We start from the raw sequence: 288,358 nt of genomic DNA, 5'->3' as shown, positions 1-288,358 counted from the left end.
AACATTGGGCTTATGCTTGTAATCAGATCGCAAGGGAAGCAAAGGAGGGCAAAAGACTCACTCCAGAACAATTTGTAAAGATAAGCTCATTCCATTATTATCCTGCAACGATCTGTATATTCAAGCATGAGATTAAGTATTTGATTGAGTCCGAAAGACTTAATCATTATGTCCATGGAAAGCGTAAGATATCCTCAACATCAGAGGTCTTACAGAAGGCAAGGGTGATATGGACAACATTTGGTTCCCCAAATCCTGATTTGAAGCGAAAGGTCACAAAAGCAGACGCCGACACACTCACAAACTTTTATACTTCTTTGAGTGCAGTTGTGCCTAGGGGAACCCAAGAGCGGGAAGAAAGTATGACAAGCCTCAAGGTGGTGAGGGACAGATATGCCGACTATACTTCTATCATCTTTCGTCCTGTTGAAGTGTTCAATGAGATGCTTGAAACGTGCATTGCTTGTGAGCGTGGACAGCTGACCTATGAAGCTCCTTTGTTTATCTCCGGCAAGTCAAAGGTAATGGATAAGAAGGAGTTGACGGCAAGGATGTGGAGGCCTGTAAAGTACTTACCTGATAAGTATGCATCCATGGCAGCACAAAGAATTTTAAAGAAAGAATGGTTTTTTGGAAAAAAAGACAAAGACCACTGCATGGAAGAATGCATCAATGTACAGGTGAGGTGTGATGCAGTGCATAGTGCCATCAAGTATTTGCTGTCAGAGAAACAAATTCCACTTACTCATTGCAACATTGACTATAATGTGGTGAAGCATATAGCTTCTTTGTCAACACCCAAGGTAAAGCTATGGGCCAACAGGTGGATTAAAAAGGATGAAGATGGGTCGGAAATAGTAACCTCTTATATGAGAAAAGAGATCCCACAACAGGTGGTTGCATATGTGGAAAGATTAATCAGCGAGATAAGAATGCCAACAGATATGCACCAAAGCTTTCAATTCAATGTAGAGGTTACGGCAGAGTCTGGAAAGCTTGTCAACTTCAGGGGAGTCTCAGAAGATGACTTCTTTAAGAATGAGTCAGCATGGGATAAGCCACAACTATTCTTTATCAATGAAGTTTCTAGCGATGATATCCATAACTTCATTGATAGAATAGTATATACCACCATTAGCAAAGTGGCGATTTGTAACATTGTCATATTTGTTGATAAAAAAGACAAAGAAGCCATGCAGGTTACTCTAGAGCGAGCATATTCATCAGATTTGAAGATCTATAGTGGTGTTTATGCAGCAAAGAGAGGCAAGAGAGAATGTGGCATAGCGATTCAAACTCTTGAATCATTCTTTCTATGTATGCGGAGTCCCAACCCTGATCACTCTTTACAAAAGAACATAAGAGGGAATTCAAATAATTTGAGATTGATGCTAGAAGAGCAAGATATTCCCAGGTCCATACATTATCAAAAAAACAACTACGGAAGTCCTGCAAAAAGTGGGAGTCTCTTGCTTACCATGATGGAGAATTTGTTGCCGGCAGGTTGGGAGGTCACCTTGTGCAGGATGGGATATTTATTTGAGGATCTCCTAAGAAAAGGCAACTCCACCAATATTATTGAAAATAAGCATTTCATGGCCTATTTCCAGCTTCAAGCAGATCTAACCACAGGCTATGAAAAAGAGATAGACCACAAGGACACCGATGACATGGATGATTACCTTGAAGATCACAATGTCCCAGTTGTTAATGATGAAAAGATGGACTTACATGACCCATTCACAGAGAGGTTGGTGGATGAAGACAAATATGATGATGCCCTCTTTGATAATTATGGCTCGCAGGGTTATGAAAAAAGGCCACTACGACAATACTTAGCGGTATGAACTCTCTATTTCTCAACTAAATACAATTTTTTAAATAAGATTTAAATTTAAAGATAATGACTCTAATCTCTCATATTTATTTACAGGCAATAGAGGGAGAAGAAATGGATGAAGTCAATACGGAGGCACTCCCTTCCACTTCAACAATGCAACCACCTCTAAATTTGATTGAAAAATCAAATTTAGCTGCATTAGATAAAATGGAGAGCTCATTTCAAGTTAAGATCGTTTTGAAACGAGAACCTCAGTATTTAAGCTTTGGTAGAGAGGAGGTTTCAATCCTCTCCAATCCTTTAAAAGAGGTTAATGACAATGTTATCTTGGCCATTCTCAGGTAATGTTTATTTATTTATTGCTACTTCAATAAGCTAACATTTGTTTATTTATTCACAGTTCAGTTATATATCAGTTTCCTAGTGCAGAATGCAAATCAATTCTATGAGCTAATGTTTGTTTATTTCTTGGTGCAGTGTAGTTATTTCTCAACTTCCTAGTACAGTGCAGCATCGTGTCTACATGCTCGATGCTCTCCTTTCTTCTATTCTTAGCTCTCCTCAAAAGACTATAGAAGATGTCTGTACCTGGTTAAGCCCTTTGAATTTAGATGGGGTGCGAGTCATCTTAATGCCTTATCATGAGGCGTAAGTATCAACTCTAACCTTATTTTTACTATTTCTTTGGCAAGTTTGTGTAAAACAATAATCATTTTTATTCTGGTCGTGTAGCTCACATTGGAGTCTGATCTTCTGGGACCTTGAACTCAACCATTTATGGTTTGTGAATTCAATAGAAGGCTATCATGCCAACTCCCCAAGGTAATTATTCTCTTAATATTTTTGATACTTTCTTATTTTGTATCTTATGATCATGACATATTAATATATTTCATATGTCATGCTGGACAGTGCTGCATATCGGCTAGTATCTGCTGTCAGAACAACCATGGAGCAACAAGATCAAGTAGAATTCAAAAGACGTCTGCCAGTGGAGCAAAAAGATGGACACAGTTGTGGGTGGAGAGTCGCCTACAACTGCATGTTGTTTCTTAGAGAGATTTTTGATCTGGAGTTACCAGTCAAAATGGAATCATATACAGAAGCTGATCTGCTAGCATTTCGGGCTGAGAGTATTCAGCATCTAATTACTACCATTGGGAAACAACATGAAAATATGACTACATTGCAGCATGTATAAAACCTTATCTTTATACTTGTATACTTGTTCCAGCCTTTAAGTGGGATGTATAAATCTCATAACTTTTTTATATTTTCCTCCAAAAGGAGAAGAGAATGAGTTTAATGAAAGCATACTATCTTTATACTTTTATAATTATTTAAACCATTAATTTTATTTGGGATGTATAAATCTCATAACTTGTCTAATGAAAGCATGCTATCTTTATACTTCTATGATTATTTAAACCATTATTTTTATTTGGGATGTGTAAATCTCATAACTTTTTAAATTTTTCATCCAAGAGAAGGAGAGACTCACTCTAATGAAAGCGTGTATGAAACCTTTTTAAATTTTTGCTCCAAGCAGAGGAGAGACTTACACTAATGAAAGCATATATGAAACCTTATCTGCTTGTTTAAGCCTTTATTTGGGATGTGTACATCGCATAACTTTTTTATATTTTTATGGCAGAAGGAGGATGTGGAGGACATAGCAAGTGAAGAAGAATACGATGTAGACTACTCCCTCAATAAGATGAGTCATAAAAATATGAATCTATTGGAGCAGATTGGAAGTTCATTCACTGCTATGTTGTTAATTCGACAACAACCTCATTTTTTTGAATTTGGTGAAGAAGAGATTTCAATCCTCTTGAATCCTAAGAATGAGGTTAATGTCAAAGTCATTACAACCATCCTCAGGTTTGATGCAGCCTTTTCCTTGGCTTTATACTTTGCTTATTTTGATTAAACCCAAGAAGCTAATACTTTTTTTTTAAATATAGCAATGTTATAGCAAATTTTCCGCAAAATATACAAAGCGTTTCATATATGCTCGATCCTCGTATTTCGGAAGTGCTTATCAACAAAGAAGAAACCATAGAGAATGTTTGCAAGTGGTTGAAGCACATTCCTATGAATGACGCACGAGTTATTTTTACAGCATATTATGAGAAGTAAGCATCAAACCCTACTTGTTTTTCCTATTGCATTTGCTAGAATTGTCTCAAACACAGTAATTATTCTTTATTGATAATGCAGCTCACATTGGAGTCTGGTAGTCGTGGACATCCTTGCGAAGAAGTTCTTCTTTGCAAACTCAATGACATCTGTCCATGGCAATGTGTTAGAGTAAGTATAGACTACACTTGTTGTCACTTCTTGACATGTAGATTGATATGCAATGCACATATTCACTGTTGTTATATGTTTTGATATGCAGATCAGCTCGAAAATTAGTAGATGCTATCGACATAGTAATGCGGCAATGTGACTTGGCACAACAAATAGAGTATATAACATGTCAGGTATCACATCAAGATAATAGCCACATCTATAATTGTGGATGGAGGGTGGGCTACAATTGCTTTTTGGTACTTGGTCAAATTTTTGAGATGCAAAATGACACCACACTATCAACATATACGGATTTGCATCTCTATGCATTTATAACATGTACCATTCGAGCAATCATTGATTGCGAAATGAATGCCATCAAAGAGTCAAAGAGGATAGATGACCTCAACTCTACAAACATGGCCTCATTAAAAGAATTGGGAAGCTCTTTTAATGTTAGGGTTATGATTCAACATAGACCTCAGTATCTTGAATTTGGGGGAGAAGAGATTTCAATTCTCTCTAGAGCTTCAAATGAGGTCAATAACAACGTTATGATGGCCATTCTCAGGTTTGATACAAACTTTTTCTCTACTTGATAATTCAATATTTTGATTTAATCTAATAAGCTAATAAGCTAATATTCATTTATTTTGATTAAATCTAATAAGCTAATATTCATTTATTTGTTGGTGCAGTATAGTTATCTCACGATTTGGTAGAGTCGTACAAAATCGTGCGTATATGTTGGATTCCCTCCTTTCTCCTATACTTAGCGATAGCAGAAAGACAATAGCCGATGTTTGTAAATTATTACAGCCTTTACATTTACATGGCGTGCGAGTCCTATTTATGGCATATCATGAGATGTAAGTATCATGGCAACCTTTATTTTCATCTTGTACTGGCAACATTGTGTTAAATAATAATGGTTCTTAATTATTCGTGTAGGGAACATTGGAGTTTGGTGGTTTGGAACCTTGAAGACAACTATTGTTGGTTTGTTAACTCCATTGCAGGCTTTCATGGCTCAGTGCAAACGTAAGTATTCTATTAATCTGTTGTTACTTCTATATTATGTACCTTATGTGATAGATACACTAAGTTTTTTTAATATGTCACGATGAGCAGGTCGATTGAGAAGTTGGTATCTGCTATCAAAGAAACAGGACAGTACAAAGACTCGGTAGACTTCCAAAAGCGTTTAGTAGTAGAGCAGGAAGATGGGCATAGTTGTGGGTGGAGAGTTGCCTACAACTGCATGTTGATTTTCAAAGAAATTTTCTCACTTATGCCACAGATCTCATCGGAAGACTCTTTGGAGCTCAAATATTCAGAGGAGGATATACAATTGTTTAGGGCTGAAATCATTCGAGACCTAATTGCTACCATTAGAATACAACGTGCAACTGAAGCAATACCAGAGCTTCCCTTTAAGGAAGAGGAGACTGAGTCTACTATGAAAGCACTGCATACTACAGAAGAAGTAGAGACCCAATGTACACCTACAGCACCACAGCCTCCACTGGAAGCATCAGAAGAGTTGCCACCGCCTCCGCTTGCATTTAAGGAAGAGGATACTGAGTCTACTCCGAAAGCACTACATACTACAAAAGAAGTAGAGACCGAGTGTACATCTACAGTACCACAGCCTCCATTGGAAGCGTCCGAAGAGTTGCCAGAGTCTCCACTAGAAGCATCACAAGAGTTGTGATGCATGTATGATGTTGTGTTTGTAGTTTTTGTTGATTATACACCAATTTGTGACTTATTACTTAAGTGGCATAATCATGATATTTATATAATTTCTTTATGCACACAATTTTATGATATGAATGTGTGATGATGTGATTATTTGGAAATAAATCCTTGTGTGATGGGAATTCTGATATGAATATTTGATGATGTAATATTTGTAATATATTTATTTCATGCACACAATTTTATGATATGAATGTGTGATGATGTGATTATTTGAAAATAAATCCTTGTGTGATGAGAATTTTGATATGAATATGTGATGATGTAATATTTGTAATATATTTCTTCATGCACACAATTTTATGATATGAATGTGTGATGATGTGATTATTTGGAAATAAATCCTTGTGTAATGAGAATTTTATTCAGTTGGACAGTCTCCACTCACTTAAAGTAGAGCATTCGCAATGCTTCTCTCACTTTATTCCAACCCTTATCCTTATCATCTCCACTCACTTAAAGTAGAGCATTCAATCTCCACTCGCTTTATTCCAACCCTTATCATAGTGAACACATCGTGCCACTCACTTTATTCCAACCCTTATCCTTATCGTAGTGAACACATCGTGCCTTAGTGCACTTGTATTCTTCCATCCTAGTCTTTCCACAAACACTCTCTTATTTCTTACATCCTAGTCCTTCTGAGTAACAATATAAAACAACATTGGGTGTGGTTAGATGGTGCTACCTCTCAATTGAAATCAGCTCGTCGATTCTACTTCGTGTCAAGGTCCAAATCAGTGACTGGTCTAGAGCTGATGTGGAATTTCTTTGGGTCTAGCCATGGCAAGGGGGAACATGATGGATGCAATGCTATTATTAAGAAAGCTCTACTTAAACACCAATTAGCATGCCCTCAAGGAAAACTCAATGATTTCCATGATGCTGTTACATGTCTTACAACCAACCTCTCCACAAGTGAGCATTCAACATATAGTAGACAAAGCCTTAAGAATATTGTAGTACATAGAGTGTTACATGAAGTGAAAGTGGATGAAGTGCAAAGGAGAAGCCGGCACGATTGCGAGAAAATTAAAGGACTTCGTGGTATGCACAACATATGGGGCTTTTCAAATAGCCAACTGGTTAAAACAAGAAAACTTTCTGGCTTCTGCAGTGCATGCATCATAGGGGATCATGAACATTGTGTGAAGACATGGGAGCGAGTTCAAGTTTTCCCTCTATGTTTAGATGGAGTGACAAATAAAGGAGAGACAAACAACTCGCCATAGTTTGGGGATGACCTCACTAACTATCTAGAAGAGGGGGATAACTCTGTAGTTGTCATAGCATCTAGGGAGAACGAGGAAGATGACCCATGCTTTCTATTCCAGTGCACAAAACCTAAGCACAAGGTTGAGGAAACATTTAAGGATAATTGAGCAAAAACCTATGAGAAGTGGGATGTAGTTGTCGGAAATTTTTGGTACAAAAAAACATCCAAGAGAGGCCGCAATTACGAACTGCTACATCAGAGTCCACAAACATGTGTGTACTCTCATCCAGTAAGAGCTATTAAGTTTCAAATGCAACCTGTGCCACAACAATGAAAGAAGGGCAAGAGTGTAGACCATCAAATTGGATTTAGACATGCATGAACACATCTCGGGGTGTCATGGAGTAGTGGACAAGGATGATTGAGATAGTACCAAGAAAATGTAGTCTCATTGCAAGGAAACAATATTCCACTTATCCTAGAAAATGGAATTTGTATTGGAGACTATGCTTCTTTTTGGTATATCCCAAACAACCACCGTGCTGATTTTATTAAATTGTTTCTGTAAATCCCAAAGGTAAATCCCATGCTTGTTTTAAGTATATCCCAACAGTCACCACACTGATTTCCCAGTATGAATCCACACATCCACAAATCCATTCATCTTATAATAATAGAAGCAAACCACTACATTGGTGGCTGTTAATATCTTAGTGCAACAAATCACTGCATTGGCAATCACTTATCTTGTACTACTACCGTGCTATCACCATGCTATCCTAAATTTTTTTGTACAGTGCTATACTAAAACAGTCCCCTTTAGACTGTTTATTGTTTTGTTAACTGTCAGATTTCATTCCATGCTTGTTTTTAGTATATCCCAACAACTACCTTACTGGTTTCCCATAACAAATCCACACATCAATAAATCCTTTCCTCTTGTAATAATAGAAGCAAACCACCATGGTGCCTATTAATATCCTAGACTCCTAGTGCAACCAACCACCACACTGATGATAACTTATCATGTACTACTATCGTGCTATCCCTACACTATTGCCATGATATCCTAAAAGTTGTTTCATATTGCTATACTAAAATAGTCCTTTTTAGACTGGTTATCATTAACCTCAAATTTCAATCATTGGGCTACTTAAAACTTTTAAATACTAGCATGGAAGCAAGTTGACACAAAATCAGGTATTATGAGCACCATGAGAAAGTCCACAAGTCCAATAAATGTCTGCAATAGTTTTGCTTTTTCAAAATACAATGACATTTTACGGCTCAAGGAAATTCCATAATCCCAACTATCTTATCAGCCTCTCTATAGCAAACATCTCCCAACTCTTCATGCACAATCCTCCTTGTGCACAATGGTAGACCTCTTTACACACTCAGATTACACACTACTTGCTTGACTCTGCCAACTTGTACACCCATAGTAACTCCTTTTGCTGGACATCCTCTTCATCCTGGTCTTTGAACTCTATACATCTTTGGGCCTCTATCATGTCCTGCCAAGAGAAACCTACATCATGAGCTTGACAAGTACCTCAAAGGAGCAGGAAAAACAATAGCCATGAAAATTAATATTCACCGACTGTGCCGACTCCAAGTAATACACCCACCATCAAAGCATGTCCTCCTTGCATCTATTTTCCTCCTCCTCCAGGTTTGTTTATGTGACAAGGTCATCCAACATCCTTTTCAGATAGAACAAAGCATTCCAACGTCTTTTAGGCATGCCAAAGATTCATAGTAGGTAGATCAGTGTACAGAGTTTGGATGGATGTACATAGTTTTGGGGCTAGATTTAATAATGGGCTTAGTTGTGTATGCATTGCACTTAAATAGGGAGATAATTCATTGAGTTGGACCTTCTCTGATAGACTAGTTGTCTCTCCATCATGTTCACCTCTGTACCAACCTGGTGAAGTTTTGGAGAGAATCCAAATTGGGATTTTGAAGAGCAAGAGAGGAGCTCCCATATGTCACAATTTCAAGATCAGGGGAGGAGAGGCTATTGCACTATGTTGTAGAGGGGGAGGAAAGATTGTATGAGGAGCTAGAGCTCGGATTGTGTAGGGTCAATTACAATAGGGGATAGAAGTTGCAGGAAGAGTGCAAGGGAGATAGACATGGTTGAGAGGGATATAAGATGAAACAGTGAAGGAAATGGAATAGCGGAGGCTTAAGTTTGCAGTCCGTTTGCAACGGTGAAAGAAATGGTCAAGAGGGATAGAAGATGAAACATTGAAGGAAATGGAATAGTGAAGGCTTGAGTTTGCAGTCCAATTGCAAGGGACAACGAAACAGTCAAGAGGGATAGAAGAAAAAATAGTTTAGGGAATGGAATAGCAGTTTGTAGCCCGACTACACTGTCAAGGTGAGAGCCAACGTGGTGGTTGTAGCCTAACTACACTATCAAGGTGAGATCCACTGCGGTGGTTGGCTCGAATTTTGATTAATTCAAGGCAGCAATACTAACTTGCATGGTAATGAGTGATTAGAGATGGTGGCATCTAAGATTCGTAGCCACGTCTATGGTTGTGGCTAAGACCCATCGGGATGGCAATTAATTACCAACCACCACAGTGGCCCATAATTACTCACCTTCTAGTTACCACCACCAAGCTTGCATGCATGATTACTACGAGTGCAAAAAATTACCAGTCACCAGGCTTACATGCTCAGAAGAGTACTAGAGTGCATGTTAATGAGGGATTAGAGGTGATTAGGCTTCATGATTTACTTTTTTGGGAATTACTTCCCGATCGTCGTGGCTCTCATCATCCATGTCTGTCGTGGTTACGATTCCACTGAGCTAGCAGTTAAAATTACAAGCCACCGCACAACACCACCGGTTTTAAACATGCATGCTCAGTAGAGTACTAGAGTGCATGGTAATGAGTGATTATAGCCACGTCTTTCGTGGCTACGATTCCATCAGGTTGGAAGTTAAATTTACTAGCCACTGGTCACCCACCACCACTACAAGTGCAGTAAAAATTACTAGTCACTGAGCTCACATGCTCAGTAGAGAGCTAGAGTGCATGGTAATCAGTGATTTAAGCTTCATGATTTACCCCTGGGGGGTGCAACACTAAGAAATCCTATGTATCATGAACGTTCAAAGGTTATTTAAAAAACCCCTCAACTAAGATTTCTCCCACAATTAAAAAACTCCTCTTGTTAGTTTAATTCTGTTAATTTTTTTCAAAAAGTTGGATTAAAATACCCCTCCATTTGAATGCATGTGGTACACTAACTTTTTTTAGGTGAATGCCGTGAGGATTTACTTATGTGGGAATTACTGCATGGAGGTGGTGATTCTCATCAGCCACGTCTGTCGTGGCTAAGATTCCATCAGGCTGGTAGTTAATTACCAGCCACTGGAGTGGCCTGCTCACCTACCACATGGCATCTGGTTCATGATTATCAATCCATCTGGGATGGCACCTAAGTTTCCACCATGGTGCCTTGCAATTAATATGGATGGAACCTCGAGCTCTAACCACCATGGTGGATCAAACTTTATAATATGTAAGATCCATGACATTTGGCATTTTACTATGTTGCTCTCATCGGCCACATGCTCTGCTACTTTTCTCCACACCCCTCTTCCAACTGTTTTCCCCCCCTGATCTACTTTGCTCCACACTCCCTCCTCCAACTCTCATCACTCATCTGCTCCCCTGCTCATCTATTGCTCACCCACTCATCTTCACCATGCATACTACCATGCCGCTCGATGGTCTACGATCCCAATTTTATCTGCCTTCTCATATCAGGTGATTGCGTTGTTGATGAATAGCATGAACATAACCTGGTGGCTGCTCCATAAAGACCTCTTCTTGCTAATCACCATGCAAGAAGGCATTCTTTACATCCATCTGATGTAAAGACCATCCCTTTGGTGTAGCCATAGCAATGACTGCTCTTACAGTTGCCATCCTTGCAACTGGACTGAATGTTTCTTCATAATCAAGGCCATATGTCTGTGCATGCCCCTTGACAACTAATCTTGCCTTGTATCTGTTCACAGAACCATCTGCATTGTGCTTCACCTTATAAACCCACTTACAACCAATTGCATTCTTGTCTTTAGGAAAAGGCACCAATTCCCATGTAGCATTTGCTTCCAAGGCATCCATTTCTTCATCCATGGCTTTCTCCCATTTTTCTTTTCCCATGGCTTTGCTCAAAAGAAGTGGGTTCTGGTTCCTGTATGACTTTGACCATATAGGAATAGTGAATGGCTGTAAATCCATCATATTTCAGCCTATCCACAGGATACCTTGCTCTAGTAGACCTGCACAAAATGGGCTCACTTCCAGGTGCTCTCAAAACATCCCTGGTCTTCCTTACTCTAGGTGTAACAAAAAAAGGAATACCCAACTCATCATCAATGCTTTGTTCTGAGCCACTGGATTCACCATCCACATAAGAGTGACCTGCATTCACATCAAACATGGGCTGATCTACCTTCTCTTTTCCTTTTCGTGATACCTGCATACCACTATCTGCATTGCTTTGAGGAGATTCTCCTGATCTCAATCTGCCTGTCCATGGCAAAGTATGTGAACCACTACTAGAGGACACTGTAGGTTCACTAATATTTTGTGATTGCTGCTGTGAATTCTGTGTAGCATTACCATTTTGTGCATCTACATCATCAATCACATTTATTGGTTTATACCAGCTACTCATCTCATCAAAAACAACATCTCTGCTCACTGTAAACTTACGAGTAGAGGGTTATAGCATCTATACCCTTTCTGTTGTAGCAAATAGCCACTAAAGATGCACTTCTCAGCTTTTGGATCCAACTTGGACCTCAACTCATCTGGCACATGAACATAGGCAATGCAACCAAAAATTTTCAAATGAGAAATATCTAATTTCCTACCAGTATACATCTCCTCTGGCATCATGCCATGTATTGCTACAATGGAGTCCTGTTCATTATGTAAACTGTTGTAGCAACTGCTTCAGCCCAATAATAATCTGGTAGGTCTTTTTCATTTAGCATGGCCCGAGATACCTCTCTAATATGCCTGTTTTTCCTTTCTGCAAGTCCATTTTGCTGTGGGGTATGACTGCATGAATATTGCTGCTTTATGCCATGCTCCTGCAGGAACCTTGCAAACTCATTTGAGAGGTACTCTCCCCCTCCATTTGACCTTAGGCATTTTATTTGCAGGTCTGTTTCTTTTTCAACGCTTTAAAAGCTTTGAAATGCCCAAACACTTCACTTTTCTTTTTCATAAAATGCACGCAAACTTTTTTGCTGTAGTCACCAATAAAAGTGACAAAATAATGATAGCCTCCAATAGATGCAGCTTTAGTAGTCCACACATCAGAGTGGATTAATTCCAATGGTTTCTTACTCTCTTGAACATGTCTAGGAAATGGTTTCCTTGCGTATTTTCCAAAGTGACAGGCTTCACATACCTTATGCATTTCTGCAACCTTGAATTTAGGCAATCCTGCAACAATGTTTTGGGCGTGCATTGATTTAAGTTGCTGTACATTAACATGACCAATGCGTTTAATCCAAATATCAATATCTGCAACTACACCAGTCCCATGTGCAAACATTGCTGCACTCAATTCAGGCATGTTCGCATCCAACATAAACATCCTGCCCTTCTTCTTTCCTTTTGCTATCAAGCAACCGTTATTTTTCATATCCTGAACAAAGCATCCATGAGGATTAAATCTGACCTGCAAGCCCTGGTCAACCATTTAACCAACAGAAAACAGGTTCTTGGTGATATTCGGGACATGAAATACATCATACAGGTATTTCTTTTTCCCATCCTGCATAGACAAAGGAATTTTACCAATCTGCATAATAGAATGTGCAGTATCATCACCAATCTCCACAAATCCTGGTCTTTCCATTTTCCTTGCATCCTGCATCCATTCTGCATGACCTCTCTTGTGGTTTGACGCACCTATGTTAACATACCACACATCATTACTCTCTTCTGCACTTGTCGCAGAATTGGTCATGTGTTGCACCATAAATAAATGCTCATTTCTGTCATCACCATGTCTACTAGAAGATGCATAATTGCCTTGCTGCAATTTTCAATTCATAATGTCATTTTGCTTTTTGTAGCAGTCGTTAGCCATATGAGCCATTTTACCACAATAGTAGCATTCAACATTGATGTTTGCATTTTGACCTCTTTGCCATCAATCACGGCCTCTTTGGCTCCCCCTGCCTCTAGATTTACCACGTCCTCCTCCATAGGACTGGTTTTCTTGAGTTTGCTGCATATTCTGATTTCTACCATGGCCTCCAAATCAGCCTCCTCTACCTCTACCTCTACCTCTACCTCTTCCAACATTTGAGTAGAAGATAGTTTCTTTTGAAGTTCCTCCTGAAGAAGATGCACCACCATTTCTCTGCTCTTTAGAAATTAGAAGAGCAAACAACTCCTCAAAATCAGGAAATTTTTCACGAACGACAATGGATGTCTGGAACTGTGCATAATCCTTTCCTAGACCATTCAAGGTCACAGAAACTAGATCATCATCTTCCACTGGCGACCCAAAGTGCATCTGCAATTTTCTTCACCTTCATGTGGTAGTGATTGATGCTCATATTTTCTCTCTGCACATTGTACAACTCCTGCTTGAGCTGCATTTTCCTGGCTTGCGTATTTGTGCTGTACATTTTTGCTACAGTATCACATGCCTCCTTTGGTGTACTTGCATCCTAAATATGCACAATCATAGAATCTGAAATACTGATAGACAGCCAGTAAACTTTTCTGGCTCTCTCATGCCATCCTTTAAATGCTTGCATTTCCTATTGATTGGGAACATTACGAAGAATTGGTTCTTCTTCATTTCTTGTAATGAACTCCCAATAGCCTTTTCCCATAAGGAAATTCGTCATTCTAAGCTTCCATACTTGGAAGTTGTTCTTGTCAAGATTTTCAGTGACAATCTATGATTGAGAATCATACATCATTACAAAACACTGCAAAATATTGTGTCACTGCAAAAAACACAGCTTCTGCCTCACACGGGCAAATCTGCAAAACTGACGAAAGTGGTATTTGACCACACAGTCACTTCCTAGTGACGATTTTGCATCAACAGGCAATAAGGATGATTCTGTAACTCCCAGTATCTCTACCCATAGGCATATGATGCAATTTTTGTAGCAACTTTTCATCGACCTACAGAGCAATGGTCGCACATCAAAAACAGGGCCTTTTTCTCAGTGCCTGCGGAGAACTTCCGCCTCCAAAACGGGCCCCGAAATGACCTTGAATCAAAAAAAGGCCCTGAAATGGCCTCGAAATGGCCCCAAAATGGCCTCTCTTGTAGCACATATTGCCCTCTTGCCCTTTAAGACAATGCACTCTTGCACTTTCCGGCTATGCTACTTGTAGAGATTTGCTTCCAAACTCGAAAAAGGAAAGCAACACTGGTCCTCTTACTAGGACACCACGAACTTGGTTTGCTTTCTTGAGCTCCTCACCACAAACCAGGCTCTGATACCATGTAAAGATAGTGGGACAGAGGGAAGGAGTCTCACTTGTGGCTTTCTCACATACACAATGGGGGAATACACACATAGGTGGAGGCTGAAAATAATTTTCCTCTTCTTAGTTGTGAAAGCTAAAAGAACTCTAGTACAAAGAAATAGGAGAACCCTATATGTGGGTCTCAAACCAAACTCAGCTAACTAAGGTGACATACTAACTAAGCCACAAACTAGAGTACATAAGGATAGCTGTCATCCAGCTATTATTCATGGGCGGTGTACCAACCGCATCTGCAGCTAACAAGTCGGTGACATAAATGCACAACAGTCACCTTGGCATATCACGAGTGGAGCTTGATATCTCATCACAAATTTCCTCTTACTCAGGCAAGGCTCTTAACAATGGTTGGATGTAATCTTTTGGCCTCTAAGGCTCTCTAGAATCTTGTATGCTCTTCAATTTGATTGTGTAGTTGTTCTTTCAATCTAGATGTTTTGGTTCTGCTACATTTTTATTTTTGCCTCTTGCTCATAGAGATGCTTAAACTTTGGTGCAACTTCAGACCGAGTTGTGATGTATCCATGAATACCTTTATTTCCATCACCCACAAACTTTAGCAATGTTGCTGGATTTGAAAATAGAGGAGTAGACTTCTTGAGCAGACATTTTGGATAAATGTTTCCATCACACCATAAGCCTATATGTTGAAGGCCTTCCCGCCTCATGTTCTCTCTTTGCATGGCACCAGCATGCTGTCATCTTGGCAGAGCATATTTTCTTTTGCTAAATTAATATGAAGATGGTGCTTCCATCTCTTGTCCCAACAAAGGAGCTCAACGGATCGCGGAGGTGTCTACAAAATGATTGAGAGAAAGAAGTGACGTAGGAGCATTATGCAAAAGCTCATGGAAAATACTGTGTTGAATATAAAAGAGTGTCTTTATTCTTCTATCCTTTGACATGTTTACAATACTTGTGTATATTTTGTTGAGTATTTTATTGTTTTAGATTTCCGAACCAACAAAAAATGAAAAAATCATGAATTTCACTTAGGGCCCCAAAATAATCTCCCTTTTTTCCTAATGTAAGTTCTTTCAACGTCCTCCCAAACCTCCCCTTGATAGAGAAAAGAGATGTACTCCTTTTATTACATGAGATGTGGTTTGATTTTACTCAATAGCCAAGAGACATCAAACAACTACACATGGTTGCCTCAACAACAATACAACAAGTTGCATTTGTGTGAGGATAGCTAGAGTATCACCCGAGTATCATCACCTTCACAACACAATAAGAAAGAGCAAAAGAGAGGGATCCGAAAGGAAGCTCTCTGCACACTAAGTATGTTTTTTTATGCCATCAATGGCACTTGGGCACGAGCTAGTTGAGCTGAAAGAGGGCTCAAGGAAGAGCAAATGTCTTAGGAGAGAGTGCTAAGCATATTGAAAGCAAGGAAGGGAAAAAATCAATCGCATTTAGATTTTGAATTTTTATCTTCTCTGATGTCATGACCATGTCGTCTATCCACTTTTGCAAAGACTTGCAAGATGACCCTCCTTTCATGACAGGCTTCTTCGCCTCTTCACTCAATCTGCCCATTCTGCTTCACACCTCCTTGCCCTCGTCTTCTTGCGCCAACCTCCTCACACCGCTCTCTACTTCCAACCATCCCAGCTCAGGTTCATGTTCCGCCCAAAAATCGATTTCCTTCAGAGTCACCAGCTCTAGCCCAACTTTCCATCTCTCCGTTACCATCCTGCAGTCCATCCACTGATCCAAATACCATGGCTACATAATCAATGGCACTCCCATACTGATCCCCTCCATCATTGAGTTCCAGCCTCCATGTGTTAAAAACCCACCAACGGTCGGATGAGACAGCACCAACACTTGAGGTGCCCGTGGCACTATGCATCCTTGATCCTTTACCTCCTCCAGATAGCCTTCTGATAAGATTTTTTCCAAGCTTTCAGCATCCTTGTAGCCTCTCACTACCATAAAAAAGGCTACTGGCTTGCCTTGAACCCTAGGGCTATTTCGTGCTGTTGCATTTCTAAAGTATTCACTTCTGAGCCTACCAACACATACAGAACAGTGTTTGGGGCATGCGTATTTGAATCTCATTTAGAGTCATTAGATTCATGTAATGTATTTGTGCTTGATGGTTCAAGTCTTGCCAAATGATGTTTAATATGGACACGACTTGGATCAAGGATTGTGATACATTTTTCAACATTGTATCCATGCTTCTTTTTAAAACTTCATGTCCTTGATTTCTAGCAATGAATAATGCTACTGACTTCCACCTTTGTTAATCCCTCATTATTTGGAACCCATTCACGTTTCTTTTGCAAGCATCCCTCATAGAGTTGTTTTATTGTATATCTTCTCGGGAGATTTTTCAATGGCTTTGGTTCATACCATAAGGCTGTAAATGTTATAGGAGTTCCCTTGTCTATCTTAGCAACCTTTGCAACCCAAATTGGGCCACCTTGGTCATCCAATTCTGAACTTGGATCAGATGCCCAAACTACAACAATTACACCCTCTTCAATCTCATTAGATGGTATAAACTCTGGTAAGGGTTTGTCTCCCTTTCTGCCACAATATTTTTAAGGTAAAAGGCATTCCTCTGCTTCCTCCATATCTACTAACATATTTATATCCAAAGGAAAACTTGGTGACCTAGCTTGTTCCGGCCAAAAGGATTCACAGTATTCAATGCTCATTAAGTTTTCTTGTCTTTCTAAAGATTGGATAAGTGCTTCAATTGATTTAATTGTCTCCAAATTTTAGTTGATTGCTCAGGATATTTTTGCATCATACTTTGAAGATGTTTAATGAAGGCTTTCAAGCCTTTCATTTCATCTATGTCAAGTGATTTGTTTTTTGCAAGAACAAATGTAGTTTCCTCCAATGGAATTATTCACTGTAATAAAGCATATGACTCACTCCATAAATGATCTCCATCTACTGAATAGTGCTTCCATTGCATCACTGGAATATTGTTATGCATGTGAAACCGAAAGTAGTGTGGATTTGTGTGTCCTATTAGGGCATCATCTCCTATTTGTAAATGTGGCTCTATGAATGCTCTCCAATCTACCATCCTCTCTAAGATAGCCACTTCTGATTCTTCCTTGCGAGAACATCCAATTTTTTTCCCAATTCAAAATAGCATATCCTCCATTGTCAAAACATCCATTGCCTTCAACTCACCAGAGATAACACTGAATATTTGATCTATGTTTTCATGTGTATGGCCGAAAAGAAGAAATCCAACTTCCACTTCTTCAAATATTTTCAAACCAACCAACATAGAACATAAAGCAAATATATATTTATTCTTGTTCTCTCTCCAACAATTATCAGCTTGTATTCGCAATGTGTTAGGTAAACATCTGTGAGCATCTCTAACCTTTCTTATTGCTTTCATGATTGATGTAACAACCTGGTTACTATCATGATCATGCAAACTATCAATCCATACATCACAAAAGATTCGGTATCCATGTACTAATACTCCCACAAGTGTGTTTTTAGTCGACGTTTGCCCTCCAATGCCAGTGGAATACGTCTATATCATGGCAAAGTGGTTGTATTCTGGTCCATGCCATCAATGGTGATGCACATGGACTTATCGACATGTGAAATAGCTTCCTCTCTCTAAGAAGCATACAACTTTCGAGCATTCTGCACATGACATAAATGGATTGATCGCCATTTAATATAGCTTCCTCGCTACTACTCACATTTACTATGTTCAATGGCATTTTTTAATTCATCACATGTCTTACATTTTGACATCCTTTTCTTTCATGGTGTCTTGACATGGCAAAAATCTCTATGCCAACTTTTGTACAAGGTTGATCGTGAAATCATGCTCTTCTCTCTATCTTGTAAAGTTTTATTGACAGTTTCTAGGATGACCTTCTTTGTCATTCCCAAAGGAAGATGTTGTTGGCATTCAACACGTCCATCTAGCATTGTTTGTTGAAGATGAGGCTACGGTAATGCATGGTCTTCAAGAACTTGCTTTAATGTTGCGGTTGCATTTATAGTGCTTCCATGGCATTTAAGCTTGTAGGTATTTCCATGAATTGTATGAACCACTTTTTCTTTCACCTCTGCCCAGATGGTCCAGTATGTGCCATGTGATAGTCTAGTTAACCATTGATATCCTCGATTACAAATGGTTCTCCCATTAACCATGGGTTTCAAACTAGGTTTACAATCTCTTGTGCTCAAATCTTGATTAGTGCCTTGATGAAGAAAGGATGAAAACTCTTGAAGAAGATAGTTATGTCTATTAGGCACTGTCTTACTCCAAATACCAAGGCGTATGGTTGCACAATCATCTTTCCCAACTTTTTTAATGCAAAGTCTCTTGCAACAAACTCGCATAAGCATCCTTTCCATATTCTCCTCGTATAGCATTACATGTCTCTTTGGTTCTGGAATTGATGCCATGATTCTTCGCCTCTTCACACGCACAAACTTTCTTTTTGTAAATAGTGTCTTGCATTTTCTAGTTGTAAGACCATCAAATGTCGAATCCATTTCCCTTGAATCTTCATCTTTATAATCAAATGCTATGTGGGCTTGAGAATTATTTGATACCTTATAATATCTTGGAAATGGCAATCTGGTAGACATGTTCATTGATGTCAATTTGTTGCCAATGCCTCTTGAATTTTGTGGCTAAACTGTTTCTCCTTCGTAACTCAAGATTCTCCCATCTATATTCTTTGGCATGCTAGCAACAATATTACAAACAACATGACATGTCTCAGATTCTCTGCCCCTTTTGCCTTATGTTCGAGTGGTAACATCATGATCATAGTCCCTAATATCATCAATTCCTGTTATTGCATCACTTATCCCATCGATCTTTGCATGTATTTTTCTTTGTGGTCCCATCTTATTATTCTCAACAAAAGAAAAGTCTTCTATATCAGTAAGCATGTTTGAGTCACTTGCAACACAATACTTCTATACCAGTGAGCCTGTTCGAGTCACTTGCAACACAGGACAAGTCTTTTATACAAGTGAGCCTGTCCGAGTCACTTGCAACACATGACAAGTCTTCTATACTAGTGAGCCTGTTCGAGTCACTTGTAACACAAGACAAGTATTCTATACCAGTGAGTATATTTGAGTCACTTGCAACACAAGAAACCTTTCCTACATCAACATCTGTTACTATAATGTCCTCAATACCTGTGAGCATGCCACTATGATACTCTTGATTACTACTATAGCTTCTTATCAATTTGGATCCCATTTGTGTTATAGCCCTTTTCTTCTGATAATATTCTGTTGTGTCTTCCATGACATTGAAGGAAACTGTCTTGGGCAAACTTGATTTCAAGAAAGCTAACCCCCATTTACAAGTACTATGAACTTGTAGTTGAGACGTAGTATTATGGACGTCTAAATGTGAAGTACTATCCATTGCATTTTGAATGACACCGTGCACTAGTCAACTTAATTATCTCCACTATACAGAGAAAACTCTGAGCATAGCCCTTAAAGTTGCCAATTGCTAAAACTTCTCCGGAGCAAGATAACATCTCTACTTCTCGGGGGGGTCACTCATCATATGTAACCCTATCACGTGAGTTCAACAGAAGGATTTTTTTTATTTCTAAAATTTACAGAAATAAATATACATAAGGGACTATTTAAAATGGTTTTGGAAAAAATTTACAGATTTGTATAGAAAAGGGGTACATTTTATTAATGAAATTTTTTACAGATAAGGGACTTTAAATATAGGCCTTGAACGCACGTGATATAGAGGATTTATACATAGTGACCCCCCTGAGCTCTACTTTTTCCCCCTCAAAATAAGTTTTCTTGATATGTTGAAAGTATGTCTTTGGAACAATTTCATCTTGGTCCCAGAGTGTTCTGTGTGCTTGCATATCAAATATGTCACACTGTAAGATATCTCCCAATGTTTCAAAGTCTCCATGTGGATATTTTAAATGTACTTCAGGATTTACAACGTTGGTGATTATCACTACACATCTTCTCTCACCACAACGTTGGAAATGACACACATTCATAGGATCAAGACTATCAATTTGTCCAAAAGCCACCACTTCATTCTTCTTATATAAACCCACATCCATACCCTCTGTTAGGGTGAATGAACATAATAAATAATCATCGAGCTTATTATTACTTAATAATTTCTATATCAAAATTAGCAAAAAAGGCATTAAACCTAAACCCTACATCCTAAACTTTAAATAATTAATACCAAAATATCTTAACCACTGTAAATCCTAAACTTTAAACATTTAATTCCTAGACCCTAAACCCTAAATCCTAAACTCCTAAACAATAAATCCTAAACCTTAAACCCTAAACTCAAAATCCTAAACCCTAAATCCTAAATCTTAAACCCTAAACCCTAAACCCTAAACCCTAACCCTAAAATACAACCAAAATTTAATGAATTTTTTAAATTTGTGCAACAGGTTGGATATATCCCCAACCTATTGCTTGAGCAACAGGTTGGGGGATATATCCAACCTGTTGCACAAATCAAGAATTTTCCTTATTTGTGTAACAATTTGATATACAGGTTGGGGGATATGTCCAACCTATTGCACAAGTCAAGAAATTCTTGACTTGTGGAACAGTTTGGACATACCCCCCAACCTGTTGCTCGAGCAACAGGTTGGGGTCACCCCAACCGAGGCCTGTCCAACCGAGGTCACCCCAACCGAGGCCTGTCCAACCTGTTGCACAAGTCGAGAAAATTCTTGACTTGTGCAACAAGTTGGATATACCCCCCAACCTGTTGCTTGAGCAACAGGTTGGGGTCACCCCAACTGAGGCCTATTGTTGGATATATCCCCCAACCTGTTGCTCAAGCAACAGGTTGGGGGGTATATCCAATCTGTTGCACAAATCAACAGGGGTATATCCAATCTATTGCACAAATAAAGAATCTTGATTTGTGCAACAGATTGGATATACCCCCCAACCTGTTGCTTGAGCAACAGGTTGGGGGATATATCCAACAACAAGCCTCGGTTGGGGTGACCCCAACCTACTGCTCATGCAACAGGTTGGGGGTATATCCAACCTGTTGAAAATTCCTTGATTTTTGCAATAGGTTGAGTGCACGATTAACCTATTCCACTTGCAACAGGTTGGGGGATATATCAAACCTATTGCACAAATTGAAAAAAATCATTAAATTTTGATTGTATTTCAGGGTTAGGGTTTAGGGTTTAGTACTTTGGGTTAAGGATTTAGGGCTTAGGATTTAAGATTTAGTGTTTAGGGTTTTGGGTTTATGATACTATTTTTAGGGTTTAGGGTTTAAGATTTAGGGTTTAGGGTTTAGGATTTAGGGTTTAGGATTTAGCATTTAGGATTTATGACTATTGTTTTAGGGTTTAGGATTTAGGATTCAGGTTTTAGGTTTTAGGGTTTAGGGTTTAGTATATAAGATCATGAGCTTAGAGTCTAGAATCTAGGGTTTAGGATTGAAAATTAGGTTTTAGAATTTAAGTTATAGGGGTTAGGGTTTAAGGTTTAGGGTTTAGCAATTATAACTGTTATATAAGTTTAAGAGCTTAGATTGTATAACCTAAGATTTAGGGAGCTTTAGGATTTAAGATTTAGGGTGTAAGATTTAAGGTATATAGACTATATAAAATATGCATTCCAAAGTATTTAGTTTATATATATATAGACTATATGTTATATGCTTTCCAAAGTGTTTTGTTTATAGGTACGATCCTTTGAAAAGGCTTTACTTTAAGTAAGTATAACTCTACCTAGTCAAAGTATCATACTGATTAGGGACAAGCACATAGGCTAATAGCACACCAATTCATATTTTCTTACATTCATGCTACATGGTGTATCAGAAGGTACGATCCTTTGCAAAGGCTTTACTTTAAGTAATTCAAAGTCTACCTAGTCAAAGTATCCCCCAACCTGCTGCTTGAGCAATAGGTTGGGGGGTATATCCAATCTGTTGCACAGATCAAGAAAATTCTTGATTTGTGCAACAGGTTGGATATACTTCCCCAACCTGGTACTCTTGCTTGAGCAACAGGTTGGGGGGGTATATCCAACCTGTTGCACAAATCAAGAATTTTCTTAAATTGTGCAATAGATTGGATATACCTCCCAATAGGTATATCCAACAACAGGCCTCAGTTGGGGTGACCCCAACCTATTGCTCAAGCAATAGGTTGGGGGGTATATCCAACCTGTTGAAAATTCCTTGATTTTTGCAATAGGTTGAGTGCACCATTAACCTATTCTACTTGCAACAGGTTGGGGGATATATCAAACCTATTGCACAAATTGAAAAAAATCATTTAATTTTTGTTGTATTTCAGGGTTAGGGTTTAGGGCTTACTATTTAGGGTTAAGGATCTAGGGCTTAGGATTTAAGATTTAGTGTTTAGAGTTTCGGGTTTATGATTATGTTTTTAGGGTTTAGGGTTTAGGATTTAGGGTTTAGGGTTTAGGGTTTACGGTTTAGAATCTAGGGTTTAGGATTTAGCATTTAGGGTGTATGATTATTGTTTTAGGGATTAGGATTTAGGATTTGGGTTTTAGGTTTTGGGGTTTAGGGTTTAGTATATAAAGATCATGAGCTTAGAGTCTAGAATCTAGGGTTGAGGATTGAGAATTAGGTTTTAGAATTTAGTTATAGGGGTTAGGTTTAAAGATTATAACTATTATATAAGTTTAAGAGCTTCGATTGTATAACCTAAGATTTAGGGAACTTTAGGATTTGAGATTTAGGGTGTAAGATTTAAGGTATATAGACTATATAAAATATGCATTCTAAAGTAGTTAGTTTATATATATAAAATATGCTTTCCAAAGTGTTTTGTTTATAATAGGAATGATCCTTTGCAAAGGCTTTACTTTAAGTAAGTATAAGTCTACCTAGTCAAAGTATCCTACTGATTAGGAACAAGCACATAGGCTAAAAGCACACCGATTCATATTTTCATACATTCATGCTATATGGTGTACTAGAAGGTACGATCCTTTGCAAGGCTTTACTTTAAGTAACTATAAGTATACGTAGTCAAAGTATCCTCAACCTGTTGCAAGAGCAACAGGTTGGGGGTATATCCAACCTTGCACAAATCAAGAAAATTCTTGATTTGTGCAACAGGTTGGATATACCCCCCCAACCTGTTGGTCAAGCAATAGGTTGGGGGATATATCCAACAATAGGCCTCGGTTCGGGTGACCCCAACTGCTTGCTCAAGCAATAGGTTGGGGGGTATATCCAACCTATTGAAAATTCCTTGATTTTTACAATAGGTTGAGTGCACCATTAACCTATTCCACTTGCAACAGGTTGGGGGATATATCAAACTTATTAAACAAATTGGAAAAAATCATTAAATTTTGATTGTATTTTAGGGTTAGGGGTTTAGTATTTAGGGCTTAAGATTTAAGATTGTGTTTAGGGTTTTGAGTTTATGATTATGTTTTTAGGGTCTAGGGTTTAGGATTTAGGGTTTAGGGCTTAGTGTTTAGGGTTTAGAATCTAGGATTTAGGGTTTAGGATTTAGTAGTTAGGGTTTATGATTATTGTTTTAGGAATTAGGATTTAGGATTTAGGTTTTAGGGTTTAGGGTTTAGTATATAAGATCATGAGCTTAGAGTCTAGAATCTAGGGTTTAGGATTGAAAATTAGGTTTTAGAATTTAAGTTATAGGGGTTAGGGTTAAGGGTTTAGGGCTTAGGGATTATAACGGTTATATAAGTTTAAGAGCTTAGATTGTATAACTTTAGGATTTAAGATTTAGGGTGTAAGATTTAAGGTATATAGACTATATAAAATATGCATTCCAAAGTATTTAGTTTATATATATATAGACTATATGTTATCTGCTTTCCAAAGTGTTTTGTTTATAGGTACGATCCTTTGCAGAGGCTTTACTTTAAGTAAGTATGATTCTACCTAGTCAAAGTATCCTACTGATTAGGGACAAGCACATAGGCTAAAAGCACACCGATTCATATTTTCATACATTCATGTTGCATGGTGTATCAGAAGGTACAATCCTTTACAAAGGCTTTACTTTAAGTTATTTTAAGTCTACCTAGTCAAAGTATTCTCAACCTCTTACTCGAGCAACAGGTTGGGGGTTTATCCAACCTGTTGCACAAATCAAGAGAATTCTTGATTTGTGCAACAGGTTACATATACCCCCCAACCTATTGCTTGAGCAACAGGTTGGGGGAGTATATCCAACCTGTTGTACAAATCAAGAATTTTCTTGATTTTTGCAATAGGTTGGATATACTCCCCAACCTGTTGGTCAAGCAACAGGTTGGGGGATATATCCAACAACAGGCCTCGGTTGGGGTGACCCCAACCTATTGCTTGAGGTTGGGGGGTATATCCAACCTGTTGAAAATTCCTTGATTGTTGCAATAGGTTGAATGCACCATTAACCTATTCCACTTGCAACAGGTTGGATGATATATCAAACCTATTGCACAAATTGAAAAAAATCATTAAATTTTGATTGTATTTCAGGGTTAGGGTTTAGGATTTAGTATTTTGGGTTAAGTATTTAGGACTTAGGATTTAAGATTTAGTGTTTAGGGTTTTCGGTTTATGATTATGTTTTTAGGGTTTAGGATTTAGGGTTTAGGATTTAGGGTTTAGAATCTAGGGTTTAGGGTTTGGGATTTAGCATTTAGGGTTTATGATTATTGTTTTAGGGATTAGGATTTAGGATTTGGGTTTTAGGTTTTAGGGTTTAGGGTTTAGTATATAAGATCATGAGCTTAGACTCTAGAATATAGGGTTTAGGATTAAAAATTAGGTTTTCGAATTTAAGTTATAGGGGTTAGGGTTTGAGGTTTAGGGTTTAGGGATTATAACTGTTATATATAAGTTTAAGAGCTTAGATTGTATAACCTAAGATTTAGGGAACTTTAGGATTTAAGATTTAGGGTGTAAGATTTAAGGTATATAGACTATATAAAATATGCATTCCAAAGTATTTAGTTTATATATATATATACTATATGTTATATGCTTCCCAAAGTGTTTTGTTTATAGGTACGATCCTTTGCAAAGGCTTTACTTTAAGTAAATATAAGTCTACCTAGTCAAAGTATCCTCAACCTGTTGCTTGAGCAACAAGATGGGGGGTATATCCAACCTGTTGCACAAATTAAGAAAATTCTTGATTTGTGCAACAAGTTGAATATACCCCCCCAACCTATTGCTTGATTTGTGCAACAGGTTGGATTTAGCATTTAGGGTTTATGATTATTGTTTTAGGGATTAGGATTTAGGATTTGGGTTTTAGGTTTTAGGGTTTAGGGTTTAGTATATAAGATTATGAGCTTAGAGTCCAGAATATAGGGTTTAGGATTAAAAATTAGGTTTTAGAATTTAAGTTATAGGGGTTAGGGTTTGAGGTTTAGGGTTTAGGGATTATAACTATTATATAAGTTTAAGAGCTTAGATTGTATAACCTAAGATTTAGGGAACTTTAGGATTTAAGATTTAGGGTGTAAGATTTAAGGTATATAGACTATAGAAAATATGCATTCCAAAGTATTTAGTTTATATATATATATACTATATGTTATATGCTTTCCAAAGTGTTTTGTTTATAGGTACGATCCTTTGCAAAGGCTTTACTTTAAGTAAATATAAGTCTACCTAGTCAAAGTATCCTCAACCTGTTGCTTGAGCAACAAGATGGGGGGTATATCCAACCTGTTGCACAAATCAAGAAAATTCTTGATTTGTGCAACAAGTTGGATATAACCCCCAACCTGTTGGTCAATAGGTTGGGGGGGTATATCCAACCTGTTGCACAAATCAAGAATTTTCTTGATTTTTACAATAGGTTGGATATACCCCCCATCTTGTTGCTCAAGCAATAGGTTGGGGGATATATCCAACAAAAGGCCTTGGTTGGGGTGACCCCAACCTGTTGCTCAAGCAATAGGTTGGGGGGTATATCCAACCTATTGAAAATTCCTTGATTTTTACAATAGGTTGAGTGCACCATTAACCTATTCCACTTGTAACAGGTTAGGGGATATATCAATCCTATTGCACATATTGAAAAGAATCATTAAATATTTATTATATTTCAGGGTTAGGGTTTAGGGTTTAGTATTTTGGGTTAAGGATTTAGGGCTTAGGATTTAAGATTTAGTGTTAAGGGTTTTCAGTTATGATTATGTTTTTAGGGTTTAGGGTTTAGGATTTAGGGTTTAGGGTTTAGGGTTTAGAATCTAGGGTTTAGGTTTTAGGATTTAGCATTTAGGGTTTATGATTATTATTTTAGGGTTTAGGATTTAGGATTTAGGTTTTAGGTTTTAGGGTTTAGGGTTTAGTATATAAGATCATGAGCTTAGAGTCTAGAATCTAGGGTTTAGGATTGAAAATTAGGTTTTAGAATTTAAGTTATAAGGGTTAGGGTTTAAGGTTTATGGTTTAGGGATTATAACTGTTATATAAGTTTAAGAGCTTAGATTGTATATCCTAAGATTTAGGAAACTTTAGGATTTAAGATTTAGGGTATAAGATTTACGGTATATAGACTATCGAAAATATGCATTTCAAAGTATTTAGTTTATATATCTATAGACTATATGTTATATGCTTTCCAAAGTGTTTTGTTTATAGGTACGATCCTTTTCAAAGGCTTTACTTTAAGTAAGTATAAGTCTACCTAATCAAAGTATCCTACTGATTAGGGACAAGCACATAGGCTAAAAGTACACCGATTCATATTTTCTTACATTCATGCTGCATGGTGTATCAGAAGGTATGATCCTTTGCAGAGGCTTTACTTTAAGTAATTATAAGTCTACCTAGTCAAAGTATTTTGCTGATTAATGACAAGTATATAGGCTAAAAGCACACCGGTTCATATTTTCTTACATTCATGCTGCATGGTGTATTGGAAGAAATGAAAAAGTATGTGATAAGAAATATTTAGAAGAAATATGAATTCTATATTATGGATACTCTGGATATCTAGTGGATGCTAAAGTAAAAAAATGATATGATACTGTAGTTTTGTGCAAAGCCTCAAGCAAAGTTTAAGGCTTTTGCAAAGTATTACACATAGTAATAAAGACAAGTAAGTATGCTAAATCTCTTCTAGATTCTATGGTTTTAAATACCTACCTTACAAATACATTATCTAATTTTTCATTCTTCGACTAACTAACGAGTATTATACACATGGAAGAAAAGCATACATGCTAAAAGTACGTGTGTAAAATTTAATATTTTCTTATTTTTAAAATTAATTCAATTCTTTGATTGCCTACTTTTTAAAATTGAAAGGTTATTAGAAAAAAATCTACATAATTTTGAATGTTATTAATGTATAATATTAATAATTTATATATTTATTTAAATTTATATAATAATTAATTTATATTTATATTAGTTTTTAAGTTAATAATGTATAGAATAGCAATATATTCACTAATTCTTCATTATTTTAAGAATAAGTATTATATAAAGCACATATGCTAGAAGACCTCCCTTTCAAGTTATATTTTTTTAATTAATTTATTTATATATTTATTTATATAATTATTATATAATATTTATATTAACTTATTGATTAATAATATATATTTTAGCAAAATTATATTTTAACATTAGTTAATAAAAATTTATTATATTATTGAGTAAAAGTATTATAAATGGATTTCTTATATTAATAAACTATCGTGAGAAGAGCTTTTTTGGAAAGATTTATGATTAAATTTTGTTTTGAAGTTGTTGCGTACGCAATAGGTAGGGAGGTTTTAGTGGTTTTGAGGTTGAGAGAGAAATTTGTAATAAAGTGTCATGAGAAGAGTTTTTTGGAGAGATTTATGATTAAATTTTATTTTGAAGTTGTTGCGTATGCAATAAGTAGGGAGGTTTGAGTGGTTTTGAGGTTGAGAGAGAAATTTGTAACAGATTGTTTTTTTTTGTTGAGGAGTTTTTTGGAGAGATTTATGATTAAATTTTGTTTTGAAGTTGTTGCGTATGCAATAGGTAGGGAGGTTTGAGTGGTTTTGAGGTTGAGAGAGAAATTTGTAATAGATTTTTTTTTTTTGAGTTTTTTGGGGAGATTTATGATTAAATTTTGTTTTGAAGTTGTTGCATACGCAATAGGTAGGGAGGTTTGAGTGGTTTTGAGGTTGAGAGAGAAATTTGTAATAGATTGTTTTTTTTTTAATTGAGGAGATTTTTTGAGAGATTTATGATTAAATTTTGTTTTGAAGTTGCGTACGCAATAGGTAGGGAGGTTTGAGTGGTTTTGAGGTTGAGAGAGAACTTTGTAATAAAGTGTTGTGAGAAGAGTTTTTTGGAGAGATTTATGATTAAATTTTGTTTTGAAGTTGTTGCGTACGCAATAAGTAGGGAGGTTTGAGTGGTTTTGAGGTTGAGAGAGAAATTTATAATAGATTGTTTTTTTTTGTTGAGGAGTTTTTTAGAGAGATTTATGATTAAATTTTGTTTTGAAGTTGTTGCGTATGCCATAGGTAGGGAGGTTTGAGTGGTTTTGAGGTTGAGAGAAAAATTTATAATAGCTTGTTTTTTCTTGTTAGAGAGTTTTTTGGAGAGATTTATGATTAAATTTTGTTTTGAAGTTGTTGCATATGCAATAGGTAGGGAGGTTTGAGTGGTTTTGAGGTTGAGAGAGAAATTTGTAATAGATTGTTTTTTTTTATTGAGGAGTTTTTTGGAGAGATTTATGATTAAATTTTGTTTTGAAGGTGTTGCGTACGCAATAGGTAGGGAGGTTTGAGTGGTTTTGAGGTTGAGAGAGAAATTTGTAATAGATTTTTTTTTTTTTGAAAAATTGTTGCGTGCCCAATAGGCTAGGAGAGAAATGTTTGAAAATAAGTTGTGAGAGTTTAAGGTAAAGAGGAAAATTTGTGGGAAAATTGATTTAATGCAAAAATGGTTTTTTGAAGTTGTTGCATGCACACAAGTTTTTGAGAAAAAAATGAGATTTGAAAAAAAAAATCAAATTTACAAAAACTTGATTCTTAAAAGTTCTTGTGTACGCAATAGGTTAGAAATGAACTCACCTCTTGCAACATTTAAAGTTTTTGAGAATCCTGCAACAGGTTGATGAGAGGAGAGAAGCGTGGAGTGTAAAAGAATGATCTTTGAATGAAAGAGAGAATGAAGAATGCTCTACTTATAGTGAACCTAAAAGAACTAAGAAAACCTTAAAAACTAAAAAAAGCTGACTTGACCTAAAAGCTATCCATTTCCTATAAAACTCTACTTCTTCTCATTCTCTCTCATAACTTTCTTGGAGCTCCTCCACCACCTCTCCACCCAGGTACTCCCTCCCTTCCTCTTGTCCTTCCCCTCCTGCTTCCCATCCTCTCTCCTCCTGCTTCCTCCCTCCCCTCCCTTGCCCTCCCCTCCCCCTCCCTTGCCCTCTCTTCCCCCTTCTTCTCGCGCTTTCTGTCTCCCCTCTCTTCCCCTCTCCTCCCCTCCCTCCTCCCGCTTTCTCTCCTCCCTTCCCCTCTCCTCCCCCTCTCCTCCCCCTTCCCCTTCCCCTCGCTTCCCCTCTCCTCCCTGCCCTCCCTTCGCCTCCCCTTCCCCGCCTCCCCCTCCCCCTTCTCGCCTCCCCCTCGCTTCCCCGCCCCCCCTCACCGCCAGGCCCTCCCTTCCCCGCCGTCCCTCCCTCCCCCTCCCCGTCAGCGCCTCCCTTCCCCGCCGACCCTCCCTTCCCCTCCCCCTCCACGCCGGCCCTCCCTTTCCCTCCCCCTCCCACCGACCCCTCCCTTCCCCGCCTCCCCCTCTGCCTCCCCTCCTCGTCATAGGCAAGAGGGAGGGAGGGGAGGGGGCCGACCACGAGAGGGAGAGGCGGGGAAGGGGAAGGGGAGGGGGCTAACAAGAGGGCGGGAGGAGGGGAGGGAGGGGGGAAGGGGGAGGGGAGGCAAGGAGGGGACCGACGGGAGGGGGAGGCAAGGAAGGGGGAGGGGAGGCGGGAGGGCGAGGGGAGGAGAGGAGGGAGGGGGGGTATTATGGGGGGGGTAATAATACCCCCCCCAACAGGTGGGGGGGTTATTATAATCCCTCCCCCTACCTATTGCATGCGCAACAGGTGGGGGTAGGGGCGGTAATAATACCCCCCCACCTGTTGCGCACACAACAAGTTGGGGGGGTATTACCCCCCCCACCTGTTGCGTGTGGAACAAGTGGGGGGCCTCACCCTCCCTTCCCTGCCTCCCCTCCCCCTTCCCCGACTGTTAACCCCCCCTCCCTGCTCTCCTCTCACCCTCTTGTCGCCCCCTCCCCCTTCCTCGCCTCCCCTTCCGTCAGCCCCCTCCCTTCCTCCCTCAGCTCCTTTCCCCTCTCCTTTCGCTTCCCCCCCTCTTCTCCCTCTTTTCTAAGGCAGGGAGCGGTGAGGAGGATGGGAGAGGAGGGAGGAGGGAGAGGAGAGGGCAGTCGGGATGGAGGAGGCAGGTAGGGAGGCAGGAGGGAGGAGGGAGAGGAGGTAGATGGGGAGGCGGGAGGGAGGAGGGAGAGGAGGCAGGCAAGGAGGCGGGGACGGTGCAGACGGGAGGGGGAGGCGGGAGGGAGGAGAGGGGGTCGACGGGAGGGCGCAGACAGGAGAGGGAGGCGGGAAAGAGGAAGGGAGAGGCAGGATGGCGGGTTAACCCCCAACCTATTGCGCACGCAACAGGTTGGGGGTTAATCCCCTCCCCTACCTTAAGCCCCCACAGGGCTTTAAATTTTTATTTTATTTTTAAGACAAAAAAATTAATTTATTTAATTTAAAAAGAAAAAAAGACAAAAAAAAATAATTAACTTAATTTATTTTATAAAAATAAAAAAAGTTAAAATAAATAAATTTTAAAAAATTAAATTAAATTTTAAATATAAAAATAAATAAATTAATTAAAATAAAATAATTAAAAAAAGGTGAAAAAAATAAATTAATTTAATTTAATCTAAAAATTTTTAAAAATAAAAAATAAATAAAACTTAAAATAATATTTAATTAGAAATTTACTTAATATTTTGAGTTAAAAAATCATTGTAATTCTCATTTTTTATTTTTGATTATTTTTCAAAAAACTATGGCTTCCAGTTTTGGTTCCAAGGTGTCTTTTAAATACCTTGAACATGCTTGGTATTTTATGGAGTGCAAATCAAAGTATTTTTTGGTGATCACTGCAGAGAATGTGTCAAGCGTAAAATATTCTCTAGAGGTAGTAAGAAATGGTGGCATGGTGTCAAACATCAACATTAAAGAAAACAATTTGATAGAAGTTGTGTGCAAAGGAAAGAATGATGAGGTGGTTTACAAGTTACGAGTTACGCACAAGCACTTCTTGAAATCCTTACCAGATTCAATTGAGGGATCCCAAGAATTACTCAGTGCCTTAGAAGCATTGAAGAAAACGTGGGATGCATTTCCAAGTGGTGGTGTTGTACCTTCAGCAGAAGTAAGTGTAGCAGTAAGTACACCATCTATAACATGTAACCCTCAAGTTGTACCGCCAATATCTGTGGCGATAACTATGGTAACTCTGGCGAGAGTAACTACAATATCTGCGGCAGTAACTACAGTATCTCCAACTGTATCTACACCATCGATTGCTGTAACTACAGAAACAAGAAGGAGTGATCGTGGAGCAGATTCAAGTTCTACAGCTATTCCCAGAAAGAGAGCAAAAATAACTCCTACTCCATATGCAGATCGTTCAAGTGCAGGTTATTTAAAACCAGGTAAAAAATTGGATAGCGATGAACAGGAGGATCTGCAAGAAGAAGATACAAGTCTCGAAGACTTTTCTGGCAGACTTACATCCTCCAGAGGATGAGGTATACATTTGGGGATTTTCACAATTCAGCATGGCCACAATGCTTATTGATCGAGCTTCATTGTTCACAAATCAAAGAAAGCTAGATAAGACATTTGCACACAAATTGTATGAAGATACGAGGAAAACAAGAACTCCAGTTGCCACTAATATCACTCTTCATCCTATGGCATTTAAGAGACTTCAAGAAGATGATCCTACATTCCCTGATGTCACATTTCAAAAGCGCGTGGACTTTCTTGATGCTTTTGAGAACTTTAGAAGGAGTGACTTTGTTTGTGGAGAGGCTTTGTACCAAAGCCAATATGGGACGGACATCGAGAAGAGATACATGCTGGCAAAGAATAGATTCTTGGAAAGATGTAGGTTTGAGCCCATTGATGGGCAACACTTTCTGGAGGCTCTTGCATATACTTGGGAGTGATTTCCTAGTGTGGTGAAAAAAAGGATGCATGTGAAGATTATGGTTGAGTACTTTTAGGATGCACAATATGCACCTTAGATTCAAGGATCTTCACATAAAGGAGATCAAGCACAGACTTCGATGCAGGGGCAAGAAGAATATGCACACTGTCACAAACGCGTAGAACATGAGCGCAAACTTCTAGAGCAAGAAATGGTGGATGTCACTAAGGATGATGAAACACAAGCCTTGAGTGCACAGGAATTAAAAAAAATTGAAGAAGATGAAGGTCAATCCATTGCAAGCATGCTAGAAGCTCTTGCTACAAACCACGATGTGAAATGCAAAAGGCTAGTACTGCAAGAGCCACGATTCCAAGTATTAGAAAAAGGCATCGTCCCACTGTAAAGAAAGATCATGTGGATGGAAAACGGTTAAAAGAAGAGAAAGATGAAGAAGACTCAGAACCCGAAGCTGAAGATGATCAGGATGAACTCACATCAATCAAAAATCTCAATCTGTGTCTTAATGAAGCAATAACAGATGATGATGTGGGATATATCTAGGGTCAAAGGACGTGGTTTGTGAATGCCAGAGATGTGGAAGTTGCAGCTATCTTTACTAATAGCCAAAACCTTGATATATCCTATGCACTACAAATATACAAGGCTTTGAGAGATGGAAATAAACCTGTTGCAAGCAATGTGGTCCTGCATCCAATAATGTTTTGTCCAATCAAAAATAGCTTTTTGGATCAAATTACATTTACAAGGCCTACACATTTCGAGGAAACCTTCACTTGATTCTTTAAAGACACTCTTAGAAATATTCCACGTGAACAAGGCTAAGAGGCACAAGGTGAGAATATGTTGAAGGAAGCACAAAGAGCCAAAGGAGGTCAAAAGACTCACTTCAGAACAATTTGCAAAGAAGAATTCTTCATTCCATTGTTATCCTACAACCATCTGTATATTCAAGCATGAGATCAAGTATTTGATTGAGTCCGAAAGACTTAATCATTATGTCCATGGAAAGCGTAAGATATCCTCGACATCAGAGGTCTTCCAGAAGGCAAGGGTTGTATGGACAACATTTGGTTCTCCAAATCCTGATTTGAAGAGAAAGGTCACAAAAGTAGATGCCGACACCCTCACAAACTTCTATACTTCTTTGAGTGCAGTTGTGCCTAGGGAAACTTAAGAGCGAGAAGAAAATATGACAAGCCTCAAGGTGGTGAGAGACAGATATGCCGACTACACTTCCATCATTTTTCGTTCTGTTGAAGTGTTCAATGAGATGCTTGAAGCGTGCATTGCATGTGAGTGTGGAGAGTTGACTTATGAAGCTCCTTTGTTTGTCAAAGGTAATGGATAAGGAGGAGTTGATGGCAAGGATGTGGAGGCCTATAAAGCACTTACCTGACAAGTATGCATCCATGGAAGCACAAAAACTTTTAAAGAAAGAATAGTTTTTTGGAAAGAAAGACAAAGACCACTGCTTGGAAGAATGCATCAATGTACAGGTGAGGCGTGATGCAGTGCATAGTGCCATTAAGTATTTGCTGTCAAAGAAACAAATCCCACTTAGTCATTGTAACATTGACTATAATGTGGTCAAGCATATAGCTTCTTTGTCAACACCTAGGGTAAAGCTATGGGCAAACAGGTGGATTGAAAAGGATGAAGATGCGTCAAAAATAGTAACCTCTTACATGAGAAAAGAAATCCCACAACAGGTGGTTGCATATGTGAAAAGATTAATCAGTGAGCTAAGGATGCTGACAAATATGCACTAAAGCTTTCAATTCAATGTAGAGGTTACATCAGAGTCTAGAAAGCTTGTGAACTTCAGGGGAGTTTCAAAAGATGACTTCATCAAGAATGAGTCAGCATGGGACAAGCCACAACTATTCTTCATCAATGAAGTTTCTAGCGATGATATCCATAACTTCATTAATAGAATAGTAAATACCACCATTAGCAAAGTGGCAATTTGCAACATTGTCATTTTTGTTGATAAACAAGACAAAGAAGCCATGCTGGTTACTCTAAAGCAAGCATATTTATCAGATTTGAAGATCTATAGTGGTGTTTATGCAGTAAAGAGAGGCAAGAGAGAATGTGGCATAGCAATTCAATCTCTTGAATCATTCTTCTTGTGTATGCGGAGTCCCAACCCTGATCACTCCTTACAAAAGAACATAAGAGGGAATTCAAATAATTTGAGATTGATGCTAGAAGAGCAAGATATTCCCAAGTCCATACATTATCAAAAAAAACTATGGAAGTCCGGAAAAAAGTGGGAGTCTCTTGCTTACCATGGTGGAGAATTTGCTACCAGCAGGTTGGGAGGTCACCTTGTGCAGGATGGGATATTTATTTAAGGATCTCCTCAGAAAAGGGAACTTCACAAATATTATTGAAAATAAGCATTTCATGGCCTATTTTCAACTTCAAGCAGATCTAACCACAGGCTATGAAAAAGAGGTAGAGCACAAGGAGACTGATGACATGGATGATGACCTCGAAGATCATAATGTCCCAGTTGATGATGATGAAAAGATGGACTTACATGACCCGTTCAGAGAGAGGTTGGTGGATGAAGAGAAAGATGATGATGCCTTCTTTGATAATTATGGCTCACAGGGGTTATGTAAAAAGGCCACTACGACAATACTTAGGGGTATGAACTCTATATTTCTCAACTAAATATCATTTTTTAAATAAGATTTAAATTTAAAGATAATGAATCTAATCTCTCATATTCTTTTATAGGCAATAGAGGGAGAAGAAATGAATGAAGTCAATATGGAGGCACTCCCTTCTACTTCAACAATGCAACCACCTCTAAATTTGGTTGAAGAATCCCATGAGCATAAGAGCTTTAAATACACCATGGAAAAGCAGAATGACCGTAAACATAGAATACAAGCTATGACATTCTGCAAATTTAGCTGCATTGGATAAAATGGAAAGCTCATTTGAAGTAAGGATCGTTTTGAAACAAGAACCTCAGTATTTGAGCTTTGGTAGAAAGGAGGTTTCAATCCTCTCCAATCCTTTAAAAAAGGTTAATGACAATCTTATCCTAGCCATTCTCAGGTAACGTTTTTTTATTTATTGCTACTTCAATGAGCTAACATTTGTTTATTTTTTTACAGTGTAGTTATATCTCAGTTTCCTAGTGCAGAATGCAAAATCAATTCTATGAGCTAACATTTGTTTATTTCTTGGTGCAATGTAGTTATTTCTCAGCTTGCTAGTGCAGTGCAGAATCATGTCTACATACTTGATGCTCTCCTTTCTTCTATTCTTAGCTGTCCTCAAAAGACTATAGAAGATGTTTGTACCTGGTTAAGCCCTTTGAATTTAGATGGGGTGCAAGTCATCTTTATGCCTTATCATGAGGAGTAAGTATCAAATCCAACCTTATTTTTACTATTTCTTTGGCAAGTTTGTGTTAAACAATAATCATTTTTGATCTGGTCGTGTAGCTCACATTAGAGTCTGATCGCTTGGGACCTTGAAGTCAACCGTTTGTGGTTTGTGAATTCAATGGAAGGCTATCATGCCAACTCCCCAAGGTAATTATTCTCTTAATATTTTTGTTACTTTCTTATTTTGTATCTTATGATCATGACATATTAATATATTTCATATGTCATGATGGATAGTGCTGCATATCGGCTAGTATGTGCTGTCAGAATAACCAAGGAGCAACAAGACCAAGTAGAATTCAAACGACGTCTACCAGTGGAGCAAAAAGATGGGCACAACTGTGGGTGGAGAGTTGCCTACAACTGCATGTTGTTTCTTAGAGAGATTTTTGACTTGGAGTTACCAGTCAAAATGGAATCATATATAGAAGCCGATCTACTAGTGTTTAAGGCTGAGAGTATTTAGCATCTAATTGCTACCATTGGGAAACAACTTGAAAATATGACTACATTGCACAATGTATAAAACCTTATATTTATACTTGTATGCTTGTTCAAGCCTTTAATTGGGATGTGTAAATCTCATAGCTTTTTTATATTTTCCTCCAAGAGGAGAAGAGACTGAGTCTAATGAAAGCATGCTATCTTTATACTTCTATGATTATTTAAACCTTTCTTTTTATTTGGGATGTGTAAATCTCATAACTATTTTAAATTTTCCTCCAAGAGGAGGAGAGACTAACTCTAATGAAAGCATGAATGAAACCTTACTTTTAAAATTTTTCCTCCAAGAGGAGGAGAGACTCACTCTAATGAAAGCATGTATAAAACCTTATCTATATACTTTTATGCAGTCTAATAAAAAGACCATTATTAGTGTTGGGGAACAACCTAAAAATATGACTACGTTGCAGCATGTATGAAATCTTATCTTTATATTTCTATGCTTGTTTAAGCCTTTATTTGGGATGTGTACATCTCATAACTTTTTTATATTTTTATAGCAGAAGGATGATGTAGAAGACATAGCAAGTGAAGAAGAATATGATGTAAACTACTCTCTCAATAAGATGAGTCATGAAAATATGACTCTATTGCAGCAGATTGGAAGTTCATTCACCGCTATGTTGTTAATTCGACAACAACCTCATACTTTTGAATTTAGTGAAGAAGAGATTTTAATCCTCTTGAATCCTAAGAAAAATGTTAATGTCAAAGTCATTACAACCAAGCCTCAGGTTTGGTGCAGCCTTTTCCTTGGCTTTATACTTGCATATTTTGATTAAACCCAAGAAGCTAATATTTTTTTTTTTAATATAGTAATATTATAGCAGATTTTTCTCAAAATATACAAAGAGTTTCATATATGCTCAATCCTCTTATTTCTAAAGTGCTTAGCAACAAAAAAGAAACCATAGAGGATGTTTGCAAGTGGTTGAAGCATGTTTCTATGAATGAGGCACGAGTTTTCTTTATAGCATATTATGAGAAGTAAGCAACAAACCCTACTTGTTTTTTCTATTGCGTTGCTAGAATTGTCTCAAACACAGTAGTTATTCTTTATTGATAATGCAACTCACATTAGAGTTTGGTGGTCATGGACATCTTTGCTAAGAAGTGCTTCTTTGCCAACTCAATGACATCTGTCCATGGCACTATGTTAGAGTAAGTATAGACTACACTTGTTGTCACTTCTTGACATGTAGATTGATATGCAATGCACATATTCACTGTTGTTATATGTTTTGATGTGTAGATCGGCTCAAAAATTGGTAGGTGCTATCGACATAGTAATGCAGCAACGTAACTTGGCACAACAAATAGAGTATATAACATGTCAGGTATCACATCAAGAGGATAGCCACATCTATAATTGTGGATGGAGGGTGGGCTACAATTGCTTTTTGGTACTTGGTCAAATTTTTGAGATACAAAATGACACCACACTATCAACATATATGGACTTGCATCTCTATGCATTTATAACATGTACCATTCGAGCAATCATTAAGGGCAACATTATGGACCCTCCCATAAGTCAAATAGATAATGGCTCAAAGGAGTGCGAAATGAATGTCGTCAAAGAGTCAAAGGGGATAGAAGACCTCAACTCTACAAACATGGCTTCATTGGAAGAATTGGGAAGCTCTTTTAATGTTAGGGTTATGATTCAACATAGACCTCAGTATCTTGAATTTGGTCGAGAGGAGATTTCAATCCTCTCTAGAGCTTCAAATGAGGTCAATAACAATGTTATGATGGCCATTCTTAGGTTTTATACAAACTTTTTCTCTGCTTGATAATTCAATATTTTGATTAAATCTAATAAGCTAATATTCATTTATTTGATGGTGCAGTATAGTTATCTCACGATTTTGTAGAGTTGTACAAAACCGTGTGTATATGCTGGATTCCCTCCTTTCTCCTATACTTAGCGATAGCATAAAGACGATAGCCGATGTTTGTAAATGGTTACAACCTTTACATTTACATGGCGTGTGAGTCCTATTTATGGCATATCATGAGATGTAAGTATCATGGCAACCCTTATTTTCATCTTATACTGGCAACATTGTGTTAAATAATAATGGTTCTTAATTATTCGTGTAAGGAACATCGGAGTCTAGTGGTTTTGGACCTTGAAGACAACTATTATTGGTTTGTCAACTCGATTGCAGGCTTTCATGACTCAGTGCAAACGTAAGTATTCTATTAATCTGTTGTTACTTCTATATTATGTACCTTATGTAATAGACACACTAAGTTTTTTTAATATGTCATGATGAGTAGGTCGGTTAAGAAGTTGGTATCTGCTATCAGAGAAAAAAGATAGTACAAAGACTCGCTTGACTTCCAAAAGCATTTAGTAGTAGAGCAGGAAGATGGGCATAGTTGTGGGTGGAGAGTTTCCTATAACTGATTTTCAAAGAAATTTTCTCACTTAAACCACAGGTCTCATCAGAAGACTCTTTGGAGCTCAAATATTTAGAGGAGGATATACAATTATTTAGGGCTAAAATCATTTGAGACCTAATTGCTGCCATTAGAATACAACGTGCAACTGAAGCAATATCAGAGCTTGCATTTAAGGAAGAGGAGACTGAGTCTACTATGAAAGCACTACACACTACAGAAGAAGTAGAGACTCAGTGTACACCTACAGCACCACAACCTCCACTGGAAGCATCAGAAGAGTTGCCACAGCCTTTGCTTGCATTTAAGGAAGAGGATAGTGAGTCTACTCTGAAAGCACTACATACTACAGAAGAAGTAGATACTGAGTGTACATATAGAGCACCATAGCCTCCATTGGAAGCATCAGAAGAGTTACCATAGTCTCCACTAGAAGCATCAAAACAGTTGTGATGCATGTATGATGTTGTGTTTGTATATATGCATGAGGAGCATATTCTCATGATGTTGTTTATTCCATGAATATTATGGTTGACATTTCTTTGTTGCAACGTATGAATCATGATGCTGTTTTTGTTGATTATACACCAATTTGTGACTTATTACTTAAGTGGCATTTAGTCATGATATTTATATATTTATTTCATGCACACAATTTTATGATATGAATGTGTGATGATGTCATTATTTGGAAATATAACCTTGTGTCATGAGAATTTTGATATGAATATGTGATGATGTAATATTTGTAATATATTTCACTCCAAAGTATCAATTCCCAATGCTCCACTCACTTAAAGTATAGCATTCCCAATGCTCTACAAAATTTTATTCAGCTGGACAGTCTCCACTCACTTAAAGTAGAGCATTCCCAATGCTTCACTCACTTTATTCCAACCCTTATCCTTATCATAGTGAACACATCGTGCCTTAGTGCACTTGTATTCTTCCATCCTAGTCCTTCCACAAACACTCTCTTATTTCTTACATCCTATTCCTTCTCATTAACTTGTATTCGTCTTTCACTTTACGTCTTCCCTCACTTTCTATGACTCTTGAAGGAGGGGCAGCTCACTGTGCATCCCTCGCTATCGCTCCCTCTCTCTCCTTCTCCCACTTTCCCTCTAAGACAATGACTAGTTACTATGTGACTTCATTTACTGAACTCAAATTCTGTCTTAGATCCCTTTTGTATGGACCAATGAAGGGAAAATCATTCGAGGAGGATATGTTACACACATGGCTGCTTGATTTGAAGTCAGCAGAAGAGGTGAATATCCCTAGCTTTCTTTTTCGCTTCTTTTAATCACGTACTTCTTATGCTAACGAGTTAAATTTTCGTACAAGATATGGCGGTGGCTAGAAGCTGTATTGAAAAAAATGGTGAAGATGAGGAAAGCCAAGAGAGAAAAGAAGAGTTGTTGAATGCTTACAAGTCAGTGGAAGATTCGAAACAGGTTGTGAGGAGAGTGTGTGAGGAGATTTGTGATGCCAGCCTTGGTTACGCATGGCTTGCAGGTTTAAAGTCTGCTTGTTTTCATGAAGCCAATGCCATAGTAGGCACTTTTGAGGACATATGCTCTCTCTAATGACATAATAGTCAAGTGATGGAAATTTAGTGTCTAATGTTCAGAAAAACAAAAAGACCTTTCAATGAGTAAAATCCTTATAATTAGAAAGTTTTACAAGCATTGTACATAGTTTTTGGGGTGCAAAATGCACATTTTTTCATTTTTAAACATGCATAATGTGTAAGTACAAAAAGATTGCAAATCGGTATGCATGTATGTTGTTGATGGCCATGAAACTTTCAAATACCATACAATGAGTAAGTAACTTATAGTTGCAAAGTTTCATACAAATTTTACATCATTTTTGTGGTTGTATGTATTTTTCAAACAGTATGCATGTAAATTTTATACATAAGTATGTTTATTCTTAAAGGGAAGATTGAATGCATTTCTATGTCAATATTTATGGAGATTTTTATGCATAATATTTTTCTCTTGTATTGCTAGAAATGTTTCAAATAATTATTCTTAATTGATAATATAGCTCACATTGGAGTTTGGTGGTTATGGACATCTTAGCGAAGCAATGTTTCTTTGTCAATTCAATGACATCCATCCATGACACTATGTCAAAGTAAGTATATACTACTTGTATTACAGATACTTCCATGTTATGCATCATATGCAATGCACACATTCAGTTATGTTATCTATTATGATGGGTAGGTCGGCCCAAAAGTTGGTAGTTGCTATCAACGCAATCATGTAGTAGGAAGGTGACTTTGTAGATCAAATATGGTATCTAGCATGTTAGGTAGTGGAGCAAAAGGATGGCCACAATTGTGGGTCAGAGTCGAGTACAATTGCTTCTTACTCCTTGCTCAAATTTTTGAGTTGAGCATCACTAAAACCACAATATCAACATATATAGACTTGCATCTAGATGCATTTATGGAATCTATCATTAAATCATTTATTTCTATCATTTTTGAGCATTAAAAGATGACATTGGCTATCACACACATCAGTTCTACAAATGCGGTTGCTATATTGGAGGAAATGGGTGGCTTCTTTGATGTCACTTTTATCATTCGGAAGAAACCTCAACATTTATCATTTTGTAGAGAGGAAATTTCAACCCTCTTTGACCCTTTAAAAGAGGTTAATAACAAATTCATGATGGCCATCTTCAGGTTTAATACAAACTTTTCCTTGGCTTTATACTTTTGTATTTTGATTGAATCTAATGGCCTAATGTTTGTTTCTTTTTTGTATAGTATGGTTATAGCATGACTTCCTATATATATACAAAGACATGCATATGTGCTCAATCGTCTTCTTTTTGAAGTACTTAGTAAAAAAAAAAATTCCATAGAAGATTTTTGCAATTGATTGTAGCCTATTAATTTGAGTAAGGCACATTTTATATTTATGGCTTATTACGAGGAGTAAGCAACAACCCCTAATGTATTTACAACAAAATGTATGTTGGTAGGTTTATATCATAAGTTTGTGTGTTTGATGTTAAAGAAAATTTTTAGTGACCTTTCCATGAGTTAAATACTTATAATTAAAATGTTTTATAATCATTTCACATAATTTATAGGGTGCAAAATGCACATCTTCTCATTTCTAAATGTGCATATGGTGTAAGTACAAAAGATTGAAAATTGGTATGCATGTATGTTGTTGATAGCCTTAAAACTTTGCAAATAATTTTTAATGAGTAAGGTCCTTATAGTTGCAAAGTTTCATAAAGATTTTGCATCATTTTTGTGGTTCTACATGCACATCTTCTCATTTTTAAACATGAACAATACGTAAGTGCCAAGAAACTGTGTATCGATACATGTTTATATAATATGTGCATATTGCCAATAGCCACAAAGTTTGCAAATACCTTTCAATGCAAAAAGACCTTATACTTTGAAAAGTTTCATAAGGATTGTACATCATTTGTGTATAAGGCTAATTGTTTTGTTCTAATTATGAAGAAATAATTTAAGTGAGTTTATTTCTATGATTAGAATTTATGAATATATCCATTTTATGATTAAAAGGATAATTGTAAATTCATCTATATAAGAAGAACTAAATTCTTATACTTTTGTAAATTATATGTGTAAATATTTATAAAAGAGAAAATTTGGTTATCTTTTCTAGAGAATATGCATGTAAATTTCATGCATAAGTACATTTATTCTTAAACGGGAAGATTGAATTCATTTCTATGTCAATAGTTATGTAGATTTTATGCATAGTAGTTTTTCCTTAGATTGCTAGAAATGTGACAAATAATAATTATTCTTAATTAACTTACATTAGAGCTTGGTGGTTGTGGACATCTTAGCCAAGCAAAGTTTCTTTGTCAATTCAATGACATCCATCCACTGCACTGTGTCAAAGCAAATATAAACTACTTGTGTTACAATTACTTCCATGTTATGCATCATTTGCAATGCACACATTTAGTTTTGTTATTTGTTATGATGGGTAGGTCATCTCAAAAGTTAGATGCTAGCAATGCAATTATGCATCAGGAAGGTGACTTGGTTGATGGAATAGATTACTTAACATGTCAAGTAGTGGAGCAAAAGGATGGCCACAATTGTTCATGGAGCTGGGTATAATTTCTTCTTACTCCTTCCTCAATTTTTTGAGCTAAGCGGCACTTTAAACATGTATAAAAAGGAGGGATGTATAAAAAACAGGGATGTATAAAAAGGACAAGGAAAAGAGAGATGGAATATTGGATGGAATGTACAAAAGAGAGAGGGATGGAGAAAAGAGAAGAGGGAATGTAAAAAAGAGAAGATAAGAAAAGAGGATGGATGTGGGAAAGAGAAGACAAGACAAGAGAAAATGTACAAAATAAAAGATAAGAAAGGAGAATGAATGTAGAGAAGATAAGAATAGAGGATGGATGTGGAAAATAGAAGAAAAGTGGATGCAATCCAAAAAGTGAAGAGCAATGGAATGCAAAAGTTGAAGAGAGATGGATGTACAGAAGAGGGAAAGTGAAGATGATGTGGAAAAGAGAAGGAAAGAGCAAAGAAGAGAAGAAATAGGGAATGCAAAAAGAGAGAAAATAAGAAAAGAGCATGGATATGGGAAAGACAAGAGAAGAGATGAGGAAATGGAGGATAGAGAAGATTAATTTGTTGGAATTCTTGTATTCTAGAGCACTTCCTCATGGGAAGGAATATTTTGGTTGAAGGTTTGGAGGGTTGTAGAGATCATGTTGTGATTAGCAGTTGTGAATTGGTTAGTCCATGATGCTTGAGTAGAGAGGCAATTGGCTGGCAAGGGTGGCTTCATGTGTAGAATCACGGTAGTGGCAATGCTTCCAAATGCATGTGGTGATCTACAATAGGCCTAGAGGTGACTCATTTCTACATCTCTTTGTCGGAGCCTTTGAGGCTCTCTGTGTCTCCATGATTCGTGTCTCTGAGTAGTTGCATTAGGGTCCTTAGTCTGGTCTATACATTTGTAAAGGCAACAAGCCTAGTAGAGATGAGCTTGAGTTCTTGAATCTTGTCTAATCTCTTGGAATGGAAGAATCTTGTTCTGTATACTATGTCACAATTGTATGGTTTCATTATCCCATCCATTTTTAACTCTCAAAGAGTCTAATAAAGAAATTGCAACACTATTTTATGTGAGTTCATAATTGATGTTTAAGGTTGTGATATTGCGTGTGTGTTGAGAATCTAGAAAGCCAACAATTGGTATTAGAGCGGGTTCAAGGAAGTTTGTGAGGACTGTTGAGGGTTAAGCTACCTATCAAGCCCCCTTCGATCCTGGCAAGTATCTACATCAATGGATGGTTCATTTCTTGGAAGTATAAAAGCATGAGGAGCAAGCGCCATAAGAGATCTTTTGATGTGCTAGTCGAGGCGTGTTGTCCACTCTTGGCTAAACTAGAAAGTCCATAATAGCTTACATTCATGTTTTCTTTGAAGAAAGTGAAATCCAAATCATCTATAGTGAAATTCAATGAAGGAACTTTGGAACCTGGTAGTTGTCAACCAGATTGTGGCTCATCTAGAAGAGTTTGTGGGAATAGTTTTTGGTACACATAAGGAACCAACCACCAACAAAGCTAAAAAGCATACTTAGAATAAAGATAATGACAAAGCAATTGGGATTTGTGGGAGAGAACTTGGAGAATAATATTTCCATTGCTTGGGCATTTCAAAATCTACTATAGACACTAGACCATAGTGGAGGCTCTGTTCAGGGTAAAGATGAGACATTCGAAAGCAACACTCAAACAAGAGTTATTTGAATTGCACATGGGATAAAGTGAAGAGTTGGAAACATTCTTTAATCTCATGCAAGCCCTTCTAAAACAACTTCCCAAACTCGGCTCCAAGTTTGAAGATGATGACCAAAAGGCGATTCTATTGAAGAGCTTTCCCACCATGTACAATGAAACAACTCAAATTCTCTGACTAGATGATAAAGCAAATTTTGACGATTGTGTAGCTCTTATATTGAGTGAAGAGAAGCATGAAGAGGCACTAAAGCCAACTGGTGAGTATGCATATGCCATGAAGGAGAAACAAAAAGCAAAGCTAGATGATACACGCAGTTGTAATTACTATGGGAGGCCTGGACATTTCGAGCATCAATGTTATAAAAAGAATAAAGATGAAGAAAATTGGAAAGCAAAAGAGAAATCATGCATCGTTGATGAGATCCCATTGACTTGTAAGTAGCTAGAATAGTAACAGATGATTGTCTTTATGAAGACTAGGCCATAGGCCTTTTGAGGTTGAGACATGTTTTAGAACTTCCTAGTTGTGACAATTGTTTAGATGGTTGGGTGAGTTTGTGGGATTGACCACGTTCTAGATGCTTTTAGATGTTGTTATCTCAATATCCTTTTCACTATTTTTTACTTTTGCCTTCCCATTTTGGCCGTGGGGGGATTGTTGGAATTTTGTCTTGTAAACCACATCCTGATTGGGAGTAAGATTCTGGTCTAAGGTTTGAAGGGGTATAGAGATCATGTTGTGATTCACAATTCTGACGTGGGTAGTCCATGATGACTCATTCAAGCTTGAGTAGAGAGATGATTGGATGGCAATGGAGGCTTCACATGCATGGTGAACAAATGGCAGAAGTGAATCACAGTGGTGGTGGTGATGCTTCCAGATGCATGTAGTGATCTACAAAGCCTATTAGCAACTCATTTCTACATCTCTTTGTCTGAACCTTTGAGGCTCTCGATGTCTTTAGGCTTCATGTCTCTGAGTAGATGTGTTAGGGCCCTTAGTTGAGTCTATAGAGCTATAAAGGAAATAAACCCAGTAGGGATGAGCTTGAGTTCTCGGTTCTTGTCTGATCTCTTGGAATAGAAGAATTTTGTAGGTATACTATGTCATAATTGTATGATTTCATTATTTGATCCATTTTTGTCTCTCAGAGAGTTTAATAAAGACATTGCAACACTATTTTATGTGAGTTCATAATTAAAGTTGTAAGGTCATGATATTGCATGTGTGTTGAGAGCTTAGAGTGGTGTCAAAAAGATAAGAGAAGAGGATGGATATGGGAAGGAAGAAAAGGAAATGCAAAAAAATAAGAGGAATGGAATGATGAAAGAGAAGAGGTATGGCATGCAAAAAAAGAAGAGGTATGAAAAATAAGACACCACAACAAGTAGGGAGCTTACCGATGCTTTCTATTGATGTCTCACAAGCGTGGGCATGAAAATTGTGGATAGAGCTTGTGGGTGGGGGGAGCTGTTAGTATAAAGGATTGTGACAAGGTTAGTGCACGTGTTGATATGTTAGTTGGTATAGGCATCCATATATATCAATTACTATATTGACTAGAATACAAACACCTACACCGACTTTGTCATCGTCGTTGATACCAGATCTAGGTTAAAATTTCCATACCGACATTTTGCCAGAACGTCCTTTCCTAGGGCACCCAAAATAAATTTTAACCACAATTTTGGTCATTTAAAAGATTAAAAATATAAGAGTATCTACATTGAAATTGGATCAAAACACTCATATTGATGGTAAACTTAACATACAAATGTACAAAATGTCACTATAAAAATGAAAGGGCCATATATAGGAATCCTCGTCGATGTCAAAACAATCAATCAATAGCATTTACATCAATGGCTTCATCTTGAGCCAAGTCTTGCATGCCAAACAACTCTATCTCTAGCTTTACATACAATTGATTACCTATATCATCATCATGTATTTAATGTCTACCTAAGACTTGATCCTCTAGTTCACCATGTAATTCTCAGTCTTCTTCCCCAATGTCGTGATCTCTATCTTCCTCCATTACAGTTTCATGATTGTCACCTTCTTCTTGGCCCAGATTGTCATCTTCATCCTCTTCCCTAGATCCACTGGCATCATTAGTTGGATCTATTGGCGGGATCTCCATATGCACATCCCTAACTTCAAAAATATGTTGGCTTCAAGGAGCAACTTGGACCACGTACCACCATCTTGGATCCGAATGATTCAGATGAAAGACCACCTACATTGAAGACAAATTAAATGCCATTAATTATATTGATGTATTCTTAGTATGTAAATATGTGTGTGTGTGTGTGTGCATGAACATCTACCAATAATTTTTTGAAAACAAAGGTATTAGATTTTAATCAATTCATTAGTAAGTATCTATAATGTCGTAAATAGTAGATGCTATGGAATACACTGAGAACATAAGCACATGCATGCAAAAATACATAGAGATATAAGAGTGGGGGAAAAGACAAATCTCTATAGAATTTGATGTGAAGAGAGTGGGAGAGAAGTAAGGAGTCTCACTTGTAGCTTCCTCACATACACAATGGGGGAATACACACAAAGGTGGAGGTTGAAAACTGTTTTCCTCTTCTTAGTTGTGAAAGCCAAAAGAACTCTCTCTAAGTACAAAAGGAACAGGTGAACCCTATATGTGGGTCTCAAGCCAAACTCAGCTAACCTAGGTGGCATACTAATTGAGCCACTAACTAGAGTACATAAAGATAGTTGTCATCTAGCTATTATTCATGGGCGGTGTACCACCGCATCTGTAGCTGACAAGTGGTTGACATAAATGCACAACGGTCACCCTGGCATATCACGAGTGGAGCTTGATATCTCAACACTCCCCCTCGAGCTCAATCCCAATTCCTGCAGACCAAGCAGGTCTCTAAACTTGCACAGCTTCTCTGCGCCCAATGCCTTTGTGAATATGTCAGCTACCTGATCCTCTGTGGTGACATAAACTAGATCAATAAAACCTACTAGAACCTTCTCCCACACATAGTGATAATGCACCTCAATGTGCTTTGTTCTAGCATCATAGATTGGGTTATTTGCTAAGTGTATATTGCTCATGTTGTCACAATAAATGACAACTTACCCATCTATAGACTGATGCATATCATAAAGTAGCTTACGCAACCAAGCTACCTCACATGCAGCCATTGTTGCACCCCTGTATTCAGCCTCTATGCTTGACAAGGCAACTGTAGGCTGTTTCTTATGGCTCCAAGTGACTGTAGCACTCCCAAAAGAGAATGCATATCCACTCGTAGATCGTCTATTTAAAATACTACCATCCCAATCAGCATCAGTGTATCCATGCAACTGTATCTGAACCCCAGTTTCATAAAATAGTCCATACTGCAATGTGGACATCACATACCTCAATATGCATCTAGCCACATCCAGTGACTGTAGCACTCCCAAAAGAGAACACATATCCATTGGTAGATCGTCTATCAAAAATACTACCAGCTCAATCAGCATCAGTGTATCCATGCAACTATATCTGAACCCTAGTCTCATAAAATAGTCCATACTGCAATGTGGACTGCTCATACCTCAGTATGCATCTAGCCGCATCCAAATGCGGTTTCCTTGGAGCCTGCATAAACTGACTTGCCAACCCAATAGCATAGCTCAAATCTGGCCTAGTAATAGTCATATAAGTCAAGCTTCCTACTATGCATTTGTACATAGTAGGGTCTTCCAGAAGCTCACCTGCATCTGTGCTCAACTTCACATTCTACTCTAAAGGAACTGAAATAGGCTTATAGCCTATCATCCCATATTTGGACAACATGTCCAATCCATACTGCCTCTGCAAGAGCCATATCGCACTTGTGGATCTAATCACCTCAATGCCCAAGAAGTAACGCAACTCTCCCAAATCCTTCATCTCAAACTTCTACTTTGATAGCATTTTCACATGAAGGATATCTTCATCACTATCACCTGTGATGATCAAATCATCAACATAAATGACAAGCAACATAATGCCTTTCTTTGTTTTTCTCACATAAAGTGAGAAATCTGCCTTGGAAATCTAAAAGCCAATAGTGGTAAGATACTGTCCTCCCTTGTTAGAACATGCTCTGGGTGCTTGTTGCTTCAAGCCATACAAGGCTTTCTTCAACCTGCAAACAAACTCAGGATGAACAGCATGCACATAACTTGGTGGCTACTCCATATAGACCGCTTCTTGCAAATCACCATGCAAGAAGGCATTCTTTACATCCATCTGATGTAAAGACCATCCCTTTGATGTAGCCATAGCAATGACTACTCCTACGGTTGCCATCCTTGCAACCGGACTAAATGTTTCTTCATAATCAATGCCATATGTCTGTGCATACCCCTTGACAACTAATCTTGCCTTGTATCTGTTCACGAAACCATCTGCATTGTGCTTCACCTTATAAGCCCACTTACAGCCAATTGCATTCTTGTCTTTAGGCAAAGGCACCAATTCCCATGCAGCATTTTCTTGCAAGGCATCCATTTTTTCATCCATGGCTTTCTCCCATTTTTCTTCTCCCATGGCTTGCTCAAAAGAATTGGGTTCTGGCTCATGTATCACTTTGACCATATAAGCATAGTGAATGGCTGTAAATCCATCATATTTCAGCCTATCCACAGGATACCTAGCTTTGATAGACCTGTGAAAAATAGGCTCACTACTAGGTGCTCTCAAAAAATCCCTTGTCTTCCTTACTCCACGTGTAACAATAGAAGGAATACCCAACTCATCATCAAGGTTCTATTTTGAGCCACTAGATTCACCATCCACATAAGAGTGACCTGCATTCACATCAAACATGGGCTGATCTACTTTCTCTTTTCCTTTTTGTGATACTTGCATACCACTATCTGCATTTCTTTGAGCAGATCCTCCTGGTCTCAATCTACCTATCCATGGTCAAGTATGTGAACCACTGCTAGAGGACACTACAAGTCCACTAATATTTTGTGATTGTTGCTGTGAATTCTATGTAGCATTACCATTTTGTGCATCTACATCATCAATCACATTTATTGGTTTATACCAGCTGCTCATCTCATAAAAAACATCATTGCTTATTGTAAACTTACGAGTAGAAGGGTTATGGCATCTATACCCTTTCTACTGCAGAGAATAACCAATAAATATGCACTTCTCAACTTTTGGATCCAACTTGGATCTTAGCTCATCTAACACATGAACATAGGCAATGCAACCTCAGGGGGGTCACTATGTATAAACCCTCTATATCACGTGCATTCAAGGCCTATATTTAAAATCCCTTATCTGTAAATTTTTTCATTAATAAAATGTACCCCTTTTCTATACAAATCTGTAAATTTTTTCCAAAACTATTTTAAATAGTCCCTTATGTATATTTATTTCTGTAAATTTTAGGAATAAAAAACATCCTTTTGTTGAACTCACATGATAAGGTTACATATGATGAGTGACCCCCCTGAGAATGCAACCAAAAACTTTCAAATGAGAAATATCTGGTTTCCTACTAGTATACCTCTCCTATAGCGTCATGCCATGTATTGCTGCAATGGGAGTCCTGTTCATTATGTAGATTGCTATAGCAATTGCTTCATCCCAATAATAATATGGCAGGTCTTTTTTGTTGAGCATGGCATGAGATACCTCTCCAATATGCCTGTTTTTCCTTTCTGCAAGTTCATTTTGCTATGGGGTATGACTCCATGAATATTGATGCTTTATGCCATGCTCTTGTAGGAACCTTGCAAATTCATTTGAAAGGTACTCTCCCCCTCCATCTAACCTTAGGCATTTTATTTGCAGGCCTGTTTCTTTCTCAACCATAGCTTTAAAAGCTTTGAAATGCCCAAACACTTACTTTTCTTTTTCATAAAATACACCCAAACTTTTCTGCTATAGTCATCAATAAAAGTGACAAAATAATGACAGCCTCCAATAGATGTAGCCTTACTAGTCCACACATCAGAGTGGATTAATTCCAATGGCCTCTTACTCTCTTGAACATGTCTAGGAAATGGTTTCCTTTCCTGTTTTCCAAATTGATAGGCTTCACATACCTTATGCATTTCTACAACCTTAGGCAATCCTACAATAATATTTTGGGCCAGTATTAATTTAAGTCGCTGTACATTAACATGACCAATGTGTTTATGCTAGATATCAATATCTGCAACTACACCAATCCCATGTGCAAACATTGTTGCACTCAATTCAGCCATGTCCGCATCCAACATAAACATCTTGCCCTTCTTCTTCCCTTTTGCTATCAAGCGACCTTTATTTTTCATATCCTCAACAAAGCATCCATGAGGATTAAATTTGACCTACAAGCCTTGCTCAACCATTTAGAAACCAGGTTCTTGGTGATATTCGGGACATGGAATACATCAGACAGGTTTCTCTTTTTCCCATCCTGCATAGACAAAGGAATTTACCAATCTACACAATAGGATGTGCAGTATCATCACTAGTCTCCACAAATCCTAGTCTTTCCATTTTCCTTGCATCCTGCATCCATTCTGCATGACTTGTCATGTGGTTTGACGCACTTGGGTCGACATACCACACAGCATTGCTTTCTTCTGCACTTGTCACAAAATTGGTCATGTGCTGCACCATAAACAAATGCTCATTTCTATCATCACCCTATCTATTAGAGGATGCATAATTGCCTTGCTGCAATTTTCTAGTCATGATCTCATTCTGCTTTTTATAGCAGTCTTTAACCATATGACCCATTTTACCATAGTAGTAGCATTTAACATTGCTGTTTGCATTTCGGCCTCTCTACCATCCACCACGACCTCTTTGGCTCCCCCTACCTCTAAAGTTACCATGTCCTCCTCCATAGGATTGGTTTTCTTGAATTTGCTGCATATTTTGATTTCTGCCACAGCTTCCAAATCAGCCTGCTCTGCCTCTACCTCTTCCAGCATTTGAGTAGAAGATAGTTTCTTTTGAAGTTCCTCCTGAAGAAGATGCACCACCATTTCTCTGCTCTTCAGAAATTAGAAGAGCAATCAACTCCTCAAAATCAAGAAAATTCTCACAGACAGCAATGGATATACGAAATTGTGCATAATCCTTTCCTAGACCATTCAAGGTCACAGAAACTAAATCATCATCTTCCACTAGCGACCCAATGGAAGCAAATGCATCTGCAATCTTCTTCACCTTCATGTGGTAGTCATTGATGCTCATATTTTCTCTCTGCAGATTATGCAACTCCTACTTGAGCTACATTTTCCTGGCTTGCATATTTGTGCTATACATTTTTGTCAAAGTATCCCATGCCTCCTTCGGCGTGCTTGCGTCCTCGGGGGGGTCACTCATCATATGTAACCCTATCACGTGAGTTCAACAGAAGGATATTTTTTATTTCTAAAATTTACAGAAATAAATATACATAAGGGACTATTTAAAATAGTTTTGGAAAAAATTTACAGATTTGTATAGAAAAGGGGTACATTTTATTAATGAAAAATTTACAGATAAGGGATTTTAGAAATAGGCCTTGAATGCACGTGATATAGAGGGTTTATACGTAGTGAACCCCCCGAGCTTGTGTCCTGAATATGCACAATCATAGAATTTGAAATATTGATAGATAGCCAGTACATAACTTTTCTAGCTCTCTCATGCTAGCCTTTAAATGCCTGCAACTCCTATTGATTGGGAACATTAGGAATAACTGGTTCTTATTCCACTCCAGTAATGAATTCCCAATAGCCTTTTCCCTTAAGGAAATTCGTCATTCTAAACTTCCATGCTTGGAAGTTGTTCTTGTCAAGCTTTTCAATGACTATCTGTGAAAGAGCATCAGACGCCATTACAAAACACTGCAAAAATATTCTATCATTGCAAAAAACACAACTTCTCCCTCACAAGGGCAGATCTGCAAAATTGACGAAAGTGGTATTTTACCACACAGTCACTTTCTAGTGACGATTTTGCATCAACATGCAATAAAAATGATTCTATCACTCCCAATATCTTTGCGCACAGGCATACGATGCAATTTTTGCGATAACTTTTAGTCTAATAGTAGATTTTGCTAATTCATCCAACTCATTCCAATCATCCGCAGACATATTTGTAGCCTTAGCTTCAATCCCTGCCAAGGGTTTAATCTGCTTCTTTTGAATAAGCACATCCCTTATTTGTTCTTTCCACAAAGAAAAGTTTGTCCCATCAAACTTTTTAATGCTAAAAAAACTCCTTTTCAGACATGGAAGAGGATGCCATGATGCAAATGAAGCGAAAATCCCAAATGCTAGTGCCTACAAGAGAGAATCACACCAAATACCAAGTGCACCCAAATGTGTATGCCACAATAGACTGAAATATCACCAAAACTCAAAAGCATCAAAAGATGCAGTTGACTCATGTGCATGTACTATGCATCCATATGAGCAAATCTGGCCCAAAAGAAAATGCCAACTGCAATGGCAATCCAAAATGCCAATAAGTGCCAAATGACTCGAGCATAAACACCATCCACTGGCATATGCATTAATAATATCTCATCCAAGAGAGCATAGCACTATCAGTGCATCACGTGCAATGTGTCAAAGCTATCCCTCAGCATAAAATAGCATCCATGTGCAAAGCGTCCATAAAAATAGCATCCCACAAGACAATTTGGGCCTATCAGCGCATCCAATAAGGAACGCAATGCATCCAAATGGCCTATAAATCATCCACTGCAACCCAATGCACACCACAAATGAGCACACACTGCTCAAACTGCAACCAGAGTGATCTGCATAAGGTATGCTCAAGAAATCATAGTACCACGGTAATGACCGCTACTAAAAATATGACTTGAGATGCATCAAAACATGGGCACCATTGCATAATCGGACTCAACAAGAAAATCTGCAAATATCTCTCTTCTGTCAAAACTCCAAAATCCCAACCGATGAGTGAGAAATGGGAGTCAACACTTATCCATTGCCATGTGGCATAAATCTAAGGTTTCAAAACCTTAGAATGAAAAACGCATAACAAAGAGACGAAACCGAATACACAGAGATCTATAACTCTGAAATCGTCCACCGAATCATGTAAGAACTGATAGGTAGGGGTTTTTGGGCATCCGGAACGCAATGGAACAGACGGTTTTGGAAACCGTGGTCTCAATCAGTAGGTCCAACACGGACTGAAAAACGTTTTTGGAAACAGAGCTGTTTGTAAACTCCACCGGAGTGCGAATGATGGGCAACATAGAAGTTTTAGGACCTCGTGAGTCCACTAGAACTGACAGATCTGCAAATGGTTGCTCTAAACTTGAGTTCCAACACTCGGATAGAAAAACGCAAAAATTGACACAGTGAGTCATAAATCCAATGAAATGATCCCAAATTCAAGAATGAAGGTGTTTCCAAGCTCCTGAAGTGAAGTGGATACCAAAAGCAAGCAATAGTTGCCTCTATAAGTCAATACTGAGTCTCTATCATTAAACGGAACAGGGAAAAGCTCAAAAAACGACTTTTTCTTTGAAATCACTTAATAGGCTCTCAAAACCACTTTGCAAAACCAAAGTGACTTTTCCAAAGGTTCCTCCAAGGTCTCTACACACTTGGATTCAAGTAAAGTCACCCACAAAGCTTCCCACACAGCTTCTCCTTCCTCTAACAGAGTTGCTGAGTTTCAAGCATTCACACACCACAACAAGACAAAGCACCCATAGACGCACGCACAGACGCGTTTCATGAACTAAATAAAAAACTTACGGGCGCGTCTATTTGCGCATCTGGAGACCCGTGTCTAATTGCGCGTCTATATATCAGACTTATGCGCGTATAGACGCGCACAAAGACGCATAAATAGATGCACTTATAAACGCTTTTATAGACGCCAGTCGAACAAACAGATGCGAATATAAACGCACTGATAGACGCGCGTGTTTTTTTTTTTTAATTTTACAGAATAGTGTGTATGTTGTGTATGCTATATAGTTACAAGAATCCCATATCCACATTCTGTAATTTAATTCTTATAGCCAACCGCATTTTAATTACAATTCCAAATAAAATATTACAACTCCAAAACACAATAAAATTGAAAGCTCAAAAAGTGCTTGTATATACATATAGCACGAAGCTAAGCCACGTCATGTGGCTTCAAGTACAAAAAAAAAGGAAGCTAAGCCATGTCATGTGGCTTCAAGTACAAAAAATAAGAGGAGTCTATATACAAGAGGCACGAAGCCAAGCCAGTGGCTTTAAGTACAAAAAAGAATAGTAGCACTACTTCTACGACTAATCCTCGCTGCCTTCCATGCTCCCTTCTGTGCTCCCTTCTGCGCTCCCTTCTGCACCTCCTTCCTCGTCTTCCTCATCGTCTTGTGCATGGGCCTGTAAACAAGGGACAACATATATCAATGTATGAAAAATCAAATCTTTACTTATAATTTTGGCATTATTACCTGGGGGGCCTGTCCAGTAGCTCGGGTATACTGCTCCTCAGTTTTCAACCCGTCATCATAGAAGTGCCTCCATGTATCTCCTCTGCGATGGTGGCGGTGGTAGGCTATCTCCACTGGAGTAGGGTATCTGCCCATGATCTCAAGCTGCATGACCGCGATACACTTTGTGGAGGGATTAGTACAAAGAAACAACCAACCTCCTAATAAACTACATAAGCAATATAATTTGAGATCGATACTTACAAATTGGGCCTCCCATGATTCAACACCCCCTGCTCCAAAATGCGCGCTTCCATATTCCTCCATCAAGATCCTCCGTGCCTCCACGTGCTGTAGACTGGGCTCCTCCCTCGCTGACTTCATTGCCTTCTTCCACTCACGCTTGTGAGCGGTGTGGGGCGGGCCCCTTGGAGGTTGACCTGCCTCAAGCCTGGCAAGCTCCGCTAGTGCCTGCCTCTTAAGGGAAGATCTTTTATTGCTAAGTATCGTAACAATCTTTGACTTCCCCCATTTATCTGTGAACTGGCGATTGGGGGGGTTAGGATACCTAGAGCGAACAGTAGCGAGGGTCTCATCAGCCAACCTCTTTGGGTGGTCTTTATAGTGGATAAAGTAATCTCTGTAATTGTTAGCAATTACAGAGCGCATGAAGGCCATGATGTCCTTCCCCCACGCATCCATCAAGATGCCTCCTGTCTGAGTGATGTCATAATAAATCGTACCATCACCCAGAGGCACGTCTAAATCATTTGAATCATCCTCCTCCTCACTGCCACATGGCCCAAAGCACTGTGCCATGCATCCGCCACCGCTCTCCCTGCTACTATGCCTGCTACCCTGTCGTGTCGAGCTCATACGCTGGCCACTCGTAGCTGGGGACTGCACGGGACTACGCTGACCACTCGTAGCTGGAGAACCGAGTCTCGACGGTTGGGGAGTACATCGACGGCTCGCCGAGACAGAAGGACCTCCTGACGGCATGGGGGAAGGGGCATAAGACGGGATGGCAGAAGGGACATAAGACGGCATGGGGGAAGGGGCATAAGACGGTACGGGGGAAGGGGCATAAGAAGGGGCATAAGACGGCTGTGCGGACTCCACTGGGGTAATCTCAGGCGGTGTGGGGTGGCTCGGAGTCTGTAGTGCCGACTCCTGGGGAGTGTTAAGGGTACCGGTCATATACCCGTATAACTCTGCAGGACTAGGAGGGTGCCCTAAAAGATTATATAAATCCTTCCAAATCGATTCCCGCGGATCAGGTGAGCTAGAAGCACTTCCTAGCCACTATTGAACTAGAAAATAGGAAACAAATCTATTACTTTGGGAGCTGAGAAGAAAGGGGAAAAAAAAAGAGGCTCTGTCAGAGCGCGTCTATAGACCCGTCTGATCTGCACGTCTATAGACGCGTCTAACAGAGCGTTTAACAATTCAAGTAAAAGCGCGTCTAACAGTCCGTCTAACAGTGCATTTAAAAGCACGTCTAACAGTCCGTCTAACAGTCCTTCTAACAATCCGTCTAACAATGCGTTTAAAAGCACGTCTAATAGTGCGTTTAACAGGACATCTATGTGAGCGTCTACAGACGCGTCTGTGTGTGTCTGTAACAAGCCAGACGCGCGAATAGACGCGCCTATAGACGCACGTTTAGACGTGCATTTAGACACACCCTCAGACGCGCCTATAGACGCGCTCCGACAGGCGAGAATACTTAAAAGTCAAAAAGGACGTTGCGCCCGACAAAAGAACGTGTCGCTCATACCTAGATCCTGCGTTTCGTGGATGTGAGAAAGTACAAAACTGGAAAGAGCAAGCAAGAACAACTTCAAAAGGACTTACTTGGAAAAAGGTATGGAAGGATCTTTCTTTTCCAAACTTGTTTCTTCTCCTTGTTTGTACTCCTCCTCTTCTTTAGGCTTGGAAGCAAGTGTAGGTACGGTCCCTTTCTCTTGAGTGAAAGCTTGGAACTGTGTATGGGAGGCTCTCTCTTAAGCTTCGAATCTATGGAACTGCTAATAAAGAAGGAAGGAAGCCGCTCGCGAAGTTTAAGTAATGAAAAGAAAAGCAAAGCGAGCGGCACGCCGAAAAGCAGGTTTAAAAGCCGCGTCTATAGTCACGTCTATTAGCGCGTCTATAGTCGTGTCTGAATACACAGAGTAGATGCATCTATAGTCACGTCTATTAGCACGTCTACAGGCGCGTTTAAATACATAGAGTAGACGCACATTTAGACGTGCCGTCAGACACGATGTTAGACGCGACTATAGACGCAGCGATAGATGCAACACAGAGTTTAAATTAAGCATTTGAAGAAGAGCAAATTTGGTGGGTTGTTTATTTGTAGGATGTCTCCATCTTCAACAAGTAGCTCCAGTGAGGATGAATCCCTCCGTATCCACCATCGCGAAATGTGGTTGGAGCAAAAAATCAAATGTCTGTGTGATCGATGTCGAGGAAACATGTATCGTGCACGCAGGATTACGCTCAATCATATCTCAAAGTATGGAGAATGGGATGTGACCGTAAACAGGGTAAGGGTTTGTAAGTTAAGGTTGATTGAGATACCTATGGGTGTTCATATGTTTGAGTTATGATCCCGTTTTAATTTGATACAGGATGCAGTGCCACACGCGCACATGTTACCCTATGCCCGTCGTGAGGAGGTGAAGCGTCGGCGATATGAGGTGGGATCTTTAGGAGGGACCGTTACGGATGCATGGAGTGATGGTGATAGTAGCCCTCCGCCATTACCTCATGAAGCCGTGGAGGAGGAGGTGTTTGATGATATGGTGCGGGATTTATATTTCCATCAAGGGAGGGATAATAGCATGGAGCAGGATGATCTTTTTACCGCAGCATCGACTCCACTGTTTGAGGGGTGCACATTCTCTGTTCTACGTGCCTCCCTTGAGTTACTAAACTTGCAAACCATCTATGGATGGAGCAATGCAAGTTTGAATGCATTACTCAAGCTTTAAAGTCGATTTTGCAAACATGGTGAATTATGCACGTGGGTCAATTACTCGAATGCTTTTCCTCATTTATGGTCTTCACGTGCAGGCTATTGTGTAAAATGCTTCCAAGGTCTCGAGAATAAATTACCGACCTCAAGAGATATGGCAAGGCAACATGTGACCTCTCTTGGAGGATTAGATTACAAGCGCATCCATGCATGTGTCAACGATTGTGTTTTGTTTCGTGGACTACATAAGGATCCAAGAGAGTGTCCTACTTGTGGAGAGGCAAGATATAGAGCAGATCTCAAAACCTTGGACGTGCCTCATAAGGTATTGCGACATTTTCCCATAATCCCTCGCATCCAACATATGTTCAAGTGCAAATCTATTGCAGAGCTCATGTCATGGCATTCCTCCCATCGATCAACCGATGGCAAGTGGAGAACTCCCGCGGACTCTCCTGCGTGGAAGCATATTGAAGACACATGGCCAAGCTTCAAGGAAGAACCTAGGAGCTTGAGACTTGGATTGGGTATGGACGGTGTGAACCCATTTGGTCTCAAAAGCACGTCTTATAGTGTATGGCCAGTGATATTGTTGAATTACAATCTCCCAACCTCTATGGCTATTAAGAAAGGACATGTCATGCTGTCCCTTCTAATTTCAGGGAAACATAAAGTCAAAAACCCTGATGTTTATTTGGAGCCTTTGATTGATGAGCTAGAGATACTTTGGAGAGGTATCGAGGTGCATGATGTGAGCAGGCCTCCCTCGTCATGAGACTTCAACTGCAAAGCAGTCTTGATGTGGACGATGCATGACTTCCCAGGCTATGGCGAGTATTCAGGTAAGCATTGCATTTTTTAATTATGAATAGGCAAAGGACGTGGCACCCTAAACCCACCTTCCACTCTTAATTGCATCTATTGTTTCAGGTCTCACTACATCGGGTTACCATCAAGGATGTTTTTATCGAAGCTATGCCTATATATTAATATAAAATCTTGGCAAAAGTTTTCAAGCTCATTTTTTTAGTTTCACAATATTGGTAGAATGTAGTACTTTTTTATATTTTTTATTTTGAAATTTGAAGGAAAAAATGTAAATCCTGGCGAAACTTTAAATTTTTTTGCAAAAAAGTTTCAAATCCCGGCGAATGTTTCAAATGTTTATTTTTATTAGGGCATACAAACTTTCAAAGCCAATATAACATTTTAGTTTCTTAACGAAACTAACTTGAAAAAATCATCCATGGTTACCATGCATGTCCTGTTTGTGGTCCTTCGCTAGTTGCCTCACGGGCAGACGCATTGAATATGTTTCTCCCACCTGATCATCCTAGATATGTTGCCCCTTGGAATGAAGTCCTCCCACAATCACTCACCGCGGGAGATTGGATGAGAATTTGGGATGGTTCCACGACTCCTCCACCACTTGGCATGAGCCGGTAAGGATTTGTAACTATTGGCTAGAAGTAAAGATTGGCTATATTGGTTGAAAGTAAAGATTGCACGCTAACACTTTATTTTGTTTAGATACTCCATCTTTTATCGTTTACCATATTGGTCCCACCTCAAGATCAATCACCTGCTCGATCCCATGCATATCTTCAAGAATGTGGCATCTACCATTTGGGAGCATTTGAATGGGACACGAGATTCGGCAGGCATAAGGGAGGATCTACGTACCACAGGAAGGATGCGTGAAGCTTGGCCTTAAGAGAGACCAAATGGGCGTGTTTTTTTACCTCGTGCACCGTGGATGTTATCAAAGCTAGAGATGGCGACGGTGAAGCGTGCTATTACTACAATTCGTACTTCCACTGGATGCATGAGGTGTTTGAAGGGAGCCTTTACAAAGAGCAAGAAAAGAGGTGTAGAGCAATTATATGGCTTGAAATCTCATGATTGGCACAAGATGCTCCAAGTAAGTATTTTATATGCATAATATCTTTTTCCTTTCAAATTTGTGAGTGAATAGCTATAAGCAACTAATCAACCACCTCCTCGCGGGTTCAGTTCATACTACCTACTAGCATGTCACGTAGTGCATCAAAGGACGTGAAAGATTGTATTTACAAGATAGGCGAGCTTGTGAGGTATGTGAGCTCAAAGGAAATAGATCCCACCACGCTTGAGAATGCTCGAGTTATGTCAGTGGAGGCGGTTTGTTTAGTGGAGGAGACATTTCCACGTTCTATTCTCACAAGCCAACTACATCTCATAGTACATTTGGTGGATGAGATTGCTATATGCGGTACTATACATGCACGATGGTTGTTCTTCCTCGAGCGCTTCATGAAGACGTTGAAGGGCTTCGTGAGACAAAATGCAAGACCCGAAGGTAGCATGGCTGAGGGTTGGTTGGTACAAGAGTCACTTGTATATATTTCTGAGTTTCTTATTAATGTGGATAGCTCTCTCCCATGACTATGGAGAGATGATGAAGACCTAAGGATGACCTCTATTGTGCCTCAAGGAAAAGGACGCAGCAAAGTAATAGACACGGAGTTGCGTAATAGTATCAACCTCTTTTGCGTGCTTAATAGTGATGTGATGAAAAGATGGGTGACAAGATACGAGGATGCAAAGGCAAGAAGACAATAAGAAAGGGCCCTCTTTCGTACACACCACGGATCTCGTGTGCCATACCCTCAGTATCTAAGAGCACTTCCAAAGGATATTCATGTGGATTAGCTACTTGATGAAATGGAGAAAGCAGAGAAAGACGAGGGGATGCATATCACAATGGAAGAATGGGAGTATGCTAGGGGATGCATGAGCAAGGTCGGTATATAGAATGTTATGCATAAGTTAGGAGCTTTTTATAATTTAGATTGCTTATTTAATTGATTTTTTCTTGGTGTAATGCACTATGTTCAATGCTATATGGTGTGAGGGCAAGCATTTTCGAACACAACGGATTGATGATAAGAGAAACACACAAGATTGCGGCGTCATTGCTAGCTTTGAGGGAGCCAATGGAGCCATGGATGATTATTGTGGCATAATCCAAGATATCATTATGATTGACTTTCGACGCTTCTTTGTGTATGTTTTGGATGTAAAGTGGTTTAAGGACGTGGTGGAAAGAGGCCCTAATGCAACAATCAAACGCCATGCAAGTGGCTTTGTAACTATTGACTCCACAAAGTTTTAGCAAAGTAGGAAGGACACACTAGTACTACCGCAACAATGTGAACAGGTACTGTGCACACACATAAAAATACTCGCTTTTAAATATTTGATGCAAGAAAAGTAACATGATTGTATTTGTGTTTGAATTAGGTTGTCTATCAACCAATGGTGGATAATAATAGATGGTGGCATGTCATACCTATTATGCCACGTTCCAAAGTGATGTATAGTACATTTACTAATATGGAGCGTATGGAGGATGATCATGGCCATGGACGTGATGATGACCGTGATACAAGAGAGGAGGATGATCATGAGATAGGAGATATAGATATTGAGGCTGGCATTACCCGTGAGGACGAGCCTACCATTGGAGATGTTGATTTTGATGAGCACATGAGTGGCACAAGTAGTAGTGGGTTGAATGTATTTGTAGATCTAAACACTTGTTTGGATTTTGAAGTAGATAGTTTGGCAAGGGTTGATCTCATTGAGGATGAGATTGAACCATAGCCCCACAATTCATATTGGCAAAACTATTTTACATATTGTCTCATTCTCCTCATTTCACTTAATTATTGTATATGTGGGCTTGCAAAAAATTATGTGCTTTGGTAATCATGGGCAATGTTTGGAAAGCAATGATGTACACCAAAATCTCACTTTCTGTATTCTCTGGAGTGCGTCTATTTACGTGTCTAAATGCACGTCTGAGTCTCAGTGTAAATGCGCAAATAAACGCACAAATAGACGCGCTAATAAACGGGATGTTAGACGGGCCCGTATTTTTTCAGGTCAAATGCACAAATAGACGCGGTGATTTACGCGCAAATAAACGAGCGTTTAGCCGCACCTATAGACGCGCCCGTAATTTCTCTACTAGAGCAACGCCTATAGACGTGCTCGCAATTTTGCGCGTCTACCAAGCGCATCTATAGTTGCTTTGTGTTGTTGTGCACGCTCAGTGAGATCACCCAGGCTCTAATACCAGTTGAGAGTGCTCTCAACGGAAGCAAGAATGGAAGAGGGAGAGAGAGAAACAGAGAGCCACACAAGTTTTGGTGGGTGCAGAACACCCTAATCTTCTTTTTCATTCATTTATATATGTGTTTGAGTATTGTACATAACCGAGATAAAGGCACAGTGACCTTTAACCCCCACACATGTCATCATGAAGATTGAAGCTTTATCACTAGAGGGCATTCTATTTCATTGTAAAGCTTTATTGGCTAATTTTCTTACATTTGTACAAATATTTAAGCCTTGTAAAGCCTTCTAGGCTATTTTCCACATTTATTGCTATAAAATACTTTGTAAAGCCCTCTCTGCTATTGGTCACATTTATTGCCATATGAAGCCTTGTAAAGCCTTTTGGGCTATTTCCCACATTTATTGTATCAAGCTTTGTATATTGTACTTTACTTGTATGTATCTCAATTCTTCATTATCTTTTCTTGTAGGATTATGGAGCAATCAACTATTTCACAGTAGTAAATGAGCAGACTATGGAAGATTTATGGAAGAAACTGTGTGCCACTTATGAAAAGGAAACTGCCTCTAATAAAGTTTACCTCATGAAGAGGTTTTATGAGCTGCAAATGAAGGAAGGGGTCTCCATTGCTTCTCACTTGAATGAATTCAATATTATTTTCAGCCAGCTTCAGGCTCAGAAGATGAATTTTGATGCGGAGACTAAGGCAATATTTCTCTTATATTCATTGCCATCCTCATGGGATACCTTCTGTACAACTATCAATAACTCTGCACCTGGTGGAGTACTGAAATTTGATGATGTTGTGGGTAGCTTGTTGGCCGAGGAGATTAGATGGAAGTTTATGGATGGCAACAAGCAGGATGCAGCCTTAAATGTGCAAAGGGACAGATCACAGTTTAGGGGGAAGTCCCAAGAAAGAGGGAAGTCTTGTAGCAAATCCAGGGCATGGAAGATTGAGGGTTACCACTGTGGCAAGAAAGGCCATATGAAAAAGGATTGCTACAAGCTAAAAAGAGAGCAAAAGGATAAGAAAAAGAATGCAGATTGGGGTGCAAATCAAAAGGAAGAGAGTCCAAGGGAGGACAAAGGAAAAGTGAAGATCAAGGAGATCAATGCAGTCACACATGATAGTGACAATGATGTTCTCTTCATGTCTAGTTTATTTGCATAGTTGCTTACCACTTCAGATGATGCATATTCCCAGGATTGGATTTTGGATTCTAGTGCTTCATTCCATGTTACTCCCCATAGGGAATGGTTCTCCACTTATGACAGTGGAAAGACAGGTTGTGTGCATCTTGGAAATGACTATGCATGTGACATAGTGGGAGTAGGTAACATAAAGTTTTCTTTTGCAAATGGGTCTGCATTTATTTTGAAACATGTGAGACATGTTCCTAAGTTGACCAAGAGTCTTATTTCAGTGGGTCAGCTAGATGATGCTGGTTTTCACACCACTTTTGGCTTTCAGAGTTGGAAAATTCAGAAGGGCTCTATGCTTTTGGCCAGGGGTGCCAAGTGTGGGACTTTGTATCCCTTACATGTATCAGTGGTATTTGATCATGTTGTTGCAATAACCGAGCAGCCAAGCACTTCTTTGTGGCATTACAGGGTGGGGCACATGACCCAGAATGGAATGAAACTCTTATGCCGCTTGGGTTATGTACCGCATATGAGTTTCTCTGATTTTGAATTTTGTGAGCATTGTCTCTATGGGAAGCAGACTGAATTAGCCCATAAAAGAAGGGGAAAGAGAGGGTTCGAAAAGCTTGATTTGGTGCATTCAGACGTATGTGTTCCCATGCCTACACGGTCATTAGGCGGGGCTGAATACTATGTGGCATTCATTGATGATGCAACTAGGAAAGTGTGGGCTTATGCTATATCTTGGAAGAGTGATGTGTTCCAGGTATTTTAGAAATGGTTGGCCTTGGTCGAGAATCAGTCAGGTAGAACGCTTAAATGCCTACGGACCGACAATGGTGGAGAGTATCTCTCTCATGACTTTCAATATTTCTGTGATACACGTGGGATTAAGAGGGAGCTCACATCCCCTCGTACTCCAAAGGAAAATCCAGTTGTAGAAAAGATGAACCGTACCATTCAAGAAAGGTTGCAATGCATGCTTTCCAATGCAAGTCTTTTTGGTGGTTTTTGGGCTGAGGCAATGAAGATTGCAGTGCATGTGATCAATAGATCACCTAGTAAGAGTTTGGATGGTGGTATTCCTGAAGAGGCATGGAGTGGAAAGAAGCCCTCTTACTCTCATTTGCATATATTTGGGTGTGAGGCATATGCACATGTGCCAAAAGAGCTTCGAAAGAAGCTAGATCCTAAGTCTAGGAAATGCATCTTTCTGGGTTTTGGTGAAAGTGGAGAGATGGGCTATCGTTTCTGGGATCCAGAAGCAAAGAAGATCATACGTAGCCATGATGTAGTCTTCAATGAGAAGAAGATGCATAAGGCACCCATGAGGGATGTGAAAATGAGGAGAATCACTTTCCAGGATGTGAATCCACCTACATATGTTGATAGACAGCAAGTTGTCCATGCACCAAATGTGCAAGAAATGGTACCACCAAGTACTCCCATAGGTATATAATCAAGGGTAGATGATGGATCATCTATTGGTGGAAATGATGAGCCAAATGTGGCTAATATGCAGGTGGGACAACAAGCTGAAATGCCCTTGAGAAGATCATCTAGAGTGTCTAGACCGCCCGATAGGTTTGTTCTAGGGGTAGACTATGTGATGCTTATTGATTGCGGGGAGCCTTCTTGCTATAGAGAGGCTATGATGCGCAAGGATCAATGCAAGTGGGAGTATGCTATGCAATCAGAGATGAGTTCACTTATGAAGAATAAGACTTGGGACTTGGTTTCTTTGCCACATGGAAAGAAAGCATTGCCATGTAAATGGGTCTACAAAATGAAGGTCACAGGTAATGATGTGCCTAGGTACAAGGCCCATTTGGTCGCTAAAGGGTTCAAGCAAGAGAAGGGTGTAAACTTTGATGAGATATTCTCTCCGGTTGTGAAGATGACCACACTTAGATGCATTCTTGGACTAGTGGCATCAGAGGATATGGAGCTTATGCAGATGGATGTCAAGACAGCTTTCTTGCATGGGGATTTGCATGAGGAAATTTACATGGTGCAGCCGGAAGGCTTTAAAGAAAAGGGCAAAGAGCATTTAGTTTGCAAGCTGAAGAAGAGTCTCTATGGTCTTAAGCAAGTGCCTAGAGAATGGTATCAGAAGTTTGATGCTTTCATTCGGTCCCAGGGTTTTAGAAGAAGTGAAATTGATCACTGCCTCTACACTAAAAGGGCTAAGGATAATAGCCTGATAATCTTGGCACTATATGTGGATGATATGCTATTGGCTAGCAAGAATACTTATGAGCTAGATGCATTAAAGGCCAAGTTGCATGAGGCCTTTGATATGAAGGATTTGGGACTTGTAGGTCATATTCTTGGTATGTGCATCATGCGTGATCGGAGTAGGAAACTCCTTTGGCTTTCACAAAAAGAGTATGTTACAAAAGTATTGCAGCGTTTCAATATGGAGGGGGGGAAGGCAGTGAGTACTCCATTGCCTCCATATGTGAAACTGAGTCATACAGATAGTCCCAAATCAGATGAGTTGTTAGCCGGTATATGGCTAATCCAGGAAAGAGGCATTGGGAGGCAGTTAAGTGCATCATGAGGTACATGAAGGGTACCAAGGAGATGTGCATCTGCTTTGGTAAAGGAGACATGCGTGTACTTGGGTACATAGATTCAGACTATGCAGGGCATGTGGATAGTAGGAGATCCACTTCTGGTTATGTGTTCACCTTTGCAGGTGGTGCAGTGTCGTGGATGTCTCGTGCACAGAAGTGTGTTGCTTTGTCTACCATAGAGGCTGAGTATGTTGCAGCCACAGAGGGTTGCAAGGAGGCTATATGGCTTGATCAGCTAGTGGGAGATTTGGGGATTCATACAGGTATACCGACATTGCATAGTGATTCCATGAGTGCTATTCAACTAGCACGAAATCCGGTCTTTCATGCAAAGACCAAACACATTGAGGTTAGGTACCATTTCATCAGGGAGGTACTTGAGGACAAGCGCATAGAGCTTGTCAAGGTTCATACAGATGATAACCCTACAGATATGCTGACGAAGAGTCTACCTAGTCATCGGTTTGAGTATTGTTGTGTAAGGATGGGCATTGGATAGTATGCTCACTGGTTGTTCTCCCTTAAAGGCACATTGTCCTTTAAGTGGGAGGTTGTGGGGGTTAAAGGTCACTGTGCCTTTACCTCGGTTATGTACAATACTCAAACACATATATAAATGAATGAAAAAGAAGATTAGGGTTTTTTGCACCTACCAAAACTTATGTGGCTCTCTGTTTCTCTCTCTCCCTCTTCTGTTCTTGCTTCCGTTGAGAGCACTTTCAACATGTAATCTGACCATCCATTGATATCTATGCACTGATACCCAACTGACGCAATCTACCCACTAAAAACTATTCCACTAATATCCACTTATGCAGCCCACTGATACTCATTAAATAGTGAATGGTCGGGTTTATTACAAGGCGCTTCATATGGCAATAAATGTGAAAAATAGCCTATAAGGCTTTACAAGGTTTTTTATGATAATAAATGAGCTTAAATATTTGTACAAATGCAATAAAAATAACCAATAAAGATTTACAATGAAATAAAATGACCACTATAGTCATCAAGCTCCAATATGCCCCATGACATGTAATCTGTCCACTGATATCTGCTATTTGCTCATGCAATCTGCCCATTGATAAACTTCTTGGTAAATGGTAAAAGGTCTTATTTAATAGCATGTTATGAGTGTGAAACCGCATGTGAGTGAAGGGACTGACAACAATTAGGAACTAGTTAGAAAAATTTGAGCATGGCTTTAATTGGCAACTTGGAGAATTGTCTCTCCTCTAAGGCAATCTAATCTATGCTAAACCAACCGTCGAAGCGAAGAAAAGCAATAAATAATTTCTTTTTTTGTGTTCATTTTAATGTGCTGGGGTTTAAGAGGTTTAAATATGCAAAAGAAGGGGTTTTGATGTAGAGGCTAAACCTGCATGTGAGAGAAATGAAGAGCAAGTATCTAAAGAAAAGTTAACATTTTTCAATTTAAAAGATGAATATATATATAAATATTATCTCACCTTTAAAACAAACCATAAATTCACTCTTTTATATTTTTTTAAAAGTATAATATAAAACATGTAAATATATAAAACTTTCTCTCTTTCCTCTGAACATTCTCTCTCTCTCCCTCTCTCTCCCTCTCTCTCTTTCTCTCTCTCTCCCTTTCTCTCTCCCTCCTCTCTTTTCTCTCTTTTCTCTCTCTCTCTCTCTCTCTCTCTCTCTCTCCCTCGCTCTCCCTCCCTACTCTCTCCCTCCCTCTAGTAGCCACAGCTGCCAGGAGACCCTCTTCTCTCTCTTAATCTCTCTCTCCCTCTCTCCTCTCTCTCTTTCTCTCCCTCCCTACTCTTCTCTCTCATTTAAGGAGCCCCTTTTCTCTCTCTGAATCTTTCTCTCTCTCTCTCTCCCTCTCTCCTCTCTCTCTTTCTTTCCCTCCCTACTCTTCTCTCTCATTTCTCATTCTCTCTCTCCCTTTGGCGGCCATGGCTGCCAAGAGCCCTCTTCTCTCTCTTAATTTCTCTCTTTCCCTCTCTCCTCTCTCTTTCTCTCCCTCCCTATCCTCTCTCATTTCTCATTCTCTCTCTCTCTCTCTCTCTCTCTCTCTCTCTCTCTCTCATTTCTCATTCTCTCTCTCTCTCTCTCTCTCCCCTCCTCATTTCTCTCTCATTTCTCATTCTCTCTCTCCCTTTGGCGGCCACAACTACCAAGAGCCCCTCTTCTCTCTCTTAATTTCTCTCTTTCCCTTTCTTCTCTCTGTTTCTCTCCCTCCCTATTCTCTCTCATTTGTCATTTTCTCTCTCTCTCTCTCTCTCTCTCTCATTTCTCATTCTCTATCTCTCTCTCTCTCTCCCCTCCTCAGGAGCTCCCTCCCTACTCTCTACTCTCTACTCTTTAGCTTCCTCCCTACTCTCTACTCTCTCCTCTGGTGGCAAGACTTTTCATCCTCTCTCTTTCTCTCCCTCCTCCCTCTTCTATCTATTAATCTCTCTCTCTCCCTACTCTCTTTCACTCTTTCTCTTCCTCCCCTCATCTCTCTCTTAGTCGCTCTCTCTCTCTCCTTCTCTTTCTTTCTTTCTTTCTTTCTTTCTCTCTGTTTCTCTCTCTCTCTCTCTCTCTCTCTCCCTCCCTGTCTCCTAATCTCCCTCCCTCTCTCTCCTTCTCTACCTCCCCTCTCCTCTTCTCTCTCTCTCTCTCTCTCTCTCTCTCTCTCTCTCTCTCTCTTTCTCTCTCTCTCTCTCTCTCTCTCTCTCTCTCTCTCTCTCTCTCTCTCTCTCGCTTTCTCTCTTTTCACTCAAATTTCAATAAGAAACTAATTGAAATAGAACTCAAAAACTCAAATAAGAAACTAATTTAAAAAGAATTGTAATGCCTACTAAAAAAACCCCCTCCTCTCGCTGCCACGGCCGCCAGGAGTTTTTATTCTGTCTCTTTTACTCTTTGAGTTTTCATTCTCTCTCTCTCTCTCCCTCCGCCCCTCTTCTCTCTCTTAATCTCTCTCCCTACCTCCCTCTCCTCCTTCTCTTTCTCTCTTTCTCTCTTTCTCACTCTCTCTCTCTCACTCTCACTCTCTCTCTCTCTCTCTCTCTCTCTCTCTCTCTCTCTCTCTCTCTCTCCTACTTTCTCTCCCTCCTTTCTTTTCTCTCTTAATCATTCGCTCTCTCTCTCACACTCTCTCTCTCTGTCTCCTCTCTCTCTCTAGCTCTCTCTTTCTCTCTATCTCTATTTTCAAATTTAGAACACAAATTTCAATAAGAAATTAATTGAAATAGAACTCAAAAACTCTAACAAGAAACTAATTGAAAAAGAATTGTAAGTAAAGAAAAAGAATTCCAAGAAGAATTGTAGAATTGCAAATAAAGTAAAAGAATTGCAAGTACCTAGAAAAAGTGAAAAAAGTAAGGCTCCACTTATCCTTGCTCTTCCGCTCTTGGTTGCTTCAATGAAGTGAGGAGAGAATGAGAATGAATGAATGGAAAGAAGAGTATATATAAGAAAAACGAGCCCACTCCTCCGACTCACGAATAAATTTGAATTTTAAAAAAAGAGAGGGAAATTTGAATTCATTCTTCAAGATAAATTTGAATTCAAATTGGTGTTCAACATTCTTCTTGATACTATTGGATTTGTGTTCGACATTCTTCTCATATGTCCCTCTTCATTCTTCTCATATGTCTCTTCTTATTTGTCGCTCTTGCTCGTGGTAGGCTCTTGTTTATTACTCTTGCTTGTGGGTCATTCTACTCTTAGTTGTAAGAATTCGACCTCTCCCTCTACTCCTCTCCTCTTCTCTATGTAGCGGGCTCTCTCTCTCTAATGAAGCTCCCTCTCTAGTCGCATATCTCTCTCTCTCTCTAGTTGCATACCTTCCTCTCTCCCTCAAGTCTTCTCATCTCTCCTCTCTCTCTAGTCGCTTACCTTCCTCTCTCCCTAAAGTCTTCTCATCTCTCCTCTCTCTCTAGTAGTGTTTCCCTCTCCATCATGTCTTCTCACCCCTCTCTCTCTAGTCATGTACCTTCCCTCTCCACTTCCACTCTAACTCCTCTCCACTCCCTTCCCTCTTCTCTCACTGGGGGCCGCGGCCCCCAAGAGTCCTCTCTCTCTCTCTCTTCCTTCTCTCTCTCTCCTCCCCTCCCCTTCCCTCCTCGCTCTCACTCCTCTCCCTCCCTTACTCCTCTCACTCTCCTGTCATCCCTGGGGACCACAGCCTCCAGGGGCTTCTATCTCTCTCTCTCCTCTCCTCCCCTCACTTTCTCTCTCTCTCTCCTCCCCTCATTCCTCCTCACTTCTCTTTCTCTCTCCCTCCTCTCCCTTCCCTCATTCTCTCTCTCTCCTCTCTCTATTTCTCTCTCTCTCTCTCTCCCTCCCCTCCCTCCCCTCACTCCTCTCTCTCTCTCTCCCCTCCCTCTCTATGCCACCTCCCCCTTCTTTCTATCTCCCTTCTCTCCCTCCCCTCATTCTCTCTCTCTCCTCTCCCTTTCCTCACTCCTCTCACCCTGGGGGCCGCGGCTGCCAGGACCCCCCTCTCTCTCTCTCACTCTCTCTCTCTCTCTCTCTCTCCCTCCCCTCCCTCCCCTCACTCCTCTCTCTCTCTCTCCCCTCCCTCTCTATGCCGCCTCCCCCTTCTTTCTCTCTCCCTCCTCTCCCTTCCCTCATTCTCTCTCTCTCCTCTCCCTTTCCTCACTCCTTTGACCCTAGGGGCCACAGCCGCCAAGGCCCCCCCCCCCCTCTCTCTCTCTCTCTCTCTCTCTCTCTCTCTCTCTCTCTACCCTGCCTCCCCCTCCTGCCACCTCCCCCTACCGCCACCCCCTCACCCTCTCGCCGCCTCCCCCTATCGTCGCTCCCCCCTCCCGCCTCTCCCTACCCTCGGGGGGGTCACTCATCATATGTAACCCTATCACGTGAGTTCAACAGAAGGATTTTTTTTATTTCTAAAATTTACAGAAATAAATATACATAAGGGACTATTTAAAATAGGTTTGGAAAAAATTTACAGATTTGTATAGAAAAGGGGTACATTTTATTAATGAAAATTTTTACATATAAGGGACTTTAAATATAGGCCTTGAACGCACGTGATATAGAGGGTTTATACATAGTGACCCCCCCGAGTCCCTACCCCGCTGCCCCCTACCCCGCCTCCCCCCTCCTGCCTCCCCCTACCCCCACTCCCCCTACCGCTACTCCCCTACCCCCGCTTCCCCCTCCCGCCTCCCTACCCCCTCCCTCCGCTCAACCTCCCGCCGCCTCCCCCTACTGCCGCTCCCCCCTCCCGCCTCCCCCTACCCCGTCGCCCCCTACCTCATCCCCCCTCTCGCCTCCCCCTACCCCTGCTCCCCCACCCCTGCTCCCCCCTCCCGTGTCCCTACCCCTGCTCCCCCCTCCCTACACCCTACTGCCCCCTACCCCCGCTCCCCCCTCCTGCCTCCTCCTACCTCGCCTCCCCCTCCCGCCGCCTCCCCGCCACTCCCCTACCCCCACTCCCCCCTCCCGCCTCCCTACCCTCGCTCCCCCCTCCTGCCCCCTCAACCTCCCACTGCCTCCCCCTACCGCCGCTCCCCCCTACTGCCTCCCCCTACCCCACCGCCCCCTACCCTGCCTCCCCCCTCCCGCCTCCCCCTACCCCCACTTTCGCACCCCCGTTCCCCCCTCCCGCCTCCCTACCCCCACTCCCCCCTCCCGCCTCCCTACCCCGTATCCCCGCTCCCCCCTCCTGCCTCCCCCTCCCGTCGCCTCCCCCTACTATCGCCCCCTCACCCTCTCGTTGCCTCCCTGTACCACCGCTCCCCCCTCTACCGTCGCCTCCCCCTCCTGCCACCTCCCCCTACTGCCGCCCCTCTCGTCGCCTCCCCCAACTGCCTCCCCCTCCTGCTGCCTCTTCCTTTCCTCCCTTTATCTCCCCCCTCCACCACTCCATCCCCCCACCTCCCTCTTGAACCTCTCTCTCTCATACCCCCCTCTCTCTCTCCTCCCTCTTTCTCCCCCCTCCACTTCCCTCTTCCTCCTGGAGGCCACGGCCCCCAAGGCTCCTCTCCTTCTCTCTAAACTTTCTCTCTCTCTCTAGCTCCTCGCACATCTCTCTCTCATAACCCCCTCTCTCTCTCCTCCCTCCCTCGTTTCCTCCTGATCTGGTCCCCCCTCCACTTCCCTCTTCATTCTGGAGGCTGCAGCCCCCAAGGCTCCTCTCCTTCTCTCTAAACTTTCTCTCTCTCTCTCTAGTTGCTCTCTCTTTCTTTATTTCTCTGTCTTCAAATTTAAAAAAAACAAATCTACAACACTTAGATAAAGAATTAATGAAAAAAATTTACAAGTACCTGGAAAAAGTTTGTAACTTTGCTCTTTCTTGCTTTCTTGCTCTTCCTTCCTTGCTTTCTTGCTCGTCCTTGCTTTCTTGCTTCAACGAATGAAATGAGGGGAGAATGAATGAAGAAGGAACACTATATATAAGAAAAACTAGGTTTTCCTCCTCCTCTCCTATTGGCTTTCCATTCCTCCCCTCTGTCCTTTTGGCTTTCCATTCCTCCACTCTCCTTCTTCCTCCCCCATTGCCACCACTCCTATCCCACATTTCCACCACGTCCCATACTCCTCCCATTTCCCTATCCCACCCTTCCATTTCCCAAAATCCCATATTTCCCCATCTCACCCTCCTCTTTTTCATCCCCTATTAACTCCCCTCACTCATTTCACTCCCTTATTATCCTACTCCCCTATCACCTCCCCCTCTCCCATTCCATTCCTCCCTCCCCACTCTCACTTCCACTTCCCAATACTCACTTGCCATTTGCAAATTATTAATATATTATTATACTATTTTTTATACTTATTATCATACACCCCTATTACCTCCCCTCTCCCATTCCACTCCTCTCTCCTCACTCCCACTTCCACTTCCCATTACTCACTCGCTATACACATTTGCAAACTATTAATATATTATTACATGATTTTTTATACTCTTTGCAAACTTACATGTGCACAAAATCACAGGTGTCAAAGCGATCCTATCGTGGTCATACAACAACTGTGCTTTTATTCAAGGGCATATTTATCCTCATCAACATGCTTATTTCAGCTTTTATTTGGACACAATACTCAAGGTTTGAAGTGCATGATTTGTGCACTAGGTGTTTACTTTGTTGTATCAAAATTGTTTGCCACACACACACACATATACACATACCAAGAATTTGCTAATATTATCACATCTACATTTCTCCGATGGGTACAAACTTTGTACATGCCTCAACCTAGGTTGTATTGACTTGCATACAAAGTGGTGCATCCATCCCATAAGTACTTGTTTGGATAACATACCTACAAACGTATTTTATGACGATTGTGCATAACACTAGGAACAAAATGGTGTATAACGTGCGATCGACTATGCAAAGCATATCCAATGGACACAAGACTTTGCACATTCCTCAACCTAGGTAGTATTGACTTGTGTGCAAAGTGGCAGCCCCATCCGATAAGTACTTGTTTGAAAAACACACCTAAGATCGTGTTTTTTGACGATTCTACATGACACCAAAGCAAAAACGGTATTTAATACTCAATCTACAATGCAAAGCATATCCGATGGGCACAATACTTTGCACGTGTCTCAAAAGTGGTGGTATGGTGTTCCACGCAAAGTGGAACACCCATTCAATAAGTACTTGGTATGATAATACACCTAAGAGCGTGTTCTTTGACAGATGTGCATAACACTAAGGGAAAAATGGTATATAATGTGTGATCCCCCATGCAAAGCATAACCGATAGACACAATACTATGCACGCATATCAACCTAGCTGAAATTGACTTCCTTGCAAAGTGGCTCCTCCATCCGACAAGTACTTTTTTGAATATCACACCTAGGACCATGTTTTTTAATGGTTGTCCATGACACTAAGGCAAAAACCATGTTTTATGCTTGATCGACAATGCAACGCATATCCGATCGTCACAATACTTTGCACACATCTCAACCTAGGTGTTATTGACTTACATGCAAAGTGGCATTCCCATCCCATAAGTACTTAGTCGAATAACACATCTAGGACCACGTTTTTTGACGGTTGTGCATGACACTAAGGCCAAAATGGTGTTTAATGCTTGATCGACAATGCAAAGCATATCCGATGGGCACAATACTTTACATGAGCCTTAAAAATTGTGGTATTGCATTGCATGCAAAGTGGTCCTATAAGAAGTTGGTCGGATAACACACCTAAAAGCGTGTTTTTTATGGTTGTGCATGACATTGAGGCACAAACGGAGTTTGATACATGATATACCATGCAAAGTACATCCGATGGGCACAATACTTTGTACCCACCTCAACCTAGGTGTCATCGAGTTTCATGAAAAGTGGCATGTCAGTCAGATAAGTACTTGATCCGATAACACACCCAAGACCGTGTTTTTTTACCAATGTGCTTGACACTAAGGCAAAAACAGTATTTAATTCTCAATTGACCATGCAATGCATATCCGATCGGCACAATACTTTACTTGCACCTCAACCTAGGTGGTATAAAATTGTTTGAAAAAATGCACACCCATTAGATCAGTACTTGGTTGGATAACACACCTAAGGGCGTGTTTTCTTATAGATGTGCATATCACTAGGGGGAAAACAGTGTATAATGCATGATCGATCATGCAAAGCATATCCACTGGTCACAATACTTTCATGCACCTCAACCTAGTTTAACTTGACTTGGGTGCAAAGTGGAGCCCCCATCCGATAAGTACTTGATTCATTAACACACCTAGGACCGTGTTTTTTTATGGTTGTGCATTACACTAAAGCAAAAATGGTGTTTTATGCTTGATCTTGAAACATGGGCATAATACTTTGCACACACCTTAAACTAGGTGAAATTGACTTACATGCAAAGTGGAGCACCCATCCCATAAGTACTTGATCGAATAACATACCTCCGATGGGCACAATACTTATCCTATGCCTCAACCTAGCTTATATTGAAATGTTCTCAAAGAGGCACACCCATCTGATAAGTACTTGGTCAGATAACATACCTAAGGGTGTGTTTTTTTGCAGATGTGCATATCACTATAGCAAAAGGGTGGATAATACATGATTGACCATCCAAAGCATATCCAATGGTCACAATACTTTGCGCGCACCTCAACCTAGTTGAAACACACTTGTGTGCAAAGTGGAGCACCCATCCCATAAGTACTTGATCGAATAACATACCTAGCAGCGTGTTTTTTTCCGGATGTGCATGACACTAAGGCAACAATGGGGTTTTATGCTTGATTGACAATGAAAAGCATACTCGATGGGCATAATACTTTGCACAGTGCACCTTGAACTAGGTGAAATTGACTTACATGCAAAGTGGCCCGCCCATCCCATAAGTACTTGATCGAATAACATACCTAGCAGCATGTTCTTTTACAGATGTGCATGACACTAGAGCAAAAATGGTATTTAATGCTCGATCGACCATGCAAAGGATATCTGATGGACACAATACTTTTCACACCTTGAACTTGGTGGTATTGAAATTTTCTCAAAGAGGCACACCCATCTGATAAGTACTTGGTTAGATAACACACCTAAAGGCGTGTTTTTTTGTGGATGTGCATATCACTACAGGAAAAACGGTGGATAATGCGAGATTGACCATGCAAAGCATATCCGATGGTCACAACACTTTGCACGCACCTCAAACTAGTTGAAACGGACTCGTGTGCAAAGTAGAGCCCTAATCTAAGAAGTACTTGTTTGAATAACACACCTAGGACCATGTTTTTTTATGGTTGTGCATGACACTAAGGCAAAAACGGTGTTTTATGCTTGATCGACAATGCAAACAATATCTGCTGGGCACAATACTTTCACACACCTTCAACTAGGTGGAATCAACTTACATGCAAAGTGTTGCACCCATCCCATAAGTACTTGATCGGATAACATACCTAGCGGCGTGTTTTTTTACGCATGTGTATGACACTAGAGTAAAAATGGTATTTGATGCTCAATCGACAATGCAAAGGATATCCGATGGGCACAATACTTTTTGTATGCCTCAACCTAGGTAGTATTGACATTTTATCAAAGAGTCACACCCATCCAATAAGTACTAGGTCAGATAACACACCTAAGGGCATGCTTTTTTACGGATGTGCATATCACCAGGGAAAAAACGGTGTATAATGCATGATCGACCATGCAAAGCATACCCCATGGTCACAATACTTTGCACACACCTCAACATCGTTGAAACAAACTTACATGCAAAGTGGAGTCCCCATCTGAGAAATACTTGTTTGAATAATACACCTAGGACCATGTTTTTTCATGGTTGTGCATGACTCTAAGGCAAAAATGGTGTTTTATGCTTGATCGACAATGCAAATCATATCTGATAGGCACAATACTTTGCACACACCTTAAACTAGGTGGAATTGACTTACATGCAAAGTGGGGTGCCCATCCCATAAGTACTTGATTGGATAACATACCTAGCAGCGTGTTTTTTTACGGATGTGCATGACACGAGCAAAAATGGTATTTAATGCTCGATCGACAATGCAAAGGATATCCGATGGGCACAATACTTTTCCTACACCTCAACCTAGGTGGTATTGAAATGTTCTCAAAGAGGCACACCCATCTGATAAGTACTTGGTTAGATAACATACCTAAGGGCGTGTTTTTTTACGGATGTGCATATCATTACGGGAAAAACGGTAAATAATGCATGACTCGGGGGGGTCACTATGTATAAATCCTCTATATCACGTGCGTTCAAGGCCCATTTGTAAAATACCTTATCTGTCATTTTTCCATTAATAAAATGTACCCTTTTTCTATATAAATCTGTAATTTTTTACCAAAATCCATTTAAAAACTCCCTTATGTAAGTAAATTTTTGTAAATTGTAGATATTAAAAATATCCTTCTATTGAACTCACGTGATAGGGTTACATATGATTACTGACCACCCCGAGATGCATGATGACCATGCAAAGCATATCCGATGGTCACAATACTTTGCATGAACCTGAACCTAGTTGAAACAAACTTGCATGCAAAGTGGAGAACCCATCTGAGAAGTACTTGTTTGAATAACACACCTAGGACCTTGTTCTTTTATGGTTGTGCATGACACTAAGGCAAAAATGGTATTTTATGCTTGATCGACAATGAAAAGCATATCCGATGGGCACAATACTTTGCACACACCTTCAACTAGTTGGAACTAACTTACATGCAAAGTGGCACGCCCATCCCATAAGTACTTGATCGAATAACATACCTAGCATCGTGTTTTTTTATGGATGTGCATGACACTAGAGCAAAAATGGTATTTAATGCGCGATTGACAATGCAAAGTATATTCGATGGGCACAATACTTTTCCTATACCTCAACCTAGGTGGTATTGACATGTTCTCAAAGAGGCACACCCATCCAATAAGTATTTGGTCAGATAACACACCTAAGGGCGTGCGTTTTTACAGATGTGCATATCACTAAGGAAAAAATGGTGTATAATGTGTGATCAACCATGCAACGCATATCCGATGGTCACAATACTTTGCATGCACTTCAACCTAATTGTAAAAGACTTGCATGCAAAGTGGAGCCCTCATCTGAGAAGTACTTGTTCGAATAACACACCTAGGACCGTGTTTTTTATGGTTGTGCATGACACTAAGGCAAAAATGGTGTTATATAGTTGATCGACAATGCAAAACATATCTGATGGGTACAATACTTTGCACACACCTTAAAATATGTGGAATTGACTTACATGCATAGTGGCGTGCCCATCCCATAAGTACTTGATTGGATAACATACCTAGCAGTGTGTTTTTTTACGGATGTGCATGACACCAAGGCAAAAATGGTATTTAATGCTTGATCGACCATGCAAAGCATATCCAATGGGCACAATACTTTTCCTACATCTCAAACTAGGTGATATTGACATGTTCTCAAATAGGCACACCCATCCGATAAGTACTTGGTCACATAACACACCTAAGAGTGTGTGTTTTTGCGAATGTGCGTATCACTGGGGGAAAAACGGTGTATAATGCATGATCGACCATGCAAAGCATATCCAATGGTCACAATACTTTGTACACACCTCAACCTAGTTGAAAGAGAATTGCATGCAAAGTGGAGCCCCCATTCGATAAGTATTTGTTTGAATAACACACCTAGGACTGTGTTTTTTTATGGTTGTGCATGACACTAGAGCAAAAATGGTGTTTTATTCTTGATCGACAATGCAAACCATATCTGATGGGCATAACACTTTGCACACACCTTAAACTAGGTGGAATTGACTTACTTGCAAAGTGGCATGCCCATCCCGTAAGTACATAATCAGATAACATACCTAGCAGCGTGTTCTTTTATGGATCTACATGATACTAAGCAAAAATGGTATTTAATGCTCGATCAACCATGCAAAGGATATGAGGCACACCATTCTGATAAGTACTTGGTTAGATAACACACCTAAGGGCATGTTTTTTTGCGAATGTGCATAACACTATAGAAAAAACGGTATATAATGTGTGATCGACCATGCAAAGCATATCCAATGGTCACAATACTCTGCATGCACCTCAATCTAGTTGAAACAAACTTGCATGCAAAGTGGAGTCCCCATCCGATAAGTACTTGTTTGAACAACACACCTAGGACCATGTTTTTTTATGGTTGTGCATGAGACTAAGGCTAAAATGGTGTTTTATGCTTGATCGACAATGCAAATCATATCCGATGGGCATAACACTGTGCACACACCTTAAACTAGGTGGAATTGACTTACATGCAAAGTGGCATTCCTATCCCATAAGTACTTGATCGGATAACACACCTAGCAGCGTGTTTTTTTATGGATGTGCATGACACTAAGGCAAAAATGGTAATTAATGGTCGATCGACCATGCAAAGCATATCCGATGGACACAATACTTTTCCTATGCCCTAACCTAGGTGTTATTCACATGTTTTCAAAGAGGCACACCACTTGGTCAAATAACATACCTAAGGGCATGTTTTTTTGCGGATGTGCATATCACCACAGGAAAAATGTTGTATAATGCATGATCAACCATGCAAAGCATATCCGATGGTCACAATACTTTGCATGCACCTCAACCTAGTTGAAGCAGCTTGCATGCAAAGTGGAGACCCCATCCGATAAGTACTTGTTTGAACAAGACACCTAGGACATGTTTTTTTATGGTTGTGCATGACACTAAGGCAAAAACGATGTTTTATGCTTGATCGACAATGAAAACCATAGCCGATGGGCACAATACTTTGCACACACTTCAACTAGCTAGAATTGACTTACATGCAAAGTGGCGCGCCCATCTTATAAGTACTTGATCAGATAACATACCTAGCAACGTATTTTTTACAGATGTGCATGACACTAGAGCAAAAATAGTATTTAATGCTCGATCGAACATGCAAAGGATATTCGATGGGCACAATACTTTTCCTATGCCTCAACCTAGGTGGTGTTTAAATGTTCTCAAAGAGGCACACCCATCCGATAAGTACTTGGTTAGATAACATACCTAAGGGCGTGTTTTTTTACAGTTGTGCATATCACGACGGGAAAAACAGTGGATAATGCATGATCAACCATGCAAAGCATATACGATGGTCACAATACTTTGCACGCACCTCAAACTAGTTGAAATAGACTTGCGTGCAAAGTGGAGCCCCCACCTGAGAAGTACTTGTTTGAATAACACACCTAGGATCGTGTTTTTTTATGGTTGTGCATAACACTAAGGCAAAAACGGTGTTTTATGCTTGATCGACAATGCAAAGCATATCCGATGGGCACAATACTTTGCACATACCTTCAAATAGGTGGAATCAACTTACATGCAAAGTGGGGTGCCCATCCCATAAGTACTTGATCAGATAACATACCTAGCAGTGTGTTTTTTTACAGATGTGCATGACACTAGAGCAAAAATGGTATTTAATGCTCAATCGACAATGCAAAGGATATCTGATGGGCACAATACTTTTTGGATGCCTCAACCTAGGTGGTATTGACATGTTCTCAAAGAAGCACACCCATCCGATAAGTACTTGGTTAGATAACACACCTAAGGACGTGCTCTTTTATGGATGTGCATATCACTAGGGGAAAAACGGTGTATAATGCGTGATCGACCATGCAAAGCATATCCGATGGTCATAATACTTTGCACGCACCTCAACCTAGTTGAAAAGGACTTGCATGCAAAGTGGATCCCCCATCTGAGAAGTACTTGTTTGAATAACACACCTAGGTGCGTGTTTTTTATGGTTGTGCATGTTACTAAGGCAAAAATGGTGTTTTATGCTTGATCGACAATGCAAAGCATATCCGATGGGTACAACACTTTGAAAAAACCTTAAACTAGGTGGAATTGTCTTAGATGCAAAGTGGCATGCCCATATCATAAGTACTTGATCGGATAACATACCTAGCAACGTGTTTTTTTACGGATGTGCATGACACTAAGGCTAAAATGGTATTTAATGCTCGATCGACCATGCAACGCATACCCGATGGACACAATACTTTTCCTATGCCTCAACCTAGGTGATATTGGCATGTTTTCAAATAGGCACACCCATCCAATAAGTACTTGGTCAGATAACACACCTAAGGCCGTGTTCTTTTGCGGATGTGCATATCACTAGGGGAAAAATGGTGTATAATGCAAGATCGACCATGCAAAGCATATCCAATGGTCAAAATAATTTGCACACACATAAAACTAGTTGAAAGAGACTTGCATGAATAGCAGAGCCCCCATCTGATAAGCATTTGTTTGAATAACATACCTAGGACGGTGTTTTTTTATGGTTGTGCATTACACTAGAGCATAAATGGTGTTTTATGCTTGATCACCAATGCAAAGCATATCCGATGGGAAAAACACTTTGCACACACCTTAAACTAGGTGGAATTGACTTACGTGCAAAGTGGCATGCCCATCCCATAAGTACTTAATTGGACAACATACCTAGATGTGGTGTTTTTTACGGATGTGCATGACGCTAAGGCAAAAATGGTATTTAATGCTCGATTGACCATGCAAAGCATATCTGATGGGCACAATACTTTTCCTACACCTTAACCTAGGTGGTAGTAACATGTTCTCAAAGAGGCACACCCATCCGATAAGTACTTCGTTAGATAACACACCTAAGGGTGTGTTTTTTTGCAGATGTGCATCACTATAGGAAAAACGCTGTATAATGTGTGATTGACCATGCAAAGCATATCCGATGGTCACAATACTTTGCACGCACCTCAATCTAGTTTAAAAAGAATTGCGTGCAAAGTGGAGCCCCCATCCGATAAGTACTTGTTTAAATAACACACCTAGAGCCGTGTTTTTTTATAGTTGTGCATTACACTAAGGCAAAAATGGTGTTTTATGCTTAATTGACAATGCAAAGCATATCCAATGGGCATAACACTTTGTACACACCTTAAACTAGGTGGAATTGACTTACATGTAAAGTGGTGCATCCATCCCATAAGTACTTGATCGAATAACATTCCTAGTAGTGTGTTTTTTTATGGATGTGCATGACACTAAGGCAAAAATGGTAATTAATGCTCTATCGACCATGCAAAGCATATCCGATGGGAACAACACTTTTCCTACGCCTTAACCTAGGTGGTATTGAATGCTTTTAAAGAAGCCATGTGCATATCACTACAGGAAAAACGTTGTATAATGCATGATTGACCATGCAAAGCATATCAGATGGTCACAATACTTTTCATGCACCTCAAGCTAGTTGAAATGGACTTGCGTGCAAAGTGGATCGCCCATCTAATAAGTACTTGATTGAATAACACACCTAGGACGTGGTTTTTTATGGTTGTGCATGACACAAAGGTAAAAACAGTGTTTTATGCTTGATCTACAATGCAAAGCATATCCGATGGGCACAATACTTTGCACACACCTTTAACTAGGTGGAATTGACTTACATGCAAAGTGGCACACCCATCCCATAAGTACTTGATCGGATAACATGCTTAGCAGTGTGTTTTTTTACGGATGTGCATGACACTAGAGCAAAAATAGTATTCAATGCTCGATCGACCATGCAAAGGATATCCAATGGGCACAATACTTGTCCTAAGCCTCAACCTAGGTGATATTGAAATGTTCTCAAAGAGTCACACCCATCCGATAAGTACTTGGTTAGATAACGTACCTAAGGGCGTATTTTTTGGCAGATGTGCATATCACTACAGGAAAAACGGTGGATAATGTGTGATCGACCATGCAAAGCATATTTGATGGTCACAATACTTTGCACGCACCTCAACCTAGTTGAAACAGACTTGGGTGCAAAGTGGAGCCCTGATCTGAGAAGTACTTGTTTGAATAACATACCTAGGACCGTATTTTTTTATGGTTGTGCATGACACTAAGGCAAAAACGGTATTTTATGCTTGATCGACAATGCAAAGCATATCCGATGGGCACAATACTTTGCACACACCTTCAACTAGGTGGAATTAAATTACATGCAAAGTGGTGTGCCCATCCCATAAGTACTTGATCAGATAACATACCTAGCAGCGAGTTTCTTTATGGATGTGTATGACACTAGAGCAAAAGTGGTATTTAATGCTCGATCGACAATGGAAAGGATATCCAATGGGCACAATACTTTTTGTATACCTCAACCTAGGTGGTATTGACATGCTCTCAAAGAGGCAGACCCATCCGATAAGTACTTGGTCAGATAACACACCTAAGGGCGTGCTTTTTTATGGATGTGCATATCACTAAGGGAAAAATGGTGTATAATGCGTGATCGACCATGAAAAGCATATTTGATGGTCACAATACTTTGCACGCACCTCAAACTAGTTGAAATGGACTTGCATGCAAAGTGGAGCCCCCATCTGAGAAGTACTTGTTTGAATAACACACCTAGGACCGTGTTTTTTTATGGTTGTGCATGAGACTAAGGCAAAAATGATGTTTTATGCTTGATCGACAATGCAAAGCATATGTGATGGGTACAATACTTTGCACACACCTCAAAATAGGTGGAATGGACTTACATGCAAACTGGCATGCCCATCCCATAAGTACGTGATCGGATAACATAACTAGCAGCGTGTTTTTTTACGGATGTGCATGACACTAAGGCAAAAATGGTATTTAATGCTCGATCAACCATGCAAAGCATATCTGATGGGCAAAATACTTTTCCTACACCTCAATCTAGGTGGTATTGACCTGTTTTCAAAGAGGCACACCCATCCGATAAGTACTTGGTCAGATAACACACCTAAGGGTGTGTTTTTTTATGGATGTGCATATCATTAGGGGGAAAACGGTGTATAATGCATGATTGACCATGCAAAGAATATCTGACTTGCATGCAAAGTGGAGCCCCCATCTGATAAGTACTTGTTTGAATAACACACCTAGGACCGTGTTTTTTATGGTTGTGTATGACACGGAGGCACAAACAGTGTTTAGTGCGTGATATAGCATGCAAAGCATAGCCGATGGGCACAATACTTTGCATGCAGCTCAGCATAGGTGTGATTGAGTTGCATGCAAAGTGGCATGTCCATCTAATGAGTACTTGATCAGATAACTTCTCCCACCAATAAATTAAGTACTAATTAAAAATTATAATTAATGAGTAGATTATTAAAAAGAGACTAATATTTATGTAATTGTTGCTACTGCAGCTTGCTTGCAAAGGACTCTCACAAAGGAGATGGCTATAGATTTTATTCCAGGGATGGATGTGATTTTATGTAGCAAAAGAGAAGTAGTTGCATTTGCTACAATCCATGATATGATCCCAATTCAGTTTGCTACTTTCGAAGACTTGGTGAAGATAAGGTGGCAATTACTGTATCAAAGATTCTTAGCACACATGTTGAGCTAAAGTATAAATGTGGAGATATGGAAAGACTTGGAGATGTTATGCCCTACAATACATCCAACAAATCATTTATAGCATGGGACAAACCACCTTGGATTTTACTATAGGGGACATTTTACAAATGAGATCATTTGCAAATAAGACTGTAGTAGAAGGTGAAGTATTGGGATTTGAACAAGTGGAGCAATGGTCATTTGCACAGATGAGGATTCTAAAAGTCACTGATGATGGTATGGTTGATAACATAACATCCTTATGTGATCCCTACTATGAGGTAGGCAAGAATATGATATGGAGCATGCAATTTTTAAACATGAGAAAGAGGCACGTGGTTTTCAATGATAAAGACAAGGTATACTACAATATCAAAGGGCCTAAAAAGCATGCCCATGTGCCAAGCTCTATCACTTCAAATGTGGATGATTTCAATGTACTCAATTATAGAAGTGACATCTTATCTGGAGTGGATGAGTGCATTGGTTCCAAGAAACAAAATGATTTTAGAAGCGAAGCCTTATCTGAGGTGGATGAATTCTCGCACAGTGAGAAGGGTAAAGGTTTCAATAGCGATGTCTTATCAAGTGTGGATGAGTTCATGCATATTAACAAACCTGGTATCAATCAAGCTTATGGATTTGTGAAAGCCATGTAAGATGTCCTAATGAGCGATGTTCTCTCAGGAGTGGAGGAGTTTTAAGGTTCTCAATACTCTCGTAGAGTATTGAATTCATTGAATGGTCCTAAGAGTATGTTAAGAACGAGGATGAGATCAACAAAGGATTATTCAGTATTTAACTTTGATTGTGATATGGCCAAGGATGCAACGACCAATCATGGATGCTTGGTTACAAACAAATGTGAGGAGAAGAAGTGCATAAATACAGATAACAACATGCATGAGGAATGAAAACGGTCAATCCAAGGAGATCCACAAAAGCAACAAAATCATGGATAACAACATTTTCATGCAACATGTTCCTCGTGAATGAAAACAGATAACAATGTGCACGAGGAATGAAAGCAACCAAAGAGGAAGAGAGTAATGAAGGACGAGAACATGTTAAATGCATTTGGATATCTATGTTGCAAGCGAAGATGTATGCACTTCATTCATCTTGCAAACATCAAGGAATGTAGTGGACACATGTGGCAAAGAAGAGGAAGTGAAAGAAATGAATACCTTCTCACAAGTCTCTCTTGCTTTCTTCAGAATGGCAATAAAAGGCTAAGTTCAAGACAAAAGGTAAAACCTCTCGTAAGTGGAAAAAAGATTTGCAATAAGGCATATCGCAATATTACTAGATTATCCCATGGTACATATTAGGATTTAGTCACGAAGGCAAACGGCGACAACAAATTTAGGATCCACGGTAATAGAGGAAGGTCCAAATCAAGAATCTCAATTATCAGGGCAGCAACAATTTTGCAAGACTTCATACATGAAAATGCTTTACCTCAACCGCATATATCTACCAAACTCCCTAACGGTGATGCAATCACTGAAATGCACCTTCCAATGGGATTGACAAAGCTCGAAGTATTTGATTCTATTGCAAAAAAGCAAAGGCAAAGAGGGGATGCCATAGCTTCTTCTCATACTTTGTATACTCTTTGGAAGAAGAACTTTGGATATGTTAAAATCCCAAGGAGGCAAAAAATGCCAAAGTGCAATGCCTGTGATGATTTAAAGCAAGCGATTGAGAGTGCAACATGTCCAAATCAAAGGTAATTATACAAAAAAAACTAAAAATCTCATCATGACCTTATTCGAGATTCCAGACAAAAATATGCATTTTGGAAGGAGCAAGCTATTTCGCATCCCGATGACTACATGTGCCTTATTGTAGATGGCATGGATCAGAATACAACAACATTGCCTCGTTTTGTTGCCACTCCACCTAAATTACAAGGAAAGCACTTTCTAAAGACACATCTATGTGGAGTGTTAGTGCATGGAATTAAGTTCTTTGCAGATATATGGATTGATTCCTTGCATCTACATGATAGCAATCAAGTTGTAACATCTATTATGAAGGCAATTCACAATGTACATGCAGAAAAAGGTCACCTACCACCAACTTTGAGAATACAAGCTGATAATTGCTAGCGAGAAAATAAGAATGTACTCATGTTTGCATTCTGCTCCATGCTAGTTGCTCATCGAATCTTCAATGAGGTCGAATGTGGATTTTTGTAGGTTGGGCATACACATGAGGATATCGATTAGGTTTTTAGCACAGTCTCAAGAGAGCTTAAATGCAAGGATGTGGAGACAATAGATGACTTGGTAAGAAGATGTGGCAGGAAAGTTGGTGGTCGTAAGGAAAGTATAGTATGTGAGAGGCTCAAAAGAATGTATGATTGGAAGAGCTTCATTCTACATTTCATACAAATGGGTGGTGATGTATTGATAGGTCATACCAATCCACACTACTTTCATTTTTTTAAAAAGATGGAAAACCCGTAATGCAATGGCAACAGTATTCTCATGATACAAAATGGAAACCTGAAGAACCTTATAGTCCCTTAACTTCAATTCCCAGCAAAGAAAGGTATCCAACATGGGCTCCTATACAAGAATTCAATGAGAGGTCTAACTATGAAATAGAAGGATTAAAAGCATTTATTACATACAAAGAGGAAATGCTTTGGAGATATCTTGATTCAAAGCCTACTTGGAGAGAACACACTATCACTGTAATTAACAAGATATGAAAATTAATAAAAGACCTTGAGAGAATGCGGGGCTCAAAGAATGTCAAGGAAGAATGCAATATATTTTGGCCGAATGTTCATAACGATTTGTGCCCACAGCTCTAGTCTTTGAGAATGAATTTGTATCATTACTCCCACATCCATATTGTGGACCAAAGAAGAGAGAGTTTATGCCACGAGTAGATATAGAGGTCGATTGTTTTGTTGTGGTTCAGCCATCGGATGATAAATATGAGAATGTGAAGTTTTGGGTTGCAAAAGTAGTTGATGTGCCAAAGGGCAGGAAGGAGAATATGGATAACAACACATTGTATACTAATTGTATAATGAAGGAGAGGGTCTCAAATGATGAAGCGGTCTCACAAGTTTCGACGGAGACAATCATAGTGTCTTGGCATTCAAGGGCAAAGAAATCAAAGAAGCGCATGGGATATGAGGTAGAAGGAAAAATAAAAATACCATAGCAAAGTATTTTGCATATACACGAATTTTTAAGGATGCTCGCCATGGAAGAAGTAGAAGCAGATCGTGCAAATGAAGAATGTCCATGATTAAAGCTTTGTATTGAACTCCATTGAAGGATTTTATTTGGGTACTAGGCAAGAAGCCAATTGACAATTATAATCATATATTATTAGACTAGTAGGTGCAACTATACTGAGTCATTACCTCCTATGTGAAATGAGAGTCAAAATATGCACTAGATGTCACCCAAGGGTCAAGGCTTGGCATGACAATAGGGAGTTAATGCAGATGGCACCTGGCAAGGGACTATCACATTGAGCAATAAGACAATGGGGAGTGAATCCACCCACGGGGCAAGGCTTGGCAAGACAAGTGGGAGTTAATGCAGATGGCACCCGGCAAGGGACTGTCACATTGAGCAATAAGACAATGGGGAGTCAAATTATGCAGATGGCACGAATTGAGGCTCTTTAAGAGCAACAATTTAAATTGTAAACATATTATGTTCAATCTATATCATTTTATACAAAGACTCCAGTTGAGAGCAACATCTCTCAATGTAAACATATAATGATAGCTATAATTGCTATTATAATTCTTTGGTTCAATGCAAAACTTGGGTCTTATGGCATCATGTCTTTTTTCTATTTTAAATTATTAAAAGTTTTAAAATTTTTGTGCATATTGCAAGTGACAATGTCATTTACATGAAATATTTAAGTCTCCTTTCATGGATTTATAAATTTATCACATCAAGGAAAAATATTAAAAATAATTAAATTAAAAAATAACTTAGGTATAGCTAGAATTTCTAAAATAGGATTATTTCAAATTCTTGCATGTTAGTGCAAAAGTATAGATTGAAAAAACAAGATTTTTTTGTGAATATGATAGTGCCACAAAGTGAACTTTTGATTTGGGAAAAATATTTTCAGAAAGTAAAATTTTGATTTGGGAAGGATATTTTCACAAAGTAAACTTTTCATTTGGGAATGATTTTTGGGCTTCATCCAAAAACAACAGAAAAAGTCCAAAATTAATGAAATAGGTGTTGTCATTTATTCGACCATCTGTGTCATTACACTAGGTTCGTCTCTACATAAGAGCTCAGCACTTTGTCATTTTTTGGGCATTTGTGTCATCTCTCCTTGCATTCTCATTCTTGTGCATTCACTGTAGTGATGTCAGACAATGCACAATCCATTTACAATCTACATCTACACGAACTCACTTATGTTTTCTTCTTTGAAGAATGATGTGACCAATTAACTTTCTCTCTCCACATGCTTTGTAATGTGTACATGTTTTAGTTTTCATATAGTGTATGTGTACATGTTTACTATGCTTATGTTTTGACATCCTTGTTTTCTCACCTACAACAATCTTGTTATCAAGGAGCATGCTCTTTGTCTCATTGTCAATTGGTCTTGTATGCAGAATGGGTGATGTCAGTTACGGGAAAGATGAGAGAAGGGATGTGATGAGAGCTCTTAGGTTGGAGCTAGTTAATGAGATTAGTCACATGTTGCCGATTGCTATCAATAGCACCATTCAGAATGCCACATCACTCGATGACTTCACTCATGCAATATTGAGTGTGGCAAAGATGCGACTTCAAGGAGAGGTAAAAGGAAATTTAATGGAGGCAAGATTATGGCACCCAAAAGTGGTTAAACACATGTGTCTCAATGTCATTGGACATGTTACAGTGTCACTGACCTAGGACTCCAATGACCAGCTCAAGATATGGAAAGAATATCTTTATGGGATGCTCAATGGGAAAAGGAGAAGCGTAGGAGCAAGAGAGCAAAGACATTGAGTCGCAATTGTTGCTCAGCAAAATCAATGCAAAGCATTAGATGAATCTAGTAGAGGTGGTGAGATAGATACAGGTGTTGTAGGAGCATCATCAGGTGATATAGGGGGGTTTGGACACTTGCAACAGATGATAAGAAATAATGAGTGTATGGTGATCATTGTCGTGCCATACGATGCTATAGTATGGCAAGAAGAGATTGGGAAGGATGCATACAGAGCTTGTTACAAGGTCCAATTCGATGGTGTTTCTTACTTTCCTAGTCATCTAACATATTGTGCAAAGAAATACTCAGCAAGGTCTGTAGGGAAATAGTTTGAGCCTTTTGACATTGAAGGAGGGATGCAAAGACTATACCCTTGTCTCATTCGTTGCATAGGTAAGACAGGTGAGATTCCATGGGTAACTATATTTCCATATTTCAATGGCGATACCCTAGGGAAAATGATGATGCAATTACCTTTCCACAAAGGTACATATAGGCGTCCATATCTCAAGCTAAAGCAAGGAGGAGTAATCAGAAACCCAAGGGAGGATCCAGTGATTGAAGCTAATGACATGGCTAGATTACAGGGGTTTATAGACCATATTCCCTCAATTGTGTATGCCCTTGTGGATGCAGTGTCTGTTTCTCATACGGTAGGGATCGTGCTTTGTGATCTACATGCTAAAAATATTTTTATACGAGAGACCACTGCCCCAGAGTAGGTGTCATTGATTGGGGTCTTATGCTAAAGGCCAGTGAAACTAGACTGGCTTCTAATTTTATCACTAGGCCATCCCAGGGAATGCATGAGGAAGAGTTCGAGCTGAGGAAAGTTGTAGTGCAAGGAGGGAGGGAGAGATTGAGAGAGTGGGTGGCTTCAGAAATTTCGGATCCGACATGCTCCAACACATACTCCAAGGCCTCCGATGTATACTCTCTCGGTTGAATCATCAAGCAAATGTTCACTTTTTAGAAAGAGTGTCTGGATGTATATCTGAAAGTAGACTACCGCTTGCATACAAATTTTGTTCAAATGCCTCGTATAGATATTATTGCGGATCTTATGTTGGAAAAGAAGGCAGCTGCACGTGCTGCTATGATTGATGTGAGAGAAAGAATGAGCAATTTGAACATTAGTCCGCAGTTGGTCACGTGACCAATGATTGAGATGAGCCCAAGGCTTTAGTTGGGCATGTTGTATTTGAATTACAATGAACATATATTTGTACTGAACATTGAATTACGATGAACATATATTTGTACTGGACATTGAATAACTACTCTACCTATGTCACTATCTTATTCATGTACTTGTGTCTGTGTATTGAACTTTTCATCAATTGAAGTTTGTGTTTGTGTTTATAACTCGGTATCTGTGCATGACATTCATTGTTTTAAATTTAATTGGTATAGATGACTGCTGATTAAATTATTTAAATGGTATTGTTTAATTGGTATCAAATTGTTTTAAATTTCTATTGTTTAGATTAAATTGTTTAAATGGTATTTAAATGGATGTTCATTGTTTTAAGATTAACTGGTATTTAATTGTTTTAAATTTGTATTGTTTAATTGGTATCCAATTGTTTTAAATTTCTATTGTTCTTTAGGACATATACTACCTAGAATATGACACAATGCCCGAAAGTCAACCACACAACAAAACACAAATGCAACTAAGATGAATGGCCTCCTCAGGGATTACTTTTGCCCAATTCACTACAGGACAACTAACCCAAGATTCATCCACTGCACAATACCTATGTCAGAAACGTCACACGAAGATGAGGTAGTCGATAAAGCGAGCGACAAAAATTGAGCGAGGTAAGAAAAGCGAGCAGTGAGAACCAAGAGAGTACACTTTACATAGTTAAAGTCATGATTCCAACATGCAATTGAAAACATTATGTTGCATGCCTATCCTAACATGGACCATCTAAGAAATATATGGTCCAATAACAAATTAAACATAAATGTTTTGAGTGGAAGGACATTAAGATAAATAGTGATGTTGTATGTGAAGTCATGCAAAAAGGCAAAAATAATAAAATAAAGAAAGCATTTACCTTCTTGCAAATGGGAAAATAATAGTCCCATCATCACCAGTCCCATGTGGCTATATTGTAGTCCAAGTGTTCCTTTATGAGTTTGTTCCATGGAGGGATGCCAACATTCCCCTCCATCTTAAAACTATATAGGAAGACAAACTTGTCCACCCAAAAAATTCGCAAGTACGATCTTATTGGACCTCTATGAAACAAAGGTTTAAAGCTGAAATATGCTATATCCATTTCGTTCCACTGCGCATCATTTTTACATTCATAGTGGCCATATAGTATTTACAACCTTAGCCATTCACCCTTCAAAATTTTTCTATCCAATTTATACAAGAGGACAAAAGGATGCATTATAGAACATTATTTGGATGTTGACATCTATCCTTCAAGCATGGTGATGGAACTCCATGAAGATAAGAAAAAACCTGGAAAGATTGATCACGAACTATGCTATCCACATGATCTCGAAGCTTGTAGGTGTTTCAATGATTCAGAACCCAATGCAAGAATTAGGTGCATCTCATAATACCAATTGATACCACTCTAACTAAATTGATCTAATGGTTTACATTCATCACATTAAATCTAAGGTCCCACATTCTCTAAATGATCCTATCCAATTAGCGTGCTTAGTATATTATAGATATGACAATTGACTTAGGACCTGACAACTAGAAACAAAAAAAGCCAACAAACATGATCATACATGTTGAGAGGAAGAGAAAGAGGAGAGAGATGGACACAAGAGTTGTGTTGAGAGGAGGAGAAAGAGAAAAGAGACTGACACAAGAGTTGCTCCGAAAGTAATTCTATTCATAGATCATAGGCATATATATAGTTGAGGACTAGGTTGAGTTAGGGCAAGCTATGGATAGCTCTAACACTCCGACTTAAACTAGGCCCTTTAGCTACGGATGAAAAAACCCTTGGGGAGTACAAGGGAGAAACCCGAGCCACTATATATATCTATGTGAAAATATATATACAAAGGATGGCCATATGCCATTTTGAATGATAATGTCCATAGTACAGTGCAAAGTATAGGCACTATGTTCGGAGCATGATACAATGAAAAGTATGTGTGAAAAATAGAAAAATTTTCCTCGAAATCTCAACTTGTTTGACATAGTGATGATGCATAATCAAGGCTTGAGATCTTCAAGTTCGATGTTTGAGCTCTTCATTTAAATAGTAGAGCTTGTTGTCTCCAAGTTCAATATGGTCGAACCTCCTCAAACCTTTATAATCATGCCTTCACGTTTTGCACAATTCACCCACATAAAATGACCTATTTCATGCAGTGTATATGAACACATCAAATATTCAAGTGTCCATTTCTATTGTACCAAGGATGAATGTATGAGGAAATTGCTTCGATCACTCCAAAGATGAGTATGGAGGGGCGATTTGAGATGTACACAAAGCCAGGGCTAAAATGTCTCTTAGGTAGTGTAAGAAAGCCGTAGCAACACATGAATTAGATTGGAACTTAAAGAATAAAACAATTTAAAAAGTGAGATTACAAGTAGGAGTAGACTTATACCGTGTGAGCGGCCACCTCAACCCAATCGACTGTCGCTCCCATTGCCACCTGCTCAATAAACCATGGCTTTGTTCCTATGCAAAATGCACATCGTGTCTCTGCATCTGTAGGAAGACGACCCATCGTAGCTTTCTATGGACCCAATTTATGAGAGTTAGATAAAGTGCATGTAATATTTAGTAAAACAAATAGAACAATACATTAAATGAGAAGAAGTAGACTTACCACAATTGCCTCAAATGCCAACCATCCGCCTGCACCAAAGTGCAAAGTACGTACAGTGTCCAACCATCTCCTCGCAGCCCTCCTCTGACCCTCGAACATTTCGATATGGTCCCTATTCTACTTCTTGAAGAACTTTCAATCAGCTTTGTCTGCCTAGTTGGGTTTAGCCATCCCCTTTGCGATGGAAGTACGCAAGGTTGATCTATGATGCTTCAAGACCGAACCCATGCGCTCTCACATGTAATTCTCATTGAAATCCCAATTTGGCGGGTTAGGGTATTTTTCTTTTAATTCATCGATGACCGCCTGCTTCTTTTGGTCATCTTAATACTACCAATAAGTAGCAATGCCACTCTTGAAGTGATGGCTCATCAACCGCCTCATGGTGGCCATCACTGCTTTGCCCTTTCTATCTTCTATTATCTCTCCGGCAACTGTGATTTAATAGGAGAGGTCCTCGACTGGGTAAGGAGGGCTCATGGTAGTGGTAGAGTCAAAGCGAGTGGAAGCTGTGCGAGCACTTTCAAAGTGAGGAGTAGTAGTGGGAGTAGGAGAGGACAAGAGACCTGACTGGTACTGTGCCTCGAGACCAAGTGGAGACCTGTAGGGATGTGAAAGTGTTCGCTCGTCTACATCTCCTGAGTCAGCACAACATAAGCGGCCCCTCCTACTCTTCCTTCCTTTATGATAGGCATGCCCAGGTGATGACCCCTCGGTCCCGAAGGGGCAGGAGGGGACGACTGGGCAATACGTCTAACCCATCGGTGTAGGAGAGGGAAATCTGAGGTCCTCTGAGATAGCACAGAGAAGAATCTCACTACCTCCTCATCGGTCATCTATGCTACAAACTCGTCGGGACTCCCGACAAAGCCATGGGCTACTAGCAAAGAAGTTCCCAGAGGGGTAGTCACAGTGCTACATCCTAGAGGAGTCAGACCAGGGATAGTCACAGTGCTATGTTTGAGAGGAGTCAGGCCAGGGGTAGTCGCAGGGGTAGGCCTGAATCTAGTGAAAAAGATGATCACAATATGAGCCAAGAGGAAGATGGGCATAATGACATCACACGGGAGGAAGATGGAGATCAGGATATTGAGAAAGGAGACAATGATCATCAAGAATCACCACACTTTATTGAATCAAATGATTAAGTACTTTTAGATGAACGTACGATGCTAGAGTACGATGATGATATAGGAGATCAACTCAGTATAGAGTTAGAGATAGACTTGTTTGGCACGTTAGACTTGGAAACTGTTGATGTAAATGCTCTTCATTGATTTTTTTCATCTCAAACTTGGACATGAATATATGAGCTTCAAAGGCTTGATGTACATGCTCTCGTACTTTTATTCTCTCAAAAGATCAAACATGTATGAAAATTAAAAAAAAATTGCCATTGGAGAAAACTAACTTTTAAGGTCGATATGAGAAAAAAAACTTGCTGTAAAACGTTGCAAAAAAAAAGTATCTTAGTGTGGCTATATAACGACACTTACAATTTTAATAAAAGTTACTATATAGTGACTTTAGCAATGGTCGCTATATAGCGATGTTTGACTAAAGTCGCTATATAGCGACCCTTGGCAAGGTGCACTTTCAATATCGATGATTAGCACCCTGCGCATGCTAAACATCGGTACTTAAACGTCGCAATAGGATCCGTGTGTAGTAGTGAATGAACCAATTATATGCCATTCATCTTGTCTTGTAATAATAATAGTAGAAGCAAACCATTGTGTTGGTGGCAGTTAATATCCTAGTGTGGAACCAATCGTCGAGCTGCAACCAACCAATGCTATTACACCAGAACGAATCACATTGCTGCAAATTGTTATCCTAAAATAGATACTTTGCCCAAGTAAAATTTGGAGATTTATATTACATACAGATTACATAGATTACATCTCAAAGATTCCTTTCCTTTAGATTACATCTCAATGACTCCTTTCCTTTAGGGGGCTGTTCCATATTGCTTTGAGCAGGTCACCTTTTTGAGCTTTCTGATTGTAGGCTCGGTCCTCCTTGCTCCTTTCCTAAAGGGTATGGTTCCTTCCTTCAGGGTCCCAGCCCCTCCCTTCATGTCACTTCATCTTTCCTTGCTTTGAGCTTCCTAGTTGTAGGCTCAGCTCTTCTTGCTCCTTTCTTGAAGGGGGCTGGTTCCTCCCTTTGGGCTCTTTTTCCTCACAGTCAGGGCTTTTGCAATTCAAGCTCCTTGTCTTTTGCATTTTTTGCCCTAATGGAAAATTGTGCTGCAGCATCTACTTTCTCGTCGTAGATAGTTGTAGTAGCAGGAAAGCACATGTGATTTGGGCAATGGCAAATGACATTGTCTACATAGAGATCTTGCATGCACAAACACAACAAAGAAAAAAACATGCATAGGGTGGTAGCACACATGCTCTAGTGGAGACCCTTGATTCCCACGATCGATTCCCCCCATATTTGCATGTCACCACCTTAGATGCCATGGTCACAGAGGGCCTCTATATCATTGTGCTCTATGGGTTCCCCCTAGACATTACCAAAAGCCTCAAGATTTCCATAGCAGAGTATTGTGGTCTTGTTGGGGGGGCCGTAGTCTGAGTCCTGGCAATGTGCATGGTCTTCGGCCTCTCATTGTCTCCTCCATTGGCTCCCTAAAAAATTTTAGTGTAGCAAGCTGGGCTGGCGGCAATACTAAGCTGTACAAATTTCCTCTTACTCAATGAGCTGGCTTATAACCACTCAACAATGGTTGGATGTAATCTTTTGGCCTCTAAGGCTCTCAACGATCTTTTGGCTCATTGGATGTAATCTTTTGGTCTCTAAGGCTCTCAGAAATTACTAAGCTTTAACATTTATGTAATCTCTTTTGTTCAATTTGAGACTCTCAGTATGCACTATTGTTAACTTTTATATTTGAGTGGTTATGGTCATTATATGTAATCTTTTGGTCTCTAAGGCTCTTAGCAATTGCTGAGTTTTTATGAATGTAAGATTCTGTGTTCAATTTTTGCTCAGTATAAGTTGTTAATTTTTATAAAACTTGTTATTAGACAATGACAGGTGGCAAAGTTTTTGCCCATTGAGAGGTGGCAAAACTGTGGCAGAAGGCTGCATGATGAGAGGTGGTCTGCATTGCCACCATGTTCAGAATGATAGAGTGCATCTCATTACTACGCCAAGAACCAGTGTGGTGGTCTCTCCAAGCCAACCTTGAATTTTCATGATCTGCAGGGGCATGTTGGCCAGTGACTGGTGGCAAAGCTGGTGCAAAAATTTACTCGACGATTGGTGGTCAGAGGCCTAAGACTGCACTGCATGAAGCAGTGCAGAGGTTCATGATGTAGTATAGAGCTACCATGTGTCGAGCTCTACGGTGTTTAGAATAAATAGATTGCATCTCATCATTACGCCAATATGGCATCATGACATTGAGAAAATTTTCGTTCAAAATCTTACATGGGAGCGCTTCGTGTCATGGCCCGAAAATGGCCCCGAAAATAGTTTCACGATTGGTTACACCCAAGCAAACGTTGACCCATGACAATTTGAGTCAAAGAGGTGAGATTGAGATCCATCCACACATAATCTATCCTTGACATCTTGCATGAACATCCACTCGGAGGTAACCATATGTGAAGGTAGTGTTGTCTTGCAAGAGTAATATAGAGCACATTTACTTGGTGCACATTACAAGGGACATCCAAGTTGCAAAGTGCTCGAACACATCATTTGGTAGTCTTTACATTCTATGAGTAGGTATTAAGTAGAGTGAGGACAATGATTTGATGGACATAGGAGATCATGAGCACGATTGCGCTTGAACATGTTTAATGAGAGCTACTCATCGGATCAAGTTTAGAGGGCTTCCCCATGCTCACTAGTAGCATTGCTCTAGCACAATTAGCAGTAAGGCCCATGCACAGCTACTAAGTTGGAGGTGCATTAACTTTGGTATTACATTGCTAACCTTGTAGAGCTAGTAGGGGAGAGTTGGTGACAAAGACCTATGTAGAAACCTAAAAGAGCAAAAACCTACACAACAACACAAATCAACTATAGACGTGCAAAATAGCACGTGTGTCTATAGGCATTGCTTGAATAGAGAAATTACAGATGTGTCTAATAGCGCATCTAACAGCTCCTCTATTTACACGTGTATTGACACGTCTATTTGCGCATCTACACTGAGAAAATACAGGCCCGTCTAACATTGCATTTGTCAACGTGTCTATTTGCATGTGTATTAGCACATCTATTAGTGCGTCTACACTGAGAATTAGATGTGTATTTAGATGCAAAACAGAGAATACAGAAAGTGAGATTTTGGTGTACATCACTTCTTTCCAAACATTGCCCATGATTACCAAAGCACATAATTTTAACAAAACATCAATGCTTTTTTGCAAGCCCACATATACAAGAATTAAGTGAGGTGAGGAGAATGAGATAATATGTAAAATAGTTTTGCCAATATCAATGATGGGCTACGATTCAATCTCATCCTCAATGAGATCAACCATTGCCAAGCTATCTACTTCAAAATCCAAACGAGTGTTTAGATCTACAAATACATTCAACCCGCTACTACTTGTGCTACTCATGTGCTCATCGAAATCAACATCACCAATGGTAGGCTCATCCTCATGGGTAATGGCCTCAATATCTGTATCTCCTATCTCATGATCATCCTCCTCTCTCGTATCACGATCATCATCACGTCCATGGCCATGATCATCCTCCATACGCTCCACATTAGTAAATGTACTATACATCACTTTAGAACGTGGCATAATAGGTATGACATGCCACCATCTGTTATTATTCACACACAAATAGAATCATGTTATTTTCCTTGCATTGAAGGTATCAAATATTTAAAAGCGAGTATTTTTATATGTGTGCACAATATCTATTCACATTGTTACAGTAGTACTAGTGTGTCCTTCCTACTTTGCCAAAACTTTGTGGAGTCAATAGTTACAAAGCCACTTGCATGTTTGATTGTTGCATTTGGGCCTCTTTCCACCACGTCCTTAAACAGGCTTTACATCCAAAACATACACAAAGAAGCGTCGAAAGTCAAGCTTAATAATATCTTGGATTATGCCACAATAATCATTCATGGCTCCATTGGCTCCCTCAAAGCTAGCAATGACGCCACAATCTTGTGTGTTTCTCTTATCATCAATCCGTTGTGTTTGAAAATGCTTGCCCTCACACCATATAGCATTGAACATAGTGCACTACACTAAGAAAAAACCAATTAAATAAGCAATCTAAATTATTGAAAGCTCCTAACTTATGCATAACATTCTATATACCGACCTTGCTCATGCATCCCCTAGCATACTCCCATTCTTCCATTGTGATATGTATCCCCTAATCTTTCTCTGCTTTCTCCATTTCATCAGGTAGCCAATCCACATGAATATCCTTTGGAAGTGCTCTTAGATACTGAGGGTATGGTACACGAGATCCGTGGTGTGTACGAAAGAGGGCCCTTTCTTCTTGTCTTCTTGCCTTTGCATCCTCATATCTTGTCACCCATCTTTTCATCACATCACTATTAAGCACGCAATAGAGGTTGATACTATTATGCAACTCCCTGTCTATTACTTTGTTGCATCCTTTCCCTTGAGGCACAATAGAGGTCATCCTTAGGTCTTCATCATCTCTCCATAGTCATGGGAGAGAGCTATCCACATCAACAAGAAACTCAAAAATATATACAAGTGACTCTTGTGCCAACCAACCCTTGGCCATGCTACCTTTGGGTCTTGCATTTTGTCTCACGAAGCCCTTCAAGGTCTTCATGAAGCGCTTGAGGAAGAACAACCATCGTGCATGTATAGTATCGTATATAGCAATCTCATCCACCAAATGCACTATACGATGTAGTTGGCTTGTGAGAATAGAACGTGGAAATGTCTCCTCCACTAAACAAACCACCTCCACTGACATAACTTGAGCATTCTCAAGCATGGTGGGATCTATTTCCTTTAAGCTCACATACCTAGAAATGAAAAAGCTCAGGGGGGTCACTCATCATATGTAACCCTATCACGTGAGTTCAAGATAAGGATTTTTTTAATTCCTAAAATTTACAGAAATAAATATACATAAGGGACTATTTAAAATAGTTTTGGGAAAAATTTACAGATTTGTATAGAAAAGGGGTACATTTTATTAATGAAAAAATTTATAGACAAGGGATTTTAAATATAGGCCTTGAACGCATGTGATATAGAGGGTTTATACATAGTGACCCCCCTGACTGAAAAAGTACACCATATTAGCAATATGAACACCTTGCATGGAGCATTGATACGCATCATATTTTGTATCATGTAAAGTACCTCACAAGCTCGCCCATCTTGTAAATATAATCACAAGCTCACCCATCTTGTAAATATAATCCTTCACATCCTTCGATGCACTACGAGAAATGCTAGTAGGTAGTATGAACTGAACCCACGAGGAGGTGGTTGATTAGTTGCTTATAATTATTCACTCACAAATTTGAAAGGAAAAAGATATTATGCACATAAAATACTTACTTGGAGCATCTTGTGCCAATCATGAGATTTCAAGCCATATAATTACTCTACACCTCTTTTCTTGCTCTTTGTAAAGGCTCCCTTCAAACACCTCATGCATCCAATGGGAGTAAAAATTGTAGTAATAGCGTGCTTCACTACTACCATCTCTAGCTTTGATAACCTCCACGGTGCATGAGGTAAAAAAAAACGCCCATTTGGTCTCTCTTGTGGCCAAGCATCCTCCCTGTGGTACGTAGATCCTCCTTTATGCCTACGGAATCTTGTGTCCCATTCAAATGCTCCCAAATGGTAGATGCCACATTTTTGAAGATATGCATGGGATCAAGCAAGTGATTGATCTTGAGGTGGGACCAATATGGTAAACGATAAAAGATGGAGTATCTAAAAAAAAGCTAGTGTTAGCGAGCAATCTTTATTTCCAGCCAATATAGCACACAATAGTTACAAACCCTTACTGGCTCATGCCAACTGGTGGAGTCGTGGAACTGTCCCAAATTCTCATCCAATCTCCCGCAATGAGTGATTGTGGGAGGACTTCATTCCAAGGGGCAACATATCTAGGATGATTAGGTGGGAGAAATCGATGGTGATTCTCATAGATGACCTTATTCAATGCGTCTGCCCGTGAGGCAACTAGCAAAGGACCACAAACAGGACATGTATGGTAACCTGATGTAGTGAGACCTAAACAATAGATGCAATTAAGAGTTGAAGGTGGGTTTAGGGTGCCACATCCTTTGCCTATTCATAATTAGAAGTGCAATGCTTACCTGAACACTCGCCATAGCCTAGGAAGTCATGCATCGTCCACATCAAGACTACTTTGTAGTTGAAGTCTCATGACGAGGGAGGCCTACTCATATCATGCACCTCGATACCTCTCCAAAGTATCTCTAGCTCGTCAATCAAAGGCTCCAAATAAACATCAGGATTTTTGACTTTATGTTTCCCTGGAATTAGAAGGGATAGCATAACATGTTCTTTCTTAATAGCCATAGAGGGTGGAAGATTATAATTCACCAATATCACTGGCCATACACTATAAGAGGTGCTTTTGAGACCAAATGGGTTCACACCATCCATACCCAATTCAAGTCTCAAGCTCCTAGGTCCTTCCTTGAAGCTTGGCCATGTGTCTTCAATATGCTTCCACGCAGGAGAGTCTGCGGGAGTTCTCCACTTGCCGTCGGTTGATCGATGGGAGGAATGCCATGACATGAGCTCTGCAATGGATTTGCACTTGAACATATGTTGGATGCGAGGGATTATAGGAAAATGTCGCAGAACCTTATGAGGCACGTCCAAAGTTTTGAGATCTGCTCTATATCTTGCCTCTCCACAAGTAGAGCACTCTCTTGCATCCTTATATAGTCCACGAAACAAAATGCAATCATTGACGCATGCATGGATGCCCTTGTAATCTAATCCTCCAAAAGAGGTCACATGTTGCCTTGCCATATCTCTTGAGGTCGGTAATTTATTCTCCCTTGGAAGCATTTTACACAATAGCCTGCACGGAAGACCATAAATGAGGAAAAGCATTCGAGTAATAGACCCACTAGCATAATTCACCATGTTTGCAAAATAGACTTTAAAGCTTACTTCAGTCTCGGGGGGGTCACTCATCATATGTAACCCTATCACGTGAGTTTAACAGAAGGATTTTTTTAATTTCTAAAATTTACAGAAATAAATATACATAAGGGACTATTTAAAAAAGTTTTGGAAAAAATTTACAGATTTGTATAGAAAAGGGGTACATTTTATTAATGAAATTTTTTACAGATAAGAGACTTTAAATATAGGCCTTGAACGCACGTGATATAGAGAGTTTATACATAGTGACCCCCCCGAGACTTCAGTAATGCATTCAAACTTGCATTGCTCCATCCATAGATGGTTTGCAAGTTTAGTAACTCAAGGGAGGCATGTAGAACAGAGAATGTGCACCCCTCAAATAGTCGAGTCGATACTGCGGTAAAAAGATCGTCTTGCTCCATGCTATCATCCCTCCCTTCGGATTGATGGACATATAAATCCCACACCATATCATCAAACACCTCCTCCTCCATGGCTTCATGAGGTAATGGCGAAGGGCTACTATCATCATCACTCCATGCATCCGTAATGGTACCTCCTAAAGATCCCACCTCATATCACCGACACTTCACATCCTCATGGCGGGCATAGGGCAACATATGTGGGTGTGGCACTGCATCCTGTATCAAATTAAAACGGGATCATAATTCAAACATATGAACACCCATAGGTATCTCAATCAACCTTAAATCTTTAACACTTACCATGTTTATGGTCGCATCCCATTCTCCATACTTTGAGATGTGATTGGGTGTAATCCTGCATGCACGATACATGTTTCCTCGACATCGATCACACATACATTTGATTTTTTGCTCCAACCACATTTCGCAATGGTGGATACGGAGGGATTCATCCTATGTGGAGCTACTTGTTGAAGATGAAGACATCCTACAAACAAACAACCCAAAAAAAATTGCTTTTCTTTAAATATTTAATTTTAAAGCTCTGTGGTGCGTCTAAAATCACGTCTAAAACCATGTTTGTCTATTCTGTGGTGTGCGTCTATAGGCGCGTCTAAAACCGCATCTGCTCTATATATGTAGACATGTAATTACACGCATATTTAGATGCGCTATTAAACGCGCTTATAGATGCATTTTTGAAATCTGCTTTTAGTGCGCTCACTTTGCTTTTCTTCACATTACTTATACTTCGCGCGGCTTGCTTGCTTTGCTATTAACAGATCCATAGTTTCGATGCTTAAGAGGAAGGCACCCACACTTACTTCCAAGTTTACACTTAAGAGGAAGGCACCCACACTTACTTCCGGGCTTACAGGAGAAGAGGGTGAACAAGGAAGAGAAGCAACTTTGAAGAAGGAGAAGAAGCTTCCATACCTCTATCCAAGGTAAGTCTCTTTACGGTTGATCTTTTTTAGAAGTTGCTCTCTTTGGATTTGTCCTTTGTCGTATCCAAGAAACGAATGATTTTGGTATCAGTGTTATGTTTTTGTGTTGGGCGCATGTCCTTTTCTACTTTTTAGAATAGTCCGTTTGTCGGAGCACGTCTAAAACCACGTCTATAGGCACATCTAGACTGTTTGTAAACACAGACAGCCGCATCTATAGATGCACTGTTATACGCGAAAATAGATGCGCTTCTCAGATGCATCTATAGACATGCTCCGACAGTTATCTTTTTTGACAGTAATCTTTTCTTCCCTAACGCACTGTTATATGCGAATATAGATGCGCTTCTCAGATGCGTCTATATACATGCTCCGACAGTAATCTTTTCTTCCCTTCCCCTTTCTTCTCAGCTCATCAGTAATCGTCTTTTTTTCTTTTTCTAGTTCATCATGTGGCCAGGAAGCTCTTCGGGCTCACCTGTATCTCCGGGAGTCTATTTTTAGGGACTTATATAACCTTTTAGGGCACCGTCCCAGTCCTGCGGAGTTATACGGGTATATGATGGGTACTCTAAACACCCCCCAAGAGTCAGCACTACAAACTCCAAACCACCCCACACTAGCTGAGATTACCCCAGCGGAGTCAGCACAGCCCAGCCGGCTACACAGCCGAGGCCCTTCTTCCATGCCATCTTATTCCCCTTCCCCCATGCCGTCTTATGCCCCTTCCCCCATGACGTCAGGAGGTCCTTCTGTCTCACAGAGCCGTCGGCGTACTCCTATGCAGTCCAGACTCGGTTCTCTAGCTACGAGTGGTCCACGTAGTCCCGTGCAATCTCTAGCTACGAGTGGCCAACGTACTAGCTTGACAGAACACAGTAGCAGGCGTAGTAGTAGGGAGAGCAGTGGGGGATGCATGGCACAGTGCTTTGGGAGGGGTGGTGGTGGGGACGATGATGATTTAGATGATTTGGACGTGCCTCCGGCGGATGATGGTACGATCTTCTATGACATCACTCAGATAGGAGGCATCTTGATGGATGCATAGGGGAAGGACATCATGGCCTTCATGCGCTCTGTAATTGCTAACAATTACAGAGATTGCTTTATCCACTACAAAGACCATCCAAAGAGGTTGGCTGATGACACCCTCGCTGCTGTTCGCTCTCGGTATCCTAACCCCCCCAATCGTCAGTTCACAGATAAATGGGCCAAGTCAAAGATTGTTACGATACTTCGCAATAAAAGATCTTCGCTTAAGAGGCAGGCACTAGCATAGCTTGCCAGGCTCGAGGGAGGTCAACCACCAAGGGGCCCGCCCCACACCGCTCATGAGCATGAGTGGAAGAAAGCAATGAAGTCAGCGAGGGAGAACCCCAGTCTGTAGCACGTGGAGGCATGAAGGATCTAGATGGAGCAATATGGAAGCGTGCATTTTGGAGCAGGGGCTGTTGAATCATGGGAGGCCCATTTTGTAAGTATCGATCTCAAATTATATTGCTTATGTAGTTTGTTAGGAGGTTGTTTCTTTGTACTAACCCCTCCGCAAATTGTGTCGTCTTGCAGCTTGAGATAGTGGGCAGATACCCTACTCCTATTGAGACAGCCTACCACCACCACCATCGCAGAGGAGATACATGGAAGCACTTCTATCATTACGAGTTGATTACTGAGGAGTAGTATATCCGAGCTACTGGAGCGGCCCCCGAGGTATTTGAAAGTAATTAAATAATGTCAATATTATGAGTAAAGATTTGATTTTTCATACATTGATATATGTTGTCCCTTGTTTACAGGTCCCTACACAAGAAGACGAGGAAGGAGGCAGAGAAGGGAGCGCAGAAGGGAGCGTGGAAGGGAGCAAGGACGTGGAGAACATAGATTAGTCGTAGAAGTAGTGCTAGCTACTCTTTTTTGTACTTAAAGCCACTACTGGCTTGGCTTCATGCCTCTTGTATATACACTCCTCTTATTTTTTGTACTTGAAGCCACATGACGTCACTTAGCTTCGTGCTATATGTACATACAAGCACTTTTTGAGCTTTCAGTTTTATTGCGTTTTGAAGTTGTAATGTTTTATTTGGAATTGCAATTAAAATGCAATTGGCTATAAGAATTGAATTACACAATGTGGAAATGGGATTCCTGTAACTATATAGCATACACAACATACACAACATTCTATAAATTAAAAAATATATATTATGTAGCACGTCTATCAGTGCGTCTATAAATGCGTCTATATACACGTCTGTCTCTTCAGGGAGCCTGTTCGGGGAGCGTCTATTTGCACGTCTATAAGACCATTTATAAATGCGTCTATACATGTGTTTAATGATGCGTCTGTCTGTTTTTTAAAATTTTTAGTAGAGCATCTATTTAGGCATCTAGATGCGTGTTTATACGCGCATCTGTCTGCTATATAGACGCACTGTTAGACACGAGTCTCTAGATGCACAAATAGCCACGCCCGTAAGTTTTATTTTAAGTTCAGTAAACACATCTATGTGCGCGTCTGTGGGTGCTCTATCTTGTTGTGCTACGAGGCAAAAACTTAGAAGCATAGAGACTTGGAAGAGAAGTGCAACTCGCTTCCTCCTCCTACTTGTCAAGGTCTAGATGACACTCGAGGACACGCTATGATTGGATTCTTCATCACCAAAGTGGGCAACACAATGCTCTGTGCGACGCGGAGACCTTTTTAGGAAATGTTTTCGCATAGCGAGAATGCATGTATCTAAGTGCAGGCACAAACATTGGTTTGTTTCATGCATGTGAGAATGGAGAGGCCATTGGTGGCCTTCAGCACATCGGGTTGCTTGATTCAACATCCAACTATGCCTCTCTTTTGGTAAAATTCAAAAAGCCTCCAAGCGCATAAAATTGGAGATAGAATTTTATAAATTTAGAGGTTTTAACACATTTTATAACTATATTTGTGACCTCCATTTTTAAATCAAAAGTCTTAAACCCAGGTTTTTGGTGCGCCTTTCATTAACGATTAAATGCCCTGACGTGACTGGTTTTTGCATGCATTGGAGTCGATGATCGTGAATTTTAAAGAACGTGACTTGTGATTGTGATTCGTGAGCAGCAGATTGTTACGGGCAAGATCGGCTTGATTGTTACTGGCAAGATCGTGTTCTCAAGCTCAGCGTGAATATGATTCGGAAGATCAGAGCAGGAGTTAACATAAGAGGAATCGATCTGCAGAAGCGCAACAGCACGCATCCTGCTGATGATTGAGGATCCATGGGCAGCGTCACCACTCCGCCCAGAAGCGTCAAAAGTAGCGTCGAGTATCTGTGTGCCCTCTTGCAATCCCTTGGAGTCCGTGCTCCCTCGCCGGAACACATCAGGAGAGCCAAATTCAACCACCCATCTGCATCTGCTTGCCTTCTAGAGGCTCTTCACGACCTTGTCGCTCTCAACCTTGCCTCCTTCCCTTCGAGTCCCACCACTTCTCGCTTGTCTAGCCTCCCAGGACACGGCATGTTTTTTAGCGGCATCGAAGATGTTGTAGACGCGCCTGTGGAATGTGATGAGCCCAACTTCGTAGTCGAGAAGGAGAGCGCAGCAAATCCCTGTCCGCAGCCCATTCATCCTGTCAGCAAAGCTCCCGTGGGGAGTTCAGATAAAAAGAAGATACGCACCCTCAAGAAAGCTGCACCTACAGCGCTTTCAAGGATGCACGATCGGAGCTCCACCGTAGCATCGAAACAAGAAAGATTGGAGAAGCGAGATCACAATTCGAAGAACGTCAGCTCGGAGTTCGCCTTGCACCAAAGCAGAACCGACCCTAGCGAATCGACGGAAGAGGGCAGCGATACAGAATGTGCGGATCGAAAACGTTCCTTTGTAAAATCCTACATGGCCTTATGGGCATACCCGCCCCACTCTCCCATCTTCCCGCTTTGTCGTAGCAAAAAGCAAAGCCGCCATTTGCTACTGGCCCTGGCGTGGTTAGTTTCTTATTCCGACGTGTTTCGAAGGGCTCGGAAGAGACAGATAGAACCGCTGTTGCTGGCTATATCAAAGGCTCTTTTGCCACCATATCCAGCAGATGTATCCTCGTGCGATGAGGCCTTGAAGATAGGTGGACAGGCACGAGATGGAGCCCAAGCATATGTAAGCAAAGTGCTCAATTCACTCACCGATGAGGGTGACTCAAAAAAAAGAGCGGCAGCTAGGGCTCAACAGGCCTTAATTTTGTATGGGAAAGTACAGGTTGCAATAAAGAGCCTCCACTCTTTGCGGCACTGTAAAGAGAAGCTTGCTCAACAGCTCAATCAGATACAAATCGACAGGAACATTTCACATCCTGTTGGAAGACCTTACAGCCAATATGAGGTACATCTCCTTCAACATAAAGATGATCAACTGAGGCATAGTCAAGCCTTGCAAGCGGATAAGTTGCTCAAGGATTGCATCCTTGAGTCGGTGAAACATGAGAGCATCTTCTGGGAATGGATGGAAAGTGTTGTTGAGGAAGGCTTAACCAACGCAACTACAGAAGCTGCTTCCCATGCATCTGCAGATTTTGCATGGCCCTATAAGGAAGCCAGAGACTCCACGGGTGTATACGAAGAGGAACTACTGCCTGTCATTCATTTTTTCCAGGAGCATTTGTTGTGCAGAAAGCAAGTGGAGGAGAATCCGGAGCATGGACAAACACAAACCAACCAAGGGGAGACAAGTAGCAATACATCAATTGAAGATGTGGAGGTTTTTTCGGAATCGAAAGCATGTGTGGTACGAGACGGTGGCGACGATTGCAATGCTGCAAATAGCATTAGCATTTCAGATCACATTTTGTCAGGTTTAATGGAGGAACACATCTCCGTAAAGGACCAAAGACATGAACATGGGGCAACCCTCGGGAGGAATGAGAGGACTCGCATTGGAGGAAGACAGATCCAAAGGTTTGCCTCTTCCGAACAGCCTTTCCGGTTGTAAGAATCTTCAGTGCTGCTCTATTTAATGCCTGTCCAACTGTATGCAGACTTACAACTTTGGCTGTAGCCTTGACTCCAATTCTTGCAAACACAAGAGCTCGCAACAGGTAGTCGGCGTAGGCATTGCCCCTCTACACGCAGCTGTTGCGTGTGCAATCATGTACTTGATTTGTTTTTTTTGTGCCCTTTTGTGCATTCTTTCTTGGATGCAAGCGTTCCGCAGATGTGATCCACAACTGCTCCAGTTTCTCTTTTTCAGAGCAATGCCAGCTTTGAAAAACCGGACGTATATACGGATGTTAAAAGCTCGATGTGACGTTGATATGGATACTTTTCTGTCTGTAATATGCGGATCTGTTCCACATTTTGAGTGTGGAGACTTGGAGAGTTCCCTAGCAAGACATTGATTGCAGAGACGCTGGTCACTTATTCCAGCAGTTCTCAAACAATGCTTCTCTAATTCAGTTGAGACTACTAATAAAGCCATTGTGAATGTAACTTTCCAGAACATATTGGCCACTTTATTTATTATTCCATTGCTCGCTGCCAATATGGTATCTTTCTAAAAGTCTTAACTTTACATGCCTATCGATGCACGTTTTCGCTGCAACTTGCTTGAATGGAGGTGTTTTGATCCAACGTGTTTGAGCAATGCAAGTCGTTCTCTTGATATGGAAACCAAAATGTTCCAAGTGATTTGAGTGAAGGCTGTTCCCGATCAATATGGTGCCAGAATGATATTAAGACATTGTGCAAAGACTTAAAATAGAATGATATTAGTTTCTTGCACGCTGCAAATTGTGCCGCGTGCAAAGACTTAAAATAGCTAGCTGCTCATCTTCAATGCTTCTTAATTCTTTCACCTTGATAATGGCCATGTTGAAAATAGCTGTGCATTCTCTAATTGCATTGCTTAGACAAATGTTTTTGAGGTTGTAGGCCACTATATAAATTATGGAGTCCAAATATGTGACCCTAGCGAACTTTAAATCAAAATTCCTATTAATTAGTTGTGGAGAAAAGAAAGGGGTGAAAAGGAAGAGGGAAAGGTCATGATTAAAGTAAGGGATAAATGGGGGAGGCGAGGAGTTTCTATTAAGGTAATGCAGGTTAGGGTCCTTCCCCTTGTCCCCAATCTCAGGTGGTCCTTCCCCTTCTCCCCCTTCAAGACGTCCCTACTTCTTTAATACCCTTCATACATGGTCCCCCACCCCCTTCATACGTGGTCCTTCCCCTTCTCCCCAATCTCAGGTGCTATGTTATTTTTTTCTAGCCGTTGTAGCTTGCCAAAAATCACAAAATGTCAGGAAAATGAGCTATGTTTGGCATATAGTTATTGTATTCCACTCGGGCCTTATATTTTTTACTATCATTAGATTTCAAAATTAAAATGTTTGGAACTATCACAATCTAGAATAATACTTGAAGAAGGTATAATTCGGGACTTTGAGCTTAAATGCCGTAATCTTTTTTTTGTTGCCCTACAAAAATATTTGTATCGTTGTTCATTGGGATGAATTGCCTGTGCTGCCAACCTTGAATAGAAGAGTCCTTCCCTAATTGTTGTTTTTGACTAATCAAGCTCTTTCATTGATACTTGACACTGGATTGAAATAGTTGCTTGTGATTCTAAGAAGCTACCAAATGAACCTGTAGGGACTTAATATAAGCGACAAGTGTGTGGCTTCCTAGGGATTTTGAGATTTAGAAAATTGTTGCTGTGCCTCAGCTCATTCCTTTTGCCATATGTGAGAGGACTGATGTCCAAGGCTTATCATCTTAATGCAAATCGTTGCAAGTTTCTAGAGTCTATGACCCTGAAGTGCTTTCTCTAAGAGAACTAGTGAAGGAGAGATGAAGTATTCCATAGTCAACGTAAATGATTTTTGTTAATAGGTGGGAAAAGTCTTGCTGAATAGCCTAGATGAGCATATGGATTGGAATGTGTCTTGAACAAGCTACATTCTTGGAAGAGGGATGAAGTTGTTTGATGCACATGGTAAAAATCCATCAACTGGTTTTGACATTCAAAATTTTTGGGACTGGTAAAATTAAATTTAATAAAAACTAGTTGAAAACATGTATTGCGATGGGGTAAACTGAAAATTGAGGAAACAAATTTCACATCCAAAGAAGTTTACATCACAATGGAGACAAGCCTAAATTATAGTGGCATAGATTACCATCGAGCCTCCTTCTAGAGTTGGATTCTCTTAGGCCAAAGATGGTAGCTTGATGTGGTAGGGAACGGCTAGCATGATGAATCATGAAATGTGAAGATAATGCATGCGCTTACTATAGGAATTAATGCTAAACACATTTACTATTTTCATTATTGTAGATTGACGAGCACTCATGAGTGATCCTTATTAGAGACACAAGAGACCTATGTAGATGGCTATTGAATTAATATGAACACCTATTTCATTAATTTTGGACTGGTACATTGTCCAAATTTGTTTTTTGAGATACTTTTGGATAAAAAATGGGGAAAAAAAGAGGCTCTTGGAACAAACTATGAAGCAAAAAGTAAACTAAAGAAAATTCAAATTAAGAAAACTAACGTGACATGTTATTAAAACTAGAGTACATTAAGAAAAGAGTTCTTCACATTTGTGAAAGTAGTTTATGATATAATTGAGGGATCCAAGTACAAGTAAATCGCAAAAAGTAAATCGCAAAGCCATATGGTGTCCAAAAACACCTTATAGTAGTAGACATAAGCTACAATGCTACCATCATATTTGCCATCTCTATCTCATGGGTTACACAATCCTCTGCATTGTTTATTTCATCTTCATCAATTTAATTATAATATAAAAAGATGCACAAAGAATCAAACATTCTTTCTTTCAATGCTTCTTGTTTATTCCTACTACTTTTAGCTTGGTTTGCTGAATATTTTCGAGAACACGTGACTTTATAAGACCTCTTCAAATAGACATGCAAGCTCTTCTCTTGTTGAACAGTACTTTCATAGCTCTTCTTTGCAATGTCTTATCTTCTCATGCTCTCCCTTCTCAAACTGCTTCTGCAAAGCAAACTCACCTTTCTCATCTTCTGTCAATGGTCCTTGCCTCTTTCGCTCCTCTCGATGTCTTTTATTCCCAGAATTCCATGATAAGTTGTTGTTGATTGAAAGCTCAACAAAATTGATAATTGCAAGAGGAGAAGTATGCAAGTAGAAATAGGAGAGGAGAACTGAACTGAATATGTAAGTAGAAATATGAGAGAAGAACTGCCAAAATAGCTCTATAAACTTTCGTTGGTGTTTTATATTAATATATAAATATACCTTTGATAAAAACATCCATGATGAAGATTAACACTATAGAAAAGAAAACATAGATGAGAGAAATAGGATAGGAGATCGGAAAGGAGATGATAACAATAAAGAGAAAGAGACAATATGGATGATAGTGGTTTAGAATTTGACTTGTATGATTAGTGTGCTTCGAGATATGAGACATTTTATATATAATTATTAATTGAAGTGAAATATTTTCTTTAAAGTTATTAGGATAGGATATTCACAATTTAAAAAGTAGCACAATATTACACTTAAACTTACATTCAATAATTATATGAGATGACATTTTAGCTTACATTTAAAATAATATGAGATGAGATAAGACATTGATGGCATTGAACAACACATGAACATCATGACAATTGAACCGACTATGTGAGTAGAAATGGGAGAAGATATTGGAAAGGAGATGAAGATAGCACTAAAGATGAGAAAACACAGATGAGAGAGATTGGAAAGGAGATGATGATAATAGTAAAGAGAGAAAATATAGTAGTTTAGAATTTGACTCGTATAATTATTGTGCTTCAGGATATGAGACATTTTATACGTAATTGTTAAAGCAAAGTGAAAGATTTGCTACCAAGTGCTTGACATAACATATTCACTATTAAAAAAGTAGCACAATATTACACTTAAACTTACATTCAATAATTATATGAGATGTCATTTTTACTTACACTTCAAATAAAATGAGATGACATAAGACATTAATGGCATTGAACAACACATGAACATTATGAGATCATGAACAATACTTCTATTAATTCCAATAATTACTTGAGATGCTCCGAACCTTGAAATCAATATTGATTCTATAAGGAGAACAAGAAATTTGAAATACAATAGAAGGAGACTTTCTATTGAATCAAAATCATTTACAATCAATCCTGGAGTCACAATACTCCATGTACTACCCAACCACCCTCGAGCTATTCTCACTCTCACTCTCATTCACACAAAGGTGTTTCAATGAATCTCACTCTCACTCAACATGATAAAATCATAAATGGAAGAATAATCTCACTCTCACTTGCACTCACTAATATAGATTCGCAGGGAGCAGGACCAAGCACTCAGGGAACGGTAGATGTGGATCCTACTGCATAATTATGTACATTGTAAACTTCATATATAACTTTATAATACTCTTCTTCTGCAACGATGGTTCAAGTGATATAAGTGAGTTAAGTGGACTATTGATTTAAGTGGTATAAGTGATCTAAGTAGACTAGATGATTTGAGTCACAACAAGACAAAGCACCCATAGACGTGCGCACAGACGCGTTTCATGAACTAAATAAAAAACTTACGGGCGCGTCTATTTGCACGTCTGGAGACCCGCATCTAATTGTGCATCTATATATCAGACTTACGCGCGTATAGACGCGCACAAAGACGCATAAATAGACGCGCTTATAAACACTTTTATAGACGCACTGATAGACGCAAGTCGAACAGACAGATGCGAATATAAACGCATTTTTAAACGCACTGATAGACGCACTTTAAAAAAAAAAAAAAAATTTACAGAATATTGTGTATGTTGTGTATGCTATATAGTTACAAGAATCCCATATCCACATTCTGTAATTCAATTCTTACAGCCAACCGCATTTTAATTACAATTCCAAATAAAATATTACAACTCCAAAACACAATAAAATTGAAAGCTCAAAAAGTGCTTGTATATACATATAGCACGAAGCTAAGCCACGTCATGTGGCTTCAAGTACAAAAAATAAGGAAGCTAAGCCATGTCATGTGGCTTCAAGTACAAAAAATAAGAGGAGTCTATATACAAGAGGCACGAAGCCAAGCCAGTGGCTTTAAGTACAAAAAAGAATAGTAGCACTACTTCTACGACTAATCCTCGCTGCCTTCCACGCTCCCTTCTGCGCTCCCTTCTGCGCTCCCTTCTGCACCTCCTTCCTCGTCTTCCTCGTCGTCCTGTGCATGGGCCTGTAAACAAGGGACCACATATATCAATGTATGAAAAATCAAATCTTTACTTATAATTTTGGCATTATTTAATTACTTTCAAATACCTGGGGGGGCCTGTCCAGTAGCTCGGGTATACTACTCCTCAGTAATCAACCCGTCATCATAGAAGTGGCTCCATGTATCTCCTCTGCGATGGTGGCGGTGGTAGGCTGTCTCCACTGGAGTAGGGTATCTGCCCACGATCTCAAGCTGCATGACCGCGATACACTTTGTGGAGGGATTAGTACAAAGAAACAACCAACCTCCTAATAAACTACATAAGCAATATAATTTGAGATCGATACTTACAAATTGGGCCTCCCATGATTCAACACCCCCTGCTCCAAAATGCGCGCTTCCATATTCCTCCATCTGGATCCTCCGTGCCTCCACGTGCTGCAGACTGGGCTCCTCCCTTGCTGACTTCATTGCCTTCTTCCACTCACGCTTGTGAGCGGTGTGGGGTGGGCCCCTTGAAGGTTGACCTGCCTCAAGCCTGGCAAGCTCCGCTAGTGCCTGCCTCTTAAGGGAAGATCTTTTATTGCTAAGTATCGTAACAATCTTTGACTTCCCCCATTTATCTGTGAACTGGCGATTGGGGGGGTTAGGATACCTAGAGCGAACAGTAGCAAGGGTCTCATCAGCCAACCTCTTTGGGTGGTCTTTATAGTGGATAAAGCAATCTCTGTAATTGTTAGCAATTACAGAGCGCATGAAGGCCATGATGTCCTTCCCCCGCGCATCCATCAAGATGCCTCCTGTTTGAGTGATGTCATAATAAATCGTACCATCACCCGGAGGCACGTCTAAATCATCTGAATCATCCTCCTCCTCACTGCCACATGGCCCAAAGCAATGTGCCATGCATCCGCCACCGCTCTCCCTGCTACTACGCCTGCTACCCTGTCGTGTCGAGCTCGTACGCTGGCCACTCGTAGCTGGGGACTGCACGGGACTACACTAACCACTCGTAGCTGGAGAACCGAGTCTCGATGGCTGGGGAGTACGTCGACGGCTCGCCGAGATAGAAGGACCTCCTGATGGCATGCGGGAAGGGGCATAAGACGGGATGGCAGAAGGGACATAAGACGGCATGGGGAAAGGGGCATAAGACGGTACGGGGGAAGGGGCATAAGACGGTTGTGCGGACTCCACTGGGGTGATCTTAGGCGGTGTGGGGTGGCTCGGAGTCTGGAGTGCCAACTCCTGGGGAGTGTTAAGGGTACCCGTCATATACCCGTATAACTCCACAGGACTAGGAGGGTGCCCTAAAAGATTATATAAGTCCTTCCAAATCGATTCCCGCGGATCAGGTGAGCTAGAAGCACTTCCTGGCCACATGTTGAACTGGAAAATAGGAAACAAATCTATTACTTTGGGAGCTTTGAAGAAAGGGAAAGAAAAAAGAGGCTATGTCAGAGCGCGTCTATAGACCCGTCTGATTTGCACGTCTATAGACACGTCTAACAGAGCATTTAACAATTCGTTTAAAAGCGCGTCTAACAGTCCATCTAACAGTCCGTCTAACAGTGCATCTAATAGTGCGTTTAAAAGTCCGTTTAACAGGGCGTCTGTATGAGCATCTACAAACGCGTTTGTGTGTGTCTGCAACAAGCCAGACGCGCAGATAGACGTGCCTGTAGACGCACTTTTAGATGCACCCTGAGACGTGCCTATAGACGCGCTCCGACAGGCGAGAATACTAAAAAGTCGAAAAGGACGTTGCGCCCGACAAAAGAACGTGACGCTCATACCTAGATCTTGTGTTTCCTGGATGCGAAAAAGTACGAAACTGGAAAGAGCAAGCAAGAACAACTCCAAAAGGACTTACTTGGAAAAAGGTATGGAAGGATCTTTCTTTTCCAAACTTGTTTCTTCTCCTTGTTCGTACTCCTCCTCTCCTTTAGGCTTGGAAGCAAGTGTAGGTACGGTCCCTTTCTCTTGAGTGAAAGCTTGGAACTGTGTATGGGAGGCTCTCTCTTAAGCTTCGAATCTATGGAACTGCTAATAAAGAAGGAAGGAAGCCGCTCGCGAAGTTTAAGTAATGAAAAGAAAAGCAAAGCAAGCGGCGTGCCAAAAAGCAGGTTTAAAAGCTGCGTCTATAGTCGCGTCTATTTAGCGCGTCTATAGTCGCGTCTGAATACACAGAGTAGATGTGTCTATAGTCGCATCTATTAGCGCATCTATAGGCACGTTTAAATACACAGAGTAGACGCACGTTTAGACGCGCCTATAGACGCGATGTTAGATGCGACTATAGACGCGGCGATAGACGCAACACAGAGTTTAAATTAAGCATTTGAAGAAGAGCAAATTTGGTGGGTTGTTTGTCTGTAGGATGTCTCCATCTTCAACAAGTAGCTCCAGTGAGGATGAATCCCTCCGTATCCACCATCGCGAAATGTGGTTGGAGCAAAAAATCAAATGTCTGTGTGATCGATGTCAAGGAAACATGTATCGTGCACGCAGGATTACGCTCAATCATATCTCAAAGTATGGAGAATGGGATGTGACCGTAAACAGGGTAAGGGTTTGTAAGTTAAGGTTGATTGAGATACCTATGGGTGTTCATATGTTTGAGTTATGATCCCGTTTTAATTTGATACAGGATGCAGTGCCACACCCGCACATGTTACCCTATGCCCGTCATGAGGAGGCGAAGCGTCAGCGATATGAGGTGGGATCTTCAGGAGGGACCGTTACAGATGCATGGAGTGATGGTGATAGTAGCCCTTCGCCATTACCTCATGAAGCCATGGAGGAGGAGGTGTTTGATGATATGGTGCGGGATTTATATGTCCATCAAGGGAGGGATAATAGCGTGGAGCAGGATGATCTTTTTACCGCAGCATCGACTCAAGTTTGAATGCTCTGTTCTACGTGCCTCCCTTGAGTTACTAAACTTGCAAACCATCTATGGATGGAGCAATGCAAGTTTGAATGCATTACTCAAGTAAGCTTTAAAGTCGATTTTGCAAACATGGTGAATTATGTGCGTGGGTCAATTACTCGAATGCTTTTCCTCATTTATGGTCTTCACGTACAGGCTATTGTGTCAAATGCTTCCAAGGGAGAATAAATTACCGACCTCAAGAGATATGGCAAGGCAACATGTGACCTCTCTTGGAGGATTAGATTACAAGCGCATCCATGCATGTGTCAATGATTGCGTTTTGTTTCGTGGACTACATAAGGATGCAAGAGAGTGTCCTACTTGTGGAGAGGCAAGATATGGAGCAGATCTCAAAACCTTGGACGTGCCTCGTAAGGTATTGCGACATTTTCCCATAATCCCTCGCATCCAACATATGTTCAAGTGCAAATTTATTGCAGAGCTCATGTCATTGCATTCCTCCCATCAATCAACCGATGGCAAGTGGAGAACTGCTGCAGACTCTCCTGCGTGGAAGCATATTGAAGACACATGGCCAAGCTTCAAGGAAGAACCTAGGAGCTTGAGACTTGGATTGGGTATGGACGGTGTGAACCCATTTGGTCTCAAAAGCACGTCTTACAGTGTATGGCCAGTGGTATTGGTGAATTACAATCTTCCACCCTCTATGGCTATTAAGAAAGGACATGTCATGCTATCCCTTCTAATTCCAGGGAAACATAAAGTCAAAAACCCTGATGTTTATTTGGAGCCTTTGATTGATGAGCTAGAGATACTTTGGAGAGGTATCGAGGTGCATGATGTGAGCAGGCCTCTCTCATCACGAGACTTCAACTGCAAAGCAGTCTTGATGTGGACGATGCATGACTTCCCAGGCTATGGCGAGTGTTCAGGTAAGCATTGCATTTTTTAATTATGAATAGGCAAAGGACGTGGCACCCTAAACCCACCTTCCACTCTTAATTGCATCTATTGTTCAGGTCTCACTACATCGGGTTACCATGCATGTCCTGTTTGTGGTCCTTCGCTAGTTGCCTCACGGGCAGATGCATTGAATAAGGTCATCTATGAGAATCACCATCGATTTCTCCCACCTGATCATCCTAGATATGTTTCCCCTTGGAATGAACTCCTCCCACAATCACTCACCGCGGGAGATTGGATGAGAATTTGGGACGAGTCCACGACTCCTCCACCACTTGGCATGAGCCGGTAAGGGTTTGTAACTATTGGCTGGAAGTAAAGATTGGCTATATTGGTTGAAAGTAAAGATTGCACGCTAACACTTTATTTTGTTTAGATACTCCATCTTTTATCGTTTACCATATTGGTCCCACCTCAAGATCAATCACCTGCTCGATCCCATGCATATCTTCAAGAATGTGGCATCTCACATTTGGGAGCATTTGAATGGGACACGAGATTCGGCAGGCATAAGGGAGGATCTACGTACCACAGGGAGGATGCGTGAAGCTTGGCCTCAAGAGAGACCAAATGGGCGTGTTTTTTTACCTCGTGCACCATGGATGTTATCAAAGCTAGAGATGGCGATGGTGAAGTGCGCTATTACTACAATTCGTACTCCCACTGGATGCATGAGGTCTTTGAAGGGAGCCTTTACAAAGAGCAAGAAAAGAGGTGTAGAGCAATTATATGGCTTGAAATCTCATGATTGGCAGAAGATGCTCCAAGTAAGTATTTTATATGCATAATATATTTTTCCTTTCAAATTTGTGAGTGAATAGCTATAAGCAACTAATCAACCACCTCCTCGCGGGTTCAGTTCATACTACCTACTAGCATTTCACGTAGTGCATCAAAGGACGTGAAAGATTGTATTTACAAGATGGGCGAGCTTGTGAGGTATGTGAGCTCAAAGGAAATAGATCCCACCACGCTTGAGAATGCTCGAGTTATGTCAGTGGAGGTGGTTTGTTTAGTGGAGGAGACATTTCCACGTTCTATTCTCACAAGCCAACTACATCTCATAGTACATTTGGTGGATGAGATTGCTATATGCGGTACTATACATGCACGATGGTTGTTCTTCCTCGAGCACTTCATGAAGACCTTGAAGGGCTTCGTGAGACAAAATGCAAGACCCGAAGGTAGCATGGCCGAGGGTTGGTTGGTACAAGAGTCACTTGTATATATTTCTGAGTTTCTTGTTGATGTGGATAGCTCTCTCCCACGACTATGGAGAGATGATGAAGACCTAAGGATGACCTCTATTGTGCCTCAAGGAAAAGGACACAACAAAGTAATAGACACAGAGTTGCATAATAGTATCAACCTCTTTTGCGTGCTTAATATTGATGTGATGAAAACTAGATGGGTGACAAGATACGAGGATGCAAAGGCAAGAAGACAAGAAGAAAGGGCCCTCTTTCGTACACACCACGGATCTCGTGTGCCATACCCTCAGCATCTAAGAGCACTTCCAAAGGATATTCATGTGGATTGGCTACTTGATGAAATGGAGAAAGCAGAGAAAGACGAGGGGATGCATATCACAAAGGAAGAATGGGAGTATGCTAGGGGATGCATGAGCAAGGTCGGTATATAGAATGTTATGCATAAGTTAGGAGCTTTTTATAATTTAGATTGCTTATTTAATTGATTTTTTCTTGGTGTAGTGCACTATGTTCAATGCTATATGGTGTGAGGGCAAGCATTTTCGAACACAACGGATTGATGATAAGAGAAACACACAAGATTGCGGCGTCATTGCTAGCTTTGAGGGAGCCAATGGAGCCATGGATGATTATTGTGGCATAATCCAAGATATCATTATGCTTGACTTTCGACGCTTCTTTGTGTATGTTTTGGATGTAAAGTGGTTTAAGGACGTGGTGGAAAGAGGCCCTAATGCAACAATAAAACGTCATGCAAGTGGCTTTGTAACTATTGACTCCACAAAGTTTTGGCAAAGTAGGAAGGACACACTAGTACTACCGCAACAATGTGAACAGGTACTATGCACACACATAAAAATACTCGCTTTTAAATATTTGATGCAAGAAAAGTAACATGATTGTATTTGTGTTTGAATTAGGTTGTCTATCAACCAATGGTGGATAATAATAGATGGTGGTATGTCATACCTATTATGCCACGTTCCAAAGTGATGTATAGTACATTTACTAATATGGAGCGTATGGAGGATGATCATGGCCATGGACGTGATGATGACCGTGATACAAGAGAGGAGGATGATCATGAGATAGGAGATATAGATATTGAGGCCGGCATTACCCGTGAGGATGAGCCTACCATTGGAGATGTTGATTTCGATGAGCACATGAGTGGCACAAGTAGTAGTGGGTTGAATGTATTTGTAGATCTAAACAGTTGTTTGGATTTTGAAGTAGATAGTTTGGCAAGGGTTGATCTCATTGAGGATGAGATTGAACCGTAGCCCCACAATTGATATTGGCAAAACTATTTTACATATTGTCTCATTCTCCTCATTTCACTTAATTCTTGTATATGTGGGCTTGCAAAAAATTATGTGCTTTGGTAATCATGGGCAATGTTTGGGAAGCAATGATGTACACCAAAATCTCACTTTCTGTATTCTCAGGAGCGCATCTATTTACGCGTCTAAATGCGCGTCTGAGTCTCAGTGTAAACGCGCAAATAAACGCGCAAATACATGCGCAAATAGACACGCTAATAAACGGGATGTTAGACGGGCCCGTATTTTCTCAGGTCAAATGCGCAAATAGACGCGGTGATTTATGCGCAAATAGACGAGCGTTTAGCTGTGCCTATAGACGCGCCCGTAATTTCTCTACTAAAGCAACGCCTATAGACGCACCCGCTATTTTGCGCGTCTACCAAGCGCGTCTATAGTTTCTTTGTGTTGTTGTGAGTGACTTAAGTGATTTAAGTGGACTAAGTGATTTAAGTGATTTAAGTGAATTAAGTGGTATAAGTGATATAAGTGGACTAAGTGATTTAAGTGGTATAAGTGATCTAAGTGGACTAGGTGATTTAAGTGACTTAAGCGATTAAAGTGATCTAAGTGAACTAAGTGGTATAATTGATTTAAGTAATTTTCTATGGATTTAAGTGATCTAAGTGAATTAAGTGGTATAAGTGATTTAAGTGGACTAAGTGATTTAAGTGATTTAAGTGGACTAAGTTATTTAAGTGAACTAAGTGGTATAAGTGATTTACATGGTTTTCAATGGATTAGGTGGACTTGTAAAGTTAATGCAAAAATATCAAAATATATCGACATGAATTAGTACACATAATAGCTAGATCAACCCTTGAGACTTGAAAATATAAACTTCGATTGTGCATATTCAATTATCCTTTCCAACTTTCTAATGTTCCCTTCGATGTTGCCTTGAAAGTATTTGCAAGTCACAAGATTACCTCTAACTATTATGTATACCAAAATCATCCACAATCTCAATAATTACAACACAATATCACTTGTAGACCGTAAGGTTCTAGATTTCAATACAAAAGGAGACGAGATGGATATGAGTATATATGCTCTCCCATCGCTTGACATATTCTCGCATCCATCCCCTTACATACAACATTATATCCGATATAATTAGAGCTTCATCCACCGCTTCTATCACCTATCATATTCTTCTATCACTCTATATTACATTCAACATAGATACAATATCGTATATCTCTTCGACTTTGCTATTGTCACTGAGTAGCTCAAGCTCGTCTTCCTCTTCACTGAATGCACTCTCAGCAACTAAGTCTGTAGTCAATCGTTGTCTAGCGATTCTCATTATAATGGCTTCGCTTGCTACCCTAGCCGCAACATCAAATCCTTTCAACAATCGTAGATTCCAAAGAAAAATACCAAATCTGCAGCTCTTGATGGCTTTAAGCAATTGCGTCTCTTAGGATGAATAAAATCGTATGCACTTCAATTTTGCTCACATGCACCCAATGATGCAGCAATAGAGAGCACACGAGTTGCAACATGCTATAACTCCAATGTCTCTCCACCATATTCCTTCGACCAAGTAGGTGCAATAGTCGTCTTAATAGCATCAAGATTCCAAGGATCTCCAAAAGAGCCTTTGCGATTGATCGTATATCTCAGTCGTTGCTGGCAGGCCAATTTTCCTTGATCTCCAAGAAGTAACTTTTTACAAACCTCTCGAAAGTTACTTATGACTTCAAGATTCTGTGACTGAGCATGCATTTGATATTGTGGATGTACTGCAAATGCAGCTCCATGCAAAGGGATGTGCATTTGCTTCCATCTCTTATCGGCCACGTATACCACTTGTTGCTTCTCCCTAGGAGCAAAGTGCACAAATTCTTTAACTTGTCGTATTGCTTCTGACTTCTTCCCATACACTTTACCCATAACAAAGGCATCAGCATCAACCATCCTTAATACTGTTACAAATGGCTCTACACCTTCTTTTCTTCTTTCAACATTTTTCTAGAATAGAGATGATTGTACAAGATGTACACATTTAGAGCCTAGCATTGCATACTGCATCTTTTTTTCTAGCCAATTCACCCATCGTCTATTAGCAACAGTCTCAACTAAAGCTTAACGTAGATCCAACAATCTAGCAAGAACTAGAAAAGAAGTGGCAAATCTAGTTTGACAAAATTGCCTGAGTTGCTTCACAGAGTGCTCTCTGAATATTGCATGCAAGTATTAATGACTCTTTATAAAACTCACTACGACATTAGCATGTTGTAGTACTGGTTGCACAAATGGCAATTGTCCAATATCAATAAGTTGAGAGCATGAGTGCCACATGGCACCCATGTCAAAGTGGGATACTTTGCCATGACCATCTCACCTGTGGTCTTGTAATTCGATGCATTATCTATTAATAATGCAGTAACATTCTCACTGCCACCAACTTTACGAATTGCTCTTTCGTATATTTTTACAATATATGCCAAAGTTTTTTCTTTTAGAGATGTATCAATACTCTCCAAAAACATAGTTCCCTTGGGAGTAATGCACATTACATTTATCAAGGGTTTGACCTACTTGCTAGTCCATCCATCAAATGCAAGAGTGCACCCATATATAGGAATAAAGTCCAATATCTTTTTTTCCAAGCAATCTGCCACAGTTTGTTTGACTCTATCAAGATGATCGGTACGCATTTTATTATAATCTGGCAAAATAAATCGTGGTCTAGCACATGATTTCAAGGCATTATGAAACGTGTCATTTCTCATGACATTGGATGGTATACCATTTTTAACAAATGCTTCTTTCCATCTTAAGTGCCCTTCATGCACTTGTTGTCGAAGAAATCCATCCTCCATAGAAGATTGTTCTCCCTTTTTTCTCTTCTTTACTTGATAGCCATTAGTCACATCAAAGCTCAACTATGACCTGCTTGCTAGCATATCTACATCACCTTCAAGTATGGATACACTCCTCGCATTTATTGGTGCTTCTCCTTCAACCGTCTCATCAACCTCAGTGCTCGCATCTTGTTGATTTGCACAATTTTTTATTAGGGTCTAATTAACCACTTTCTTCACTTTCTCTAAATATGATTTGCATAACCGAATAACATCAGACGGGGAGTGCATGTGCAAGCTCCAACGTCACTGCCTATTCTAAGAAAATGTTGCTTGATGCGAGTAGAACCACATGTGAATTTGTGTCCACAATATTTACACTGCAAGAAAGAGACCGAGGCATGTACTTTTCATATCTCCATCATGTATGACCAAATCTTGCCACGCACCATGCTATTAAAGTTGCCAAAAACAAAATGCAAAAAAAACTAATTTGAGTATACAATAGAAACATATTGCAATACACATTTTATAAAAAACAACACATATCCTTTGAAAAACACATTCAAGCATGCAATATATTAATTGTCATTCAATCATGCTCTTTTAAAATAATTCACATTCTATTGAAAGAATATCAAATATTCATTCAAAAGAAAGTGTAAGAATGAGACAACGCTTCTAATAACTTTTAAAACTTTCAATTCGTACACTTTAAAACTCTTTGTATTCTTTCACATTCTATTGAAAGAATATTACATATTCATTTAAAGAAAGTGTGAGAATACAAACACAATAAAATTATATTTCTCACATGAGGTCTAGGGAACTCAACGAGAAGATCCTAAAACTCCCACATACAAAAATTCCCACAAGAGATCTAAGGAACTCAACAAGGAGATATTAAAACTTCCACAAACTAATTTAATAATTTCATAGACATGAAAACAAGCCGATTTCTCTCAAGAGATCTAAGGAATTCAACAAGGATATCCTAAACTCCCACATACAAAAATCTATTCACATGAGATCTAAGAAACTCAACAAGGAGATCTTAGAACTCTCACAAACAAATTTTATAGACACAAAAACAAGCCCATTTATCACAAGATATCTAAGGAACTCACCAAAGAGATCCTAGAACTCCCACGTAAAAAAATATATTCACATGAGATTTAAGAAACGCAACAAGGAGATCTTAGAACTCCCACAAAAAAATTTCATAGACACAAAAACAAGCCCATTTATTACAAGAGATCTAAGGAACTCACCAAAGAGATCCTAGAACTCCCACGTACAAAAATCTATTCACATGAGATCTAAGAAACTCAACAAGGAGATCTTAGAACTCCCACAAAAAAATTTCATAGACACAAAAACAAGCTCATCTATCACAAGAGATCTAAGGAACTTACCAAAGAGATCCTAGAACTCCCACGTACAAAAATCTATTCACATGAGATCTAAGAAACTCAACAAGGAGATCTTAGAACTCCCACAAATAAATTTTATAGACATAAAAACAAGCCCATTTATCATAAGAGATCAAAGGAACTCACCAAAGACATCCTAGAACTCCCACGTATAAAAATCTATTCACATGAGATCTAAGAAACTCAATAAGGAGATCTTAGAACTTCCACAAACAAATTTCATAAACACAAAAACAAGCCCATTTATCACAAGAGATCTAAGGAACTCACCAAAGAGATCCCAAGGAGATCTTAAAACTCCCTCAAACAAACTTCATAGACACAAAAACAAGCCCATTTATCACAAGAGATCTAAGGAACTCACCAAAGAGATCCTAAAATTCCCATGTACAAAAATCTATTCACATGAGAGTTAAGAAACTCAACAAGGAGATCTTAAAACTCCACAAACAAATTTCATAGACACAAAAAAAAACATATTTCTCACAAGAGATCTAAGGAACTCCAAAGAGATCCTAGAATTCCCACGTACAAAAGTCTATTCACATGAGATCTAAGAAACTCAACAAGGAGATCTTAAAACTCCCACAAACATATTTCTCACAAGAGATCTAAGGAACTCCAAAGAGATCCTAGAATTCCCACGTACAAAAGTCTATTCACATGAGATCTAAGAAACTCAACAAGGAGATCTTAAAACTCCCACAAACAAATTTCATAGACACAAAAACAAACATATTTCTCACAAGAGATCTAACGAACTCAACAAGGAGATCCTCAAACTCTCACAAAAAAATTTTATCACAAAAGATCTAAGGAACTCAACAAGGAGATTCTAGAACTCCCATAAACAAATTTCAAACACATAAATATCTAATTTTTTTTTATCACAAGGGATCGAGGGAACTCAATAAAGAGAACCTAGAACTTTCACAAAAAAATTTCAAACACATAAATATCTAAAATATTTTTATGACAAGAGATCGAAGGTACTCAATAGAGAGAACCTAGAACTCCAACAAAAAAAAGAAAAGACCAAAACCAAAATCCAAACAAGAGATCTCAGGAACTCAAAATGAGATCCTAAAGCTCCCTAACAAAAATCTATCTTATTTCAGACCTTCTAGATTGCTTTCACAACCTTGAGGACTATTCTCCTTCTTTTTCTTTTTAGATCTCTTATGCTCGACTGAGGAACCAAGTGTGAGATAAGAAAAATTAGCAAACAATGAGATTATATGCAAAATCAAAGGAACGTATTCGTCCTAATACAAAATTATTTGTAAAATACTTTATTTGTATGAATAAAAGTTATTCGTATGAATTTGTGGTGATGACATGGCGATTTAAATAAAAAACATGATGTGTCACCATTCTTTTAACAATTTTTTCTTCCATTCGCATCATTCGAGCGATTTTCTCGATTTTTTCGAATCACAAATTTGAATTTTTCTACTTAGCTTTTGATACAATGTCAGATGTGTTTGACTTCCTCATCCATCCTCTCAAGCATTTGTTTTAAATTTTCAACTTTCTTCTCAGAATCAGAGAAATTAACTGGTGAATGATAATTTATCCGTATATAGCTTCAAAGGGAGTCATTTGAATTGAGCTATGCCATGAACTATTATAAGCAAACTCACCCAAATATAAGAATTCAATCCAATTAGTTTGCTTCTCATAACATATATTCTAAGAATGTCTTCCAGAAAATGATTTACTATTTGATTTTCCCCATTTGTTTCGGCTGAAATGCTGTGCTCGTGGCTTTAAGTTCAGTTCCTATGGATTTAAATGTAGTAGCATGCTAAAAATTAGATGTGAACTTTGCATCCCTATTAGAAACAATACTCTTAGGCATACCGTGCAAGCAAAAGATTTCTCTTACAAATAATTTGGCTACCTCAAGAGCACCATTAGTCTTTTTCATTGGAAAGAAATGGGCCATTTTGGTCAAACGATCAACAACAACAAGAATAGTATCATAACCCCCTCTAGTAATAGGCAATTCAGTGATGAAGTCCATTGAAATAGATTCCCACTTTCGAAGAGAAATGTCTAGGGGTTCCATTAGACCTGGTATTCTATGTTGTTCAATTTTGACTCATTGACAATGTAAACATTCCCTAACATAGCAACGGACATCATTCTTCAAATTAGGCCAAAAGAAAGACTTTCTAACCTTGCTATATGATTTGTTATATCCTGCATGTCTAGAGAATGATGCATCATGACATTCACGTAAAAGTTTAGCTTTAAAAGAAGATTGTTTAGGCACACAAAGTATGTCATTACAATGCAAATTCCCATTTACTAAGTGAAATCTTCCCTTGACTCTCTCAGATTGATTCTTGGAAAGCTTGTCTAGCCTTAATGTTTTCCATTAAATCAAAATAAACAATGGTTAGGGCATTCACAAGAGGGCGTCTACTCAAAGCATCAACCACCTTATTCTCTTTGCCCTCAATGTATTTAATCTCAAAATCATATTCGAAAAGAAGATCCATCCATGACCTCTATCTAGTATTCAACAAAGGTTGAATAAGAATATATTTCAAACTTTGATGATCCATTCAAATTTCAAACTTCACACCAAGTAGAAAATGTCTCCAATGTTTCAATGCATGAACAACAGCAAGCAATTCGTGATCATGAGTGGGGTATTTCTCTTCATGTTTTCTAAGTTTTCTAGACTCATATTCCACTACTCTACCATCTTGAGAAAGAAAACATCCAATTTGTGTTGCATTGGCATCACAAGTCACAATAAAAGGTTTCCTAGCTTAAGTATCTTCAAGATGCAATTTTTTGCCACTGAAAATTTAAAAAAAATTGCCATTGGAGAAAACTAACTTTTCAGGTCGATATGAGAAAAAAAACTCTCTGTAAAACGTCTCTATAAAAAAGTATCTTAGTGTCTCTATATAACGACACTTACAATTCTGATAAAAGTTGCTATATAGAGACTTTAGCAATGGTCGCTATATAGCAACGTTTGACTAAAGTCGCTATATAGCGACCCTTGACAAGGCGCGCTTTCAATATCGACAATTAGCACCCCGCACACACTAAACATCGGTACTTAAACGTCACAATAGTATCCGTGTGTAGTAGCGCACGAACCAATTATATGCCATTCATCTTGTCTTGTAATAATAATAATAGAAGCCAACCACTCCGTTGGTGGGAGAAGGCTCTTCACGACCTTGTCGCTCTCAACCTTGCCTCCTTCCCTTCGAGTCCCACTACTTCTCGCTTGTCTAGCCTCCCAGGAAACGGCATGTTTTTTAGCGGCATCGAACATGTTGTAGACGTGCCTGTGGAATGTGATGAGCCCAACTTCGTAGTCGAGAAGGAGAGCGCAGCAAATCCCTGTCCGCAGCCTATTCATCCTGTCAGCAAAGCTCCCGTGGGGAGTTCAGATAAAAAGAAGATACGCACCCTCAAGAAAGCTGCACCTACAGCGCTTTCAAGGATGCACGATCGGAGCTCCACCGTAGCATCGAAGCAAGAAAGATTGGAGAAGCGAGATCACAATTCGAAGAACGTCAGCTCGGAGTTCGCCTTGCACCAAAGCAGAACCGACCCTAGCGAATCGACGGAAGAGGGCAGCGGTACAGAATGTGCGGATCGAAAACTTTCCTTTGTAAAATCCTACATGGCCTTATGGGCATATCCGCCCCATTCTCCCATCTTCCCGCTTTGTCGTAGCAAAATGCAAAGCCGCCATTTGCTACTGGCCCTGGCGTGGTTAGTAGAGGCCTTGAAGATAGGTGGACAGGCACGAGATGGAGCCCAAGCATATGTAAGCAAAGTGCTCAATTCACTCACCGACGAGGGTGACTCAAGAAAAAGAGCGGCAGCTAGGGCTCAACAGGCCTTAATTTTGTATGGGAAAGTACAGGTTGCAATAAAGAGCCTCCACTCTTTGCGGCACTGTAAAGAGAAGCTTGCTCAACAGCTCAATCAGATACAAATCGACAGGAACATTTCACATCCTGTTGGAAGACCTTACAGCCAATATGAGGTACATCTCCTTCAACATAAAGATGATCAACTGAGGCGCGGATAAGTTGCTCAAGGATTGCATCCTTGAGTCGGTGAAACATGAGAGCATCTTCTGGGAATGGATGGAAAGTGTTGTTGAGGAAGGCTTAACCAACGCAACTACAGAAGCTGCTTCCCATGCATCTGCAGACTTTGCATGGCCCTATAAGGAAGCCAGAGACTCCACGGGTGTATACGAAGAGGAACTACTGCCTGTCATTCATTTTTTCCAGGAGCATTTGTTGTGCAGAAAGCAAGTGGAGGAGAATCCGGAGCATGGACAAACACAAACCAACCAAGGGGAGACAAGTAGCAATACATCAATTGAAGATGTGGAGGTTTTTTCGTAATCGAAAGCATGTGTGGTACGAGACGGTGGCGACGATTGCAATGCTGCAAATGGCATTAGCATTTCAGATCACATTTTGTCAGGTTTAATGGAGGAACACATCTCCGTAAAGGACCAAAGACATGAACATGGGGCAACCCTCGGGAGGAATGAGAGGACTCGCATTGGAGGAAGACAGATCCAAAGGTTTGCCTCTTCCGAACAGCCTTTCCGGTTGTAAGAATCTTCAGTGCTGCTCTATTTAATGCCTGTCCAACTGTATGCAGACTTACAACTTTGGCTGTAGCCTTGACTCCAATTCTTGCAAACACAAGAGCTTGCAACAGGTACTCGGCGTAGGCATTGCCCCTCTACATGCAGCTGTTGCGTGTGCAATCATGTACTTGATTTGTTTTTTTTTTGCCCTTTTGTGCATTCTTTCTTGGATTCAAGCGTTCCGCAGATGTGATCGACAACTGCTCCAGTTTCTCTTTTTCAGAGCAATGCCAGCTTTGAAAAACCGGACGCATATACGGATGTTAAAAGCTCGATGTGACGTTGATATGGATACTTTTTCTGTCTGTAATATGCAGATCTCCTCCACCTTTTGAGTGTGGAGACTTGGATAGTTCCCTAGCAAGACATTGATTGCAGAGACGCTGGTCACTTATTCCAGCAGTTCTCAAACAATGCTTCTCTAAGTCACTTGAGACTACTAATAAAGCCATTGTGAATGTAACTTTCCAGAACATATTGGCCACTTTATTTATTATTCCATTGCTCGCTGCCAATATGGTATCTTTCTAAAAGTCTTAACTTTATTTACATGCCTATCGATGCACGTTTTCGCTGCAACTTGCTTGAATGGAGGTGTTTGGATCCAACGTGTTTGAGCAATGCAAGTGGTTCTCTTGATATGGAAACCAAAACGTTCCAAGTGATTTAAGTGAAGGCTATCCCGAGCAATATGGTGCCAAATGATATTAAGACATTGTGCAAAGACTTAAAATAGAATGATATTAAGACATTGTGCAAAGACTTAAAATAGCTAGCTGCTCATCTTCAATGCTTCTTAGTTCTTTCACCTTGATAATGGCCATGTTGAAAATAGCTGTGCATTCTCTAATTGCATTTGGTTGTGTGCTTAGACAAATGTGTTTGAGGTTGTAGGCCACTATATAAATTATGGAGTCCAAATATGTGACCCTAGAGAACTTTAAATCAAAATTCCTATTAATTAGTTGTGGAGAAAAGAAAGGGGTGAAAAGGAAGAGGGAAAGGTCATGATTAAAGTAAGGGATAAATGGGGGAGGGGAGGAGTTTCTATTAAAGGTAATGCAAGTTAGGGTCCTTCCCCTTGTCCCCAATCTGAGGTGGTCCTTCCCCTTCTCCCCCTTCAAGACGTCCCTGCTTCTTTAATACCCTTCATACATGGTCCCCCACCCCCTTCATACGTGGTCCTTCCCCTTCTCCCCAATCTCAGGTGCTATGTTATTTTATTCTAGCCGTTGTAGCTTGCCAGAAATCACGAAATGTCAGGAAAATGAGCTATGTTTGGCATATAGTTGTTGTATTCCACTCGGGCCTTATATTTTTTACTATCATTAGAAAAGCTTTCAAGGGGAGTAGTGGAAGAGAAGCAAAGATTTCAAAATTAAAATGTTTGGAACTATCACAATCTAGAATAATACTTGAAGAAGGTATAATTCGGGACTTCGAGCTTAAATGCCAGAATCTATTTTTTGTTACCCTACAAAAATATTTGTATCATTGCTCATTGGGATGAATTGCCTATGCTACCAACCTTGAATAGAAGAGTCCTTCCCTAAATTGTTGTTTTTGACTAATCAAGCTCTTTCATTGATACTTGACACTGGATTGAAAATAGTTGCTTGCGATTCTAAGAAGCTAGCAAATGAACCTGTAGGGACTTAGTATAAGTGACAAGTGCGTGGCTTCCTAGGGATTTTGAGATTTAGAAAATTGTTGCCGTGCCTCAGCTCCGTGCCTCAGCTCATTCCTTTTGCCATATGTGAGAGGACTGATGTCCAAGGCTTATCATCTTAATGCAAATCGTTGCAAGTTAAGAGAACTAGTGAAGGAGAGATGAAGTATTCCATAGTTAATGTAAATGATTTTTGTTAATAGGTGGGAAAAGACTTGTTGAATAGCCTGGATGAGCATATGGATTGGAATGTGTCTTGAACGAGTTGCATTCCTAGAAGAGGGATGAAGTTGTTTGATGCACATGGTAAAAATCCATCAACTGGTTTTGACATTCAAAATTTTTGGGATTGGTAAAATTAAAATTAATAAAAACTACTTGAAAACATGTATTGTGATGGGGTAAACTGAAAATTGAGGAAACAAATTTCACATCCAAAGAAGTTTACATCACAATGGAGACAAGCTTAAATTATAGCGGCATAGATTACTGTCGAGTCTGCTTCTAGAGTTGTATTCTTTTAGGCCAAAGATGGTAGCTTGATGTGGTAGGGAAGGGCTAGCATGATGAATCATGAAATGTGAAGATGATGCGTGCGCTTACTATAGGAATTTATGCTAAACACATTTACTATTTTCATTATTGTAGATTGACGAGCACTCATGAGTGATCCTTATTAGAGACACAAGAGACCTATGTAGATGGCTATTGAATTAATATGAACACCTATTTCATTAATTTTAGAGTGGTGCATTGTCCAAATTTGTTTTTTGAGGTACTTTTGGATAAAAAATGGGGAAAAAAAGAGGCTCTTGGAACAAACTATCAAGGAAAAAGTAAGCTAAAGAAAATTCAAATTAAGAAAACTAACGTGACATGTTATTAAAACTAGAGTATATTAAAAAAAGAGTTCTTCACATTTATGCAAGTAGTTTATGATATAATTGAGGGATCCAAGTACAAGTAAATCACAAATCCGTATGGTGTCCAAAAACACCTTATATTAGTAGACATAAGCTACAATGCTGCCATCGTATTTGCCATCTCTATCTCACAGGTTACACAATCCTCTACATTATTTATTTCATCTTCATCAATTTAATTATAATATAAAAAGATGAACAAAGAATCAAACATTCTTTCTTTCAATGCTTCTTGTTTATTCCTGGTACTTTTAGCTTAGTATGCTGAATATTTCTGAGAACACGTGACTCTTTAGAAGACCTCTTCAAATAGATGTGCAAGCTCTTCTCTTGTTGAAGAGTACTTTCATAGCTCTTCTCTGCAATGTCTTATCTTCTCATGCTCTCCCTTCTCAAGCTGCTTCTGCAAAGCAAACTCACCTTTCTCATCTTCTATCAATGGTCCTTGCCTCTTTCACTCCTCTCGATGTCTTTTATTCCCGGCATTCCATAATAAGTTGTTGATTGAAAGCTCAACAAAATTGATAATTTCAAGAGGAGAAGTATCCAAGTAGAAATAGGAGAGGAGAACTGAACTGAATATGCAAGTAGAAATATGAGAGAAGAACTGCCAAAATAGCTCTATAAACTTTTGTTGGTGTTTTATATTAATATATAAATATACCTTTGATAAAAACATCCATGATGAAGATTAACACTATAGAAGGAGTTCGGAAAGGAGATGATAACAATAAAGAGAGAAAGACAATATGGATGATAGTGGTTTAGAATTTGACTTGTATAATTATTGTGCTTCGAGATATGAGACATTTTATATATAATTATTAATTGAAGTGAAATATTTTTCTATAAAGTTATTGGGATAGGATATTCACAATTTAAAAAGTAGCACAATATTACACTTAAACTTACATTCAATAATTATATGAGATGACGTTTTAGCTTACATTTAAAATAATATGAAATGAGATAAGACATTGATAGCATTGAACAACACATGAACATCATGACAATTGAACCGACTATGCGAGTAGAAATTATGGGAGAAGATATTAGAAAGGAGATGAAGATAGCAGTAAAGATGAGAAAACATAGATGAGAGAGATTGGAAAGGAGATGACGATAATAGTAAAGAGAGAAAATATAGTGGTTTAGAATTTGACTCGTATAATTATTGTGCTTCGGGATATGAGACATTTTATACATAATTTTTAAAGCAAAGTGAAAGATTTGCTACCAAGTGCTTGACATAAGATATTCACTATTAAAAAAGTAGCACAACATTACACTTAAACTTATATTCAATAATTATATGAGATGTCATTTTTACTTACACTTCAAATAAAATGAGATGAGATAAGACATTAATGGCATTGAACTTACACATGAACATCATGAGATCATGAACAATACTTCTATTAATTTCAGTAATTACTTGAGATGCTCTGAACCTTGAAATCAATATTGATTCTATAGAGAGAAGGAGAAATTTGAAATACAATAGAAGGAGACTTTCTATTGAATCAAAATCGTTTACAATCAATCCTGGAGTCACAATACTCCATGTACTGCCCAACCACCCTCGAGCTATTCTCACTCTCACTCTCACTCACACTAAGGTGTTTCAATGAATCTCACTCTCACTCAAGATGATAAAATCATAAATGGAAGAATAATCTCACTCTCACTCGTACTCACTAATATAGATTCGCAGGGAGCAGGACCAAGCACTCAGGGAATGGTAGATGTGGATCCTACTGCATAATTATGTGCATTGTAAACTTCATATATAACTTTATAATACTCTTCTTCTGCAACGATGGTTCAAGTGATATAAGTGAGTTAAGTGGACTAAGTGACTTAAGTGGTATAAGTGATCTAAGTAGACTAGATGATTTGAGTGACTTAAGTGATTTAAGTGGACTAAGTGATTTAAGTGATTTAAGTGAATTAAGTGGTATAAGTGATATAAGTGGACTAAGTGATTTAAGTGGTATAAGTGATCTAAGTGGACTAGGTGATTTAAGTGACTTAAGTGATTAAAGTGATCTAAGTGAACTAAGTGGTATAATTGATTTAAGTAATTTTCTCTGGATTTAAGTGATCTAAGTGAATTAAGTGGTATAAGTGATTTAAGTGGACTAAGTGATTTAAGTGATTTAAGTGGACTAAGTTATTTAAGTGAACTAAGTGGTATAAGTGATTTACGTGGTTTTCAATGGATTACGTGGACTTGTAAAGTTAATGCAGAAATATTAAAATATATCAACATGAATTAGTACACATAATACACAACAACACAAAGCAACTATAGACGCGCTTGGTAGACGCGCAAAATTACGGGCACGTCTATAGGCATTGCTCTAGTAGAGAAATTACAGGCGCATCTATAGGCGCGGCTAAACGCTCGTTTATTTGCGTGTAAATCACCGCGTCTATTTGCGCGTTTGACCTGAGAAAATAGGGGCCCGTCTAACATCCCATTTATTAGCGCGTCTATTTGTGCGTGTATTTGTGCGTTTATTTGCACGTTTACACTGAGACTCAGACACGCATTTAGACGCGTAAATAGACGCGCTCCAGAGAATACAGAAAGTGAGATTTCGGTGTACATCATTGCTTTCCAAACATTGCCCATGATTACCAAAGCACATAATTTTTTGCAAGCCCACATATACAATAATTAAGTGAAATGAGGAGAATGAGACAATATGTAAAATAGTTTTGCCAATATCAATTGTGGGGCTACGGTTCAATCTCATCCTCAATGAGATCAACCCTTGCCAAACTATCTACTTCAAAATCCAAACAAGTGTTTAGATCTACAAATACATTTAACCCACTACTACTTGTGCCACTCATGTGCTCATCAAAATCAACATCTCCAATGGTAGGCTCGTCCTCACGGGTAATGCCGGCCTCAATATCTATATCTCCTATCTCATGATCATCCTCCTCTCTTGTATCACGGTCATCATCACGTCCATGGCCATGATCATCCTCCATATGCTCCATATCAGTAAATGTACTGTACATCACTTTGAAACGTGGCATAATAGGTATGACATGCCACCATCTATTATTATCCACCATTGGTTGATAGACAACCTAATTCAAACACAAATACAATCATGTTACTTTTCTTGCATCAAATATTTAAAAGCGAGTATTTTTATGTGTGTGCACAGTACCTGTTCACATTGTTGCGGTAGTACTAGTGTGTCCTTCCTACTTTGTTAAAACTTTGTGGAGTCAATAGTTACAAAGCCACTTGCATGGCGTTTGATTGTTGCATTAGGGCCTCTTTCCACCACGTCCTTAAACCACTTTACATCCAAAACATACACAAAGAAGCGTCGAAAGTCAAGCATAATGATATCTTGGATTATGCCACAATAATCATCCATGGCTCCATTGACTCCCTCAAAGCTAGCAATGACGCCGCAATCTTGTGTGTTTCTCTTATCATCAATCTGTTGTGTTCAAAAATGCTTGCCCTCACACCATATAGCATTGAACATAGTGCACTACACCAAGAAAAAATCAATTAAATAAGCAATCTAAATTATAAAAAGCTCCTAACTTATGCATAACATTCTATATACTGACCTTGCTCATGCATCCCCTAGCATACTCCCATTCTTCCATTGTGATATGCATCCCCTCATCTTTCTCTACTTTCTCCATTTCATCAAGTAGCCAATCCACATGAATATCCTTTGGAAGTGCTCTTAGATGCTGAGGGTATGGCACACGAGATCCGTGGTGTGTACGAAAGAGGGCCCTTTCTTCTTGTCTTCTTGCCTTTGCATCCTCGTATCTTGTCACCCATCTTTTCATCACATCACTATTAAGCACGCAAAAGAGGTTGATACTATTACGCAACTCCATGTCTATTACTTTGTTGCGTCCTTTTCCTTGAGGCACAATAGAGGTCATCCTTAGGTCTTCATCATCTCTCCATAGTCGTGGGAGAGAGCTATCCACATCAACAAGAAACTCAAAAATATATACAAGTGACTCTTGTACCAACCAACCCTCAGCCATGCTACCTTCGGGTCTTGCATTTTGTCTCACGAAGCCCTTCAACGTCTTCATGAAGCGCTCGAGGAAGAACAACCATCGTGCATGTATAGTACCGCATATAGCAATCTCATCCACCAAATGTACTATGAGATGTAGTTGGCTTGTGAGAATAGAACGTGGAAATGTCTCCTCCACTAAACAAACCGCCTCCACTGACATAACTCGAGCATTCTCAAGCGTGGTGAGATCTATTTCCTTTGAGCTCACATACCTCACAAGCTCGCCCATCTTGTAAATACAATCTTTCACGTCCTTTGATGCACTATGTGAAATGCACTGTTAGACGGACTTTTACTTGAATTGTTAAACGCACTGTTAGACGGACTGTTAGACGCGCTTTTACTTGAATTGTTAAACGCTCTGTTAGATGTGTCTATAGATGCGCAGATCAGACAGGTCTATAGATGCGCTCTGATAGAGCCTCTTTTTTTTCCCCCTTTCTTCTCAGCTCCCAAAGTAATAGATTTGTTTCCTATTTTCCAATTCAACATGTGGCTAGGAATCAATTTGGAAGGATTTATATAATCTTTTAGGGCACCCTCCTAGTCCTGCGGAGTTATACGGGTATATGACGGGTACCCTTAACACTCCCCAAAAGTCGGCACTACAGACTCCGAGCCACCCCACACTATCTGAGATCACCCCAGCGGTGTTCGCACAGCCGTCTTATGCCCCTTCTTATGCCCCTTCCCCTGTACCGTCTTATGCCCCTTCCCCCATGCTGTCTTATGTCCCTTCTGCCATCCCGTCTTATGCCCCTTCCCCCATGCCGTCAGGAGGTCCTTCTATCTCAACGAGCCGTCGACTTACTCCCCAGCCGTCGAGACTCGGTTCTCTAGCTACGAGTGGTCAGCGTAGTCCCGTGCAGTCCCCAGCTACGAGTGGCCAGCATACGAGCTCGACACGATAGGGTAGCAGGCGTAGTAGCAGGGAGAGCGGTGGCGGATGCATGGCACAGTGCTTTGGGCCATGTGGCGGTAAGGAGGAGGATGATTCAGATGATTTAGACGTGCCTCTGGGTGATGGTACGATTTATTATGACATCACTCAGACAGGAGGCATCTTGATGGATGCACGGGGGAAGGACATCATGGCCTTCATGCGCTCTGTAATTGCTAACAATTACAGAGATTGCTTTATCCACTATAAAGACCTCCCAAAGAGGTTGGCTGATGAGACCCTCGCTACTGTTCGCTCTAGGTATCCTAACCCCCCCAATCGCCAGTTCACAGATAAATGGGGGAAGTCAAAGATTGTTACGATACTTAGCAATAAAAGATCTTCCCTTAAGAGGCAGGCACTAGCGGAGCTTGCCAAGCTTGAGGCAGGTCAACCTCCAAGGGGCCCGCCCCACACTACTCACAAGCATGAGTGGAAGAAGGCAATGAAGTCAGCGAGGGAGGAGCCCAGTCTGCAGCACGTGGAGGCACGGAGGATCTAGATGGAGGAATATGGAAGCGCGCATTTTGGAGCAGGGGGTGTTGAATCATGGGAGGCCCAATTTGTAAGTATCGATCTCAAATTATATTGCTTATGTAGTTTATTAGGAGGTTGGTTGTTTCTTTGTACTAATCCCTTCACAAAGTGTATCGCGGTCATGCAGCTTGAGATCGTGGGCAGATACCCTACTCCAGTGGAGATAGCCTACCACCGCCACCATCGCAGAGGAGATACATGGAGGCACTTCTATGATGACGGGTTGATTACTGAGGAGCAGTATACCCGAGCTACTGGACAAGCCCCCCAGGTATTTGAAAGTAATTAAATAATGCAAAAATTATAAGTAAAGATTTGATTTTTCATACATTGATATATGTTGTCCCTTGTTTACAGGCCCATGCACAAGACGACGAGGAAGACGAGGAAGGAGGTGCAGAAGGGAGCACAGAAGGGAGCATGGAAGGCAGCGAGGATTAGTCGTAGAAGTAGTGCTACTATTCTTTTTTGTACTTAAAGCCACTGGCTTGGCTTCGTGCCTCTTGTATATAGACTCCTCTTATTTTTTGTACTTGAAGCCACATGACATGGCTTAGCTTCCTTATTTTTTGTACTTGAAGCCACATGACGTGGCTTAGCTTCGTGCTATATGTACTTAGCTTCGTGCTAAATGTATATACAAGCACTTTTTGAGCTTTCAATTTTATTGCGTTTTGGAGTTGTAATATTTTATTTGGAATTGTAATTAAAATGCGGTTGGCTGTAAGAATTGAATTACAGAATGTGGATATGGGATTCTTGTAACTATATAGCATACACAACATACACACTATTCTGTAAATTTTTTTTTAAAAAAAAAGGCGCGTCTATCAGTGCGTTTAAAAACGCGTTTATATTCACGTTTGTCTGTTCGACTTGTGTCTATACGCACGTCTATAAAAGCGTTTATAAGCACGTCTATTTATGCGTCTTTGTGCGCGTCTATACACACGTAAGTCTGATATATAGACGTGCAATTAGATGCGGGTCTCCAGACGCGCAAATAGACGCGCAAATAGACGCGCCCGTCACTAGTACACACGCATCCTATTGTGACGTTTACGTACCGATGTTTAGCGCCCGCTTAGCGTTAATCGTCGTTATAAAAGTCGGGTTTCGTAAATCATCGCTATATAGCGACTTTTGCTAAAAGTCGCTATATAGCGACTTTTAAGAGAGTCGCTATATAGCGACTTTTAAGAGAGTCGCTATATAGCGACTTTTAAAAGTCGCTATATAGTGACACTGAGACAAAATATTATAGCGACGTTTTTACAAAGAGGTTTTTTTTTTTTTTAGGCCTTAAAAATTAGTTTTTTCCAATGACAAAATTTTTTAAATTTTCATACATGTTTGAGCTCATAGAGAATAAAAAAATGAGAGCATGTACATCAAGCCTTTGAAGCTCATATATTCATGTCCAAGTTTGAGATGAGAAAAATCAAATAAGAGCATTTACATCAACTGTTTCATCTTGAGCCAAGTCTAAGGCGCCAAGCAAGTCTATCTCCAACTCTATACCGAGTTGATCTCCTATATCATCATCGTACTCTAGTATCGTACGTTCACCTAAAAGTATTTGATCATCTTCTTCAATAAAGCTTAAGTGTGGTGATTGATCTTGATGATTGTTGTCTTCCTCGTCAATATCGTGATCTCCATCCTCCTCCCGTGCGATGTCATTATGCGCATCTTCCTCTTGCCTCATATGGTGATCTACATCTTCTTCGCTAGATTCATCAATTGGATCCGGCATTGGTAGTGGCATCTCCATATCCACATCTCGATCTTCAAAAATTTGCTTACTTCGTGGTGCAACTTGGATCACGTACCACCATCTTGGATCAGAACGATCCGGATGAAAAACCACCTATATTGAAGATGGGTGCCAAATGTCGTCAATTATATATATATCAATGGACTTTAAAAACGAAAGCTTCGACCAATTAAATCATTAGTATGCACCTGCTCATAGTGCTCAGGAAGAACAAAAGTATCACTTTCATCGGTCCAATGTTTGGTGGAGTCTATTGCAAAGAGACCGCTACTATCTTTTCTCACTGTCGCATGGGGACCATTGTAAGTAGTTCTAAACCATTTCACATCAAGAATGAAAATAGTAAATCGTCTGAAATCAATTTCATAGATGTCGCGTATGGTTCCACAATAATCCAACTGTGAGGAGAGAAGATTGGTATCCGAAGCACTTGCTCGGCTATCTTGTGTGAAGTTAGCCATGACTCCACAATCATACGTGACTCTCTTTGAATCGATGCGTTCCATGCGAAAAATGTCGTCCATATGACCATAATGCACTGTACTTTTTGTACTGTAAAAGAGCATCATTAAAACAATGAAGATGCACCTATTTTATAGCATATATTGCCACAAATAATTACTTAATTACGTCAAGAGATAAGAAACTTACATGCACCATACATCCAGATGATAACTCCTGCTCGCGCTCGTTTATTGTCTCTCCATCACGTTCAGCTTTAAACGTACAGCCAGTTGTAGCCAATCAAGTGACATGTGAGTAGGGAGAAGAGCCAGAGCTCGTGGATATGGTTGTGATCGCCTGTACATTACTCTGAATCTCGTCCTTGCATTTATTCTTTCTGCTTTGGCCACTTCATATCTCTCAATCCACTTCTCCATCTCAGGGCTATTGAGGATACAAAACTTATTGAATTTCTCCATTTGCTCTTCGCTCATCTTTCTTTCAATCCCTTTTCCTTGGGGGACCTCGCCAATGATGCGATCATCATCCTTGTTGTGCCAAGCTTGCGGCATATCAGGATCCGTGGATGCAAGAAACTCTGTGATATATACTAATGACTCTTGTACAAGCCATCCCTCTACCATGCTCGCTTCTGGTCTTGCTCTTTGTCTTACAAACCCCTTTAAAGTTTTCATAAACCGCTCGAGAAAAAACATCCATCGATTATGAACGGTACCTGCTATAGCCACCTCATCAACTATGTGCACAAGCAAGTGGACTTGAGTTGTCATAATGCTTGAGGGAAAGTGCTTCTCAAGCAAGCATACGGCTTTGATGGATTCCACCCTAGTCTTCTCGATGCTCGATATAGAGATCTCTTTTTGAGATATCCACCTATTTCACATGTCTATGCATATGTAAGATATTTGAGATATCCACCTATTTCACATGTCCATGAAGAAAATACATAATGCGAATTGATAGTAAGCATACCTCACAATACCACAGATCTTGAATATAGCATTTCTAACATCTTCTTGTAAGCACCCTTTTATTGTAATTGGAAGGATGAACTATCAAAGCAAAAACGAAATCATGTCAACAATATAACATAATAATAATTACGCTAACGCATCACTATTATCGGTACACTAATTCTACTTAGAATACCTATAAGACCTTGTGCCAATCATGGGACTTGAGGCCACTAAGCTTATTGTCCTTTGAAAATGCTCCTTTCAAGCAAGGCATGTACCCTGTCGGTGTTTGAAAAGAGGCAATGTCTGCCTTGATTGCTGCCTCCTCCCTCGTAGAGAGGATCCACGTTGCTTTCGGGAGGACAACTTTTTCCGAAGCATGCACTTGGGGCCACAAACGAGACATCCTATTCATAGCACGCAAGTCTTCTTGCACTCCTCTTGAGTCCTTGGAGCCAACCAAGTGTGCCCAAATGGTAGCCCCCACATTCTTGAAGATATGCATGGGATCCAAGAGATGATTGATTTGTAACTGACCCCAATAAGGAAGCTCGTGAAAGATCGATAGCCTCTTCATACCAGGAGGAGGTTCCTCTCCATTCTCCCTCCAAGCTTGAATCCAATCACTTGCTTTCGAATATGATGGTGGTGGATCAAGCTGACCTCCACGTGTGAGATGGTCGAGCGGAAGGTATCGAGCATGACCTTCATAAACATTTTTCCTCATATGTTTGGAGTAGCATGCAAGCGATTTCAGAGCGGGTTCACAAACAGGACAAGGATGGTACCCACTTGTAACAAGTTCTGCACGCGTGCATGAATATGTTAGTACAAGACATGCGTGCAAAAGAGAGTAAAAAAAGCATAATCCCTCATTGTACATGTAAAGACATAACCACGTACCTGCGCACTCTCCATATCCTGGGTAGTCATGCATGGTCCACATCAAGATACCCCTGACCAAAATATCATTGGTATGCCTAGGAGCTCTGGAAATATCAAAGACCTGCACTCCTCTCCATAATATCTGTAACTCCTCTATCAAAGGTGCCATGTACACGTCCATGTTTTTCGCCTTGTACTTTCCTGGCACAAGTAGTGCAAGCATGAGGTGTCCCTTTTTTATTGTTAGCCATCGTGGGATATTGTAATTCACCACGACTATGGGCCATGTCGACCAAGATGTCGAGCGTAACCCGAAAGGATTCACGCTGTCCATGGCTAGCCCAAGATGTAAGTTGCGTGGCTCTCTCGCAAAGTCCGACCACTAATTATCTATGTGCTTCCAAGCTGCACAATCTACGGGAATCCTCAATGTGTGATCAGTGGACCGATGAGATGCATGCCATGTCATCAACTCCGCTATGGATTTGCATCGAAACATGTGTTGTATTCTTGCAATGATGGGAAAGTGTCTTAAGACCTTTACCGGTATCCGCTCACCCTGCAAGTCATCTCTATATCGTTGTTCCCCACACTTTGGACAACTAGCCAAATCTCCATGCTCACGACGAAAGAGAATACAATCATTACGGCAAGCATGGATGGTATCATAATCCATACCCACCATTGTTAGCATCTTTTTCGCTTCATCTCTTGATGTGGGCATGGTATTTGGTGCAGGCAACATCTTCTGGAGCAACCTATGACAAAGACACTATCCAAATGATGATTCTCAAAACAAACAATATCCAAATAATGAGTCAAATTAATGTAAGGGCTAACCTCATTAAGGCCGAGACACTTGTATCCGACCACCCATACTGTACTTGTAGATTTAAGATTGAGAGACAAGCACGTAGTTTAGACATCCTAGCACCCTCGTACAATTGTGTTAATTGCAACTCTCGCATTTTGACCTCAGACTCTGACATCACGTGTACGTGGGATGTAGTGCCCCTAAAAATGGAATCCATCATGTCGACCATACCCTCGTCGTCATCTGGGAGACTATAGTCTTGTTGAAAGTGAGAAGGTATATGTGTACCCTCGTCACCCTCCTCATCCTGTCATAAGCTCATTCGTGTAAATATAAGATCTTCTATTTCCTGGTATACAATAAGATTGTGAACTTAAATAGCTTTGACTTACCGATGATCCATCAACATGTGCAACACCAACGGGGGGTACTGGTTCCGGCTCCTCCCCATACATCTGCAAGTGGCGCATGATAATACGACGTTGATGTCGTACTTCTCGCTTGCAATGAGTGCAATGATAGTATGACCTCTCCGTAAGCCACTTCGTGCTCCCGGGCATTGGTGCATCATCGGATGAGCTTCCACTCGTCCCTTCCATCTACACTTATAAAATCACAACATAAGCATGAAGAGGAGATATTGACAATTATAAGCATAGCATGTTTAATTTGAGCTTCTCTTGAGGCCATATAAAAAGAATGACGTCACTATATAGTAAGGATTGAAACAAAAAATCCTATATAGTAAGGCTATATAGTAAGAGGAGATATTGACAATTATAAGCATAGCATATTTGAGCTTCACTTGAGGCCATATAAAAAAAATGAACAGTAAGCGTCGCTATATAGCGACGTTTTTAATTAAAAACGTCGCTATCGTCGCTATATAGCAACGCTGTGGGTTAAAACCCGAAACGCCGAAACGCGCGGCGTTTTGCTTAATCCATTCCCTAATCTCTCAAGTAAGCAACCCAAAATCTCCGCCCACCTATTTTTTATGACCTCCCATCTATTCCAAGCAACCTCCCACTCTATTTTCCACTCCTCACTCTTCTCCTACCTCTTGTACTCCCTCTCTCTCCTTTTCCCTCTTTGGTTTCCTGAAAGAAAGTTCTTCAAGAGGTGAGTTTGTTTCAACAATGTAGGTTGTTTGTTTGTTAGCTTTAGTTTTGTGAGTGTTTCTACTTGTATTGCTAAACCTGTAAACTAGTTTTCATGCTTGATTTGAAAGGATTGAAACAAAAAACGAGATTTCAAGAAAGAAAGAAAGAAAGAAAACTCACCTCTTTTTTCTATATTTCTCTTCCTTCTCTTTCTCCTTGTCTCCTCAATCTCCTCCTTTCCTTGTCTCCTCAATCTCCTCCCTTCAAGAAGTTGCTTTTGTACTCTCCTCTTTCCACTAACATCTTATTTGAAAAAATGGGTTGTTTTCTCTCTTTTATAGGGCCAGTACACTACACCGAGCGGGACATGCTCTCTCTTTTGTAGGGCCAGTCCACTACACCGAGCGGGACATACTTTTACAGGTAAGTGCTTCCTCTTCTTTCCATTTATTATTTTTGTTATTTGCATTGGCCTGCAGCTAGCGCCTTAAGCGCTAGCTGCAGTGATGGGCGTAGGAACCCTCTCTTCCCCTCTCTCTCTTTCCTTCTTCCCCCTTCTCTTTTTCTCCTTTTTCCCCCTTCTCTTTTTTCCCTCTTCTCTTATTCTCTCTTTCCCCCTTCTCTCTTTCCCCCTCATCTCTTTTCCCTTCTCTCTTTCCTTTCCCTCTTATTCTCTATTTCCTTTCCCTCTTATTCTCTTATGCTTTTCAGATAGCCAGTCCATTCCAATTATGGCATAACACTTCCCCATGTCTATGGCATAAAAATCCCCCTTACACTTTCTATGTGCTAAGGTTAATTGTAAATTTTAAATAAGACCTTGGGTATAGTGTATTTTCCCATTAGCTAATTGGGCAAGTTTTCTTATCTTATTCCCAACTAAGTGTTGTGTTTGTATGAGTTTAGGAGAGATAAAACAATTTGAGCTACCTAAATCAATTAGGAAATTTATGTCGTGAGCACCAATCCTCCCTTTTACTCTAATGATAATGGCATGTGTATGATATGCAGAAGAAACCATGCATTCCATTGTAGGTTCAAATGACTTACCTTCTTCCTCAGCTTCGTCGATGGTTGGATTCATCTCACCCATCCTAGCCGCCCATGTTGGATCCTTTGACAAATTTGAATTTGTCTTTGTTTGGACATTCAAATGTTCGATGTCTTTGTTCTCCACACCTTTATCAACTTTCTGGTTCTAGGAGATGGTTGTCGACCTTTCTAGTTCCCAACAACTTTATCAGCTTGATCTTTGCTCTGGATGGCCTCCTGACTATAAGGAACAAATCTTCTTTGATTTCTAAGATTTCTACCGTCCTGTTGTTCCCTCCATCCTTGAAATTTATTTGCACTAGAAAACTCTGATCTTTGTTGGGAAATATTTCAACTCTGAACTCTTGGAAAAGGATGACCTGTTGGAATTATCTTTGTCTTTGTCGCTTTCCATTCATTGTATGCTTCTAATTTTGTGAAAATTTCTTCCTTGGCCATAGGCCCACAACATCCAAGAAGTCCTTAGATCCAGTACCTTTCATCATGTATAAAAGATCCTCCTTAAGACCTATAAACTTATGTGTAAGAGAGTCACTTACCACTTCAAGTGCATATTTATGCAGTTGGAATAACTTTTCCTTGTACTCATCTACAGAGAGATCGTGCTTTCCCTCTTGAACTGCTTAAAGTTATAAAATTCCATTTTTTTTTCCATGTAATAGTGAGGGGAGCAATACCTCTTTTCAGTTGTGGCTTGAAATTTTGCCCAAGTGATAGGTTCACTTGGTTTTTCTCTAACCTATAGATGAGACTTCCACCATAACTTTGCGACTCTGCAGAGTTGAAGAGATGCAATCTTTGCCTTTCCAACCTCATCAAATTCTCGTAGGGCAAAGAAATCTTCAAGTTCTTTGAGGCAAGCTTCAAGATCTTCTCCATTCTTCTTTTCGCCATCAAATTCTGAAAGTTTTGCCTTCTTGAAGCCTTGCCTAAGAGTTGATTCAGCAACATCCTCTTCAATTCTTGTTCTCTTGCAAGGTCTTGGATTTGCAAAATCATCATCAACATCATCTTCCTCCGTTCTTGTCCTCTTCTATGGTCTTGGTCCTGCAACATCATCATCTTGAGGTATTTCTACATAAATACCATTGTTGAGATCTCCATTTGTCTCATTCTTTCAAAAGTATCAACCACATCCTTGCCTTTTATCCATTTTAGCTCTTTAGTAAGTGTCTAAATCAAAAGATCTTGTTTGGATATCCTTTGTTGAACCTCATCATGGTTAGCCCCATCTCTGTCACTCACAATCAAGAGTTCAACCTGCTTTGATACCACTTGAGACACTCCAAACCTTGAAATCAAGATTGATTCTATAGAGAGAAGGAGAAAATTGAAATACAATAGAAGGAGACTTTCTATTGAATCTACATAATTTACAATCAATCCTGGAGTCACCATACTCCATGTATGGAACTCGAACCACTTGACCACCCTCGAGCTATTCTCACTCTCACTCTCACTCACAAGTTAAGTTGCTTCAATGAATCTCACTCTCACTCAAGATGATACAATCATAAATGGAAGAAGAATCTCACTTGCACTCACACTCTCACTCTCAATCTTGGAGCTTCTAAAATATGTTGCCTTGCTACCTCTACGTATTCTGAGTTTTTGACTTAATAGATTGTCGAATTTGTTCTTGACCTCTGCTGTAAAGTTGTAGATCGCAATCTCAGTTTTCCCAAAAAAAAAAACTATCTCCTCAATCTGAGTTCAGAATCAAAAGTTATGGTTGAAATAGTAACTATTATTTTTATCCAAGAAAGGTGCGACCTACTTTTCCCCACTTTTAGTTGGCTTTTCCACTTTATCCTACTTTTCTTGCCCTCCAATTTGCTCCGTTCCTAGACCATTCTAGCAATAACCTTAGTTCTTTTTAAATCAATCACTCCTTTCCAAGTTGTCCTTTAGAATCCACAAAGCTGGACCTGCAAACTCTTGATACAACTCCCATGCATACATATTTATTTATTTATTTATTTATTGGATTTGTTAAATCTCAAATCACTTATTAGTATTTTCGAATCTCAAAATTGACATGAAAATAAATTTCACAAATAGCTACTGCTAATAAAACTAAAAAGAATTTATGTACAAAATATGGAGCATCACACAAGAATGATAAGATGACATGTAAATTTACATTTAATATATATGAACAATGCTTTCATTGATTTCAGTAATTACATTTAAAAATTAGATAAGATGCATTGCAAATTTTCATTTAATATGAACTATGCTTTCATTAATTTCTTTAATTACATTTAAAAGTTAGATAATTTGACATGCAAATTCAAATTTCATAAAATTTACATGCGAATTTACATATACGAAAACGACATCATACATGCATCACAACTCTTGTGATGCTTCGATTGGAGGCTGTAATGCTCTTAGTGTACACTGAGTCTCTACTTCTTGTGCAAGATGTAGTGCTTTTGGAGAAGATGCAGACTCATCTTTCTTCGCAAGCTCTGATGCTACTTCAATTGCAATTTTTTTTCCAATGGTAGCAATTAGGTCTTGAATGATTTCAACCCTAAACAATTGTAGAGATCTAAAACTCCCACAAACATATTTCTCACAAGAGATCTAAGGAACTCCAAAGAGATCCTAGAATTCCCACGTACAAAAGTCTATTCACATGAGATCTAAGAAACTCAACAAGGAGATCTTAAAACTCCCACAAACAAATTTCATAGACACAAAAACAAACATATTTCTCACAAGAGATCTAACGAACTCAACAAGGAGATCCTCAAACTCTCACAAAAAAATTTTATCACAAAAGATCTAAGGAACTCAACAAGGAGATTCTAGAACTCCCACAAACAAATTTCAAACACATAAATATCTAATTTTTTTTTATCACAAGGGATCGAGGGAACTCAATAAAGAGAACCTAGAACTTTCACAAAAAAATTTCAAACACATAAATATCTAAAATATTTTTATGACAAGAGATCGAAGGTACTCAATAGAGAGAACCTAGAACTCCAACAAAAAAAAGAAAAGACCAAAACCAAAATCCAAACAAGAGATCTCAGGAACTCAAAATGAGATCCTAAAGCTCCCTAACAAAAATCTATCTTATTTCAGACCTTCTAGATTGCTTTCACAACCTTGAGGACTATTCCCCTTTTTTTTTCTTTTTAGATCTCTTATGCTCGACTGAGGAACCAAGTGTGAGATAAGAAAAATTAGCAAACAATGAGATTATATGCAAAATCAAAGGAACGTATTCGTCCTAATACAAAATTATTTGTAAAATACTTTATTTGTATGAATAAAAGTTATTCGTATGAATTTGTGGTGATGACATGGCGATTTAAATAAAAAACATGATGTGTCACCATTCTTTTAACAATTTTTTCTTCCATTCGCATCATTCGAGCGATTTTCTCGATTTTTTCGAATCATAAATTTGAATTTTTCTACTTAGCTTTTGATACAATGTCAGATGTGTTTGACTTCCTCATCCATCCTCTCAAGCATTTGTTTTAAATTTTCAACTTTCTTCTCAGAATCAGAGAAATTAACTGGTGAATGATAATTTATCCATATATAGCTTCAAAGGGAGTCATTTGAATTGAGCTATGCCATGAACTATTATAAGCAAACTCACCCAAATATAAGAATTCAATCCAATTAGTTTGCTTCTCATAACATATATTCTAAGAATGTCTTCCAGAAAATGATTTACTATTTGATTTTCCCCATTTGTTTCGGCTGAAATGCTGTGCTCGCGGTTTTAAGTTCAGTTCCTATGGATTTAAATGTAGTAGCATGCTAAAAATTAGATGTGAACTTTGCATCCCTATTAGAAACAATACTCTTAGGCATACCGTGCAAGCAAAAGATTTCTCTTACAAATAATTTGGCTACCTCAAGAGCACCATCAGTCTTTTTCATTGGAAAGAAATGGGCCATTTTGGTCAAACGATCAACAACAACAAGAATAGTATCATAACCCCCTCTAGTAATAGGCAATTCAGTGATGAAGTCCATTGAAATAGATTCCCACTTTCGAAGAGAAATGTCTAGGGGTTCCATTAGACCTGGTATTCTATGTTGTTCAATTTTGACTCATTGATAATGTAAACATTCCCTAACATAGCAACGGACATCATTCTTCAAATTAGGCCAAAAGGAAGACTTTCTAACCTTGCTATATGATTTGTTATATCCTGCATGTCTAGAGAATGATGCATCATGACATTCACGTAAAAGTTTAGCTTTAAAAGAAGATTGTTTAGGCACACAAAGTATGTCATTACAATGCAAATTCCCATTTACTAAGTGAAATCTTCCCTTGACTCTCTCAGATTGATTCTTGGAAAGCTTGTCTAGCCTTAATGTTTTCCATTAAATCAAAATAAACAATGGTTAGGGCATTCACAAGAGGGCGTCTACTCAAAGCATCAACCACCTTATTCTCTTTGCCCTCAATGTATTTAATCTCAAAATCATATTCGAAAAGAAGATCCATCCATGACCTCTATCTAGTATTCAACAAAGGTTGAATAAGAATATATTTCAAACTTTGATGATCCATTCAAATTTCAAACTTCACACCAAGTTTCAATGCAGGAACAACAGCAAGCAATTCATGATCATGAGTGGGGTATTTCTCTTCATGTTTTCTAAGTTTTCTAGACTCATATTCCACTACTCTACCATCTTGAGAAAGAAAACATCCAATTTGTGTTGCATTGGCATCACAAGTCACAATAAAAGGTTTCCTAGCTTAGGTATCTTCAAGATGCAATTTTTTGCCACTGAAAATTTAAAAAAAATTGCCATTGGAGAAAACTAACTTTTCAGGTCGATATGAGAAAAAAAACTCTCTGTAAAACGTCTCTATAAAAAAGTATCTTAGTGTCTCTATATAACGACACTTACAATTCTGATAAAAGTTGCTATATAGAGACTTTAGCAATGGTCGCTATATAGCAACGTTTGACTAAAGTCGCTATATAGCGACCCTTGACAAGGCGCGCTTTCAATATCGACAATTAGCACCCCGCACACACTAAACATCGGTACTTAAACGTCACAATAGTATCCGTGTGTGTAGTAGCGAACGAACCAATTATATGCCATTCATCTTGTCTTGTAATAATAATAATAGAAGCCAACCACTCCGTTGGTGGGAGAAGGCTCTTCACGACCTTGTCGCTCTCAACCTTGCCTCCTTCCCTTCGAGTCCCACTACTTCTCGCTTGTCTAGCCTCCCAGGAAACGGCATGTTTTTTAGCGGCATCGAACATGTTGTAGACGTGCCTGTGGAATGTGATGAGCCCAACTTCGTAGTCGAGAAGGAGAGCGCAGCAAATCCCTGTCCGCAGCCTATTCATCCTGTCAGCAAAGCTCCCGTGGGGAGTTCAGATAAAAAGAAGATACGCACCCTCAAGAAAGCTGCACCTACAGCGCTTTCAAGGATGCACGATCGGAGCTCCACCGTAGCATCGAAGCAAGAAAGATTGGAGAAGCGAGATCACAATTCGAAGAACGTCAGCTCGGAGTTCGCCTTGCACCAAAGCAGAACCGACCCTAGCGAATCGACGGAAGAGGGCAGCGGTACAGAATGTGCGGATCGAAAACTTTCCTTTGTAAAATCCTACATGGCCTTATGGGCATATCCGCCCCATTCTCCCATCTTCCCGCTGTGTCGTAGCAAAATGCAAAGCCGCCATTTGCTACTGGCCCTGGCGTGGTTAGTAGAGGCCTTGAAGATAGGTGGACAGGCACGAGATGGAGCCCAAGCATATGTAAGCAAAGTGCTCAATTCACTCACCGACGAGGGTGACTCAAGAAAAAGAGCGGCAGCTAGGGCTCAACAGGCCTTAATTTTGTATGGGAAAGTACAGGTTGCAATAAAGAGCCTCCACTCTTTGCGGCACTGTAAAGAGAAGCTTGCTCAACAGCTCAATCAGATACAAATCGACAGGAACATTTCACATCCTGTTGGAAGACCTTACAGCCAATATGAGGTACATCTCCTTCAACATAAAGATGATCAACTGAGGCGCGGATAAGTTGCTCAAGGATTGCATCCTTGAGTCGGTGAAACATGAGAGCATCTTCTGGGAATGGATGGAAAGTGTTGTTGAGGAAGGCTTAACCAACGCAACTACAGAAGCTGCTTCCCATGCATCTGCAGACTTTGCATGGCCCTATAAGGAAGCCAGAGACTCCACGGGTGTATACGAAGAGGAACTACTGCCTGTCATTCATTTTTTCCAGGAGCATTTGTTGTGCAGAAAGCAAGTGGAGGAGAATCCGGAGCATGGACAAACACAAACCAACCAAGGGGAGACAAGTAGCAATACATCAATTGAAGATGTGGAGGTTTTTTCGTAATCGAAAGCATGTGTGGTACGAGACGGTGGCGACGATTGCAATGCTGCAAATGGCATTAGCATTTCAGATCACATTTTGTCAGGTTTAATGGAGGAACACATCTCCGTAAAGGACCAAAGACATGAACATGGGGCAACCCTCGGGAGGAATGAGAGGACTCGCATTGGAGGAAGACAGATCCAAAGGTTTGCCTCTTCCGAACAGCCTTTCCGGTTGTAAGAATCTTCAGTGCTGCTCTATTTAATGCCTGTCCAACTGTATGCAGACTTACAACTTTGGCTGTAGCCTTGACTCCAATTCTTGCAAACACAAGAGCTTGCAACAGGTACTCGGCGTAGGCATTGCCCCTCTACATGCAGCTGTTGCGTGTCCAATCATGTACTTGATTTGTTTTTTTTTTGCCCTTTTGTGCATTCTTTCTTGGATTCAAGCGTTCCGCAGATGTGATCGACAACTGCTCCAGTTTCTCTTTTTCAGAGCAATGCCAGCTTTGAAAAACCGGACGCATATACGGATGTTAAAAGCTCGATGTGACGTTGATATGGATACTTTTTCTGTCTGTAATATGCAGATCTCCTCCACCTTTTGAGTGTGGAGACTTGGATAGTTCCCTAGCAAGACATTGATTGCAGAGACGCTGGTCACTTATTCCAGCAGTTCTCAAACAATGCTTCTCTAAGTCAGTTGAGACTACTAATAAAGCCATTGTGAATGTAACTTTCCAGAACATATTGGCCACTTTATTTATTATTCCATTGCTCGCTGCCAATATGGTATCTTTCTAAAAGTCTTAACTTTATTTACATGCCTATCGATGCACGTTTTCGCTGCAACTTGCTTGAATGGAGGTGTTTGGATCCAACGTGTTTGAGCAATGCAAGTGGTTCTCTTGATATGGAAACCAAAACGTTCCAAGTGATTTAAGTGAAGGCTATCCCGAGCAATATGGTGCCAAATGATATTGAGACATTGTGCAAAGACTTAAAATAGAATGATATTAAGACATTGTGCAAAGACTTAAAATAGCTAGCTGCTCATCTTCAATGCTTCTTAGTTCTTTCACCTTGATAATGGCCATGTTGAAAATAGCCGTGCATTCTCTAATTGCATTTGGTTGTGTGCTTAGACAAATGTGTTTGAGGTTGTAGGCCACTATATAAATTATGGAGTCCAAATATGTGACCCTAGAGAACTTTAAATCAAAATTCCTATTAATTAGTTGTGGAGAAAAGAAAGGGGTGAAAAGGAAGAGGGAAAGGTCATGATTAAAGTAAGGGATAAATGGGGGAGGGGAGGAGTTTCTATTAAAGGTAATGCAAGTTAGGGTCCTTCCCCTTGTCCCCAATCTGAGGTGGTCCTTCCCCTTCTCCCCCTTCAAGACGTCCCTGCTTCTTTAATACCCTTCATACATGGTCCCCCACCCCCTTCATACGTGGTCCTTCCCCTTCTCCCCAATCTCAGGTGCTATGTTATTTTATTCTAGCCGTTGTAGCTTGCCAGAAATCACGAAATGTCAGGAAAATGAGCTATGTTTGGCATATAGTTGTTGTATTCCACTCGGGCCTTATATTTTTTACTATCATTAGAAAAGCTTTCAAGGGGAGTAGTGAAAGAGAAGCAAAGATTTCAAAATTAAAATGTTTGGAACTATCACAATCTAGAATAATACTTGAAGAAGGTATAATTCGGGACTTCGAGCTTAAATGCCAGAATCTATTTTTTGTTACCCTACAAAAATATTTGTATCATTGCTCATTGGGATGAATTGCCTATGCTACCAACCTTGAATAGAAGAGTCCTTCCCTAAATTGTTGTTTTTGACTAATCAAGCTCTTTCATTGATACTTGACACTGGATTGAAAATAGTTGCTTGCGATTCTAAGAAGCTAGCAAATGAACCTGTAGGGACTTAGTATAAGCGACAAGTGCGTGGCTTCCTAGGGATTTTGAGATTTAGAAAATTGTTGCCGTGCCTCAGCTCATTCCTTTTGCCATATGTGAGAGGACTGATGTCCAAGGCTTATCATCTTAATGCAAATCGTTGCAAGTTAAGAGAACTAGTGAAGGAGAGATGAAGTATTCCATAGTTAATGTAAATGATTTTTGTTAATAGGTGGGAAAAGACTTGTTGAATAGCCTGGATGAGCATATGGATTGGAATGTGTCTTGAACGAGTTGCATTCCTAGAAGAGGGATGAAGTTGTTTGATGCACATGGTAAAAATCCATCAACTGGTTTTGACATTCAAAATTTTTGGGATTGGTAAAATTAAAATTAATAAAAACTACTTGAAAACATGTATTGTGATGGGGTAAACTGAAAATTGAGGAAACAAATTTCACATCCAAAGAAGTTTACATCACAATGGAGACAAGCTTAAATTATAGCGGCATAGATTACTGTCGAGTCTGCTTCTAGAGTTGTATTCTCTTAGGCCAAAGATGGTAGCTTGATGTGGTAGGGAAGGGCTAGCATGATGAATCATGAAATGTGAAGATGATGCGTGCGCTTACTATAGGAATTTATGCTAAACACATTTACTATTTTCATTATTGTAGATTGACGAGCACTCATGAGTGATCCTTATTAGAGACACAAGAGACCTATGTAGATGGCTATTGAATTAATATGAGCACCTATTTCATTAATTTTAGAGTGGTGCATTGTCCAAATTTGTTTTTTGAGGTACTTTTGGATAAAAAATGGGGAAAAAAAGAGGCTCTTGGAACAAACTATCAAGGAAAAAGTAAGCTAAAGAAAATTCAAATTAAGAAAACTAACGTGACATGTTATTAAAACTAGAGTATATTAAAAAAAGAGTTCTTCACATTTATGCAAGTAGTTTATGATATAATTGAGGGATCCAAGTACAAGTAAATCACAAATCCGTATGGTGTCCAAAAACACCTTATATTAGTAGACATAAGCTACAATGCTGCCATCGTATTTGCCATCTCTATCTCACAGGTTACACAATCCTCTACATTATTTATTTCATCTTCATCAATTTAATTATAATATAAAAAGATGAACAAAGAATCAAACATTCTTTCTTTCAATGCTTCTTGTTTATTCCTGGTACTTTTAGCTTAGTATGCTGAATATTTCTGAGAACACGTGACTCTTTAGAAGACCTCTTCAAATAGATGTGCAAGCTCTTCTCTTGTTGAAGAGTACTTTCATAGCTCTTCTCTGCAATGTCTTATCTTCTCATGCTCTTTCTTCTCAAGCTGCTTCTGCAAAGCAAACTCACCTTTCTCATCTTCTATCAATGGTCCTTGCCTCTTTCGCTTCTCTCGATGTCTTTTATTCCCGGCATTCCATAATAAGTTGTTGATTGAAAGCTCAACAAAATTGATAATTTCAAGAGGAGAAGTATCCAAGTAGAAATAGGAGAGGAGAACTGAACTGAATATGCAAGTAGAAATATGAGAGAAGAACTGCCAAAATAGCTCTATAAACTTTTGTTGGTGTTTTATATTAATATATAAATATACCTTTGATAAAAACATCCATGATGAAGATTAACACTATAGAAGGAGTTCGGAAAGGAGATGATAACAATAAAGAGAGAAAGACAATATGGATGATAGTGGTTTAGAATTTGACTTGTATAATTATTGTGCTTCGAGATATGAGACATTTTATATATAATTATTAATTGAAGTGAAATATTTTTCTATAAAGTTATTGGGATAGGATATTCACAATTTAAAAAGTAGCACAATATTACACTTAAACTTACATTCAATAATTATATGAGATGACGTTTTAGCTTACATTTAAAATAATATGAAATGAGATAAGACATTGATAGCATTGAACAACACATGAACATCATGACAATTGAACCGACTATGCGAGTAGAAATTATGGGAGAAGATATTAGAAAGGAGATGAAGATAGCAGTAAAGATGAGAAAACATAGATGAGAGAGATTGGAAAGGAGATGACGATAATAGTAAAGAGAGAAAATATAGTGGTTTAGAATTTGACTCGTATAATTATTGTGCTTCGGGATATGAGACATTTTATACATAATTTTTAAAGCAAAGTGAAAGATTTGCTACCAAGTGCTTGACATAAGATATTCACTATTAAAAAAGTAGCACAACATTACACTTAAACTTATATTCAATAATTATATGAGATGTCATTTTTACTTACACTTCAAATAAAATGAGATGAGATAAGACATTAATGGCATTGAACTTACACATGAACATCATGAGATCATGAACAATACTTCTATTAATTTCAGTAATTACTTGAGATGCTCTGAACCTTGAAATCAATATTGATTCTATAGAGAGAAGGAGAAATTTGAAATACAATAGAAGGAGACTTTCTATTGAATCAAAATCGTTTACAATCAATCCTGGAGTCACAATACTCCATGTACTGCCCAACCACCCTCGAGCTATTCTCACTCTCACTCTCACTCACACTAAGGTGTTTCAATGAATCTCACTCTCACTCAAGATGATAAAATCATAAATGGAAGAATAATCTCAACCTCACTCGTACTCACTAATATAGATTCGCAAGGAGCAGGACCAAGCACTCAGGGAATGGTAGATGTGGATCCTACTGCATAATTATGTGCATTGTAAACTTCATATATAACTTTATAATACTCTTCTTCTGCAACGATGGTTCAAGTGATATAAGTGAGTTAAGTGGACTAAGTGACTTAAGTGGTATAAGTGATCTAAGTAGACTAGATGATTTGAGTGACTTAAGTGATTTAAGTGGACTAAGTGATTTAAGTGATTTAAGTGAATTAAGTGGTATAAGTGATATAAGTGGACTAAGTGATTTAAGTGGTATAAGTGATCTAAGTGGACTAGGTGATTTAAGTGACTTAAGTGATTAAAGTGATCTAAGTGAACTAAGTGGTATAATTGATTTAAGTAATTTTCTCTAGATTTAAGTGATCTAAGTGAATTAAGTGGTATAAGTGATTTAAGTGGACTAAGTGATTTAAGTGATTTAAGTGGACTAAGTTATTTAAGTGAACTAAGTGGTATAAGTGATTTACGTGGTTTTCAATGGATTACGTGGACTTGTAAAGTTAATGCAGAAATATTAAAATATATCAACATGAATTAGTACACATAATACACAACAACACAAAGCAACTATAGACGCGCTTGGTAGACGCGCAAAATTACGGGCGCGTCTATAGGCATTGCTCTAGTAGAGAAATTACAGGCGCATCTATAGGCGCGGCTAAACGCTCGTTTATTTGCGTGTAAATCACCGCGTCTATTTGCGCGTTTGACCTGAGAAAATACAGCCCCGTCTAACATCCCATTTATTAGCGCGTCTATTTGTGCGTGTATTTGTGCGTTTATTTGCACGTTTACACTGAGACTCAGACACGCATTTAGACGCGTAAATAGACGCGCTCCAGAGAATACAGAAAGTGAGATTTCGGTGTACATCATTGCTTTCCAAACATTGCCCATGATTACCAAAGCACATAATTTTTTGCAAGCCCACATATACAATAATTAAGTGAAATGAGGAGAATGAGACAATATGTAAAATAGTTTTGCCAATATCAATTGTGGGGCTACGGTTCAATCTCATCCTCAATGAGATCAACCCTTGCCAAACTATCTACTTCAAAATCCAAACAAGTGTTTAGATCTACAAATACATTTAACCCACTACTACTTGTGCCACTCATGTGCTCATCAAAATCAACATCTCCAATGGTAGGCTCGTCCTCACGGGTAATGCCGGCCTCAATATCTATATCTCCTATCTCATGATCATCCTCCTCTCTTGTATCACGGTCATCATCACGTCCATGGCCATGATCATCCTCCATATGCTCCATATCAGTAAATGTACTGTACATCACTTTGAAACGTGGCATAATAGGTATGACATGCCACCATCTATTATTATCCACCATTGGTTGATAGACAACCTAATTCAAACACAAATACAATCATGTTACTTTTCTTGCATCAAATATTTAAAAGCGAGTATTTTTATGTGTGTGCACAGTACCTGTTCACATTGTTGCGGTAGTACTAGTGTGTCCTTCCTACTTTGCCAAAACTTTGTGGAGTCAATAGTTACAAAGCCACTTGCATGGCGTTTGATTGTTGCATTAGGGCCTCTTTCCACCACGTCCTTAAACCACTTTACATCCAAAACATACACAAAGAAGCGTCGAAAGTCAAGCATAATGATATCTTGGATTATGCCACAATAATCATCCATGGCTCCATTGACTCCCTCAAAGCTAGCAATGACGCCGCAATCTTGTGTGTTTCTCTTATCATCAATCTGTTGTGTTCGAAAATGCTTGCCCTCACACCATATAGCATTGAACATAGTGCACTACACCAAGAAAAAATCAATTAAATAAGCAATCTAAATTATAAAAAGCTCCTAACTTATGCATAACATTCTATATACTGACCTTGCTCATGCATCCCCTAGCATACTCCCATTCTTCCATTGTGATATGCATCCCCTCATCTTTCTCTACTTTCTCCATTTCATCAAGTAGCCAATCCACATGAATATCCTTTGGAAGTGCTCTTAGATGCTGAGGGTATGGCACACGAGATCCGTGGTGTGTACGAAAGAGGGCCCTTTCTTCTTGTCTTCTTGCCTTTGCATCCTCGTATCTTGTCACCCATGTTTTCATCACATCACTATTAAGCACGCAAAAGAGGTTGATACTATTATGCAACTCCATGTCTATTACTTTGTTGCGTCCTTTTCCTTGAGGCACAATAGAGGTCATCCTTAGGTCTTCATCATCTCTCCATAGTCGTGGGAGAGAGCTATCCACATCAACAAGAAACTCAAAAATATATACAAGTGGCTCTTGTACCAACCAACCCTCAGCCATGCTACCTTCGGGTCTTGCATTTTGTCTCACGAAGCCCTTCAACATCTTCATGAAGCGCTCGAGGAAGAACAACCATCGTGCATGTATAGTACCGCATATAGCAATCTCATCCACCAAATGTACTATGAGATGTAGTTGGCTTGTGAGAATAGAACGTGGAAATGTCTCCTCCACTAAACAAACCGCCTCCACTGACATAACTCGAGCATTCTCAAGCGTGGTGAGATCTATTTCCTTTGAGCTCACATACCTCACAAGCTCGCCCATCTTGTAAATACAATCTTTCACGTCCTTTGATGCACTATGTGAAATGCACTGTTACACGGACTTTTACTTGAATTGTTAAACGCACTGTTAGACGCGCTTTTACTTGAATTGTTAAACGCTCTGTTAGATGTGTCTATAGATGCGCAGATCAGACGGGTCTATAGACGCGCTCTGATAGAGCCTCTTTTTTTTCCCCCTTTCTTCTCAGCTCCCAAAGTAATAGATTTGTTTCCTATTTTCCAATTCAACATGTGGCTAGGAATCAATTTGGAAGGATTTATATAATCTTTTAGGGCACCCTCCTAGTCCTGCGGAGTTATACGGGTATATGACGGGTACCCTTAACACTCCCCAAAAGTCGGCACTACAGACTCCGAGCCACCCCACACTGCCTGAGATCACCCCAGCGGAGTTCGCACAGCTGTCTTATGCCCCTTCTTATGCCCCTTCCCCTGTACCGTCTTATGCCCCTTCCCCCATGCTGTCTTATGTCCCTTCTGCCATCCCGTCTTATGCCCCTTCCCCCATGCCGTCAGGAGGTCCTTCTGTCTCGGTGAGCCGTCGACTTACTCTCCAGCCGTCGAGACTCGGTTCTCTAGCTCGGTTCTCTAGCTACGAGTGGTCAGCGTAGTCCCGTGCAGTCCCCAGCTACGAGTGGCCAGCATACGAGCTCGACACGATAGGGTAGCAGGCGTAGTAGCAGGGAGAGCAGTGGCGGATGCATGGCACAGTGCTTTGGGCCATGTGGCGGTAAGGAGGAGGATGATTCAGATGATTTAGACGTGCCTCTGGGTGATGGTACGATTTATTATGACATCACTCAGACAGGAGGCATCTTGATGGATGCACGGGGGAAGGACATCATGGCCTTCATGCGCTCTGTAATTGCTAACAATTACAGAGATTGCTTTATCCACTATAAAGACCACCCAAAGAGGTTGGCTGATGAGACCCTCGCTACTATTCGCTCTAGGTATCCTAACCCCCCCAATCGCCAGTTCACAGATAAATGGGGGAAGTCAAAGATTGTTACGATACTTAGCAATAAAAGATCTTCCCTTAAGAGGCAGGCACTAGCGGAGCTTGCCAAGCTTGAGGCAGGTCAACCTCCAAGGGGCCCGCCCCACACTGCTCACAAGCATGAGTGGAAGAAGGCAATGAAGTCAGCGAGGGAGGAGCCCAGTCTGCAGCACGTGGAGGCACGAAGGATCTAGATGGAGGAATATGGAAGCGCGCATTTTGGAGCAGGGGGTGTTGAATCATGGGAGGCCCAATTTGTAAGTATCGATCTCAAATTATATTGCTTATGTAGTTTATTAGGAGGTTGGTTGTTTCTTTGTACTAATCCCTTCACAAAGTGTATCGCGGTTATGCAGCTTGAGATCGTGGGCAGATACCCTACTCCAGTGGAGATAGCCTACCACCGCCACCATCGCAGAGGAGATACATGGAGGCACTTCTATGATGACAGGTTGATTACTGAGGAGCAGTATACCCGAGCTACTGGAGAAGCCCCCTAGGTATTTGAAAGTAATTAAATAATGCAAAAATTATAAGTAAAGATTTGATTTTTCATACATTGATATATGTTGTCCCTTGTTTACAGGCCCATGCACAAGACGACGAGGAAGACGAGGAAGGAGGTGCAGAAGGGAGCACAGAAGGGAGCATGGAAGGCAGCGAGGATTAGTCGTAGAAGTAGTGCTACTATTCTTTTTTGTACTTAAAGCCACTGGCTTGGCTTCGTGCCTCTTGTATATAGACTCCTCTTATTTTTTGTACTTGAAGCCACATGACATGGCTTAGCTTCCTTATTTTTTGTACTTGAAGCCACATGACGTGGCTTAGCTTCGTGCTATATGTACTTAGCTTCGTGCTAAATGTATATACAAGCACTTTTTGAGCTTTCAATTTTATTGCGTTTTGGAGTTGTAATATTTTATTTGGAATTGTAATTAAAATGCGGTTGGCTGTAAGAATTGAATTACAGAATGTGGATATGGGATTCTTGTAACTATATAGCATACACAACATACACACTATTCTGTAAATTTTTTTTAAAAAAAAAAGGCGCGTCTATCAGTGCGTTTAAAAACGCGTTTATATTCACGTCTGTCTGTTCGACTTGCGTCTATACGCATGTCTATAAAAGCATTTATAAGCACGTCTATTTATGCGTCTTTGTGCGCGTCTATACACACGTAAGTCTGATATATAGACGTGCAATTAGACGCGGGTCTCTAGACGCACAAATAGACGCGCAAATAGACGCGCCCGTCACTAGTACACACGCATCCTATTGTGACGTTTACGTACCGATGTTTAGCGCCCGCTTAGCGTTAATCGTCGTTATAAAAGTCGGGTTTCGTAAATCATCGCTATATAGCGACTTTTGCTAAAAGTCGCTATATAGCGACTTTTAAGAGAGTCGCTATATAGCGACTTTTAAGAGAGTCGCTATATAGCGACTTTTAAAAGTCGCTATATAGTGACACTGAGACAAAATATTATAGCGACGTTTTTACAAAGAGGTTTTTTTTTTTTTTAGGCCTTAAAAATTAGTTTTTTCCAATGACAAAATTTTTTAAATTTTCATACATGTTTGAGCTCATAGAGAATAAAAAAATGAGAGCATGTACATCAAGCCTTTGAAGCTCATATATTCATGTCCAAGTTTGAGATGAGAAAAATCAAATAAGAGCATTTACATCAACTGTTTCATCTTGAGCCAAGTCTAAGGCGCCAAGCAAGTCTATCTCCAACTCTATACCGAGTTGATCTCCTATATCATCATCGTACTCTAGTATCGTACGTTCACCTAAAAGTATTTGATCATCTTCTTCAATAAAGCTTAAGTGTGGTGATTGATCTTGATGATTGTTGTCTTCCTCGTCAATATCGTGATCTCCATCCTCCTCCCGTGCGATGTCATTATGCGCATCTTCCTCTTGCCTCATATGGTGATCTACATCTTCTTCGCTAGATTCATCAATTGGATCCGGCATTGGTAGTGGCATCTCCATATCCACATCTCGATCTTCAAAAATTTGCTTACTTCGTGGTGCAACTTGGATCACGTACCACCATCTTGGATCAGAACGATCCGGATGAAAAACCACCTATATTGAAGATGGGTGCCAAATGTCGTCAATTATATATATATCAATGGACTTTAAAAACGAAAGCTTCGACCAATTAAATCATTAGTATGCACCTGCTCATAGTGCTCAGGAAGAACAAAAGTATCACTTTCATCGGTCCAATGTTTGGTGGAGTCTATTGCAAAGAGACCGCTACTATCTTTTCTCACTGTCGCATGGGGACCATTGTAAGTAGTTCTAAACCATTTCACATCAAGAATGAAAATAGTAAATCGTTTGAAATCAATTTCATAGATGTCGCGTATGGTTCCACAATAATCCAACTGTGAGGAGAGAAGATTGGTATCCGAAGCACTTGCTCGGCTATCTTGTGTGAAGTTAGCCATGACTCCACAATCATAGGTGACTCTCTTTGAATCGATGCGTTCCACGCGAAAAATGTCGTCCATATGACCATAATGCACTGTACTTTTTGTACTGTAAAAGAGCATCATTAAAACAATGAAGATGCACCTATTTTATAGCATATATTGCCACAAATAATTACTTAATTACGTCAAGAGATAAGAAACTTACATGCACCATACATCCAGATGATAACTCCTGCTCGTGCTCGTTTATTGTCTCTCCATCACGTTCAGCTTTAAACGTACAGCCAGTTGTAGCCAATCAAGTGACATGTGAGTAGGGAGAAGAGCCAGAGCTCGTGGATATGGTTGTGATCGCCTGTACATTACTCTGAATCTCGTCCTTGCATTTATTCTTTCTGCTTTGGCCACTTCATATCTCTCAATCCACTTCTCCATCTCAGGGCTATTGAGGATACAAAACTTATTGAATTTCTCCATTTGCTCTTCGCTCATCTTTCTTTCAATCCCTTTTCCTTGGGGGACCTCGCCAATGATGCGATCATCATCCTTGTTGTGCCAAGCTTGCGGCATATCAGGATCCGTGGATGCAAGAAACTCTGTGATATATACTAATGACTCTTGCACAAGCCATCCCTCTACCATGCTTGCTTCTGGTCTTGCTCTTTGTCTTACAAACCCCTTTAAAGTTTTCATAAACCGCTCGAGAAAAAACATCCCTCGATTATGAACGGTACCTGCTATAGCCACCTCATCAACTATGTGCACAAGCAAGTGGACTTGAGTTGTCATAATGCTTGAGGGAAAGTGCTTCTCAAGCAAGCATACGGCTTTGATGGATTCCACCCTAGTCTTCTCGATGCTCGATATAGAGATCTCTTTTTGAGATATCCACCTATTTCACATGTCTATGCATATGTAAGATATTTGAGATATCCACCTATTTCACATGTCCATGAAGAAAATACATAATGCGAATTGATAGTAAGCATACCTCACAATACCACAGATCTTGAATATAGCATTTCTAACATCTTCTTGTAAGCACCCTTTTATTGTAATTGGAAGGATGAACTATCAAAGCAAAAACGAAATCATGTCAACAATATAACATAATAATAATTACGCTAACGCATCACTATTATCGGTACACTAATTCTACTTAGAATACCTGTAAGACCTTGTGCCAATCATGGGACTTGAGGCCACTAAGCTTATTGTCCTTTGAAAATGCTCCTTTCAAGCAACGCATGTACCCTGTCGGTGTTTGAAAAGAGGCAATGTCTGCCTTGATTGCTGCCTCCTCCCTCGTAGAGAGGATCCACGTTGCTTTCGGGAGGACAACTTTTCCCGAAGCATGCACTTGGGGCCACAAACGAGACATCCTATTCATAGCACGCAAGTCTTCTTGCACTCCTCTTGAGTCCTTGGAGCCAACCAAGTGTGCCCAAATGGTAGCCCCCACATTCTTGAAGATATGCATGGGATCCAAGAGATGATTGATTTGTAACTGACCCCAATAAGGAAGCTCGTGAAAGATCGATAGCCTCTTCATACCAGGAGGAGGTTCCTCTCCATTCTCCCTCCAAGCTTGAATCCAATCACTTGCTTTCGAATATGATGGTGGTGGATCAAGCTGACCTCCACGTGTGAGATGGTCGAGCGGAAGGTATCGAGCATGACCTTCATAAACATTTTTCCTCATATGTTTGGAGTAGCATGCAAGCGATTTCAGAGCGGGTTCACAAACAGGACAAGGATGGTACCCACTTGTAACAAGTTCTGCACGCGTGCATGAATATGTTAGTACAAGACATGCGTGCAAAAGAGAGTAAAAAAAGCATAATCCCTCATTGTACATGTAAAGACATAACCACGTACCTGCGCACTCTCCATATCCTGGGTAGTCATGCATGGTCCACATCAAGATACCCCTGACCAAAATATCATTGGTATGCCTAGGAGCTCTGGAAATATCAAAGACCTGCACTCCTCTCCATAATATCTGTAACTCCTCTATCAAAGGTGCCATGTACACGTCCATGTTTTTTGCCTTGTACTTTCCTGGCACAAGTAGTGCAAGCATGAGGTGTCCCTTTTTTATTGTTAGCCATCGTGGGATATTGTAATTCACCACGACTATGGGCCATGTCGACCAAGATGTCGAGCGTAACCCGAAAGGATTCACGCTGTCCATGGCTAGCCCAAGATGTAAGTTGCGTGGCTCTCTCGCAAAGTCCGGCCACTAATTATCTATGTGCTTCCAAGCTGCACAATCTATGGGAATCCTCAATGTGTGATCAGTGGACCGATGAGATGCATGCCATGTCATCAACTCCGCTATGGATTTGCATCGAAACATGTGTTGTATTCTTGCAATGATGGGAAAGTGTCTTAAGACCTTTACCGGTATCCGCTCACCTTGCAAGTCATCTCTATATCGTTGTTCCCCACACTTTGGACAACTAGCCAAATCTCCATGCTCACGACGAAAGAGAATACAATCATTACGGCAAGCATGGATGGTATCATAATCCATACCCACCATTGTTAGCATCTTTTTCGCTTCATCTCTTGATGTGGGCATGGTATTTGGTGTAGGCAACATCTTCTGGAGCAACCTATGACAAAGACACTATCCAAATGATGATTCTCAAAACAAACAATATCCAAATAATGAGTCAAATTAATGTAAGGGCTAACCTCATTAAGGCCGAGACACTTGTATCCGACCACCCATACTGTACTTGTAGATTTAAGATTGAGAGACAAGCACGTAGTTTAGACATCCTAGCACCCTCGTACAATTGTGTTAATTGCAACTCTCGCATTTTGACCTCAGACTCTGACATCACGTGTACGTGGGATGTAGTGCCCCTAAAAATGGAATCCATCATGTCGACCATACCCTCGTCGTCATCCGGGAGACTATAGTCTTGTTGAAAGTGAGAAGGTATATGTGTACCCTCGTCACCCTCCTCATCCTGTCATAAGCTCATTCGTGTAAATATAAGATCTTCTATTTCCTGGTATACAATAAGATTGCGAGCTTAAATAGCTTTGACTTACCGATGATCCATCAACATGTGCAACACCAACGGGGGGTACTGGTTCCGGCTCCTCCCCATACATCTGCAAGTGGTGCATGATAATACGACGTTGATGTCGTACTTCTCGCTTGCAATGAGTGCAATGATAGTATGACCTCTCCGTAAGCCACTTCGTGCTCCCGGGCATTGGTGCATCATCGGATGAGCTTCCACTCGTCCCTTCCATCTACACTTATAAAATCACAACATAAGCATGAAGAGGAGATATTGACAATTATAAGCATAGCATATTTGAGCTTCACTTGAGGCCATATAAAAAAAATGAACAGTAAGCGTCGCTATATAGCGACGTTTTTAATTAAAAACGTCGCTATCGTCGCTATATAGCGATGCTGCGGGTTAAAACCCGAAACGCCGAAACGCGCGGCGTTTTGCTTAATCCATTCCCTAATCTCTCAAGTAAGCAACCCAAAATCTCCGCCCACCTATTTTTTATGACCTCCCATCTATTCCAAGCAACCTCCCACTCTATTTTCCACTCCTCACTCTTCTCCTACCTCTTGTACTCCCTCTCTCTCCTTTTCCCTCTTTGGTTTCCTGAAAGAAAGTTCTTCAAGAGGTGAGTTTGTTTCAACAATGTAGGTTGTTTGTTTATTTTCCACTCCTCACTCTTCTCCTACCTCTTGTACTCCCTCTCTCTCCTTTTCCCTCTTTGGTTTCCTGAAAGAAAGTTCTTCAAGAGGTGAGTTTGTTTCAACAATGTAGGTTGTTTGTTTGTTAGCTTTAGTTTTGTGAGTGTTTCTACTTGTATTGCTAAACCTGTAAACTAGTTTTCATGCTTGATTTGAAAGGATTGAAACAAAAAACGAGATTTCAAGAAAGAAAGAAAGAAAGAAAACTCACCTCTTTTTTCTATATTTCTCTTCCTTCTCTTTCTCCTTGTCTCCTCAATCTCCTCCTTTCCTTGTCTCCTCAATCTCCTCCCTTCAAGAAGTTGCTTTTGTAATCTCCTCTTTCCACTAACATCTTATTTGAAAAAATGGGTTGTTTTCTCTCTTTTATAGGGCCAGTACACTACACCGAGCGGGACATGCTCTCTCTTTTGTAAGGCCAGTCCACTACACCGAGCGGGACATACTTTTACAGGTAAGTGCTTCCTCTTCTTTCCATTTATTATTTTTGTTATTTGCATTGGCCTGCAGCTAGCGCCTTAAGCGCTAGCTGCAGTGATGGGCATAGGAACCCTCTCTTCCCCTCTCTCTCTTTCCTTCTTCCCCCTTCTCTTTTTCTCCTTTTTCCCCCTTCTCTTTTTTCCCTCTTCTCTTATTCTCTCTTTCCCCCTTCTCTCTTTCCCCCTCATCTCTTTTCCCTTCTCTCTTTCCTTTCCCTCTTATTCTCTATTTCCTTTCCCTCTTATTCTCTTATGCTTATGCTTCTCTCATTCCCCCTTCTCTATTTCCCCCTTCTCTCATTCGCATAAGCTCTTTTTCCGCATGAGCATGAGCATGAGCATGAGCTTATGCTTATGCTTATGCTTATGCATAAGCATAAGCATGAGCTCATGCTTACGCTCATGCATGAGCATGAGCTTATGCTTAAGTTTCCGCATAAGCTTATACTTATGCATGAGCTTATGCGGAAATAGAGAATGAGAGAAGCTTATGCTTCTCTCATTCTCTATTTCCGCATAAGCTCCTCCTCTTTTTCCGCATAAGCTCCTCTTTCTCTTTTTATGCATAAGCTCCTTCTCTCTTTCCGCATGAGCATAAGCATGAGCTTATTCTTATGCTTATGCTTAAGCATAAGCATAAGCATAAGCTCATGCTTATGCTCATGCATGAGCATGAGCTTATGCTTAAGTTTTCGCATAAGCTTATGCTTATGCATGAGCTTATGCGGAAATAGAGAATGAGAGAAGCTTATGCTTCTCTCATTCTCTATTTCCACATAAGCTCCTTCTCTTTTTCCGCATAAGCTCCTCTTTCTCTTTTTATGCATAAGCGCCTTCTCTCTTTCCGCATGAGCATAAGCATGAGCTTATGCTTATGCTTATGCTTATGCATAAGCATAAGCATGAGCTCATGCTTATGCTCATGCATGAGCATGAGCTTATGCTTAAGTTTCCGCATAAGCTTATGCTTATGCATGACCTTATGCAGAAATAGAGAATGAGAGAAGCTTATGCTTCTCTCATTCTCTATTTCCGCATAAGCTCCTCCTCTTTTTTCGCATAAGCTCCTCTTTCTCTTTTTATGCATAAGCTCCTTCTCTCTTTCCACATGAGCATAAGCATGAGCTTATGCTTATGCTGATGCTTAAGCATCAGCATAAGCATAAGCTCATGCTTATGCTCATGCATGAGCATGAGCTTATGCTTAAGTTTCCGCATAAGCTCATGCTTATGCGTGAGCTTATGCGGAAATAGAGAAGGAGAGAAGCATATGAGCGTAAGCTCATGCTCACTCATGAGCATAAGCATAAGCTCATGCGGAAAAAGAGAAGGAGCTTATGCGGAAAAGTAAGAATGAGTTTCCGCATAAGCTTCTCTCCTTCTCTTTTTCCGCATAAGCTCCTCTTTCTCTTTTTCCGCATAAGCTCCTTCTCTTTTTCCGCATGAGCATACTCATGCGGAAAAAGAGAAGGAGCTTATGCGGAAAAAGAGAAAGAGGAGCTTATGCGGAAAAAGAGAAGGAGAGAAGCTTATGCGGAAACTCATTCTTACTTTTCCGCATAAGCTCCTTCTCTTTTTCCGCATGAGCTTATGCTTATGCTCATGAGTGAGCATGAGCTTACGCTCATGTTTCCGCATAAGCTCATGCTTATGCGTGAGCTTATGCAGAAATAGAGAAGGAGAGAAGCATAAGCTTCTCTCATTCTCTATTTCCGCATAAGCTCACGCATAAGCATGAGCTTATGCGGAAACTTAAGCATAAGCTCATGCTCATGCATGAGCATAAGCATGAGCTTATGCTTATGCTGATGCTTATGCGTGAGCTTATGCGGAAATAGAGAATGAGAGAAGCTTATGCTTCTCTCCTTCTCTATTTCCGCATAAGCTCCTTCTCTTTTTCCGCATAAGCTCCTTCTTATGCATAAGCTCCTTCTCTATTTCTGCATAAGCTCCTTCTCTTTTTCCACATAAGCATCCGCATAAGCTCATGCTAATGCTCATACATGAGCATGAGCTTATGCATGAGCTTATGCAGAAATAGAGAATGAGAGAAGCTTATGCGGAAACTCATTCTCTATTTCTGCGTAAGCTCCTTCTCTTTTTCCGCATGAGCTTATGCTTATGCTCATGAGTGAGCATGAGCTTATGCTCATGTTTCCGCATAAGCTCATGCTTATGTGTGAGCTTATGCGGAAATAGAGAATGAGAGAAGCATAAGCTCATTCTCTATTTCCGCATAAGCTCCTTCTCTATTTCCGATGCCTATGCTTTCCACATAAGCATAAGCATAAGCTCATGCTTATGCTCACGCATGAGCATGAGCTTATGCTCAAGTTTCCGCATAAGCTCATGCTTATGCATGAGCTTATGCGGAAATGGAGAATGAGAGAAGCTTATGCGGAAACTCATTCTCTATTTCCGCATAAGCTCCTTCTCTATTTCTGATGCCTATGCTTAAGCATAAGCATAAGCATAAGCTCATGCTTATGCTCATGCATGAGCATGAGCTTATGCTTAAGTTTCCGCATAAGCTCATGCTTATGTGTGAGCTTATGCGGAAATAGAGAATGAGAGAAGCATAAGCTCATTCTCTATTTCCGCATAAGCTCATTCTCTATTTCCGCATAAGCTCATTCTCTATTTCCCACTCTATTTCCCCCTTCTCTCATTTCCCCCTTCTCTCCTTCTCTATTTTCCCTCATCTCTTTCCCCTTCTCTATTTCCTCCTTCTCTCATTCTCTATTTCCTCATTCTCATTCTTTTCTTTCCTTTCCATCTTCTTTCCCTCTTTCCTTTCCCTCTTCTTTCCCTCTTTCCTTTCCCTCTTCTTTCCTTTCCTTCTTCTTTATTCTTGCCTATGCCTATGCCTATGAGAATGCTTATGTTTGTTTTTTGTTTTCTGTTTTCGTGTTTGTGTCTATGTTAGACATGGGATCACGTCGCTCATCCGACGAGTACGGACATCCTCGCAGGAGGAGAGCTCACGATCTATATGCTCCAGAGGACTTTGATTCCTCTCAGGCGACTACCCCGAGGACTACCGACTCCTCTCGGTCCTAGCACTGTGACTACCCCTGGTCTGACCCCTCTTCCACGTAGCACTGCGTCTACCCCTCGGGGAACTCCTTTGCTATCCACGCATGGCTTTGTCGGGACTCCCGACGAGTTTGTAGCGCAGATGAGCGATGAGGAGGCAGCGAGATTCTTCTCTCTGCTCTCTCAGAGGACCTCCGCAATTCCTTCCCCTACACCGACGGGTGGACGTACTGCCCAGCCATCCCCTCACGCCCCTTCGACCGCGGGATCATCACCTGCGCATGCCTCCCGTAAGGGAAGGAAGAGTAGGACAGGCGGCTGATGTTGTGCTGACTTAGGAGATGTAGACGAGTCAACACACTCACGCTCCTTTAGGTCTCCACTTGGTCCGGAGACACAGTATCAGCCAGGTCCCTTTCCCTCTCCTACTCCCACTGCTACTCCTCGATCCGGAAGCGGTCGCGCAGCTTCCACTCCTTCAGACTCTGCTACCGTCAGTCCCCCTTACTCATCAGGGGATCTCTCCTATCAAATCACATCTGCCGGAGAGATAATAGAAGACAAAAAAGGCAAAGCAGTGATGGCCGCCATGAGGAGGTTGATGAGTCATCACTTCAAGAGCGGCATAAATACCGATTGGCGGTATCAAGATGCCCAAAAGAAGCAGGCGGTGATCGATGAGTTAAAACAAAGATACCCTAATCCGCCAAATGTGGAGTTTAATGACAATTATATGCTCGAGCGCATGGGTTTGGTCCTAAAGCATCGTAGATCAACCTTGCGTACTTCCATTACAAAGGGGTTGGCTAAACCCAGCTGGGCAGACAAAGCTAATTGAAAGTACTTCAAGAAGCAACATAGGGACCATCCCGAAATGTTCGAGGGTCAGAGGAGGGCTACGAAGAGATGGCTGGACGTCGTAGGTACTTCGCAATTTGGTGCAGGCGGACGGTATGCGTTCGAGGCAACCGTGGTAAGTCTACTTCTTCCCATTTAATGTATTGTTCTATTTGTTTTACCTACATATTACATGCACTTTAGCTAACTCTAACTCTCGTAAATTGGATCCACAGCAAGCTGCGATGGGTCGTCTTCCTACGGATGCAGAGACGCGGTGCGCATTTCGGATAGGAACAAAGCCGTGGTTCATTGAGCAACTACTTGTAATCTCACTTTTTAATTTAAGTTCCAATCTAATTTTTGATTTATATGGTTCACTCTTAGGGTCAAAGCTCAAGCGTCCCATCATCGGAGGCGAGCGATCAACAGGGGCAAGGATCGGATGCAGGTGCCGAGGACGAGGGAGAAGATGCAGGTGTCGAGGACCAAGGAACAGGCCAACAAGACAAAGATGATTAGGATTCGGATGAGTAGTAGTAGTAGCATTTTGTATATCCGCTCGTTTGAGCAATTTTGTATCGCCCTTTCACAGGGTAATTTTGTTACAAACACTATTGTATATGTATATGCATTTTTTCCTCACCGTTTCACAAGAACAATTTTGTATCACCCTGCAAGCAAGGGAAATTTTGTTATAAAAAACTTTCTTTTGTAATTACAAAAAAAAAAAAGGATTAGTGGGGCTAAACAGGGCCAAAAGGAAGCCCTGTTTAGCCCCACTAACCCTTTTTTTTTACTTCTGTTAATCGTCGCTATATAGCGACGTTTACCAGTGTCGCTATATAGCGACGATTAACAGTGTCGCTATATAGCGACATTTATCATCGTCGCTATATAGTGACGATTAACAGTGTCGCTATATAGCGACGGTTTATAGCGACGCTCCTTTTCCGATGCTTTTAGCGACTTTTATAGCGACCTTTGCGCCCCGTCAAAAAAAAAAAATTTTAATGTAAAAAGCATCGGTATTTCCATCGGAAAATGGCCTATGCCTTGTAGTGCGTAAGTTTTTTATTTAGTTCATGAAACGCGTCTGTGCGCGCGTCTATGGGTGCTTTGTCTTGTTGTGATAGCTAGATCAACCCTTGAGACTTGAAAATATAAACTTCAATTGTGCATATTCGATTATTCTTTCCAACTTTCTAATGTTCCCTTCGATGTTCCCTTGAAAGTATTTGCAAATCACAAGATTGTCTCTAACTATTATGTATACCAAAATCATCCACAATCTCAATAATTACAACACAATATAGCTTGTAGACCATAAGGTTCTAGATTTCAATACAAAAGGAGACAAGATGGATACGAGCATATGTGCTCTCCCATCGCTTGACATGTTCTCCCATCCATCCCCTCACATCCAACATTATATCTGATATAATTAGAGCTTCATCCACCGCTTCTATCACCTATCATATTCTTCTATCACTCTATATTGCATTCAACATAGGTACAATATCGTATATCTCTTCGACTTTGCTATTGTCACTGAGTAGCTCAAGCTCATCTTCCTCTTCACTGAATGCACCCTCAGCAACTAATTCTGTGGTCAATCGTTGTCTAGCAATTCTCATTACAACGGCTTCGCTTGCTGCCCTAGCCGCAACATCAAATCCTTTCAACAATCCTAGATTTCCAAAGCAAAATACCAAATCTGCAGCTCTTGACGGCTTTAAGCAATTACGTCTCTTAGGATGAATCAAATCGTATTCTCTCCAATTTCGCTCACATGCACCCGATGATGCAGCAATAGAGAGCACACGAGTTGCAACATGCTATAACTCCAATGTCTCTCCACCATATTCCTTCGACCAAGTAGGTGCAATAGTCATCCTAGAACTCCCACGTACAAAAATCTATTCACATGAGATCTAAGAAACTCAGCAAGGAGATCTTAGAACTCCCACAAAAAAATTTCATAGACACAAAAACAAGCTCATTTATCACAACAAATCTAAGTAACTTACCAAAGAGATCCTAGACCTCCCTCCCATGTACAAAAATCTATTCACATGAGATCTAAGAAACTCAACAAGGAGATCTTAGAACTCCCACAAACAAATTTCATAGACACAAAAACAAGCCCATTTATCATAAGAGATCAAAGGAACTCACCAAAGACATCCTAGAACTCCCACATATAAAATCCTATTCACATGAGATCTAAGAAATTCAACAAGGAGATCTTAGAACTCCCACAAACAAATTTCATAGACACAAAAACAAGCCCATTTATCACAAGAGATCTAAGGAACTCACAAAAGAGATCCCAAGGAGATCTTAAAACTCCCACAAACAAATTTCATAGACACAGAAACAAGCCCACTTATCACAAGAGATCTAAGGAACTCACCAAAGAGGTCCTAGAATTCCCATGTACAAAAATCTATTCACATGAGAGTTAAGAAACTCAACAAGGAGATCTTAAAACTCCACAAACAAATTTCATACACACAAAAACAAACATATTTCTCACAAGAGATATAAGGAACTCTAAAGAGATCCTAGGATTCCCACGTACAAAAGTCTATTCACATGAGATCTAAGAAACTCAACAAGGAGATCTTAAAATTCCCACAAACAAATTTCATTGACACAAAAACAAACATATTTCTCACAAGAGATCTAAGGAACTCAACAAGGAGAGCCTCAAACTCTCACAAAAAAATTTTATCACAAAAGATCTAAGGAACTCAACAAGGAGATTCTAGAACTCCCATATCTAAAATTTTTTTTATCACAAGAGATCAAAGGAACTCAATACAGAGAACCTAGAACTTCCACAAACAAATTTCAAACACATAAATATCTAAAATATTTTTATGACAAGAGATCGAAGGTACTCAATAAAGAGAACCTAGAACTCCAACAAAGAAAAGAAAAGACCAAAACCAAAATCCAAACAAGAGATCTCAGGAACTCAAAATGAGATCCTAAAGCTCCCTAACAAAAATCTATCTTATTTCAAACCTTCTAGATTGCTTTCACAAACTTGAGGACCGTTCTCGAATCTCGCTGCCTCCTTATCGGTCATCTATGGTACAAACTCATCGGGACTCTCGACAAAGCCATGGGATGCTAGCAAAGGAGTTCCCCGAGGGGTAGTCAGAATGCTACATCCGAGAGGAGTCGGTAGTTGCAATGCTACATTTGAGAGGAGTCGTCGTAGGGGTAGGCCCCTGAGGTGTCACCTGAGCAAAATCAAAGTCCTCTAGAGAATAGAGATCGTGATGTCTCCTCCTGCGAGGCTGTCCATGCTCGTTGAACGTGCGACATGATCCCATGTCTAATGTAGACACAAACTGTAGACACAAACACGAAAACAAAAAACAAACATAAGCATAGGCATAGGCATAGGCATATGCTTATGAAAAGAAGACAAAAATAGAGGAAGAGAGAAGAGAAAGAAGAGAGAAAGAGAAGGAGAAGGAGAAAAGAAAGAAGAGAGAAGGAGAAGGAGAAGAGAAAGAAGAGAGGAAAAAAGAAGAGAAAGAAGAGAGAAGGACAAGGACAAGGACAAGGAGAAGGAGAAGGACATGCATAGGCATATGCTTATGAAAAGAAGAGAAAAATAAGAGAAAGAAAGGAGAAGGATATGCATAGGCATAGGCATATGCTTATGAAAAGAAGAGAAAGAGTGAGAAAAAAAGAAGAGAAGGGAAGGAGAAGGAGAAAGAGAAGGAGAGACGAAAAGAGAAGGAGACATATGCTCATGCATACGCATAAGCATAAGAGAAAGAAGAGGGAAAAAGAGCATAAGCATAAGAGAAAGAAGAGAGAAAGGATATGCTTATTCTTATGCATGAGCATATGAGCATAAAAGAAAAAGAGAGAGAGATTAAGCATAGGCAAATACATATGCTTATGAAAAGAGATCGAAAGAGGGGAAAGAGGGGGAGAAAGAGACAGGAAAAGAGGAAAATGAGACATGCTCTTGCATAAGCATAAGCATAAGCATAAGAGAAAGAAGAGGGGAAAAGAGCATAAGCATAAGAGAAAGAAGAGAGAAAGGATATGCTTATTCTTATGTATGAGCATATGAGCATAAAAGAAAAAGAGAGAAAGATTAAGCATAGGAAAATACATATGCTTATGAAAAGAGATCGAAAGAGAAACAAGAGTCAAAGGATATGCTTATTCTTATGCATGAGCATATGAGCATAAAAGAAAAAGAGAGAAAGATTAAGCATAGGAAAATACATATGCTTATGAAAAGAGATCGAAAGAGGGGGAAGAGGGGGAGAAAGAGAGAGGAAAAGAGGAAAATGAGACATGCTCATGCATAAGCATAAGCATAAGGGAAGGAAGCGGGAAAAAGAGCATTTAAGCATAAGAGAAAAGGGAGGAAAGGATATGCTTATTCTTATGCATGAGCATATGAGCATGAAAGAAAAAGAGAGAAAGCTTAAGCATAGGCACATACATATGCTTATGAAAAGACATTGAGAGAGGGGAAAGACAGAGGAAAAGAGATTGAAAGAGGGAAAAAAGAAGAGGGAAAAAGATCATAAACATAACAGAAGGAAGAGGGGGGTAGGCCATTGAAAGAGTGAAAAAAGAAGAGAAGGAAAGGAGGAAGAGGGGAAAAAGAGATTGAAAGAGGGGATAAAGAAGAGGGAAAAGGAAGAGAAGGAAGAGAGCAAAAGAAGAGGGAATAGGGAAAGAGAGGGGAAAAAGAGAGGAAAAGAAGAGGAAATAGGGGAAGAGAGGGGAAGAGAGGGTCCATATACCCATCACTACAGCTAGCACTTAAGGCGCTAGCTGTAGGCCAATGCAAGTAACAAAAACAACAAAAGAAAAAAAGAGGAAGCACTTTCTTAGTCCCGCTCGGTGTTTTGTGGAGTGGCCCTACAAAAGAGAGGAAACATACCATCTTTCAAATAACTAGTTAGAGAAAGAAGGAGTTTAAAGAAGCAACTTCTCAAAGGGATTGGGTTGACGAGACAAGCATAAGCCTACAAACAAGGAGAAAGCATAAGCTTACAAATAAGGAGAAAGAGGAGGAAGAGATACCAAAAAGACTAGAAGAGTTGAGTCTACTTTCTTTCACAAAATCTCGTTTTTTTTCTCTAACCCTTGAAAATCAAGCATGAAAACTATCACATAGCCTTAGCAATACAAGGAGAAACATGCTTCAACACTCACAAAATGAAATCTCACAAAAAATGAACCTACATTGCTTAAAGAGACTCACCTTCTTGAAAAACTTCTTTTCACACAAGCAAAGAGGGAGAAGGGTGGAGAGGGAGCACAAGCATTAGGAGAGGGGTTGAGTAGTGGTGAGGAGTAGAGAATAGAGAGGAGGGAAGCGAGGTCATCGGATATAAGGTGGGAGGAGAGATTTCTTTTCTCACAATAGAGATGCTAAAGAAAGCGCTGCGCCACAGGGTTTCGGGTTTAAGCCCATAGCATCGCTATATAGTGACACTGGTCAGTCACTATATTGTGACACTTGTCAGTTGCTATATAGCAATGCTTATATTTAAAAGCATTGCTATATAGTGATGGAACAGAGCAAAAGGTCGCTATATAGTGACATTTCAGGGCACTTATTGTTAAAAGCTACAAAAGAAGCTCATAGGTGGCTATTTTATTACTGTTAATAGATTTCCTTGCAACTTATGTTGTGATTTTAGAAGTGTGTAGATGGAAGGGACGAGTGGAAGCTTGTCAGATGATGCGCCAATGCCCGGGAGCATAGAGTGGCTTACAGAGAGGTTGTATTGTCATTGCACTCATTACAAGCGAGAAGTATGACATCAACGTCGTATTATCATGCGCCACTTGCGAATGTATGGGGATAAGCCATAACCAGTACCCACCGTTGGTGTTACACATGTTGATGGATTATCGATAAGTCAAAGCTATTTGAGTTCATGGTTAATATTGGATACCACTATGATACGAAACCTTGAGACAAGATCTTATATTTACACGAAATCTTAAAACAAGATGAGGAGGCTAACGAGGGTACGCATATACCTTCACACTTTGAGCAAGACTATAGCCTCCCGGATGATGAGGAGGGTATAGTCGAGATGATGGATTCTATTTTTAGGGGCACTACATCCCATGTACACGTGATGTCAGAGTTTGAGGTCAAAATGCAAGAGTTGCAATCAACACAATTGTATGAGGATGCTAGGATGTCTAAACTACATGTTTGTCTCTCAATCTTGAATCTGCAAGAAAAGTATGGGTGGTCGGATACAAGTGTCTCGGCCTTAATGAGGTTAGCTCCTGCATTAATTTGACTCATTATTTGGATATTGTTTGTTTTGAGAATCATCATGTATGCTTGAGAATCATCATTATTCGAAGCCTTTGTATTCTCACTTTTTCTCTCTTTTATCCCCACTTTTTCTCTTTTCACTTTCTCTCTTTTTCTCTCTTATTTTCTCTCTTTTTCTCTCTTATCTCCTCTCTTTTCCCTTTTTCTTCTCTCTTTTTCTCTCTTATCTCCTCTCTTATCTCTTTTTTCTCCTCTCTTTTCCTCTCTTATCTCCTCTGGTTTAAGCCTATAGCGTCGCTATATAGTGACACTGGTCAGTTGCTATATTGCAACGCTTGTCAGTCGCTATATAGCGACGCTTATATTTAAAAGCATTGCTACATAGTGACGAAACAAAGCAAAAGGTCGCTATATGGCGACATTTCACGGCACTTATTGTTAAAAGCTAAAAAAGAAGCTCATAGGTGGCTATTTTATTACTGTTAATAGATTTCCTTGCAACTTATCTTGTGATTTTAGAAGTGTGCAGATGGAAGGGCCCAGTGAAAGCTCGTCAGATGATGCGCCAATGCCTGGGAGCACAAAGTGGCTTACAGAGAGGTTGTATTGTCATTGCACTCATTGCAAGCGAGAAATATGACATCAACGTCGTATTATCATGCACCACTTGCGAATGTATGTGGTGGAGCCTGAACCAGTACCCACCATTGGTGTTGCACGTGTTGATGGATTATCAGTAAGTCAAAGCTATTTGAGTTCGTGGTTAATATTGGATACCATTATGATATGAAACCTTGAGACAAGATCTTATATTTACACAAAATCTTAAAATAGGATGAGGAGACTGAGGGTATGCATATACCTTCACACTTTGAGAAAGACTATAGTCTCCCGAATGATGATGAGGGTATGGTCAACATGATGGATTCTATTTTTAGGGACACTACATCCCATGTACAAGTGATGTCACAGTCTGAGGTAAAAATACGAGAGTTGCAATCAACACAGTTGTATGAGGGTGCTAGGATGTTTAAACTACGTGCTTGCCTCTCAATCTTGAATTTGCAAGCAAAGTATGGGTGGTCGGATACAAGTGTCTTGGCCTTAATGAGGTTAACTCCTACATTAATTTGACTCATTATTTGGATATTGTTTGTTTTGAGAATCATCATGTATGCTTGAGAATCATCATTATTTGAAGCCTTTCTATTCTCACTTTTTCTCTCTTTTATCCCCACTTTTTCTCTTTTTACTTTCTCTCTTTTTCTCTCTTATTTTCTCTATTTTTCTCTCTTATCTCCTCTCTTTTTCCTTTTTCTCCTCTCTTTTTCTCTCTTATCTCCTCTCTTACCTCTTTTTTCTCCTCTCTTTTCCTCTCTTATCTCCTCTGTTTTCCTGTCTTATCTCCTCTCTTTTGTCCTTTTTCTCATCTGTTTACCTCTCTCTTTCCTCCTCTCTTTCCTCCCACGTGAAGCTTCAACAACTTTTTCTCCTCTCTTTTTATGTCTTATCTCCTCTCTTTTGTCCTTTTTCTCCTCTATTTTCCCCTCTCTTTCCTCCCACGTGAGGCTTCACTTTTTCTCTTTTCACTTTCTCTCTTTTTCTCTCTTATTTCCTCTCTTTTTCTCTCTTATCTCCTCTCTTTTCTCCTTTTTCTCCTCTCTTTCTCTCTCTTATGTCCTCTCTTATCTCTGTTTTCTCCTCTCTTTTTCTCTCTTATCTCCTCTGTTTTCTTGTCTTATCTCCTCTCTTTTGTCCTTTTTCTCATCTCTTTTCTGCTCTCTTTCCTCACACGTGAAGCTTCAAGAGCTTTTTCTCCTCTCTTTTTCTGTCTTATCTCCTCTCTTTTGTCCTTTTTCTCCTCTCTTTTCCCCTCTCTTTCCTCCTCTCTTTCCTCCCACGTGAAGCTTCAATAGCTTACTATTGAGCAAACAAATACAGACTTTTGTCACTCTAATTCAAAGAATGCAAGAGTCTGTAAATGTTTGCTCAATGTCAGGTAAGATTCTAAGCTTTCTTTATATCTTTCAGGGATTCCAAGCTATAGGATTAGTGTACCAAATCATCATTATTCGAAGCCTATGTATGTTTGAATTGTGATATGTTGCTCTAGAAAATGTTGCCTGCACCAAATACCATGCCCGCATCAGAGATGAAGCGAAGAAGATGCTAACAATGGTGGGTGTGGATTATGATACCATCCATGCTTGCTGTAATGACTATATTCTCTTTCGTTGTGAGTATGGAGATTTGGCTAGTTGTCCGAAATGTGGGGAACAACGATATAGAGATGACTTGTAGGGTGAGCAGATACTGATAAAGGTCTTGAGACACTTTCCCGTCATTGCAAGAATATAGCACATGTTCCGATGCAAATCCATAGCAGAGTTGATGAGATGGCATGCATCTCATCAGTCCACTAATGACACATTGAGGTTTCCTGCAGATTGTGCACCTTGGAAGCACATAGACAATCAGTGGTCAAACTTTGCAAGGGAGCCACGCAACTTACATTTTGGACTTGCCATGGACGATGTGAATCCTTTCAGGTTATTCTCGACATCTTGGTCGACATGACCCATAGTCGTGGTGAATTACAATATCCCACCATGGCTAACAATAAAAAAGGGACACCTCATGCTTGCACTACTTGTGCCAGGGAAGTATAAGGCAAAAAATATGGATGTGTACATGGCACCTTTGATAGAGGAGTTACAGATATTATGGAGAGGAGTGTGGGTCTTCGATATTTCCAGAGCTCCTAAACATACCAATGATATTTTGGTCAGGGGTATCTTTATGTGGACCATGCATGACTACCCAGGATATGGAGACGACGCAGGTACGTGGTTGTGCCTCTACATGTATAATATAGGATTATGCTTTTATGACTCTCTTTCGCATGCATGTCTTATACTAACACCTTCATGCACGCGTGTAGGACTTGTTACAAGTGGGTACCATGCTTGTCCTATTTGTGGACTGGGTTTGAAATCTCTTGCACGAAACTCCAAACATATGAGGAAAAATGTTTATGAAGGTCATGCTCGATACCTTCTGCTGGACCATCTCGCGCGTGGAGGTCAGCTTGATCCACCACCATCATATTTGAAGGCAAGTAACGGGATTCAGGCTTAGAGGGCAAATGGAGAGGAACCTCATCTTGGTATGAAGAGGCTATCGATCTTTCACGAGCTTCCTTATTGGGGTTAGTTACAAATCAATCATCAATCCTCACAGTTGGATTATTGTGGAACCATCGAAATCTATGAAGTTGATTTCAGACGATTTAGTATTTTCATTCTTGATGTAAAATGGTTTAGAACTATTTACAACGATCCCCATGCGACAGTGAGAAAAGATAGTAGCGGTTTCTTTGCAATAGACTCCACCAAACTTTGGACTGATGAAAGTGATACTTTTGTTCTTCCCGAGCACTGTGAGCAGCTGCATACTGTGAATATGGAGATGCCACTACCAATGTCGGATCCAATTGATCGAGATGAATCTAGTGAAAAAGATGAAGATCACAATATGAGCCAAGAGGAAGATGCACATAATGACATCACATGAGAGGAAGATGGAGATCACGATATTGAGGAAGAAGACAATGATCATCAAGAATCACCACACTTTATTGAAGAAGATGATCAAGTACTTTTAGGTGAATGTACGATGCTAGAGTACGATGATGATATAGGAGATCAACTCGGTATAGAGTTAGAGATAGACTTGTTTGGCACGTTAGACTTGGCTCAAGATGAAACCGTTGATGTAAATGCTCTTGATGTACATGCTCTCGTACTTTTATTCTCTCAAAAGATCAAACATGTATGAAAATTCAAAAAAAATTGCCATTGGAGAAAACTAACTTTTAAGGTCGATATGAGAAAAAAAACTCTCTGTAAAACGTCGCTATAAAAAAGTATCTTAGTGTCTCTATATAACGACACTTACAATTCTGATAAAAGTTGCTATATAGAGACTTTAGCAATGGTCGCTATATAGCAACGTTTGACTAAAGTCGCTATATAGCGACCCTTGACAAGGCGCGCTTTCAATATCGATGATTAGCACCCCGCAATATACACTAAACATCGGTACTTAAACATCGCAGTAGGATCCGTGTGCAGTAGTGAACGAACCAATTGTATGCCATTCATCTTGTCTTGTAATAATAATAATAAAAGCAAACCACCGCATTGGTGGTAGTTAATATCCTAGTGTGGAACCAATTGCCGAGCTGCAACCAACCAATGCTATTACACTAGAACGAATCATGTTGCTGCAAACTGCTATCCTAAAATAGATACTTTGCCCAAGTAAAATTTGGAGAAAATAAATAATTCAATATATTACATACAGATTATATAGATTACATCTCAAAGACTCCTTTCCTTCAGATTACATCTCAAAGACTCCTTTGCTTTAGGGGGCTGTTCCATATTGCTTTGAGTAGGTCACCTTTTTTAGCTTTTGGATTGTAGGCTCAATCCTCCTTGCTCCTTTCCTAAAGGGGGATGGTTTCTTCCTTTAGGGGCCCAGCCCCTCCCTTCATGTCGCTTCATCTTTCCTTGCTTTGAGCTTCCTATAAGTTGTAGGCTTGGCTCTTCTTGCTCCTTTCCTGAAGGGGCCTGGTTCCTCCCTTCGGGCTCCTTTTCCTCTAGTCAGGGTTTTTGCAATTCAAGCTCCTTATCTTTTGTGCTTTTTGCCCTAATGGCAAATTGTGTTGCAGCATCTACTTTCTCGTCGTAGATAGTTGTAGTAGCAGGCATGCACATGTGATTTGGGCAATGGCAAATGTTATTGTCTACATAGCGATTCTGCATGCACAAGCACACCAAAGCAAAAAACATGCATAGGGTGGTAGCACACATGCTCTAGTGGAGACCCTTGATTCCCACGATCAATTCCCCCCATATCTGCATGTCACCACCTTAAATGCCATGGTCACAAAGGGCCTCTATATCATTGTGCTCTATGGGTTCCCCCTAGACATCAATGAAGGCCTCAAGATTTCCACAGCAGAGTACTGTGGTCTTGTTGGGGGGGCCATAATCTGAGTCTTGGCAATGTGCATGGTCTTCGGCCTCTCCATTGTCTTCTCCATTGGCTCCCTAAAAAATTTTAATGCAACAAGCTGGGCTAGCAGCAATACTATGTTGTACAAATTTCCTCTTACTCAACGAGGCTTATAATCACTCAACAATGGTTGGATGTAATCTTTTGGCCTCCAAGCCTCTCAACGATCTTTTGGCTCATTGCATGTAATCTTTTGGTCTCTAAGGCTCTCAGAAATTGCTGAGTTTTAACACTTATGTAATCTCTTTTGTTCAATTTGATACTCTCAGTATGCACTATTGTTAACTTTTATATTTGAGTGGTTATGGTCGCCAGATGTAATCTTTTGGTCTCTAAGGCTCTTAGCAATTGCTGAGGTTTTATAAATATAAGATTCTGTGTTCAATTTTTGCTTAGTATAAGTTGTTAATTTTTATATAACTTGTTATTAGACAATGATAGGTGGCAAAGTTATTGCCCACTGAGAGGTGGCAAAACTGTGGCAGAAGGTTGCGTGATGAGAGGTAGTTTGCACTACCAGCGTGTTCAGAATGATAGAGTGCATCTCATTATTATGCCAAGAACTAGTGCGGTGGTCTCTCCAAGCCAACTTTGAGTTTTCATGATCTACATGGGCATACTGGCCAGTGACTGGTGGCAAAGCTGCTGCAAAAATTTGCTCGACGATTGGTGGTCATGCCTAAGACTGCACTGCACGAAGCATTGCAGAGATTCATGACATAGTGCAGTCGAGCCCTACAATGTTCAGAATAAATAGATTGCATCTCATCATTATGCCAACACGGCCTCGATGTAGTTGGCTTGTGAGAATAGAACGTGGAAATGTCTCCTCCACTAAACAAACTGCCTCCACTGACATAACTCGAGCATTCTCAAGTGTGGTGAGATCTATTTCCTTTGAGCTCACATACCTCACAAGCTCGCCCATCTTGTAAATACAATCTTTCACGTCCTTCGACGCACTACGTGAAATGCTAGTAGGTAGTATGAACTAAACCCACAAGGAGGTGGTTGATTAGTTGCTTATAATTATTCACTCACAAATTTGAAAGGAAAAAGATTTTATGCACATAAAATACTTATTGGAGCATCTTGTGCCAATCATGAGATTTCAAGTCATATAATTGCTCTACACCTCTTTTCTTGCTCTTTGTAAAGGCTCCCTTCAAATAGCTCATGCATCCAGTGGGAGTATGAATTGTAGTAATAGCGCGCTTCACCATCGCCATCTCTAGCTTTGATAACATCCACAGTGCACGAGGTAAAAAAACACGCCCATTTGGTCCCTCTTGTGGCCAAGCTTCACGCATCCTCCCTGTGGTACGTAGATCCTCCCTTATGCCTGCGGAATCTCGTGTCCCATTCAAATGCTCCCAAATGGTAGATGCCACATTCTTGAAGATATGCATGGGATCAAGCAGGTGATTGATCTTGAGGTGGGACCAATATGGTAAACGATAAAAGATGGAGTATCTAAACAAAATAAAGTGTTAGCGAGTAATCATTATTTCCAGCCAATATAGCACACAATAGTTACAAACCCTTACCTGATCATGCCAAGTGGTGGAGGAGTCATGGAACCGTCCCGAATTCTCATCCAATCTCCCACGGTGAGTGATTGTGGGAGGACTTCATTCCAAGGGGCAACATATCTAGGATAATCAGGTGGGAGAAATCGATGGTGATTCTCATAGATGATCTTATTCAATGCATCTACCCGTGAGGCAACTAGCGAAGGACCACAAACAGGTTATGCATGGTAACCCGATGTAGTGAGACCTGAACAATAGATGCAATTAAGAGTTGAAGGTGGGTTTAGGATGCCACATCCTTTGCCGCCTATTCATAATTAGAAGTGCAATGCTTACCTGAACACTCGCCATAGCCTGGGAAGTCATGCATCATCCACATCAAGACTACTTTGCAGTTGAAGTCTCGTGACGAGGGAGGCCTCCTCACATCATGCACCTCGATACCTCTCCAAAGTATCTCTAGCTCGTCAATTAAAGGCTCTAAATAAACATCAGGGTTTTTGGCTTTATGTTTCCCTCGAATTAGAAGGGACAGCATAACATGTCCTTTCTTAATAGCCATAGACGGTGGAAGATTATAATTCACCAATATCACTGGCCATACACTGTAAGACATGCTTTTGAGACCAAATGGATTCATGCCGTCCATACCCAATCCAAGTCTCAAGTTCCTAGGTTCTTCCTTGAAGCTTGGCCATGTGTCTTCAATATGCTTCCACGCAGGAGAGTCCGCGGGAGTTCTCCACTTGCCATCGGTTGATCGATAGGAGGAATGCCATGACATGAGCTCTACAATAGATTTGCACTTGAACATATGTTAGATGTGAGGGATTATGGGAAAATGTCGCAGAACCTTACGAGGCACATCCAAAGTTTTGAGATCTGCTCTATATCTTGCCTCTCCACAAGTAGGACACTCTCTTGCATCCTTATGTAGTCCACAAAACAAAACGCAATCATCGACACATGCATGGATGCGCTTGTAATCTAATCCTCCAAGAGAGGTCACATGTTGCTTTGCCATATCTCTTGAGGTCAGTAATTTATTCTCCCTTGGAAGCATTTTACACAATAGCCTGCACGTGAAGACCATAAATGAGGAAAAGCATTCGAGTAATTGACCCACTAGCATAATTCACCATGTTTGCAAAATAGACTTTAAAGCTTACTTGAGTAATGCATTCAAACTTGCATTGCTCCATCCATAGATGGTTTGCAAGTTTAGTAACTCAAGGGAGGCACGTAGAACAGACAATGTGCAGCCCTCAAACAGTGGAGTCGATGTTGCAGTAAAAAGATCATCCTGCTCCATGCTATCATCCCTCCCTTCAGATTGAAGGACATATAAATCCCGCACCATATCATCAAACACCTCCTCCTCCACAGCTTCATGAGGTAATGGGGGAGGGCAACTATCACCATCACTCCATGCATCCATAACGGTCCCTCCTGAAGATCCCACCTCATATCACCGACGCTTCGCCTCCTCACGGCGAGCATAGGGCAACATATGCAGGTGTGGCACTGCATCCTGTATCAAATTAAAATGGGATCATAACTCAAACATATGAACACCCATAGGTATCTCAATCAATCTTAACTTACAAACCCTTACCCTATTTACAGTCGCATCCCATTCTCCATACTTTGAGATGTGATTGATTGTAATCCTGCGTGCACGATACATGTTTCCTTGACATCGATCACACATACATTTGATTTTTTGCTCCAACCACATTTCGCGATGGTGGATACGAAGGGATTCATCCTCACTGGAGCTACTTGTTGAAGATGAAGACATCCTATAAACAAACAACCCAAAAAAATTTGCTCTTCTTCAAATGTTTAATTTTAAACTGTGTGGCGCATCTAAAGGCGCGTCTGAAAGTGCGTCTGCTTCTTCTATGGTGCGCATCTAAAACCGCATCTACTCTGTGTCTTTACACGTGCAAAAAGATGCGCTTTTAGATGCGCCTATAGACGTGGCTTTTAAACATGCTTTTTTCACGCTCGCTTTGCTTTTCTTCACATTACTTATACTTCGCGCGACTTGCTTGTTTCCTTATTAGCAAATCCACAGTTTCGATGCTTAAGAGGAAGGCACCCACACTTACTTCCAAGCTTAAAGGAGAGGAGGGCAAACAAGGAGGAGAAGCAACTTTGAAAAAGGAGAAGAACCTTCCATACCTCTATCCAACGTAAGTCCTTTTGCAGTTGATCTTTTTTGGAAGTTTGCTCTCTTTGGATTTGTACTTTCTCGTATCCAAAAAACGCATGATCTGGGTATTAGTGTCACGTTTGTGTGTTGGGCACAATGTCCTTTTCTACTTTTTGGAAAAGTCCATTTGTTAAAGCGCATCTATAGGCGCATCCCAGAGTGCATCTAAACCCGCGTCTACAGGCACATCTAAACGCACGTCTAGTCTATTTGCAGACATAGGCAGCCATGTCTATAGACACGCCGTTACACGCGAAAATAGATGCAGTAATCAGACGCATCTATAGATGTGCTCCGACAGTAATCCTTCCCCTTTCTTCTCCTCTCATCAGTAATAGATTTTTTTTCTTTTTTTCAGTTCATCATGTGGCCAAGAAGTGCTTCCAACTCACCTGATCCCCGGGAGTCTATTTTTAGGGACTTATATAACCTTTTAGGGCACCCTCCTAGTCCTACAGAGTTATACGGGTATATGACGGGTACCCTAAACACCCCCCAGGAGTTGGCACTATAGACTCCAAACCACCCCACACCAGCTGAGATCACCCTAGCGGAGTCAGCACAGCCTAGCCGGCTACACAGCGCAGGCCCATCTCCCATGCCATCTTATGCCCCTTTCCCCATGCCATCTTATGCCCCTTCTACCATTCCGTCTTATGCCCCTTCCCCCATGGCGTCAGGAGGACCTTCTCTCTCGCAGAGCCATCGACGTACTCCTGTGCAGTTGAGACTCGGTTCTCCAACTACGACTGGTCAGCGTAGTCCCGTGTAGTCTCCAGCTACGAGTGGCCAGCGTATGAGCTTGACACGACATGGTAGCAGGAGTAGTAGCAGGGAGAGCGATGGGGGATGCATGGCACAGTGCTTTGGGAGTGGTGGCAGTGAGGACGATGATGATTCTGATGATTTAGACATGCCTCCGAGTGATGGTACGATATTCTTTTTTTTTTGCCGAAAAAACAGTTCTAATTATATTACTTCGAGAACAAGATACAAGAGGTCAGCTTATAGCTGACGGGCTGCGTTCACAAACCGGACGCAGCCCAAAAGGTAGCATAATAAATCATACTCTCACGGAGGAATATGCTGAGTGTGAATGAACAGCCATCGGGGTGGTGAGTAGTGCCACCGAAGGCCCTGCGTAGTCTGCTCGAAGAAGAGGCTCTGTGAATCCCAAGCCTGGAGGAAGCGTCTCCGCTTCTCCTGACCAGCCCGGGAGTCTCCCTGAATCTGGTCCCACTGGCCTCTGAGGGTATGAATAATCTCACTCCAAATCTCCGCCATGATCTGGGCAGTCGATAAGGAGGTGCCACCGAGGATCTGCGCGCAGCGCGAGGTCCAGATGTGCCATCCTGTAATGCTGCTGATAATCTCCCAGACTGGCTGCCTCTCCCGAACTCCTGTATCAGCCTCTGCTAGGTGCTGTGGGATACCCTCGAGCGGCCCCCACGTCCCCTGTGTGATAAGGAAAGTGGGGTCCTGCTGGCATGCCTCGAACAAGTGATGAAGACCAGGTGCGGTGCTGCACCAACAGAACGCGCCCCAAGTGATCACTCCTAGCTCTGGTGCTGCACGAGTAAGAAGCCCGAAAGTCCACCTCCACACTTCCTGGGCGCGCATGCAGCTCCACAGGCAGTGTTTTGGTGACTCCTCATCCGCATGGCAAATCTGACAGCAACCGTCCTGGCCTATCTGCCTCAACCAGCTCCCCACTGGAAGACCTTTGTGGGTAAGAAGCCACAGGAAGTACGAGATCTTCCGCGGCCGCCAGCTCTCCCACAAGGCCTTCCAGAAAGCCTGCAAAAAGAACCTGGAAATACCCTGTGCGTACCAGCTAGGACGCTGGGTGGGGGGGCGGCTCTGCATCCTCCCGAGAATTCGCCTGCCCAGAGTCGTGCTGTACGCGAAGAAGGAAGTCTGCCCCTGTCCTGTCACAATCTCTGGCCACCACCACTCTCCTGGGTCCCACTCAAGCTCTGACAAGGCCCGCCCCTCCCAGAGCCAAAGACGCCAAAGCTGCAACTGGTCCTGCTCGATACTAGGGTCGGTATGCCAGACCTTCCCCAGAAGGCCTACGACCCTAACCCTCTGCCACGGTAGTAGGGGGTCAATGAGCGCATCCTCTCTCCTGAGTCGTCCGTCCCCTGAAACCGCAAAGAAGGCGATAGAGGAGTCATCCAAACGTCCTGCGACCACCAGTGGGATGCCACGGGGGGTGAACTGTCCCAGCCAGTGGGTGTCTCCAGGCATGAGGACCTGAGGCTCAGGTGGAGCCAACCAAGCGGCTGGGATCGCTCCGTCGATCTCCGTGCGTCTCGCCTGGACTCCGCGTGCACCTCCCGCTGCGTCTGCCAGATCGGCCATCTCCAGATGTCTGTACGTATCCCTCCAAACTCGAAGGGACCGGGCTGGCCCCCTCATCCAGCCGTCCCACCTGATATGTGATCTCTCCCCCAACTGAAGGCCCTCGGCGTCTCTGACCTGCCCATTCCAGACGAGCGGCTGGCGATCGATCTCCTCCTGACAGCTGGGCTGGGACTGAATGAGACTGAGACGGAGCCGCCTCCAAACCATGAGGAGGCTACGAACGAGTGGGGAGCGGGGCTGAGTGAGCGGGGCGGAAGTGAAGATCCACCTGAAGGACGGTAGCCACTCTCCACCTCGGCGCGGGACACAAGAGCCGACTCCCTGCTGGAGTAACATCTTCCACGTCTGCCCCCCTGGGGTCAAACCGCGGATGATAAGCTTGCCTAACAAGGCCTGACTCTGAAGCTCTGGATCAATGACCCCCAGACCCCCCTCCGCCTGCGGAAGAATGACTGTCTGCCAAGCAACCCTGGCTCTGGTATCTCTCTGCCCATCCTCCCCAGACCAAAGAAAGTTCCGAACCAACCTCCTGAGCTGTGCCACGCTGGATCTCGAGAAGCACCAACAGGAAGCCACATACCAAGCCGTGGCTAGAAGGACCTGGTTAACTACTAAAGCACGACCTGCAAGGGACAGCTTAGCAGTGCTCCAGAAAGCCAGCTTCCGTCGGATGGAATCTAGCACCGGGAGAAACTGCTGGGCTGGCGTAATGTCTAGGCCAACCTGGAAGCCAAGGTATCTAGCTGTCTGACCACGTGGAATCCATCTGAAGCCCAGGAATCGCCCCCACTGAGAACACGCCCCCGGGTCTGTGAGAAAACCAACTGATTTGTTCCAGTTGATTTTCGCACCAGCGGCCGAGCAGAAAACCTCCAGGGCCATCCGCACCCTCTCTAGCATCCTCTCATCGTCCTGGACATAAAGGGCTGTATCATCTGCGTACTCTGAGTCCAGAAGCTCCGTGTCCTCCCGGAGTGGAAGGCGAACACCCCTGAGCCCTGTGGACCTCGCCCGAAGGTAGTAAGTCATGGCCTCGGCGAAGAAGAGAAACAGATAAGGAGCCAGGGGACAACCCTGACGTACTGATCTCTCCAAGCTGAAACGCTCACCCATCCTGCCTCCAATGATGACTCTGCTAGACGCTGTCCTGTACAAAGCTGAGATACCCTGAATCCAGCCTGCCGGGAAACCTAGCCGCTCCAGAGTCCCCTCCAAAAAGGACCAATCCACGCGATCGTAGGCCTTCTCGAAGTCGAGAAGTAAAATGGCAAGGTGTGAACCGCTGTACTGAGCCCACTCCGCCGCCTCTGAAAAGGTAAAGACATTATCCAGGATACTGCGGTCCTGGACAAAGCCTGTCTGAGTGTCATGGACAAGGTCTGGGAGTAGAGGTCGAACTCTGGCACTGATCATCTTGGCGAGGATTTTGTAGGCAGTGGTAAGGAGAGTGATCGGACGCCACTGGCGGATCTCCTGTCTATCTCCTCCCTTCGGGATGAGGCAAATCAGTCCCGAGGAGAGGCTCTCTGGCATCTGACCGCTGCTGAAAATCCCCTGCAGAGCTGCAAGGAGGGGCTGATGGATCTGGTCCCAGAAGGAGGTGAAGAAAGCTCGGGATAGCCCATCCTCACCTGGGCATTTCTGCCCATCAATAGCCATCAAGGCCTCCAACATCTCATCCGCGGTGAACGGCGCCAACAACGACGCCTGCATGCTGGGCTGGACCAGGGATGGAATGTGCCTCCACACCTCCTCACGGTCACGACTAGCACGAGGGGCAAGTGGCTCCTGCTGGAAGAGGGTCCTGTAGAAGTCAGTGGCCAACCCCATGACCTCCCCCGGGTCCGTAACAGTGTGACCATCCGCTGTCCTGAGACTCCGTAGCTGATCACCTGCAGCTCTCTGGCCGTGTGTCCTGAAGAACTCCCTGCACATCCGGTCACCCTTCCGGGCCCAGAAGGAGAGAGAGGCGTGATAGGAGAACTCGGAGCGACGCTGGAGGGTCTCCTCCAAGAGGGCTCTGGCTCGAAGGGCCTGGATCCGAAGCTCCTCCGAGCCCGGGGAAGACTGCTGAAGTCGCTGAATGGAGGCGAGGTCCCTCCGAAGAGCTCTCTCTCTGCCCCACCAATCCTGTCGAACCTGTAGGGCTGCGAGCTGGCAGATCTGGCTGGACTCCTGCAGAGCCTGCGCGACCGAGTCTACCAGATCCATGCCCTCCCCCCAATCTCTGTCCCAAAGACTGCAAATGCTGCTACGGACGTCCACCCTCGAGAAGATGGAATCGGGAATCCTGCATGATCGGGGGGGGAGAGTCTGGGCTACCGAATCTAATGAGAGGAGCACAGGCGCATGGTCGGATAGTGTCGTCCCTGGAACAATGCCCGCCTGGCCACCTCTGCTGATGGCCCAATCACTGACATAAAACCTATCAAGCCGCTCCAGGAGTCTGCCTCCTTCCCTGCGGAAGCCCCAAGAGAAGTCCAGGCTCCCGTGCCAACGCCGGAAGGACGGGTCTCTCCAACTGTCCCTCCCTCCTGTCGCGAAGATGAAAGAATCCCAAGCTGACTGCTCTGCCTGAGCCATACCTGTGAACTCCGGATCTCTACCCTGCTGGTCCTCCAAGGTCTCCAGGTTGTTGAAGTCTCCTCCAACAATCCAGGATTCCATGTCTGGAAGAATCCCTGTGAGTGTCCTCCAAAAGGTGGCTCTGCATCTGAGGTCTGTGGGAGCATAAATGTTGAGGATTCCTATCTTGGAACCCTCCAAGTTCAGGCCTACCCAAAGGGCTCGGCCTGGGATCAACGTGCCGTGACCGAAAACTGACTGAGCTAACTGCTCGCACACGGAGGTACAGACCCCCCCGCTCCTCCCCTGTGCGCCGATCGAAGGCTCCCAATAAGTGTAGGAGCGTCCAGGGAGAACCTTCCCGCAGCTACGGGCATGAGCCGCAGAAAGCTTGTGCTCCTGGAGCAGCAGTACATCCAATCGACCAATCACTGCAGGCTGAAGTTCCTGACGCAGAATGAGCTTCCTGGGACCACGGGTACTCGAAGAGTGAAACCCGTTCACATTCCAGGAAACGAGGTGTAGGCTCATGGAGAGGGATGGGGGGCTGCGAACAGCTGTCTGCTCGCAGAAGAAGTCGAAGAAGAATCAGACAGATCGGAGTGGAGGCGCTGCCGCTTGTGAGAAGGTTTGGAGGGGGAGACGGGGTCGTCCTGCCCGTTCTTCAAAACCTTCAGCAAAGGCGAGAGGCCTCTAGTGCCATGAACAAATGCTTTCTCGAGCCAGCTCGAGATCTCTGAAGCAGTCATCCCGTAGAAGGTTCGGAGTTTCTGTTGGGACCAAGCTCTGACATCCTGGGGAAGAGGCCATGTCAGGGGGGGTCTGAGGATCACGATCAATCGGAAACGTTTGGCAGCGCAACGCCACCGCAAGCGCACATCGCCCTCGGACCACTGAGTCTCGAGGAGCTGCCCACCGGACGGGCCTATCCAGGAGCAAATCTGGGCGTGTGTCTGCTCTCTGAGAGCCTCCCACACCGAGTCGTCTGTCCAGGTCTCGGTGCCATCGCTGAGGAACGTGAAGGCGAAGCTAGGGCCATCCCTGGGAGCCAAGGCACCAAGCCTCCCATCCGCCCCTTTGCGGAGCATGAAGATACTAATGTCGAGACAAGCCGGGAAGGTCCCAAGGTCGGCCACATCCAGGTAGTCCCAGGGGCCAGATCTGTAAAAGTCTCGAGGGAGCTCTCTCTCCTGGAGCTGAGACCCAGCTGAGTCTGCCACTGAGGGGCTAGCGGGAAGGGAAACCTGCTCCACTGATGGTACAGACACCAGGTGTCTTGCAAGCGGAGGAGGAGGGGGAGGAGGCTGCGGGATAGGCGACTCGGGCTCCACGGAGGCGACTGGCGGAGAAGGTGGAGGAGGTGGAGCGGAGGCTGCACTCGGCTGGGAAGGCGACGGTGCAGCTAACTCTGTAGGAGGGGCGAGGGGAGCAGGGGAGGGAGGGGGATGAGGATGCATCTGGACCTGGGGCTGAGAGGGAGGGGGGGGGGGAGGGGACTGAGGAAAAGGAGGCGGGGGCTGAAACTGCGGGGCGGGCGAAGGGGGGGGAAACTGGGGAAACCGGGGAGAAGGCGGGGGGGTGGGAGAGAGGAGGATCTGAGGCTGTGGAGGGCGGGCTGCCGTCGAAGAAGAGGCTCTCCCAGGTCCCTGGGGCATCTGCCTGTCAGGCCTGTGGAGTGCTGCTGCAGGAGTGGTAACCTCTGCCTCCTTGCCTTTATCCGAAATCTTCTTATTCTTTCCTCTTTTCCTTCGAACCTCGGTCCAACCGCCCACTACCTCTGGCCCAGGCTCCGACTGCCTCGGCTCCTCCTGACGTGGCTGTCCGGGGGGGGGAGGTGGGGGCGGAGGGGGCGGGGGCGGGGAGGGTCGAGACGAGCTGGCAAAGCGTGGACAAGCAGCCGCCAAGTGCCCAAAGCCATGGCACCGCAGGCACTGACCTGGCTGTCCGGTGACTATCATGCTCTGGGTGATACTGTCGGCACCTGTAACGATCTCGATCACTGCAGGGAGAGTCGCAGGATCCGCCACAGCCACACGGACTCGGGGAGCTCCTGCCGTGGTCACCGCATCGGCAAAGGTGTCGTGCATAACCCAGCCAAAATGGGAGCCCAAGTCCCTGACAATCGGCCGCAGCTCAGTAGCAAGCCCTGGAAAAACGAGTGTCACTGGGTGGCGAGGTATACGGAACCGAGTATCGAAATCCGCTGCGCTGAAACCACGGTACCACGGGACTATCATGATGATCTTCCCATCCACCGATGTGGGGGAACCGGCTACCAGATTGCTCGCAGCTTTCTCACTGGAGAGTTTGAGCCAGAAGATGCCCCTTCCCATAAGGGCCACCTCCTCAATGTGGCCATCCTCTAGCAAGAGAGTGGACTGGAGCCAGTCCCTGATGGTAGACCTGGAGGGGGAGTGTCCAATGACTCTACCGTAAACAGAGGTACGAGCAAAGTCACTGGCTACCGCCTGAACACGGGATGATTGTTGCTCTGTCAGGATAACGCGGTAGGCATCTGGAGAGGGAGGGTCCGACTGGGCCTCCGGATCCGGGCTGGGGGCCGCCATACCGCCAAGACTAACTGCAAGCTTCCGATGAAGAAAAACAGGCTGCCACCCAAGAAGGGGATGAAGCGGCGGTGGAGCCTGGGGGTGAGGCGGGCGAGGCGAAATGAAGGGTCGGAGGGGTCGAAGCTGAGGGCGGGGCGAAGGCTGCGGGGTGCGGGGAGTACGGAGAGGGCGGGGGGGGGGGGGGTGAAGTTGGAAAGGCGGGGGTGAAAAAAAAAAAAAAAAAAAAAAAAAAAAAAAAAAAAAAAAAAAAAAGAAGAGCGGCGGCGGCGAGGCGACGCGCGCGGTTAGAGCGGCGGCGAGGGGGGGTTAGAGCGGCAGCGAGGGGGGGGTTAGAGCGGGGGCGAGGGGCGGAGTGGAGCGAGGGGGCGGGATGGAGCGGAAGTAAGGGGGGGGGATGGAGCGAGGGGGCGGGTTGGAGAGAGGGGGGGGAGGGGCGAGGGGCGAGGGGGCGGATTGGAGCGAGGGGGCGAGGGGCGGGTTGGAGCGAGCGGAGGCAAGGGGCGGGAAGGAGCGAGGGGGCGGGATGGAGCGAGGGGGCGGCTGGGGCGGAGGTGAGGCGAGGGGTAGCGGGGGGGGTGGAGGTGGTCGCAGCAAGAGGGGGGGGGGGGGGGAGCGGGGGGGGAGGTAGGGGCTAACGGCGAGGGGGGGAGGGGAAGCTCGCAGGAGCGCGATGTCGATCATCCCATGATGGTACGATATTCTATGACATCACTCAGACAGGAAGCATCTTGATGGATGCGCGGGGGAAGGACATCATGGCCTTCATGCGCTCTGTAATTGCTAACAATTACAGAGATTGCTTTATCCACTTCAAAGACCAGCCAAAGAGGTTGGCTGATGAGACCCTCGCTGCTGTTCGCTCTACGTATCCTAACCCCCCCAATCGCTAGTTCATAGATAAATAGGCCAAGTCAAAGATTGTCACGATACTTGGCAATAAAAAATCTTCGCTTAAGAGGCAGGCACTAGCAGAGCTTGTCAGGATCGAGGGAGGTCAACCACCAAGGGGCCCGCCCCCGCTCACAAGCATGAGTGGAAGAAAGCAATGAAGTCAGCGAGGGAGGACCCCAGTCTGCAGCACGTGGAGGCACGAAGGATCCAAATGGAGGAATATGGAAGCCGCATTTTGGAGCAGGGGGTGTTGAATCATGGGAGGCCCAATTTGTAAGTATCGATCTCAAATTATATTGCTTATGTAGTTTATTAGGAGGTTGTTTCTTTGTACTAATCCCTCTGCAAATTGTGTCGTCTTGCAACTGGAGATCGTGGGCAGATACCCTACTCACGTGGAGACAGCCTACCACCGCCACCATCGTAGACGAGATACATGGAGGCACTTCTATAATGACGGGTTGATTACTAAGGAGCAGTATATCCAGACTACTGGAGCGGCCCCCAAGGTATTTGAAAGTAATTAAATAATGTCAATATTATAAGTAAAGATTTGATTTTTCATACATTGATATATGTTGTCCCTTGTTTACAGGCCCGTGCACAAGACGATAAGGAAGATGAGGAAGGAGGCGCAGAAGGGAGCGCAGAAGGGAGCATGGATGGGAGCGAGGATTAGTCGTAGAAGTAGTGCTAGCTACTCTTTTTTGTACTTAAAGCCATTGTCTTGGCTTCGTGCCTCTTGTATATAAACTCCTCTTATTTTTTCTACTTGAAGCCACATGAGGTGGCTTAGCTTCCTTAATTTTTGTACTTGAAGCCACATGATGTGGCTTAGCTTCATGCTATATGTACATACAAGTACTTTTTGAGCTTTTAATTTTAATGCATTTTGGACTTGTAATGTTTTATTTGAAATTGTAATTAAAATGCGGTTGACTGTAAGAATTGAATTAGACAATGTGGAAATGCGATTCTTGTAACAACATAGCATACACAACATACATAGCATTCTGTAAATTAAAAAATATATATTATAAAGTGCATCTATCAGTGCGTTTATAAACGCGTCTATATACGCATCTGTCTGTCGACAAGCGTCTATTTTTGCATCTACAAACGTGTTTATAAGAGCGTCTATTTTGGCATTTATATGCGCATCTATACGTGCGTGTGTGTTCTATGTAGACGTGCTGTTAGACGTGGGTACCCAAACGCGCAAATAGACACGCCCGTAATTTTTTTATTTAGTTCAGCAAGCGTGTTTGTGTGCGCATCTATGGGTGATTTTTCTTGTTGTGTCTTGCAAGAGCAATATAGAGCACATTTACTTGGTGCCCATTACAAGGGACATCCAAGTTGCAAAGTGCTCGAACACATCATTTGGTAGTCTTTACATTCTACGAGTAGGTATCAAGTAGAGTGAGGACAAGGATTTAATGGACATAGGAGATCATGAGCACGATTGCGCTTGAACATGTTAAGTGAGAGCTAGTCATCGGATCAAGTTTAGAGGGCTTCCCCATGCTCGCTAGTAGTGTTGCTCTAGCATAATTAGTAGCAAGGGAGCATCACCCCATGCACAGCTACTAAGTTGGAGGTGCATTAACTTTGGTATTACATTGCTAACCTTGTAGAGCTAGTAGGGGAGAGTTGGTCACAAAGACCTATGTAGAAACTTAAAAGAGCAGAAACCTACGAGGCAAAAACTTAGAAGCATAGAGACTTGGAAGAGAAGTGCAACTCGCTTCCTCCTCCTACTTGTCAAGGTCTAGATGACACTCGAGGGCACACTATGATTGGATTCTTCATCACCAAAGTGGGCAACACAATGCTCTGTGCGGTGGGGAGACCCTTTTAGGAAACGTTTTCGCATAGCGAGAATGCATGCATCTAAGTGCAGGCACAAACATTGGTTTGTTTCATGCATGTGAGAATGGAGGGGGGAGTGGTGGCCTTCAGCACATCTGGGTGCTTGATTCAACATCCAACTATGCCTCTCTTTTGGTAAAATTCAAAAAGCCTCCAAGCTCATAAAATTGGAGATAGAATTTCATAAATTTAGAGGTTTTAACACATTTTATAACTATATTTGTGACCTCCATTTTTAAATCAAAATTATTAAACCCAGGTTTTTGGTGCCCCTTTCATTAACGATCAAATGCCCTCACGTGACTGGTTTTTGCATGCATTGGAGTCGATGATCGTGAATTTTAAACAACGTGACTTGTGATTGTGATTCGTGAGCAGCAGATTGTTACGGGCAAGATCGGCTTGATTGTTACTGGCAAGATCGTATTCTCAAGCTCAGCGTGAATATGATTCGGAAGATCAGAGCAGGAGTTAACATAAGAGGAATCGATCTGCAGAAGCGCAACAGTACGCATCCTGCTGATGATTGAGGATCCATGGGCAGCGTCACCACTCCGCCCAGAAGCGTCAAAAGTAGCGTCGAGTATCTGTGTGGCCTTTTGCAATCCCTTGGAGTCCGCGCTCCCTCGCCGGAACACATCAGGAGAGCCAAATTCAACCACCCATCTGCATCTGCTTGCCTTCTAGAGGCTCTTCACGACCTTGTCGCTCTCAACCTTGCCTCCTTCCCTTCGAGTCCCACCACTTCTCGCTTGTCTAGCCTCCCAGGAAACGGCATGTTTTTTAGCGGCATCGAAGATGTTGTAGACGTGCCTGTGGAATGTGATGAGCCCAACTTCGTAGTCGAGAAGGAGAGCGCAGCAAATCCCTGTCCGCAGCCTATTCATCCTGTCAGCAAAGCTCCCGTGGGGAGTTCAGATAAAAAGAAGATACGCACCCTCAAGAAAGCTGCACCTACAGCGCTTTCAAGGACGCACGATCGGAGCTCCACCGTAGCATCGAAGCAAGAAAGATTGGAGAAGCGAGATCACAATTCGAAGAACGTCAGCTCGGAGTTCGCCTTGCACCAAAGCAGAACCGACCCTAGCGAATCGACGGAAGAGGGCAGCGATACAGAATGTGCGGATCGAAAACTTTCCTTTGTAAAATCCTACATGGCCTTATGGGCATATCCGCCCCAATCTCCCGTCTTCCCGCTTTGTCGTAGCAAAAAGCAAAGCCGCCATTTGCTACTGGCCCTGGCGTGGTTAGTTTCTTATTCCGACGTGTTTCGAAGGGCTCGGAAGAGACAGATAGAACCGCTGTTGCTGGCTATATCAAAGGCTCTTTTGCCACCATATCCAGCAGATGTATCCTCGTGCGATGAGGCCTTGAAGATAGGTGGACAGGCACGAGATGGAGCCCAAGCATATGTAAGCAAAGTGCTCAATTCACTCACCGATGAGGGTGACTCAAAAAAAAGAGCGGCAGCTAGGGCTCAACGGGCCTTAATTTTGTATGGGAAAGTACAGGTTGCAATAAAGAGCCTCCACTCTTTGCGGCACTGTAAAGAGAAGCTTGCTCAACAGCTCAATCAGATACAAATCGACAGGAACATTTCACATCCTGTTGGAAGACCTTACAGCCAATATGAGGTACATCTCCTTCAACATAAAGATGATCAACTGAGGCATAGTCAAGCCTTGCAAGCGGATAAGTTGCTCAAGGATTGCATCCTTGAGTCGGTGAAACATGAGAGCATCTTCTGGGAATGGATGGAAAGTGTTGTTGAGGAAGGCTTAACCAACGCAACTACAGAAGCTGCTTCCCATGCATCTGCAGATTTTGCATGGCCCTATAAGGAAGCCAGAGACTCCACGGGTGTATACGAAGAGGAACTACTGCCTGTCATTCATTTTTTCCAGGAGCATTTGTTGTGCAGAAAGCAAGTGGAGGAGAATCCGGAGCATGGACAAACACAAACCAACCAAGGGGAGACAAGTAGCAATACATCAATTGAAGATGTGGAGGTTTTTTCGGAATCGAAAGCATCTGTGGTACGAGACGGTGGCGACGATTGCAATGCTGCAAATGGCATTAGCATTTCAGATCACATTTTGTCAGGTTTAATGGAGGAACACATCTCCGTAAAGGACCAAAGACATGAACATGGGGCAACCCTCGGGAGGAATGAGAGGACTCGCATTGGAGGAAGACAGATTCAAAGGTTTGCCTCTTCCGAACAGCCTTTCCGGTTGTAAGAATCTTCAGTGCTGCTCTATTTAATGCCTGTCCAACTGTATGCAGACTTACAACTTTGGCTGTAGCCTTGACTCCAATTCTTGCAAACACAAGAGCTTGCAACAGGTACTCGGCGTAGGCATTGCCCCTCGACATGCAGCTGTTGCGTGTGCAATCATGTACGTGATTTGTTTGTTTTGTGCCGTTTTGTGCATTCTTTCTTCGATTCAAGCGTTCCGCAGATGTGATCCACAACTGCTCCAGTTTCTCTTTTTCAGAGCAATGCCAGCTTTGAAAAACCGGACGCATATACGGATGTTAAAAGCTCGATGTGACGTTGATATGGATACTTTTTCTGTCTGTAATATGCAGATCTCCTCCACCTTTTGAGTGTGGAGACTTGAAGAGTTCCCTAGCAAGACATTGATTGCAGAGACGCTGGTCACTTATTACAGCAGTTCTCAAACAATGCTTCTCTAATTCAGTTGAGACTACTAATAAAGCCATTCTGAATGTAACTTTCCAGAACATATTGGCCACTTTATTTATTATTCCATTGCTCGCTGCCAATATGGTATCTTTCTAAAAGTCTTAACTTTAAATGCCTATCGATGCACGTTTTCGCTGCAACTTGCTTGAATGGAGGTGTTTGGATCCAACGTGTTTGAGCAATGCAAGTGGTTCTCTTGATATGGAAACCAAAACGTTCCAAGTGATTTAAGTGAAGGCTATCCCGAGCAATATGGTGCCAGAATGATATTAAGACATTGTGCAAAGACTTAAAATAGAATGATATTAAGACATTGTGCAAAGACTTTAAATAGCTAGCTGCTCATCTTCAATGCTTCTTAGTTCTTTCACCTTGATAATGGCCATGTTGAAAATAGCTGTGCATTCTCTAATTGCATTTGGTTGTGTGCTTCGACAAATGTGTTTGAGGTTGTAGGCCACTATATAAATTATGGAGTCCAAATATGTGACCCTAGAGAACTTTAAATCAAAATTCCTATTAATTAGTTGTGGAGAAAAGAAAGGGGTGAAAAGGAAGAGGGAAAGGTCATGATTAAAGTAAGGGATAAATGGGGGAGGGGAGGAGTTTCTATTAAAGGTAATGCAGGTTAGGGTCCTTCCCCTTGTCCCCAATCTCAGGTGGTCCTTCCCCTTCTCCCCCTTCAAGACGTCCCTACTTCTTTAATACCCTTCATACATGGTCCCCCACCCCCTTCATACGTGGTCCTTCCCCTTCTCCCTAATCTCAGGTGCTATGTTATTTTATTCTAGCTGTTGATCACGAAATGTCAAGAAAATGAGCTATGTTTGGCATATAGTTGTTGTATTCCACTCGGGCCTTATATTTTTTACTATCATTAGAAAAGCTTTCACGGGGAGTAGTGGAAGAGAAGCAAAGATTTCAAAATTAAAATGTTTGGAACTATCACAATCTAGAATAATACTTGAAGAAGGTATAATTCGGGACTTCGAGCTTAAATGCCAGAATCTATTTTTTGTTGCCTTACAAAAATATTTGTATCATTGCTCATTGGGATCAATTGCCTATGCTACCAACCTTGAATAGAAGAGTCCTTCCCTAAATTGTTGTTTTTTACTAATCAAGCTCTTTCATTGATACTTGACACTGGATTGAAATAGTTGCTTGCGATTCTAAGAAGCTGGCCAATGAACCTGTAGGGACTTAGTATAAGCTACAAGTGCGTGGCTTCCTAGGGATTTTGAGATTTAGAAAATTGTTGCCGTGCCTCAACTCATTCCTTTTGCCATATGTGAGAGGACTGATGTCCAAGGCTTATCATCTTAATGCAAATCGTTGCAAGTTTCTGGAGTTTTTGACCCTGAAGTGCTTTCTCTAAGAGAACTAGTGAAGGAGAGATGAAGTATTCCATAGTTAACGTAAATGATTTTTGTTAATAGGTGGGAGAAGTCTTGCTGAATAGCTTGGATGAGCATATGGATTGGAATTTGTCTTGAACGAGCTGCATTCCTAGAATAGGGATGAAGTTGTTTGATGCACATGGTAAAAATCCATCAACTGGTTTTGACATTCAAAATTTTTGGGACTGGTAAAATTACAATTAATAAAAACATGTATTGCGATGGGGTAAACTTAAAATTGAGGAAACAAATTTCACATCCAAAGAAGTTTACATCACAATGGAGACAAGCTTAAATTATAGCATCATAGATTATTGTCGAGCCTGTTTCTAGAGTTGGATTCTCTTAGGCCAAAGATGGTAGCTTGATGTGGTAGGGAAGGGCTAGCATGATGAATCATGAAATGTGAAGATGATGCGTGCACTTACTATAGGAATTAATGCTAAACACATTTACTATTTTCATTATTGTAGATTGATGAGCACTCATGAGTGATCCTTATTTCGTTAATTTTGGAGTGGTGCATTGTCCAAATTTGTTTTTTGAGATACTTTTGGATAAAAAATGGGAAAAAAAAGCGGCTCTTGGAACAAACTATCAAGCAAAAAGTAAGCTAAAGAAAATTCAAATTAAGAAAACTAACGTGACATGTTATTAAAACTAGAGTACATTAAAAAAAGAGTTCTTCACATTTGTGAAAGTAGTTTATGACATAATTGAGGGATCCAAGTACAAGTAAATCGCAAAGCCATATGGTGTCCAAAAACACCTTATAGTAGTAGACATAAGCTACAATGCTGCCATCGTATTTGCCATCTCTGTCTCACGGGTTACACAATCCTCTACATTATTTATTTCATCTTCATCAATTTAATTATAATATAAAAAGATGCACAAAGAATCAAACATTCTTTCTTTCAATGCTTCTTGTTTATTCCTAGTACTTTTAGCTTAGTATACTGAATATTTCTGAGAACACATGACTTTATAAGACCTCTTCAAATAGACGTGCAAGCTCTTCTCTTGTTGAAGAGTACTTTCATAGCTCTTCTCTGCAATGTCTTATCTTCTCATGCTCTCCCTTCTCAAGCTGCTTCTGCAAAGCAAACTCACCTTTCTCATCTTCTGTCAATGGTCCTTGCCTCTTTCACTCCTCTCGATGTCTTTTATTCCCAGCATTCCACGATAAGTTGTTGATTGAAAGCTCAACAAAATTGATAATTTCAAGAGGAGAAGTATGCAAGTAGAAATAGGAGAGGAGAACTGAACTGAATATGCAAGTAGAAATATGAGAGAAGAACTGCCAAAATAGCTCTATAAACTTTTGTTGGTGTTTTATATTAATATATAAATATACCTTTAATAAAAACATCCATGATGAAGATTAACACTATAGAAGAGAAAACATAGATGAGAGAAATAGGAAAGGAGATGATAACAATAAAGAGAGAGAGACAATATGGATGATAGTGGTTTAGAATTTGACTTGTATAATTATTGTGCTTTGAGATATGAGACATTTTATATATAATTATTAATTGAAGTGAAATATTTTCTATAAAGTTATTGGGATAGGATATTCACAATTTAAAAAGTAGCACAATATTACACTTAAAGTTACATTCAATAATTATATGAGATGACGTTTTAGCATACATTTAAAATAATATGAGATGAGATTAGACATTGATGGCATTGCACAACACATAAACATCATGACAATTGAACCGACTATGCGAGTAGAAATGGGAGAAGATATTGGAAAGGAGATGAAGATAGCACTAAAGATGAGAAAACACAGATGAGAGAGACTGGAAACGAGATGACGATAATAGTAAAGAGAGAAAATATAGTGGTTTAGAATTTGACTCGTATAATTATTGTGCTTCAGGATATGAGACATTTTATACATAATTTTTAAAGCAAAGTGAAAGATTTGCTACCAAGTGCTTGACATAAGATATTCACTATTAAAAAAGTAGCACAACATTACACTTAAACTTACATTCAATAATTATATGAGATGTCATTTTTACTTACACTTCAAATAAAATGAGATGAGATAAGACATTAATGGCATTGAACAACACATGAACATCATGAGATCATGAACAATACTTCTATTAATTTCAGTAATTACTTGAGATGCTCCGAACCTTGAAATCAATATTGATTCTATAGAGAGAAGGAGAAATTTGAAATACAATAGAAGGAGACTTTCTATTGAATCAAAATTGTTTACAATCAATCCTGGAGTCACAATACTCCATGTACTGCCCAACCACCCTCGAGCTATTCTCACTCTCACTCTCACTCACACTAAGGTGTTTCAATGAATCTCACTCTCACTCAAGATGATAAAATCATAAATGGAAGAATAATCTCACTCTCACTCGCACTCACTAATATAGATTCGCAGGGAGCAGGACCAAGCACTCAGGGAATGGTAGATGTGGATGCTACTACATAATTATGTGCATTGTAAACTTCATATATAACTTTATAATACTCTTCTTCTGCAACGATGGTTCAAGTGATATAAGTGAGTTAAGTGGACTAAGTGATTTAAGTGGTATAAGTGATCTAAGTAGACTAGATGATTTGAGTGACTTAAGTGATTTAAGTGGACTAAGTGATTTAAGTGATTTAAGTGAATTAAGTGGTATAAGTGATATAAGTGGACTAAGTGATTTAAGTGGTATAAGTGATCTAAGTGGACTAGGTGATTTAAGTGACTTAAGTGATTAAAGTGATCTAAGTGAACTAAGTGGTATAATTGATTTAAGTAATTTTCTATGGATTTAAGTGATCTAAGTGAATTAAGTGGTATAAGTGATTTAAGTGGACTAAGTGATTTAAGTGGACCAAGTTATTTAAGTGAACTAAGTGGTATAAGTGATTTACGTGGTTTTCAATGGATTAGGTGGACTTGTAAAGTTAATGCAAAAATATTAAAATATATCGACATGAATTAGTAGACATAATAGCTAGATCAACCCTTGAGACTTGAAAATATAAACTTCAATTGTGCATATTCGCTTATTCTTTCCAACTTTCTAATGTTCCCTTCGATGTTGCCTTAAAAGTATTTGCAAATCACAAGATTGTCTCTAACTATTACGTATACCAAAATCATCAACAATCTCAATAATTACAACACAATATAGCTTGTAGACCGTAAGGTTCTAGATTTCAATACAAAAGGAGACGAGATGGATACGAGCATATGTGCTCTCCCATCGCGTGACATATTCTCCCATCCATCCCCTCGCATACAACATTATATCCGATATAATTAGAGCTTCATCCACCGCTTCTATCACCTATCATATTCTTCTATCACTCTATATTGCATTCAACATAGATACAATATCGTATATCTCTTCGACTTTGCTATTGTCACTGAGTAGCTCAAGCTCATCTTCCTCTTCACTGAATGCACCCTCAGCAACTAATTCTATGGTCAATCGTTGTCTAGCAATTCTCATTACAACGGCTTCGCTTACTGCCCTAGCCGCAACATCAAATCCTTTCAACAATCATAGATTTCCAAAGCAAAATACCAAATCTACAGCTCTTGATGGCTTTAAGCAACTGCATCTCTTAGGATGTATAAAATCGTATGCACTCCAATTTCGCTCACATGTACCCAATGATGCAGCAATAGAGAGCACACGAGTTGCAACATGCTCTAACTCCAATGTCTCTCCACCATATTCCTTCGACCAAGTAGGTGCAATAGTCGTCTTAATAGCATCAAGATTCCAAGGATCTCCAAAAGAGACTTTGCGATTCGTATATCTCAGTCGTTGCTGGTAGGCCAGTTTTCCTTGATCTCCAAGAAGTAACATTTTACAAACCTCTCGAAAGTTACTTATCACTTTAAGATTCTATGATTGAGCATGCATTTGATATTGTGGATGTACTGCAAATGCAGCTCCATGCAAAGGGGTGTGCATTTGCTTCCATATCTTATCGGCCAGATATACCACTTGTTGCTTCTCCCTAGGAGCAAAGTGCACAAATTCTTTAACTTGTCGTATTGCTTCTGACATCTTCCAATACACTTTAGCCATAACAAAGACATCAACATCAACCATCCTCAATACTGGTACAAATGGCTCTACACCTTCTTTTCTTCTTTTAACATTTTTCCAAAATAGAGATGATTGTACAAGATGTACACATTTAGAGCCTAGTCTTGCATACTGCATCTTTTTTTCTAGCCAATTCACCCATCGTCTATCAGCAACAGTCTCAACTAAAGCTTGACGTAGTTCCAACAATCTAGCAAGAACTAGGAAAGAAGTGGCAAATCTAGTTTGACAAAATTGCTTGAGTTGCATCACAGAGTGCTCTCTGAATACTGCATGCAAGTATTAATGACTCTTTATAAAACTCACTACGATGTTAGCATCTTGTAGTACTGGTTGCACAAATGGCAATTGTCCAATATCCTTCAACAATAAGTTGAGAGTAAGAGCGCCACATGGCACCCATGTCAGAGTGGGATACTTTGCCATGACCATCTCACCTGCGGTCTTGTAATTCGATGCATTATCTGTTAATAATGTAGTAACATTCTCACTGCCACCAACTTTACGAATTGCTCTTTCGTATATTTTTACAACATATGCAAAATTTTTTTCTTTTAGAGATATATCAATGTTCTCCAAAAACATAGTTCCCTTGGGAGTAATGCACATTACATTTATCAAGGGTCTGGCCTGCTTGCTAGTCCATCCATCAAATGCAAGAGTGCACCCATATATAGGAATAAAGTCCAATATCTTTTTTTCCAAGCAATCCACCACAATTTGTTTGACTCTATCAAGATGATCAGTATGCATTTTATTATAATCTTGCAAAATAAATCATGGTCTAGCACATGATTTCAAGGCATTATGAAACGTCTCATTTCTCATGACATTGAATGGTATACCATTTTTAACAAATGCTTCTTTCCATCGTTAGTGCCCTTCATGCACTTTTTGTCGAAGAAATCCATCCTCCATAGAAGGTTGTTCTCCCTTTTCTCTCTTCTTTACCTGACAGAAATTAGTCCCATCAAAGCTCACCTGTGCTTGCTAGCATATCTACATCACCTTCATGTATGGATACACTCCTCGCATTTATTGGTGCTTCTCCTTCAACCGTCTCATCAACCTCAATGCTCGCATCTTGTTGATTTGCAGAATTTCTTATTAGGGTCAGATTAACCACTTTCTTCACTTTCTCTAAATATGATTTGCATAACCGAAGAACATCAGATGGGGAGTGCATGTGCAAGCTCCAACGTCACTGCCTATTCCAAGAAAATGTTGCTTGATACGAGTAGAACCACATGTGAATTTGTGTCCACAATATTTACACTGTAAGAAACACACCGAGGCATGTACTTTTTGTATCTCCGTCATGTATGACCAAATCTTGCCGTGCACCATGCTATTAAAGTTGCCAAAAACAAAATGCAAAAAAAAATAATTTGAGTAGACAATAGAAACATATTGCAATACACATTTTATAAAAAACAACACATATCCTTTGAAAAACACATTTAAGCATGCAATATATTAATTGTCATTCAATCACGCTCTTTTAAAATAATTCACATTCTATTGAAAGAACATTAAATATTCATTCAAAAGAAAGTGTAAGAATGAGAAAACTCTTCTAATAACTTTAAAAATTTTCAATTCATGCACTTTTAAACTCTTTGTATTCTTTCACATTCTATTGAAAGAATATTACATATTCATTTAAAGAAAGTGTGAGAATACAAACACAATAAAATTATATTTCTCACATGAGGTCTAGGGAACTCAACGAGAAGATCCTAAAACTCCCACATACAAAAATTCCCACAAGAGATCTAAGGAACTCAACAAGGAGATTTAAAACTTCCACAAACTAATTTAATAATTTCATTGACACCAAAACAAGCCCATTTCTCACAAGAGACCTAAGGATTTCAACAAGGAGATCCTAAACTCCCACATACAAAAATCTATTCACATGAGATCTAAGAAACTCAACAAGGAGATCTTAGAACTCCCACAAACAAATTTCATAGACACAAAAACAAGCCCATTTATCACAAGATATGTAAGGAACTCACCAAAGAGATCCTAGAACTCCCATGTACAAAAACCTATTCACAAGAGATCTAAGAAACCCAACAAGGAGATGTTAGCACTCCCACAAACAAATTTCATAGACACAAAAACAAGCCCATTTATCACAAGAGATCTACGGAACTCACCAAAGAGATCCTAGAACTCCCATGTAGAAAAATCTATTCACATGAGATCTAAGAAACTCAGTAAGGAGATCCTACAACTCCCACAAACAAATTTCATAGACACAAAAACAAGCTCATTTATCACAAGAGATCTAAGGAACTTACCAAAGAGATCCCAGAAATCCCACGTACAAAAATCTATTCACATGAGATCTAAGAAACTCAACAAGGAGATCTTAGAACTCCCACAAACAAATTTAATAGACACAAAAACAAGCCCATTTATCATAAGAGATCAAAGGAACTCACCAAAGACATCCTAGAACTCCCACATACAAAAATCTATTCACATGAGATCTAAGAAACTCAACAAGGAGATCTTAGAACTCCCACAAACAAATTTCATAGACACAAAAACAAGCCCATTTATCACAAGAGATCTAAGGAACTCACCAAAGAGATCCCAAGGAGATCTTAAAACTCCCACAAACAAATTTCATAAACACAAAAACAAGCCCATTTATCACAGGAGATCTAAGGAACTCACCAAAGAGATCCTAGAATTCCCATGTACAAAAATCTATTCACATGAGAGTTAAGAAACTCAACAAGGAGATCTTAAAACTAAAAATTTCATAGACACAAAAACAAACATATTTCTCACAAGAGATCTAAGGAACTCCAAAAAGATCCTAGAATTCCCACGTACAAAAGTCTATTCACATGAGATCTAAGAAACTCAACAAGGAGATCTTAAAACTCCCACAAACAAATTTTATAGACACAGAAACAAACATATTTCTCACAAGAGATCTAAAGAATTCAACAAGGAGATCCTCAAACTCTCACAAAAAAATTTTATCACAAGAGATCTAAGGAACTCAACATGGAGATTCTAGAACTCCCACAAACAAATTTCAAACACATAAATATCTAAATTTTTTTTAATCACAAGAGATCGAAGGAACTCAATAAAGAGAACCTAGAACTTCCACAAACCAATTTCAAACACATAAATATCTAAAATATTTTTATGACAAGAGATCAAAGGAACTCAATAAAGAGAACCTAGAACTCCAACAAAGAAAAGAAAAGACCAAAACCAAAATCCAAACAAGGGATCTTAGGAACTCAAAATAAAATCCTAAAGCTCTCTAACAAAAATCTATGTTATTAAGCTCTCTAACAAAAATCTATCTTATTTCAAACCTTCTAGATTGCTTTCACAACCTTGAGGACCATTCTCCTTCTTTTCCGTTTTAGATCTCTTATGCTCTGCTGAGGAACCAAGCGTGAGATAAGAAAAATTGGCAAACAATGAGATTATATGCAAAATCGAAGGAACGTATTCGTCCTAATATAAGATTATTTGTATGAATACTTTATTTGTATGAATAAAAGTTCTTCGTATGAATATGTGGTGATGACATGGCGATTTATATAAAAAACATGACGTGTCACCGTTTTTCTAACGATTTTTTCTTCCATTCGCATCATTCGAGTGATTTTCTCGATTTTTTCGAATCACAAATTCAAATTTTTCTACTTTGCTTTTGATACAATGTCAGATGTGTTTGACTTCCTCATCCATCCTCTCAAGCATTTGTTTTAAATTTTCAAATTTCTTCTTAGAATTAGAGAAATTAACTGAAGAATGATAATTTATCTGTATATAGCTTCAAAGGGAGTCATTTGGATTGAGCTATGCCATGAACTATTATAAGCAAACTCACCCAAATATAAGAATTCAATCCAATTAGTTTGCTTCTCATAACATACATTCTAAGAATGTCTTCCAGAAAATAATTTACTATTTGAGTTTCCCCATTTGTTTCAGTTGAAATGCTATGCTCATTTTAAGTTCAGTTCTTATGGATTTAAATGTAATAGCATGCTAAAAATTAGATGTGAACTTTGCATCCCTATTAGAAACAATACTCTTAGGCATACCGTGCAAGCGAAAGATTTCTCTTACAAATAATTTGGCTACCTCAAGAGCACCATCAGTCTTTTTCATTGGAAAGAAATGGGCCATTTTGGTCAAACGATCAACAACAACAAGAATAGTATCATAACCCCCTCTAGTAATAGGCAATTTAGTGATGAAGTCCATTGAAATAGATTCCCACTTTCGAAGAGAAATGTCTAGGGGTTCCATTAGACCTGGTATTCTATGTTGTTCAATTTTGACTCATTGACAATGTAAACATTCCCTAACATAGCAACGGACATCATTCTTCAAATTAGGCCAAAAGAAAGACTTTCTCACCTTGCTATATGATTTGTTATATCCTGCATGTCTAGAGAATGATGCATCATGACATTCACGCAAAAGTTTAGCTTTAAAAGAAGATTGTTTAGGCACACAAAGTCTATCATTACAATGCAAATTCCCATTTACTAAGTGAAATCTTCCCTTGACTCTCTCAGAATGATTCTTGGAAAGCTTGTCAAGGATAAAAACATAGAAGGGATCTTGTTCAATTTTAGCCTGAATGTTTTCCATTAAATCAAAACAAACAATGGTTAGGGCATTCACAAGAGGACATCTACTCAAAGCATCAGCCACCTTATTCTCTTTGCCCTCAATGTATTTAATCTCAAAATCATATTCGAAAAGAAGATCCATCCATCACCTCTGTCTAGTATTCAACAAAGGTTGAATAAGTATATATTTCAAACTTTGATGATCCATTCAAATTTCAAACTTCACACCAAGTAGAAAATGTCTCCAATGTTTCAATGCATGAACAACAGCAAGCAATTCATGATCATGAGTGGGGTATTTCTCTTCATGTTTTCTAAGTTTTCTAGACTCTTATCATCACTACTCTACCATCTTGAGAAAGAAAACATCCAATTTCTGTCGCATTTGCATCACAAGTCACAATAAAAGGTTTCCCAGCTTAGGTATCTTCAAGATGCAATTTTCTACCACTTTGCTTTTAATGTATCAAAAGCTTCTTGAAATTTCTCATTCCATACAAATTTGTTTTCTTGATTTGTCAAGTTTGTCAAATGGGATGTTATTTTAGAAAAATCCTTTATATGTTTTCTTTCATACTGTGCCAAATCAATAAAATTCCTCACATCTCTCACTATTTTAAGCCTTGGCCATAATTCTTGAATCACTTTTGCTTTGTTAAGATCTATATGGATACCTTCTTTCGAAATAACTCGTCCCAAATAAACAATTTTATCTTTAGCAAAGAAGCGTTTACTCCTTTTTCCATATAATTTGTGTTCCCTTAATTTTTCAAGTGCTTTCCTAAGATTCATCTCATGTTCTTTCGCGTTCTTTGAATATACCAAAATAAAATCATCTAGAAATTCACAAAACACATCATTGATTAGACACATAAAAGCTGCACGTGCATTGGTGAATACAAAAGCAAGAACTATAAATTCATAATGACCATATCAAGTTCTAAAAGCAGTCTTTGGGATTTCCTCTTTCTTAATACATATTTGATGATATCCCAATATTAAATCAATCTTGGAAAAGATTTTGCTTCCACTCAATTGGGACAACAACTCATCTATGTGAGGTAGAGGATATTTATTCTTGATGGTCTACCTATTTAATCCTCTATAGTCAATGCATAACCTGTACGTTCCATCCTTTTTCTTTTGAAATAAAACTGGATCACCCCAAGGAGAAACACTAGGATGAATAAACCCCTTTCTTTGTAAATCCTCTAATTGAAATTTCATTTTTTCAATTCATCCACATTGAATCTATAAGGGGCCCTCAATAAGGTCGAGTTCTTGGTTCTAGTTCTATAGCATTGTCAAGATGTCGAGGTGGTGCCATCCCTAGTAGATCATCAAGAAAGACATCAGAAAACTCATCAAGGAGTTTTCGAACATATTCAGGCTATTTTTCCTTTTGACTCTCTCCCTCAATCTTATGGGTTTCCTCCTCAATATTCTTTCAGCAAATACCAAGAATGTATCACAACTTTGTCTCATTCCTATTAACAAATTCATGGCTGAAATAAAGAAATCTTGATAATCCCTTTCCTCTTCTTGAATAACTTGATTTCTACCATCTACTCCAGAAAAGATGATGGTTCTCTTTCCACAGTCAATTAAGACTTTGTTTTTAGATAGCCAGTCCATTCCAATTATGGCGTAACACTTCCCCATGTCTATGGCATAAAAATTCCCCTTACACTTTCTATGTGCTAAGGTTAATTGTAAATTTTCAATAAGACCTTGGGTATACTGTATTTTCCCATTTGCTAACTGGGCAAGTTTTCTTATCTTATTCCCAACTAAGTGTTGTGTTTCTATGAGTGTAGAAGAGATAAAACAATTTGAGCTACCTAAATCAATTAGGAAATTTATGTCATGAGCACCAATCCTCCCTTTTACTCTAATGACAATGGCATGTGTATGATATGTAGAAAAAATCATGCATTTCATTGTAGGTTCAGATGACTTACCTTCTTCCTGAGCTTCGTCGATGGTTGGATTCATCTCACCCATCTTAGCCGCCTATGTTGGATCCTTTGACAAAATTGAATTTGTCTTTATATGGACATTCAAATGTTCGATGTCTTTGTTCTCCACACTTTTATTAGCTTTCTGGTTCTAGGAGATGGTTATTGACCTTTCTGGTTCCCAACAACTTTATCAGCTTGATCGTTGCTCTAGATGCCCTCTTGACTATAAGGAACAAATCTTCTTTGATTTCTAAGATTTCTACCATCATGTTGTTCCCTCCATCCTTGAAATTTATTTGCACTAGAAAACTCTGATCTTTGTTGGGAAATACTTCAACTCTAAACTCTTGGAAAAGGATGACCTGTTGGAATTATCTTTGTCTTTCTCACTTTCTGTTCATTGTATGCTTCTAATTTTGTGAAAATTTCTTCCTTGGCCATAGGCCAACAACATCCAAGAAGTCCTTGGATCCAGTCCCTTTCATCATGTATAAAAGATCCTCCTTAAGACCTTTTATAAACTTATGTGTAAGAAAGTCACCTACCACTTCAAGTGCATATTTATGTAGTTGGAATAACTTTTCCTTTTACTCATCTACAGAGAGATTGTTCTTACCATCTTGAACTACTTAAAGTTATAAATTTCCTTTTTTTTTTCCATGTAATAGTGAGGGGAGCAATACCTATTTTCAGTTGCGGCTTGAAATTTTGCCCAAATGATAGGTTCACTTGGTTTTTCTTTAACCTATAGATGAGACTTCCACCATAACTTTACAACTCTGTGGAGTTGAAGAGATGCAATGTTTTCCGTTCCAACCTCATCAAATTCTCGTAGGGCAAAGAAATCTTTAAGCTCTTTGAGGCAAGCTTCAATATCTTCTCCAGTCTTCTTTTCATTATCAAATTCTGAAAGTTTTGCCTTCTTGAAGACTTGCCTAAGAGTTGATTCAGCAACATCTTCTTCAATTCTTGTTCTCTTGCAAGGTCTTGGATTTGCAGCATCATCATCAACATCATCTTCCTTCGTTCTTGTCCTCTTCTATGGTCTTGGTCCTGTAGCATCATCATCTTGAGGTATATCTATAGAAATACCATTGTTGAAATCTCCATTTGTCTCATTTCTTTCAGAAGTATCCACGACAGCCTTGCCTTTTATCCATTTTAGCTCTTTAGTAAGTGTCTGAATCAAAAGATCTTGTTTGGATATCCTCCGTTGAACCTCATCGTCATCAGCCCCATCTCTGTCACTCACAATCAAGACCTTATTTGACATCATGACCTTATTCAACATTCGAGACAAAAATATGCATTTTTGGAAGGAGCAAGCTATTTTGCATCCCGATGACTATGTGCCTTATTGTAGATTGCATGGATCAAAATACAACAACATTGCCTCATTTTGTTGCCACTCCACCTAAATTACAAGGAAAGCACTTTCTGAAGACACATCTATGTGGAGTGTTAGTGTATGGAATTAAGTTCTTTGCAAATATATGGATTGATTCCTTGCATCTACATGATAGCAATCAAGTTGTAACATCTATTATGAAGGCAATTCGCAATGTACATGCAGAAAAAGGTCACCTACCACCAACTTTGAGAATACAAGCTGATAATTACTAGCAATAGAATAAGAATGTACTCATGTTTGCATTTTGCTACATGCTAGTTGCTCATCGAATCTTCAATGAGGTTGAATGTGGATTTTTGTATGTTGGGCATACACATGAGGATATCGATTAGGTTTTTAGCACAGTCTCAAGAGAGCTTAAATGCAAGGATGTGGAGACAATAGATGACTTGGTAAGAAGATGTGGTAGGCAAGTTGGTGGTCGTAAGGAAAGTACAGTATGTGAGAGGCTCGAAAGAATGTATGATTGGAAGAGCTTCATTCTACCTTTCATACAAATGGGTCATTGACAGGTCATACCAATCCACACTACTTTTGTTTGTTTTTTAAAGATGAAAAACCCGTAATGCAATGGCAATAGTATTCTCATGATACAAAATGGGAACCTGAAGAACCTTACAGTCTCTTAACTTCAATTCCCAACAAGGAAAGGTATCCAACATGGGCTCCTATACAAGAATTCAATGAGAGGTCTAACTGTGAAATAGAAGGATTAAAAGCATTTATTACATACAAAGAGGAAATGCTCCAGATATCCTTATTCGAAGCCTACTTGGAGAGAACACACTACCACTATAATTAACAAGACACAAAAATTAATAAAGGACCTTGAGAGAATGCGAGGCTCAAAGGATGTCAAGGAAGAATGCAATATATTTTGGCCAAATGTTCATAACGATTTGCAACCAGCTCCAGTCTTTGAAAATGAATTTGTATCATTACTCCCACGTCCATATTGTGGATTGAAGAAGAGAGAGTTTATGCCACAAGTAGATATAGAGGTTGATTGTTTTGTTGTGGTTTAGCCATCAGATGATGAATATGACAATGTGAAGTTTTGGGTTGCAAAAGTAGTTGATATGCAAAGAGATGATCAAGGGAGAGCTACAACATTTACAGTGGTATGGTATGAACCAAAGGGCAGGAAGGAGAATATGGATAACAACACATTGTATACTAATTGTATAATGAAGGAGTGGGTCCCAAATGATGAAGCGGTCTCACAAGTTTCAACGGAGACAATCATAGTGTCTTGGCATTCAAGGGAAAAGAAATCAAAGAAGCGCATGGGATATGAGGTAGAAGGAAAAATAAAAATACTACAGCAAAGTATTTTGCATATGCACGAATTTTTAACGATGATCGCCATGGAGGAAGTAGAAGGAGACTGCACAAATGAAGAATGTCCATGATTAAAGCTTTGTATTGAAGTCCATTGTCAGACAATGCACAATCCATCTACAATCTACATCTACACGAACTCACTTATGTTTTCTTTTTTAAAGAATGATGTGACCAACTAACTTTCTCTCTCCGCATGCTTTGTAATGTGTACATGTTTTAGTTTTTATATAGTGTATGTGTACGTGCTTACTATGCTTATGTTTTGACATCCTTGTTTTCTCGCCTACAACAATCTTGTTAACAATAAGCATGCTCTTTGTCTCATTGTAAATTGGTCTTGTATGCAGAATGGGTGATGTCAGTTATGGGAGAGATGAGAGAAGGGATGTGATGAGAGCTCTTAGGCTGGAGCTAGTCAATGAGATTAGTCACATGCTACCGATTGCTATCAAGAGCACCATTCAGAATGCCACATCACTCGATGACTTCACTCATGCAATACTGAGTGTGGCAAAGATGCGACTTCAAGGAGAGGTAAAAGGAAATTTAACAGAGGCAAGATTATCCCCCGAAAGTGGTCAAACACATGTGTCTCAGTGTCATTGGAAATGTTACTAAGTGTGTCATTGACCTAGGACTCCAACGACTAGCTCAAGATATGGAAAGAATATCTTTATGGGATGCTCAATGGGAAAAGGAGAAGCGTAGGAGCAACAGAGCAAAGGACATTGAGTCGCAATTGTTTCTATGCAAACATCAGTGTAGAGCATTAGATGAATCTAGTAGAGGTAGTGAGAGAGATACAAGTGTTGTAGGAGCATCATCACGTGATATAGGGGGGCTTGGACACTTGCAACAGATGATAAGAAATAATGAGTGTATGGTGATCATCGTCGTGCCATATGATTCTATAGTATGGCAAGAAGAGATTGAGAAGGATGCATACAGAGCTTGTCACAAGGTCCAATTCGCTAATGTTTCTTACTTTCCTAGTCATCTAACATACTGTGCAAAGAAATACTCAGCAAGGTCCGTAGGGAAACAGTTTGAGGCTTTTGACATTGAAGGAGGGATGCAAAGACTGCACCCTTGTCTCATTCCTTGCATAGGTAAGATAGGTGAGACTCCATGGGTAACTATCTTTCCATATTTCAATGGCGGTACCCTAGGGAAAATGATGATGCAATTACCTTTTCGCAAAGGTACATATAGGCATGCACATCTCAAGCTAAAGCAAGGAGGAGTAATCAGAACCCCAAGGGAGGATCCAAAGATTGAAGCTAATGACATGGCTAGATTATAGGGGTTTATAGACTATATTCCCTCAATTGTGTATGCCCTTGTGGATGCAGTGTCTGTTGCTTATACGGCAGGGATTGTGCTTTGTGATCTACATGCTGAAATATTGTACTAGACTTTAAGAGAGACCACTACCCCAAAGTAGGTGTCATTGATTGGGGTCTTATGCTAAAGGCTGGTGAGACTAGACCGGCTTCTAATTTTATTACTAGGCCATCCCAGGGAATGCATGAGGCAGAATTCGACCTGAGGAAAGCTGAAGTGCAATGACGGAGGGAGAGAGTGAGAGAGTGGATGGCTTCAGAGATTTTGGATCCGACATGCTCCAACGCATACTCCAAGGCCTCCGATGTATACTCTCTCGGTTGAATCATCAAGCAAATGGTCACTTTTTGGAAAGAGTGTCTGGATGTATATCTAAAAGTAGACTACCACTTGCATACAAATTTTGTTCGAATGCCTTGTATAGATATTATTACAGATCTTATGTTGGAAAAGAAGGCAACTACACGTGCTGCTATGATTGATGTGAGAGAAAGAATAAGCAATTTGAACATTAATTCGCAGTTGGTCATGCAACCAATGATTGAGATGAGCCCAAGGCTATAGTTGGGCATGTTGTATTTGAATTACAATGAACATATATTTGTACTGAACATTGAATTACAATGAACATATATTTGTACTGGACATTGAATAGCTACTCTACCTGTGGCACTATCCTATTCATGTACTTGTGTCTTTGTATTGAACTTTTAATCAATTGAAGTTTGTGTTTGTGTTTTAAACTCAGTATCTGCGCATGACATTCATTGTTTTAAATTTAATTGGTATAAACGAGTGCAGATTAAATTATTTAAATGGTATTGTTTAATTGGTATCCAATTGTTTTAAATTTCCTCAATTGTATATGCCCTTGTGGATGCAGTGTCTATTGCTCATACGGTAGGGATCATGCTTTGTGATCTACATGCTAAAAGTATTGTACTAGACTTTATGAGAGACCACTACCCAAGAGAAGGTGTCATTGATTGGGGTCTTATGCTAAAGGCTGGTGAGACTAGACCGGCATCTAATTTTATTACTAGGCCATCCCAGGGAATGCATGAGGTAGAGTTCGACCTGAGCAAAGCTGAAGTGCAACGAGGGAGGGAGAGAGTGAGAGTGGGTGGCTTCAGAGATTTTGGATCCAACATGCTCCAACACATACTCCAAGGCCTCCGATGTATACTCTCTCGGTTGAATCATCAAGCAAATGTTCACTTTTTGGAAAGAGTATATGGATGTATATCTAAAAGTAGACTACCACTTGCATACAAATTTTGTTCGAATGCCTCGTATAGATATTATTGTAGATCTTATGTTGGAAAAGAAGGCAACTACACGTGCTGCTATGATTGATGTGAGAGAAAGAATGAGCAAGTTGAACATTAATCCGTAGTTGGTCATGCGACCAATGGTTGAGATGAGCCCAAGGCTATAGTTGGGCATGTTATATTTGAATTACAATGAACATATATTTGTACTGAACATTGAATTACAATGAACATATATTTGTACTAGACATTGAATAGCTACTCTACCTGTGGCACTATCTTATTCATGTACTTGTGTCTGTGTATTGAACTTTTCATCAATTGAAGTTTGTGTCTGTGTTTTAAACTCGGTATCTGCGCATGACATTCATTGTTTTAAATTTAATTGGTATAGACAAGTGCTAATTAATTATTTAAATGGTATTGTTTAATTGGTATCAAATTGTTATAAATTTCTATTGTTTAGATTAAATTGTTTAAATGGCATTTAAATGGACGCTCATTGTTTTAAGATTAACTGGTATTTAATTGTTTTAAATTTGTATTGTTTAATTGGTATCCAATTTAAGAAGAGAGGAAAAAAGAAGAGAAAGAAGAGAGAAGGAGAAGGAGAAAGAGAAGGAGAAGAAGAAGGACATGCATAGGCATATGCTTATGAAAAGAAGAGAAAAATAAGAGAAAGAAAGGAGAAGGATATGCATAGGCATAGGCATATGCTTATGAAAAGAAGAGAAAGAGTAAGGAAAAAAGAAGAGAAGGGAAGGAGAAGGAGAAAGAGAAGGAGAGAGGAAAAGAAGAGAAGGAGACATATGCTCATGCATAAGCATAAGCATAAGAGAAAGAAGAGGGAAAAAGAGCATAAGCATAAGAGAAAGAAGAGAGAAAGCATATGCTTATTCTTATGCATAAGCATATGAGCATAAAAGAAAAAGAGAGAAAGATTAAGCATAGGCAAATACATATGCTTATGAAAAGAGATCGAAAGAGGGGGAAGAGGGGGAGAAAGAGAGAGGAAAAGAGGAAAATGAAACATGCTCTTGCATAAGCATAAGCATAAGAGAAAGAAGAGGGAAAAAGAGCATAAGCATAAGAGAAAGAAGAGAGAAAGGATATGCTTATTCTTATGCATGAGCATATGAGCATAAAAGAAAAATAGAGAAAGATTAAGCATAGGCAAATACATATGCTTATGAAAAGAGATCGAAAGAGAGGGAAGAGGGGGAGAAAGAGAGAGAAAAAGAGGAAAATGAGACATGCTCATGCATAAGCATAAGCATAAGAGAAGGAAGAGGGAAAAAGAGCAGAAGCATAAGAGAAAAGGAAGGAAAGGATATGCTTATTCTTATGCATGAGCATATGAGCATAAAAGAAAAAGAGAGAAAGCTTAAGCATAGGCAAATACATATGCTTATGAAAAGACATTGAGAGAGGGGAAAGAGAGGAGGAAAGAGAGAGGAAAAGAGATTGAAAGAGGGGACGAAAGAGGGAAAAAAGTAGAAGGAAAAAGAGCATAAACAGAAAAGAAGGAAGAGGGGGGTAGGCCATTGAAAGAGTGAAAAAAGAAGAGAAGGAAAGGAGGAAGAGGGGAAAAAGAGATTGAAAGAGGGGATAAAGAAGAGGAAAAAGGAAGAGAAGGAAGAGAGGAAGAGAGAAAAAGAAGAGGAAATAGGGGAAGAGAGGGGGAAAAGAGAGGAAAAGAAGAGGAAATAGAGGAAGAGAGGGGAAGAGAGGGTCCCTACACCCATCACTGCAGCTAGCGCTTAAGGCACTAGCTATAGGCCAATGCAAATAACAAAAGGAAAAAAGAAGAAGCACTTTCTTAGTCCCGCTCGGTGTTTTGTGGACTGGCCCTACAAAAGAGAGGAAACATACCATTTTTCAAATAACTAGTTAGAGGAAGAAGGAGTTTAAAGAAGCAACTTCTCAAAGGGATTGGATTGAGGAGACAAGCATAAGCCTACAAACAAGAAAAAATCATAAGCCTATAAATAAAAAGAAAGAGGAGGAAGAGAAATACCAAAAAGACTAGAAGAGGTGAGTCTTCTTTCTTTCACAAAATCTCGTTTTTTGTCTTCAACCCTTGAAATCAAGCATGAAAGCTAGCACATAGCCTTAGCAATACAAGGAGAAACATGCTTCAACACTCACAAAATGAAATCTCACAAAAAATGAACCTACATTACTTAAAGAGACTCACCTTCTTAAAAAACTTCTTTTCACACAAGCAAAGAGGGAGAAGGGTGGAGAGGGAGCACAAGCATCAGGAGAGAAGTTGAGTAGTGGTGAGGAGTGGAGAATAGAGAGGAGGAAAGCGAGGTCGTCGGATATAAGGTGGGTGGAGAGATTGCTTTTCTCACAATAGAGATGCTAAAGAAAGCGCTACGTCGTGGGGTTTCGGGTTTAAGCCCATAGCGTCACTATATAGTGACACTGGTCAGTCGCTATATTGCGACACTTGTCAGTCGCTATGTAGCAACGCTTATATTTAAAAGCATTGCTATATAGCGATGGAACAGAGCAAAAGGTCACTATATAGCGACATTACAAGGCACTTATTGTTAAAAGCTAAAAAAGAAGCTCATAGGTGGCTATTTTATTACTATTAATAGATTTCCTTGCAACTTATGTTGTGATTTTAGAAGTGTGCAGATGGAAGGGACGAGTGGAAGCTCGTCAAATGATGCGCCAATACCCGGGAGCACAGAGTGGCTTACAAAGAGGTTGTATCGTCATTGCACTCATTGCAAGCGAGAAGTACGACATCAATGTCGTATTATCATGCGCCACTTGCGAATGTATGGGAAGGAGCCTGAACCAATACCCACCGTTGGTGTTGCACGTGTTGATGGATTATCAGTAAGTCAAAGCTATTTGAGTTCATGGTTAATATTGGATACCATTATGATACGAAACCTTCAGACAAGATCTTATAATTACACGAAATCTTAAAACAGGATGAGGAGGCTGACAAGGGTACGCATATACCTTCACACTTAGAGCAAAACTATAGCCTCCCGGACGCTCGGGGGGGGTCACTATGTATAAACCCTCTATATCACGTGCGTTCAAGGCCTATATTTAAAATCCCTTATCTGTAAATTTTTTCATTAATAAAATGTACCCCTTTTCTATACAAATCTGTAAATTTTTTTCAAAACTATTTTAAATAGTCCCTTATGTATATTTATTTCTGTAAATTTTAGGAATAAAAAATATCCTTCTGTTGAACTCACGTGATAGGGTTACATATGATAAGTGACCCCCCCGAGCCCGGACGATGATGAGGGTATGGTCGACATGATGGATTCTATTTTTTGGGGCACTACATCCAAAGTACATGTGATGTTAGAGTCTGAGGTCAAAATGCAAGAGTTGCAATCAACACAGTTGTATGAGGGTGCTAGGATGTCTAAACTACATGCTTGTCTCTCAATCTTGAATCTGCAAGCAAATTATGGGTGGTCAGATATAAGTGTCTCGGTTAGCTCCTGCATTAATTTGACTCATTATTTGGATATTGTTTGTTTTAAGAATCATCATGTATGCTTGAGAATCATCATTATTCGAAGCCTTTGTATCCTCACTTTTTCTCTCTTTTATCCCCACTTTTTCTCTTTTTCTCTCTTAGTTCCTCTCTTTTTCTCTCTTATCTCCTCTCTTATCTCTTTTTTCTCCTCTCTTTTCCTCTCTTATCTCCTCTGGTTTAAGCCCATAGCGTCGCTATATAGTGACATTGGTCAGTCGCTATATTGCGACGCTTGTCAATTGCTATATAGCGACGCTTATATTTAAAAGCATTGCTATATAGCGATGGAATAGAGCAAAAGGTCAGTATATGGTGACATTTTAGGGCACTTATTGTTAAAAGCTAAAAAAGAAGCTCATATGTGGCTATTTTATTACTGTTAATAGATTTCCTTACAACTTATGTTGTGATTTTAGAAGTGTGCAGATGGAAGGGACGATCGTAAGATGATGCGCCAATGCCCGAGAGCACAAAGTGGCTTACAGAGAGGTTGTATTGTCATTGCACTCATTGCAAGCAAGAAGTACAACATCAACGTCGTATTATCATGCGCCACTTGTGAATGTATGGGGAGGAGCCCGAAGCAGTACCCACCGTTGGTGTTGCACGTGTTGATGGATTATCGGTAAGTCAAAGCTATTTGAGTTCGTGGTTAATATTGGAAAGTATGGGTGGTCGGATACAAGTGTCTCGACCTTAATGAGGTTAGCTCCTACATTAATGACTCATTATTTGGATATTATTTGTTTTGAGAATCATCATGTATGCTTGAGAATCATCATTACTCGAAGCCTTTGTATTCTCACTTTTTCTCTCTTTTATCCCCACTTTTTCTCTTTTCACTTTCTCTCTTTTTCTCTCTTATTTCCTCTATTTTTCTCTCTTATCTCCTCTCTTTTCCCTTTTTCTCCTCTCTTTTTCTCTCTTATCTTCTCTCTTATCTCTTTTTTCTCCTCTCTTTTCCTCTCTTATCTCCTCTGTTTTCTTCTTATCTCCTCTCTTTTGTCCTTTTTCTCATCTGTTTTCCTCTCTCTTTCCTCCCACATGAAGTTTCAACAACTTTTTCTCCTCTCTTTTTATGTCTTATCTCCTCTCTTTTGTCCTTTTTCTCCTCTACTTTCCCCTCTCTTTCCTCCCACGTGAAGCTTCACTTTTTCTTTTTTCACTTTCTCTCTTTTTCACTCTTATTCCCTCTCTTTTTCTCTCTTATATCCTCTCTTTTCTCCTTTTTCTCCTCTCTTTTTCTCTCTTATGTCCTTTCTTATCTCTTTTTTCTCCTCTCTTTTCCTCTCTTATATCCTCTGTTTTCCTGCCTTATCTCCTCTCTTTTGTCCTTTTTCTCATCTCTTTTCCTCTCTATTTCCTCCTCTCTTTCCTCCCATGTGAAGCTTGAAGAGCTTTTTCTCCTCTCTTTTTTTGTCTTATCTCCTATCTTTTGTCCTTTTTCTCCTCTCTTTTCCCCTCTCTTTCCTCCCACATGAAGCTTCAATAGCTTACTATTGAGCAAACAAATACAAACTTTTGTCACTCTAATTCAAAGAATGCAAGAGTCTGTAAAAGTTTGCTCAATGTCAGGTAAGATTCTATGCTTGCTTTATATCTTTTGGGGATTCCAGGCTATAGGATTAGTGTACCAAATCATCATTATTCAAAGCCTATGTATGCTTGAATTGAGATAGGTTGCTCCAGAAGATGTTGCCTGCACCAAATACCATGCCCGCATTAGAGATGAAGCGAAGAAGATGCTAACAACGGTGGGTGTGGATTATGATACCATCCATGCTTGCCGTAATGACTGTATTCTCTTTCATGGTGAGCATGGAGATTTGGCTAGTTGTCTTAAATGTGGGGAACAACAATATAAAGATGACTTGTAGGGTGAGCAGATACTAATAAAGGTCTTGAGACACTTTCCCATCATTGCAAGAATATAGCACATGTTTCGATGCAAATCCATAGCGGAGTTGATGACATGGCATGCATCTCATCAGTCCACTGATGACACATTGAGGATTCCTGTAGATTGTGCAGCTTGGAGGCACATAGACAATCAGTGGTCGGACTTTGCGAGGGAGCTACGCAACCTACATTTTGGGCTTGCCATGGATGACATGAATCCTTTCAGGTTATGCTCGACATCTTGGTTGACATGGCCCATAGTTGTGGTGAATTACAATATCCCACCATGGCTAACAATAAAAAAGGGACACCTCATGCTTGCACTACTTGTGCCAGGGAAGTACAAGGCAAAAAATATGGATGTGTACATGGCACCTTTGATAGAGGAGTTACAGATATTATGGAGAGGAGTGTGGGTCTTTGATATTTCCAGAGCTCCTAAACATACCAATGATATTTTGGTCAGGGGTATCTTGATGTGGACCATGCATCACTACCCAGGATATGGAGACTGCGCAGGTACGTGGTTGTGTCTCTACATGTATAATATAGGATTATGCTTTTATGACTCTCTTTCGCACGCATCTCTTATACTAACACATTCATGCACGTGTGCAGGACTTGTTACAAGTGGGTACCATGCTTGTCCTGTTTGTGGACCGGGTTTAAAATTATTTGCACGATACTCCAAACATATGAGGAAAAATGTTTACGAAGGTCATGCTCGATACCTTCTGCTGGACCATCTCGCGCGTGGAGGTCAGCTTGATCCACCACCATCATATTTGAAGGCAAGTGACTGGATTCAGGCTTGGAGGGCAAATGGAGAGGAAACTCCTCTTGGTATGAAGAGGCTATCGATCTTTCACAAGATTCCTTATTGGGGTTAGTTACAAATCAATTATCAATCCTCACAGTTGGATTATTGTGGAACCATACATGAAATCTATGAAGTTGATTTCATACAATTTAGTATTTTCATTCTTGATGTAAAATGGTTTAGAACTATTTACAACAATCCCCATGTGACAGTGAGAAAATATAGTAGCAGTTTCTTTGCAAAAGACTCCACCAAACTTTGGACCAATGAAAGTGATACTTTTGTTCTTCTCGAGCACTGTGAGCAGCTGCATACTAATGATTTAATTAGTCAAAGCTTTCGTTTTTAAAGGTCCATTGATACATGTACTTAAGCATAATTTCATATATATAATTGACGACATTTGGCACCCATCTTCAATATAGGTGGTTTTTCATCTAGATCTAAGATTGTGGTACGTGATCTAAGTTGCACCACAAAGTAAGCAAATTTTTGAACATAGAGATGTGGATATGGAGATGCCACTACCAATGCCGGATCCAATTGATCAAGATGAATCTAGTGAAAAAGATAAAGATCACAATATGAGCCAAGAGGAAGATGCGCATAATGACATCGCATGAGAGGAAGATGGAGATCACGATATTGAGGAAGAAGACAACGATCATCAAGAATCACCACACTTTATTGAAGAAGATGATCAAGTACTTTTAGGTGAATGTACGATGCTAGAGTACGATGATGATATAGGAGATCAACTTGGTATAGAGTTAGAGATAGACTTGTTTGGCGCGTTAGACTTGGCTCAAGATGAAACCGTTGATGTAAATGCTCTTCATTGAACTTTTTCATCTCAAACATGGACATAAATATATGAGCTTCAAAGGCTTGATGTACATGCTCTCGTACTTTTATTCTCTCAAAACATCAAACACCTATGAAAATTTTAAAAAAATTGCTATTAGAGAAAACTAACTTTTAAGGTCGATATGAGAAAAAAAACTCTCTGTAAAACATCACTATAAAAAAGTATCTTAGTGTCGCTATATAACGACACTTACAATTCTGATAAAAGTTGCTATATAGTGACTTTAGCAATGGTCGCTATATAGCAACATTTGACTAAAGGCACTATATAGTGACCCTTGACAAGGCACGCTTTCAATATCGATGATTAGCACCCCACACATGCTAAACATCGGTACTTAAATGTCGCAATAGGATCTGTGTGTAGTAGTGAACGAACCAATTGTATGCCATTCATCTTGTCTTGTAATAATAATAATAGAAGCAAACCACCGCGTTGGTGGCAGTTAATATCCTAGTGTGGAACCAATTTCCGAGCTGCAACCAACCAATGCTATTACACTAGAACGAATCACATTGCTGCAAATTGTTAACCTAAAATAGATACTTTGCCCAAGTAAAATTTGGAGAAAATAAATAATTCAATATATTACATAGAGATTACATAGATTACATCTCAAAGACTCCTTTCCTTCAGATTACATCTCAAAGACTCCTTTCCTTCAGGGGGCTATTCCATATTGCTTTGAGTAGGTTACCTTTTTGAGCTTCCAGATTGTAGGCTCAGTCCTCCTTGCTCCTTTCCTAAAGGGGGATGGCTTCTTCCTTTAGGGGCCCAACCCCTCCCTTCATGTCGCTTTGTCTTTCCTTGCTTTGAGCTTCCTTGTTGTAGGCTCGGCTCTTCTTGCTCCTTTCCTGAAGGGGGCTGGTTCCTCCCTTCGGGCTCCTTTTTCTCATAGTCAGGGCTTTTGCAATTCAAGCTCCTTATCTTTTGTGTTTTTTGCCCTAATGGCAAATTGTGCTACAGCATCTACTTTCTCGTCGTAGATAGTTGTAGTAGCAGGCATGCACATGTGATTTGGGCAATGGCAAATGACATTGTCTACATAGCGATCTTGCATGCACAAACACACCAAAGCAAAAAACATGCATAGGGTGGTAGCACACATGCTCTAGTGGAGACACTTGACTCCCACGATCGATTCCCCCCATATCTGCATGTCACCACCTTAGATGCCATGGTCACAAAGGGCCTCTATATCGTTGTGCTCTATGGGTTCCCCCTAGACATCAATGAAGGCCTCAAGATTTCCACAGCAGAGTACTGTGGTCTTGTTGGGGGGGCCATAATCTGAGTCTTGGCAATGTGCATGGTCTTCGGCCTCTCCATTGTCTTCTCCATTGGCTCCCTAAAAAATTTTAATGCAACAAGTTGGGCTGGCGGCAATACTAAGTTGTACAAATTTCCTCTTACTCAACGAGGCTTATAACCACTCAACAATGGTTGGATGTAATCTTTTGGCCTCTAAGGCTCTCAACGATCTTTTGGCTCGTTGGATGTAATCTTTTGGTCTCTAAGGCTCTCAAGTTTTAACATTTATGTAATCTCTTTTGTTCAATTTGAGACTCTCAGTATGCACTGTTGTTAACTTTTATATTTGAGTGGTTATGGTCGCTAGATGTAATCTTTTGGTCTCTAAGGCTCTTAGCAATTGCTGAGTTTTTATAAATGTAAGATTCTGTGTTCAATTTTTGCTCAGTATAAGTTGTTAATTTTTATATAACTTGTTACTAGACAATGATAAGTGGCAAAGTTATTGGCCACTAAGAGATGGTAAAACTGTGGTAGAAGGTTCCATAATGAGAGGTGGTTTGCACTGCCAGCGTGTTCAGAATGATAGAGTGCATCTCATTATTATGCCAAGAACTAGTGCGGTGGTCTCTCCAAGCCAACCTTGAATTTTCATGATCTGCATGGGCATCTTGGCCAGTGACTGGTGGCAAAGCTATTGCAAAAATTTGCTCGACGATTGGTGGTCATGCCTAAGACTGCACTGCACGAAGCATTGCAGAGATTCATGATGTAGTGCAGAGCTACCATGTGTCGAGCTCTGCGGTGTTCAGAATAAATAAATTGCATCTCATCATTATGCCAATGCGGCATCATGACATCGAGAAAATTTTCGTTCAAAATCTTACCTAGGAGCGCTTTGTGTCGCAACCCTAAAATTGCTCCAAAAATAGTTTCGCGATTGGTTATACCCAAGCAAATGTTGACCCATGACAATTTGAGTCAAAGAGGTGAGATTGAGATCCATCCACACATAATCTATCCTTGACATCTTGCATGAACATCCACTCGGAGGTAACCATATGTGAAGGTAGTGTTGTCTTGCAAGAGCAATATAGAGCACATTTACTTGGTGCCCATTACAAGGGACATCCAAGTTGCAAAGTGCTCGAACACATCATTTGGTAGTCTTTACATTCTACGAGTAGGTATCAAGTAGAGTAAGGACAAGGATTTGATGGACATAGAAGATCATGAGCACGATTGCGCTTGAACATGTTGAGTGAGAGCTAGTCATTGGATCAAGTTTAGAGGGCTTCCCCATGCTCGCTAGTAGCATTGCTCTAGCACAATTAGCAGCAACGGAGCATCACCCCATGCACAGCTACTAAGCTGGAGGTGCATTAACATTGGTATTACATTGCTAACCTTGTAGAGCTAGTAGGGGAGAGTTGGTCACAAAGACCTATGTAGAAACTTAAAAGAGCAAAAACCTACGAGGCAAAAACTTAGAAGCATAGAGACTTGGAAGAGAAGTGCAACTCGCTTCCTCCTCCTACTTGTCAAGGTCTAGATGACACTCGAGGGCACGCTATGATTGGATTCTTCATCACCAAAGTGGGCAACACAATGCTCTGTGCGGTGGGGAGACCCTTTTAGGAAATGTTTTCGCATAGCGAGAATGCATGCATCTAAGTGCAGGCACAAACATTGGTTTGTTTCATGCATGTGAGAATGGAGGGGGCAGTGGTGGCCTTCAGCACATCTGGGTGCTTGATTCAACATCCAACTATGCCTCTCTTTTGGTAAAATTCAAAAAGCCTCCAAGCTCTTAAAATTGGAGATAGAATTTCATAAATTTAGAGGTTTTAACACATTTTATAACTATATTTGTAGCCTCCATTTTTAAATCAAAATTATTAAACCCAGGTTTTTGGTGCCCCTTTCATTAACGATCAAATGCCCTCACGTGACTGGTTTTTGCATGCATTGGAGTCGATGATCGTGAATTTTAAACAACGTGACTTGTGATTGTGATTCGTGAGCAGCAGATTGTTACGGCCAAGATCGGCTTGATTGTTACTGGCAAGATCGTATTCTCAAGCTCAGCGTGAATATGATTCGGAAGATCAGAGCAGGAGTTAACATAAGAGGAATCGATCTGCAGAAGCGCAACAGCACGCATCCTGCTGATGATTGAGGATCCATGGGCAGCGTCACCACTCCGCCCAGAAGCGTCAAAAGTAGCGTCGAGTATCTGTGTGCCCTCCTGCAATCCCTTGGAGTCCGTGCTCCTTCGCCGGAACACATCAGGAGAGCCAAATTCAACCACCCATCTGCATCTGCTTGCCTTCTAGAGGCTCTTCACGACCTTGTCGCTCTCAACCTTGCCTCCTTCCCTTCGAGTCCCACCACTTCTCGCTTGTCTAGCCTCCCAGGAAACGGCATGTTTTTTAGCGGCATCGAAGATGTTGTAGACGTGCCTGTGGAATGTGATGAGCCCAACTTCGTAGTCGAGAAGGAGAGCGCAGCAAGTCCCTGTCCGCAGCCCATTCATCCTGTCAGCAAAGCTCCCGTGGGGAGTTCAGATAAAAAGAAGATACGCACCCTCAAGAAAGCTGCACCTACAGCGCTTTCAAGGATGCACGATCGGAGCTCCACCGTAGCATCGAAGCAAGAAAGAGTGGAGAAGCGAGATCACAATTCGAAGAACGTCAGCTCGGAGTTCGCCTTGCACCAAAGCAGAACCGACCCTAGCGAATCGACGGAAGAGGGCAGCGATACAGAATGTGCGGATCGAAAACTTTCCTCTGTAAAATCCTACATGGCCTTATGGGCATATCCGCCCCAATCTCCCGTCTTCCCGCTTTGTCGTAGCAAAAAGCAAAGCCGCCATTTGCTACTGGCCCTGGCGTGGTTAGTTTCTTATTCCGACGTGTTTCGAAGGGCTTGGAAGAGACAGATAGAACCAAGGGGAGACAAGTAGCAATACGTCAATTGAAGATGTGGAGGTTTTTTCGGAATCGAAAGCATCTGTGGTACGAGACGGTGGCGACGATTGCAATGCTGCAAATGGCATTAGCATTTCAGATCACATTTTGTCAGGTTTAATGGAGGAACACATCTCCGTAAAGGACCAAAGACATGAACATGGGGCAACCCTCGGGAGGAATGAGAGGACTCGCATTGGAGGAAGACAGATTCAAAGGTTTGCCTCTTCCGAACAGCCTTTCCGGTTGTAAGAATCTTCAGTGCTGCTCTATTTAATGCCTGTCCAACTGTATGCAGACTCACAACTTTGGCTGTAGCCTTGACTCCAATTCTTGCAAACACAAGAGCTTGCAACAGGTACTCGGCGTAGGCATTGCCCCTCTACATGCAGCTGTTGCGTGTGCAATCATGTACTTGATTTGTTTGTTTTGTGCCCTTTTGTGCATTCTTTCTTGGATTCAAGCGTTCCGCAGATGTGATCCACAACTGCTCCAGTTTCTCTTTTTCAGAGCAATGCCAGCTTTGAAAAACCACAAGGAACTCTAAACCTATTACTATATAGGAAAGCACACTATAACTAGTAAAGTTTGCGTGATTTGCTACTTAGAAATAGCAAAATTTGGCTCTCTAACTAGCTAATTCATTTTCCTACGTACCATAAGGCTTCTATATAGAAACTTGTTTGTCTAACTAGCAAAATCCATGGTTTTTCTACATAGTAATTGTTGCGAATCTAGGAAATTCTAAGTTTTCCTATATAACAATCCCCTTGCAAGTTTTTAGATCTAGGAAATTCTTCTTTTTGCTATATAGTGGTCAAGTTTCAAACTTTTGCACCTAGAAAATTATGTTTTTCGCTATATAGTAATTTTTCTTTTGGAAGAGGGTCTAAGAAAATTTATTTTTGCTATATAGTAGTCCTTTTGCAATCTTTTGCATCTAGGAGATTATTTTTTTTCTATATAGTAATTTTATGACTTTAGCAAATACATCCTTTTGCTATGTAGTCCAAAATTTTTAATCTTGGAAATCACATGTATATTAGCCAATGTTCCACTCATATCTACTAAATTCATGTTTTTGCTTTATATCAATCTTGTAATATATTGTGAATCACATTATCTATATGGTCTTTGTTCTCAATCTAAAAATTTTGGATTCAATGTAAGAAATTTCAAAAAGCGTTCAAGAGCTCTCTATCTAGGAATTTTGGGTTTATTCTTGGAAGTTTTTAACATGCTATTGGCATCATGGAAATTACCTCAATGCTAATGGAACATCCTATAATATTTGAAAATGGTTGCTTCATTTGTCAAAACTATCATTTTTGTAAAGCAATGTGTTTAATAGGGTGGTTGCAAGCCAAGGGTGTCCACTTTTGGTTCAGTGCCCGAACTTTGGGGGGGGGGGGGAACAAGCCTTTTTGCACACAAATTTGGAAATTTAACCTACTTCTCTAGGGATTTAGTCAATACATCACACATGGTTTTTTGCACACAATGGTATGGTCTGATCGAAAATTGGAGATTCACAATGATAATTTTATTGTGGCGCAGTGCAGGTTCATAGGGGCCGTCACACTTTGTCACAAACAAACACCATCATATTAATTTCTTAATATCTCACTCATTATGCATCAGATGATAGTGAAACTTAATATGTATTCTCCTCACATAGTGTGAAACTTAAATTGATTTATTGGTAATTATTTGAATGCATTATATAATTATTATTATTTATTTATAAAATTTAAAGACCTAAAAAAGGCACATTTTGGTGCACACTATATTTTTTGAGTATTGTCAAAAAATTGGTCAAATCCAATTTGGTAGAGGGTTAGTACACACATAAGGATATGTGGCGCAAGCATCAAATCCCAAATCCAACGGTTAGATTTTGTGAGCTGTCAGATTTACTTTTACTTTTACTTGTTAGAGGAGTAGTAAAGAAAATAAGAATTAATCTTGGTAATTTGTGCACATAAGTAAACATGCCAAAAATCACATATTTTGTAGTCCTCCACGTGATGAATAAGAAGACAAAATTTTGGTCAAATTTGAGTGAGAAAAGCATCAATTATGGCCTCCCTAGGTGAAATCCCCATGTTTTGGAAAAAAAGTGGCACCCTAGCCAAATACCAAGGCTAGATAGGCTTGGTATTAGGCTTGGAAGGGTAGGTTTGTGGCATCACCGAGCCTAGTGGTGGTAGCCATTAGGGCGTGGGCATCTTGCTCATATGGATTGAACAACTCATTAATTTTGCCTCATCACCATGCCATGTGAGCCATCTTGACCATGTTTGACTTGCCACCTCACCCTATGCCACCTCCCACTCACCCCCACTCATGGTGCCACATCAACCACGTCTGCCACCTCATGAAGCCACATCAGAGACACCCTAGGTACCACATCATCACTCAAGTGCCACCTCATACCACCACCTCATCATTGCCAACTCATCACCACCACCTCATGCTGCCACATCACCTTGCCACCTCACTTATCACTGCCACCTCATGCTGTCACATGAGGCTAGAGCATGAGACATCATCATCCCCATTGATGCCACATCATTAGCATGCTTGGTGTCACATTAGCCACGAGTTGCCACCATAATTAAAATGAAATAATAGCATTAGGATACGATATATGGTATATTGTTATGGCAAAACAAAAGTGAAATTATACATAAGAATATGTAACCACATTAGGTGATGCAGACATTATTGAACCAAATCATATTAACATTGGATTCCATAGTATATAATTTGATGTAAATTCAAGGGAACTACAAAAATTAGTCTTAAACAGAATGCCTTCAAATAAGAGGAGCCACTCATTCTATTCAAATCTCTACATGCACTCAATTTAATCAAATTGAATCCAATCAAAGCAAGGACATTGATATGTGACCTTATCCGATGGTTACCAAAATTAACAAGGGTCTTAAGGCAAGTGGGTTCCATGATCTTACCAAGTATGAAGTGCATCCGACATCGTATGTCCGGTCGAGAAGGTCAAATGCCCCAAATTCCATGTGCATGGTATGCACGTGAAGGAGAAATACGAATTGGCCTACGACATTGATATGTGAACTTGTCCAATTGGTACCAAACTTGACAAGGGTCTTAAGGCAAGTGGTGTCCATGATCTTGACAAGTATGAAGTTCATCCAAAATTGTATGTCTGGTCAGGAAGGTCAAATGCCCAAATTTCCATGTGCATGGTACGTACGTGAAGGAAAAATACGGATCGGCCTAAGACATTGGTATGTGAACTTATTTGATGGGTACCAAAAATGACAGGGGTCTTAAGGCAAGTGGTTTCCATGATCTTGATAAGTATGAAGTGCATCCAATGTCGATGTTTGAACGTATAGCCTATTGAATCGCCTATATGCTTCCAAAACTATTCGTTGTTGTAGGTAGGTTCTATGTTTAGAACTTTGTCACCTTCATGCCTAGCTCCAAAACGTTTGATTCAGTCTTGAAGGTCATGGAAGCAGAAGGCAGAAGCCAAGCAATTCTTTTGTGCTTGTATTGCAGGGTATATCCTCATTCTATTGATTAGTGGTTGCGCTACGAGGACCACTCTACGCGTTTGATCTACTAATCCTCCAGGTTGGACAAATGCTTTATCTCCTTACTTGCGTTGCAATGTAGATTTAATTTATTTCTTGATTATCTTGTAAAGATTTAATTTGTTTCTTGATTATCTCTAAAATAAATATGTATAGATCTTGAATTTTTTTGTTACCTTCTTGAAGAAAGAAACAAATTAGGGAGTATGAGTTGGTTCTTATATTATGCTATGATGTACTATTCTTAAGTTCTTCACATTATGCTATGATTATGTTATAATTGTGTTCTTATATTACGCTTATATACTTGTGTTCTTATATTACGCTTATATACTTGTGTTATATTATGCCATGCTATGTTACTTATCTATAAGTTTTTGCTATGTAGGTCAAATGCAAGTGGGGTTTAGGATTTTCTTTATGCTTGTATTATGTCTTACATATTGTATCATGTCTAAACACATTATCTATGTGTTAGCTGTGTTTCTTCCTCTAATGGTGTTTCATCCGTATGTTAGTCCTATGTATGTTAGCTAAGTTATATATCTTGGTCTCTACTCGATCTAAGTTAGCTCCATCATATACCTTGTGCCACATAAGCAAGAGTTGTCGATTGTTAATAGGTTATAGATGCTTGCATGGCTCATGCACTTCTACTCTATGCTTCAATGCTTACATATCCATGCTCTATTCTTCAATGTCATGCACTTTATATGTCATGGTGTTTCATCCTCTAATGGTGTTACATCCTTTGATTGAGTTTCAGATGGCAAGTTCCTCAAGCAATTTGAGAAGGTGTACTTGCAACTATAGGTGTGCCCATACCCCTCAAGGGTGGCAGCTTATTAGTAGAAGCACCTACTATGAGCATTGCAACCATGACTTATCTGGAAATGTGCATCCCGATTCAGCAAAGAGAAGTTCAAATTGAGAGTGAAGAGCGGATGCCATCTCATGTAGAACAAGCAAGGGAGATGAATACGTCTTCTAGGGTGATGGAACGAAGAAGGGTTTTTTGTAGTTGTCTCGCATATTGTCAGGGTGGATGACATGTGGCTCCGTCAACTTATGTTTTACACCAACAATTGAGGCATAGATACGAAGGCTTGGGTACGCACTTGGGGTTCCTCGAACAAGGTGATACAAATGAAAATGTATCACAAGATCTTCATGATGAGACTAATGAAAATGAATTGCATGACCTCAATGATGAGCTGATTGACCCCCCTATAGCCTTTGCTAGTGTTGATGAATTGCAAGGACCCTTGCTATGCAATCAAATACTAGAGAAGATAATTGAGTTCCAAGCTTTATGGGATGAGCATCAAATACCAATCAAGGCCCAAGATAAAATGCTTGAGCTCTTGTTTGGAGACATGGGTGGAAGAAGAGTAGGTAGAAGTGGAAAATGCAAAAAACCAAGCTTGAGTAAACTCTTGGTACAACTACCAAAATCATGGGATGGCACCCTTGATGGAATAAGAGTTCCTGCTTGTTGGGAGCAACTAAACTCTATGTTCAATGGACTTGGTATGATTCAATCTCAACGCTACAAACTATGTATCGGTCCAGATGATAATCGACATGATATTGAGCTTCTTCAACCTAGTGAAGAGGATGTGTATGCTGGAAATGCAATACTATGTTCTTGTCACGAGAATGCAAGGAAGAGAATCTTTAAACGTGATTGTTCTACATGTTGTGAGAAGTGTAAAAAATGTAATAAGCCAAGGAAGGATTTGCTAGCATTTGACTACTTGCCTATCGGTAAGCAACTAGAGCTCCTAGTCAAGAGTAAAACAAATTGTCATGATTTACTAAATATGTGGCGTAGAAAGGAAAGGTGGTTGGGAGAGGAAATAAATGCACAACCAGATAGTATATGTGAATTTTGGGACGGATCAAAATGTCGTGAGGTGCAAGACTTTTGGAATCCGAATGCTGAATATGAGCTGCCAATGGTTTGTGGAAACCCCAAATGCAACAAAGTGTATACCACATATCCAACATCATGTTTCTCAGAGGTTTTAAAAAGAGGATGGAATGAAGGGACACAAGAGTACGAGCTTGTATGTAAGCAGTGCCGCTTTTCCAACAAGTGCAAAAAGAAATCATGCAAGGTATACATTTCTTTATAAAACGAATATAACTTCTTCTCTTTGGTTTATAACTGTGCTCTCTTTGTCATATGTATTAAAAGATATTATATTAACAAGTATTTTAATCACAGGGTGATCCTCAAAACTTTGCACTTCTTCTCCATTGGGATGGTTTTCAAGCTTCTCGAACCACCCAAAAGGATTGTGGTGCTGTTGAAATTATGGTTTTAAATGGTGGAAAGAGCTCCATAATTGGAGTTCTACCAGTATTGTTTATACCATTTAGTTGCAAGAAAATAATTCGAAACTCAAGTGATACCTTTAGCACATTCTTGCGGCCTCTTATTGATGAACTAGAACAACTTTTCATCAAGGGGATTGATGTGTTTTACAACTATCCCGTGGAACAAATATTTGATGTTTCCTTTGGTAAGACTAAACTATGCAATCTTCGTGCAATGTTGATGATGGTCACTGGAGATCATCCAGCCCAGTGCAAGATAGGTTTATTCAAAGATGGTGGACAATCATTTTGTCGAAGGGATAAAGCTCAAGCCACTCTAGATGTTACTAATCCTTCATTTCAAGGGAGATATGTGTATGATGGTAACAGGTTTCAAGCTAGGTACCCACCTCCCAAACGCTCTTTGGCTGAAATGGTCGAGGCCTTGTCACAATCAAGAAAAGCCTTCACACAAGTAGAACGAGAAGGAATACTAAAGACTGCTAGATTATCTGGAGAGTCCATACTATGGAGGTTATATGATCTCTATGGTTTTAATTTATCATATGATCTACGAGGGAGACGAGTTCTCCACCATGTACTATACTCTGAACCTTGGATCCTCCTCCTAACCCTGAAGTATATGATGCAATGCATGTTTTTTCCTTGAATGTTTTTAGCAAATATATCACTTCACTCATGAGAGCATCAACCAATGAGACCAAAAGAGCGATAGACTCTTGTGTTGAGGTAGTAAGTAAGATTGCGCCTTCATCCATTTGGTATGGGCGATGGCCACATGTTCCAAGTAAGCATCATGAAAGCTTTAAGGCTGAGGAGAACCAAAAGTTTATGCAATGGTGCCTACCATATATCTTAAACAAAATAGAAGGTATTCCGAAGCACTTACATGACTTGGGTATTTTGTTGATTGATATTGCACATAGTTTCTATAATTATAGCTGTGACAATGGTTGGTCAAAGGAAACTATGAAAACAGTACGTGCTTTACTCCTTGCTTGGAGAGTAAAAAAAGAAGAGTCATTGGGAGCAAATTCTTCACCATTAGAGCATGTTGCAGGTTCGTATACCATCTTACTAGATGTAAACTTGTTGAACATTTGATGACTAGTGTTCCTTTTGTATCTTTGGTGTAGTCTAACCAAATTCTCTTATGTTTACAGGCAATGCGGAAATATTAGATGATGTTTATAGACATGGGATTCATGATGTATTTTGGTGCTATCTATTTGAACGCCTGGTTTCATCTTATGTGGGTGTCAATACCAATAATCGAAATAATGAAGTAACATATGCTCACTTCTATATGAGAACCCATTTTACTAAGGTTTTTAGTACCATGCAAGAAGAAATGGATGGTCTCATGCCACATGAAAGGTTGTTAATGGAGGTACATGGATCTATTTATCTCCCTGATGGTTATGAAACAACCAATCAAGAAAGTCCATCATGTCATTCAATACATGAGTTTGGACTTTTAGAGGTTTCTTCAATCATGAACGCTAAGGATATTTGGAGAGTTCTTGTCATGCATAATGGAAATCTTCCTTGCTGCAAAATGATGAAACTAAAAGGCATTCCAATAACAAGGAAGAGAAGAGTACATCGATTGCTCTCTCAAGAAGAACAAAAGTATCTTGAACAACTTTGGTCTACTGAAGTGGGTTTTCTTCAAGGACGTCATGTCACAATATATCAAAAGGTCTTTTATAATGGTGATATTTATAAGGTTGGAGATGATGTAGTGGTAAGAGTGGATGGAAACGATGCAACGGAAAGTGTAGGTCATTGGAAGGCACACATTAGGGAGTTTTTCTCTCTACAATGGGATGGAGAGTATATGGTTTTTTTTAGTGCAGAGTACTATAAGCAATGCATTACAATGATAAATGACAAGGAGCATTTGTTGATAGACCCAGTAACAGGAATGAGTGTATTACAAGCTCAACGTCTTCCATACTATTGGGATTGTATAAGATCCATAAGTTCTTTGTTGCATAAGTTTATGCCTTTGCCTAGTATTAGTAGTAAACTTATTGCATATGAAACAAAAGACTTGGCTCAAAGAACGCGGCTATTGAAAATAGGTTAAGTTGGTTGTGTGCCTCCTTGGTTGGAACATGATGATGTTGTGCTAGCACGCATTGATGTTACTGATTTGAATAGTCAATTCCTACATGCTGTGATAAGAGCAGTTGATTATGAAAGGAAGCAAATCATGCTAGCATGGCTGAAACAAGATCACACGCATGAGAACACATGGAAGGTTGATAATGAAGAGAGCTTTTGGAGGGACTGGAACTGTTGCATCATAATAGTACCAGGATGGGCGGTTATCAGTAAGAGGAGAGTAGTGTCATCTAATGGTGAAACTTCTTATTTACCTATGGTTTGGATATCATAATAATACCATGATATCATTGGGTATGCATGATGCATTTTCATGCAAGCGAGAACAAGTAAGAATAATTATTCTTTTTCGTTTATTACTTATAATGCTCTTTTCTTAAATAGAAGAAATATTCTTATTGTAAAAACAAATACTAGCTATTTTTTTAAATTTTTTTGCTAAGCCTTATGGTTTTATTGAATTGTTGTTCAGGCTAGAGTTTATTATGTCTTCTCCCGATGTACCGAATTTGGAATCCTTATTGGAAACTACTCTCAACTACAAAAAACCATAGAGCAGCTAAAGGGAAATAATACTAGCTCTTCAAAAAGATTGCATGTGGTAAGCTCCATGAGTAAAGAGATGTCCAAAATGCCTCAACGATGCACAATGCAAACAAATAGTGGTGATGTATCTTTGCTAGAGATTCCTACTTATGATCAAATTTTTCGACCCCCAAAGTTGGCAGATCGTGAGTGTGGCATGCTCTATGGAAGGGATTTTTTACTACGCCATTGCAGGGATAACCAAAATGTGACTTACTGTAAAAACCATCGTACAGTGTAGTTGTGGGTCAAAAATAATGAGATTATTATGGATTTACGGCACAATAAAGATGAACAACAAAAAATCAAGGATTTTATTCAAGATAACTATGATCAAATTTTGCCACTTAAGTTTCCCGGAGCTACATACTTTTGGAAGTAAGAAGATGTTTATATGTACTATGTTCGAACAATGCAAGCAAGCCGAAAGTACAAAAAAAGAAAAAGCATCACCTCTTCTGCGGGCTCTTCAGTGGGATCTTCTATGGTAATATCTTTCTTCATAATGCAAATTGTCTATTATGTTCTTCTTTTATATTTAAATAAATTCACTATATTATAATTATTGCAGGAAACAATTGGTGCATTATTTGAGAAAGAAGAACAAGTTTTGCAGGGATATGTAAGTTTGATGATTTATTTTCAAATTTGTATTTCCCTTCTATACGTTTAAGTCATTATACATGTGTTAATTCTTGAGCATTTTATTATAATGATGATAGGAGGAAGAACAACTTATAGTAGCTGCATCTATAGAGGATCATGCTCCATGTCAATATGACTTGGAACACGGTAGTGAAATGTTGGTTCAGGTTTGTATCACATATTTCACATACATTGTAATTTATACTTATTTTCTTGTGAATTTGTTTATAAGAATTATGTAATCTTTGTTAGGTAGGAGAAGGTGTTTATTGCCCAGAAATGCCACAAGAGTTAGCAACGACTGAAGATCATCATTTTTCAGCATCTAAATCTTTCATGGAGTGATTGCAAGAGACAGAACAGGTTGGAAAATTGATTATCGTTGCCATTTTATATTATATCAGTTGAGTTTAATATGGATATCTAATTAGTATTTTTTAATGATTTAGGTTGAGGATTTGAATCAAACTTGCGTTCATGAGACTTCGCTAAATCCTGAGGATATGTCAATTGCAAGAAAGAGCAAGCGCACACCAAAGGTATACATTATACCTCTTTATAACGGGTTTAATGTTAATTCTTATGCATCGTTTTTTTTCGTTTGTCTCACATGGGAATCTAGAACTTAATATTTATTCTTCTTTAAAGTGGAGTGAGAAGATGAAAAAAAACATGCAAAAAATGAAGGCAAGTAAAGCTGCTAAAAAGCAACAAAGACTGAAGGTATTTATTATTTTAGTTTTTCTACTTTAAATCATATATCTTACATGTAAAATCATGCATACATATTTGGTAGTTGGTTTCCATTTTACGTTATATAAAAGATTACTCTTTACTACTTGTTTTCCTTTCATAGGAGCTTAATGCCATCCATGTCGAGAAGGACCTCGATTTTTGTGTTGATATGTCTTCTCAAGTAAGCTCTTTTTTTAAATATGATGCATTCTTCTTTTTATAAATTAGTAAACAAGGATTATAATATTTTTTTATTGCTTCTTTCAGGTTGATGAATTTTGTGAAGAGGATCAAGAGACAATTCTCTTGAAGTTTTTAGAGATACATACTATTAATGAAATGTATGCGTCTCTAAAGACTAACTACAACATTATCAAAAGAGACCCTACTTTCCATGGACACAAAACTGAGCATAGCTTGCCTGCAATGAGGAAAGCTATAGTGGATTGGCTAGTTTTAGAAAAAAAAGTTATTGTAAAGAAGCATGAAGACCACATTTTGAGTCTTGATGATGTACATGTATCGGAATGACATGTGTGCATTTAGAACAATTGGATGAACTCTATTTTTGGATGAACAATTGGATGCATTTTGAACAATTGGATGAATAATTCAGTCTTAATGATGTACATGTATCGGAATGATACATGTGCATTTTGAACAATTGGATGAACTCTATTTTTGTTTCTTGATGTCCAATAAGTATGCAAGTATTCATGTTGTTTAATATTTTTATAAAGTTTCTTAGTAACTAGTTGTTTCTTTCTTTCTTTGAAGATGAGTTTGCATTCTACATCTTGATTATGCAGTTATCTTTAATTCATTCTAAATGTCACTTTACATTTTTTAATACGATGTATATGGAAATTTAATTGTGTGAGTAAAAATTGATTTTGTAATATATAAAATTTATCAATCTCAGCTTTTACTACATAGATAGAGTTACTATAGTGAATCTATTATATAGTAACATTCTAAAGTAAATTTGCTAGTCTATATGAAAAATGCTCAGTTTTACTATATTGCTAAATTTACTAGAATTAGTCTTACTAGTAAACTTAGGATATAGATTTGCTATATAGTAAAAACGTAACTATATAGTAAATTCTTGTCTATATGGAAAATGCTTGGTTTTACTATATTGCTAAATTTACTAGAATTAGTCTTACTAGTAAACTTATAATATAGATTCGCCATATAGTAAAATCTTATCTACATAGATACTCCTTGGTTTTTCTATATACAAATTTACTAGATATAGTATATCTAGCAAATTAATGTTAATCATTTGCTATATAATAAATTACTTACTATAAAGACAATCTAGTAAATGTTCAAAATTTACTATTCCGGAATTTTGCTAGATACGTTCATTTGTATCTAGCAAAATACCTTTTTTTTACTATATAGACAAAGGTTTAGAGTTCCTTGTGAACCGGACGCATATACGGATGTTAAAAGCTCGATGTGACGTTGATATGGATACTTTTTCTGTCTGTAATATGCAGATCTCCTCCACCTTTTGAGTGTGGAGACTTGGAGAGTTCCCTAGCAAGACATTGATTGCAGAGACACTGGTCACTTATTACAGCAGTTCTCAAACAATGCTTCTCTAATTCAGTTGAGACTACTAATAAAGCCATTGTGAATGTAACATACTGGCCACTTTATTTATTATTCCATTGCTCGCTGCCAATATGGTATCTTTCTAAAAGTCTTAACTTTACATGCCTATCGATGTACGTTTTCGCTGCAACTTGCTTGAATGGAGGTGTTTGGATCCAACGTGTTTGTGCAATGCAAGTGGTTCTCTTGATATGGAAACCAAAACGTTCCAAGTGATTTAAGTGAAGGCTATCCCGAGCAATATGGTGCCAGAATGATATTAAGACATTGTGCAAAGACTTTAAATAGCTAGCTGCTCATCTTCAATGCTTCTTAGTTCTTTCACCTTGATAATGGCCATGTTGAAAAAAGCTGTGCATTCTCTAATTGCATTTGGTTGTGTGCTTAGACAAATGTGTTTGAGGTTGTAGGCCACTATATAAATTATGGAGTCCAAATATGTGACCCTGGAGAACTTTAAATCAAAATTCCTATAAATTAGTTGTGGAGAAAAGAAAGGGGTGAAAAGGAAGAGGGAAAGGTCATGATTAAAGTAAGGGATAAATGGGGGAGGGGAGGAGTTTTTATTAAAGGTAATGCAGGTTAGGGTCCTTCCCCTTGTCCCCAATCTCAGGTGGTCCTTCCCCTTCTCCCCCTTCAAGACGTCCCTTCTTCTTTAATACCCTTCATACATGGTCCCCCACCCCCTTCATACGTGGTCCTTCCCCTTCTCCCCAATCTCAGGTGCTATGTTATTTTATTCTAGCCGTTGTAGCTTGCCAAAAATCACGAAATGTCAGGAAAATGAGCTATGTTTGGCATATAGTTGTTGTATTCCACTCAGGCCTTATATTTTTTACTATCATTAGAAAAGCTTTCAAGGGGAGTAGTGGAAGAGAAGCAAAGATTTCAAAATTAAAATGTTTGGAACTATCACCTCGGGGGGGTCACTCATCATATGTAACCCTATCACGTGAGTTCAACAGAAGGATATACAGAAATAAATATACATAAGGGACTATTTAAAATAATTTTGGGAAAAATTTACAGATTTGTATAGAAAAGGGGTACATTTTATTAATGAAAAATTTACAGATAAGGGATTTTAGAAATAGGCCTTGAACGCACGTGGTATAGAAGGTTTATACATAGTGACCCCCCCGAGACTATCACAATCTAGAATAATACTTGAAGAAGGTATAATTCGAGACGTCGAGCTTAAATGCTAGAATCTATTTTTTGTTGCCTTACAAAAATATTTGTATCATTGCTCATTGGGATCAATTGCCTATGCTGCCAACCTTGAATAGAAGAGTCCTTCCCTAAATTGTTGTTTTTGACTAATCAAGCTCTTTCATTGATACTTGACACTGGATTGAAATAGTTGCTTGCGATTCTAAGAAGCTGGCAAATGAACATGTAGGGACTTAGTATAAGTGACAAGTGCGTGGCTTCCTAGGGATTTTGAGATTTAGAAAATTGTTGCCATGCCTCAACTCATTCCTTTTGCCATACGTGAGAGGACTGATGTCCAAGGCTTATTATCTTAATGCAAATCGTTGCAAGTTTCTGGAGTTTTTGACCCTGAAGTGCTTTCTCTAAGAGAACTAGTGAAGGAGAGATGAAGTATTCCATAGTTAACGTAAACGATTTTTGTTAATAGGTGGGAAAAGTCTTGCTGAATAGCTTGGATGAGCATATGGATTGGAATGTGTCTTGAAGGAGCTGTATTCCTAGAAGAGGGATGAAGTTGTTTGATGCACATGGTAAAAATCCATCAACTAGTTTTGACATTCAAAATTTTTGGGACTAGTAAAATTAAAATTAATAAAAACTACTTGAAAACATGTATTGCGATGGGGTAAACTGAAAATTGAGGAAAATATTTTCACATCCAAAGAAGTTTACATCACAATGGAGACAAGCTTAAACTATAGCGGCATAGATTACCGTCGAGCCTCCTTCTAGAGTTGGATTCTCTTAGGCCAGATGGTAGCTTGATGTGGTAGGGAAGGGCTAGCATGATGAATCATGAAATGTGAAGATAATGCGTGCGCTTACTATAGGAATTAATGCTAAACATTTTCGTTATTGTAGATTGACGAGCACTCATGAATGATCCTTATTAGAGACACAAGAGACCTATGTAGATGGCTACTGAATTAATATGAACACCTATTTCATTAATTTTGGACTGGTGCATTGTCCAAATTTGTTTTTTGAGGTACTTTTGGATAAAAAATGGGGAAAAAAAGAGGCTCTTGGAACAAACTATGAAGCAAAAAGTAAGCTAAAGAAAATTCAAATTAAGAAAACTAACGTGACATGTTATTAAAACTAGAGTACATTAAAAAAAGAGTTCTTCATATTTGTGAAAGTAGTTTATGATATAATTGAGGGATACAAGTACAAGTAAATTGCAAAGCCATATGGTGTCCAAAAACACCTTATAGTAGTAGACATAAGCTACAATGCTACCATCGTATTTGCCATCTCTATCTCATAGGTTACACAATCCTCTGCATTATTTATTTCATCTTCATCAATTTAATTATAATATAAAACAATGCACAAAGAATCAAACATTCTTTCTTTCAATGCTTCTTGTTTATTCCTAGTACTTTCAGCTTGGTTTGCTAAATATTTCTGAGAACACGTGACTTTATAAGACCTCTTCAAATAGACGTGCAAGCTCTTCTCTTGTTGAAGAGTACTTTCATAGCTCTTCTCTACAATGTCTTATCTTCTCATGCTCTCCCTTCTCAAGCTACTTCTGCAAAGCAAACTCACCTTTCTCATCTTCTGTCAATGGTCCTTGCCTCTTTCCCTTCTCTCAATGTCTTTTATTCCTGGCATTCCATGATAAGTTGTTGTTGATTGAAAGCTCAACAAAATTGATAATTGCAAAAGCTTTTTCCATTTGCAATGTTTGCAAGTAGAAATAGGAGGGGAGAACTAAAGAGTGCCAAGAAAAGATAGCGAGGAGATAGGAGAGGAGAAGTATGAAAGTAGAAATAGGAGAGTAGAACTGAACTGAATATGCAAGTAGAAATATGAGAGAAGAACTGCCAAAATAGCTCTATAAACTTTCGTCGGAGTTTTATATTAATATATAAATATACCTTTGATAAAAACATCCATGATGAAGATTAACACTATAGAAGAGAACATAGATGAGAGAAATAGGAAAGGAGATCGGAAAGGAGATGAAGATAACAATAAAGAGAGAGAGACAATATGGATGATAGTGGTTTAGAATTTGACTTGTATAATTATTGTGCTTCGGGATATGAGACATTTTATATATAATTATTAATTGAAGTGAAATATTTTCTATAAAGTTATTGGGATAGGATATTCACAATTTAAAAAGTAGCACAATATTACACTTAAACTTACATTCAATAATTATATGAGATGACATTTTAGCTTACATTTAAAATAATATGAGATGAGATAAGACATTGATGGCATTGAGCAACACATGAACATCATGACAATTGAACTGACTGTGCGAGTAGAAATGGGAGAAGATATTGGAAAGGAGATGAAGATAGCACTAAAGATGAGAAAACATAGATGAGAGAGATTGGAAAGGAGATGACGATAATAGTAAAGAGAGAAAATTATATAGTGGTTTAGAATTTGACTTGTATAATTATTGTGCTTCGAGATATGAGACATTTTATACGTAATTTTTAAAGCAAAGTGAAAGATTTGCTACCAAGTGCTTGACATAGGATATTCACTATTAAAAAAGTAGCACAATATTACACTTAAGCTTACATTCAATAATTATATGAGATGTCATTTTACTTACACTTCAAATAAAATGAGATGAGATAAGACATTAATGGCATTGAACAACACATGAACATCATGAGATCATGAACAATACTTCTATTAATTTTTGTAATTACTTAAGATGCTACGAACCTTGAAATCAATATTGATTTTATAGAGAGAAGGAGAAAATTGAAATACAATAGAAGGAGACTTTCTATTGAATCAAAATCATTTACAATCAATCCTAGAGTCACAATACTCCATGTACAGAGCTTGAACTTCCCAACCACCCTCGAGCTATTTCACTCTCACTCTCACTCACATGAAGGTGTTTCAATGAACCTCACTCTCACTCAAGATGATAAAATCATAAATGGAAGAATAGTCTCACTCTCACTCGCACTCTCACTCTCAATCTTGGAGCTTGTAAAATATGTTGCCTTGCTGCCCCTACGTATTCTGAGTTTTCAACTTAATAGATTGTCGAATTGGATCTTGACCTCGTTGTAAAGTTGTATATCACAATCTCAGCTTTCCAACAAAAAAAAGCGCTCCTCAATCTGAGTTTGGAATGAAAAGTGATGGCTATTTTCATCCAAGAAAGGTGCAACCTACTTTTTCCCACTTTTAGCTGGCTTTTCCACTTTATCCGACTTTCCTTGCCCTTCACGACCAATTTATTTGCTCCATTCCTGGCCATTCTAGCAATAACTTTAGTTCTTTTAAATCAATCACTCCTTTCCAAGTTCTCCAAGTTTAGAATCTGCAAAGCTGGACCCTCCTTTAAAGTTGCAAACTCTTGATACAACTCCCATGCATATATATATATATATATTTGGATCTGTTACATCTCAAATCACTTATTAGTATTTTCAAAACTCAAATTGACATGAAAATAATAACTACTGCTAATAAAACTAGAAAGAAAATTATACACAAAATATGGAGCATCACACAAAAATGTGGAGTGTCATAATCGCCCCCTCTCTGAGAAACTCTGTCCTCAGAGTTTAAAAGAAGGAAACTCAGCAATAAGTGAATCTAAATCTACCCAAGTAGCATCCTCTATAGGATATACATCCCATTTTACCAAAACTTCTACTATTGTTAAGTTGCTTGGTTCGTCTATCCAAAATAATTTGGGGTTCAACCTTCAACATTCCATCTTCTTGAATTCTAGATGTGTCCTGCAAAACATAAGAAGGATTAGCAACATAACTTTTCAATAAGCTCACATGAAAAACAGGATGTACTTTGATATTTTGAGGCAATGCAAGTTGGTAAGCCAATGTTCCCACTCGCTTTAATATTTCAAAAGGTCCTGCGAAACGAGGTGAGAGCCTTGTATCTCTGCCAATAATTAAATTACTTTTCTTAGGAATGATTTTCAAAAATACCATGTCACCCAACTTGAATTCTCGAAAACTATGGTTCTTATCATAATAACGTTTTTGTCTATCTTGTGCTCTTTTAATCTAAGTTGCATTAATTCGCTCAAATGTTTTTTTCGATTCGAAAAAATGCAAAAAATCGCGATTTTCTCGAATTAAAACGAATCCAACGATTTTTCCTAATTTATTCGTATGAATAGGTTATTCGTACGAATAAAACCTTTATTTGTATGAATAAACATATTCGTACGAATAAACGATGTTATTCATACGAATAAACATAGTATAAATTTGAAACAATTGTTATTTTTGGTATTTGTACGAATACATCCAGCTATATTCTTGAGCCACCTCCTTGCCTACCTGGCACCTCTTGGTTGCCTACCTGCTACCTCTTGCTTACTTTCATACCTACCAGCTCTTGTCATAGGTACCTTACTGCACCTTACTTTTGTTATAGTCATTTGTTAATAATCAATGTTTCTCTCTCTCTTGTTTTGTTTAAGATTGGCACTCATCTCTCTTAGGAGAGTTGTGTGTTGCAGTCTTTTTAAATTGCTTAATATTTATTTTGTATTGTATTTAAGTGTGTAGACAGGCTGGCACTCATTTCTCTTGCGAGAGTTGTGTTACAGTCTATTTTTGTCGTGTCTTGCAATTTTAATTATAATATAAATAATTATCTTTTACCTGAGACTCTGGCACTCATCTCTCTTAAGAGAGTTATGTGTTGCAGTCTCAGTTTGTATAAAAATGTTTGTTTGTAGGAACTCTTGGGTTGGCACTCATCTCTCTTAAAAGAGTTGTGTGTTAATGTCCAAGCTTAGTGATGTTTTCATAGATGCTTATTCTGGCACTCATCTCTCCCTTGAGAGTTGTGTGTTATAGTATAAGTTTAGAGATGTTTTCAAGTACTTAGTTTGGCACTCAACTGTCCCTTGATAGTTGTGTGTTGCAGTCTGAGCTAGATATCATGCAACATTGTCTTAGACACTGAGTCTGGCACTCAATAGTTGTGTGTTGCAGCCTAAGTTAGAAATCATGCGATGTGCTTTTAGACACTTAGTCTGGCACTCAACTGTCCCTTGATATTTGTGTGTTGTAGTTGAAGCCTAGTGTTAAATGGTGAAGTCCACGATTAGGTTATACCTAGTTCATTTTTTGTGTTTTGATTTTCTATAGTATGTTACATGATTTGAGGCTTGAGCTTGAGTTGAGAGGTTATACCTAAGTAATTTCTAAGACTGCTTGCATTTCTTAGACTGCTTGCATTGATTTTCTTATTGCACCTGGCACTTAATTCTTTTTTGAATTCTGTGTTGCAGCTTACTGCACTTGAGATGGCTCACGCAGGTGAGAAGAGGAAGTGTCAACAACCTGATCTCATAGTCTCAGAGGAAGGTGTTGAAAAACACGAATGTACACTTCTTAATGAATGTCGATCAAGACATCATTGAGACAGCTTTCCAAAATGGTGAAAGTGGTGTACGAAATTTGGTGAGGACAATGTCCGAGCATGGAGGGAGGACCTTGCATGATCGATTTCCATATGTTTTCATAGTAGAGTCTATAGATCAGTATTTGTACCACTTAGCGATGGAGGGCCAACGATGCCTCAGTCAAATAGATCGAGACATAAACTCATGTGACACAAAGTGGGAGGGTCCTACTCTAGATGCCAGGGTCACGTACATAAAAAATGTGTGGTGCGGTTACAAAGGCAAAGGAGTTGCCTCGACCTCCCTTCCATCAATGCATCCATGCCCCCAAGCACAGCCACAACCACAAGCATCAATGCACCCACGCCCTCAGTCAGATACTGCATTACATCCACCACAACCCCAAGCACCAATGCACCCACGTCCCCAGTCATATGTCGCATTCCACCCAATGCAACCGCAAGCACCATTGCAGCCACACCACGCGTATGCACCAGTGCATCCACCACAACATGTCGAACATGGTATCCCTTTTTTCCAAGATCTTTCATACCTAGAAGTTCCTCCTCCTTTTTCACATCTCCCACCGCATGCACAATCACATTTCACCACATCTTTTGTACCTCCATTTCTGCCTCCTACTGCACGCGCAGGCCAGTTTTGATCTCCCATATTTTCACCTGCACCACAAATGCACAATCTATCTACACAAGTAGATACATCCATCTCCTTCATTCTCACCTGCACAAGCACCACACACATCACATGGCTTGCGTGATCATGTAGAAGTGCCAAGACCCATGCGGCCCATACTGCTTCAGTGACGAGACATCTGATTCACGCCTAGTGCGCCTGTGGGCATAGGCACGAAAGGAACAATCAACATGTGCAATATTCTTGCCGCTCCCTTTGAAAGGGACAAGATTTATGCATGTAAGGTGCTAAGGGTTTTTGTGTTCGTTGATGCATTGAAGGCCAGTGCATTGGAAGAAGCCACATGCTTGGGCGATGTCATACATCTCGGCATCATCTGGGAGATAGGTCTAGTCCATGATAATAACCCAATGATACTATGTCTGTTTTGGAATGGAAATCATTTGGAAAGATGGCTAACCTACCTCAGACATGACAGAAAGGGACCATCTCTGGTGTTTCACAGAGATGATGCGAAAATGCCTGCTAGAGCTCCACGGGTCCGTCAGCATGTATATGATATTTTAAGTGCACTAGTTTGCACTATTCATTACATGCACCAACTTAATGTTCTGCATAATGACTTGCATGTGCAAAACATTATGCTACACTTCTCAGAGTCATCCAAGGAGGTGTATCTAGGCATTTGTGATTGGCAAATGATGACCCCATAGTAGCACTAGAAAGCACTATCTCGCATTACTCAATGATAGCCCCAACACTATGCGAAGCTCCATTGCTAGGTTTCATCACGTTGCTCCAGAGTGCCTAATTTGCACCAATCCCCCACCTTTCGATGTTGCACAGGATGTGTACGCCATGTCTCATCACATCCTGAAAATCTTGGACATTTGTGCACCATTGCCAAGTATGGGGCCCGCAGAAGCTCTAATTGGGTGTTCATGATGATTTGTGGTTCATGGAAAGTCAACCAAACTGAATAGATGTCCAAGTACTGCAGATTTTTATGGGATTTTTGATGTTGCTCCAAGATGTGGTATACATCTTAGTCTAAACCAAGGACTTAGACCATCCAATGATTGAGTCTTTCTTGGATGCCAGGATGTAACATGAGTGACTAATCATGGAACTTGTAACATTTTTAGTTTTATATATCATCCAAGTTTGGATCCACTCCATTGTTCAAACAGTTTGTATATTTACAGTGACATGATAAATGATGCGATAAATAATGTTTAAATATTATTTGTATAAGTAAATGATGTGATAAGAATGATGATCCAATTGTCACATATGATAAATGATGCAATAATTAATGTTTAAATATTATTTGTATGACTGAATGTTGCAATAAAAATGATGGTCCAATTTTAAAATATGATAAATGATGCGACAATAAATATTTAAATATTGTTTGTATAGGTTTAATATTATTTAATTATTTAATATTATTTAAATATTTAATATTATTTGTGGTTACAAATTAATTTTATCTTGTTATCATTTTTTAGGATAAGTATGAGCATGGAGGGAGAGAACTTCGAGAACATTCTCCCACAAGATCTTCCCGAACCAGAGCAACCTCCAGTCCAAGAGGGCCCACAAGGTGCTTTTGTGCCTCAAGAGGCTGATTTAGCAGACCATCTAAATCATGCCAAGACTTAGGCTATCTTATAAGCGCAAAGAGAGATGCTGGGCAGAGAGGGACTAGGTATTTTTGTTGCTAGTCCAGTGGATGACGATACCATGCAAGGCAACCCGGTCTCTCTTTGACAAGTCACAAAGACTATGCCCATCAGAGTTCGTAAGACACATCTTGTTTCTTCATTCAAGAAGTGCTAGGAATAAATATGCACAGCCCAAGTTGTCAAACTTGTGGCACAAAACCCTAGCCCACATCCTTCAATGATTCATAGAGGTGGAAGGAAGCATCCCCAACAACCAACAAATACCCATGTATTTCATCCAACAGGTGTATGTCTACAACATCTTGCATCAACGCGTGGATTGGAATGACAAGCATCACTTGTCAAGAATAGGAAAGGGACATCTTGCAGAGCACATGCAAGAAAGGATAGAGAACAGAGAGCCCGTGTCTCAGAGACCTCGTGTGCTAACTCCCCAGGCACACAATGATCTTGTTGACTTGGCCACATCTGCCATACCTCTCCATCAACAAGGTGTTACTGCTGAGGAGTTATAAGATTGCGTTGCATCACAAGCCAAAGAGATCAAGGACCTACAAGCGCAAGTACAAACGTTGGAGTTTGAGCTTGCATGCTACAGATAGTCCTTTAGAGATTTGGATGTAGCTGAGGATACCGATATTTTTGATTTTGAGGACCTCACTAATATAGATTCGCAAGGTGCAAGACAAGCACTCAAGGAATGGTACATGTGGATCCTACTGCATAATTATGTACATTGTAAACTTCATATATAACTTTATAATACTCTTCTTCTACAACGATGGTTCAAGTTATATAAGTGAGTTAAGTGGCCTAAGTGATTTAAGTGGTATAAGTGATCTAAGTAGACTAGATGATTTAAGTGACTTAACTGATTTAAGTGGACTAAGTGATTTAAGTGAATTAAGTGGTATAAGTGATATAAGTGGACTAAGTGATTTAAGTGGTATAAGTGATCTAAGTGGACTAGGTCATTTAAGTGACTTAAGTGATTAAAGTGATCTAAGTGAACTAAGTGGTATAATTGATTTAAGTAATTTTCTATGGATTTAAGTGATCTAAGTGAATTAAGTGGTATAAGTGATTTAAGTGCACTAAGTGATTTAAGTGATTTAAGTGGACTAAGTTATTTAAGTGAACTAAGTGGTATAAGTGATTTACGTGGTTTTCAATGGATTAGGTGGACTTATAAAGTTAATGCAGAAATATTAAAATATATTGACATGAATTAGTACACATAATAGCTAGATCAACTCTTGAGACTTGAAAATATAAACTTCAATTGTGCATATTCGATTATTGTTTCCAACTTTCTGATGTTTCCTTCAATGTTGCCTTAAAAGTATTTGCAAGTCACAAGATTGTCTCTAACTATTATGTATACCAAAGTCATCCACAATCTCAATAATTACAACACAACATCGCTTGTAGACTGCAAGATTCTAGATTTCAATACAAAAGGAGACGAGATGGATACGAGCATATGTCCTCTCCCATCACTTGACATATTCTCCCATCCATCCCCTCGCATACAACATGATATCCAATATACTTAGAGCTTCATCCACCGCTTCTATCACCTATCATATTCTTCTATCACTCTATATTGCATTCAACACAGGTACAATATCGTATATCTCTTCGACTTTGCTATTGTCACTGAGTAGCTCAGGCTCATCTTCCTCTTCACTAAATGCACCCTCAGCAACTAATTCTGTAGTCAATCGTTATCTAGCAATTCTCATTACAATGGCTTCGCTTGCTGCCCTAGCTGCAACATCAAATCCTTTCAACAATTGTAGATTTCCAAAGTAAAATACCAAATCTACAGCTCTTGATGGCTTTAAGCGATTGCAACTCTTAGGATGAATAAAATTGTATGCACGCCAATTTTTCTCACATGCACCAATGATGCAGCAATAGAGAGCACACAAGTTGCAACATGCTGTAACTCCAATGTCTCTCCACCATATTCCTTCCACCGAGTAGGTGCAATAGTTGTCTTAATAGCATCAAGATTCCAAGGATCTCCAAAAGAGCCTTTGCGATTCATATATCTCAGTCGTTGCGGGTAGGCCAGTTTTCATTGATCTCCAAGAAGTAACTTTTTACAAAGCTCTCGAAAGTTACTTATGACTTCAAGATTCTTTGATTGAGAATGCATTTGATATTGTGGATGTACTACAAATGCAGCTCCATGCAAAGGGGTGTCCATTTGCTTCCATCTCTTATGGGCCAGATATACCACTTGTTGCTTCTCCCTAGGAGCAAAGTGCACAAATTCTTTAACTTGTCGTATTGCTTCTGACATCTTCCAATACACTTTACCCATAACAAAGGCATCAGCATCAACCATCCTTAATACTGCTACAAATGGTTCTACACCTTCTTTTATTCTTTTAACATTTTTCCAAAATAGAGATGATTGTACAAGATGTACACATTTAGAGCTTGGTATTGCATATTGCATCTATTTTTCTAGCCAATTCACCCATCATCTATCAGCAACAATCTCAACTAAAGCTTAACACAGTTCCAACAATCTAGCAAGAACTAGAAAGAAAAGGCAAATCTAGTTTGACAAAATTGCCTGAGTTGCTTCACAGAGTGCTCTCTGAATACTGCATGCAAGTATTAATGACTCTTTATAAAACTCACTACGACGTTAGCATCTTGCAGTACTGGTTGCACAAATGGCAATTGTCCAATATCCTTCAACAATAAGTTGAGAGTATGAGTGCTACATAGCACCCATGTCAGAGTGGGATACTTTTCCATGACCATCTGCTGACCTGCGGTCTTGTAATTTGATGCATTATTTGTTACTAATGCAGTACCACTCTCACTGCCACCAACTTTATGAATTGCTCTTTCGTATATTTTTACAATATATGCCGAAGTTTTTTCTTAAGGAGACGTATCAATACTATCCAAAAGCATAGTTCCCTTGGGAATAATGCACAGTACATTTATCAAGTGTCTGGCTTGCTTGCTAGTCCATCCATCAAATGCAAGAGTGCACCCATATATAGTAATAAAGTCCAATATCTTTTTTTTCAAGCAATCCACCACAGTTTATTTGACTCTATCAAGATGATCGGTATGCATTTTATTATAATTTGGCAAAATAAACCGTGGTCTAGCACATGATTTCAAGGCATTATGAAATGTGTCATTTCTCATGACATTGAATGGTATACCATTTTTAACAAATGGTTCTATCCATCTTAAGTGCTCTTCATGCACTTGTTGTCGAAGAAATCCATCCTCCATAGAAGATTGTTCTCCCTTTTTTCTCTTCTTTACTTGACAAACATTAGTCGCATCAAAACTCACCTGCGACCCGCTTGCTAGCATATCTACATCACCTTCATGTATGGATACACTCCTCACATTTATTGGTGCTTCTCCTTTAACCATCTCATCAAGCTCAGTGCTCGCATCTTGTTGATTTGCACAATTTCTTATTAGGGTCTAATTAACCACTTTCTTCACTTTCTCTAAATACGATTTGCATAACGGAAGAACATCAGACAGGGAGTGCATGTGCAAGCTCCAACATCACTGCCTATTCCGAGAAAATGTTGCTTGATGCCAGTAGAACCACCTGTGAATTTGTGTCCACAATATTTACATTGCAAGAAAGAGACCGAGGCATGTACTTTTTGTATCTCCGTCATGTATGACCAAATCTTTGCGCGCACCATGCTATTGAAGTTGCCAAAAACAAAATGCAAAAAAAACTAATTTGAGTATACAATAGAAACATATTGCAATAAACATTTTATAAAAAACAACACATATCCTTTGAAAAACACGTTCAAGCATGCAATATATTAATTGTCATTCAATCACACTCTTTTGAAATAATTCACATTCTATTGAAAGAATATTGAATATTCATTCAAAAGAAAGTGTAAGAATGAGACAACTCTTCTAATTACTTTTAAAACTTTCAATTCGTACACTTTAAAACTCTTTGTATTCTTTCACATTCTATTGAAAGAATATTACATATTCATTCAAAGAAAGTGTGAGAATACAAACACAATAAAATCATATTTCTCACATGAGGTCTAGGGAACTCAACGAGAAGATCCTAAAACTCCCACATACAAAAATTCCCACAAGAGATCTGAGGAACTCAACAAGGAGATCTTAAAACTTCCACAAACTAATTTAATAATTTCATAGACACGAAAACAAGCCCATTTCTCATAAGAGATCTAAGGAACTCAACAAGGAGATCCTAAACTCCCACATACAAAAAACTATTCACATGAGATCTAAGAAACTCAACAAGGAGATCTTAGAACTCCCACAAACAAATTTCATAGACACAAAAACAAGCCCATTTATCATAAGAGATCTAAGGAACTCACCAAAGAGATCCTAGAACTCCCACATACAAAAATATATTCGCATGAGATCTAAGAAACCCAACAAGGAGATCTTAGAACTCCCACAAACAAATTTCATAAACACAAAAAGAACCCCATTTATCACAAGAGATCTAAGGAACTCACCAAAGAGATCCTAGAACTCCCACGTACAAAAATCTATTCACATGAGATCTAAGAAACTCAGCAAGGAGATCTTAGAACTCCCACAAACAAATTTCATAGACACAAAAACAAGCTCATTTATCACAAGAGATCTAAGGAACTCACTAAAGAGATCCTAGAACTCCCATGTACAAAAATCTATTCACATGAGATCTAAGAAACTCAACAAGGAGATCTTAGAAATCCCACAAACAAATTTCATAGACACAAAAACAAGCCCATTTATCATAAGAGATCAAAGGAACTCACCAAAGACATCCTAGAACTCCCACATACAAAAATCTATTCACATGAGATCTAAGAAACTCAACAAGGAGATCTTAGAACTCCCACAAGTAAATTTCATAGACACAAAAACAAGCCCATTTATCACAAGAGATCTAAGGAACTCACCAAAGAGATCCCAAGGAGATGTTAAAACTCCCACAAACAAATTTCATAGACACAAAAACAAGCCCATTTATCGCAAGAGATCTAAGGAACTCACCAAAGAGATCCTAGAATTCCCATGTATAAAAATCTATTCACATGACAGTTAAGAAACTCAACAAAGAGATATTAAAACTCCACAAACAAATTTCATAGACACAAAAACAAACATATTTCTCACAAGAGATCTAAGGAACTCCAAAGAGATCCTAGAATTCCCACGTACAAAAGTCTATTCACATGAAATCTAAGAAACTCAACAAGGAGATCTTAAAACTCCCACAAACAAATTTCATAGACACAAAAACAAACATATTTCTCACAAGAGATCTAAGGAACTCAACAAGTAGATCCTCAAACTCTCACAAAAAAATTTTATCACAAGAGATCTAAGGAACTCAACAAGGAGATTCTAGAACTCCCACAAACAAATTTCAAACACATGAATATCTAATTTTTTTTTATCACAAGAGATCGAAGAAACTCAATAAAGAGAACCTAGAACTTCCACAAACAAATTTCAAACACATAAATATCTAAAATATTTTTATGACAAGAGATCGAAGGTACTCAATAAAGGGAACCTAGAACTCCAACAAAGAAAAGAAAAGACCAAAACCAAAATCCAAACAAGAGATCTCAGGAACTCAAAATGAGATCCTAAAGCTCCCTAACAAAAATCTATCTTATTTTAAACCTTCTAGATTGCTTTCACAACCTTGAGGACCGTTCTCCTTCTTTTCCTTTTTAGATCTCTTATGCTCGACTGAAGAATCAAGCGTGAGATAAGGAAAATTGGCAAACAATGAGATTATATGCAAAATCGAAGGAACGTATTCGTCCTAATATAAGATTATTTGTACGAATACTTTATTTGTATGAATAAAAGTTATTCGTACGAATATGTGGTGATGACATATGTGGTGATGACATGGTGATTTATAGAAAAAACATGACGTGTCACCGTTTTTTTAATGATTTTTTCTTCCATTCGCATCATTCGAGCGATTTTCTCAATTTTTTCGAATCATGAATTCGAATTCTTCTACTTAGCTTTTGATACAATGTCAGATGTGTTTGACTTCCTCATCCATCCTCTCAAGAATTTGTTTTAATTTTTCAACTTTGCTCTCAGAATCAGAGAAATTAACTGGTGAATGACAATTTTATCCGTATATAGCTTCAAAGGGAGTCATTTGAATTGAGCTATGCCATGAACTATTATAAGCAAACTCACCCAAATATAAGAATTCAATCCAATTAGTTTGTTTCTCATAACATACATTCTAAGAATGTCTTCCATAAAATGATTTACTATTTGAGTTTCCCCATTTGTTTCGGCTGAAATGCTGTGCTTGTTTTAAGTTCAGTTCTTATGGATTTAAATGTAGTAGCATGCTACAAATAAGATGTGAACTTTGCATCCCTATTAGAAACAATACTCTTAGGCATACCATGCAAGCGAAAGATTTCTCTTACAAATAATTTGGCTAGCTCGAGCACCATCAGTCTTTTTCATTGGAAAGAAATGGGCCATTTTGGTCAAACAATCAACAACAACAAGAATAGCATCATAATGCCCTCTAGTAATAGGCAATTTAGTGATGAAGTCCATTGAAATAGATTCCCACTTTTGAAGAGAAATGTCTAGGGGTTCCATTAGACCTGGTATTCTATGTTGTTCAATTTTGACTCATTAACAATGTAAACATTCCCTAACATACCAATAGACATCATTCTTCAAATTAGGCCAAAAGAAAAACTTTCTAACCTTGCTATATGATTTGTTATATCATGCATGTCCAAAAAACGGTGCATCATGACATTCATGCAAAAGTTTAGCTTTAAAAGAAGATTGTTTAGGCACACAAAGTCTATCATTACAATGCGAATTCCCATTTACTAAGTGAAATCTTCCCTTCACTCTCTCAGAATGATTCTTGGAAAGCTTATCAAGGATAGAAACATAAAAGGGATCTTGTTTAATTTTAGCCTTAATGTTTTCCATTAAATCAGAACAAACAATGGTTAGGGCATTCACAAGAGGACGTCTACTCAAAGCATAAGCCACCTTATTCTCTTTGCCCTCAATGTATTTAATCTCAAAATCATATTCGAAAAGAAGATCCATCCATGACCCCTATCTAGTATTCAACAAAGGTTGAATAAGAATATATTTCAAACTTTAATGATCCATTCAAATTTCAAACTTCACACCAAGTAGAAAATGTCTCGAATGTTTCAATGCATGAACAACAACAAGCAATTCATGATCATGAGTGGGGTATTTCTCTTCATGTTTTCTAAGTTTTCTAGAGTCATATTCCACTACTCTACCATCTTGAGAAAGAAAACATCCAATTTGTGTCATACTCGCATCACAAGTCACAATAAAAGGTTTACCAGCTTAGGTATCTTCAAGATGCAATTTTCTGCCACTTTGCTTTTAATGTATCAAAAGCTTCTTGAAATTTCTCATTCCATACAAATTTGTTTTCTTGATTTATCATGTCTGTTAAATGGGATGTTATTTTAGAAAAATCCTTTATATGTTTTCTTTCATACTGTGCCAAACTAATAAAACTCCTCACATCTCTCACTATTTTAAGCCTTGGCTATGATTCTTGAATCACTTTTGCTTTGTTAGGATCTATATGGATGCCTTCTTTCAAAAAAACTCGTCCCAAATAAACAATTTTATCTTTAGCAAAGAAGCATTTACTCCTTTTTCCATATAATTTATGTTCCCTTAATTTTTCAAGTGTTTTCCCAAGATTCATCTCATGTTCTTTCCCGTTCTTTGAATATACCAAAATATCATCGTGGAAAACCAAAAGAAAATCATCTAGAAATTCACAAAACACTGCATCATTCATCAAACACATAAAAGTTGCACGTGCATTGGTGAATACAAAAGTAAGAACTATGAATTCATAATGACCATATCAAGTTCTAAAAGTAGTCTTTGGGATTTCCTCTTTCTTAATACATATTTGATGATATCCCAATATTAAATCAATCTTGAAGAAGATTTTTCTTCCACTCAATTGGGACAACAACTCATCTATGTGAGGTAGAGGATATTTATTCTTGATGGTCTACCTATTTAATCCTCTATAGTCAATGCATAACCTATATGTTCCATCCTTTTTCTTTTGAAATAAAACTGGATCACCCCAAGGAGAAACACTAGGATGAATAAACCCTTTTTTTGTAAATCCTCTAATTGAAATTTCAATTTTTTCAATTCATCCACATTGAATCTATAAGGGGCCCTCAATAAGGTCGAGTTCTTGGTTGTAGTTCTATACCATGGTCAAGATGTCGAGGTGGTGCCATCCCTAGTAGATCATCAGGAAAGACATCAGAAAACTCATCAAGGAGTTTTCGAACATATTCAAGCTATTTTTCCTTTTGACTCTCTCCCTCAATCTTATGGGTTTCCTCCTCAATCTTTCAGCAAATACCAAGAATGTATCACAACTTTGTCTCATTCCTATTAATAATTTCATGGCTGAAATAAGAAAAGCTTGATAATCCCTTTCCTCTCCTTGAATAACTTGATTTCTACCATCTACTCCAGAAAAGCTGATGGTTCTCTTTCCACAGTCAATTAAGAGTTTGTTTTCAGATAGTCAGTCCATTCCAATTATGGCATAACACTTCCCCATGTCTATGGCATAAAAATCCCCCTTACACTTTCTATGTGCTAAGGTTAATTGTAAATTTTAAATAAGACCTTGGGTATAGTGTATTTTCCCATTAGCTAATTGGGCAAGTTTTCTTATCTTATTCCCAACTAAGTGTTGTGTTTGTATGAGTTTAGGAGAGAGAAAACAATTTGAGCTACCTAAATCAATTAGGAAATTTATGTCATGAGCACCAATCCTCCCTTTTACTCTAATGATAATGGCATGTGTATGATATGCAGAAGAAACCATGCATTCCATTGTAGGTTCAAATGACTTACCTTCTTCCTCAGCTTCGTCGATGGTTGGATTCATCTCACCCATCCTAGCCGCCCATGTTGGATCCTTTGACAAATTTGAATTTGTCTTTGTTTGGACATTCAAATGTTCGATGTCTTTGTTCTCCACACCTTTATCAACTTTCTGGTTCTAGGAGATGGTTGTCGACCTTTCTAGTTCCCAACAACTTTATCAGCTTGATCTTTGCTCTGGATGCCCTCCTGACTATAAGGAACAAATCTTCTTTGATTTCTAAGATTTCTACCATCCTGTTGTTCCCTCCATCCTTGAAATTTATTTGCACTAGAAAACTCTGATCTTTGTTGGGAAATATTTCAACTCTGAACTCTTGGAAAAGGATGACCTGTTGGAATTATCTTTGTCTTTGTCGCTTTCCATTCATTGTATGCTTCTAATTTTGTGAAAATTTCTTCCTTGGCCATAGGCCCACAACATCCAAGAAGTCCTTAGATCCAGTACCTTTCATCATGTATAAAAGATCCTCCTTAAGACCTATAAACTTATGTGTAAGAGAGTCACTTACCACTTCAAGTGCATATTTATGCAGTTGGAATAACTTTTCCTTGTACTCATCTACAGAGAGATCGTGCTTTCCCTCTTGAACTGCTTAAAGTTATAAAATTCCATTTTTTTTTTCCATGTAATAGTGAGGGGAACAATACCTCTTTTCAGTTGCGGCTTGAAATTTTGCCCAAGTGATAGGTTCACTTGGTTTTTCTCTAACCTATAGATGAGACTTCCACCATAACTTTGCGACTCTGCAGAGTTGAAGAGATGCAATCTTTGCCTTTCCAACCTCATCAAATTCTCGTAGGGCAAAGAAATCTTCAAGTTCTTTGAGGCAAGCTTCAAGATCTTCTCCATTCTTCTTTTCGCCATCAAATTCTGAAAGTTTTGCCTTCTTGAAGCCTTACCTAAGAGTTGATTCAGCAACATCCTCTTCAATTCTTGTTCTCTTGCAAGGTCTTGGATTTGCAAAATCATCATCAACATCATCTTCCTCCGTTCTTGTCCTCTTCTATGGTCTTGGTCCTGTAGCATCATCATCTTGAGGTATTTCTACATAAATACCATTGTTGAGATCTCCATTTGTCTCATTCTTTCAAAAGTATCAACCACATCCTTGCCTTTTATCCATTTTAGCTCTTTAGTAAGTGTCTAAATCAAAAGATCTTGTTTGGATATCCTCTGTTGAACCTCATCATGGTTAGCCCCATCTCTGTCACTCACAATCAAGAGTTCAACCTGCTTTGATACCACTTGAGACACTCCAAACCTTGAAATCAAGATTGATTCTATAGAGAGAAGGAGAAAATTGAAATACAATAGAAGGAGACTTTTTGTTGAATCTAAATAATTTACAATCAATCCTGGAGTCACCATACTCCATGTATGGAACTCGAACCACTTGACCACCCTCGAGCTATTCTCACTCTCACTCTCACTCACAAGTTAAGTTGCTTCAATGAATCTCACTCTCACTCAAGATGATACAATCATAAATGGAAGAAGAATCTCACTTGCACTCACACTCTCACTCTCAATCTTGGAGCTTCTAAAATATGTTGCCTTGCTACCTCTACGTATTCTGAGTTTTTGACTTAATAGATTGTCGAATTTGTTCTTGACCTCTGCTGTAAAGTTGTAGATCGCAATCTCAGTTTTCCCCAAAAAAAAAACTATCTCCTCAATCTGAGTTCAGAATCAAAAGTTATGGTTGAAATAGTAACTATTGTTTTTATCCAAGAAAGGTGCGACCTACTTTTCCCCACTTTTAGTTGGCTTTTCCACTTTATCCTACTTTTCTTGCCCTCCAATTTGCTCCGTTCCTAGACCATTCTAGCAATAACCTTAGTTCTTTTTAAATCAATCACTCCTTTCCAAGTTGTCCTTTAGAATCCACAAAGCTGGACCCTCCTTTAAACCTGCAAACTCTTGATACAACTCCCATGCATACATATTTATTTATTTATTTATTTATTTATTTATTGGATTTGTTAAATCTCAAATCACTTATTAGTATTTTCAAATCTCAAAATTGACATGAAAATAAATTTCACAAATAGCTACTGCTAATAAAACTAAAAAGAATTTATGTACAAAATATGGAGCATCACACAAGAATGATAAGATGACATGTAAATTTACATTTAATATATATGAACAATGCTTTCATTGATTTCAGTAATTACATTTAAAAATTAGATAAGATGCATTGCAAATTTTCATTTAATATGAACTATGCTTTCATTAATTTCTTTAATTACATTTAAAAGTTAGATAATTTGACATGCAAATTCAAATTTCATAAAATTTACATGCAAATTTACATATACGAAAACGACATCATACATGCATCACAACTCTTGTGATGCTTCGATTGGAGGCTGCAATGCTCTTAGTGTACACTGAGTCTCTACTTCTTGTGCAAGATGTAGTGCTTTTGGAGAAGATGCAGACTCATCTTTCTTCGCAAGCTCTGATGCTACTTCAATTGCATTTTTTTTTCCAATGGTAGCAATTAGGTCTTGAATGATTTCAACCCTAAACAATTGTAGATTGTCCTCTGAATATTTGAGCTCCAAAGGTTCTTTTGATGACACCTGTGGCTTTAGTGAGAAAATTTAATTGAACATCAACATGCAATTATAGGCAATTCTCCACCCATAGCTATGCCCATCCTCTTGCTCCATTACTAAATGCCTTTGGAAATCTAGCGAGTCTTTGTATTGCCCCTTCTCAAGTGTGGTGAGATCTATTTCCTTTGAGCTCACATACCTCACAAGCTCGCCCATCTTGTAAATACAATCTTTCACGTCCTTCGACGCACTACGTGAAATGCTAGTAGGTAGTATGAACTAAACCCACAAGGAGGTGGTTGATTAGTTGCTTATAATTATTCACTCACAAATTTGAAAGGAAAAAGATTTTATGCACATAAAATACTTATTGGAGCATCTTGTGCCAATCATGAGATTTCAAGTCATATAATTGCTCTACACCTCTTTTCTTGCTCTTTGTAAAGGCTCCCTTCAAATAGCTCATGCATCCAGTGGGAGTATGAATTGTAGTAATAGCGCGCTTCACCATCGCCATCTCTAGCTTTGATAACATCCACAGTGCACGAGGTAAAAAAACACGCCCATTTGGTCCCTCTTGTGGCCAAGCTTCACGCATCCTCCCTGTGGTACGTAGATCCTCCCTTATGCCTGCGGAATCTCGTGTCCCATTCAAATGCTCCCAAATGGTAGATGCCACATTCTTGAAGATATGCATGGGATCAAGCAGGTGATTGATCTTGAGGTGGGACCAATATGGTAAACGATAAAAGATGGAGTATCTAAACAAAATAAAGTGTTAGCGAGTAATCATTATTTCCAGCCAATATAGCACACAATAGTTACAAACCCTTACCTGATCATGCCAAGTGGTGGAGGAGTCATGGAACCGTCCCGAATTCTCATCCAATCTCCCACGGTGAGTGATTGTGGGAGGACTTCATTCCAAGGGGCAACATATCTAGGATAATCAGGTGGGAGAAATCGATGGTGATTCTCATAGATGATCTTATTCAATGCATCTACCCGTGAGGCAACTAGCGAAGGACCACAAACAGGTTATGCATGGTAACCCGATGTAGTGAGACCTGAACAATAGATGCAATTAAGAGTTGAAGGTGGGTTTAGGATGCCACATCCTTTGCCGCCTATTCATAATTAGAAGTGCAATGCTTACCTGAACACTCGCCATAGCCTGGGAAGTCATGCATCATCCACATCAAGACTACTTTGCAGTTGAAGTCTCGTGACGAGGGAGGCCTCCTCACATCATGCACCTCGATACCTCTCGAAAGTATCTCTAGCTCGTCAATTAAAGGCTCTAAATAAACATCAGGGTTTTTGGCTTTATGTTTCCCTCGAATTAGAAGGGACAGCATAACATGTCCTTTCTTAATAGCCATAGACGGTGGAAGATTATAATTCACCAATATCACTGGCCATACACTGTAAGACATGCTTTTGAGACCAAATGGATTCATGCCGTCCATACCCAATCCAAGTCTCAAGTTCCTAGGTTCTTCCTTGAAGCTTGGCCATGTGTCTTCAATATGCTTCCACGCAGGAGAGTCCGCGGGAGTTCTCCACTTGCCATCGGTTGATCGATAGGAGGAATGCCATGACATGAGCTCTACAATAGATTTGCACTTGAACATATGTTAGATGTGAGGGATTATGGGAAAATGTCGCAGAACCTTACGAGGCACATCCAAAGTTTTGAGATCTGCTCTATATCTTGCCTCTCCACAAGTAGGACACTCTCTTGCATCCTTATGTAGTCCACAAAACAAAACGCAATCATCGACACATGCATGGATGCGCTTGTAATCTAATCCTCCAAGAGAGGTCACATGTTGCTTTGCCATATCTCTTGAGGTCAGTAATTTATTCTCCCTTGGAAGCATTTTACACAATAGCCTGCACGTGAAGACCATAAATGAGGAAAAGCATTCGAGTAATTAACCCACTAGCATAATTCACCATGTTTACAAAATAGACTTTAAAGCTTACTTGAGTAATGCATTCAAACTTGCATTGCTCCATCCATAGATGGTTTGCAAGTTTAGTAACTCAAGGGAGGCACGTAGAACAGACAATGTGCAGCCCTCAAACAGTGGAGTCGATGTTGCAGTAAAAAGATCATCCTGCTCCATGCTATCATCCCTCCCTTCAGATTGAAGGACATATAAATCCCGCACCATATCATCAAACACCTCCTCCTCCACAGCTTCATGAGGTAATGGGGGAGGGCAACTATCACCATCACTCCATGCATCCATAACGGTCCCTCCTGAAGATCCCACCTCATATCACCGACGCTTCGCCTCCTCACGGCGAGCATAGGGCAACATATGCAGGTGTGGCACTGCATCCTGTATCAAATTAAAATGGGATCATAACTCAAACATATGAACACCCATAGGTATCTCAATCAATCTTAACTTACAAACCCTTACCCTATTTACAGTCGCATCCCATTCTCCATACTTTGAGATGTGATTGATTGTAATCCTGCGTGCACGATACATGTTTCCTCGACATCGATCACACATACATTTGATTTTTTGCTCCAACCACATTTCGCGATGGTGGATACGAAGGGATTCATCCTCACTGGAGCTACTTGTTGAAGATGAAGACATCCTACAAACAAACAACCCAAAAAAATTTGCTCTTCTTCAAATGTTTAATTTTAAACTGTGTGGCGCATCTAAAGGCGCGTCTGAAAGTGCGTCTGCTTCTTCTATGGTGCGCATCTAAAACCGCATCTACTCTGTGTCTTTACACGTGCAAAAAGATGCGCTTTTAGATGCGCCTATAGACGTGGCTTTTAAACATGCTTTTTTCACGCTCGCTTTGCTTTTCTTCACATTACTTATACTTCGCGCGACTTGCTTGTTTCCTTATTAGCAAATCCACAGTTTCGACGCTTAAGAGGAAGGCACCCACACTTACTTCCAAGCTTAAAGGAGAGGAGGGCGAACAAGGAGGAGAAGCAACTTTGAAAAAGGAGAAGAACCTTCCATACCTCTATCCAACGTAAGTCCTTTTGCAGTTGATCTTTTTTGGAAGTTTGCTCTCTTTGGATTTGTACTTTCTCGTATCCAAAAAACGCATGATCTGGGTATCAGTGTCACGTTTGTGTTTTGGGCACAATGTCCTTTTCTACTTTTTGGAAAAGTCCATTTGTCAAAGCGCATCTATAGGCGCATCCCAGAGTGCATCTAAACCCGCGTCTACAGGCACATCTAAACGCACGTCTAGTCTATTTGCAGACATAGGCAGCCATGTCTATAGACACGCCGTTACACGCGAAAATAGATGCAGTAATCAGACGCATCTATAGATGTGCTCCAACAGTAATCCTTCCCCTTTCTTCTCCTCTCATCAGTAATAGATTTTTTTTCTTTTTTTCAGTTCATCATGTGGCCAAGAAGTGCTTCCAACTCACCTGATCCCCGGGAGTCTATTTTTAGGGACTTATATAACCTTTTAGGGCACCCTCCTAGTCCTACAGAGTTATACGGGTATATGACGGGTACCCTAAACACCCCCCAGGAGTTGGCACTATAGACTCCAAACCACCCCACACCAGCTGAGATCACCCTAGCGGAGTCAGCACAGCCTAGCCGGCTACACAGCGCAGGCCCATCTCCCATGCCATCTTATGCCCCTTTCCCCATGCCATCTTATGCCCCTTCTGCCATTCCGTCTTATGCCCCTTCCCCCATGGCGTCAGGAGGACCTTCTCTCTCGCAGAGCCATCGACGTACTCCTGTGCAGTTGAGACTCGGTTCTCCAGCTACGACTGGTCAGCGTAGTCCCGTGTAGTCTCCAGCTACGAGTGGCCAGCGTATGAGCTTGACACGACATGGTAGCAGGAGTAGTAGCAGGGAGAGCGATGGGGGATGCATGGCACAGTGCTTTGGGAGTGGTGGCAGTGAGGACGATGATGATTCGGATGATTTAGACATGCCTCCGAGTGATGGTACGATATTCTATGACATCACTCAGACAGGAAGCATCTTGATGGATGCGCGGGGGAAGGACATCATGGCCTTCATGCGCTCTGTAATTGCTAACAATTACAGAGATTGCTTTATCCACTTCAAAGACCAGCCAAAGAGGTTGGCTGATGAGACCCTCGCTGCTGTTCGCTCTACGTATCCTAACCCCCCCAATCGCTAGTTCATAGATAAATAGGCCAAGTCAAAGATTGTCACGATACTTGGCAATAAAAAATCTTCGCTTAAGAGGCAGGCACTAGCAGAGCTTGTCAGGATCGAGGGAGGTCAACCACCAAGGGGCCCGCCCCCGCTCACAAGCATGAGTGGAAGAAAGCAATGAAGTCAGCGAGGGAGGACCCCAGTCTGCAGCACGTGGAGGCACGAAGGATCCAAATGGAGGAATATGGAAGCCGCATTTTGGAGCAGGGGGTGTTGAATCATGGGAGGCCCAATTTGTAAGTATCGATCTCAAATTATATTGCTTATGTAGTTTATTAGGAGGTTGTTTCTTTGTACTAATCCCTCTGCAAATTGTGTCGTCTTGCAACTGGAGATCGTGGGCAGATACCCTACTCCTGTGGAGACAGCCTACCACCGCCACCATCGTAGACGAGATACATGGAGGCACTTCTATAATGACGGGTTGATTACTAAGGAGCAGTATATCCAGACTACTGGAGCGGCCCCCAAGGTATTTGAAAGTAATTAAATAATGTCAATATTATAAGTAAAGATTTGATTTTTCATACATTGATATATGTTGTCCCTTGTTTACAGGCCCGTGCACAAGACGATAAGGAAGATGAGGAAGGAGGCGCAGAAGGGAGCATGGATGGGAGCGAGGATTAGTCGTAGAAGTAGTGCTAGCTACTCTTTTTTGTACTTAAAGCCACTGTCTTGGCTTCGTGCCTCTTGTATATAAACTCCTCTTATTTTTTCTACTTGAAGCCACATGAGGTGGCTTAGCTTCCTTAATTTTTGTACTTGAAGCCACATGATGTGGCTTAGCTTCATGCTATATGTACATACAAGTACTTTTTGAGCTTTTAATTTTAATGCATTTTGGACTTGTAATGTTTTATTTGAAATTGTAATTAAAATGCGGTTGACTGTAAGAATTGAATTAGACAATGTGGAAATGCGATTCTTGTAACAACATAGCATACACAACATACATAGCATTCTGTAAATTAAAAAATATATATTATAAAGTGCATCTATCAGTGCGTTTATAAACGCGTCTATATACGCATCTGTCTGTCGACAAGCGTCTATTTTTGCATCTAAAAAGTGTTTATAAGAGCGTCTATTTTGGCATTTATATGCGCATCTATACGTGCGTGTGTGTTCTATGTAGACGTGCTGTTAGACGTGGGTACCCAAACGCGCAAATAGACACGCCCGTAATTTTTTTATTTAGTTCAGCAAGCGTGTTTGTGTGCGCATCTATGGGTGATTTTTCTTGTTATGTCTTGCAAGAGCAATATAGAGCACATTTACTTGGTGCCCATTACAAGGGACATCCAAGTTGCAAAGTGCTCGAACACATCATTTGGTAGTCTTTACATTCTACGAGTAGGTATCAAGTAGAGTGAGGACAAGGATTTAATGGACATAGGAGATCATGAGCACGATTGTGCTTGAACATGTTAAGTGAGAGCTAGTCATCGGATCAAGTTTAGAGGGCTTCCCCATGCTCGCTAGTAGTGTTGCTCTAGCATAATTAGTAGCAAGGGAGCATCACCCCATGCACAGCTACTAAGTTGGAGGTGCATTAACTTTGGTATTACATTGCTAACCTTGTAGAGCTAGTAGGGGAGAGTTGGTCACAAAGACCTATGTAGAAACTTAAAAGAGCAGAAACCTACGAGGCAAAAACTTAGAAGCATAGAGACTTGGAAGAGAAGTGCAACTCGCTTCCTCCTCCTACTTGTCAAGGTCTAGATGACACTCGAGGGCACACTATGATTGGATTCTTCATCACCAAAGTGGGCAACACAATGCTCTGTGCGGTGGGGAGACCCTTTTAGGAAACGTTTTCGCATAGCGAGAATGCATGCATCTAAGTGCAGGCACAAACATTGGTTTGTTTCATGCATGTGAGAATGGAGGGGGGAGTGGTGGCCTTCAGCACATCTGGGTGCTTGATTCAACATCCAACTATGCCTCTCTTTTGGTAAAATTCAAAAAGCCTCCAAGCTCATAAAATTGGAGATAGAATTTCATAAATTTAGAGGTTTTAACACATTTTATAACTATATTTGTGACCTCCATTTTTAAATCAAAATTATTAAACCCAGGTTTTTGGTGCCCCTTTCATTAACGATCAAATGCCCTCACGTGACTGGTTTTTGCATGCATTGGAGTCGATGATCGTGAATTTTAAACAACGTGACTTGTGATTGTGATTCGTGAGCAGCAGATTGTTACGGGCAAGATCGGCTTGATTGTTACTGGCAAGATCGTATTCTCAAGCTCAGCGTGAATATGATTCGGAAGATCAGAGCAGGAGTTAACATAAGAGGAATCGATCTGCAGAAGCGCAACAGTACGCATCCTGCTGATGATTGAGGATCCATGGGCAGCGTCACCACTCCGCCCAGAAGCGTCAAAAGTAGCGTCGAGTATCTGTGTGGCCTTTTGCAATCCCTTGGAGTCCGCGCTCCCTCGCCGGAACACATCAGGAGAGCCAAATTCAACCACCCATCTGCATCTGCTTGCCTTCTAGAGGCTCTTCACGACCTTGTCGCTCTCAACCTTGCCTCCTTCCCTTCGAGTCCCACCACTTCTCGCTTGTCTAGCCTCCCAGGAAACGGCATGTTTTTTAGCGGCATCGAAGATGTTGTAGACGTGCCTGTGGAATGTGATGAGCCCAACTTCGTAGTCGAGAAGGAGAGCGCAGCAAATCCCTGTCCGCAGCCTATTCATCCTGTCAGCAAAGCTCCCGTGGGGAGTTCAGATAAAAAGAAGATACGCACCCTCAAGAAAGCTGCACCTACAGCGCTTTCAAGGACGCACGATCGGAGCTCCACCGTAGCATCGAAGCAAGAAAGATTGGAGAAGCGAGATCACAATTCGAAGAACGTCAGCTCGGAGTTCGCCTTGCACCAAAGCAGAACCGACCCTAGCGAATCGACGGAAGAGGGCAGCGATACAGAATGTGCGGATCGAAAACTTTCCTTTGTAAAATCCTACATGGCCTTATGGGCATATCCGCCCCAATCTCCCGTCTTCCCGCTTTGTCGTAGCAAAAAGCAAAGCCGCCATTTGCTACTGGCCCTGGCGTGGTTAGTTTCTTATTCCGACGTGTTTCGAAGGGCTCGGAAGAGACAGATAGAACCGCTGTTGCTGGCTATATCAAAGGCTCTTTTGCCACCATATCCAGCAGATGTATCCTCGTGCGATGAGGCCTTGAAGATAGGTGGACAGGCACGAGATGGAGCCCAAGCATATGTAAGCAAAGTGCTCAATTCACTCACCGATGAGGGTGACTCAAAAAAAAGAGCGGCAGCTAGGGCTCAACGGGCCTTAATTTTGTATGGGAAAGTACAGGTTGCAATAAAGAGCCTCCACTCTTTGCGGCACTGTAAAGAGAAGCTTGCTCAACAGCTCAATCAGATACAAATCGACAGGAACATTTCACATCCTGTTGGAAGACCTTACAGCCAATATGAGGTACATCTCCTTCAACATAAAGATGATCAACTGAGGCATAGTCAAGCCTTGCAAGCGGATAAGTTGCTCAAGGATTGCATCCTTGAGTCGGTGAAACATGAGAGCATCTTCTGGGAATGGATGGAAAGTGTTGTTGAGGAAGGCTTAACCAACGCAACTACAGAAGCTGCTTCCCATGCATCTGCAGATTTTGCATGGCCCTATAAGGAAGCCAGAGACTCCACGGGTGTATACGAAGAGGAACTACTGCCTGTCATTCATTTTTTCCAGGAGCATTTGTTGTGCAGAAAGCAAGTGGAGGAGAATCCGGAGCATGGACAAACACAAACCAACCAAGGGGAGACAAGTAGCAATACATCAATTGAAGATGTGGAGGTTTTTTCGGAATCGAAAGCATCTGTGGTACGAGACGGTGGCGACGATTGCAATGCTGCAAATGGCATTAGCATTTCAGATCACATTTTGTCAGGTTTAATGGAGGAACACATCTCCGTAAAGGACCAAAGACATGAACATGGGGCAACCCTCGGGAGGAATGAGAGGACTCGCATTGGAGGAAGACAGATTCAAAGGTTTGCCTCTTCCGAACAGCCTTTCCGGTTGTAAGAATCTTCAGTGCTGCTCTATTTAATGCCTGTCCAACTGTATGCAGACTTACAACTTTGGCTGTAGCCTTGACTCCAATTCTTGCAAACACAAGAGCTTGCAACAGGTACTCGGCGTAGGCATTGCCCCTCGACATGCAGCTGTTGCGTGTGCAATCATGTACGTGATTTGTTTGTTTTGTGCCGTTTTGTGCATTCTTTCTTCGATTCAAGCGTTCCGCAGATGTGATCCACAACTGCTCCAGTTTCTCTTTTTCAGAGCAATGCCAGCTTTGAAAAACCGGACGCATATACGGATGTTAAAAGCTCGATGTGACGTTGATATGGATACTTTTTCTGTCTGTAATATGCAGATCTCCTCCACCTTTTGAGTGTGGAGACTTGAAGAGTTCCCTAGCAAGACATTGATTGCAGAGACGCTGGTCACTTATTACAGCAGTTCTCAAACAATGCTTCTCTAATTCAGTTGAGACTACTAATAAAGCCATTCTGAATGTAACTTTCCAGAACATATTGGCCACTTTATTTATTATTCCATTGCTCGCTGCCAATATGGTATCTTTCTAAAAGTCTTAACTTTAAATGCCTATCGATGCACGTTTTCGCTGCAACTTGCTTGAATGGAGGTGTTTGGATCCAACGTGTTTGAGCAATGCAAGTGGTTCTCTTGATATGGAAACCAAAACGTTCCAAGTGATTTAAGTGAAGGCTATCCCGAGCAATATGGTGCCAGAATGATATTAAGACATTGTGCAAAGACTTAAAATAGAATGATATTAAGACATTGTGCAAAGACTTTAAATAGCTAGCTGCTCATCTTCAATGCTTCTTAGTTCTTTCACCTTGATAATGGCCATGTTGAAAATAGCTGTGCATTCTCTAATTGCATTTGGTTGTGTGCTTCGACAAATGTGTTTGAGGTTGTAGGCCACTATATAAATTATGGAGTCCAAATATGTGACCCTAGAGAACTTTAAATCAAAATTCCTATTAATTAGTTGTGGAGAAAAGAAAGGGGTGAAAAGGAAGAGGGAAAGGTCATGATTAAAGTAAGGGATAAATGGGGGAGGGGAGGAGTTTCTATTAAAGGTAATGCAGGTTAGGGTCCTTCCCCTTGTCCCCAATCTCAGGTGGTCCTTCCCCTTCTCCCCCTTCAAGACGTCCCTACTTCTTTAATACCCTTCATACATGGTCCCCCACCCCCTTCATACGTGGTCCTTCCCCTTCTCCCTAATCTCAGGTGCTATGTTATTTTATTCTAGCTGTTGATCACGAAATGTCAAGAAAATGAGCTATGTTTGGCATATAGTTGTTGTATTCCACTCGGGCCTTATATTTTTTACTATCATTAGAAAAGCTTTCACGGGGAGTAGTGGAAGAGAAGCAAAGATTTCAAAATTAAAATGTTTGGAACTATCACAATCTAGAATAATACTTGAAGAAGGTATAATTCGGGACTTCGAGCTTAAATGCCAGAATCTATTTTTTGTTGCCTTACAAAAATATTTGTATCATTGCTCATTGGGATCAATTGCCTATGCTACCAACCTTGAATAGAAGAGTCCTTCCCTAAATTGTTGTTTTTTACTAATCAAGCTCTTTCATTGATACTTGACACTGGATTGAAATAGTTGCTTGCGATTCTAAGAAGCTGGCCAATGAACCTGTAGGGACTTAGTATAAGCTACAAGTGCGTGGCTTCCTAGGGATTTTGAGATTTAGAAAATTGTTGCCGTGCTTCAATCATTCCTTTTGCCATATGTGAGAGGACTGATGTCCAAGGCTTATCATCTTAATGCAAATCGTTGCAAGTTTCTGGAGTTTTTGACCCTGAAGTGCTTTCTCTAAGAGAACTAGTGAAGGAGAGATGAAGTATTCCATAGTTAACGTAAATGATTTTTGTTAATAGGTGGGAGAAGTCTTGCTGAATAGCTTGGATGAGCATATGGATTGGAATTTGTCTTGAACGAGCTGCATTCCTAGAATAGGGATGAAGTTGTTTGATGCACATGGTAAAAATCCATCAACTGGTTTTGACATTCAAAATTTTTGGGACTGGTAAAATTACAATTAATAAAAACATGTATTGCGATGGGGTAAACTTAAAATTGAGGAAACAAATTTCACATCCAAAGAAGTTTACATCACAATGGAGACAAGCTTAAATTATAGCATCATAGATTATTGTCGAGCCTGTTTCTAGAGTTGGATTCTCTTAGGCCAAAGATGGTAGCTTGATGTGGTAGGGAAGGGCTAGCATGATGAATCATGAAATGTGAAGATGATGCGTGCACTTACTATAGGAATTAATGCTAAACACATTTACTATTTTCATTATTGTAGATTGATGAGCACTCATGAGTGATCCTTATTTCGTTAATTTTGGAGTGGTGCATTGTCCAAATTTGTTTTTTGAGGTACTTTTGGATAAAAAATGGGAAAAAAAAGCGGCTCTTGGAACAAACTATCAAGCAAAAAGTAAGCTAAAGAAAATTCAAATTAAGAAAACTAACGTGACATGTTATTAAAACTAGAGTACATTAAAAAAAGAGTTCTTCACATTTGTGAAAGTAGTTTATGACATAATTGAGGGATCCAAGTACAAGTAAATCGCAAAGCCATATGGTGTCCAAAAACACCTTATAGTAGTAGACATAAGCTACAATGCTGCCATCGTATTTGCCATCTCTGTCTCACGGGTTACACAATCCTCTACATTATTTATTTCATCTTCATCAATTTAATTATAATATAAAAAGATGCACAAAGAATCAAACATTCTTTCTTTCAATGCTTCTTGTTTATTCCTAGTACTTTTAGCTTAGTATACTGAATATTTCTGAGAACACATGACTTTATAAGACCTCTTCAAATAGACGTGCAAGCTCTTCTCTTGTTGAAGAGTACTTTCATAGCTCTTCTCTGCAATGTCTTATCTTCTCATGCTCTCCCTTCTCAAGCTGCTTCTGCAAAGCAAACTCACCTTTCTCATCTTCTGTCAATGGTCCTTGCCTCTTTCACTCCTCTCGATGTCTTTTATTCCCAGCATTCCACGATAAGTTGTTGATTGAAAGCTCAACAAAATTGATAATTTCAAGAGGAGAAGTATGCAAGTAGAAATAGGAGAGGAGAACTGAACTGAATATGCAAGTAGAAATATGAGAGAAGAACTGCCAAAATAGCTCTATAAACTTTTGTTGGTGTTTTATATTAATATATAAATATACCTTTAATAAAAACATCCATGATGAAGATTAACACTATAGAAGAGAAAACATAGATGAGAGAAATAGGAAAGGAGATGATAACAATAAAGAGAGAGAGACAATATGGATGATAGTGGTTTAGAATTTGACTTGTATAATTATTGTGCTTTGAGATATGAGACATTTTATATATAATTATTAATTGAAGTGAAATATTTTCTATAAAGTTATTGGGATAGGATATTCACAATTTAAAAAGTAGCACAATATTACACTTAAAGTTACATTCAATAATTATATGAGATGACGTTTTAGCATACATTTAAAATAATATGAGATGAGATTAGACATTGATGGCATTGCACAACACATAAACATCATGACAATTGAACCGACTATGCGAGTAGAAATGGGAGAAGATATTGGAAAGGAGATGAAGATAGCACTAAAGATGAGAAAACACAGATGAGAGAGACTGGAAACGAGATGACGATAATAGTAAAGAGAGAAAATATAGTGGTTTAGAATTTGACTCGTATAATTATTGTGCTTCAGGATATGAGACATTTTATACATAATTTTTAAAGCAAAGTGAAAGATTTGCTACCAAGTGCTTGACATAAGATATTCACTATTAAAAAAGTAGCACAACATTACACTTAAACTTACATTCAATAATTATATGAGATGTCATTTTTACTTACACTTCAAATAAAATGAGATGAGATAAGACATTAATGGCATTGAACAACACATGAACATCATGAGATCATGAACAATACTTCTATTAATTTCAGTAATTACTTGAGATGCTCCGAACCTTGAAATCAATATTGATTCTATAGAGAGAAGGAGAAATTTGAAATACAATAGAAGGAGACTTTCTATTGAATCAAAATTGTTTACAATCAATCCTGGAGTCACAATACTCCATGTACTGCCCAACCACCCTCGAGCTATTCTCACTCTCACTCTCACTCACACTAAGGTGTTTCAATGAATCTCACTCTCACTCAAGATGATAAAATCATAAATGGAAGAATAATCTCACTCTCACTCGCACTCACTAATATAGATTCGCAGGGAGCAGGACCAAGCACTCAGGGAATGGTAGATGTGGATGCTACTACATAATTATGTGCATTGTAAACTTCATATATAACTTTATAATACTCTTCTTCTGCAACGATGGTTCAAGTGATATAAGTGAGTTAAGTGGACTAAGTGATTTAAGTGGTATAAGTGATCTAAGTAGACTAGATGATTTGAGTGACTTAAGTGATTTAAGTGGACTAAGTGATTTAAGTGATTTAAGTGAATTAAGTGGTATAAGTGATATAAGTGGACTAAGTGATTTAAGTGGTATAAGTGATCTAAGTGGACTAGGTGATTTAAGTGACTTAAGTGATTAAAGTGATCTAAGTGAACTAAGTGGTATAATTGATTTAAGTAATTTTCTATGGATTTAAGTGATCTAAGTGAATTAAGTGGTATAAGTGATTTAAGTGGACTAAGTGATTTAAGTGGACCAAGTTATTTAAGTGAACTAAGTGGTATAAGTGATTTACGTGGTTTTCAATGGATTAGGTGGACTTGTAAAGTTAATGCAAAAATATTAAAATATATCGACATGAATTAGTAGACATAATAGCTAGATCAACCCTTGAGACTTGAAAATATAAACTTCAATTGTGCATATTCGCTTATTCTTTCCAACTTTCTAATGTTCCCTTCGATGTTGCCTTAAAAGTATTTGCAAATCACAAGATTGTCTCTAACTATTACGTATACCAAAATCATCAACAATCTCAATAATTACAACACAATATAGCTTGTAGACCGTAAGGTTCTAGATTTCAATACAAAAGGAGACGAGCATATGTGCTCTCCCATCGCTTGACATATTCTCCCATCCATCCCCTCGCATACAACATTATATCCGATATAATTAGAGCTTCATCCACCGCTTCTATCACCTATCATATTCTTCTATCACTCTATATTGCATTCAACATAGATACAATATCGTATATCTCTTCGACTTTGCTATTGTCACTGAGTAGCTCAAGCTCATCTTCCTCTTCACTGAATGCACCCTCAGCAACTAATTCTATGGTCAATCGTTGTCTAGCAATTCTCATTACAACGGCTTCGCTTACTGCCCTAGCCGCAATATCAAATCCTTTCAACAATCATAGATTTCCAAAGCAAAATACCAAATCTACAGCTCTTGATGGCTTTAAGCAACTGCATCTCTTAGGATGTATAAAATCGTATGCACTCCAATTTCGCTCACATGTACCCAATGATGCAGCAATAGAGAGCACACGAGTTGCAACATGCTCTAACTCCAATGTCTCTCCACCATATTCCTTCGACCAAGTAGGTGCAATAGTCGTCTTAATAGCATCAAGATTCCAAGGATCTCCAAAAGAGACTTTGCGATTCGTATATCTCAGTCGTTGCTGGTAGGCCAGTTTTCCTTGATCTCCAAGAAGTAACATTTTACAAACCTCTCGAAAGTTACTTATCACTTTAAGATTCTATGATTGAGCATGCATTTGATATTGTGGATGTACTGCAAATGCAGCTCCATGCAAAGGGGTGTGCATTTGCTTCCATATCTTATCGGCCAGATATACCACTTGTTGCTTCTCCCTAGGAGCAAAGTGCACAAATTCTTTAACTTGTCGTATTGCTTCTGACATCTTCCAATACACTTTAGCCATAACAAAGGCATCAACATCAACCATCCTCAATACTGGTACAAATGGCTCTACACCTTCTTTTCTTCTTTTAACATTTTTCCAAAATAGAGATGATTGTACAAGATGTACACATTTAGAGCCTAGTCTTGCATACTGCATCTTTTTTTCTAGCCAATTCACCCATCGTCTATCAGCAACAGTCTCAACTAAAGCTTGACGTAGTTCCAACAATCTAGCAAGAACTAGGAAAGAAGTGGCAAATCTAGTTTGACAAAATTGCTTGAGTTGCATCACAGAGTGCTCTCTGAATACTGCATGCAAGTATTAATGACTCTTTATAAAACTCACTACGATGTTAGCATCTTGTAGTACTGGTTGCACAAATGGCACTTGTCCAATATCCTTCAACAATAAGTTGAGAGTAAGAGCGCCACATGGCACCCATGTCAGAGTGGGATACTTTGCCATGACCATCTCACCTGCGGTCTTGTAATTCGATGCATTATCTATTAATAATGTAGTAACATTCTCACTGCCACCAACTTTACGAATTGCTCTTTCGTATATTTTTACAACATATGCAAAATTTTTTTCTTTTAGAGATATATCAATGTTCTCCAAAAACATAGTTCCCTTGGGAGTAATGCACATTACATTTATCAAGGGTCTGGCCTGCTTGCTAGTCCATCCATCAAACGCAAGAGTGCACCCATATATAGGAATAAAGTCCAATATCTTTTTTTCCAAGCAATCCACCACAATTTGTTTGACTCTATCAAGATGATCGGTATGCATTTTATTATAATCTTGCAAAATAAATCATGGTCTAGCACATGATTTCAAGGCATTATGAAACGTCTCATTTCTCATGACATTGAATGGTATACCATTTTTAACAAATGCTTCTTTCCATCGTTAGTGCCCTTCATGCACTTTTTGTCGAAGAAATCCATCCTCCATAGAAGGTTGTTCTCCCTTTTCTCTCTTCTTTACCTGACAGAAATTAGTCGCATCAAAGCTCACCTGTGCTTGCTAGCATATATACATCACCTTCATGTATGGATACACTCCTCGCATTTATTGGTGCTTCTCCTTCAACCGTCTCATCAACCTCAATGCTCGCATCTTGTTGATTTGCAGAATTTCTTATTAGGGTCGGATTAACCACTTTCTTCACTTTCTCTAAATATGATTTGCATAACCGAAGAACATCAGATGGGGAGTGCATGTGCAAGCTCCAACGTCACTGCCTATTCCAAGAAAATGTTGCTTGATGCGAGTAGAACCACATGTGAATTTGTGTCCACAATATTTACACTATAAGAAACACACCGAGGCATGTACTTTTTGTATCTCCGTCATGTATGACCAAATCTTGCCGTGCACCATGCTATTAAAGTTGCCAAAAACAAAATGCAAAAAAAACTAATTTGAGTAGACAATAGAAACATATTGCAATACACATTTTATAAAAAACAACACATATCCTTTGAAAAACACATTTAAGCATGCAATATATTAATTGTCATTCAATCACGCTCTTTTAAAATAATTCACATTCTATTGAAAGAACATTAAATATTCATTCAAAAGAAAGTGTAAGAATGAGAAAACTCTTCTAATAACTTTAAAAATTTTCAATTCATGCACTTTTAAACTCTTTGTATTCTTTCACATTCTATTGAAAGAATATTACATATTCATTTAAAGAAAGTGTGAGAATACAAACACAATAAAATTATATTTCTCACATGAGGTCTAGGGAACTCAACGAGAAGATCCTAAAACTCCCACATACAAAAATTCCCACAAGAGATCTAAGGAACTCAACAAGGAGATTTAAAACTTCCACAAACTAATTTAATAATTTCATTGACACCAAAACAAGCCCATTTCTCACAAGAGACCTAAGGATTTCAACAAGGAGATCCTAAACTCCCACATACAAAAATCTATTCACATGAAATCTAAGAAACTCAACAAGGAGATCTTAGAACTCCCACAAACAAATTTCATAGACACAAAAACAAGCCCATTTATCACAAGATATGTAAGGAACTCACCAAAGAGATCCTAGAACTCCCATGTACAAAAACCTATTCACAAGAGATCTAAGAAACCCAACAAGGAGATGTTAGCACTCCCACAAACAAATTTCATAGACACAAAAACAAGCCCATTTATCACAAGAGATCTACGGAACTCACCAAAGAGATCCTAGAACTCCCATGTAGAAAAATCTATTCACATGAGATCTAAGAAACTCAGTAAGGAGATCCTACAACTCCCACAAACAAATTTCATAGACACAAAAACAAGCTCATTTATCACAAGAGATCTAAGGAACTTACCAAAGAGATCCCAGAAATCCCACGTACAAAAATCTATTCACATGAGATCTAAGAAACTCAACAAGGAGATCTTAGAACTCCCACAAACAAATTTAATAGACACAAAAACAAGCCCATTTATCATAAGAGATCAAAGGAACTCACCAAAGACATCCTAGAACTCCCACATACAAAAATCTATTCACATGAGATCTAAGAAACTCAACAAGGAGATCTTAGAACTCCCACAAACAAATTTCATAGACACAAAAACAAGCCCATTTATCACAAGAGATCTAAGGAACTCACCAAAGAGATCCCAAGGAGATCTTAAAACTCCCACAAACAAATTTCATAAACACAAAAACAAGCCCATTTATCACAGGAGATCTAAGGAACTCACCAAAGAGATCCTAGAATTCCCATGTACAAAAATCTATTCACATGAGAGTTAAGAAACTCAACAAGGAGATCTTAAAACTAAAAATTTCATAGACACAAAAACAAACATATTTCTCACAAGAGATCTAAGGAACTCCAAAGAGATCCTAGAATTCCCACGTACAAAAGTCTATTCACATGAGATCTAAGAAACTCAACAAGGAGATCTTAAAACTCCCACAAACAAATTTTATAGACACAGAAACAAACATATTTCTCACAAGAGATCTAAAGAATTCAACAAGGAGATCCTCAAACTCTCACAAAAAAATTTTATCACAAGAGATCTAAGGAACTCAACATGGAGATTCTAGAACTCCCACAAACAAATTTCAAACACATAAATATCTAAATTTTTTTTAATCACAAGAGATCGAAGGAACTCAATAAAGAGAACCTAGAACTTCCACAAACCAATTTCAAACACATAAATATCTAAAATATTTTTATGACAAGAGATCAAAGGAACTCAATAAAGAGAACCTAGAACTCCAACAAAGAAAAGAAAAGACCAAAACCAAAATCCAAACAAGGGATCTTAGGAACTCAAAATAAAATCCTAAAGCTCTCTAACAAAAATCTATGTTATTAAGCTCTCTAACAAAAATCTATCTTATTTCAAACCTTCTAGATTGCTTTCACAACCTTGAGGACCATTCTCCTTCTTTTCCGTTTTAGATCTCTTATGCTCTGCTGAGGAACCAAGCGTGAGATAAGAAAAATTGGCAAACAATGAGATTATATGCAAAATCGAAGGAACGTATTCGTCCTAATATAAGATTATTTGTATGAATACTTTATTTGTATGAATAAAAGTTCTTCGTATGAATATGTGGTGATGACATGGCGATTTATATAAAAAACATGACGTGTCACCGTTTTTCTAACGATTTTTTCTTCCATTCGCATCATTCGAGTGATTTTCTCGATTTTTTCGAATCACAAATTCAAATTTTTCTACTTTGCTTTTGATACAATGTCAGATGTGTTTGACTTCCTCATCCATCCTCTCAAGCATTTGTTTTAAATTTTCAAATTTCTTCTTAGAATTAGAGAAATTAACTGAAGAATGATAATTTATCTGTATATAGCTTCAAAGGGAGTCATTTGGATTGAGCTATGCCATGAACTATTATAAGCAAACTCACCCAAATATAAGAATTCAATCCAATTAGTTTGCTTCTCATAACATACATTCTAAGAATGTCTTCCAGAAAATAATTTACTATTTGAGTTTCCCCATTTGTTTCAGTTGAAATGCTATGCTCATTTTAAGTTCAGTTCTTATGGATTTAAATGTAATAGCATGCTAAAAATTAGATGTGAACTTTGCATCCCTATTAGAAACAATACTCTTAGGCATACCGTGCAAGCGAAAGATTTCTCTTACAAATAATTTGGCTACCTCAAGAGCACCATCAGTCTTTTTCATTGGAAAGAAATGGGCCATTTTGGTCAAACGATCAACAACAACAAGAATAGTATCATAACCCCCTCTAGTAATAGGCAATTTAGTGATGAAGTCCATTGAAATAGATTCCCACTTTCGAAGAGAAATGTCTAGGGGTTCCATTAGACCTGGTATTCTATGTTGTTCAATTTTGACTCATTGACAATGTAAACATTCCCTAACATAGCAACGGACATCATTCTTCAAATTAGGCCAAAAGAAAGACTTTCTCACCTTGCTATATGATTTGTTATATCCTGCATGTCTAGAGAATGATGCATCATGACATTCACGCAAAAGTTTAGCTTTAAAAGAAGATTGTTTAGGCACACAAAGTCTATCATTACAATGCAAATTCCCATTTACTAAGTGAAATCTTCCCTTGACTCTCTCAGAATGATTCTTGGAAAGCTTGTCAAGGATAAAAACATAGAAGGGATCTTGTTCAATTTTAGCCTGAATGTTTTCCATTAAATCAAAACAAACAATGGTTAGGGCATTCACAAGAGGACATCTACTCAAAGCATCAGCCACCTTATTCTCTTTGCCCTCAATGTATTTAATCTCAAAATCATATTCGAAAAGAAGATCCATCCATCACCTCTGTCTAGTATTCAACAAAGGTTGAATAAGTATATATTTCAAACTTTGATGATCCATTCAAATTTCAAACTTCACACCAAGTAGAAAATGTCTCCAATGTTTCAATGCATGAACAACAGCAAGCAATTCATGATCATGAGTGGGGTATTTCTCTTCATGTTTTCTAAGTTTTCTAGACTCTTATCATCACTACTCTACCATCTTGAGAAAGAAAACATCCAATTTCTGTCGCATTTGCATCACAAGTCACAATAAAAGGTTTCCCAGCTTAGGTATCTTCAAGATGCAATTTTCTACCACTTTGCTTTTAATGTATCAAAAGCTTCTTGAAATTCCTCATTCCATACAAATTTGTTTTCTTGATTTGTCAAGTTTGTCAAATGGGATGTTATTTTAGAAAAATCCTTTATATGTTTTCTTTCATACTATGCCAAATCAATAAAATTCCTCACATCTCTCACTGTTTTAAGCCTTGGCCATAATTCTTGAATCACTTTTGCTTTGTTAAGATCTATATGGATACCTTCTTTCGAAATAACTCGTCCCAAATAAACAATTTTATCTTTAGCAAAGAAGCGTTTACTCCTTTTTCCATATAATTTGTGTTCCCTTAATTTTTCAAGTGCTTTCCTAAGATTCATCTCATGTTCTTTCGCGTTCTTTGAATATACCAAAATAAAATCATCTAGAAATTCACAAAACACATCATTGATTAGACACATAAAAGCTGCACGTGCATTGGTGAATACAAAAGCAAGAACTATAAATTCATAATGACCATATCAAGTTCTAAAAGCAGTCTTTGGGATTTCCTCTTTCTTAATACATATTTGATGATATCCCAATATTAAATCAATCTTGGAAAAGATTTTGCTTCCACTCAATTGGGACAACAACTCATCTATGTGAGGTAGAGGATATTTATTCTTGATGGTCTACCTATTTAATCCTCTATAGTCAATGCATAACCTGTACGTTCCATCCTTTTTCTTTTGAAATAAAACTGGATCACCCCAAGGAGAAACACTAGGATGAATAAACCCCTTTCTTTGTAAATCCTCTAATTGAAATTTCATTTTTTCAATTCATCCACATTGAATCTATAAGGGGCCCTCAATAAGGTCGAGTTCTTGGTTCTAGTTCTATAGCATTGTCAAGATGTCGAGGTGGTGCCATCCCTAGTAGATCATCAAGAAAGACATCAGAAAACTCATCAAGGAGTTTTCGAACATATTCAGGCTATTTTTCCTTTTGACTCTCTCCCTCAATCTTATGGGTTTCCTCCTCAATATTCTTTCAGCAAATACCAAGAATGTATCACAACTTTGTCTCATTCCTATTAACAAATTCATGGCTGAAATAAGAAAATCTTGATAATCCCTTTCCTCTCCTTGAATAACTTGATTTCTACCATCTACTCCAGAAAAGATGATGGTTCTCTTTCCACAGTCAATTAAGACTTTGTTTTTAGATAGCCAGTCCATTCCAATTATGGCGTAACACTTCCCCATGTCTATGGCATAAAAATTCCCCTTACACTTTCTATGTGCTAAGGTTAATTGTAAATTTTCAATAAGACCTTGGGTATACTGTATTTTCCCATTTGCTAACTGGGCAAGTTTTCTTATCTTATTCCCAACTAAGTGTTGTGTTTCTATGAGTGTAGAAGAGATAAAACAATTTGAGCTACCTAAATCAATTAGGAAATTTATGTCATGAGCACCAATCCTCCCTTTTACTCTAATGACAATGGCATGTGTATGATATGTAGAAAAAATCATGCATTTCATTGTAGGTTCAGATGACTTACCTTCTTCCTGAGCTTCGTCGATGGTTGGATTCATCTCACCCATCTTAGCCGCCTATGTTGGATCCTTTGACAAAATTGAATTTGTCTTTATATGGACATTCAAATGTTCGATGTCTTTGTTCTCCACACTTTTATTAGCTTTCTGGTTCTAGGAGATGGTTATTGACCTTTCTGGTTCCCAACAACTTTATCAGCTTGATCGTTGCTCTAGATGCCCTCTTGACTATAAGGAACAAATCTTCTTTGATTTCTAAGATTTCTACCATCCTGTTGTTCCCTCCATCCTTGAAATTTATTTGCACTAGAAAACTCTGATCTTTGTTGGGAAATACTTCAACTCTAAACTCTTGGAAAAGGATGACCTGTTGGAATTATCTTTGTCTTTCTCACTTTCTGTTCATTGTATGCTTCTAATTTTGTGAAAATTTATTCCTTGGCCATAGGCCCACAACATCCAAGAAGTCCTTGGATCCAGTCCCTTTCATCATGTATAAAAGATCCTCCTTAAGACCTTTTATAAACTTATGTGTAAGAAAGTCACCTACCACTTCAAGTGCATATTTATGTAGTTGGAATAACTTTTCCTTTTACTCATCTACAGAGAGATTGTTCTTACCATCTTGAACTACTTAAAGTTATAAATTTCCTTTTTTTTTTCCATGTAATAGTGAGGGGAGCAATACCTATTTTCAGTTGCGGCTTGAAATTTTGCCCAAATGATAGGTTCACTTGGTTTTTCTTTAACCTATAGATGAGACTTCCACCATAACTTTGCAACTCTGTGGAGTTGAAGAGATGCAATGTTTTCCTTTCCAACCTCATCAAATTCTCGTAGGGCAAAGAAATCTTTAAGCTCTTTGAGGCAAGCTTCAATATCTTCTCCAGTCTTCTTTTCATTATCAAATTCTGAAAGTTTTGCCTTCTTGAAGACTTGCCTAAGAGTTGATTCAGCAACATCTTCTTCAATTCTTGTTCTCTTGCAAGGTCTTGGATTTGCAGCATCATCATCAACATCATCTTCCTTCGTTCTTGTCCTCTTCTATGGTCTTGGTCCTGTAGCATCATCATCTTGAGGTATATCTATAGAAATACCATTGTTGAAATCTCCATTTGTCTCATTTCTTTCAGAAGTATCCACGACAGCCTTGCCTTTTATCCATTTTAGCTCTTTAGTAAGTGTCTGAATCAAAAGATCTTGTTTGGATATCCTCCGTTGAACCTCATCGTCATCAGCCCCATCTCTGTCACTCACAATCAAGACCTTATTTGACATCATGACCTTATTCAACATTCGAGACAAAAATATGCATTTTTGGAAGGAGCAAGCTATTTTGCATCCCGATGACTATGTGCCTTATTGTAGATTGCATGGATCAAAATACAACAACATTGCCTCATTTTGTTGCCACTCCACCTAAATTACAAGGAAAGCACTTTCTGAAGACACATCTATGTGGAGTGTTAGTGTATGGAATTAAGTTCTTTGCAAATATATGGATTGATTCCTTGCATCTACATGATAGCAATCAAGTTGTAACATCTATTATGAAGGCAATTCGCAATGTACATGCAGAAAAAGGTCACCTACCACCAACTTTGAGAATACAAGCTGATAATTACTAGCAACAGAATAAGAATGTACTCATGTTTGCATTTTGCTACATGCTAGTTGCTCATCGAATCTTCAATGAGGTTGAATGTGGATTTTTGTATGTTGGGCATACACATGAGGATATCGATTAGGTTTTTAGCACAGTCTCAAGAGAGCTTAAATGCAAGGATGTGGAGACAATAGATGACTTGGTAAGAAGATGTGGTAGGCAAGTTGGTGGTCATAAGGAAAGTACATTATGTGAGAGGCTCGAAAGAATGTATGATTGGAAGAGCTTCATTCTACCTTTCATACAAATGGGTCATTGACAGGTCATACCAATCCACACTACTTTTGTTTGTTTTTTAAAGATGAAAAACCCGTAATGCAATGGCAATAGTATTCTCATGATACAAAATGGGAACCTGAAGAACCTTACAGTCTCTTAACTTCAATTCCCAACAAGGAAAGGTATCCAACATGGGCTCCTATACAAGAATTCAATGAGAGGTCTAACTGTGAAATAGAAGGATTAAAAGCATTTATTACATACAAAGAGGAAATGCTCCAGATATCTTTATTCGAAGCCTACTTGGAGAGAACACACTACCACTATAATTAACAAGACACAAAAATTAATAAAGGACCTTGAGAGAATGCGAGGCTCAAAGGATGTCAAGGAAGAATGCAATATATTTTGGCCAAATGTTCATAACGATTTGCAACCAGCTCCAGTCTTTGAAAATGAATTTGTATCATTACTCCCACGTCCATATTGTGGATTGAAGAAGAGAGAGTTTATGCCACAAGTAGATATAGAGGTTGATTGTTTTGTTGTGGTTTAGCCATCAGATGATGAATATGACAATGTGAAGTTTTGGGTTGCAAAAGTAGTTGATATGCAAAGAGATGATCAAGGGAGAGCTACAACATTTACAGTGGTATGGTATGAACCAAAGGGCAGGAAGGAGAATATGGATAACAACACATTGTATACTAATTGTATAATGAAGGAGTGGGTCCCAAATGATGAAGCGGTCTCACAAGTTTCAACGGAGACAATCATAGTGTCTTGGCATTCAAGGGAAAAGAAATCAAAGAAGCGCATGGGATATGAGGTAGAAGGAAAAATAAAAATACTACAGCAAAGTATTTTGCATATGCACGAATTTTTAACGATGATCGCCATGGAGGAAGTAGAAGGAGACTGCACAAATGAAGAATGTCCATGATTAAAGCTTTGTATTGAAGTCCATTGAAGGATTTTATTTGGGTACTAGTCAAGAAGCCAATTGACAATTATAATCATATATTATTAGACTAGTAGGTGCAACTGTACTGAGTCATCACCTCCTATGTCAAATGAGAGTCAAAATATGCACTAGATGTCACCAAGGGTCAAGGCTTGGCAAGAGAATAGGGAGTTAATGTAGATGCCACCTCGCAAGGGACTGTCACATTGAGCAATAAGAGAATGGGGAGTCAATGCACCCAAGGGGCAAGGCTTGGCAAGACAAGTGGGAGTTAATGCAGATGGCACCTGGCAAGGGACTGTCACATTGAGCAATAAGACAATGGGGAGTCAAATTATGCAGATGGCATGAATTGAGGCTCTTTAAGAGCAACAATTTAAATTGTAAACATATTACGTTCAATCTATATCATTTTATACAAAGACTCCAACTGAGAGCAACGTCTCTCAATGTAAACATATAATGATAGCTATAATTGCTATTATAATTCTTTGGTTCAATACAAAACTTGGGTCTTATGGCATCATTTCTTTTTTCTATTTTAAATTATTAAAAGTTTTAGAAATTTTGTGTATATTGCAAGTGACAATGTTATTTACATGAAATATTTAAGTCTCCTTTCATGGATTTATAAATTTATCACATCAAGGAAAAATATTAAAAATAATTAAATTAACAAATAACTTAGGTATAGCTAGTATTTCTAAAATAGGATTATTTCAAATTCTTGCATGTTAGTCCAAAAGTACAAATTGAAACAACAAGATTTTTATGTGAATATGATAGTGCCACAAAGTGATCTTTTGATTTGGGAAGAATATTTTCAGAAAGTAAAATTTTTATTTGGGAAGGATATTTTCACAAAGTAAACTTTTCATTTGGGAAGGATTTTTTGGCTTTATCCAAAAACAATAGAAAAAGTCCAAAATTAATGAAATAGGTGTTGTCGTTTATTCGGCCATCTGTGTCATTACACTAGGTTCGTCTCTACACAAGAGCTCGGCACTTTGTCATTCGTTAGGCATTTGTGTCATCTCTCCTTGCATTCTCATTCTTGTGCATTCACTGTAGTGATGTCAGACAATGCACAATCCATCTACAATCTACATCTACACGAACTCACTTATGTTTTCTTTTTTAAAGAATGATGTGACCAACTAACTTTCTCTCTCCGCATGCTTTGTAATGTGTACATGTTTTAGTTTTTATATAGTGTATGTGTACGTGCTTACTATGCTTATGTTTTGACATCCTTGTTTTCTCGCCTACAACAATCTTGTTAACAATAAGCATGCTCTTTGTCTCATTGTAAATTGGTCTTGTATGCAGAATGGGTGATGTCAGTTATGGGAGAGATGAGAGAAGGGATGTGATGAGAGCTCTTAGGCTGGAGCTAGTCAATGAGATTAGTCACATGCTACCGATTGCTATCAAGAGCACCATTCAGAATGCCACATCACTCGATGACTTCACTCATGCAATACTGAGTGTGGCAAAGATGCGACTTCAAGGAGAGGTAAAAGGAAATTTAACAGAGGCAAGATTATCCCCCGAAAGTGGTCAAACACATGTGTCTCAGTGTCATTGGAAATGTTACTAAGTGTGTCATTGACCTAGGACTCCAACGACTAGCTCAAGATATGGAAAGAATATCTTTATGGGATGCTCAATGGGAAAAGGAGAAGCGTAGGAGCAACAGAGCAAAGGACATTGAGTCGCAATTGTTTCTATGCAAACATCAGTGTAGAGCATTAGATGAATCTAGTAGAGGTAGTGAGAGAGATACAAGTGTTGTAGGAGCATCATCACGTGATATAGGGGGGCTTGGACACTTGCAACAGATGATAAGAAATAATGAGTGTATGGTGATCATCATCGTGCCATATGATTCTATAGTATGGCAAGAAGAGATTGAGAAGGATGCATACAGAGCTTGTCACAAGGTCCAGTTCGCTAATGTTTCTTACTTTCCTAGTCATCTAACATACTGTGCAAAGAAATACTCAGCAAGGTCCGTAGGGAAACAGTTTGAGGCTTTTGACATTGAAGGAGGGATGCAAAGACTGCACCCTTGTCTCATTCCTTGCATAGGTAAGATAGGTGAGACTCCATGGGTAACTATCTTTCCATATTTCAATGGCGGTACCCTAGGGAAAATGATGATGCAATTACCTTTTCGCAAAGGTACATATAGGCATGCACATCTCAAGCTAAAGCAAGGAGGAGTAATCAGAACCCCAAGGGAGGATCCAAAGATTGAAGCTAATGACATGGCTAGATTATAGGGGTTTATAGACCATATTCCCTCAATTGTGTATGCCCTTGTGGATGCAGTGTCTGTTGCTTATACGGCAGGGATTGTGCTTTGTGATCTACATGCTGAAATATTGTACTAGACTTTAAGAGAGACCACTACCCCAAAGTAGGTGTCATTGATTGGGGTCTTATGCTAAAGGCTGGTGAGACTAGACCGGCTTCTAATTTTATTACTAGGCCATCCCAAGGAATGCATGAGGCAGAATTTGACCTGAGGAAAGCTGAAGTGCAATGACGGAGGGAGAGAGTGAGAGAGTGGATGGCTTCAGAGATTTTGGATCCGACATGCTCCAACGCATACTCCAAGGCCTCCGATGTATACTCTCTCGGTTGAATCATCAAGCAAATGGTCACTTTTTGGAAAGAGTGTCTGGATGTATATCTAAAAGTAGACTACCACTTGCATACAAATTTTGTTCGAATGCCTTGTATAGATATTATTGCAGATCTTATGTTGGAAAAGAAGGCAACTACACGTGCTGCTATGATTGATGTGAGAGAAAGAATAAGCAATTTGAACATTAATTCGCAGTTGGTCATGCAACCAATGATTGAGATGAGCCCAAGGCTATAGTTGGGCATGTTGTATTTGAATTACAATGAACATATATTTGTACTGAACATTGAATTACAATGAACATATATTTGTACTGGACATTGAATAGCTACTCTACCTGTGGCACTATCCTATTCATGTACTTGTGTCTTTGTATTGAACTTTTAATCAATTGAAGTTTGTGTTTGTGTTTTAAACTCAGTATCTGCGCATGACATTCATTGTTTTAAATTTAATTGGTATAAACGAGTGCAGATTAAATTATTTAAATGGTATTGTTTAATTGGTATCCAATTGTTTTAAATTTCCTCAATTGTATATGCCCTTGTGGATGCAGTGTCTATTGCTCATACGGTAGGGATCATGCTTTGTGATCTACATGCTAAAAGTATTGTACTAGACTTTATGAGAGACCACTACCCAAGAGAAGGTGTCATTGATTGGGGTCTTATGCTAAAGGCTGGTGAGACTAGACCGGCATCTAATTTTATTACTAGGCCATCCCAGGGAATGCATGAGGTAGAGTTCGACCTGAGCAAAGCTGAAGTGCAACGAGGGAGGGAGAGAGTGAGAGTGGGTGGCTTCAGAGATTTTGGATCCAACATGCTCCAACACATACTCCAAGGCCTCCGATGTATACTCTCTCGGTTGAATCATCAAGCAAATGTTCACTTTTTGGAAAGAGTATATGGATGTATATCTAAAAGTAGACTACCACTTGCATACAAATTTTGTTCGAATGCCTCGTATAGATATTATTGTAGATCTTATGTTGGAAAAGAAGGCAACTACACGTGCTGCTATGATTGATGTGAGAGAAAGAATGAGCAAGTTGAACATTAATCCGTAGTTGGTCATGCGACCAATGGTTGAGATGAGCCCAAGGCTATAGTTGGGCATGTTATATTTGAATTACAATGAACATATATTTGTACTGAACATTGAATTACAATGAACATATATTTGTACTGGACATTGAATAGCTACTCTACCTGTGGCACTATCTTATTCATGTACTTGTGTCTGTGTATTGAACTTTTCATCAATTGAAGTTTGTGTCTGTGTTTTAAACTCGGTATCTGCGCATGACATTCATTGTTTTAAATTTAATTGGTATAGACAAGTGCTAATTAAATTATTTAAATGGTATTGTTTAATTGGTATCAAATTGTTATAAATTTCTATTGTTTAGATTAAATTGTTTAAATGGCATTTAAATGGACGCTCATTGTTTTAAGATTAACTGGTATTTAATTGTTTTAAATTTGTATTGTTTAATTGGTATCCAATTTAAGAAGAGAGGAAAAAAGAAGAGAAAGAAGAGAGAAGGAGAAGGAGAAAGAGAAGGAGAAGAAGAAGGACATGCATAGGCATATGCTTATGAAAAGAAGAGAAAAATAAGAGAAAGAAAGGAGAAGGATATGCATAGGCATAGGCATATGCTTATGAAAAGAAGAGAAAGAGTAAGGAAAAAAGAAGAGAAGGGAAGGAGAAGGAGAAAGAGAAGGAGAGAGGAAAAGAAGAGAAGGAGAGATATGCTCATGCATAAGCATAAGCATAAGAGAAAGAAGAGGGAAAAAGAGCATAAGCATAAGAGAAAGAAGAGAGAAAGCATATGCTTATTCTTATGCATAAGCATATGAGCATAAAAGAAAAAGAGAGAAAGATTAAGCATAGGCAAATACATATGCTTATGAAAAGAGATCGAAAGAGGGGGAAGAGGGGGAGAAAGAGAGAGGAAAAGAGGAAAATGAAACATGCTCTTGCATAAGCATAAGCATAAGAGAAAGAAGAGGGAAAAAGAGCATAAGCATAAGAGAAAGAAGAGAGAAAGGATATGCTTATTCTTATGCATGAGCATATGAGCATAAAAGAAAAATAGAGAAAGATTAAGCATAGGCAAATACATATGCTTATGAAAAGAGATCGAAAGAGAGGGAAGAGGGGGAGAAAGAGAGAGAAAAAGAGGAAAATGAGACATGCTCATGCATAAGCATAAGCATAAGAGAAGGAAGAGGGAAAAAGAGCAGAAGCATAAGAGAAAAGGAAGGAAAGGATATGCTTATTCTTATGCATGAGCATATGAGCATAAAAGAAAAAGAGAGAAAGCTTAAGCATAGGCAAATACATATGCTTATGAAAAGACATTGAGAGAGGGGAAAGAGAGGAGGAAAGAGAGAGGAAAAGAGATTGAAAGAGGGGACGAAAGAGGGAAAAAAGTAGAAGGAAAAAGAGCATAAACAGAAAAGAAGGAAGAGGGGGGTAGGCCATTGAAAGAGTGAAAAAAGAAGAGAAGGAAAGGAGGAAGAGGGGAAAAAGAGATTGAAAGAGGGGATAAAGAAGAGGAAAAAGGAAGAGAAGGAAGAGAGGAAGAGAGAAAAAGAAGAGGAAATAGGGAAAGAGAGGGGGAAAAGAGAGGAAAAGAAGAGGAAATAGAGGAAGAGAGGGGAAGAGAGGGTCCCTACACCCATCACTGCAGCTAGCGCTTAAGGCACTAGCTATAGGCCAATGCAAATAACAAAAGGAAAAAAGAAGAAGCACTTTCTTAGTCCCGCTCGGTGTTTTGTGGACTGGCCCTACAAAAGAGAGGAAACATACCATTTTTCAAATAACTAGTTAGAGGAAGAAGGAGTTTAAAGAAGCAACTTCTCAAAGGGATTGGATTGAGGAGACAAGCATAAGCCTACAAACAAGAAAAAATCATAAGCCTATAAATAAAAAGAAAGAGGAGGAAGAGAAATACCAAAAAGACTAGAAGAGGTGAGTCTTCTTTCTTTCACAAAATCTCGTTTTTTGTCTTCAACCCTTGAAATCAAGCATGAAAGCTAGCACATAGCCTTAGCAATACAAGGAGAAACATGCTTCAACACTCACAAAATGAAATCTCACAAAAAATGAACCTACATTACTTAAAGAGACTCACCTTCTTAAAAAACTTCTTTTCACACAAGCAAAGAGGGAGAAGGGTGGAGAGGGAGCACAAGCATTAGGAGAGAAGTTGAGTAGTGGTGAGGAGTGGAGAATAGAGAGGAGGAAAGCGAGGTCGTCGGATATAAGGTGGGTGGAGAGATTGCTTTTCTCACAATAGAGATGCTAAAGAAAGCGCTACGTCGTGGGGTTTCGGGTTTAAGCCCATAGCGTCACTATATAGTGACACTGGTCAGTCGCTATATTGCGACACTTCTCAGTCGCTATGTAGCAACGCTTATATTTAAAAGCATTGCTATATAGCGATGGAACAGAGCAAAAGGTCACTATATAGCGACATTACAAGGAACTTATTGTTAAAAGCTAAAAAAGAAGCTCATAGGTGGCTATTTTATTACTATTAATAGATTTCCTTGCAACTTATGTTGTGATTTTAGAAGTGTGCAGATGGAAGGGACGAGTGGAAGCTCGTCAAATGATGCGCCAATACCCGGGAGCACAGAGTGGCTTACAAAGAGGTTGTATCGTCATTGCACTCATTGCAAGCGAGAAGTACGACATCAATGTCGTATTATCATGCGCCACTTGCGAATGTATGGGAAGGAGCCTGAACCAATACCCACCGTTGGTGTTGCACGTGTTGATGGATTATCAGTAAGTCAAAGCTATTTGAGTTCATGGTTAATATTGGATACCATTATGATACGAAACCTTCAGACAAGATCTTATAATTACACGAAATCTTAAAACAGGATGAGGAGGCTGACAAGGGTACGCATATACCTTCACACTTAGAGCAAAACTATAGCCTCCCGGACGCTCGGGGGGGGTCACTATGTATAAACCCTCTATATCACGTGCGTTCAAGGCCTATATTTAAAATCCCTTATCTGTAAATTTTTTCATTAATAAAATGTACCCCTTTTCTATACAAATCTGTAAATTTTTTTCAAAACTATTTTAAATAGTCCCTTATGTATATTTATTTCTGTAAATTTTAGGAATAAAAAATATCCTTCTGTTGAACTCACGTGATAGGGTTACATATGATAAGTGACCCCCCCGAGCCCGGACGATGATGAGGGTATGGTCGACATGATGGATTCTATTTTTTGGGGCACTACATCCAAAGTACATGTGATGTTAGAGTCTGAGGTCAAAATGCAAGAGTTGCAATCAACACAGTTGTATGAGGGTGCTAGGATGTCTAAACTACATGCTTGTCTCTCAATCTTGAATCTGCAAGCAAATTATGGGTGGTCAGATATAAGTGTCTCGGTTAGCTCCTGCATTAATTTGACTCATTATTTGGATATTGTTTGTTTTAAGAATCATCATGTATGCTTGAGAATCATCATTATTCGAAGCCTTTGTATCCTCACTTTTTCTCTCTTTTATCCCCACTTTTTCTCTTTTTCTCTCTTAGTTCCTCTCTTTTTCTCTCTTATCTCCTCTCTTATCTCTTTTTTCTCCTCTCTTTTCCTCTCTTATCTCCTCTGGTTTAAGCCCATAGCGTCGCTATATAGTGACATTGGTCAGTCGCTATATTGCGACGCTTGTCAATTGCTATATAGCGACGCTTATATTTAAAAGCATTGCTATATAGCGATGGAAT

The 288,358-nt window shown here is 39.7% G+C and overlaps 1 pseudogene; it reads right to left on the bottom strand.

Annotated features, from left to right (window-relative positions):
• Positions 1-241,554: 241,554 nt before the first annotated feature.
• LOC147906083 (uncharacterized) lies at positions 241,555-243,932 on the bottom strand (annotated as a pseudogene).
• Between the last annotated feature and the right edge of the window lie 44,426 nt (positions 243,933-288,358).

Source organism: Dipteris shenzhenensis, chromosome 1 (assembly GCF_047967505.1).
Source record: "Dipteris shenzhenensis isolate YYH24624 ecotype China chromosome 1, Dip_SZ_1.0, whole genome shotgun sequence".
NCBI classification, from domain to species: domain Eukaryota; kingdom Viridiplantae; phylum Streptophyta; class Polypodiopsida; order Gleicheniales; family Dipteridaceae; genus Dipteris; species Dipteris shenzhenensis.
Note: the sequence above shows the minus strand (reverse complement) of the source record. Positions and strands in the feature narration are given on the sequence as shown.